Source organism: Argiope bruennichi, chromosome 6 (assembly GCF_947563725.1).
Source record: "Argiope bruennichi chromosome 6, qqArgBrue1.1, whole genome shotgun sequence".
Lineage (NCBI taxonomy): Eukaryota > Metazoa > Arthropoda > Arachnida > Araneae > Araneidae > Argiope > Argiope bruennichi.
This window is the reverse complement of record NC_079156.1, coordinates 85,215,482-85,439,102: the sequence shown is the minus strand read 5'-3', so window position 1 is coordinate 85,439,102 and position 223,621 is coordinate 85,215,482. Positions and strand designations below refer to the sequence as shown.

The window sequence follows — 223,621 nt, the reverse complement described above, 5'->3', positions numbered from 1 at the left end:
CTTTATATATATAGCATAAACAATTTTATGTTAATATTTATGTATCCAAATGATTTTTTAAAATTGATTCATGACTACAATTTATGTGGATTTATTATTTTCAATTACTGAATGTATTAGTGGAATATTTTCACATTCTGCAGATATGTTTATTTTATCTTTCACATAATAAAAAAAATTCAAAATTCAGATTTTTAATCATTTTCAAGAAAAATTCAAAATTCTTTAAAAATTTATTTTTACCTATGTGAAATGTAAACATGGTATTAATTCACTTTTAGACTTCTTGAGATACCAGAAAAATAGTAGTGTAAATCTAGGAAAATACATATCATAGGCATTAAATAATAGTATTTAAATTCATTACCAACTAACTTAATTTGGGGGAAACAATAAAAAAAGTGATTTAAATGATGGAAAAATGTTAGCGTTGAAAAATAAACATCTGAAGATTTTCTATTATTATATTTATATATTCATGTATATAATTATATTATTTCATTTTAACAAGATACATATTCATACATTCATCATAGCGCTAAATGTAAAATTCCAGAAAGCATGTTGCAAAGTGATAAAATGCATAATATTACAGTATAATGTAAGACAATCTGCTACATTATTTTAATCCTGCATTTGTTGAAACAGAAATATTTATGAATTTTATAAATCATATATTTTCACTTACTGAAAATATACAGCATTGATTTTTTTATTTAATATAAAATAAAATTTGGCAAAAAATTTTTTTATTTTAAATCTGGTATTTTGAATCCATTAAGGTATATCTTGATCATTTGAAAATATTTTATACTAATTTATTTTTTAATAGATGCTTGAAGAATCTGCTGAATATCCACCACTTTTTTCTAAATGCATGACTGGAATGTTTGTTGCTTATAAAGCTAAGGATTATCATCATTATCCCAGCGATTTAATTGGAGCTAATTTTAGAGGTGGATCACAAATTCCTAATCCTCGCACAATCTATAAACATAGATTACTTCCATCACGATCATCATCAACAGCAAGAAATATCCTTTGATTAATTTTAATGAATATTTTAAGTAACTAAGTTATCTTTGTCAGGGTAAATTTCTGAATTCTTTAGTAAATAATTAATCTTTAATCAATATTTTCAAAACCATGTATTATATAAAATTGTTATAAGAAATTATAAATGTCACAAAGAATTACATTTGTAAATTGTGAATGTTTTTTAATTTTATTTCAGCTATTGAACAAATATTTATATTATCAGTCACAGACTGATTATTATTGTCCTTGTTTTATATCTGCAGTTATATTTAAGAAAAAATTGTATGTGAATTTTTTTGTCTGTCTACATATTTCCTGTTAATATATATATATATATAATTTTTTTAAAAATATTAATGCTTAAATGACATCTAGCTATCAAAAATATTCTTGTAAGCACTCTTAATGTTTTACTGATGGAGGAAAACACCCTTGTAATATCACAATGTTTCTGAAGAATTGTTGTTAATGCCATTTCTATTTATCTAAGTATTTATAATGATAATGTGATTTGAATATTCATAAAAGAAATCAAACAAATACTCAGTTTCTAATGTTTAAAAGTAATTTCTTAACTGATTTATTACAAAAAAAGCCTGAAAAACAATTATCTGCAACAAATTCAAATTTAAAAATTGAACAACAAGAAAATTATGTGGATTGTAACAGGTATGCAAATATATTTTCAAATTTAGTTAAATGACATTTATTTCTGAAATTATTTCAATAATTATTTCTCAAGCCATATTTTGTAGCTTTCTAATATCATTTAGTTTTGATTTATTAGTTTGGTAATATTTTTGTTTCAGACCGATGACTCCATTGGAGCAGAAAAAGAACAAAAGACCAAAACTCAGTAAATCTCCCTCACAGACTGATACTGAAGTAAGAAAGTTCTTATTCTGTTAAAGTTAATATTATTATTTGAAAAAAAAATTCTGAATACATTTCAAATGAAACTTTTCTTTGGATAATCAATTTTTCAAATAACATAATATTTCCATTGATTTTTAAAAATTATTTTTATTTATTTTGCTCACTGAGAAATAAAATTTCAAAACCAGTAAATATAATGCTGTCGGTAAGAAATCGTTAGGTATAAAATTTTCTTTTTGTAATATTTTGTGAATTATCACATGTTTTCTTTTTAATAATTGAAAGTGTTAAAAGATATTGATATTTAAATATTTATTTAATTGTTCTGTATTGATTGTATTTATTTTCTTTAAGACAATATTCTGTAACATCTGCATCTAAAAATATGAATAACTTTAACCAACAAATTATATATCATTCAACAGAGTTGAGCTTCCGAAAATATGAATTGTGAATTCAAGTAGGGTGGAAGATGTATTTTGTAATTTTGCCTCTATCTTTCAGACTCTATGGTATTTATAAAGTAGCTAAAAAGAAGTCTTGTCTTAAAAGGTTTCGTTAAAATTTCAGTAGTAATTATTTTTTATTATATTTCTTTTCAATTCTCACTTCATTATATTTCTTATTTGTTTCCTAAATTTAGGGATGAAGTAAAATTTTTTCTAATGAAAACGAGTTTACAAAAGTTTTTATCCAATTTTAAAAAAAGAATTCTGAATGGTAACTATTTATAACACTCTGCAATAGATTTTGGAACTTGCATATTATGAGGGTCAGATTCTCGCCAGTGACATTTGTAAAACATTGCTTTACTTTAAATTTGATTTTTGAATTCTTTTAGTTATTATTATTTTTTTTTCTTTAATTAAATTCATTAAATGGAAAATTTATTCTTATTACCATCATCAAGTGAACTATGGATGATTATTTATTTTTTTTCCAAACTCATATATTTATGAAACTTGAAAATATTTTTTTTTTTTTTGGTACTTTTTGAAAAAATATTTTTTTAGACTTGCGTCATCTTATAAAGAAATTTTATACCAGAAATTATAGATTTTTTTTAAGCTGAATTTTTTTTCCTTTCTTGTTTTTTTTTTAATTTTATTTTTTATTTTTTTAAATTTATTTTTTAAATATATATTTCAAAAGTATTGTTTGTCTATGATGAATAGATTATTTTAAGAGCAATAACAATTTTAAATTAAAGTTTATATGAAAAGGTAATTTGTAATCATTGATAAAGAATAGGCATATTTTGGTAATTTCATTTCAAAATATTCTCTTTGTTTTCTAATGACATTTTATACTGATATTTACTTATTACTTTATTTCTTATAAGATGTCCATTTCAGCATTTTATTAAAATTTCTGTTTTAGCAAAACTGATGTATGTAAAAAAGATGCTGTAATATATTTTTTTAAAATTTTATTTTCATATTTTAAACTATTTTGACTTCTTTTGTTTATTTTATTCTGTATTTCATTCTTTGAAGAAATATTTAATGATATAAAAATTGTGTATTTGTGAAAATAATCCTATTCGAATGTTAAATTTCGAGACTAGTATAACATTTCATATATTCAGTTTCTTATTTAGTTTTTTTTCTCCTTTTTTTGCTTAAATGAACTTAGTTATTGAAATTTTTGTGCTAAAAAAATAAATAATTTTGAGTTTTATTACTATTTTTATATTTGCCTATTTTCAGAGGTACTGGCATTATGTGCACCATGAAATTGATGATAAATATATTCCAGAGCCAAAATTTTCATTAGAATCTCTTTGTAATCGAGGAAAAATAAAGAAAGTCTTAGTATTGTCATTTCCTGTTGTGGCAAATGAACTTTATCTTGAAGTTAAAAAGAATTATTATACTGCTGTCAAACAAGGAATAGGTAAAATATTCTTTTGATAAAAATTCAATCTAATCAGAAAATATTTATAAATATTTATATCTAATCATGAAAGTCTGATTAAAATAATAAAGTTGTTGCCTATAATTTTATTAAAATAGTATAAATTTTAATGAATTAAAAAATTATTTGATCAAGTTTTCTATATGCATAAACTGTATATAAAAATTCTTATTGTTATAATTTTTTTATTATTATTAATGCCTTAAAATTATTTCAACAGAAGAATGTGAGTAAAGATTGTAAATGCTTATAAATGTAAATAGCTAAATATTGTGCAGATAATATTTTTATATATCAATAATTAAATGTTTTATGCATAGTATTTTTTAATTAATATATATAAGGATGGTAACTACAAATAATTTATATTATTGCTACTTTAATCAATATATATTGCATGTTCTTTAGCTGTTAAGCTGTTAACATAGCTGATAAGTGTATTTCCTCTATAATTTTTTAATTGATCTAAATTTACAGGTTTTGTAAGAAGTTTACCCTTTTCCATATATATTATATATATATATATATATATATATATATCAATTAAAAGTATAATTCTTAAATTTATTTAAACATATCAGAGGCTTGCCATTCTAATATATATATATAACTATTTATAATTATTGAATGAACAAACTAAAACTTTTGAGTTCACTATATTTCTGTTAACACCATGTGACTTATTTCACTTGATTTTTTTTATCCATATGATATTTTAATTATTAATATTTTTATTCTATTAAACAGTTATATAATATCAATAATACATGAATGTAGATCTAGAATGCAATTTCTTTTTCGAATAAAGTATTAAGTTGTTATGAAAATAGTAAGAAAAAGCATCTTTGAAAAGTTTTATATGAAAAGACAATATATATATATATATATATATATATATATATATATATATATATATATATATATATATATATATATATATATATATATATATATATATATATGTATATATATATATATATATATATATATATACATACATAACTTCAATCCAGAATTTTCTGATTAAGAAAATAAGTCATTTGCTTGAAAATGTGCATTATTTGCTTAACAGATAATGCTTCCAACATTCAAGAATTTCTGTTTGACAATATCAGTTACATTAAATATGAAAGCACTTTTATCCAACAAATTTATTTTCATTTTATTGCCCTAAACATTATTAGTTTATTCTGCATTGTTTTCCTAACTTTTAAACAAAGAATATACAAAATATCGAATAAAGAATATACAAAACTTGATTAATAGTGACTAAATTTTTAAATCATGATTTCTTATCTTTCAACAAAGTTTCCTTAAATATGTTTATTTGAAATCATGAAAATAAAAACACAACCACTACCACATATTAGTATTTTAAAAAACTAATTTGTTAGTTATTAGACTATATTCCCCAAAAAATATATTCTCAATTTCAATAATCAAAAATTTCAGGCTCATTTATAAAGTTACTTTTTTTTCCTTCTTATAAGTGAGCTTGGTTTCCTTCCCCCCCCCTTCAATTTCTTGAATTATAAAAGGCCATGTCTTAGTAATAGTTATTTACAATGAGCTTTATGTAATGAAATTTGCTCTAAATGTGAACTTTGATACCCTTTTATGAAAAATTTGTTCATCTTGCTAAAAAATGATATTTGTCTATGCCAATTCAGTTAAGAGAAAATACTGTTGATAGTGGCCTGGATAATTGGGTATTTGCTGTACTATAAAAAGAAGGAAAATTCTAAATCAAGTGATTTTTTAAAATTTTGTTTACTATCATAATAATGTTTTTTTTCCTTCTTTCTGTATTTTGATCATTTTGACTTTACAACGTATTCTTTCTGACAACTACACTAATCTTAATAAGCTCCCTGTATTCATCTATTATTTCTAATATTGCAAATTTACTGTTCATGTTTCAATGTACAGTTTACTTTTATTTACTCTGGTTATTTTTTTAGTTGATTATATATTGATGGAAAAAGCTGAAAGACAACGTCTTAAAATTAAGAGACCTCCTCAAAAATGGCCTCATGTGTAAGTTGTTGTATTTATAGAATTAATAATAAATCCTTTTCCGTTTATTGATCATTCTTATTTTGTGTACATAATGTTATGAATAAATTTTTGGCATGATTATTTTTTATGTGATTTTAATAAATATATTAAAATTATAATATACTTATTAAAATAAAAAAATGTTTGAAATAATTTCCTATTATAGGTTTGCTCAGCCTCCTGTGCCATGGTCCAACATTGTATATCGAACTAAAAAAGTTCTATTATCAAAAGCATTTCTTCTGCGTCCATGCATTAAAAAGATTTCGTACTTGTGGGCTGAGAAGTGAGACATTTTTTTTTCTGTTTGGAAGAATTTTTTTTATTTATTATTATTATCAAGTTGTATGAATATATATTTGTTTTTTTTTATTACTGCCAACTGTTTTATCAAAATTCTATATTTGAAATTTGCTGAAACAATTTTTTGACATAAAACCTCTGTATAAGCTAATTACATATACTCTTACATTGCTACATTTTGTCACAATATGCCATTTCATTGTTATCATTTTATTACATGATTTAAAATGATAACAGCTGAAATCACTATTTACATAAGGCATCTTATGGCAACGTACAATTATCACATATCACGTATATAACGATGTAAGAACAGATGTAATTAACCTAGATGCATTTTGCATAATAAAATCTTTTGGAAAATTTAACTGCAGACATTTTCATTTAACGGTGATGATATTAGTTATTGCATCTGTTGCATAAAAATGTGTGTAATGTGATAGGAATATGGCATAGAATATTTTGATATAACAATTGTGTTATACTTTACAGAATTTAAAAAGAAATCAAGAAGCATCGTTTTCATTGATAGTATATATAATTTGATATCTATTTATATTCAGGAAAAGCTTTATTTTTTTATTAATGGTGTTTTTTTTTTTGTTTTATAGTTTCTTTTTAACTATTCAACTTTTCTCCAGATCTTTTGATTTATTCTAAAACTCTCAATTACAGGTATCAGAATAGAGATTTGATAAAAACATCTGAATTTTCTAGTAGTCCAATACCTCCTACTATTGAAGGATTCCATGATTCTATTTTAAAGCAATGTAAAGATGCACGAAACGTTTTACGTAATCAGTGAGTATTGATGTAATTTTATCATATTCTTTTTCTAGTTGATGAAATTGTGTGAATGCAGGGTCATGTATGACAAACACCTTTCATATGTGTGAATATGTATGAATGAATGATATGCACAAATTGCATATGTATGAATGACAGATTTAAACAGAAAAGCTATTGCAATTCATTAAAATGTTTCATGACATGATAAAATAGAATGCAGTGAAAGAAAAGAAAAAAAATTCTTTTTCTGCTTTTAAATTGAAGTTTGCAGCTTTTGTAAGTTTAAATTAAATATTTCTGCAAAAACATCTAATATTGGGAACTAAAAACATCATTTATAATGAAGTGGGTTTTTGTTTTAGCCACATCTAATTTAATATTATTTTTTTTTTATCTGACATGAAATTTAACAAGTTTTGATATCAAGGGTGACAGATGCTATGCACCAGGCCCCGCGATTAAGGGGGGAGGACCCCAACATGATTAAGAACAAAATTAATGTTTTGAACGATAATAGCGAGGTGGAAAGAAGAGAGGAAGAAATTTAACTGGAACAATTGCGGGGCCGATGGATTTTGAAATATACGAAGATATATTACTACTTAGTGCAAGTGTGCAACATATTATAAACAAAAAGGATGGTCATTTACCTGCTGTTAAATTGCATTTATTACTTTGATAATTCATACTAAAAAATGTTTGATATTAGTAGATTAATGCATTTACCATACTAAGCATCGAAGTGCAAGAAAATGTAATTTTCCTGAAGTAATTAATAGCAAAAAAATCATGCATTGAATAAACAATATGTGTATATAGTAATATGTGTTGGTGCTTGTATTTTTTGTTTTTATTTATTTTTACTTAGGAAAAAATTTAGGGCCCCAAATGGTTTCTTGCACCTGGGCCCCTTCATAGAAAAGGCCAACTCTGGCTATATGAACTAAATTCCTTATTGATTAATTTTGAATCCTACTCACTTTGTGTAGGCGAACTCAGCATGGTTTATAAATATACAAATTTTAAGCAAATACAGATTATATCATTTCTTAATTATTTCTGCCAATGTACTTTGAATGTGAAAATTGATTGTTATTCTACAATGCACAGTTGAAGCATAGGTTGAGTCACATTTAAGCTGTTTAATTTTAAGCTCAAGACTATGCAAATAACCACTAATGTGTTTTACAGAGTATAGTTTAATGAGAGGAAACTGACGTTTTAGTCTCATTATCTATTATGCAAAAAATTGAAGTATTCAGTACAAGAAATACAATTTGATTCTACTGATCTACTAATTAATCTATGGATTCTTTTTTACTTGATTTTATATTTTTATTAAATGATATTTTATTTTGTATTTATTTCTTTTCGTAAATATACTTATTAAAAATTTAAAAAAAAAATTCAATATGATTTAAGTTTAAAATCGATATTTTTAACTCTTGAATAATAAATATCAAAACTTTATTAGAGGGGATACTTTTTATTTTAAAAAGATAAAATAGAAATAATACATTTCTAATTCCATTTAGCTGAAATGTAGAAAATTGAACTACTGATACTAAAAGTATTGTAAATAATCAGAGAGGAAGTTTACTTTATTTTACATGTTTTTTAATATCTGAAATGTATCTTTGGATCTTTTTTGAATTGATGAAAACTGCTGACGAATTATTTCTTTTGCACTAGAAAGAAATCTTCAGAAAATACACATATTGAATTAAAAGAATATTTGTATTTTATATGTTATATAATGAAAATCTATTGAAATATTTCAAAGATTGAGAAGATATTTCAAAATATTCTAGAGCATTTTTTTTTCTTTTTTTTTCAGGTGGATTGAAGACTGTGTTCAAATACTTATTAAATATCGGAAAATTGATTGGGATCCTTTAGTATCAAGAAAACCAGGTGCATCCTGTGAAAAGATTGAGAGATACTTTTCATCTGTCGCTGCAATTATGTCATCCATGATGAGAGAAATAATAACCAGATCCATATGGGATTGGATGCAATTAATACATAAATATGCTGTAAGAATATTATAAATATTTTTGAATTGTGTTTATATGGAAAGTTTCTTACAAAAGTATGTAAATTATTAAAAAAATGAAAAATTATAATATAGAGATTAACAAGCAAGAACATAATAAGAAATAACAACATAGAATATTTGTGAAGGAAGTATTTATAAATTTTATATCTATTTTTAATTGTGCAACTTTAGTATTGTTTGCCTTATTTCACTTAGTGTATTATAAATATCATCTTTTCTAAAACTTATTGCACAAGTCTTTTATTTTCTATCTATATGTTCCTTTAATTTAGTAAAATCTGTATCTCAGAAATTTTGTGTGATTCTCTTTTTATTTAAATCTCCAGTTTTGAAGGAGTTTTTTAAGGATAAAAATATTTCTTTTAATAGAGTATTTTTTAGTATGTTTGCTAAATAGAGTGCAGTTACAAAATTACTATTCAAATGTTTTGTTATTGTAAAACTTTCATGATTATTCAGATAACCTTCAAGATCCTTAAATTTAAGTTACTTGTAAGTAATATGGTCAGTTTTAATTGAAACTAAAGCTGTATTGTAATATGAACAAAAATGCAAAAACAAAAACAAAAATAACATATAGTTATAAATACTATCTGATTTCTTTAAGTTTTAAAAGAAATCTTTGTTTTCACTGTTGATTTTTTCTTTTGAATTTAAAATTTTGGCAACAAAATTTTTTTAAAAGGTAATATGTCCAGTGAACATCATTTAGCCATTTCCCTTTTTTTTAGATAAATATTAATTTCTTCTACATTTTATTTCAACTTAACAAAGGAAATCCAATAATAAAAAGATACAATTTTATTATTTTTAGGAAGAGAATTTATTTATGTTTACTTAAAAAAATTCAGAGTAAAAAAACTTTCCAAAATGCAGTCAAAAATTCAAGTGATTAAAAAATTAAAAACTATCATCATCATCAATATATATATATATATATATATATATATATATATATATATATATATATACATACATACATACAGAGAGAGAGAAGAGAGAATAAGGAGATTTAAGTAAAAGATTTCTTGAACTTCGGAGGAATAATACATGCAGGCTGCATTATTTCACTACTCTTAAGTTTAAAAAATATCTTTTTTATAATTCATGTAATATCCTAAAAAGTTAGATAAAATTCATCTTATTTTATTAAGGAGTATTAATAATCTAGTCAGATTCAATAGTAAGACATTACATTTCTTCAGTTCAATAATTATACAAACAAAATAATAAACTTACAAATACATCACATTTTTGCAAACTGGGAAAGATACATATACATTCAAAGTCACGTCATGACACATCAAAATTAATTCACAATTTACCTTTGAGTCCCCCTTCCCGCAGTTTGAGAAATCTCTTGTAAAAATATTGTACAATATCTTGTTCTAATAGGAAAGCTTTTTGAGTATTACTTACATGAACTCTTAATTGCCTGGATTTTTTTCAGATTGGAAATGACATTTCTCAAATGGAAGAAATAAAATTTTCTAATTTTCCTATTCTGACAGTCCGAGTTATTGTGAAGGAAAATCATATAGATTTTGAAATGACTTATGAAGAATGGGAAGAAGAATTTTTATCTGTCATTTATAAACTTTTGCAGATTTCAGAATATATGCCAAGGGTAACAAAAAAAATATACATATTTTAAATTTTTATTTTTTAAGCCTATTTTTTTAACATAAAGTTCAATTTCTTACTTTTTTATTTTTAGGCTGATAAAATATTGCTCCGAATTTTAGAAGATGAAAAAATGAATCTATATCCTGTTCCTTCTAATGATCAATTGGTAGAAATGTGCATTAATTCAGTGAAAAAAGATTTGAAATTTAATAATATTGGATTGCAACAGTAAGATCTTTTTTTTTTTTTTTTTTTTAATCTGTGTATATCGAATAATATGCATAAATGTAAACAGACAAAGAAGAGAGAAACATACTTTTCTGTAGTACTATATTATTACTAATTTAATAAATCTTTTATATATATATATATATATATATATATATATATATATATATATATATATATCAGATTTTTAAAAATTCTGTTTGAAAAAGGAATTAATATCAATTTCAACATTAAATTATGCATTAAAAGTAAATTACTTCTGAATCTGGAAGCATGTCAATTGTTATTGGAGAATATCGGATAAAATTATTTCAGTATATAAAATATTTCTTAAATATTTTGATCAGTATGTATTAGTGTTCTAATTTATAGTATCAGATTTTTTTTCCTAAAAAGAGCTGAAAAATCTATTGTCATAGGTTTTAATGTATCTAACATTTCTTCTATAAGGAAATTAATTTCTATAGCAATACAGCTTAAAATGTTAAACCTTATTTCCTGAAGTTGTCTTTAAATAAACATATATTTCATTTCAATTCATTTCTATATCTTGTAAATTACGGTGCTTTGTTTAAATTGATTCAAGATTTTGTAGTTATATGGTACTTATATTTTTAAATAATGTAAATATATGATAAATAATTTTAAAGGTAGATATTTATTTATTTTTTTGTACTTAGTTAAAGAAAGTAGTGCTATTCAAATGTCTTAACTAAATTTTCCTCTCATTCTTCATTGTTTATTTCAATCTTTATACATATTTGTGAAACAATAATTAAATTTCTTCTTGATGAAACTGGAAAGATAAGATTTCCATGCTTCTGCTATAGTATTATATTGTATTGTAATTATTTTCTAACTCATAGTAAGTGTTGAAAGTAAAAGAATTGTTGGGTGCTATATACATTTTTCACTAACCAAAGTAATATATTATTATAAGGACTTGTTCAAATTATACTAGATTTTAATGCAAATAATGAAAAATCAGGAAATTTCATTAGGTCATGATAATTAAAATTAAAATTAATCTCGTAATTGAATAGGGATATATATTTCCTTCTTTTGAGGAAAAAAATAAAGGAAAATTTCTTTACATACTATAAAACTATTTCAATGCTCTGTAGCACATGTATTTATATTTTATAAAACATTCTCCTATTATATGACTATAAAAAATTTAATAATGAATATATTACAATTTTTATTCAATGCCTTATTTATTAGATAAAGAAGTAGAGGGGGGAAAAATGGTTGAGGTTTCCAAAAGGTTGTGGAAGCATTATTTATTATTACGTATGAAAATAAAGAACATAAGGAACCATTTACTAATTGAAATTATACACCATTGTGCTACTTTCTCAAACTTGACAATTTGGCTGATAAGAACTTGGAGTTCACATAAAAATTTAGAATTTTTCAGAAATATATTTGTTCATTAATGCTAGAAACATAAAATATAATTTTTTCTCCCATTTAAAGCATTTTTCCAACTAGAATTATATTCACAATCACAATCATAATTATAGCATGATTTGTCTGCAATTTAATATGTTTCTTTCTTGATTGCAAATAATTAAACTGTGTCATTTATACAGGTATCTGAAACAATTTGATAAATTTCTTTACATTATCAATGGGTCTTTAGATGAAGAGATTGACAAATTCTTGAACGTAGAAGAGGAGATTGATGTTGAAATGTTTCCTGAGGTAATTTCTTTAATTATATCATCTATTTATCCTGAATAATGTGTAATACATTTAAAGGCAGTTTTTTCAATCATTTCTGATCTTTTTCTAGAAAATTCATGAGATACAACTGCATAAAAATATAGTAAACAGTGAGAGAAGTAATGTTCATTTAAATATCATAAATTTGAACACTGATACTTTGAAAAGGCAGCTTTGTGAAAAAATAGAAGCTATCTGCCAGAGATTAATACATTTTCAAGTGGAAATTAATGCCAAACATACTCAGTGGTAAGTTGGTTGAATTTTTGATAACTTATAGTTATTTTATAGAATTATGTGCATAATATGAACTTTTTATTCAATCTAGGAAATGAAAATCTTAAATAAAAATACCAAAAATATTTCTTATAAAATTTTATCCTCATATAATTATAATTTTCAGAATTTATCATAATTACAGGATATGTGATGAATTTCAAATGATGCAATCTCAAATAATCAAGCCAATAACAAATACAGAAGAGCTTGTGGAGATGACTAATACTTTGAAAGTGGTAAGTAAATAATAATTTCCTTTGTTATCATCATAAATTTCTTTGACAAAAGTCTGAAAATTTATCTCTTAAATTTCTCTATTATCTTTTTCATGAATTTAGCTTGATCAAAGATATTGCAGAAACTGTATCACTCAAATTTCAAAACTATTTCTGATTACTATGATATTTATATTTTATTTATATCTTTTGATACTTTTCTGCAGTTATCTATTATGTAATAGTAATGTATATTTTCTATGTATATATATGTATGTAATGTATATCTTAATATATATAAATTATGTGTCACGTTGTTTGTCCGCGATGGACTCCTAAACTACTTAACCTATTTTAATCAAATTTGCATACCGTGTGCAGTGTGATCTAACTTAAAAGATAGGATAGCCCTTTTTTTGAATTTTTAATTAGAATTTTAATTATGAATTCAAAACTAACTTTCCTGCCAACAAAATCTTTTCATTTTCCCCACCGCCAAATGAGTACGGCTTCAGTTTTTTTTCCCCAACAGTCATGAGGCTAGGCTTAAGACTTTTCGGCTGATTATTTCAAACGATTCTATTTATTTTCTTTATGTTTGATGCATTTAAAATTAAACATTGTTAATGAATCGATCTTTCAGATTCATTCTGAAGTACTTTTGAATTAAAATAAAACAGAATAAAGGAAATTAAAAATTTCTAATCTGCATAGCGTTACCCCAACTGGCGTAAAAAAACTCACGCATTTGCGTTACCGTAACTGGCGTTGAAAATTCACGCATGCGCATTGTGTTCTGATTGTTGACATGACAACCATTATCAACGGATGATTTAAATTATTTTTTTGGTTAGTTGCATGTTTTTGTAATTAAGTTGTATTTATGTTAGTTATATATTTTTTATATACGCTTATAGTTTTAAGTACATCGTTTTTTAAGTAGTTTTTTTAAACCTGTTTTCCACCGATTATTTTAAACGATTCGTTTTATTTTCTTAGTGTTTGATGCATTTAAAATTAAACATTGTTATTTAATCGTTCTGGTCACGATGAATCTGAGAATATTTTGTTGACAAATTCTTGAGATATTGCATAAATTAGGAAAGATATTCTTTAGTGCCCATAAAGTTTAAACGCTCAGTGACTCTATTATCAGTAATCATAGTATTAAAAAAATGCTTTGTTTCAGTAAAAAATATTATTATATTAATTGCAGAGTAATCCTTTACACTTTAATTTAAAGCATAAATTCTACGAGGGGTAACAGAAAATGAGAGAGATACATATCACGTTATGACTGAAAGCGTTTATAATATTATGAGTGAATTATATGACCATCAAAATTTGAAGTTTTAAAATATTTTGCTGAAGAATCTATTAAAGTTGGAATTGCATAGAATATTTAATTATTAAAATTTTAACGAAGCATTAAGATTGGCGAACCGGCTGGTCGCCAAAGGCGGCTAGTCTTTTATAAGTATAAATTAATAATTTAATTTATTTAATAGTACATTAGTCAGTATTAACACCTATGAAGATGACATTTTCAGCAAAACTGTGATACAAATATGATAAAAACTACAAAATTATGTATATGAAGACAGACACATTTGTCATTTTTTTTAATTAAAAGGAAATAAAAGATGTGGGCTAAAATTTCTTGTACCTTTGCAGTCCCAAGCAAGAATGGAAGAACTGGTCAAAGAAATAAAAAAAGCTGTGAAAAGAATTTTATTTCTGATGAATCATGCTTTGCTTTCAGGTCAGTGTAATGCAAATCATAATGAAATTTACAAAAAAAATATTATTTTAAAAATTCTTCTTGATTTTAAATTACTTAATTCATAATCAAGCTAAGTATAGAGAAAGTATAGTAAGCGTCAAAAAAGTCGAACTCCAGATTTTGACGAATCGCCACGTTTTAGACCTCCTTAAGTACGTAAAACACATTTTTGGAACATGTCCGTCCGTCTGTGACAAAAATTACTCAAAAACACTTTGAGCTAGACGGTTGAAATTTGGTATTGGATCTTTTCACCAAATTTGCAGATTTCTATCAAATTTTGAGTAAAATCTGTTTAGAGAAAATCCGTCTGTCCGGAGTTCCGAATAAAATTAACACGATGACTATAAAATGAAGAACGCTACATAGATAAGATTCGGTTCAATTAAGAAACTATCAATCCATAAATAAACAATGTGCAAAAACACCTATATAATTTTTCTGAATCTATATAATAAAATATAAAATATACATTGTATTTAGAGAGCGCTAATGCTGCTACAACTAAAACACAAATGGACTTAACCAAAATTAGAAATAAATATTAAGTTAACAGCCAAAGAATCAAAAAGAAAGATTAAATGAATCCGGCCCGAAGACTTTCTCAAGGGTCACCCTCAGGCAAGGATTCAAACCAGGGATTTTTTCTGTGAGGGGTCTGACTTTTTCCCAACAAACTGACCCCTCGTGACCCGAAAATCAAAGAAAATTGAGGTTTTGGAGATAAATTAGTATCATAAGATTAAAACAAGTAAAAACACCAGCAAACTTGTTGGACAAAAGTCAGACCCCTCAGAAAAAATCCCTGGTTTGAATCCTTGCCTGAGGGTGACCTTTGAGAAAGTCTTCGGGCCGGATTCATTTAATCTTTCTTTTTGATTCTTTGGCTGTTAACTTAATATTTATTTCTAATTCGGTTCAATTAAATATTTTATGTAACCTGGTCTTAATGGGGTTTTTTTCAGCAAAATATTTTTAAACTTCAAATTTTGATAGATTTATAATTCATACAATTTTAGAAGCCTTACGCCATTCTGTTAATTTCGTTATGCCTTTCCCTAATTTTCTATATCTCTCTCTCCTAAGATTTACAATTTAATGTGAAACGAAAGTGATTAAATTACTAATACATTTTTTTACTGAAATTTAAAAAAAAATTAAAATATGTGTACAGAAAGTAAAATAATTTAGCATTGAAGTCTTATGTGTACACATAATTTTTTTTTTTATAATTTGTGTAATATCTCAGAAGGTTATTCGGTAAAAATACCTTTGATTCAATATAAAATTTGCTACAATTAGAAAGAAATTTCTAAATCCTAAGAATGATAATATATTTTACACAACCAGGTACATTGCAAAAAAGAGCATTACACTTTAAAAATGAATATACTTTAAATTTTTTTCGCCAAAATGCAAAGTCGCCAAATCGGCGACTGCTCCCATAAATATGACATTAACAGCGAGCAATTAAAAGAAGAAAAAAAACGTTAAAAGGGTTCTTTACTCAAAATGGCAACAGAGTGGGACCGTGAGATAGAGAACAAACTCCACGCTATCAAACCACTTTTACAGTCTTGGTCTTCACTAAAAAATAGAAACGCAGATACCCTTTTCACTCGCTTACGCATTGATCACACTAGATTAACTCATCTTCATCTTTTACTTGGAGAACAACCACCATTGTATTCGCGATGCAACTGTCAAATGTCTATTCGCCCTATTTTGTCTGAATGCCCGTGCCTCAATGTTCAGCGTTTGCGGGTTTTTTCAAACATCTTCAATTTCTTTATCAACTTTACTTGGCAAAATTCGGCATGTTAATTTTTTTTTATTTTTTAAATCCATAAAACTTTATTTCCTCATTTAAAATATGTTTATTTTCTTTTAAAAATATCATTTATAACCTCTCTTAGTAAAATTGTATACTCTCATATTCCTATGACTTTAATTCACCGGTAAACATCTTGGTTTTTGTACCCCCCCCCAAAAAAAAATTCTTTGCTTATTTGAGAAATATGTATTAAAAGTGCATTTTAAATAGAAATCTATGCATTAAAGAAAAATAAGGTACGTCTTCAAATCTTTTTCTTCAGCAACGAAAGAATAATCCAGAATGAAAATATTTGTACGAACAAAGAAAACTAATCGAGTTTCTTTAAAACGGAGAAATTTATTTTTGTGAAATATGCTCAAAAATTTTTTTTATTAATTTAAAATAAATAAAGAAATATTTGAACTTCAATTAAGAAATTATTGGATTACTGAAAAGACAATTCTTTGAATGCTGAAATGGGGGAAAACTGTTTTTGTATTTTATTAATTTCAGAAATTATAGGGCAAGCACATCAAGTATAGAGAAAGTATAGTGATTGTCAAAAAAATTCGAATTGACAAATTTTCACATTTTAGACCTTCCTGAGTTCGAAAAACGGATTTTTGAAAAATGTCCGTCCGTCTGTCTGTGACAAAGGTAACTCAAAAACGCTTTGAGTTAGACGGTTGAAATTTGGTATATTGTCTTTACACGAAATTGAAATATTTCTATCAAATTTTGAGAAAAACCTATTTAGAAGAAGTGCGTCTGTCCGGTCTGTTCGAATATGATTTAACACGGTAAATACAAAACAAAAAGAGCTAGACAGATAAAATTCGGAATACCTATTTAAAATCTATAGTGTAGACAGCTATTAAATTGTGTGTCAAATCTAACGAAGAATTTATTGTCTGTCCATCTGTACTTTCAGAAACATGTAAACGCGATCATTCAAAAACGCAATGAATTAAATATATCAAATTTGGTACTGGATTTTGTGACTACAAGTGTCAATTTGTATCAAATTTTTGTTCCAATCAGTTGAGGAAAACGTGTTGAAGCATAATTTCAATTTTCGGATACTATTAACGACATGCCAAGAATTAATCGCCAAAAAAACTTGCCAAAGATGACACGATAGATGCAGTGAAAATGCTGAATTCTCGCCCAAAATTAATATTGCTTAACTATTGTACGCCAATGTAATGCAAGGCGTTCTCTGACATGATAGGTTTATTGGAGAGAGTATGCGAGAAAGTTTTTGGGGAATCACTCCCGCTGTATTTTTTTAATAGACTATAACTGCAAAAATATTTGAAACAATTATATATCAAGAACGTGGATTATTTTCAATTGTTAATGTTAAAGTAAGCTTGATTACCTATTATTTTTATAAAAATAATTTTACATTTTATTGATACTATTTCTTATTAAATTTTTAATACTTTTTTTTTTTTCAGAAAAAGAACTTATGTGTCATAGTACCATGCTAAGATGGCCAAGAAGTATGATAAAATTGTTTAAAGTAACTTCTGTTGAGTTGCACAAGAAGAGAGAAGAAGCCGAATCAAAGCTGGTAGACAGGATAAAAATATTGGATAATAACATTGACTTCTGTGAGAGGAAAATAAAAAATCTTCCTTTAATTCAGGTGCGAATTGAAATAATTTTAATCAATATTTTTTGTTTGTTCTTTTAGTAACTAACACGGTTATAAAATAATTATTATATAGATTATTCTTATCTTTCTTCTTTTTAAAATTTTAGTAACTAAATGGAGTATATATATATATATATATATATATATATATATATATATATATATATATATATATATATATACACACCATTTATTGTATAAGTTTCCAAAATTTAATAAGAGTTGATAAAATTACATTATATGCTTATTACTAACTATTCTATAATAAACTTAACTTTGATGTTTTTATACTCTTATCTGTTCGTTATAAAGTATAATTCAATTTTAAAGTATAATGCTATTATTTTAAAAGTTCAACAAAAAAACATTGAGATTTTGTTGTTTCTTATGGCACTTGTCATAAGAAAATCAGCGATTTTATGGCGAGAAATTTAGCATCTCTTGTTTCAGTAGCGCCATCTAGGGCCAGGAGTACGACTTAGCTACTCATGCGTCACAACCCTTTTTACGGGGTGGATTTTATTCATGCATTTCATTCATTCATCTACAGATCGTAATTTAGACTTGAATCAGAGAATGATCACCTCTGAACTAGTACCCCCAGTAGTTTTGTCTCGACTTGGAGGACTTTGGGACCACGACAGATTTATACGTACACCAGCCACCTTATACACGGAGAGTTTTTGGCTAGGAAGGTTCGAACTCACTAACCAAGGAATGCGAGTTCAGCACCTTACCAACCAGGCTATCTCGGCCCATATTAGTTTTAGGAAAGTTTTTCTTGCTACAAATAATTAATAAATCCCCCCCCCCGAAAAAAAAAATTGAACACTGTTTTTATATTTTATAAATCACTATGAAAATTATGAGTTATGTTTTTAAAAAAAAAAAAAAAGAATAAAGCAAACATAAAGACTTTGCCTTTGTGTTTTGTCTCTTATATAGATTTATAAAAAGAAAACTTTGTGCTTCTAAGAGGTAATGGATACATATTGTCATTTCTTTCTAATAATTTATCTGATTTAATAAAAATTAAATAATTTCTTTCCTAATTATACAAAAAATTATAATTATACAAAATTTATTTCTAATTATACAAAAAATATTTTAAAGTAGCTATTTTGAAAATTTCAGAAGCCTGGAACTCCTTTTCATAGGTATTTTCAACTTATTCCAATAAGGAACATGAAGTGCCATGTTGTAATGCATTGGATGATTAACATGAACGCAAAGGTCAATCATTGTGATAAACTAATTGTTACCTTTTAAAAGCTTAAAAGCTTGGAGTCATGATCTCTCCCAAACTCTCTTGCATATTCTGTAATAAAGTTGTAACCTCCCCCCCCCCGAAAAAATTGTAGACTTTCGCATAGTATAGTGAACAATAATTAAGAAATATTGATCTTTGGTATGAAGTGAGCATTTTTACTGAATCTTTCCTGAAATGCTTGGCGGTTAATCTTTCGAGCAATAGGTACCTGAATATCAAAGTTGTGTTTAAGACGCGTTGTTTTCAACCGTCTGAAACCAAAATTTGATACGTAACTACAATTGTAGTCATAAAATCACTAGCCAAATTTCATATATTCAAGTTCATCGTATTTTTGAGTTATCGCGTTTACCTGCTCGTGGAGCGTGTTTACATGCTTGAGGTGACAGAAAGTGAACCTCATTATGGATTTTGTTTTAAATTCGATAAACATCTTCACTTTGAATAATAAATTCATTTACTAAATTGTATTCGTCTAGCTCTCTTTGTTTTGTTATCATGTTAACTTCTATTCAGACAGTCAGCCAGGCTGTCTGTTCCTTAATAGATTTCACTCAAATATCGCAAATTTCGTGTAAAGATCATATACCAAATTTCACCAGTCTGTTTCAAAGGATTTTTGTGTTATCTTTGACACAGACAGGCATAATTCCAAATGTATGATATATTTTCAGATTCAGAAAAGCCTGAAATGGGAAAATTCGCCAAAATTTCGATTACAATACTTTCTCTATACTTCGGGGCCGCGATGGCCTGGTGGTGAGGTCTTGGCTTCGGAACCGGAAAGTTTCAGATTCGAGCCCCGATTCCACCGAAGAACCGCCGTATAAGCGGGTCTGGTGCTTGTTAAATCCGCCCGGGGCAAACGCCGTCCCGCTGTTGCGTTGTTCAGATATCGTCCTCGTCATCTGACCGCGGTTCAAAATTACGAGGTCTGTCTCAAAATAGCCCTAGCGTTGCTTTAAAAAACAAATAACTAAATAAATGTAACTAAACTAATATAACTAAACTAAACTAAGCTTCTCTGTACTTCGTATATGGAAAAGTAATTATTAAAAGTCACTTTCAAAGGGATATTTATATTAAACAAAATATACATACCATATATCTGATTATCCTATTAGAGCGATTTTATAAATCATGGAATAAATGTAATTAATTTAATGAATATATATATATATTATTTTAATTTTAGGAAGCAACTCTAGATGAATCCAGAGCAGCTGTTGAGGGCTTGCAGTATCTTCATGAATGTTTAGTTGAAGCCAGAGATGAATTAGCTGTAGGTTTACACAATCACTATTTAGTTAATATAGGATTTAAATTCTGCTCTCTTTTATTTAATTTTTGTTTTAAAATTTCTATTCCTTAAAGGCAATAAATGAAGAAGAGCGCTTATTATCACGTGATTTGACCTACCATCCAAATATTCCAACAATGTTTGCTCAAAAGGAACCTTATGAAAAGCTATGGACTACTGCTTATGATTTTTTCAAAAATTACGAGATTTGGTATTATGGTAAGATTTCTTATTTTTCTTTCATTATAATTAAGATATCAAAAACTAAGCAAATAATTCTTAATAAAATTAGTAATTCTAGAATTAAAATTTTGAAATTTTGTCACAGTATGAAGTAATGCAAGAGTTAAATGATTACAGAAATTATATTTATAATATTAATATAATTATAAAAATTATTTAAACAACTGCACGATTGTTAAAAAAAATTAAGAAAAGAAAGAAAGGGAATAATAAAACTATTAAAAAACTGTGACACTAATAATTTCTTCTGCAGGATTACATATTCTTAGTTGTAATGATATAATGTTTTTGACTTCTTTGGATTGTGTTTTCGTATAGTTAGCGGTATGCTACTTATTGTATGGCATTTTACCTTGAAGGTATAACTGCTTTTCAGTTGGCCCATCCATAAAATTTGACTCCTTATTATGCTACATTTTCTGTAATGTCTGAAATAATTAAAAGATTTTCTTTATTCTCTTTATTTGACTGAAGAGGTAATGTTTTCTGAGTAAACGTCTTAAAAAAATTGTAATAAAATTTTATTTAGATAAAAATCAAAACCAACTGCCTGACTACCAAAGTCAAAATAGGTACCTGAATATGTCCTCTCCATTTGTAGAAACTTAACATGTTCTTAAAAACTCTAATTTACTATGCACTACATTATTATGTGATATTATATTTGCACAGTTATTTTTTCAATAGCATATTTAGGAAGCGGAGATTATAGGCTGATCGCCCAGGCTCTCCATCAAAAACTACTATTCTGGTCCATTTGTAGAACATAATGTTAATACAATTAACACTGCTTGAAATCTTAAAATTTTAAGCAGTTTAAGTCACAATTAGTACATATTTTATAAATTTTATTGAGTACAATTATTTTTATTGTTATTTGGTATAAATGTTTGAAAAATTATATTTAATTTTTATTTTGTTACCAGGACCTTTTGCTGGACTTAATGCCGAAGAAATTCGCGATAAAGTGGAAGAAATGTGGCGTGTGATGTTTAGACTCGTAAAGACATTTGCTGGCGAACTTGATACAAGAGCAGTTGCTGAAACAATGAGAGACAAAATAGAGGCATTTAGAAATTATGTCCCCCTCTTATTGGCTATTTGCAATCCTGGAATTAAAAAAAGACATTGGAAATATGTAAGTTCAATATTATTATTGAGTATTTGTCAAAATAGGATGATTTAAAAGGGTTGAGACAAATTAGAAGGTTAGATCAAGTACAGCCATACACATAAGTTTATATATATATATATATATATATATATATATTTCCATCCCGGGAGGCAGAATTATGGGCAAGTAGCACGGAAAAGGCACGTTCGTTTTCACAGCGAAATATAAGAGCAGATTAGCGCAAAAGTAAGATAAATAATTTATCCCTGGTCTTATATACCATGAGATTCCGATGGGGATTTCTTACACATGTAGACTGCAGGCAAGGGAATCATAGGGATCTTTTAGAAAAATTTGCTTGGATGTCAATTTTTTATCGCTTCACTCGGAGTGTTGTCTGATTCAGCAATTTTAGAACTCGTGTTGAATTAATTAAACAGAAAAAGCGGAATGTTATCAGGAAATAAGAGAATATTTTAGAATGAAGTTAATATAGGCTGCATTACGATAAAACTTTGGAAATTGATTAAATTTAAATTAGAATTTAAAATATCATTATATATATATATATATATAAAGCCTTACTAAACAATGTAGGCCTGTTATTAAGGTTGTGCTCAAAGGTGTTGCCATCCATGTGGAAATTTCATAATTTCAATTCAGATGACGAACTTCTAATTTCTATTTGATTTTTCATCAATTTGGTGGTTTCTTAGCATACTAATTTTTATCAGTTCGGCTACTGCTGTACTATTTTATCTTACTTTTGTTAAAACTATGATGACTTAGGTTATCCTCTTCACTTTTGGGTAAACAATACCTTCTAACTTGCTTACTTGATGTGTATAAATCACTTATGACCAATGACTTAACCAATGACTTCGGTTATCCACTTCACTTTTGGGTAAACAATACCTTCTAACTTGCTTACTTGATGTGTATAAATCAGTTTCTTTTATATTTTTGGTAAACCCTCAAAATTTGTTAGATCAAATTATTAAAGTATCAAACAACAAATAAATCATACTATCTTATTTGATCCTTTATATCCTAGTTATCATTCAACACTAGCTATGTAATCAGACTACATTAAAAAAAACCCACTTGTATTTTATATTTTTTAGGCAAGCAAATTTTTAGGTTTTAAAATATTACCTGGTCCTAATGCAACGCTTGAAGATATGATTAGAGTAGGATTGCATCGTCATATTGAAAAGTGAGTTTAATATTATTAATTTATTCTTATCTCTTTTTGTCATTTATTTTATTAAATTTCTTAAATCATTTTTAATACTTTAAATTTTATGTTTAGAGTTGAGGAATTATCAGTAACAGTTTCCAAAGAATTTGCTCTTGAGAAAGCTATGGCAAAAATGAAAGATGAATGGAAAGATATCGAGTTTGAATTTAAACCTTATAGAGAAACAGTAAGTTTTCTATATTATTTATTATGTAATTTATTCATATAATTAAGCACAGTGTTCAACTGTAAATTTTAAATATTCTTTAAGTGCTTATCTTTGTTTATTTAAAAAATTTAATGATTAAATTGTATAAATAATAAAAGTATTAAAATAAAAGGCACCTGAAGCAGTTCCTTTAAGTAAAGTTTTCCTTTTTGGTATTAAAATATTTAGAAAATGTATGCTTAGACATATTGAAAAGTAAATTAAATTATTTTAAATAAATTTTTAATTTATGTATACTTATCTTTTATTATTTTAATTCTTTATCATGCCACAATTGATATGATTGTTTTTAGTCATTAAATTATTAAACCAGATCAAGGACTTGGAGTAAGGAAGAAAAAAATAATACTTTCTTTGTTTATCTGTATTAATTTTAGATTAATATAAATATAATTTTTATGTTTTTCAAAATTAATTGTTCTTAAAGTCATTACAGAAATTAGTCCTATTCAAAACAAATTTTTGCAATTTATATTCTATCAACTAACCACTATTGGCAACTTGTTGGTTCATCCAACATATTTGTTATAATGATTCAATTTTATAAATAAACTCAAAGTTTTGTGATCTGTGTAAATTTATTTTTATTTTGTGTTTTATGTTAATAATTAGAAATTAAAGTTATCTGATGAAATACTATCCATTTAAAGTTTCTGAACATAACATTTCAAAAGTTGATAATAAAATTCCAACGTATCACAATTATAAACCATGTAAAATATTTGAAGCCATGAATTTTTAAATGAAGCAGTTAGTTATCAAAGCAAAAATGAAATTCAGATTCATCCAGAATTCATATAGAAGATATATCATAGGGAAGATATATCAATTATAATTATAATAATTCAAACTTCAAAGTTTATCAATATATAATTTAATTCTAATATTAATAGAATTGTGAAAAAAAAAAACTGCTTTTTTCCATTGTCATTTCTCAACTAGTAATTTTAAACATTTTGTCATATTTATTGAATGAGTTTGTAATAAGTTTTAATTTTATGCAAATATAACATAAAAACTATTATTTTAAATTTTAAAAAATTTAATAATCGTTGTAAAATGGGATCCATACTAGATATTACTATTATTATTTGGGAAAACCTTTTTAATTTTTTTTATCTTAATATTCTATTATTTGATCCATTCTATTTGTAATGTTCTAATTAAATTTGCTGAAAGATTGGTTTGATATATAATTTAAACCAAGATAAAAAAAAAAAATTTGTAAGATCTTGCAAAAAGCCATGGCACATAAATTTAATATCAATAAAAAATTATTTTCTACATTTTAAAATTGCTTTAAAAAGTGACTTTATCATAAAAACTGCTTAAAAAGCATTTGAAGGTGTTTTTTTTTTTTAAGTTACAGTTTTTATTACAAAATTCATTAAAACTTGAAAAGTTTTTGTGATTTTGTTTCTTAATTAAATCAGACAATTTCTCCTCCTTAAATTTCCCAACCATCTCTCTGTAACTTTTAGATTATTCTTCATCCTTCAGGAGGAACATAAAATAATCCTTTTGGGTGACCTTGTATGCTAATCATAATAATTAAAAAATTATAAATATTTTAACTTATTGTATATGTGATATGTAAGCTATTATCATTGAAGAGATAACAGCATTTTAAAATGCTAATTTTTGAGCAATAATTCTTTGGCAGTTATTGGTTAAAAAGTATTTGAAAACACCAAGATTGGCTTAATTTTTAAATAGTTAAAATTTTAAAAAAGATGCATGTCTTTAGAAATCGAAGTATGCTTGTTCCAAATATGATACCTCTGATTTAATACTTTGTTCTGGAGATTGCCGAGCGAAGACATCTTAATTAGTGTAGTTTAGTTTTTCATCTTTATTAGTGTAGGGGTATTCAAAGGAGATTATATTTGAATTATGAAATTAGTAAGACTCATATTGTTTTTACATACTTTTATTAATTTATAAGTCTAAATGAAATTTTCATTTAGGAGGAAGAATGTATGGTTATATCTTTGGTTATTTTTTCCTGTAAGATTTATCGGTTGTTTTCCTGTTTGAAGAAGATTATTAGAAAGTAATTCTCTCTAAAGAAAATCATTAGAAAGCAACTCTTTCTGAAAAAAATCATTAGAAAGTAGCTTTTATTTGTTTCTTTAGGTTATTTCTTAGTTCCATACTTGTTAAGTATTTTTTCTTTTTTTTATAACACAGAAAGTTTATATCAAGTATCATATAAATACAACTGTATTTATATGTATAAAATATAAAATGTTAGTAAATGCAGAATTTATGTCATTTAAAAAAATTTTGTTTTGAAAATTTGCCTTACTTTATTGTACAGGGTGTTCCAATTCTATCTGCAGTGGATGATATTCAAGTTTTACTTGATGATCATATTTTAAAAGTTCAGACAATGAGAGGCTCGCCGTATATAAAACCTTTTGAAACAGAGGTGAAACTATGGGAAGAGAAATTGCTTTTAGTTCAGGATGTATTAGATTCATGGCTAAAGGTATGGATATAAAATCTGGATATTGTACTTTTATTACTCTGATTTTGTCATAATTTATTGAAATAAACTTAGAAATTGAATTCATTGTTTTATAATGTACACAAATGATTTTATTACATCATATAGTTGTTATATATATATATATATTTACAGTGTCAAGCTACTTGGCTATATTTAGAGCCAATTTTTAGTTCTGAAGATATTATGCTGCAGATGCCTGTTGAAGGAAAAAAATTCAGTACTGTTGATAAAAGCTGGAGAGAAACTGCTTCTAAAGCGGTACAATATACTTTTTCTTAAATTTGAAAGAAATATTAGTAATTATATTTGGCTAGTGTATTTTATTAAAAAAAATATGTCAGATTTACTTTTTCAAATTCCTTATTTTTTCATTTTTTTTCTATATTTATAATATCTTATAACTTTGCTATAATTTTCGAAATTAAAAGAATTTAATCATGTGATATTTGATGTGTGGTAGGAGAGATAAAAAACTATTAATTTGACTATACATATCAACTAATGTATAGTCATATATTTTGTGAAAATATAGTAATAAAAATATTTTAGATGTAATTGACAAATTATATTTCTCATATTTTAATAAATTGTTTATGAAAATGTCCTGTTTACGCAAAAGGATTAACAATGCACTGAAGTTTTGATAGATCATAAAAACTTTCTTTAATTGACAATTTTAATTGATAAGACTTTTTGATAATTTTATATGTATTAGATATAATTAAAGAAATTTCATCAGGATTTCCTTTAGAAAATATTTAAAAAAATGGACACATTAATACAAAATTATGTTGAATTTGATGTGAATTTGTTTATTTTCCTTTAATTTATTGAAGCTTTTTTTTTAACTTATAAAGGGAAAGGATTTAGAATTTTAATGAGTTTAAACTATCAATATCTATGTGATTTTATATTATATATTTTTAAACTTCACTATTTCTTTTCTTTGGAATTTCATTGTAGGCTTCAGATCCTCATGTTCTTGTTGCTACATCTCATCCAAATATGCTCCAAAATCTGCAAGAATGTAATGTTCTACTAGATGAAATTCAAAAAGGTTTGAATGACTATCTTGAAAAAAAGAGATTGTATTTTCCGAGGTAACATCACATAATTATTTATTTAAATTTATTTGCCAGATATATAAAAATACATATCTTATAGCTTATATTTTGAATTAAAGTAAGTTTCTTATTCTTTAACATCTTCAATTTCCTGTTCTCTAATTATTCTTAGATATAAAAAAAAGAATTTTTCACACTTTTTTTTATAAAACAGTGATATTATTTGAAAGGAACTATTATAAATTGGAATACAAATAATCTCATATTTATTTTGCAGGTTTTTCTTTTTGTCTAATGATGAACTTCTCGAAATTTTATCTGAAACAAAAGATCCTCATCGAGTTCAACCCCACTTGAAGAAATGCTTTGAAGGAATAGCGAAATTGGAATTTACAAAAGATAATGAAATCATCGGAATGATATCAGCTGAAAAAGAGAGTGTTCCATTATCGAAAAAAATAGTTCCAGCTGCTGCAAAAGTATAAACTATTCCAATTTTTATAACTTTATAAAAGATTTGTAAAGTATTTTTATTATAATAATATTTATGTTAAATCAAAAATTACTCAGAGAAGCTAAATAACATTTTTATTTCTGTTCAATTTTTCATCTATCTCTTTTCAGTGTCTTTTACATTTTTGGATCACTATGTTTTCACCATATCTACAAGTTTTTCTAAAAGTATTCTAACAATATTTTTGCATACAAAAATGTTTTCATTTATATCTATGTACAATACATTCGAGTTCATCTCTCGATGCTTTGGTGAAAAGCTTCTTTGATGAATACTAGATTTAAAATGGTTCTGCAACCAAAGCATTTTTGTACATGGTGTAATACACAACCAAAAATTTTAGGCTTCATATAATTCTGAAAAGAAAAGCAATGCACCAAAGTAATTTTAATTTCAAAATACAGGAACTTATTAGAAAAATAGAACCAGACATTATTGCAGTAGAATTACCTTATTTCTTGTAAACATCATCTTAATATTATTTCTTGTCGGCATTGATGTTACAATGATGGAAAAAAATATAACCAGTTAAAAAAATTAAATATAATTATAGAAACTATAAAAAAATATCCTATACTGAAAAAATATAGGAAAGATCATAACAATTTTTTATAAAACTTTGGTGTAAAAACGTTTTTTTTCTCACTAGTCATTAACTCAATTGGCAAAATATTTTAGAATTCACTTGCGTTATTTCTATCTGAGTCTTCATGGTTTATTGAATGTGTAGGAAATGCATACAAATGAGGTTACAGCCTCATTCTATTCCATTTATCCCTTGGAATATGATGCATGTAAGAAGAATTAGTTGATTTTATGGGCACCCCTTTCTCATGTATTATTTGTAATTTTGTACATTCTGGATGTTTTCAGATTCCATTATTATAATTGGGACAAATCTATGGCTTTTATTGTATTATTATTTTTAGTAATAGCCCGTTTTTTTACTCTTAAAAATGTATACTCTTAGCATACCTGTCCTTGATGAGCGTTAAATGTAAATATAAATAAATAATTGAATTAAAATAAGATAGGGGGAAATGACACAAGGAAATAACATTAATTTCATTTATTAAAACCAACAAGTAATGGGGACAAATCAAAAACTTCACTTTCATGTTTGGAATTTCATTGTTTTAGGAATTTAACTAAGAATTTTGTTTTACTTGTCAGATGAAAGATAAATTATAACTCTAATTTATTTAATATGGTTATTGAAAAAAAAGTTGTTTTCATCATATGAATTAAAAAAAAATATTTGAAATGAATAATATTTGCAAAATATTGTTGATTGAAAAAACTATGAAATCATTTTAAACATTAAAAATTAATTTGTTTTAAATATTTGGTGAGAAATAAATATCCTAAATTCAAAAATCTAAATTTTGATTTGGAATTAATGTTACCATTTAAAAAATTTATTTATCACTATCTAAATTATTTTCAAAAAATCATTCTAGGGAATGGTTGAAAAATGGTTGGCAGAAGTTGAAGTTAGTATGTTGTTCAGTTTAAAAGATGTTATAGGAAAATCTCTTGAAGCTTATCCAAATGTCCCCAGAACTGAATATGTTTTGAGCTGGCCTGGGCAAGTAGTGATTTGTGTAAGTTCAGTTTTCTGGACTGCAGAGGTCTCAGAAGCTATAGAAAAGAATACAGTTGAGGTAATTTTTTTCATCTTCATGCTCTTTATATTTTACTTACATTATGTTCTTTATATTTCATCCATTTTGCATGCATGCATGTGTAATGTAAACGCATATTTTTTTTAAAATCAGAGTCGTAGTCGAAGAGAGAGAAGACATTTTTTAACGGTACGAGTGTGTACTGAATACAATAGCAGACAAGAGAGCAAGAAATATTTTCCCAATGATTATATACCATGAGATTCTAATAAGGATTTCTTTACATGTTCCGACTTAGGCTAGGGAAATTCAGATATCTTTTAAAAGAATTTGTTTAGACTGACAGATTTTTATCCCTTCACTCGTTCACTCATCAGCGGACAGATTTTTATCCGCTGATTTAAGCATTTTTACAGAGCTTCTGTAGCATTAATTAAAAAGATGGAATTGGATCAGGAAATAAGAGAACATTTTAGAATGAAGTTAATATCAGTTAAATTAAGATAAAAATTAGGAAATTAATTAAGTTTAAATTAGATTTTAAAATATCATTACACACACACACACACACACACACACACACACATATATATATATAGAGAGAAGTATTTCTAAAATGTATAATATTCATACTTGTATATACATATGTATTAGTATTAATATATTATATATTGATACTAAATATCGGATATACAGTATATTCATTCTAATCATGGCCTAATGGGCATTTTCCCCCCATGAAAATTGCATTGGGTATTCTCCCAACTGCTTTAAATGATCTAAAAAATTATATTTTATGTCACTTGAGTTGCTTGTGGAAAAAAATTGTATGATTTAAATTTTTCTGCACTTTTATATCCTATTAGTCATTTTTAGTGAAATATTTTTTAATCTCTAACATTTTAATTAAAAAAATCATTTTTTTGTTACCAAAATTGATAAAGCTTTAATTGTTATTATTTTAGACTGTTTTAGAGCATTTCAGTGATCACAATGTGCTTTTGGGATGAACATTCATTGATCTACAATAATGAAATTCAAAGCTTTATAATTCGTTTAATTTTAGACAGTAGAGCTTTTTTGTTTGAATTATTAATGAGTCAAGAATATTTTATTATATGTGATGAATAAAACTGAGATATTGCATAAAAATATTTGCATAATTTTTTCAGAAGTGCATTTATTGATACAACAACAAAAAATATAATTTTTTCATGTTATTAAAACATACTTTTTTCAATTGGAAGTATATGTTTATCTCTAATGCTTTAGAAATTGGGTATTGGGCAAAGACTAGTATACACTCCAAATGAATATATGTGTAAACATCTTATATTAATATATATAAATGTATAATTATGAAAATCTTATCATAAATGTACTTATATTAAATGCCTTACATATACTGAAATGTATAAATATCATGCAATGAATATATTCCAGTTCACCTCTCCTGCTACTCAAATTGTAACAAATATTTCACATTGATTGTCACATTAATAGATATTCTTTGCTTTGTGTATGTGGCCAAATATAAGAAAATGTTTGAAAATAATTTTATTTATATGTCCATTGGGGTAAAAATTAATCAAGCTGTATCAAATACTCTTAATTTATTGCTGCATTGATAGAATTCTCCATTTAATCCCTTAACTGGGGAGGTGAAAATATAGAACTTTACTGGGGAGGTGTGGTCTAGGAAACCGTATTTTCTTTACACTCAAATTAAATTTTCTAATAAAAGTATTAATATGAAAATCTGCCAATATATTCTACAGATATTTTTCTTGATATATAAATATATTTTAGAAATGTTTCTAAGTATATTACCATTATGAAAAGTAATTGTGTTGGAACATACATTTTCTTCCCAAATTACATGTTACAACAAAAAATATTCTTGAAAAAACATATTTTTTTTAAAATCATATTTATTTTTCCAGTGTACAAAGGTGTATAGAAAACAGTATAAGGTAAAATTCAACAATTATATGAAAATTTAAAAAAAAATTGACAATGGGTAAAATTGATTCTTTTTTTTTTTTATTGGCATCATCGGTTTTCAAGAGCATTTTAAACATATGGGTTAAGTACAAGTATAAAAATCAGCCTATAAATTCTGTAGATATTTCACTTGGTATATTAATATATTTTAGAAATTTTTCAAAATGCATTATCACTAGAAAAATTAATTATATTTGAACATAAACATCAGAATCAACCGAATGAGAACTTTCATCGAAAATTTTCTGTACAGTTATCCTCATCACTAAAATCACTTTCTTCTTCTTTTGAAAGTCTCTAGAACTCTGCTTTATAACAAGGATCAGTAAGTTGGATGATGTTTTAAGCACCAATTTTTAGAGCCATCTGCTAATTTTTGTATAAAACCAGAACACTAAAAGGGGGGTGCAGTCTCACAGATGTCTCTTTAAGAAATAATTGAAATATTTAAAAAAGCATCCCCTGAAACCGGCTGAAAAAGTGCACGTATATTGAAGGTCATAAAACAGGAAGTTATAGGGTCAATCCATTCGATTGAGCTAAAAATAGAATAGAGGTGACCGAAAGTCCATCTTTAGCGGTCTGACAGATCGCAGCACCCCAGTTAAGGGTTGACTGTTCAACATTGCAGCGTGGATGTACTTTTTTACATATTTTAAGTTTAGTATTAGAATTCCATTTTGGTGATTACTAAATGTTTGTTGTTATTATGAATTAATATTTCTTAATGTAAAAGTTATTAAACATTACGGCTTTGATAGCTTAGCGACCCAAATTATGCTTTTTTGTAATCATGTTATAAAATGGTCTTTTAATTTGTTTTCATATTATAATAAAGAAGAAGAGCGTTGGTAATGAATAATAATCTATGACCTGAAATGAGTAATAATGTCTATTAATAAATATTAACCTGAAACCTAAAAAGCTTTCTTTTTGAGTTTAGTGATCAAACACTTTACAATTCATCATGTATTTTTTTTTTCAATTGTAGAAATACAGACAGAAATGTAATCAGCAGATTGATGATATTGTGGCTTTAGTTAGAGGAAAACTTGAAGCAAATAAACGTTTAACTTTAGGAGCATTGATTGTCATTGATGTGCATGGTAAGTTTATATGCCGTAGGACTTTTAAAAATGCAATTTATCGATTTTAGTATTGATATTTATTGCAATCAGTTTAGCCTTGCAATCTATTTTTCCACTATATAATGTTTTTTTTATTTAATTGAATGAATAATATTTGTATAAATGTGTTACTTTATAAGATGTTTAATTTAGAATCCTTTCTTTTTTGTTTCATTATTAGAAAATTAAATTATTTTTAAGAAGTAGACCATGAAATAGATATTCACATATAAAATAATCTGATATTTCCTTCAGCTCGTGACGAAGTTAGCAAATTAGTGGAGCAAAAGATTACTGACATAAATGACTTTAGCTGGATGAGTCAGCTGCGATATTATTGGGAAAATGATACCATCATTGTAAGAATGATCACTACTGACTTGGAGTATGGATATGAATACCTTGGCAATACTCCTAGACTAGTCATAACGCCACTTACAGATCGCTGCTATCGGTAATTTTATTTTTATTTTTATTTATTTATTTATTTTGTATTAAAGGATTATTACTATTATTTTTTTAAATATTGTTCTAAGGGAAAAACCGGTCATTTCTATTTAATCATTCATTTTAGAAAGTTCATTAAATTGAGATTTATAAATTGAATTATAAAAAGTTGGGGCATCTTTTTTTTATTAAAAAAAATCTTTAATTCTGTTTAATACTTTAGAAGTGATACATCTTTCAAGAAACCTTTCACACTTTAGGTTAGGAAAACTGATTTGACAGACAGATTTGATTATTTTTTTGCCCTAGGTTGTGCACAATATAAGGGTTCTTCTTTAATTAGCTGATCAATTTAATTTTACATTTCAACACATTTTTAATATATTACACAGCTCAATATTTTATTATAAAACAGTTTTTAAGGTCTGATGTAAGCACAAGTAAATTTCTGAATTTATATTAGTAACTAATAATAAAGAATTAAAGAATCTTTATCCCTTCTATAATAATAGTGAGCATATAAAATGGCTCGTTTTTTTCTTTCAGTTAAAAAAAAAAAAAGACTTTTTTTTTGTTATAAAAATTAAAGATACGTTTATTCAAAATATTTCCCACCAGAAAATACGTTTGTCCATCTTTCGGAAGCTAACGAATTCCTTGAAGAAAAATGTCTGTTTGTTTAAATGCCATGCAGTCTTTGATTCTCTGTGGGAATTGCACCTTTCTCCAGAATGGGAATCTGCATGGTATGAAACTAATAGTAACCTGAAAGAGCAATATCTGTTGGAATGAGACACAGCAGAGAAGTGATTCTAAAATTCTTTCACTGCTCTGGAACATTGTCGTATTGGAAAACAGTCTTGTCATATTTTTTTGCCATATTCTGAAACAACACACAAAGAAAACTGAAAGAAACACAAAGAAAAAAACAGGAATCAATTCGAAACAGCTAGGAGAGGTTCCAAATATGCAACTTGGACCTATTTTTTGTTTTTTAAATATTTTATCATGCGAGAACATGATGTTGTTTTGGTTTGATGTCTTTGAAGCCTCAAAATGCATGGGCAGAAATTTGGTGACTTATCCCTTTTGAGGCATCAATTTTTCGCTTTTACGGTTAGTAAAAAGTGATAAAGAAGGTTGTCACATTCAGCGACTTATCGCCAACACAAAGCTACAAGTTGGCGCAGATATTCGCCATTTACCCGATTCTCCTGTCTGATGACCAATAAAGGCCACGGATTGGAAGAAGTTATCGTCCGAAGAAACACAAAGAAAAAAACGGGAATTAACTCGAAACAGCTAGGAGAGGTATCGAAATCTGTATATATATATATATATATATTACGTATGACTATTGTAATGCGTGTTGATATATATATATATATATATATATATATATATATATATATATATATATCAACACTTATTACAATAGTCATATGATCACTCCAAACCAGTTTAAATCAGATTTTCGAAAGAAAAAAAATCTGGCCGCTTTTGGAGTTTTGAAAAAAACTTTTAGAGTTTGACTGATTTTAAAGTGGGGGGAAAAATGTGTTTCTAAATATCAACGCATGTGTAATCTGATAACCACGTGATTGTTTCAAACCAGTTTAAACTGGATAATGGTTTGAATTAATTAAGACAAACAATGACTTAAAAATTATAATGTTCTCACATGATCACTTGAAAGTTGCGATAGCAGATTTCAATTTCATTTTTATTTATTATTATTATTTTTGGCGCTTTACCATGCTCTTGGTCATGTATATTGAAATCATCATTTTTAAATCGACGAAACCACTCTTTGCAAGTTGTATTTGATGAGGCATATTCATCATAAATATCCAACAGCAAGCAATATGCTGCAGTTTTCTCCGCAATGAAATAATATAACAAAACTTCCAGCAAATGCTGTATGCTTATTTCAAATTTTGAACGTTTTATAAGCAAAATATATGTATTTATATATTGTAAAAATATTAACCAGTTTCATTAAAGATTGTTGTCAAATCTGTCAAACATAGCTTTCTCGTTCTATTTGCAGGTAAGCAATACTATTAACCCCATCTATTAAAAACGGACGGACTCTTATTTATATCGCCATTAAATTGATTTCAGTTTTTGAAATTAATCTTATATTTGAATGCAGAAAATGCCGTTTCACTTCCAATTTCATTAAATCATGTTTCTAGAACCCTGATGGGAGCTCTGAAATTAAATCTTGGAGGTGCTCCTGAAGGACCTGCCGGAACTGGAAAAACTGAAACTAGTAAAGATTTAGCGAAGGCTGTGGCGAAGCAGGTACAATTATTACTCATAAGAATAATATTAAATTATGCTTCAAAGGTTATTTAAAATAAATTTTTGTTTAAAAATACAATCCCTTAAACAAAAATACACAAAAAACAAACGAAAAAACAATAGGTGAAATAACATTATAAATATGTTTTTGTGATGTGGGTGGGAGATTTGGTGCCGAATTTTTACCTTTGTTCACAAAGATTTATATTTAGCACATGCTTTATGATTGTCAGTAGGGACTTTTTTAATCATATGATCTCTTGTGGATATTCCGTTTGAAATATATGGCGTATAATTTTGAGATATATATAAAATTTAAAAATTATTCATTAAGTAAAACATTTTTTGTATGGACTAATACTGCTTGCAAATTTCCATGCTGTTGGGAATTACCCAATTTAAAATGTATTCATTCAACAGGTTTCGTTTTGGTTAAAAATGGATAAATAGACTCTAAAATGGCCTATTCTAATAAAAAATGTCACATCTGGCAAAATTTGCTGATGCTTTTTATTGTTTTTAAAAAGAGAATATTGATTTTAAAAGCAAGCTTAAAAAAAGGAATTTATATTATATTAATTTATATTAGGAATTTATTTTATATTATTATTATATTTAAAGTTTAATTAAAAGGAATTATTATTATGGAATTACTCCAGTTTTTAAGGACTTTAAAAACTGGAGGCCCGAAATTATACGGATAACTTCAATAATGTTCTAATGTTCTAATACAAATGTCCGATAATGTTCTAATACAAACGAGAAATTAGAAGGTATTGAGACTTATTCTAACACATATTCCTTCCACCATGTAGGCATGTGTTCCAGGACTATTTCCTGCACTTTTTACTACCGAAGACATCTGTGTGTGGAATTACTCCGTTCTCCGCTATTTAACAAAAATAAAAGTGTTAATATACACGGGTTATTTCAATTCAAAAATAATCTCACAAATAGAAAATAATCCTTTCATATAAATAAAAATATGAATCTTTAAAAATAACCTGTTACTAGCAGCTGAAATTTTCCGTCATAGAAGAAAGATTTAAATTCTCGTTTGCTTATTCGCAGCTGGTTTGTGTTTGAAACACAACTGTGGTTTGCATTTGGAAATATAAATAGTTTCTTCTCTTTTTTTAACTCTTTAATGAGTATTTAATTCTCTTGATTTCTTTACTGACTACGAAGGTTTTAGAATCTCATGCCTATTTAAGCATACATAGTTCTATGAAATCCAAGTTCTAAAAATTAGATATTGTTCTTTAAATAAAATAAAAAAGCAAAACAAAGGAACTAAGAAAATAAAACAGAAGAATAGATTGATTAAAAAATAAAAAATATTTACAAAGCAGCAGTAATGCCTCCTTATGTAAAGTATTCGAACAAATCCAAGCTTAATAGCACCACAATGCATAATTTCAATTTACAAACCATGCCTTACAATTTCTATTAAGGCCGCGAATTTAGTAGCAAATTCGTCTAAAATAGTGATTTTCAGTATTTCATAACTCAATTAATTTCCATCGTAAAAGAATTTTTTTAAAAATATTTACATTTTTACAAATTAAAATATTACAGTATTTATAAGAATATTTTACTCATGTCCATATAAACAACTTGGTTCTCAGGGGAAAACATCGACAAAGAATTTTGAAATATATTTCTGGTAGAGACTGGGGGACAGATGCTCGAACCCTTCGAAATATTTATATTGCCCTTATTCGTCCCATCCGTGAATACGGTATACAGGTTTATCAGGTTGCTTCTTCTGGCAACCTCGATAAACTAGAAAGAGTTCAACTCTCTGCTGCCAGAGTCATCACTGGCCTCCGCAATAGTTGCCCCAGGGATATTGTATGGTATGAAGCTGACTTGCAACCTCACAGACTACGTAGCAAATACCTCTTAGCTAAATACTTTGCCAAACTCATCAGTTACGGTGACCAGCACACAACGTCTAGTTATGTGCGCAGTTGGAGTAATAACCACCGCCGCAAGAGAGGAGGGCTGAAAGTGAGGGTTAGCTGCATAAAGAAGTAGAATACGTCTTACTAGCTTGTGGTACGGATGTTGCTGATTCATTCTATGTTCGGGTCTTTTTCAAGACCGAATTGAACTCATACATTAACAAAAGCACACATCACTCGGAATATCTTAGACAGCTTGCTTTGGAGACTATCGATAAAATTCCTTGTTATGCGTTACAGATCTATACTGACGGCAGCATGGATGAAGGCGCTATTTCGGGTAGTGGATTTTTTGTTAAAAAGGAGAATGGCATTGGGATCTGTATAAGAAACCCCGACAACTGCTCTGTGTTCCCAGCAGAACTAATAGCTATTGAGGAGGCTTTGAAATTTTGCATAGCTGAGAGTGCACTGATATTTGGATTCTGAGTGACAGCCGAAGCTCCATTCAGCATTTATCTGAATGGTGGAGGCATGGGGACCGCACGACTAGGAGCATCGTCCGGTTTTTGAATCGGTTGATTACCAATGATAAGATCACATTCAGTGGGTTCTGTCGCATGTGAATGCGCACGGAAATGAAATTGCTGATAGTCTGCCCTGAGTGGGTGGCCATAAGGATACTGCTCGTGGTGGCTGCCTTACTTTTTCAAAAATCGCCACCCGGGTCAGGCAAGATATTGGTTCTTCTTGGAGGAGGGCCTCCGTGCATGAATGTTATGCGGAAAGTTGCCCTGGTGCTGTTTTAATTGGGGTCGGCGACAGGTGCGATCAGACAACTCTCGCTAGATTTCGAAGTGGACACACTAGTGTACAATGTCATGTGAAGGGCAACAAAGTTTATCCCCCATGTCCAAAATGCAACGCGACTCAAGCTGCTCGTGCCCACATTTTGGCCTGCATCGGTTTCAATGAAAACCAGCTGTTTCGAGTCCTGTGGCTGTGCTATATTGTTTGAAGGCGTTCGGGCCGATGGACCTGGTTTGATGTTACTGTCAACCAGGTGGGATAAACCACAACAGAATATTTTACTATCGTATGTTTTACGTTTTACGATTTTTTTACCGTATGTTTAAGAATGTCAACAGTCTCATTTCTCAATACATTGCAGATTCATCACAGTGGTTATTATATTTTAAATTTTTAAATTCAAATTTTAAAAAGCCATGTGTTTTTATGTAAACTATGTTGTATCAGATGAGAGTAAAAACAAATTTTCTCCATCAAAATCTTATTCATTGTTGTAGACTTAAGAAGTATTGGAAATAAAGAGATGCGGGCAATTGAAGTAATGTATAAATTGCTTTGCAACAGACTAAATATTCCCTTTTTTTTAAATCTGGAAAATAATTCATTTGAATAGTTAAAATAAATTATTTTTTATCCAGAGCTGGATTGCATTCATTTTTCGTTGTATTTCTGAATATATATATATATATATATATATATATATATATTGCTGAGACAATCTGCATATTTATATATTAAGTTTCACAATAGGCCTTCTGATTTAAACCGCAAATCTGAAAACATATGAAACATATAACTTTTAATTATTGAAATCAAAGCATATCCTCAACATTTGAATTAATCTTTAACTTTAAATTTTTGATTACCATTTTATTGAATTTGAAACTCATCTAATTTTTACAACAACAAAAAAAACTATTGAATATGGTAAATACTTACCATATGCAATATACATTTATTCTGAGTTTATGATGTCATTATTTAATTCCTTTTCTGATAACATTCTTGAATTTTCCAAGCAAATTGATAGAGAATAGTCTATCATTTCATTCAAATAAAGTTATATCAGTAGACTTTCACTATTTATTGCATGTTTCTTTTCTCTTTCTAGTGTGTAGTCTTCAATTGCTCCGATGGACTCGATTTTAAAGCAATGGGCAAGTTTTTCAAAGGACTTGCTCAGTCAGGTGCATGGGCTTGCTTTGATGAATTTAATCGCATTGAGCTAGAAGTACTCTCTGTTGTAGCTCAACAAATTCATAGCATACAGCATGCCAAAGCACAAAAATTGACGCAATTTATTTTTGAAGGAACAGAATTGTCCCTAAATCCATCATGCAATATGTTCATAACTATGAATCCAGGATATGCTGGACGACAAGAGCTGCCAGACAATTTAAAAGTAACATTTATTTTCGTTTCTTTTACAAATTTTGAAGATACTTGCTTAAATAATTGCTATAGTTATTTCCGTTTGTATGATATGCCTTTTTCAAGCTATATTTTGGGTTTTCAGGTATTATTCAGAACAGTTGCCATGATGGTCCCTGATTATGCTCTCATAGGGGAAATTTCATTGTATTCTATGGGTTTTGTGGATGCTCGTAGGTAAGTAATTAATGTATTTTTAATCACTCAAATATTTAAAAATAAAAATCTAAATACATTAGAAGTGTAATTAAATAGTGTAGTTTTTAATGCATCGAATTCTTATAATTTGGTATTGATAATTTTCTTTACTAATATTATTACATTAATTTAACAAACAGCATTGTAATTAAATAAACGTTTTTAATTTTCACTAGTTTCTTAATTAAAATAATTTTTAATAATTTTTTTAACAATTTTTCATTTTTATTTTTATTTTTTATTATTGTAAATCGTTTTTTAATAATGAAAAGTTATTTCAATGATTTTCTTAAAATTATCTAAAATTTAAGTTAAATTTGAAGAAAATAGCATATTTTTTGACAGTTCTCTTTCTTTTGTACATTTCCGTTAATGCAGCGTGATTACAATTTATAAATATTTACAAATTTATAATTATGTTTCTTATCTTACTGTAATAAATCCTTTTTTCTCAATTGTTATTTTTTTCTGGCCATCCGGTGCTTTTTTTTTTGGAAGACCTCAAATTTACAAATTTATACATTTTTTACATACTTATTAATTATTCTTTTAAAATGATTTTTGTATGTAATAATTTCCTATTTATAAATAATATCCATATAATAGGAATTCATAAAACATTTCATTTATTACATTCAAATGAATACTTTTAAATATTACTTTTTGCTCTTTTTTATATATATATATTTTCTTCCACAATTATTGATCTGCATTTTTTTTCTAGATCATTTTTTTTTTAATTTAGAGTACTTTTTATTTTAAATAAGCTGCTAAATAATTGAAACAGATAAAACTTTGTTTTATTGATATTTTATAAAAATTATCTTTTAACTCTATTTGTGTGAACTTTTTAAATGATACAGCTTAGCTGGAAAGATTGTTGCCACTTACAAGCTTTGTTCTGAGCAGTTGTCCTCTCAGCATCATTATGACTATGGTATGCGAGCAGTCAAATCTGTCTTAACTGCTGCTGGAAACTTGAAATTAAAATATCCTACAGAAATTGAAGCAATTTTGGTACTAAGAGCTATCAATGATGTAAATCTCGCAAAATTTTTAGCTCAGGTACGTGCAAATTCTTTCTTTTTAACATCATAATATTTATAAGCTGGAGGTTTTCTGTAAATTATGATGTTCATGATATAAAAATCATTCAAAATGCTGTATAGAGTTAAATCTAGAGTTTCCAAATTTGGCATATTGTATTTCTTATGTAGATGATAATGTTTAATGTTAAATGAAATGTTGTTGTTCTTTGTCCTTCAAAATTTGTAACTCAGTTTTTGTTTATTTTGAAAATTTACTAAATTAATTTAATTTTTAATTAAGTTAATTTAGGTAGTTTAATTAAAATTTACCCGCATATTTAATTTATACTACTTTAAAATACAAAAAAAAAGTTTCTCATTAATTCCAATTTTATTTCTATGTTGTTGTTTTTTAATTTATTCTGAACCCAATTTTGCAACTGTGCCTTTCTTTTATATAGATACTTGCCGAAATTAACAAAGTTGCGACGAATCTTTTTTGCGACGAGCAACAAGACTAAACTAAAGAATTTTATTTAGTTTATTAGAAAACCATACAAAGGATAGCTTTTTAATTTGATAGTGTGCTTAGGCTTGCATTCTTGTAAAGTGTAAATTGTGTGATGTAAAAGATGTTACACATTTAATACAATGGTTGATACAAGCTAGACGACAACAAACAAGATTGCTATGGCACTGGAAAAATTGGAAAAACTTAGGGAATTTAAAAATTTTCTGTAAAACATGAAAAATGTAGGTAATTTTGAAATTTTCCATAAAAAGCAGCAAAGTACATTGAATTTTAAATTTTTTAGGTTTTTTTTATATCCAAAAAATGCTTATACTTTTTAAGCACTGCAAGACTAAAAGATCGTCGTCATAATTCTAAAAACAAATTTGCGCACCTGTTAATCTGAGGAAGATCATCATTTTTCTACTTACTTCCTTTTTCTTTAGAATATATCAGTCTAATTTCCATGACTGAGAAAAAATACTGATATTGAAATAGTGAATACAGATACTTGGATACTGATGGTCCTACTTGAATGGATTGACTTGGATTATAAAACATTTTTTAGCATTGTCTTTTATAATTGTGAAAAATACTACAAAAAAATATTTGAATGCATCTCCAAAGATTTTGCTATTTTAAAAGCTGTATCTTATGTACATACACATTTATTGATAAACAATGCAGTATTATGCAAAAAGTGAATAGCTGATTTGCTTCAATTTCTTTATACCAAAACACAAATTTCCACTGCATGTTCAGAACTTGCTAGGATCCAATTTGAAATTTTTTTGAAAAAAACGAAAAAGTAAATACAAAGAACAATTTTGTTCATTTAATGCAGAAATTCTTTTAAATGATTTCTATTCTAATGTTTTTAAGTTCCAAGAATTTTCTAATTTTGAGAAATCGTAAAAATATTTCTTGTTTTGTCATATGGTACAATAATTCTTGTATTATCACAGTGGATTTAGTATATTAAGGATCTACTTGTTTAAACTCTAAAAAAAATTCTATTATTGTTACTATGCATGATATTATAAACTTTTCATCAGATATCTTATATGCTCCAATCTCAAGAGATTTGCTACAATATGGAAAATTAACACATTGAGATATTATGAAACTTTAGAAAAGCAGAAAAAGCTCAGGGAAAATAATGAGCCCAACAAACTTAAAAAAGTTTACAAATTAAATTGTTACAATAAAAAAAATTAATTAAAATGATGATTGAAAAATATGCAGAAATTGATGCTCAAATAAAATGCATGTACTGACAAAAAAAATTTGCTTTTTAATATTTTTTATTAAGTAATCATTAAATAATTTATATCATGATAGAAAGAATGCTATTTTGAGTTTTATTTCACACGGTTTTTATTTTATGTGGTTTTAAATTGGAGAGCATAAGGGAATGATTGTCAATCAATTCTTTTTTCCCCCTAAATGTATGGATTTGTCTTGCTAAATTCTTGGCAATAATAAAGAAAACCTTTTTTTCCCTGTATGTAAATGTAAGCATTTATTTAAAATATTATTATGTCAAGTAATGTTAAATTGTTGCTTGTTCCCTTTTCTTTTAAAATTGATAAAAATTAGGAATCATTCGTATTATGATTAGCACATGAGTGTTATTTGCATGTTTGCTCTTATAAAGTGTACATAGAAAAAAACAGGATATTTTTTTTTTCCAGATTTGCATAGCAACCCTATCAGACAAATCAAGTGTAAAATATTATGATGTTGCAATGTTTCAGACTATAGATTCAAATCTTTCTTTTTTTATAATAATATTTAAAATGTTTATATTACTCAGCATGTGAAACATAAATCACTATTACATATCGTCTTTTAATCTTTATTTGATTTTGCTTTAGGATGTACCATTATTTGAAGGCATAATTTCTGACCTGTTTCCTGGTGTAACTTTACCTAAGCCAGATTATACTGTCCTTTACAAAGCTTTGTGCGATAATATTGAAAAAAGAAATCTACAACCTGTTCCTTGGTTTATAAATAAAATTATTCAGGTAAAAACCTAATTATTTGTAGCTATTTTCTAATTTTATGTAATTATACATTACCTTATACTTTTTGTCTAATTTTTCACATTTTAGATTTATGAAATGATCTTAGTTCGTCATGGTTTGATGATAGTTGGTGATCCAATGGGAGGGAAAACATGTGCTTATCAAATATTAGCTGCTGGCCTCACTGATATACATAAATTAGGTCCAGAATGTGGAATAGAGGAAAATAAAGTTCAGTTTAGAATCATCAATCCAAAATCAATTACTATGGGCCAGCTTTATGGATGCTTCGATCCTGCATCACATGAATGGACAGATGGTAATATATTTTTGAAATGAATAAATACTAAAATTTATAAGTTGCATTAGAATTGCACAGGAAATTTAATGTGTTATTTGATTAAAAATGATTATGTTAATTAGAATCTTATATAAATTACTTATTTTTATTATATTTATGATTTATATTCATTTTTATTATGTCTCATGCAATATTTTTGTGAAGCGATACTTTTTATTAGCTGGTTTTAAATAATTTTTTTTTGTAAAAGGGGTTTTAATGAAAAATGTGTTAGATGATTTCTTTTGTATAAAATAAGTTAAACCCAAGAAGTAAAATAAAAACGATTTGAAAACAAATATTTTAAAATACATTTATTTTCTTATAATAAGCTCAATAATTGCACTGCTGATATTTTCCAAACTTAATTATTTCATATTGAATAATCTGTTATGCAATCATTTGTATTTACTTCATATTTTTGTATCAAATTTGCACATTTATGTAATTTATTTCCTTCTTTTTTTAAATGCAAGAATATATTTTATAAAATAAACTGGAAATTCTTAAAATGGCTATTGGTTCATGATAGTTGTGGAATAACGTTTTATTATATTCTTCTTCATTGTTACTAGATGTTTCATGCAGGTATTTGCTTTCAATAGGAATTGAAAAGTTTAAAAAAAATGCCAAAAATAAAATAATTATTATTATTATTATTATTTTTTTGTAAATATAAACTTTATATTTGAATTTTCAATTGATGTCTTAAAACTTATTAATTATGATTTCAAAAGTAATAAATTATAATATATTAAATTAAAAAGTAATATATATTTATCTAAAGCAACACTCTCAGTGTTCTATTGATTAAAATTAAAAAGAAATAAAAATTGAAATTTAAAATTTTTAGGAGGTATTACAGTGTGCTAAATTATTATTTTTGAAATTTGAAGCCAGTGTTATTTCATTTCTTTTTATATAAAAGTTTCATTACAAATTCCTCAATACAGGTGTTTTAGCAAATACTTTTCGAGACTATGCCAGTGATCCTTCAGAGGATAGAAAATGGATAATGTTTGATGGACCTGTGGATGCTGTATGGATTGAAAATATGAACACTGTATTAGATGATAATAAGAAGGTATGTAGGCAAAAACTTTTCTGACAATTGTCAATTAAATAATATTTTGTGTTACATATTTTTATTGAAGTCAGGATCCTTTCATTATTTTTAGCTATGCTTAATGAGCGGAGAAATTATTCAAATGAGCTCATCAATGAATCTAATCTTTGAGCCTGCTGATCTAGAACAAGCATCACCTGCTACAGTGTCTCGTTGTGGCATGATCTACATGGAGCCACACCAAGTATAATGACTCTGATTTAAGAACAGGAAATAATTTATTCATAGTTACGAATTTTCAAATTCAGTTTTTAATAACACAATATTTTAATCGATTTAAGTATTCAAATTCAAACCATCACAATTCAAGTGCTACAAAAGACATTTTCCAATAAATGAATTTTTTGCAAAAATGTTAATGATGTAGTCAAAATTGTTTTGTATATGTTTGATGTTATATGAGGCTACCTGCATATCACTTTTAGAAAAAAAGATATATATATATATATATATATATATATATATATATATATATATATATATATATATATATATATATATATATATACTAGCCGCCTTTGGCGACCAGCCGGTTCGCCAATCTTAATGTTCGTTTAAATTTTAATAATTAAATAGGTTGAACCGGAGTTTAACCCCCTTCTTCGCCAAGTTGCGATAACGCTCCAAAGCTGACAATCTTTATTATGCACTATAATTGAACATCTGCTCCTTTGCTTTTGAACATTTCGCAAGGTCGTTGTTGGCGATTTTTAAAAATTGCTCCAAGCAGGATGTTAAACTCCGGTCGTACCATTAAATATTTTACGCAATTCCAACTTTAATAGATTCTTCAGCAAAATATTTTAAAACTTCACATTTTGATAGTCATATAATTCACTCATAATATTATAAGTGCCTTCAGTCATAGCCTGATATGTATCTCTCTCATTTTCTGTTACCCCTCGTAGAAATTATGCTTTAAATTAAAGTGTAAATGATTAATCTGAAATTAATATAATAATATTTTTTACTGAAACAAAGCATTTTTTTAATACTATGATTACTGATAATAGAGTCACTGAGCGTTTAGACTTTATGGGCACTAAAGAATATCTTTCTTAATTTATGTAATATCTCAAGAATTTGTCAACAAAAATTTCTCAGATTCATCATGAACAGATCGATTCATTAACAATGTTTAATTTTAAATGCATCAAACACTAAAAAAATAAAATGAATCGTTTAAAATAATCGGTCGAAAACAGGTTTAAAAAAATACTTAAAAAACGATGTACTTAAAACTATAAGCATATACAAAAAAGTATATAACTAACATAAATACAATTTAATTACAAAAGCATCCAATTAACCTAAAAATAATTTAAATCATCCGTTGGTTGCCATGTCAACAGTCAGAAAACAATGCGCATATGTGAATTTTCTTCGCCAGTTACGTTAACGCAAGTGCGTGAATTTTTCTACGTCAGTTGGGGTAACGCTATGCAGATTATACATTTTTAATTTCCTTTATTCTGTGTTATTTTAATTCAAAAGTACTTCAGAATGAATGTGAAACATGGATTAATTAACAATGTTTAATTTTAAATGCATAAAACATTAAGAAAATAAACAGAATCGTTTGAAATAATCCGCCGAAAAATGTTAACCCTAGCCTCAATTCTGTTGGGAGAAAAAAATAACTGAAAGTTGGCGGTGGGGAAAATGGAAGATTTTTTTGGCGGGAAAGTTAGTTTTTAACTAATAATTAAAATTTCAAAAAAAGGGACCCCAGGTGCACATTCCCGACCTCTAAGGTATACATGTACCAAATTTGATAGCTGTATGTCAAATGACCTGACCTGTAGAGCGCCAACACACACACACACACATTGAGCTTTATTATAAGTATAGATATATAGATATATATTAAAAATTTGTCATTATTTTTTATAATCAATGATGTTTACTTCTAAGAATTTATTCAGAGGGAAATTATCAAAAATGAGGTGTAAAAATATCATGTTCAATTTATATGTCAAAGTATAAATGGCCTAAATAAATGTCTAATTTAAGAAATTTTACATATATGTAATTGAAATTTTATAAAATTCCAAATATTAATTTTATTGGAATTTTTTTTAATACTGTGATTATTATTTTAATAAATTTTATTAACAAATTTATTTAATACATTTTTAACAAATTTATTTCCTGCAAATCTGAAATTCATTTCTTTTCTTTAAAAAAAATTATTTGAAGAGAAATTAATTTTCTTAAATAATATCTATGAAAAAATTAAAAATTTTAAACATGTTTGTTTAATATATAATTTACTGCATATTTTATTTCGCTTTAGATTTTCTCTCTCTTATAAATGTAGTATAGAAAAAGTATAGTAATAATAAAAAAATTCAAACTCTAGTGCTTGATGAATCTCCACGCTTATACCTTATTGAGTTCGAAAAACACATTTTTGGATTATGTCTGTTGTGACAAAAATAACTCAAAAATGCCGAGAGCTAAACGGTTGAAATTTGGTGTACGGTCTTTACGACAAAGCCACAGATACCTATAAAATTTTGAGTAAAATCTGTTCAAAGGAAGTTCGTCTATCCGACTGCTCAATAAGTTAACACGATAACTGTAAAACGAAGAGAACTAGATAGATAAGATTTGGTACACGAATTTAACATCTATAGTGTAGACATCTGTAAAATTTTGAACCAAATCCAACAACTTTGATTATTTGTTGAGCTGTACTTTCAGAAATATGTAAACCCCTTTATTCAAAAATGCAGTGACTTAAAAATATTTAATAGTTGATTTCGAGAATACAAGCACAGTTTTGTGTTAAATCTTATTTTGTTTCAACGGTTTGGGGAAAACGTGTCTAACGCACAAACTCTATTTTCGGATAGTATTAATGGCATGTCAGGGATTAATCGCGAAAAAAACTCGCCAAGGAGAAGACGACAAATTTAGTAAAAATGTTACATTCACATCAAAAGTTAAAATTTCTTAACTACTGTACGACATTGCCATGTAAAACCTTCTCTGGTATGGCAAGTTTATTAGAGAGTATGCAAGAAACTTTCGCTAGTTATTTTATGCCATTTTATCGAGCATTTTATTATAAAAAGGCTATATTTCTATGAATATAATGAAATCTGTTTAATAAAAATGCCATTAGGATTAATAAGTAATATCAGGGATTGTGTAATTTCTTTTTGCTTTATTAATATGACTATTTGTTATTGTCTCATTTATACTTATTTGTTTTGAATTAGCTTGGTTGGCGGCCGATGAAGGATTCCTACTTGAAGTCACTTTCAGAATTTGAACTGTCTGAAGAAAACATAGAATTGATCGATGATATGTTTGAATGGTTGGTTGATCCATGTTTGCATTTTTTGAAATACAAATGCGTGACTTTCCTTAATACATCGGAAATTCATTTGACTCATTCACTGACCAGACTTTTCAACTGTTTGGTGAAAGAAATGCTAGCCTCACAGCCAAGTGATTTGGACGAAGCTGTTCGTATTTCTGATGTAAGAAATTTATTTTAAAACTTAATTAAATTTAAGAATTTATTTTAGGCTATAATGTGTGATATTCAAGTGATCCTTCATGTGTTAATTATAGTGAGGAAGGAACCAAATTCTCTATTTGTTTAAAAGCAATAAATGCATAGAATTACTTGTAATAAGCGCTTGTGTGAATAGAAACATGACCATAGAGTCTGAAGATATTTTATGATTAAAATTCGCACTGAAAAATGAGCTCGTAAAACACTGTGGATTGTCAGATAAAATGACATCAGCAATTAAATACAAATAGAATACTTGGCCAAGAAAGTTATTAATTTTGTAGTTGATCGTATAGCCAGTTGGCTACACATTTTTATTTCCATTTATTAGCGTCTCATGACTGTTTCTAGGAACAGCAAGCAATGAGTACTTGGAAATCTTTTTTAAAATAATTTTTAACAAAAATTTGTAGAAAAGACCGATATATGGCAATAGCAAATTGAAATTGAATTTGGAATTTAAGTAATTGAAATTGGAAACTTGGAAAAATGCCAAGATGGTTGCTCTATAAATATTTCTACCATTAAAAATACTAAAAGAAAATTTTGTTTTTGCTTTGTAAAAATATATTGGTAAAAAGGGACTTTTATTTTTATTGCAATATTTTTTTTATAATGCTATTTGTGTCAATGGGATCGTGTTTATTTCATAATGTAACCATTTCATACAATTAATTTTTTTTAAATTCACGACAAAATAATTTAAAAATTTTAATAACTTTCCTAAATTATATGTAGCTATTCAAAACACATATTTGTTTGATAAAAAATAAAAAGTCATGCATTCTAGGATTAAATTAATTGTCAAAAAATGCATTGGAGATTTATTGACATATAAGAAGAAAGCAAGCCAGATAATTCGTCCTTGTGTTTTCCCTAGAAATAATTTATGTCTTCTAAATACTGATATTAGAATTATGTTCCAGTAAAAACACAATAAGTTACTGCTGCTCATGAGTTTTCTTTTACAACATTCTTCTCGGGAAAAAAAAAAAAAAAAGATTGTATCTTTAACTTAAAAATTATTATTGAAACAAAGTGTCCTTATATTTATGTATAATTTATTAATATTATTTGTTGGATTTTATAATGCATAATTTTGAATATTCATTTTGAAAAACAATTGTTTATCTTTTGGTTTTTCAGACACTTCGAGGATTGCAAACACTTTTTGTGTTTTCATTAGTGTGGACTATTGGTGGCACAATGAATAACAATAGCAGAATTTTATTTGATGATTTTTTTCGTTCACTTCTGAATGGAGATAATGAACAGCATCCTAAAGTCAAAACATTCAAATTAACCAAAGCTCAACTTTTTCCTGAAGATGGACTTGTTTATGATTTTGTTTTCAATGTCAAAAGTAATTCATGGATTGGATGGCTGAATACTTTGCAAAAAGAGGACTTGGATCTTCCACTTTATGCCAGGGTCTTTCTTTTTTTTTTATCTATTTTTTTATTTATTTAATTGAAAAATTATTTTTTGGCACATTTTTTAAATGATTTGAATTCTTTTTCATGCATGTTCAATCGTAATACTTAAAATGACGGACTGTCTTGGATATTTAAAAATTTTTAGTTATTTTTAAATCTTGATAATTTCAATTCTTTAAAATTTTCCATATTTATTGTAAATATAAGGATATTTAAATTAATCATACGAATTAATGATCAAATATGAATGTTATATAATTTGCTCATATGTATAATGAATGTTTCACTGTAAATGAAATCTAATGTTGAAATATGTTTTATGTTGTTTATAAACAAATAAATATTTTTTTTCTTTTTTACATTGCTTTCACAGGAGGAAGAGACCCAAAAAGTAGGATCAAATAATACTTAAAAATTAAATTTTATTATTTTGCATTTATACTTTATTGTTGTATTTTACACAATTTATGAAGTTATTTAAATCCATAAATTCAGATTTATCAGAAATTCTGATTCTAAAGGGAATCATTAAATGGATCTGATAATCCCAGCATGAAATAAAAGTTATCAAAGATTATCTAAAGTGCTTTCCTGTTATTATTTATAACATGCTATATTTTGGCACTTAAGAACTTATTAATTTTTTTAACTTTAAAAACACTTAATTTATAACTATAAACAGCTACTCCGAAGGCATAAGGAAATATTGAATGATCGGAACACATGATAATGTAGATAGGAGCTCTGAATCTGTCCTAAAGTCCATCATCAGCTATGGTACAACCCCTTCAGTAGGAAGCATGTCCCATCATTGGTAGGATGTTACTGATTCCACACCATTTCTATATTCACCACAGTAGTGGGAATCAACCATCATATCAGGAGGTTCTCCTTTCTGTATCTTAGGTGTCCACCTAGGAGGGAATTACCTAATTTAGAAATTAAACTTATTAATACCATCCAGATTTCATTCTGAAAATGAAATACTTTTCACATTACATATAAGGTAATTCACTGGGTAAAAATGTTATTTAGATATTTTTATTTTATAAAGAGTTCCATTATTCTAAATTTCCTTTTGATGATTAAGATAAAAAATGAATTTTTTTATTTTATAAAGTTCCATTATTCTAAATTTCCTTTTGATGATTAAGATAAAAAAATTAATTTTTTTATTTTATAGCACAGTCATAATAGGTTCTTTTAGTTGAATGATGTAATAAATGATTAGTAAAAATATACATAACTTTAAAATAAAATCATAAATAAATAATTATTACAATAATATTGAAAGCTTAAGTTCACACTTCTAAAGACGATATTCTTCTTCTGTTCTTAATTTCCATTTTGTTTTTATTTGTATTTAAATAATGTTGTGCTTCTTTAAATACATTTAAAAAATTGAATGCAGCCCTGAATAATAAATTATGAATTTTCAGTTGTTTTATTGAAATTGTCATAGTTTATTTTTGTTTGCTTAAATAACTTTAAAATTTTATAAATGCTGTTCAAGCAATTAGTTAACATTTAATGATATTTTTCAAATGAATATGTTTGCTTTGAACAGATCAATGAATTGATAATCCCGACCAATGAAACTGTGAGGCAACGGTTCATGTTAAATACATACATTTCTCATGATGTACCTGTTCTTTTTGTTGGACCTACTGGAACAGGAAAGTCTGCAATAACAAACAATTTTCTGATTCATTTACCTAAGGAAAGGTAAATCAAGTCTTCAATCAAAAGTTTTTAATTTCGATTTTCTACTTAGTTTTAAAATTTTTCATTCTGCCCTATTTTTTATTTTCATTTTTACAGATATCTTCCCAATAGTATAAATTTTTCAGCTAGAACAACTGCTGGTCAGACTCAAGATATTATTATGAGCAAACTGGACAGGTAAATAGAAATTTTCAATGAACATTCAGAATTTTTGTTATTTTTATGTATATATATTTCCTACTAAAAATATTTCATGGCATATCGCATACAATATTTGTTCAGAAACCTTTTGAATCAGAATTTATAATTTGATCCAAATGAAAATTTTATCAAATATTTTCCATTTATTTTGTTATTAATAATAAAAACTTTTTAATCTGAAGCATTAACCTATGAAATATTTTTGCTTCAGTTTAAATTTATTATAAAGATGTACACTTACTTGTTTGCACAAGTTTTTGTCTGAATAACTTCATTTGATGTGTCCACCTGTTATTTAAAGCTTTTGTAGACATGTTGAAATAAATTTGTCCTTTTTTCTGTTCATACCATACTATTCTGACTTTCAAAATTATCTCTCTATTACCGAGCGATAACACATTATTCTTTTTATTTGTATAAAATATCACTAGAATCTAACCCTGATATGAAACAAATAGACATAACTTTGGTCACACTCATGTATCATATATGCTTGCTGTGGAGTTCTATTTAACTGCTATTGCAAATAGAAAACTTATAGCTACACAAATTTGTTTTTAATAATGTAACTGTAAACAGGATATCTATTTAAACCTTATTAAAAAACAAATATAGTAGAACTTTAAGTTTGATGCTGCATTCAAAACATATGTGTAACTTTGGAGGTTATTTGCTTCATTTATTTAAAGTTGCTTAGCTTCTTTACTTCCAGTTAATTCAGAAAATGTCAATATTTACATATTTGGTATTATCTATATTTTCTTAATTTAACTTTTATTTAAACAACATTCCCTTTGATAAGGTTGTCAAAAAGAAAATTTTTAATTATTGTCTATCTTTTCATCAGTATTATTACTTCATATGCACTACAATGAGAATTTTTTGATTTTATGCCCATATATTGGATATTTGTAATTTAATCATCAACTTGTTTATCAATTTCAATCCTTTACCTGATGCTGCAAAAAAATAATTTAGTTAGTGCATCTCAAGGTATATCTAGAAAGGCTGATTTTAAATTTGGAAATAAATTATTTTTTGTGGAGGAAATAATTTAAATTTAAGGTGTATTTAAACAATTAAAATGTATTCTCTCATTTTATAATAACAGGAGAAGAAAAGGCGTATTTGGACCTAGCATGGGCAAAAAATGCATTGTATTTGTTGATGATTTGAATATGCCTGCTAAAGAAGTTTATGGAGCGCAGCCTCCTATCGAATTACTTCGTCAATGGATAGATCATGGATATTGGTTTGACAAAAAAGATACTTCTGTTCTAGAAATTGTTGATGTGGTATGAATGTTTAAATAATTTTAAGAAATGAGTTTTATTAATTAGCTTTATTATGTGGATATTATTGTAATAATAATTTCTTGCTTTGTGTTTGCAAAAGATATTGCTGCAATGTTATGTCAATAGATCACATTCAAATAATTTAGTTAAAAATTAAGAAAAAATGCCAAAATCCACATTGTTAATTTTAATTTGTAACTAAAAAAATACCCTTAACTTTCTTCTGAAATTTGTTGAGATTTTCCTTATATTCTATCCCCCCCCCTCTCTCTTTCACAAATCGTATTTTTTATCCTATTTCGGTCAGGCTGTTGATCAGTATTTATGATATCAGTTTTCTCTCAACTTTCAATCTGTTGTGTTGTGTGTGCATGCGTGTGTGTGTGAAACTTTTTTTCTATGGTGAAAATAATAATGAATAATAATCACTTCCAAAATTTGAGAGTTATCATATTGATGCATTGCAAGTAGACATATGTTTGTTTAAGAAACCTACTTATACCATTATTTTTCTCTCAAATCATTAAAAACCAATTAATGAATAAGATCTATATTGTGATAAAAGAAAAATATTTTTATTTATCATAGAAGCACTTCAAAATATTATATATTTAAGAAAAAGTATGCAATTTAATGCCATTTTTTTCAGTACAAATTACTTTGTCTTCTTAAGAAAATATTCGATTCATATGATGATGATGTCGTGTCCGCGTTACCACGGAAAGGGGGTGCAGTAGCTTTTGAGGGTAAAGACCCTTGAGCACCCGAGGGCAGAAGTTTGACTTCTAGCTCATGAAACACACACACACATTCGCTTGCACAACCCCTTTTTACAGGGGAGCACATTCACACACCTCACAGATAGAATACAGAGGAAGAACAGCCATGCCGAACCGAGATTCGAACCTGGGACGCCCAGAACACGGAGAAGATGCGCTACGCCTATGCCAGGACGCATGCATTTGATTCATATGTAGTTAAATATAAAATATATAAACTATTAAATTATTTTTATGGAGTCATATTGTATACTGGTGGTTATCAAAATAATGGGAAGACTTCTGAATAAAAGTAGCATTTAAGAATGTACTCTGCAAGCATTAAAATATAATTCAAGCAACCAATTTTTTTAATATAGAAAATATATATCGTGGTAATATGCGGTAGTTTTATTGAAATTGCATTCGTCTTTGATTTTTGCCAAAAGCGTAATATCAAACTTTCAAAGAGGGAAAATTGTAAGAAACCTTACTAGCTGGAGCAATTAAGAATGTAACCCCATCTTTTAGGCGATTCTAAAGGTACAGTGTCTGAAGTCATGATAGCAAGGTAAGCAAAACAAAATAGTGGATGGATGGAAAAGTTTGAGTAACAGACAGATAGGTATCGAAGCAGATTGTAATGTCTAAAAAGAAAACAGCATCTAAAGAAATCGTTGAAATCAATCAGCATCTCGATTCTCCCATATCAATGAATACAATTAGGAGGACCTTTTATAAACAAAACATTTATGGCAGAGAAGCAGTTCCCAAACCACTGCTATAGTTATTAATGAAAGTCGTCTACAGTAGTACCATAATCACAAAAACTAGTCAAATGATAAGTGGGTGACAGTTATATGATTAGACAATTCATCTCTCGCACTTTTCCCCATCTTAGAATAGAATCATAGAATCATCATAGAATACGTTTGGAGGACACTTGCGCAAGCATGCAATTGTGACTGTCTCCTTCCAACTATCAGACATAGTGGTGGATCTGCCATGATAAGGCAGTTCTACCACGACCAGCAATGTCATGGTTTTCTACTGGCTGAATCGTAACCTTGAAAGGAAGGATTATGGGGAGAAGTATAGAGAAACTTTAGCTGACCAAGTCCATCCTTTAATGCAAACTTTTTTTTCAGTAAGAGATGGAATTTTCCATTGTGATAATGTTCCTATTCATGCAGCAAGGCTTGTCCAGTTGTGGTTTGATGAACATGAAGCTGAAGTGAAACATCTACTTTGTCCCATACAATCCCCTCTCTTCAGTATAATGGAACCATTATGATCTTTATAGAGCCTTTAGTCCACTCCACCGTTATCTCTCCTAGAACTTTTAGACTATCTCCCTGAAAAATGGTACAATATTCCTTTAAATACTATTCAGCTCTTGTATGATTTGATTCTCAGGCGAATCCAATGTATTACATGCCAATGATGGCCCTACGTTTTATTAATAAATATTCTTTTATCCATTTGTGGTACTTCTATTATTTTGATAACTATCTGTAACTGTTTAGGATTATTTAAGTAATAATTAAAGAAAACTACTTTAGCCAGTCGTGTATATTGCATTTATGTATTTTTATTTTCATACGATAGTATTCATTTGTGATGGTTCTTAATTTTCTAAGGCTCCTTTGACTTAACCTTCAATTTAATCTTGAAAAAACTAAATTTGAAAAAAAAAACTTTGTCATTTATATAGGTTTGAGTTCAAATGATAAATTTGTGCATTGAATAATCAGATTTTTAAAATAATAAGCTAAAATTAAATCATTCTTTAGAACTCGATAGTAGAGAATTGGGCTTTCTATAGAAAAAAACACATGCTGCCTGTATATCCTAGATAACTGCTAATATCTGCTGATGGCTATATGGCACAATTTCTGTTTAATTATTGGAGACTGGTAAATATTTGATATAGGTTACTTTTTAAGACAGAGGAAAATTCATCTTTTCATGATCACATGACATATTATATGGCAAATTTCTATTATTACTTATTTATTATTACTACCACCACAATAAATCACTAAAAAATGCAGACAATCGCCGATCATCTTAGCATCTCATGTATAATGGAGTGTGGCGTTTTTAGCATGTTCTGAAAATTGCCAAGTAAACCCAGTAATATAACTGTCGTGATAAAATCCTGGCATCTTATAATGAAGTTTAGCAATCTTTGCAGAATTTGAAAATCATTAAGTAAACAAGGCAGTAAAAATGAGCAAGTGCCTTTTTATTACTAATAACATATTTCTAGTCCATTTAAAATCCAAGTAGTTCAGTAAAAATATTTTCCTTTTTTTTAATTCCTGCAAAAAATGATGATAAAAAAACTGAGCTATAAGATAATAATGAATCAATAAATCATTGTTTTGATTACTTTAAAATAAAATGTATTGAAAACAGCAATTCATACTTCAATATTTAATTATCTTTCCCCTTTCCCACAAATTAAAATAAATGTAAATCATCCTTTTTTATTCTTGTAGGAGAAAATAACCATTTTGTCATCATGTCAATCATTAGAAAATCCTTTTTATCAAGCTGTTCTTCTAAATATTAATATAATATTATTTTCTTAAATATTCATATACCAAGAAATATACTATTTTTATATATTTCTTAAAATTATTTTAGAGGCCTCAAAATATATTTCAGATTCTTGTGACTGGTATGGGACCTCCTGGTGGTGGAAGAAACGACATCACTTCACGTTTTGTTCGACATTTAAATATTATGGGCATAGATTCATTTGACGATGCAACACTTTGTCATGTTTTCACATCAATTGTTAATTGGCAATTCCACAAGGGCTATGATCCAACTATACAAAGACTTGGCAAAGTAAAGTATTTTTTCTGTGTCCCTCACTTTTAAATAAGTAACAAGATTCATTCTTTAATATAAATTACTGTACAATAATTATAACATTCTGCAGTATTTACATAATATTATAGAATATTAAATATTGTGAAACATTAAATACCATACTAAATATGCAACTATATTACAATTAAGTTATTGATTTTTAGTAGAAAATTCAATATAAATCTAATAGAATATTTTACCTATATTCATAACGAGAATCAGTCTAGTAGAGTCTATTTCGTATTTAATGGAAAGTGGAATAACTTCTTCATATTCTTCTTAATCATCATTTAAATTGGAAGCAAGTAGAATAATTTCTAAATCATAATATCATTCACTAACTCCACGAAAGTTATCTCTATTTACAGCAGATGACCATCCTCTTCAACACCGAAAACCCATGGGAGATTTAGGCATTTTGTGTCCCTCATCATGGGGCTCTTCCTTTAATAAAGTTTCATATTTTAGCACATTTTATATGAATAAACATTTAATGATTTCTTTCAGTGATTTTTTTTTAATTTTAATAACTTTATGATTTATATATGTTTTTTTTTATTTATTTTAAAATTATTTATTTAAAAATAAAAGCAATAAAATTCTTGAAAAATTCATCACAATTTATTATTTAGGGATTTTTTTTTCAATAACATTTGAAAATTAGGAAAGATTATAAGCAAATAATAAATTTCAAACAATATGATGTTAAAAATTATTATTTTAAAATACATGTCAACTAAAATTAGCATAATCAATTTAGGAATAATTAATATTTAATCATTTTTTTAAAAATTACTTTACATTATTTAATAAGAATTTAAATAATTCAGTATAATCATGCATTGTAACTCTAATATCTTATAGTTTATAAAATATGTATTTTTACAAATTTAAATGTATATTAATTACAAAATTACAAATGAAACAATATATAAAGGATAAACTTTTAATAGATTATATAATAAATAATCATATATATCAAATCTGCTATGAATAAAGCGTTTGGGATTAAACTGCGCCATTATAAGCCGTATGTCTTTATTTTAAATACAGATTACAATTCATATTTTCAAGGTATAGTAAATTCGTTTTGTAGGAAATGAAAGGAAATATTATTGCAAGTCTTTGTTGAAAGCTTCCATAATTGCCAACCATCAACATTAAATTTTCCCCAACCTTCGAATACTCTTTTTTTTTTAAATTATATAATCTTTAAAGTTTGTGTGCATATTATATAGAGTATATTACAACTTTTTAGATAATATACAGCATATAGTAGTTTTTTTTATAGACACACCATCTGGAATCGACTATATCAAATGTATCATGTCTAGTCATCTTAACAGTGATTTTACATGACCTCTGTGTTTAATTGATTGTCCGTCGATAGAATTTTATTTATTTATTTTTATTTGATATGTAAAACTGAAAAAAGGTTAAATTATTTAAAAAAACACAATTTATTTCATTTTTTAACCTGATTCTTTTTTTTAATCAAACAGATAAAGAAAAAAATTATTGAAAAAAAAATTTATTTCATTTTTTAACCTGGCCTTTTTTTTTTTTTTTTCTTTAGTTAAACAGTCATATATAAAAATCGATCAATGCTCAAATACGATCAACCTTTCTTTTCTTGTCTAAGGTGTGTGTGTGTGTGTGTGTTTTTTTGGGGGGGGGATATTTATTTTTAATTTGCAGAAATCATTGAATTAAATATTAGTATATAATTGACGATCTTACGCAAGATCGTAATAATCATAAGATCATAACATTGATTGTACATGATCTTGTATAAAATCCTATACAATGAATATAATAAGATCATATACAATTAATATAATAAGATCATATACAATTAATATAACAAGATCATGTACAATCAATGTAATAAGATCATATAATATCATACAATAAGATCTTATGGTATTATTTTTATAATTAACAGATCGTTGTCAATGCAACAAAAGACATCTACACTGCTGCTATTGCTAATTTTTTGCCCACACCAGCTAAAAGCCATTATGTGTTCAACCTCAGAGACTTCGCACGAGTTATTTGTGGCGTACTTCTGATGCCAAGGACTCATTTGAAGGATGGAAATAAATTAGCTCGACTGTGGATTCATGAAGTGTATCGTGTTTTCTACGATCGTTTAATCGATGATGATGATAGGTATGTCGTTCTAGTTCTGGAAGAAGTAAAATTATCGAATTAAAATAAATATGTAACCAATTCTATTACGCTTTTTTTACTTACTCTCCAGAGAAGCATTTTTTGAAATGGTGTCTAATACAACAGTCGAGCAGTTCAAACAACCAATGGATAAACTTTTGGCTCACCTTACTCAAGGCTCTTTGAAAGATTCCGACATTAGGTAAGTATTATATCTTTAGTAAATGAAAGTTTCTTGCTATAATTTCTACTTAAAAATTGTGCTTGATCTATTTTTACACTTTTTAAATCTGTGTATTCATCAACAAATCGATATTTGTTGTAAATGATGGTTCCTGGATTTACCTGGCGATTTTCCAAGTATGCTGAGAATGCCCAGATAAACAGTTTACTCCGTGATTTTCAGATTGCACCAAAGTCGTCAAACTCCATTGTACTTAAGATGGCAAGATGATTGTATTTTTATGTTTACTTGGCGATTTTTAGATTAAGCCAAAATCGTCAAACTCCGTTAAACATAAGTTGTCATTATTCTGCCATGATGGTTGGCGGCAATTTGCATTTTTAACAATTTATCGCGGCGGCCATAAAAATAAACATGCACCATAAAAACGTGTTCACATTAAAAAAACTCAAAAGCTTTTGAAAATTTAATGAACTATTATAAGCATATGACTGATTTTTCCCCCTTTTGATACATAATAATTTCAAATTAAATGTTATTATTTTATTATTATTATTATTTTATCCCGTTTTGTAATTATTACATCTCTGCTTGTACGCTTTATACAATACAAATTTAAACTCTCTGTAAATACCTTAAATATGAACTTACTTCGCAATTTTATTATTGTAAAACATGTATTAAAAGAACTATAACTTGTATGAAAAACCTAAAAGGCCTTTTCTTTTCTCATCATATCCACCTACAATGGATATTCTATCATGTTGGCACCAATGGTAATGAGATTGCAAACACGCTGGCTAAAGTCGGAGCTAGTGATGCCTCTGTGCCTACTAAAACTCTTACCTACATGTAAATTTTCTCGAGAGCTAAAAGCCAAAATAAAACCACTTGGATTGTCTCACTAGTTCATCATTGGTATAAGAGTAATCGTCCAGGGAGCTCATTGACTCTTTATTGTAGTAGGCAGGATTAGACTGCTCTTACTCGCTTTCTCAATGGGCACTTTAGAATTGTAAAATATTCAAAGGGTTCTAAGCGATTTGAAGATTCCCTAAGTGTTTTACTGAAAAGGCTTCACCTAATCACATTCTTATTTGTCTGGGCTTCTCCGGTCAGAGTCTAATTGAAAATTTATTGTTAATATTTGACTTCTTCAGTTTGCACAATTTTATAGACTTGATATAACTCTGCTGTTATTGGGGATGTGCAGCGAGAAAATGTCAATGGAGGTAGTCTTGGCAGGTTAGAAAATATTAAAATCTTCTCAACTGAGTGCAAAAATAATAAAAATGCGTATAAACTGATTAGAAACAAGTGTTTCCTAAGATCACGCACATGCCAATTCTTATCTCAAAGAATTTAATAAATAAATAACATGTTTACATAATTCTTTTAAAACTTTTTGCTATAGTGCACTTTTTTCCAAATGAAAATCTTAAATAATTATAATAATGTTTTCAACAGAAATTTGTTCTTTGGTGATTACATGGTTCCAGATGACGAAGAAAAAGCATATGATGAAGTGGAAGATTTAGATAAACTCTCTGAAGTGATGAATGGGTATTTATATTTTCATTATAATAAAATCTTAAATGGAATATGTACAATTTCTTATATTTCTTTTATTATATTCAGGTATTTGGATGATTACAATCAACTGACAAAGACACCAATGCACTTAGTTTTGTTCAAGTTTGCTATAGAACACATTTCCCGTATTTCTCGTGTTCTTAAGCAAGACAATGGACATGTTCTACTTGTTGGTAAAAACATTTTCTTATAATTAAAATATATTCGTAATATACATTTCTCATTATTTTTAAAAAAATAAAAACCAAATATCTATACTGGTTATTAATCTTAATAGTGAAATCTATTGGCTTTTAATTTAAAATATTTCTGCTATTACTATTACTGTCTACTGCTTTTAAACTATTTCTGCTACAAAAACTAATTAATCTGAGAAATACCCATACATTTTCTTTTTCTTTTATATTTTTCAAAAAAAAAAAATATATATATATATATTTGACTAAATTCCTTGGCATTTTTTTTTTTTTTTTTTTTTTTTTACCCCTTGCAGGTATTGGTGGAAGTGGACGGCAAAGTGCTGCTAAACTTGCTACTTTTATGGCTGGTTTTGAAACTTTTCAAATCGAAATAACTAAAAATTATACTATTGTTGAGTGGCGAGATGATATTAAAAAGGTTTGTAAAAAGCAATATATAATTTTTTTTCTTAAATAATTACTTTTAATTTTGATAATTATTTAGCAGCCTCTGTTATTTAAATGTATTAGATGGATATTTTGGGAAATCTATTTTGGAACAAGTGATTCTCCAACTATTGCGATTCTCTATCACTTCCCGCATATGAACAGTGATTTAGAAATACTGTGCAATTTTAAAAACAAATGGCTAAAAATAAAAGCTGCCATTTGCACTGAAAGCTTGATTGAAAAAATATAGTTTACATCATATACAAAATATAGTCTGCATCATATACAAAACGCCTTATCCTCCTTATTCTTCTCCAGGAAAGTAAAAGTAATTTTAAGTAGAAAGTCCTGTAGTTTGTAATCGCTAAACTACTCACACACTATAAGAATGCTAGGAATTCAGGAAACGATGTTTTTATTCTTCTATTACTAGGTTGGTGTTATGATTACATACAGCATCAATCGTCAGTATATCTTAACGTTCCTTTATATATATAGTGTGAGCAAATAATTTTATTTTCTTGCTCGGCATTCCAGTGTTTTTCTGAGATATCTTGAATGTTCACTTTCTGTGATAAGTCGATGTTGTAACTGGCCATCAATCAAAATGAACAATATTATGAATGACTGATAAATTTCTTTTAAGTCATGGTATTCAGATGATGTGCTACTAAGCAAATATTTACACATGACAATTCTTCTGTGTTTGATAGATTTGCATTTCTGATATAGATATTTTCATCTAATTATCTAAATTTAAAAATAATTTATATATTATGTATTTATTTTCTATTTAAAAAATATTTTTAAATTTATTTAAAAATATTTTATATTTTTATTTCTAAATTTAAGTATAATCAGTATTTCTAAATTATAAAATAATCATATCTAGATAAGTATTTCTAAATTTAAAAATAATCATAACTATATAAATTTCATAGATAGAAATACAAAAGTGTGTATGAGCCTAAATGAACGTAAGAGAAGCATTTTACCAATTGATACATTTACACTATTGTAAACACATAAAAATATAAAACTTTTTTAACTTTTCCATTATCAGTTACCGCAGAATTTTTAAACAATTGTGCATTTCATTTAATGAAACTTTGTAAACTGAAGTATATGTCTAGATATATATTTAGAATAATATTTAACCCATCAACTGCTGGTGTTGCGTTGACGCAACGGTCAATATAAATAAATATAAAAAAATAACGATGAAACAAATTTTTGAATAAATTACAGTTTTATGTTAAAGAATAGCACTACTAACAAATCAGTGAAGAAATTGACTTAAATAAATTATTTTACACCTAATAATGGATGTTTTACTTTAAGCATTTTTTTTTTGTTCAAATTTTCAAACTCATTTTTTTTTTAGAAAAAATAAAAATTAAAAACAAATTGGGGTTTGGCTGTGAAATACATTAGCCAAGGTCACTCTTTGTTAGTACATTACACAAAACAGGTGTTTCTGTGGGGAAAGTAAAAACAGGTGTTGCGTTCGCGCAACGTCAGCGGAAAGGGGGTAGACTGTTATCCTTCTTGAAAGATTTCATTTCAGTACTGTGCGTCTTATTAGTAGCTACTTTTTTATCCTCTGTGGTTTAAAATGCGTAGAACAAGATATCTTACGTTAAAAGAAGCTTTGGAAAAAATTTTCGAACAAAATTCCGATGACGAAGATGCAGATGAGACGATATTGTTGTCTTATCTCCAGAAACAAAGGATGCTAGTGATGAAGAAGAAGGTAATGAAAATATTTTAAATAACGATAATGAAGTTTTATCTAGAGATACTGCAGGGGAAGTCGAAGTTCATGTAAAGAAGAAGTTAGATCCTCCCAAAAGTTTTGCTAAAAAAACAAAACAAAACAAAAAACCGGAAAAAGGAAGAATTACGATGGACAAGAAAGGAACCAATTGATAGTCCTCAACCAAAAAATGAAGAAAAAGCTTCAATTGATCGTATCAAACAAATTATAGAAGATAAAACTAGTGCAAATATTTTCAATCTTTTTTTTTTTTTTTTTTTTTTAGTATGAAGAAAACAAAAAGATATTTGTTGTTCGGTGGAACGACAACTCAGTTGTGACAATAGGGTCAACGTTTGGAAAAACTGAACCACTAAAAAATGTTTCTCGATACTCTAAAAATTAGAAGAAGAAAATATTAGTAGCCCAACCTCACTGCATTGAGCAGCAATATAATCAGAAAATAGATGTTGTAGATTTGTGTGACAATTTTGTTTCCAATTACAGAATTAGGGTCCGTGGCAAAAGATGGTGGTTGCCGATATTTTCAGATTTTATCGATGCTGAACTAACAAATGCTTGGGGAATATTAAGACTTTCTGAAGAAGGAAGTAAAAAGTCACTGTTGTAGACGAGAGGTCGTGCTTCATCTGTTACAGGCGCCCTTGGATAGTGAGATAAATAAGAAAAGATTAGCTACAGGACGTCCGAGCAAATTCAGCCTTACAAAACCAATATCCGAAAGACATTTTGTTGTTAAGTCTACAGACAGTAGAAGACTACGTTGCAAGTATTGCCACAGCCAAACTATTTATCGCTGCAATGTTTGTGAAGTTGCTTTACACCACAATTGCATGAAGCATATCATACTTGAAATTTATATCACCTTATTCTTACATAATAAGCTTGTCAACTACATTTATTTGTTAGTTTTTAATAAATTAAAATCTTCAACGAAGTGTTTTGACTATTTTACACCATTTAATAAGCTTACAAAAATTTCTAATTTTTAAAACGTGAAGAAAATGCGGCGTAGTGCTCGGTGATAACGATCAACATTCGTACTTCTTTTCCGCTGACGTTGCGCCAACGCAACACCCTATATTTTAAAACTTAAATGCAATTTCCTTATTTTTACATTAAATTACTATTATAAGTGGTCAAAATAATGTATTGTTTGCATCGAAAACAAATAATGATTTTGAGTTTTGGCGTTTAATGGGTTAAGGAAATAAAAGTGTGTTCTTCTTTTTTATGACACATTGTATATTTTCCTGCATATGAAAACTATTGAAGATCCCCTGCTTTTATTTTTAAATTTAGCAAATTTAAATTTTAACTTTTATTTTTAAATTTTTTAACAGGTATTAAGAAAAGCTGGAGCCGATGGAAAAGCTACAGTGTTTTTGTTCAATGACAACCAAATTAAGGATGAATCCTTCGTAGAAGACATAAATATGATTTTAAACACTGGTGATGTACCTAACCTGTATGCTGCAGATGAAAGAGCTGAAATCCTAGAGAAAATGCAGGGAGCTGCTAGAGATAGCGTAAGATAATATTATTATTGAAACTATTTAAATGTATTTTCTGTCTGAGATTTTATCATTTTTACCCTAATTTCATTTAAATTGTAATATTAAATTTCTTAATGTGTCATAAGGTGTGATTTATCCTGTCAGGTAATAATTTTTTTCTTTCTTTTCAGGGTAAAAAAATTGATACAACTCCTCTTTCTCTTTACAACTTTTTTATTGAAAGAGTTCGTCAAAATTTGCATCTTATTCTTGCGATGAGTCCTATCGGAGGAGCTCTTCGAAATAGATTGAGAATGTTTCCATCTTTAATAAATTGTTGCACAATTGATTGGTTCCAGGTAACAGCAACTTACTATGTAACATATTTTGTCAGGTTTTTTTTTTTTAATCATTACATGGGCTTTTGTAATAATTTTAACTTTCTGTTGTGCAAAGTATAGATAGATAGTTGTGCAAAGTAAAGTATAGAAATCGTCAAAAAATTCAAACTCGAGATTTGACGAATCTCCACGTTTTAAACCTTCATGAGTTCGAAAAACACAATTTTAAAATAAACCCGTCTGTATGTAATAAAAAAAAATACTTTGAACTAGATTAATGTAATTTGGTTAAAACAGGCTTAAAACCAAATTTTAAGCAAATTCCGTACCGAAGAAGTCTGTCTGTCCGACTGTTCTATTATAAGTTAACACGATTGCTACAAAATGAATAGAGCTAATTAGATAAAATTCGATAAACAGAATTAATATGTATAAGTCTGGACACCTTTCAAATTTTGAGCCAAATCTAACAAGGGGTTGACCATCTGTCGGTCTGTACTTTCAGAAACATGTAAAAGCGATAATTCCAAAAATGTAATGACTTAAATGAATAAAATTTGGAATTGGATTTAAATTTAATTTTATGTCAAAATTTTATTTCAATTGGTTGGAAAGAATGCGTCTGAAGCCCAAATTCGATTTTTTGGATACTTTTGGTCATTCTTTCGCATGGCGATTAATCCAGGGCATTTTGGCGATTAATCCAGGGATTAATCGCCAAAATGCTCGCCAAGGATCACAATTATCGCCAATTGCTAACTTCATACTAAAGGTTGTTAAAAGGCGTAACAATTGCGCACCAATGCCATGCAAGGCGTTCATTGGGATAAAAAGCTTATTAGAGAGTATGCGAGACAGTTTTGGAGAGACCACTTCCACTTGTTTAGATTAGCGATCTTAAATTCTTGTTGTAATTTTAATACTATTGCATTGCCATTTGTAGGCTCTTTTATCAAATTTATTCATTTCATCGAGATAAACTCAATCATCTAGCTGTCATATCTGCACTATCTGTACTATGATGTTGCATTTACCTAAATTCGATATAATTTGAATTTTAATATAAATTTTAAGAAATCGTTCATTAACATTTTTATTATATTCATACAATGAACTGTAATATGCATTGTGTTAAAGTTATATAAAAAATAAAATATCAAATATTAATTGCATAATAATTATAGTTGACATTTTATTACTTCATGATTTCAATATCAAATAAAATCAATATGTATTTTAATTGAAAAAATTGCTATAAAATAACCCATTGTTTATCTGCCTCTTTCTGTTCTCCTCCACTACAGTATTACTAGACTCGGAGCATTCTGGTAATCCTAAATTACCACTACATCATTATTTGTAATGCGCCATTCAATAAATAGCAGAAGATGTTTTATTGAATAAGAATATATTTTGTAATTAATTGTTTGTTTTAATTCATTTTTTTGTATTTGTATTCATTTTATGTATTATGTATTCATTTTATGTATTATGTATTCATTTTATGTAATTCATTCATAATCGATAAAGTTTTTTTTTTAAATTTTATTTTCTTTTAATAGACTTGGCCAGATGACGCTTTAGAAATGGTTGCTAACAAATTCTTGCAAAGCTCTGATATCGAACCTAATGTTCGTCTATCTTGCGTTAAGATGTGTAAACATTTCCATCAGAGTGTGTATAACATGTCAGAGAGGTAAATTACTCAATTTTTTAGCCGGTTTGCAGTTTATTTGTTGTCATTTAAAATATTTAACCTTACTCTCTTATTTCTGTACTAGTCGCCTTTTGTGACCAACTGGTTCGCCAGAATTAATAATTGCTAAGATTTAAGTTAAATATTTTCTGTAGCTTGCTCTTGATGGCTTCCTTAATAAAGTATTTTTAAATTAAAAATTTTTTAGACTTGTAGCATATACTATTTAAAATGCCTTATATTTACTATACATTGAACAATGCGTCCCTCTAAAATGGAAACATTAATTGGAAAAATTGAAAAGTTAGGCTTCAAATAATATTTAAACTGTCATAATGAAACTAAGGACATTTTATTAGAATAATAATAATTCTTTCCTTTATTTAAAATATAAGAACAAATATTAGAATCATTCAGCTTTGAGATTTTATGCATAATATAATATAGAATATTTTCAACAACTTAAGTAATAACTCAGAGGATTATTCTTTAAAAATTTTCTGGTTCAACATAACATTTAGTTAGCTAGAACAGAAAAGCAATTTTCAACTTATGAGAAGGATAGTATATTTTTATATATCCAGTCAAATATAATTCATTAGAGTGAAGCAGTGTTTAAAAATGAACTCACATTTAAAAAAAATCTATAATTTATAATATTAAACCTTAATAGAAAATAGAACAAATTTCAAAAAGTATTAAAACATACTTTAAATAGAAACTACTCATAAGGTGAAAATATATAAAATTATAATAGATAAGAATGAAAAAGTGTTTAAAAATGTAAAAAAAAAAAAAAAAAAAAAAAAACTTTCATTGTTTACTTATGAGGTTAAACCCTAATTGTAAATACAAAATTTTTTTTAAAGTTTATAAAAGCTTACTTTAAATAGTACAATATAGTACATACTTTAAAATAATATGTACATTAAATAGTACACACTTTAATAGTAATAAAAATTTATAATAGAAACTACTGATTATGGGAAAATAAACCATAACTGCCTACCAACATCATCGCCAATGGGAAAAAAGCCAGGGGATAAAACATTAGTAGCAATAATGTAAACAGTTTAAGCTCTACTTTAACAATGAAACATATTGTTATAAGGTGCGCTTAAAATATTTTTTAAAACTCATTAAAAATAGGAAAAGAAATTAAATGATAAAAAATTGGTATCATTGAAAAGATTTTTTTAAAAAATCTTAAGACGATGTAAAATCGTTTTTCAGAAGTTATAGTGGGAAAAATCAAAATTTCATTTTTAATTAAATAAAATATGAAAGGAAGCATTCTAAGATGCACATTCTCATCCTCCTAATTAAAAATGTGCCACATTTGGTGACTCTAAGTCAAACACTTTGGCCTGTAAAATGTCAACATATGCAAAACATGCACATAATCAGCTTTATCTCTACTAATAATGAAGGGGAATATGCATGAGTTTGAATTGGTGCTCTACAAGCCTGAAAATTTGATCTTGTAGCTACTGAATTTGGAGCATATATATTATGTGGAAGATGGAAATGTGTATCTCGGAGTGCTTTAAAAAAGTTTTAATTAAAAATTAGACTGAATTTGGCTTTTTTCCAGGAAAACTTTCTAAAATATTATTCTACAAAACTGAATTTTACACCGCTTCAAAATTTAAGATTGTCTTTTTAATGATGACAATTTAATAAGTCATGCAAAGTTTTCCTAAATTTCTTTTCTTCCCCCCCCCACCTAATTTTCCACATTGATACCCTGAAACTCAAACCTTTTTCATTGTTTCATCAAATATTTAATCACATGATTTTCTTACTGTTTTTGAAAGCTAAAGAAGAAAATTACTTTTCAATGCATGTCTAATAATTTATAAGATGAATAAAACTTTGCAATATCGCAAAATTTAGTAGATAAAGCTTACCTTTGCGGTTTAATAGTTCTTTGATGTCATGAGACTGGTCGCCATTAGAAATTACTTTAAGCTTATATCGAACATATGTAAGAGAATCAAAATAATACGAGTATAATGTCTGACATTTTGACCGAGTCATGGGCATGCCAGTATTTCTAAACGATTTAGTTGAAATTAAATATTATCAATATCCCCAGTGAACCAACTGCTGATTAATGACAATTAGTTATTTAGAGACAAAATGTCTCAAATGTTTTTAAATAATGTTTGAAATACAATTTTAATAGTGAAAGTTATAGATAAAGAAAAGAAAATAATAAAAGAAAGAAAAACTTAGATTAAAATGAAAATGAAATACTTATGTGAAGGAACAAGTAAGTAAATATGAATCGTACATAAAAATGAATTCATTTTGAATAATTACGTTATATATCAATAATTCATAAAGATCACTAAGTGCACATGCATCGCTGTTCTACTGCAATAATAGCCCTTTATGTGTGCTTAAGTATTTTTTTTTTTTTTTTTGAAAATGTCTTTCAAATGATTTGATATCTATAAGAAAAACTAAATAAATTAATAAAAATTAAATGACAAAGTGTTTTATAAATGGTAGCATCTATTACAGAAATTTCATTTTATTCTTGCGTTTATATGGCTAAACTGTTTTTCTTTAATTTATTATTTGTCAAATATTTTGAAAATATTTTTTTTATTATTTATTTTGAATGTATGCATTTCTGAATTTTTTTTCAATGGTTATAAATCTAAAGAAAGCCTTTTTTTTAAATTATTTGATTTTTATCGAGTTATGTGATGATATATAATTTTTATAAACTATTTTCAATTTTGTGCCATTTTTTTTCCTGCAAACTTTGGCATTTTTTTCCTACTTAAACAATTTTCATAAATACCAGTGTCGCAGGGAACAAAAGAAATTAATCTCACTTGCATACATCATTTTATCCTTTCTTTTATTTATTTTAGATACTATTTTGAATTGCAAAGAAAGAATTATGTTACTCCAACATCTTATCTCGGACTTATTCTTACTTTTAAAGATTTGTTGTCTAAAAAACAAGGTGATTTGCTGAACCAAAAAAATCGATATGTTGTGAGTATAAATGTTTTATAAATACGTTTTTATCAACTCACTTTTTGTTCTGTCTGTTCAGTACGAATGTTGCAATCGATTTTAAACTAACTTCTCGATAAGTTAGAGACTTGAAACATGGCACAGAACTAGATGACAGTGCTATATTCACTTGCTCCCTTATTTGTCTGTTTGTTGGATCAGTACAAATTTTGCAATTCAGTAAAAACTTTCATATAACCCATGACAAAGCAAGTGGTTAAATTAATTTATGGGTAGCTAGTTTAAAACTGATTGCAAAGTTTCGCAAAAACCTTTTCAAACTAAAATGTAGAAAGGATTTTTTTTTTTTTTTAAATAATATATCACATTTTTTTTTAAATGACCTAAAAATATAAAATAATTTTTCTACTCTATAAAGATTCCTAGTACCATTTGTGATTGTGAATTTTTAAAATTGTGATTGTGAATTTTTAAAATTCACAATCGCAAATTTTCAGGTTAATGGAATTAGGAATCTTTATGGAGCTAGAAGAAAATATTCTATACATTTTTGTCCAATTTAAAACGTGGTATATTAAAAAGATTTTTTTTTTATTTAAATAACTCATAGCACGAATAACACTAATAAACTCTTACTTAAAACATAAAAAAGAAAAAAATATTAAGAATGCTAAATTTTTATGCTATGAATTTCAAAAAAATGTTAAAAAAAATGATGGAGTGGGGGGGGGGTTTAAGAATGAAATGATTTTGTCAGCATTCACTAATATAAATATTACTCTTGGGCCGGTAGAGAGTTGGATTCGCTTCCCTTTGGTTGCGAGTTCGAACCCCGCCGGCCGAAGATTCCCCGCGTGCTTGGTGGCTGACGCGCGTTAAATCTGTCGTGATCACAAAGTCCTCCATGTCGAGAGTAATACCACTGGGGGTACTGGATCATGGGTGATCGTTCTCTGATTGAGATCTAAATTACGATCTGTGGATGAATGAATGAAATGTGTGAATGAAGTCCGCCCCGTAAAAAGGGCTGTGATGTGTGTATAGCTAAGTCGTTCTCTTGGCCCTAGATGGCGCTACTATAAAAACAAGAGACGCTCTCCCACCGGCTTAAAATCGCTGTCTTCGTAGCAGCGGGCTTGTCCATGGCAAGTGTCATAAGTAACAACAACAACAAATATTACTCAAGGAAATTGTCTCGCGGTCTTGATGCATATTTGTTGGCGAAATAAAGTGATATGAACCAGCATCAACAGTCATAAAATTAGCATAACTATTTTATAATTGTTTTTGTATCGTATCTATAAAAATTGAATGTTCCACTATGTACAAGTTATTTAAACTCAATGTGGGAGAACAAACGCAATCTTCTCGTAAAACACACATTCAAAACATTGTGCGAAATATTCAACGCTGACTATTTTACTCTGCATAAAATATTAAAAAAACTGCATTAAAATATAAAAATTGTTTTATAAGATTGAATAAAATATTGTTGGTCCTCCTTTGCAGTATAGATATATTAGGATTAAGTTTTGTAAATCCTCTAATAATATGTAATGCTCAAAGAACGGTAGTGTTGTTGTTGTTGTTTTTCAATTTTTATTAATATTGGTTCCTTTTTAACTGTCTATGCTCAAGGATTTCTTTCATTCTTCTGGACTTTGATAAATGGAAAAAAATATATATATTTTTAAAATATTTATTACTATTATTATTGTAATTATACCAGTGTCAATTGAATTTTTCATCTAAAAAGTGTTCTTAATAAATAAGAATCTGCGTTTTTTCTAGGTTGGCTTAGAAAAATTGGACTTTGCATCTTCTCAGATTGCCATAATGCAAGATCAGATTACTGCTCTTCAGCCGGAATTAACGAAAAAAGCTCAAGAAATAGAACAGTTGATGGTCGTTATTGAATCAGAAACAGTTGACGTGGAATCACAAAAAGAAGTATATACTAAATGATTTATTTAAAAATAATTCTTACATTATTTTTATGATTTAATTTTAATTAAATTTTAATAATGTAATTAAAATTGGCTCATTTTATTTCCTTTACGTTAAACCAGTATTTTCTGCTTCACAATGCTTAAATTTTGAAACAGTTCTTTAGACAATTGTAAGATTAACGTGTAATTCAAAGCTTTTAAAAATTTATGTATTTTTACTCAAAAGTTATCATCAGCATTTATGTTGAAAATTGAAAAAAATTTATTTTTATATGTTTGATTAAGACAATAACCGGTCATAAATCTAAATGTTTATTTGTTGATCTGAAACTTTCTTCTTTAAAAGAAGCTTAAGAGAAGTTTTCTTTTTTTCCTTTTCTTTTTTGTCTAGATAAAATATCTGTTTGTTAAAAATGTTAAATCAAATAGAAATTGAAAGTATTTTATTGCTTTATGAAACTCAATTTATTAGTAATAGAAAAGAATTTTTAAATTAAATACTATTATCACTATACATTAAATGCTATTATTTTTTTACTAAGAAGAAAAGTCTTCTGATCTTACAGAAACATCAAAATAAATCATTCATAATGGCCAGATTTATGAATTTTATTAATGAAAATATTCCATTTTGTTCCATATGTTCATTCATTTCATTTAGTAAATTGAAATATAGAAATGCGTGCTTTTTCTCTTGGAAGTAAATCTGTAAATATATGCTTTATCTTCTGACTTCGTTTTAGAATTTTTGTGGATCTAAACGCTAACGCTTGCAGGCTCGATTTTATAATAATATTTTCCTTGATATCAATTGAAAATTTTTAAATTTTAATAATTATTCTTGAATTCATAGAGGGTTCCTAGATACGCTAATTAGACAGTTCAAAATGCGAAGAAACAATACGAAAAAAAATTTATGTAATTACGAAATTTTTCACTTAAAACTAATTTTTTTTACTACAGATTTTTTTTATTAATTATTTCTTTTTACTCTGAATGAAAAAGAAAAGAAAAATCTTAACGCATTCTTTCTATTCTAGTTGGTTGCAGCCGAGGAAGCTGTTGCCAACAGAAAAGCTGCCGATGCTCAGGCCATCAAAGATGATTGTGAAAGAGATTTAGCTGAGGCCATCCCTGCAATGGAAGCTGCTGTTGCTGCCTTAGACACATTGAAACCTGCTGATATAACTGTTGTCAAGGCTATGAAAGTATGCTCGATTAAAATCATGTATATGCTTTCTACTTTCTCTTATACGAAATACAGAGGAATCGTCAATATATTCGAACGTGAGATTTTGACGAATCTCCACGTTTCAGACCTCCTTGGATCGAAAGACACATTATTTGCATTCAGTCTGTTTATGAACAAGATAATTAAAAAAACGCTTTAACTTAACTTATAACATTAACGGTTGAAATTTGATATATAGTCTGCTTTTGAAATGTGTAGATTTTTATTCACATTTTTGGATTAAATCCATTCACAGGAAGTCTGTCTAGCTGTCCGATTACAAGTGAACTCGGTAACTCCAAACAGCAAAGAGCTATATTAATAAAATTTGGTACATAAGTTTAGTATATAAGGTATTTCTTGTCAACTTTTAAATCATATCCGTCTAGTGATTGACTGTCTGTGTTTTCGCTTACATGTAAAATGCAATATCTCGTAGACGAGATAACTTAAATCAATGAAATTCGTTATATTATTCTATCGAGAAAAATGCATTCAAGTTATATATTTGCACTATAAATTTTGTAAAAATGCTGGGTTCACGCCAAAGATTTGTATTTTGTGATTATTATTTGCCAGTGGTATGTAAGGTATTTGTGGCCTTACCCATGGTCCATAATTTTATGCGAATTAGGAGATAAGACCTTAATTTAAAAATATGAAAAAAATTCTTTTTGGTTTAATAGCATATTTTATTCATTTTATATGTAATATTTATTGGATATGTGATTAAATGTAAGATATTGTGTGTGTGTGTGTGTGTGTGTGTGTGTGTGTGTGTGTGTGTGTGTGTGTGTGTGTGTGTGTGTGTGTGTGTGTGTGTGTGTGTGTGTGTGTGTGTGTGTGTGTGTGTTTTAATTACCGTTTTGTTTCTGCAAAAGAGATCAAAAACATAAAAGGTTTATAAATAAAATTTATCATTTTATGCACATCCAAATCATGAATTTGTATTAGCAGAAAAATATTGATATATGTACTGATTTTTTTACAAATAAATAAGCAAGCATTTCTGGGGTTTTATTCATTCTTGTTATTAATATACTAAAATTCCTACATTTATTTTTACATTATTTTTTTATAAATTTTTTTTTATTTGCACTTTTTTCAATACAGCAATGAATTTCATTACAAGATCAAAAACTGTTGATCACACATTTGAAAACTGATATATTTTTGCAATTTTTTCCAATTAATGCGTTTTACATACTTTTTATGCAAATTAATGTATCAATGAAATATTTGTAAAATAAAGGTGTGTGATTCAAATCTCTTATCTAGGAAATAATGTATAACTTTTTTTGTTTGTCATTTTTTTTTTTTTTTTTTTTTGCAGAATCCTCCTCCTGGAGTAAAACTTGTGATGGAAGCTATATGTATAATGAGAGGCATAAAACCAGAACGAAAACCTGATCCTAGTGGGTCTGGTAAAATGATCGAAGATTATTGGGGACCATCTCAGAAGATGTTGGGTGATTTGAAATTTTTAGATGCTTTAAAATCTTATGATAAAGATAACATTCCTGAACCTATTATTCAGAAAATTCGACAAAAGTAAGTCCTTTGTTTCATTTTTATTTTATGTTTTTGTTTTATATAGTTAAGAATTTTACTTGAGTTTGAATTTTTAAAAAAGTATTGCTATTTGTCTAACTTTATGACCTCAAATTATTCAATGTGTAACTTTGATCACTTATTTTCATTCTTGTCAAAATTTGTTGGAACATAGTTTGGAAATAGTATTTGTTTGTTTTTAGTGTAGACACATTAAAAACATTAATGCATATCTAGCTTTTTATACTTTTCAATGAAGCAAATCCACTTAATTAATATATAACATATTTTTCTTTATGGCAATTGCTAGAATTTCATTGAAATTCATTCATACGTAGAAATTAAGCAGATTTCCATTCTTAAAAATCATTAGTTTATAGATTCCTATGCTTTTATATAATTTTCTTTTCTTCATAGAATATCCGCGAGCTGGGAATCTTTAGGATTCCCTGTCTGTTGAATAGATAGATATACGCGAAAAAATTTATTAAGAAAAAAAAAATGTTAAAATTTACATATAGTATACAAAATACTAACTATACACGATACAGTAACGAAAAAGGGAGTGTTCGAGGGGGAATATGAGTTCAGGAATTTTTATTAACCCTTTCTAGGGCCGTGGGAAATATGCTTCCCACCAAATTTATCAATCTTTGTACGAAATTATGTAGGTTGGCATCAGTTCTGACAAATTTTTTTAGAAAGACAGAAACTTAGATGCTTTAGTTCTTTATCTCACACAAAATGATGTGTCTTGATTTGTTACTTAATTATTAATTAACCAAATTAATTTATCAAATTAAATTTATCTAATAAGCTAAATGAATCCCTTTTCTTATTCTAATTTCATGCCTAAAAATATTTTAACATAATATGACTAGAAAAAAATGGCCCTTTAAAGGGTTAAGTGAATATTTCTTGGAGAAGGGCTTAAGTGAGAAACAAGACAAAAATTTATTCAGGGCTTGCGTCTGGGGAAATCAATTCTTTTTTGTCTTGTAGAAACTGCACATGATTTTAATTTTGATTTTGTTTCCTATAACGTTGATCATCTACCATATTCGTTTCAGGTCGTGGGTGGGTGTGTTAAGATGAAAAGATGTGGTCAGAGTCATGATATGAATTTAAATGTTAGTGTTTATGATTATGAGTTTTGAATTTGTTAAAGGCTTATGATTATTTAAGTCCAGATTATAGTATTTTTAATTTTGAAATAATTCATCATCATTTAATATTTTCTGATTTTTTTTAGATATTCTAATAATCCTGATTTTGATCCTGCCGTCATCAAGAAAGTGTCAGTAGCCTGCGAAGGCTTGTGCCGTTGGGTGCTTGCCATGGATGTTTATAATCGAGTAAATAAAGTTGTTGCACCCAAAAAGATCAAGTTAAAAGAAGCCACGGCTGAAGTTGCGATACAGATGAAAACCTTGAATGAAAAGAAAAAGGCCCTGAAAGCTGTAAGTTTTCAAACCAATAGATTGATACTTTACTAACAAATTAAAATACTAATCAAAATTCTTAAATTAATTTGGTAAAATGGCATAAAAATAATAGTGAACAGATAGGCAATTTATTTAATGATTGTTCAAAAAAAAGGTAGTCGTTGCATTTAAGGTTGACACTGAATTTATGCAGAAATTTTAAATCATAAAAATGAAGTGTTCGAAATATAATAAAAACAATGTAAGCAAGAAAAGAAATTGTATATTACACACATTCAATATTCATAAAATATTATTAATTAAAACTAAACAAAGCATCTTCAGGTTTAGTGTTCTTCAACATTTACCAGTTTTCATTTTCTCGAGATTAGAAACTATAGCTACCTTCAGGAGGTGGTCACATTTCCATTAGCCCTGGGATGACCCTTATTCATAGGTTTCACTATATTGTTATTCAGCATAAAGTTATATATGCATAGATTAAAGTCAAACCAAATTCATAACAATTTGCTAATTCAGGGCTTTCTTAGTGTATTCAGCAAGAAATATTTATGGAAATTCCAATAAAATTATATAAGAAAAATAATTATGTCATAAAAGCTCACAAAAAATCATTAGCTTTTACATTCTCGTAAAAGTAGTGAGAAAGTAGTGTAATCGTTAAAAAAAAATCGAATCCGTGATTTTGACGGATCTTCCGTGTTTTAGACCTTCCTGTGTCCGAAAAGCATATTTTCGGCATTATGGTCTACTTATCTGTCATTTGTAACAAAGATATCTCAAAAATGTTTTAAAGTAGATGGTCTTTACACCTAATTTGTAAATTTCATCCAAATTTCGGTAAAATTCACTCAGTCATTATTAAAGAAGTCTGAATGCTGTATGAAGAAAAGTTAACACAATAACTACAAAACGAAAAGAGCAAAATGGGTTAAATTCGGTGTATAGATTTAATATCTGGTTGGTAAGGCATTGGATTTGCGTCCCTCGTTTTGCGAGTTCGTACCCCGCTGGCCGAAGATTCCTCGTGTGTCCGACGTCTTTCACACGTATAAATCTGTCGTGGTCACAAAGTCCTCCATGTCGAGTGTAATACCACTGGGGGAACTGGATCAGGGTTGATCGTTCTCTGATTCAGGTCTAAATTACGATCTGTGGATGAATAAATGAAATGCATGAATGAAGTCCGCCTCGTAAAAAGGGTTGTGACGTGTATGTAGCAAAGTCGTACTCTTGGTCCTATATGGCGCTACTGAAAAACAAGAGATGCACCCTTGGCTTAAAATCACTTACTTCTAAAGTCAGTGGGCTTGTCTATGACAAGTGCCATTAGAAACAACAACAACAACAGATTTAAAAACTATAGTGCAAACAGCTATCAATTTTACGTTAAACCCAACTTTAGTTAATCTAGCCTAGAGTTCGATTTGGTTTAAAATTTGTAAGGGTTGTAGGTTTGACTGTCTGTCGGTCTGTTCTTTCAGAAGTATGTGAACATGATAACTTAAGAACACAATGACTTAAATGTATCAAATTTGGTATGTGATTTTCTAACAAAAATTGCAGTTCTGTGTTAAATTATGGTTTCAATTGGTTTGAAAAAAATGTCTAAAAAAACACAAGTTTGATTTTCGGATACTATTCATCACATGCCAGGGATTAATTGCGAAAATCTCACCAATGATGACACGGTAAATTCAGTAAAAATGCTAAACTCGTGCCAAATGTTAATATTTCCTTTTCATGTCAAAGGTTAATATTTGCATGGCATTGTATACTAACTCCATGCAAGCCGTTCTCTTCTTTATCCAGAATCCAAAATTTTTTGCGAATAATGGGAGATAACACTTTTATTAGAGAGTGTAGAAAACGTTTTTTTAACCACTCCCATTGGTTATCCTTTCTTTTTTCAAGAAATCTCACTCTTTCAAAACATGGAAATACAAAAAAATGCTTCAAAAGATAAGTCCTGGGAATCTTTACTAGCTTGCATCCTTATAATGGCATTTTAGTGTCCACTGATAAAAATGTTTTACTGCATATTATCTTGTCATTCAATTGTAATACTATGCAGCCCAAGGAATATATAAATATCCTAAAGAATGCTATGTTTTATAAATAGTTGTTTTAAAATGTTTTTATGTTCTATGTTTTATAAATATATATTGTGATTTTAAAATACATGGTACTTCATTTAAAGGCAAGTAGAATAGATAAAATAAGAATAATGTAAAAATAATGTCTCAGATAAAAGTAATGTTTCATTTCCAATACAGCAATATGCTTTGCGTACCATTAGAAGGTTCAATGATGTGTCTTCTATGTGTGGGTAAACTATAATATCTTGTTGAAATAATAGAGAATCATCCCTGGTAAGCTTGTGATCATTTGTCATTACCTTGTGTCTGAAAATGAAATTATGGTTTGCTTAAGTTATTGGAAAGTAGAAATATAATATCCTCAAAGACCACTTGTCTCCATTACAAAAACCCTATTCAAATCTTACAGACAGTTGTTCTATTATTGAATAAACCATTCATTTTAAATATAAATTATAAGTTATTCTAATTATTAATTTCTGGACAAATTAATGTCTATTAATTCTTTACTACGTCTTATAATCACTAATGCTTATGTTTTATGTATTTCTTGGAGTATTATATTTTGCTTTATTTTTATAATTGCATATTTACAGGTGACTGATAAACTGCAAGAACTTAATGACACGTTTACCAGTAAAACTAAAGAAAAGAAAGATTTGGAAGAAAATTTAGAACTGTGCGAACAAAAGAAGGAAAGAGCTACCAAAATGATTGAAGGTCTTGGAGGTGAAAAGGACAGATGGAGTGGAGCAGCTGAAAGTTTGACTGTTGCTTTTAACAATATCGTCGGCGATGTCTTGTTGTCATCTGGTGTGATTGCTTACCTCGGAGCATTTACTGTTGATTTTCGTCAAGTGAGCATATAATTTGCATTTAAGCACTAAAATATCAACTCTTATAAAGTTATTTTATGCATTATTTATTTGTTGTATATTATAAAATAATTTATAGTTAAAACATAGAGTCATAATTTATTTTCTGTTTTGTAGAATTGATATTTATAATTTTTCGATGTGAAAATTGCATGATTGGATAAATGCTGGCTTGTATTTTTTTTTTTATTTAATTTTGAGGTGTTTTTTAATTATTATTATGACATCCAATTAACTAAAAATGTGTGTAATTTATTAATATCTGGGGCTGTATTAAAAACCAGAAACCATGGTTATACAGGCTCGATTTTTTTTTGTTTAATTATAAAACACGCTTAACCTTTTTGTATCCAGGATTCTTATTTGGGTCGGAAAAAAAAAGACCGTTCTGGCCACATTTTTCTAAAAAATATATAATTGAACAAACAAGAAGAAAACCTTCGAGTTTCATCAGCATTTATTTATATTAATTATATTTTTATATGTTTATATAACTAACATACAAAGCTTATTGCATTTTAGAGCTTAATTTTGTGTGAACTCTTCTCCATTAATCAATTAAAATGCTCTATATCCTGTGAGTGAGTGATTCAGCATGATACATGCGTCGTAATGTGTTGTAATTTCGAATAACTTAAAGGAAATTCAATTATATTTTTTGTACAAAGTATTCTAAACAAATTTTTTAAAGAAGGATAATTTTCTTACTTATAAATTTTGAATAATCCTAAAACAGTGGCCTTATAAGAATTTTTGAGATTTCAATTTTGCCTGTGGGACTCATAGTTTAAGAAGTTCCATTTCATCATATAAAAATTGCATTTTGAATGGATTATTTTGTATTTTATGGTGAATTTATAAGAACAAAACTTTTATGAAAAACTAGTACATTTGTTTAGTATTTTATTCTTATTATTTTTTTAGGAATGCATATCCTCTTGGCTTGATTTGTGCAAAGAATCTGGCATCCCTTGCTCAGAAACCTTTTCAGTCATTGAAACTTTAGGTGAACCGGTTTTGATAAGAAGCTGGCAGATATCTGGATTACCTGTGGACAACTTTTCAGTCGAAAACAGCATAATCGTTAAGTTTGGAAGAAGATGGCCATTGTTAATAGATCCTCAAGGTATTTCTCTTTATCATATATCTGTACATGGTTTTATAAAGTGATAGAAGTATATTATTTTATATTTAACTATTATTGTACGCATAAAAAATGATATATTGTGTATGCAAAATTTCTCTCGCCTGTTTCTTTGTTTTTATCAGAAATCATTGTTAAAATTTTATATAATTTTATTTTAATAATGATATACATTTATCATCGTTTATCGATTCTTTCTATATTGAGTTCAGAACTACAAAAGCTTTCATAAGTAAACAATAGGTTTAAGTTAATTTATTGATTCAATTAAGCATACAATAGATCATAATTGTGCTTATATAGCATTTAGAGCTGAATATTTGTTTTGATTAAAAGAGGAAAATTAGTTTTGTAATATTTGAACATTATTTCTAATTTGAAAGTTTATTTGTCTATGTTTTATATTTAGAGTTCTTTATATTTTATTGGTTTACTTTTATATTTATTTTCTCCAAAATGGAATCAAATTAAATCTAAAATTTATCTTTAACAAGTAATATATTTAAAGTATGTGTTATAAGATTTTTTTTTTAAAAAAAAGACCCCAAAAGTGCCAGCAGCTGCAGATTTTAACAATTCAGTTCATCGAGATTATTTTAATGTTAATGTCTTGATAATGCAGTTGAAATATCAAACAAATCTCTAACAGATCTTTACAGTCGTGTCAACAATTTGCAGGACATAGAATTTATAAATATATTGCTGTTACAAAAAACATTTATATGTGATTGATTTCGTTTTGGTGTATATGCATATATTATAGGTTGACAAAATAATGGACAGACTTCGCAGAAGGATGATGTAATAATGACATGCAAGTTTTAGCACTAAGTTTGTGTGTGTGTGTGCGCGCGCACTAGTTGTAACATACAGTCTACTGTCAGAACCTGTTATGAAGCTGTTATCACTGTTTTCTTTTATAATTATTTTTCAGGGAGAATATCAGATGTGGTAAAACATTGTTAACCACGCTGCTGAGAGTGTTTGCATCTAAAACTATAAAATATCCAAGTCGACGATTGCATAAAACTAGGCAAAACGGCTTGGACCAAGATTTATTGATACTTAAGCCAAAAATAATTGGATGAAAACCAAAGTTTAGTGAAAGAGGTCGTTGCATGTTGGCGCGGATTTTAAGTTCCAATAAGAAGATAGCCACAACTGAAATAAACTCAAAACTCAACCAACATTTGCTTAATCTCGCTTCAATGAAAAATAATTTGAACAGAATTGAACGAATAAAAAATCTACGGCAAAGCAGCAATGCCAGAAACCTCTTTTTACTGAAGTGAATGCAAAACGTCGTTTCTTCGTGCATGCTCTCAAAATGTGATTGATTGATGCATGCAAGTTATTGTGGTCATGGCACCAGACGGAGAGAATCATTATACACAATTTATTTTTACACAAGCGTATGAGCTGGATTGCTATTCTCTATAAGTAACCTGAGGATAGTTATGTGCGCATCTTAGCCAAACAGCTGCAGCCAAATGGTTTCGTATGGAAACACAGCGTTTTAAGATGATAACTGTTCAACCATGTATCTAAGTTTGTCAAGACATAGATTTAAAGACTTGGAATCAAATTTCTCCCATGTCACATTCCAACTTTTTGCCATTATTGAGCTACCGTAAGAATATAGTCATTCTCTTTTGAAGAAGAGAATTCGTAACTACTATCTTTTCAATCATTTCTATGGATCCCTTTACAATTTCTTCATAAAAAATTGGTTAATGTTTCTTTATACTTCATCCTGCCCTACCCCCAAGGGGGCACCTCGAAATGAGGATTTAAAGCTTCCAGCATGGTGGTGGTTCTCACCACCCTGGAGGGTACGCGAAAAGATAGGGTGTGGCTCCTCGCATCGATGACGGGACGTTCTTCCTTAGCAAAGGGTTGGACCGTGACCGGTGATGGCCCTTAGGACTCAACTACAGTTCCCGCCAGTGTTGCCCTAGCGGCGGTTCGGTCATTCAGTTTTATGGTTTAAATCCGTGTGCCTTTGTGGCGGGTCGGAGAGTCAGATGGATGACTTACCTCAACGATCAAGACTTGCTTAGATCGATAGGCCTAAGTAAAAAAAAAAAAAAAAATTGTATATATTTATCTCTTTCTATTCATCGTTTTAACTGCCTGTGAATAACTCAAAAAGAGGTCAGAATAAGATCTTAATACCAAATGTGTAAATGTGTTCTATCAAATTTGGGCGAAATCCATACACATAACTTTTAGAAATCTAAAATTAAATTAAATTTAAAATCTGAACATTTGCGGCTTTCCCAATTTTTATGCGGGGAGAGGAGGTGTAATAATACCTTCATTATAGAATAGCAAGAAAGTTTAGGGAAGACTTCTTCCGGTAGTATCTTTTTTAATCATTTATTAATCATTATTTAATCATTTATACCTTCAAAACATCATCATAACAAAACAATTTATAACCTTCGGGCGTCAACTTCATAACATAACCTTCGGGCGTCAGTGATATGACTTACACTTCATTCTGGATTTGGATAATCCAATTCTTCAATTTATTCAGTCTATTATCTATGCTAAAGATAGCTTGCATTTGATTTTAAAAGTTTAACTTTTATTTTTTTAAATTTGTTTGTGATTTTTCATTATTTTGCACACCACCTATATATCTTCCCCAGCATCATCACGATATTATAATTTTAGAGAAAAATTATATATATTACCATCTTATTTTTTCCCTTTACTCATATATTGTATAGTATTTCATGTGTTCATTATTAATTTTATTAATATTTTTGCTTTTAATGTTAAATATTTTTGATATTTGAATTTTAGGTCAGGCAAGTAAATGGATTAAGAATATGGAAAAGAAAGATTTGCATGTTATTAAATTAACAGATAGCAATTACATTCGAGTCTTAGAATCAGCTTTGCAATTTGGGCATCCTGTATTGTTAGAAAATGTCGGCGAAGATTTGGACCCTGTATTAGAACCAATATTAACAAAAGCTGTTTTTAAAGAAGGAGGCATGGAGGTACGATTCTTATTCATTTCAATGAATTAACAGATGTGAAAGCCTCTATTTTCATAACTTCCATAAAATTTTGCAGATGATTAAAGTTGGAGATAATGTGGTTCCTTATTCTCAAGATTTCAGATTCTATATAACAACTAGACTTCAAAATCCTCATTATTTGCCTGAAATATCTGTAAAGGTACATATTTTTTAATAGTCATTATTAGAAATTATTATGTAATAATTAACATATTTCATTTAATTTATTCTTTAAAAGGAGCCATAAATAGAAATGAATGCATTATAGAAATTTTAATTATTTTGGAAAATATTGCTGCTGGTACAATTCCAGTCATTACTTTACTACGTTTTAGTATTTCTGGAAAAGTTTAAAACCATTCTAAGATATTTTAAACACATAACTTTATTAACTATAATTTTATAAATTTTCACTTCAGATTTGTTTTTTAAGCTCACATAAGCAGAAATAATAAATTATTTCAAAAGAAAGTAAAACATTTTAAAATGCTTGGTTACTTTTTTATGACACTTATTATATTACACTTACACAATTATTACTCACACTTATTATATTACACTTATTTTCAGATATATTTTTAGCGGGTATTCATATAATCATTTCAAAATAAAAGTTTAAAATTTCTCTTTATTTAAGTTACTATTTACATTTGCTGAGAACTATGGATTTAAAATTATATTTCCTTCATATCATTTCAATTTTTTAATCATCGAATTTAGCAAAGGAAAAAGTTTGTCAAAAGTCTTCGTACACGAGACATTTATTTTTTACTATCGAATTAAAATAAAATTGCTGATACTTGATTTTTGATCTTTTAGATCAGTAAGTCAGTCAGTTAAAATACACTTTACATATCATTTCTGTATTATTTCTAGTTTTAATTGAAGCCAAAAAGGCAAATGAATTGGCTGATTTAAATTCTGTAACTGACAAATAATGTTTATTAATTTAATGATGTAAAAATTTATGCTTATTCCTTACTTTCTCCATGGGATTTCCAGAAAGTTGGACTTCGCTGCAGTTTGTTCAAAATAACACGTTGGATTTAAACCTCTGTGACATAGATTTAAAAACATGGATTAAAGTACTGTCATCCTGAAAATACCGATATTTTTGTAACAAATTAATAAATGATCTACAAATGTCTCTGCCAATCTCTGAGGGAAACTAGGGATTAAAAACAAAACACTTCTCATTAGTTACTTTTCATTTTAAGTATAATATTTCTAATTATATTATGCGACCTAATTTTTGGTTAATTCTGATATATTTTAAAGGAAGCCTATTGATATAAGCTTTTTTACAAGTGTGAAAATGACTAATGAGCCCCCTAAAGGCCTCAGGGCTAATTTATTAAGGTCATATATGAGCGATCCAATCCGAAATCCAATACCGATATTTTTGTAACAAATTAATAAATGATCTACAAATGTCTCTGCCAATCTCTGAGGGAAACTAGGGTTTAAAAACAAAACACTTCTCATTCTATTAACAATCTGTCACTATCTCCCTTGGTTCTTTTCAAAATTTAGGTCAGAAAATGAAACTCAAGGTTGCAAATACGATTCTATCAATAGTTTTTGTTGATATTTGTTCTCCAACTGCGTTTTTAATTCCAGAAAACATAATTCCAAGTTGAAGTCAAGTTTTTAATGCTTCAGTTATCGCTAGAACTGGCGTTGTTAAACAAAATCTATAAAGTCTTTATAGAGAGACAAGATTGAATAAATTCCATGTATCAATCTTTTTAATGTAGTTATGTTTTCAAAAATAGATTTCTCTTATGCGTAATTATACACTATACAATGTAATAGATTTATACATTAGATTATTAATACTTCCTCATATAAAAATATTTTAGACTTGGCCATTTTGAATCGGCGTCAAAACAATATCCAAATTCTTCTGACTTAACATAGTTTCATGTGAATATGCAACTGATTGTATATTTCATTAATCTGCGTAACTTTTGCTCTGTCTTGCAGTCAGTGGTGAGGAATAGAGTTTAAAAGTTAATTATGTTTAAGGTGATTTAAAAAATGGCAGTTTTATCAAACATTTAAATAAGTTGTAGGAATAAAGTGAATTTTTAAAATTCCATTTTAAATGTATTCTTGTACTTAAGCTTCTGGCATGCATTATATCACAACATAATCTTCAAACTATTCATTCAATGAATTTTTAACCACTTTAATTTAAGTTATAAATATGCATAATCTGCATAGTATGCATATGCATTTAAGTTATAAATATGAATAATTCTTTTTTATAGGTAACGTTAATTAACTTTATGATCACACCTTTGGGTCTCCAAGATCAGCTCTTGGGCATAGTTGCAGCAAAGGAAGATCCTAATTTAGAGGAAAATAAAAACAAATTGATTTTGGAAAGTGCAGAAAATAAACGCCTCCTGAAAGAAATCGAAGATCGTATCCTAGAAGTATTATCATCTTCAGAGGTATGGAATTATTTTATAGTTGAAAATAAATAAAATTCATCATTGTCTGTTATTAAATATTATAAAGATTTGAGATTTGTTGCAAATTATTTGTTATAATTAATTTATGTAAAAAAAATGGTTATCATGAGAAGTGAAATTCTGAATATTTGTGATGAATACATTATTTATATTATACTATAAAAATATTGAATTTTTTTATATGTAGGATTGCTCTAAAAAATTTATACTTTCTTCAAATAACAGATTTTTTGATAATATTTTTGTGTTTTAAATTCTGATAAATACAATTCCTTCAAATGCTTATAATTTTTTTAGCTCTACAATAAGAGCTGTATTATGTTGTACCAAGCTGTGTTAAATCTTAAGATCATTTTCTTTTAACACTTAAGCTTTTAATTTAAACTGACAATACTCACACAGTGCTGCTTACATCTTGATGAATGTCCGAAAAGAAACTATAATTATAATAATTAAAATAAAATTAGAAATTAAATTTTATTTCAGTTTAATGCAAGCTTATTTTTCTTCATTGCAATGATATCATGTCCAAAATTGCAGACGATAAAATTACGGAACAAAAATTTAAAACGAAGGCAAGTTAAGAGAAAGAAAGGGGGAGGGGAAGGAGATAAAGAAATCAAAATTTAAATGCGAACAATGCTTTTAAAATTTTAAATTGTGTGAAACTAATTTTTATAATTCTTGGATTATTATTTCTCATTTGGTTCCCTAGCCAAATCAACAAAGAAGTAAAATTTTCTCCAATGGTGCCGCGAAAAAAAAAAAAAAAAAAAAAAAAAAGTTGAACTAATTTATAAACGGTAAACAGACTATTTCTTGCATTTTTCAGTAAATTGCTTTTATACAGTGAAAAGAAATGTCAGTAGAACAACAATTGTTTGTTTTATTCCATGATTCGTGATTTTTTCTTCTTGTTATTACTTATGACACTTGCCATAGACAAGACCGCTGACGAAGTCAGCGATTTAAGCCAAGTTTGAGCAGTAGCTTCTGAGGGTAAAGGCGCCTGAAGACCCGAGTAGAGAAGTCTGGCTTCTATCTCATTGTAAGATTACACAATCACACACTTGCTTGCACAACCCCTTTTTACAGGGGAGGGGGGGGGGCTCTTTCACACACCTCGCAGGAACCAGGAACGCCCAGAAGACGGGGAAGACGCGCTACTGCTAGGCCAGGACGCCGGCTTTCCACTTGTTATCAATAGAAACGCATAAAGATTTCCCAAAATAGAACAAAATATTCTAAACATTTTATCTATTAAATTTTAAGAGAACATTATTAGAGCATGAAAATTTCTAAAAATAGAACAAAGTATTAGATGAACATTTTTCTATACTAAATTTTAAAAGAATATTATTAGAACATTAAAATTTCCCAAAAATAAAACAAAATATTAGCTAAAAAAATTTTTTTCTATTTTAAATTTTAAAGTTAAGGTGATTTGAGGGGTGGATTATGTTAATATTAGAACTATCTGTGCATCAAATTTAATGACTATAAATGCAATAGTTCCATTTAGATACTGTAAACTCATACTCAGGTATTTTCTTTTATAAGTATAGATTTATAAAAATTTACACAAATGTAATTTTTTTCAAATTTTAAATTACTCTGTCATTTTAATTATTTCCACTTAAAACACATTGTATTTATTATGACCATTAATAGGGAAATATTCTAGAAGATGAAACAGGCTGTCAAGTCCTAACATCATCAAAAATTCTTTCAGAAGAAATATCAGCTAAAGAGGTAAAAAAAAAATGCTTCATAACTTTTTCCTAAACTGCATCTAGATTTATTATGAATTGATTTAATTAAAAAGATAAACATATGAAGAAAAATAATTTTCCGTATATTTGTGCTTTATAATTTTAATAAACTTCCACGGAAACTATTTTAGGTAATAATTACAATTTATAATAATTTAAATTGTATTGCAAATGTAATGATAAGTTATCGATACTGAAGGGTCTGAAGTTTGATACTAAAAATTTGCTGTGTATAATCTGTCAAATAAAAACGGTATATGAAAGTCTGGTGTGCACTTGGCTCTCTTGTAGATAAATGTCCTACATGTAGAAATTTGGAAAGAATGTTATCCATGTTTTCTGACCAGTGTTCAGAATTGCAAAGTACCAGAATAGCCCTCCTGTAGCTTCAAAATATGTAGGATGTTTATTTCACTAAGCTATTAAATTAAGCTAAAGCTTGTTAAGTTAAAATTCATTTATAATGAATCAGCTAACATCAAATTTTTGTGCTTTATGAGATATTAAAAACTGTTTCGATCTCTTTACAATTACATTAATAATGCATTTAAAAAAATGTTAGGACATTTTTTATTGTGAATTGTGTTAACATAAAAGTATATTTAACAAGACTTTGTTGCATAAACTTCTATAAATTTAATTAGTAAAAATGCTTTAAAATGTTTATTGCTGTTTTATTTTCATAGATAGTTGCTGAAAAAACTAAGTTAGAAATCGACGGTGTGCGCAATGGTTATCAGCCAGTTGCAGTACATTCTTCGATTCTTTTTTTCTGTATTTCCAGTCTGTGTAACATAGATCCTATGTACCAATATTCGCTGGCATGGTTTATTTCATTATACCACCAGGTAAGAAAGTTTTATATCTTAATTGGAATGAAATGCGCATGATTTATATATATATATGCCAAAATACCTGGATGGTATTTACAATTACAATATTGTTTGCAGGGTATTCAAAGTTGTTTTTTTAAAAAAAAGGCATAAAAACGTTCATTGTTTATCTCTTCCATTTTGCAAAAAAGAGAAAGCAATGAGTTAAAATAGTTTCAAATGGGACTGATAAGACAGATGAGAGAGACATGAGTCTTCTAATACTAACGTAATTTATTCGTTATCATACGTAATTCCATCGTCTCATGTGCAGAATTTCGGACATAAAAATATGAACAAATGTTTCTTTCCGCCTTTCTAATATTATTCTTTTCCTCGTGTAGTAAAGTACATGCTAACAATACCTGTTCTTAAATGAGCTGATTCTTTCTCTCTCTCTACAATACCTTAGAAAGCAGGTGCTTTTTATTTCTAACCACCTTGTATATAGGAATTAAAAAATAAGCATTTCTTTTATTTAACTGTTCTTTTAACAATTAATATGTACTTCTCCCTGTCTATCTCTTTTTTTAATCATATTTTTCTTAATCTTTTCCTTTGCCTGACTCTTTTACCCTTCTCTTCTCAGTCAATTGAAAACAGTGATGCATCTTCTGTTCTCGCAACCCGTATCAGTAATTTAAACGATCACTTCACTGCCAGTATTTATCGAAATGTCTGTCGATCACTATTTGAGAAGGATAAGTTGCTCTTTTCTTTCCTTCTGTGCATTGGCATTTTACGTGGAAGGTAATTCATTGCTTTTTTGTGCTAAATTACTCTTTTTGTATGTAGATTTAGTTGTTTTAATTGTATAAATAAATAGTCAAATATAATTAACTTTTGTATTTCTTTATTTATTAATGATCTTCAATCACTTTAAAGCAAATAGTGTTAATGTCTCTGTAGAAGTCAAAAATTATTTCCATATTGTAATTATTAAATTATAATATGGAAATAATTTATTTTATTCAGGCGTTTTATTTGGTGGGGAATTAAATTATTTTTTTTTATTTAATTAGTTATGTGTGAAAATTTGAATTGCGCGAAGGGCAGCAATAGCGTAATGGTAGCAAAAGCGCCACTGAAAAATTGCCAACCTCGCAAGGCGCCAAAGACTATACAGTGGTGGCCAAAAGTGTGGACATTTTTTGAAAGTTTCATGTTTTTCAACTTTGCTTGCTTGTAGAATATATTAATTTTCACTTAAATACAAATGTTTATATATCAAATTGAAGGTAATTTAATGTAGAATTTAATAACAAAAACAGTATTACAATATCTGTATTACAAAAAAAGTTACGCTTATTTTAGTAGAACAAACAAACACAAGTCGTTTTGAACAATGACATGTTTTGTAATAAAAGCGTACTAGCCAATCACAAAACTGTTCTGAGGACCAATCAAATGTCTGTAACTATAGTTTAGATTATTTGGATGGTAAAAGAGTTATTGTTGTGGAAATATTTTGCGGAATGATGCATACTAGTACAATTAAATAGAGTACTGCTGTTTTTTAATATTTTAAGTCCTTTTTTTTAATTAAACTAATTTTAAACTATGTCACCAACAAGAAGATCTGATTGGACATCTACAAAAAGAAGCCGAATTGTCATATTGAGAGAAAATGGCCTCTCTTATGCTGAAATTGCAAGACAAGTTGGTGGTTCAGTGACTTGTTCTGGTGTACGAAAGTTCTGTTTACGTTACGAAAAAACGAAATCAGTGGGAAATAAGGCCAAATCAGGCCGAAAAAAATGCACAAGTTCTACTGCCGGTAGAAAAATTAAACGGCTATGCCTTCAAGATAGAAAAATTTCATCAGATGCCATTAGATGTGAAATGAGTGCAGCGGGTATTGCAGTAAGTTCAAGAACAATAAGAAGAAGGTTATCAGGATTTGGACTACAAGCTAGAATTCTAAGGGAAAAAAAACCATATTTAAATCAAAAGCAACGCGAAAAACGAGTTAAATGGGCAAAAGAACACATTAAATGGTCAGAAAATCAATGGAAGCAAGTAATCTGGAGCGATGAGACTAAAATATCGCTCTTTGGTAGCGATGGTAAAAAATACGTGAGACGTAGAGTAGGTGAAGCGCTTCATCCTCATTGCATTGAAGCAACTATGAAAACAACAACAAATGCCATGATTTGGGCATGTATGTCTGCAAATGGTGTGGGCCGAATTCAAGTGATTGATGGCATTCTGAATGCCAAAAAATACATCGAAACTGTCCTGGAAGCAAAATTGATACCTTCCATCAGGGATTTCTTCACCAACAAAGCACCATTTATTTTTCAGCGGGATTCAGCTCCATGCCACACAGCAAAAGTATGCAAAGCATGGTTTCAAAATAAAGGCATATATGTATTACCAAGGCCAGGAAACAATCCTGATCTCAATCCAATTGAAAATTTGTGGCGACGTTTGAAAATTCTTGTACGACAAAAACGTCCATCCAATAAAAGACAACTTATTGAATCTGTAATTGATTCTTGGCACCATGTTATTCCGAAAGATGAACTCTAAACACTCGTTCACTCGATGAAAATACGCTGTGAAGCTGTCTTAAAAAATAAGGGTTATCCTACTAAGTATCGATTGTGTAAGTATCACTTTAAAAAAATGCAAATCTAAGATACATCTTACTAAAATTAGCGCAACTTTGTTTGTAATACAGATATTGTAATACTGTTTTTGTTATTAAATCCTACATTAAATTACCTTCAATTTGATATATAAACATTTGTATTTAAGTGAAAATTAATATATTCTACAAGCAAGCAAAGTTGAAAAACATGAAACTTTCAAAAAATGTCCACACTTTTGGCCACCACTGTATATATCAAAGCTTAGCCCTAAATATTTCTGAATGTGTGTTATAAAAAATTGTTTTATAGTTATTTTATAGTTTTATTATGTCTGTTTGATGTTGCATAACATGCTCACTTCATATCAGGTGGAGGCTAGACTTAAGTTGAAACTAATTTTTCCTCTTGGATATCCACGGATATTTCCTTGGATATTTTTCCACCGCGGGCAACGCTGTGCGGGTACTGCTAGTACAAGAATGAATGAAATAAAAACGAAATATGAATGAAATGGCATTGTTTATTTAAAAAAAAAATATCATCAAAATTATATAAATACTTGTCTCACTGATTCATTAAGAGGTAAATATCTTAAATAATTTTATAAATTGTTTGGAACAGACTGGAAAAGATTCGAATAGTGTCCATGATTTTGCTGTTTGAATAAAGAAGGGGGACATTATAAAACTTTTTCAATGGAACAAACTCGTCAAAATTGCATGATGGAAGATCGGAATTAAATGGTGTATGTTCCAACATTGTCCAAGATAAACTTCTTATTTATTCGACTTTATTTAGTGTGCGAGTGACCATGCAGGAGCAAAACCGCTTCTGAGGATACGAAAACGTTTGTACTAATCTTGCTTAAAAATCTATAATAGAATGTATAGTTGACCATCTTCTCACCATTATGATGCATAGTATAGATAGGTTAGTTTGGTCGATTATTGTATATACTTCCATCCACGCCAAATCTTCAAGTTGACAATCTTTTGAAGAAGCCTGATTCCTCTCCCGAACCATGTTCAAAATAGCCTAGTGCTTGTCGTCATCACGTTCTAATATTTTCACCGTACACTTCTTCATTCGCCAATGCCATTCTTGAAATTCAACACTTCTCACAATTAAAATCGAGTAACATCCCATTGCTCTTTTTTAACCGAAAACAGACTGAAGACATAGATGAAGCAGTAACTGAGTGCATGCTTGTCAATATTGTTGGTTGATAAACAGTACATACCATGTGGTTGCATGCGATTATTTTGATGAAATGTAGTTCCGTTACGCAATAGGAGTTGTCTTTGTAATTTCCTTCCCTACCTCTACATACCGTTTTCAACTTGAACTTGAAAGAAGTAAGATATTGGGATTTATAGCATCAATGGCTGTTATCCCATGTTTCCAGATGGAGAGAGCAAAAAAAAGTTTCATCAATAAACACCAGAGAGCGCGCACACACACACAAAAACAGACTGAAGTTTCAGTCAGTTAACAGTTACAATAAAGCCGTTCCGCTGATGCCATTTAGTATATATTCGGGAATTCCAGTGGAAAGAAGAGGTAAATAAGATGGAGCGTTCCCGCAACACGGAATGGTGATAAAGAAAAGAGACTTAAAAAAAAAAGTTTGAACAGAATGTGGTTAATAAAGTTAGTAGATATTGAAATGCTTCATCGCTTGAAGAGAAACTTGCAGATTAGCCTTGTTTGCAATTGTTTTATCCAAAACATTTTTGAAGGAGATATCTTGTTTATCTAACTGTAGAAAAATCCACAATTTGTCTCTATAATATGTATACTTTTTGTACGAGAGAATTATGTGTTCAATATCATTATATGAACACACACACACACACAGATATATATATATATATATGCGTTATATGAACCAATATCATTTCAATATGTTATTACATTCGTGACAAAGGAGGGGATCATTATGGAGATTAAAACGATTCAACAGTCCTGGTGTTATAATTGTTTTGCTGATTAGTCTGGCCAAGACAACATCTTCCCAGCTCTTCAAGCGAAGTTTTTGTGGGTTTATCAAACATTAAGAATCTATCTGTCACAATTTTCCCAAATAACACCGGTCGAGATGGGGTTGTCAAGAATTTTTTTCTAAGCTTAAAATTTGGACTGCGCACACGGGATCCGATGTCGTGAAAATGATCTTTCCCTGCCTTGTAAATTTTAAATTCAAAATATTGCTGTGCCGATTTATGTTCTGTTTAATGTAGGATCGGATAAGGAGTGGGTTCAATCGAGGGATTTTAGATGCAGCATCTTTGTTGGACACAATTATGTTTATTTCCTCATATTGTCTTTGGCCAATACGGATAATGAGTTCGTTAGTGGATTTTCCACTCTTAAAGAAATTTTCATTTGAAGTATGATGCATTTTAATGTTTGCCGAAGCCTGCATTTTTGGATCAGTATCATTTTCAGGAGACGAGTTCGAAGCGATAAAAGCTGGGTGACTCAGTCTTAAATAGTGAAGACGTTGCAGCTCTTCAGTAAATAAATATAAATACAAGAAATTAGAGCCAAAAAAGCTTACCAAATGTCCAGAAGTTAAACACGAAAAGGTGAGCGAAACAAAATTAATTAGAAAAAACCAAACTTTGGTAGCACATCGACCTTCCAGAGTCGACCTAGGTAAACATTGAACTTTAAGTTACAAAAAAATACTACGTACCGTTTTCTCACATTTACACAGAAATATACCAAATTATAACTACTGTTTCGTTTTCACTTGATCCGTCCTTCTAATAATATTTTAGAAACTGACTAGCTGACCCGGCAAACGTTGTTCTGCCATATAAATTATTTCAAGTGAATATTTTGGTTGTTAGAAAATAACGAAAGTATTGTAAGTGTTTGGGGATGGCATCCATGACAGAAAGAGGAAGGGAGCGCTGTAGACGATGATCTCCGATAAAAACAAAAAAAACACCAACCATTCATTTTCTCAATACGATGTATTTCATTAACGTAACGAACATATACATTGTTTGATCTCTTAAAAGTTAAACGTAAAGTGAAAAAAAAATAATATATTTTTTTATCCTAAAGTATAAAAATGAAATAAAGAAAATCAATATTCATTTCGAAGTGCAATTCAGTGTACGATATTTTTTCTCAGTCCGTCTTTAGCCAACACAAATAAGCTCGATGGTTTGCCCATGCGAGAACATGCCACATATAATTGTCCGTGTGAAATGGTGGTCCCAAATCTAAGCCGCAAACAGACATCGTTTGACCTTGCGACTTATTGATTGTCATTCCGAATGCCAGTCTAATAGGAAATTGAACGCGTTTGAATTCAATTGGCACGTCTGTGAGAATCATTGGAATTTGTGGCAGCAAAACATTTTCCGCTCAGAATTTGCCATTCAAAATGGTGGCTTTGATAAAATTTTTCATCAATTTTTTAATGACCAATCGCGTGCCATTGCACAGCCATGGTGGGTTCAAATTCCGAAATAAAATAACCGGAGATCCAACTTTCAGTCGTAGAAGGTGTGGTGACATGCCTGACAAATCCAGTGAGTTCAAAAACTCTGCTGGACAATTTACAGCTTCGTTAGCATCTCAAACTGTATCGATCGAACTGTATCGACTGTATATGATATCAAGTCGCTTGTATCTTGAAGTTTAAATCATCGACGTCCACATTTTTGGAGCCAAATGGGTCTTTCTTTCAGCCACGCATGGTTTATATATTTTGTGCGTACATCGGGAAATATGCGGTCAATGAGAGCGTTTTGCGAATCAACGATAGTGCAGAAATGAGTGGGCAATTTTATGCATCCAGTATTTTCATAGTACATTCAACTTTTCCATCGCCGATATCTAACAATTTGTCAAAGAATGTGTCAGCAGATAGATCTTGTAGAATTTGGACGCGCATGTTTATTTTTAACTGGACTTTTTCAACAAGCATTACGCCACAGTGGTGATGATTTCAAGCAAGCGTTGATCTCATCAGTGAACGTGGATAGGAACCCCTAATTACCTAGCGTTGCGAAATATACTTCACGACCTATTCTCATACCTACCAAATACACATAAAAAGTTTCGTGAAAATCGGTCGAGCCGTTTTGGAGGAGTACGAACACAAACACCGTGACACGAGATTTTTATATATTAGATAATTAATTTATTAAAGAAAATTGGGGGATTATTTGTAACGCAATTTACATTGATTTGTTTACTGTGTATTTTATGAATAGAAAACCTTTTTCCTGCTTTTATTGACAAGCGAAATTATTTTGTTCTTTTTTCTGTAAATATTTAATTCAGGTTTGTGTATTCAGTAATTCGTAAAATAGGATAAAATGTAGTTTTCTTTTAAAATAGATTTTATTGCAATGTATTAATTTTTACATTTTGCTATAAATATAATATAGATACATTGATTCAATTAAGGTATATTAAGAATTAAGATTATTTCTTTTAAAATATAATTCTTTAACTGGTTTTTGCTTTCATTTTGCGCTTGCATATATGCTTTCTTTTTGTACAATTTTTAAAAATATTTAATTGCATTTATTTCTGCATGTTTAACTCTACCGATTTGAGATCAATATGTTTTTTTAAAGATGTGATATTATTTATATATCTTTTTTTAAGTGATTTCAGATCTCGATTTACTACTTCGAATGCTTTCGTATGCATGAACTTTTTGGTCTACTATACATTGTATATTTCAGGGGTGAAGTGGATGAGGAAGTATGGAGATTTCTATTAACCGGTGGAGTTGCATTGGAGAATCCTTATCCTAACCCTTGCCCAGAGTGGCTTACAGATCGAGCTTGGTCTGAAATAGTTAGAGCATCCAGCTTACCAGAATTGGGAACTTTAAGAGAGAGTAAGTATATTTTAGAAATTTTATACACATTAAATTTCCACTGCACTGAATGCGAATCATAGAGTAAATTTTCGGATACTGAAGGCATAATCTTCAATTAACAGAAAAAGATGGCATTAATGAATAATTTTCGTGCAGATATAATGAACTCTCGAATATCGTATTGCTGCTTTCAAAAAATTATAACTAGTTGACTACTCCAACCTGCTCTGAGGCACACAAAAAAATATTTAGACCGGGCCAACACACCAGCATTGGCGAGACCTGTGGTTGAGCTCTAAGGACTATGATTGGCTATGGTATAACTCCTCCTGTGGGAGATACCTCCCATCATCGGTAGGGGTAGTTGACACCACACCATTTCTGTAAGCACCCAGGTAGCGAGGACCAACCATCTTACAGGAAGCTTTTCATGAAAAGCTTATAAGCCAGTGAACAACTACGCTGCATGAGCAATTGCTTTTGTATCGTGGTCATGTTACTGGGCTGCAAACCACAAGGTCCCACGTTCTATCCTCGCGCATCTCAATCCTCCACATTGGTGACCACGGACGATGAACCTTCAACCTTCGTACAGCTGTTGTGGCGCCAACTGCTCGCAACCAAAGTCGTCAAACTCGCTTAACGCAGCAACCAAAGTCGCCAGACTCACTTGGCGCAACGGCATCAGCAACCACTCACCCACACATGCTTGCCATAACGCTTGGCGCTACTCAAATAAGTACAGGCGCATTAGAATCAACAGCTAATACATCACCACTCAACAGCCATATCGTTCGTCTCACTTCCGACTCACTGGAGGGAGAGTCTGTGGTGAATAGCTTATAAGCCAGTTAACAACTACGCTGCACGAGCCATTGCTTTTGTATCGTGATCATGTTACTGGGCTGCGAACCACAACGTCCCACGCTCTATCCTCGCGCATGTCAATCTCCACACATCCTTAAATCCGAAGTGCTTGTGTTAAAAATAAAATTAAAAACTTCAATTACATTTACATTATTTCCATTACAAAAACTTCAAATAGTGCTTTAATACTTGTGTTTTCCTGTTGAAATAGGCTATCAATTTATAAACATCATTTGTTAAGTAATGGGTTATAAATAACGTATAAGACCCCTATCAAGGCCGTATTATCACCTTGGACCCCACGACTTTAGTGTAATGGATGGCCCCACGACTAATTTTGTGATTTCATTTGATTTATAATGTTCATACGTTCAATTAGAATTAAAAAGTATTTAAATTGTAGAATTTGCAAATTCACTTTGCAAACAAGCGTGATCCTTCTTTTTAGTAGTTGACTGACTGATTTCCGTGTCAATAGCTCTGGCAAACGTCTTTTTTTTTTACTATTTGAAAGATGTATTGTCATTTCTGTTAATCAAAATAGTTATTATTTGATAACTGCTAATATAGATATTCACTAAAATTAATTTTTTAAAAAAAGAAAGAATCGAGTTTTGGAAGTTGTGGAAGGGAAGGGGGCATTGCTTAAGGGCCCTTTCAGAGTTTAATCCAGTCTGTCCTCTACTATAAATAAAAATTTTCCAGTTCCCTTTCTCGTGCATTTTAAAGATTATCCCTAGTTAACATGCCACCCAGTTCTTTGGATAATCGAGTGTTGAGCTGTATTAGAGTTCTTTTTAATGACGTATATGTTGCATAAAGTGTATTGATTTAAAGATCTAATATACTTTATGGCCCTCCATTTTTTTTTCGAAATATATTAATAAGCAGTTATAAAATTTTCTACAGATTTTTTAAAGCTGTCATGTTCTTATGAATTCATTTTTTCTGAAAATATTAAGAAAAAAAGAAAGTTTATTATTGGCAGAAAGTTGGCTCGAAAAGTAACTATTATATAATTTAAAATGCATACTCGTGAACAGTTTGTTTTCATAATTTTTACAGGCGTTGAAAACGATGTATCTGGGTGGAAAAGCGTGTATGATTCTCTCAATCCTCATGAAATGGCATACCCTGCTCCACTTTCAACGCTGGGCGGTCTTTATAAAATGGTAGTATTGAGGTGTCTCAGACCAGATAAACTCATTCCTGCTGTTCAGGTAAACCTTTTTTAATAGTCATAATTTATTTCAAACTCTATAAATTGGGGGAAAAATTATAAAATTTCCTTAATAACTGGAGCTTTTTTTTTTATGTTTAGCATTAACAAATCATTTTTTTATTAGAAACATTTTTAACTGGAAATTTAATGAATGATGATTTATATTACTATGTTCTATTCAAGATTTTTAAAAAAAATCTGATTTAATTTTACTATTTCCCGCCGAACAATGTATTCGCTAAACAGGATAGATCATATAACTCACTAAGCAGAACGTCTTTTATCCATTTAACTGCATACAACGCATGGTCTTAACTCCTGATTAAAGATATTAAAAATCTCTCATAGTAGTAAAGTTTTGAATATATGTTCAGTCACTTAACAGGCCTCCTCAAGTTTTGAACTGTTATCATCAGGTACTTCAACATTACTTTATTCCCTAATCTCATTTCAACTGACTTTTTTCGTGGTTAAAGAATTCGCTTAATAGGCAACGATTCTCAAGTTCCAAAAAAGTGCAGCAACAAATGGTGCTACAAGATAAAGTATCAAAAAAGTCTTTTAATCTGAGCATGCGTATTTATATGAATGATATTAAAGAATATATAGTTACAATGCAACAATACGAAAGGAACATGAAATAAGCAGGTTCTCTCAGTATTCTATCTTCTGTAATAACTCTGAACCGCAGATTTTTTTATCGTAATAATATATCTTATTAATGTATTAATTCAAAGCTTTCTTATAAACTTCTGTATTTTACTTAAATTAAAATAGTGTGATTTTCTTATACACTTTTTTTCAGAATTTTGTATTAGAAAACATGGGACAGTTTTACATCGAACCACCAACTTTCGATTTAGTGGGATCTTATGATGACTCAAATTGTTGCACTCCTCTTATTTTTGTGCTGTCACCAGGAGCAGATCCAATGGCTGCGCTTCTTAAGTTTGCTACAGATATTGGTATGACAGGAAATAAGATCCAGAGTATTTCGTTGGGTCAAGGGCAGGTAATATTTCTCTTGAATCAATATTAATCGTATGGGCAGCAATTAAGTTTGCCAAAGCAATTAAATTTCTTATTGTTGATACATTTAAATTATCTCTGCTTTAAATTCATGTTGTTTCTTCAAAACTTATGGTATAGGCAGTAACTCAGGATTATATCATATTATTACTTGTTTGTGTGCAAATATAAAGAACTGTATTTGAATAGATCTTTAAAGATTGTGTTAAAAAAAAAACATTTTAATTTTATGTGATTAAAAGGTTACATTTTACTCAATAACTTATATTTTCACTATTATAATTTTTATTATATTTACAGAAATAAAATAATATGATTACAAATAGTTGATTATTATTGTTTGAAAATATTTCTAATATTAGGCTTTTTCCTTCCTTCATATATTATGTTTAATTTTTTCTAATTTGATGTCTTTTCTTACTAATTTTTATTTTCATGTATTGATTAGTTTTTACCCCTTATTAAATTTATTACTTTTGAATCTGATTTATTTTTAAAATCTGAATAGGAGAAAAAATATTCCTATAGATATTTTAAAAACTTATTTTATATTTTCTCAATTTTAAATCTATATTTTTAATCTTTGTTTTTAAAAAAAATTGTGAAGAAAATATGAAAACACTGTTTATTGTTCATCTATTCTGAAATTACATAATCTTACTTAATAAAGAATATGAAAAATGTGCATATTTTTAATTACATAAAGATAAATAAGAATTTAACATATTTTCTGTATGTTTATTACTTTTATACCTTTCCTGTTTAGTCAATTGTTTCATTTTGATTGTTTTTATTTATGTCTTCATTTTATAGTTTTTCTGATTCACATTTGATATAATTTTTAGGGTCCTATTGCCAAGGCGATGATCGATAGAGCTTTGCAAGATGGTTCTTGGGTTGTACTGCAGAACTGTCACTTAGCGACCAGTTGGATGAATACACTAGAAAACATATGTGAAGAGGTGATGTTATTTCGATAGAATGACTTATTAGTAGTATATATACCCACGCATGATTTACTTCTTCTGTTATTTGCCAGAAAAATAATGCATACAGCAATCAGAATTTAATTGATTCTATATATCAAAGAGATATACTTCATTTTTTAATGCAGTCAAAATAAGAATAAGAATAATTTTGATTTTTTTTATAAAGATAAGCATAAAGTGATATAATGATCTCTTTACGCTTATCCAGTCAATATTCACATTCAAAGAGCAAAACTATTTTTTTACTCTAAATATTCCATTCCCCATCTTCAAACTATTCCTCCTCTTATAATCATAGTTGAATTCTCTTAAAGCTACATTTCGATTATTTTTGTATGTTAGTGGCTAGTTTGTAATTTTGTCTTATTTTTCCATAATATATAATTATCAGTGGGAGAGATCTAAACAAAAATTTCTGGCATACTCTCTAATAAACTTTTCATGCCAGAGAACACCTTAAATGATTTTGGCGGACAATAGTTATGAAATATTAACCTTTGGCGTGAATTTAGCAGTTTTACTGAATCTTAACTTGGCGATTAGTCCTTGGAATTTGTTAATAGTATCCAAAAATCGAATTTGCGCTTTAGACACGTTTTTCTCAACCCAATGAAACAAAAAATTTAGCCAAAATTGCACTTGTAGTCATAAAATCCCATACCAAATTTGATATATTTAACTCCTTGCGTTTTTGAATGATCGCGTTTGCATTTTTCTGAAAGTACAGACCGTCAACCCGTAGTTGAATTTGGCTCAAAATTTGACAGTTGTCTACACAGTAGATGTTAAATCTGTGTACCGAATTTTACTCTCTTCATTTTGTAATTATTGTGTTAACTTATTTTCGAACAGGCGGACAGACTGACTTCCTCTGAACTGATTTTACACAACTTTGATAGAAATCTGCAGTTTTTAAGACTGTATACCAAATTTCAACTGCGTTTTTTGAGTTATCTTTGTCAAAGACAGACAGGCGGATATCTTTTAATATGTTTTTGAACTCCGGGGCGTCTAAAAATGAAGCTTCATAAAAATCTCGAGTTCTAATTTTTTGACGATTACTGTACTTTGTCTATGCTACGTATGCCAGAAAATAAAAGGGAAGACAAAAAAAATTGGTTGGATTGTAGCCGAATGGCTTAAGAGTCATATTTTGTTAAACACTTTTGAATAAATGGTAAGAAAATGAAAAAATATATTTTATAAAAGCAAAAAAAGATGGATTTTGCGTTTATTTGTTTCATATAAACAAATTTGAATACACATTCTGTTTCACCAATATACTACTAGAAGGTTTTGATTTGATATTTTTTTGGATAAATTATAACTCGTGAAAATTATGAATTTTTGCATTTTTATTACCAAATATTTTTCTCATTAAAAATTATTAAAATGTTTTTATATTATTGCAAGTTGTTTTGAATTTCATATTTACGATGTGTCTAATGTATTTTAAAGAAATATTTCCTCTGATTTAAAATATCAGCTGATATTTGGAGTGTTGGAGAACAGTTGATATTCAAGGTTCTATATAATTACTAACATAGAAATATTTTGTTAAACTACTAAATGTGTTGTTTTATAACAGTGAAATGTGTTGTATTGCTGCTAGTTCCATTGAATATTAATTATTACCCATTTTTTTTATTCCAGTCGATTTATGTTTATTATTATTATTTTTACATGAGTTTGAATCATTTCTTAAATATAGATAAAGCTAATATATACTAAATAATATTCTTTTTTTTTTTTTAGGAGATTACGCCTGACAGGACTGATATAAATTTCCGTTTATGGTTAACAAGTTACCCATCTGATACATTTCCTGTATCTATTCTTCAAAATGGTAGGGTGTATACATTAGATCTTATATAGTAAAATTGAAATATTTTTTTTATTAATTTTGTTAATGGAATCTCAAATTTTAATAGTTACTTTTCATTTTAAGTATAATATTTCTAATTATATTATGTGACCTAATTTTTGGTTAATTCTGATATATTTTAAAGGAAGCCTATTGATATAAGCTTTTTTACAGGTGTGAAAATGACTAATGAGCCCCCTAAAGGCCTCAGGGCTAATTTATTAAGATCATATATGAGCGATCCAATCTCAAATCCATCTTTTTATGAGGGTTGTGATAAAGTAGGTGTGCTCATTTTTTGCTTCATTTCATTAATATATAGATTTCATTTGTGGTGGTAGTTGCATGTGGTTTATATTTGCTATCAAACAGTAGAATTATACACACAAAAAAATTCTTGTAACTAGTGTCTTAATTTTGATTGTTATTTCTACCTTATCCAGCCAGCAAAATGGCATAAGATGTTATTTGGATTGTGCTTTTTCCATGCACTTGTGCAAGAGAGAAGAAAATTTGGTCCTTTGGGCTGGAACATTCCATACGAATTCAATGAGTCAGATCTAAGGATCAGCATGACTCAGCTTCAAGTGAGTCATTTATGTTAGTTTAATTTTAGTTAGTCATTTTAAGATGTATTATTTAAGATTATTGGCAAAATTTATGTGTTCTGTATGCTATGACTTTTGTTTTAAAATAACTTTTAATATAACTTTTAAGTATATATATATATATACATATTCATGTTATCATTAATTCAATAATAACAATAATTCAGTTTATGGCTAATAACAGTAATTCAATTAAGGCTGCTCTGATAATGAAGATATTTTATGCATTTTTTATAGAATTTTTTTCAGATTTATTTATTATGAAATAGAATCATGTAGTATAAAGAAGGTATAATGTTGATGCTTCTGAAATAAAAAAGTGTAACTTTGCAAAAAAAAAATAATAAAAAAAAAAAATCATAAACTCAAATATAATTGCTAATTTTTTTTGTCTCTATTTATTATTATGCAGATGTTTAGCAAGTGTAAAGACTAACACAAAACATTGTCTCAACATTTGGATGAAAAAAAAAGTTCATGTCAATTAATTATAAGTAAATTTGGTTATTCGTTGAAGTATAAACCTAATATTTTACAAATTGGAAAATTTTTTTTAAATTCTTACTTAATAAATAAATTTTATGTTTTAATATTTCAGGAATATTATTTAATTTCCTTAAATGAAAAGCGTTTTTAATCGACTTTAATTTTAAAATATTAATATTAGTAGTTATATATTCTACTTATCTTTATTTTTGCTTCAATAACAATTTATCATGTATTCGAAAGGTGAACAAATTTGTCATTCTTAATACTTTAGAATGTAACAATCTAAATGCCTAAGGAAAAATTTCACTACAGTTATTTGAGATTAGTAGAGCAGCAATTAAATTTTTAAAATATCATCTATTGTTAATAAAATAAGATATTTTTACATTCTGATTCTGTCTTTAAATTTCTACAGTAAATTTTAAAGATGTCCATGCAAAATTATAAAATTCTTCTAAAAATTAAAATTTTTTAACGATTAAAAACATCTTGTTTTCAGATGTTCTTAAACGACTATGAAGAATTACCTCTGGATGCGTTAACTTATTTGACTGGAGAATGCAATTACGGCGGAAGAGTAACAGACGATAAAGATCGACGACTTTTACTATCCTTGTTGTCTATTGTGTACACTCCAGAAATTATCACAGTGAAAAACTACCAGTATGTATCTCGTTTTGGGACATAATAATCATGCAACTTTTGGCCAAATGATTAAAAATTTCATGTCATTTAAAAAATATATAATTTTATTTTTGGCAGATGACAGATATATATACTATTAGCTTTTACCCGCGACTTCGTACGCGTGGAAATAGATTGGAATTTATAGCATCAATGGCTTTATCTTTTGTTACTCCGCATGCGTGAATTTTCAACGCCAATTGGGGCAACACAAATGTATGAATTTTCTACGCCAGTTGGGGTAACGCAATATAGATTATAAATTTTTAATTTCCTTTATTCTGTTTTATTTCAATTCAAAAGTACTTCAGAATGAATCCGAAAGATCGATTAATTCACGATGTTTAATTTCAAATGTATCGAACACTAAGAAAATAAACAGAATCATTTGAAATAATAGTCAAAATCATGTTAAGCCTAATCTCATTGGCGTGCGAAAAAAGAAGGGAAAAAAAAAAAAACTGAAGCTTTGCTCATTTGGCGATTTTTGGCGGGAAAGTTAGTTTTTAATTAATAAACAATTAACCACTCAATTAAACGGAATAAATAGTAGCCTATGTCCTATTCCAGACTATAATCTATCTCTCAGGTAAATTTCATCCAATTCTGTTTTGCCGTTCTGGCGTGATTGATTAACAAACCTCCATCTATCCATCCAAACTTTCACATTTATAAGTAGTATAGATTCACTTTTTATATATATTATTTTCCCCACCGAATGAACCGAGTAATAAGGTCTCGGTTTGGGGCCTGGTAAGTTACAGGTTCAAAACGCGATTCCACCAAAGAACCTACTATGCCCAGCTCTTAGAAAAGGCCTTGAGCAGCAACCGACAACATCTACATTACCTTCCAGTCTGCAAAAAGACCTTGAATTTCTAACATCGTTACCAATCGTTCGGTCGTTAAAGTTTTTCAAAATTATTTCTGTTTCGACCTAAAATAACTACAATGAGCTACACGCATGAAATTTTTCTGGGTTTTTTTTTTTTCGAAAATAATTAACTAAAATAGTTAATTAAGTCAGTACCCATTGTAAGGCAGGTGCAACATAAATCCATTAAGTTCTCTATTTCCCCATAAATAATCAAAATATTATTTCTTTATTAATAATTCGATCATAACAATTAAATAAATAATTATACCAAATTTCATGATGTTAGAGCTTTATGAGCTCGTCTAAAATAGCTCACTTAATTTTAATCTTTCCCTTAAACTTACAAATTATAATTGCTATTCCAAATTATGATATGGAGGTGCTCGTAATCACTTTGTCACACCGTGGAATTCTGAAACATCACGACGTTGCTGTTGCCGAAGAATCACCGTGTAGGCGGATCTGGTGCACGCTACATCTGTCGGGGCCAAATGTCCTCCTGCTAGAAAAGGTGGATGCTAACTCAGGTGCCTTCCTCGTCATCTGGATTCATTTCAGAATTACAAGGTCCGTCCTAAAATAGCTCTATTGTTACTTTAAAATGGAATGATAATATAATTAAACTAAACCAACCAATGAACTGTTTTTCACCAGCGCACTGCATTCTCAACAAAATGTGACAATTTGCTTTAATCTTTTCCATTGAAGTTTGATCATATTTTACAGATTTTCAGAAAGTGGTATATATTACATACCCGATGATCTCGAGCGAAAAGATGTCGTCGAGTATATTCGTAGTTTACCCATTAACCCTAATCCTGAGGTGTTCGGTCTTCATGAGAATGCAGATATCACTAAAGACAACCAAGAAACACAACAGGTATATTACTTTTCCTAAATATTTTTCACAGAAAATATTATTTATTGAAGTTTTATCAAATATAACTTTTAATAAATAAGGTAATATCCAATGGAACATGGGTCGATGGAAGCAGGGATTATAAACAATGTGAGTATGTAAGGCCCCACACCACTGACCGATTTTGCAAAACAAGCAAGCACTCTGTTTTGTTTTTCGTTGTTTTTGTTGTCTCTTTTAATCAGAATTTACATACATTTGAGAACTATTACATGATTTATTTATTTATTTGGTATTTTACATCCATCAATCTTAATCAAAATAAGATGCTTCGAATCTCACTACCCTTGCAGATATCTAACGTTGCCTACGTAGTTTTCAACGTAATCGAAAGTAGCATTATTTCTCCTAAGAATCATTCAAATTTTGTCATGAACATGGATCATCGTATATTATTATGATTATTATTCGGATAATATTCACAAATTAGCTGAAAACAATAATTCTCAAATATTTTTCAAAAAAATATTACATGAACTTATTTATTTAATGACATCAACAGTCGAATTTCTCATACGAACGACGTGTTTTCCACATTTCGTCTTCCTTTTGAAAATTATATATACTTTTATATGTATACTTATATGTATTTATGTATACTTATATATATACTATAGATTTATTAAATCACAAATTTTAAAAGTTTACAGTGACTTTTTTTTTGCACTTATTTTTCTATATCGTGATTTATGTTTGTTTCATATTATTATGCTTATTTGTATAGAGACATACTTGAAAATGACACTTTTCAAAATTTAACTTGCAGTATAAGTTAACTTTATCTTTTAATTTGAGCTTTCATCAACATGATGGCAACACATAGATAAAAACTAACTTTTCCTGTGCAGATTGAATTCTATTTATATTTTGTGCGAAATAAATTGTTGGAAAATAAAATTCCTTGTAAGCTTTTTTTAATTGATTAAAGCAGAAACTTAATTTATATACTAAAAATTATTATAATCAAAAAGCTGATTTCTTAAATTTTAAAATGAGGTAAAAATCATTTTTGTACTATAATATTTTCGGATGTATCATAGAAAAATGCAAAATTTTCGCTTAATTTTTAATTAATTAAAATTTTAAAGGAAATTTTCTCTGGGGTGCATATTCTTACCTTCCAAAGTATATATATATACCAAGTTTGATAACTTTAGATCAAACATTTAGGTTATAGAACTCCAACACACACACAAATACATATTCATCTTTATTATAAGTAAAGATATACATTAGGAAAATATATGCCATTTTCAATATCGTCAGAAATCTTCTCCTAGAAAGTGACATTAGATGTTTCGAAGAAGCCGAAAGTTTTTCTTCAAGTTATTGCATCATCTTAAAACTTTCTAATCTTGTCTGCTTATTACCATATTTTAACTCCATTTTAATCAATTCTGTTTGAATTTCTTTTACAAAAAAAATATTGGTTCCAATTTCTTTTAGGAAAAAAATATATAAAAATGTTCTTTTAAAATTACGGCCCACAAAATAAAATTGCAATTTATGATTACTAATTTCCTTATTTATTTTTGTAGCTTTTAGATGGAATTCTTCTTACTCAAGGAAGGTCGGCCGGTGCCGGAACGCAGACATCAGGAGAAATGATTTATGATTTAGCGGAAGACATTCTTAGAAAGTTGCCTCCTAATTTTGATATTGAAAAGGTATTGTGCCTATTGATCAGTGAAACAAAAATGAAATATTATTTTTAAATGTATATAACTTTAATTGATAGGTACATATATTGCATAACTGAATCAAACCTGGCATGCTGGGCTCTGTCAAGATGGGATTTAAACTGGATTTAAAGGGAAACGCATTATAATTGGTATGGTTGCTTGGTTGCCATTATTTAATAAATATGCAAATCAAATGAATTTATGAATGCAAATTTTCCATAAAACTGATCTATTTTATGGTTACATGAAGCATTCCTTGAAATGCGTAAGGTCATTTTAAACTAAGGAAAAAAATCACATAATTATTAATAACATTTGCACATATCAGGTGACACATCTGCGCAAGCATTAGTGAAATGTCGTTTAAGGTCCTGCAATGCTAGCGGAGGAGTCGCATATATCTGCTTTTTAAGATATCCTCACAAAAAAGTCAGATCAGGCTATCATGGAGACCATTCTAGGTATCCATCCTATCCGATTACAGGATACTAGAATATCTCCATTGGATACTGTACTTTCATGTCGTGTGAGGAAAGGCGTCGTCCACACGTTTAGGAGTTGAAGGAATACCAGATTCTCCACAAAATTGGAAGTTATGTTCCGCAGTTTAGTTCTTCAATTAACATACTTTTGTAAAATAAGGATAAATGTGCTTGATTTTGTAACTTCCTGACCAAACATTAATCGATTAACGCATTTGATGCTGAACAGCAATGTCCAATATTCAGTACACTGTCTATTGTACATTTCATTAAGTGGAAAGAATGCCACCACGCTAAGCTCTTTAATGAAAACTTTTCATGCGGCTGTGTGTAAGTTTGTAGATTTCTGTGTAATTGTAAAATAACAATTCTGGAATAGAACTGATACTTCGTAATAAATTCACAGCTAGAAAAACTGCAATAGAGAATCGTTTAGAAGTGGCTGAGAATCAGATGCATGGTTGAATTTTGATTCGATTTCAAAATTACAAAGCCAAAATGCAATCTTTCATTTTTGACAATAATTGCAGTTAATAAGACAAAGAACTACAATTTAAAGGTAATTTAGGTCTTACCAAGTAAACTAAATCTCATTTAGGTCTTAGGTTGCCAGAAGAAGGCATTGAGAACAGAACTGGGTTCAAAGTATTCAGCACCATGTATTTAATTATATTGGCGTCTTTCCTCTCTTTATCATGTTATATATTAATAATATACTTTATCTTTAATAGTGTAAACATACACAAGTATTTTTTTTCTGTGTAATATATGTTTAAAATATATTCGAAAATAAAAGAATCATATGGGGTTGAAAATGATAGACTTTGTGGGATGAAATGTGCAAATTCAATAAGGAAAATCGATAAAATTAATGTTATTTTTCAAGGTTTATAATATTTTTTCGGAATATCCAAATTAAATGACATATTTAAACATCTTCAGGCAAAAATCCTTTTAAAATATATCGAAGCATTTTTACATTTATGATTAGGAATGCAGCCTTGGAGACGACTGTGTTTCCGAATGCTTTGTATAAACATTCTATATCGAAAGTGATAATCCATCTGTGTCATTCTCATTGTTTAGCAAAAGGTAGTTCAAGTGAACACATCGGTAAGCTTGAGATAGCAAATCAGCTGAGGTATGAATGTAGGTTTGTCTCGCAAAGTGATAGCTCACATTTGTTAACTTGTAGAGAAATTATTAGCCATTGAAGATTCTGAAAAGGCATTCAAATCGAAAATATATGGGGCAGTATCGCTGTAGGTTGTCTCAAAGATCTCCACATCTCTCTTTGTGAAACTATGACCGAGGATGTTTTTGATACTTATGTGTGCTTTCATTGATTATTTTTCATCTTATAAATCTAACAATACCAGACAGCTCAGGTTTTATATAGTTGAAAATTGTCTTCAGACGCAGAATCTTCACGTGGAATTTTAGGAGTAGCACATCTAGCAAAACCAATTGCAAATACATGCAGAAGTAGAATGCCTCATTTTTATTAGTTATATTCAAAAATTTTAATGACTTATATTTTTATTAGCAATGAGTTCTCTTTACCATTTTCATTTTTTGAGTATTGAAATCATTAATGTGTATCTATTGGCGATAGGCGAGGACCGAACTCGCAATGTTTGGGTTAGTAGCTGAGTAACATGACCACAAGACAAAAGTAATTGCTCATGTCTCGTAGCTGTTATCTGGCTTATAAAGCTTCACCACAAATGGCAGTATCGTTTTATTAAATCAAAGGAAATTATAGTTGTAATCTAAATAAAAGTAAATTCTTTAATTCTTCAAAAAATGAATTTTGTTTTATCCTTTCCCTTAGGTAATAGAACTATATCCGGTTACATATACAGAATCCATGAATACTGTTCTCCGACAAGAGCTCATTCGCTTTAATCGTCTCACTTCTGTTGTAAGAGAATCTTTGAAAAACTTGCAAAAAGCTGTGAAGGGCTTAGTAGTTATGTCTTCTGAACTTGAGGAAGTGTTCGATTGCATGTTGATTGGAAAAGTTCCGGCAATGTGGGCCGCTAAATCTTATCCTTCATTAAAGCCACTTGGAAGTTATATAGCAGATTTATTATCGAGGTGAGTTGGCCAATTTTACTCAAAACTAATCAGAAATATAGCAGATTCCGTCAAAAAAGTATCCAGACATTAGTTATCTCAGAACAAAATTGTAAATATTTATCGCTGAAAAAAAATTTGTTTTCTATGCGTGTATAAATTATTTCTTCATGTAAAGGGTCGTCTACATATTTAAATTTACACAAATTCGATTTTTTAAAATAGCAACATCCAATTTCAAGTGATTATTTGAATTCTTTAGATTAAAATAACTCAAATAATACAATTAACAATTTGTAGTTTTTAAAACGTAGTTGATGGGTTATAAGCAATTGAAAATTTGAATTTCGAAATGTGGAATAAGTTTTTATATTCATTTTTCAATATATTTCAAGATATAAAAAAAAAATCTTTCAAAATAATTCTTAATTTATGGTAAAATATCCAACGAAACTAAAGTTATGCATTTTTAAAAAATGTCTGTATATTAAAAAAAATTTGAGTAGAAACTCAAAAATTTTGATGTCAGTCGAAGAATATAGAACTAAAACATCACTATTTCAGTAGTTTATTAGATGTGTTGCAAAAATCAAACGCTTTTAGAACAGAATAATTCACGCTTGTGGATTCTTTGGCAGGAATAAAAAATCATTAAAATGGAACGCAAAATAAAACATGTCTTTCAATGCTTCTTTAGATTAAGTTTTTTTTTTTTTTTTTTTTTTTAATAAATTCTAAGATGAGCAGGGAAAGTCAAAACAAATTCTACTACGAATACATTTCAAGTGAATAGATAAATTTTCTTTTAATAAAAATGGATGCCGATTATATTAAAGAAATGATTTATGAGATCTTTAATTTAAAAAAAAAAAAGATGCAAATTCTATCTTAAGCACAAAATTTATATAACAGGAAATATATGAATAAATAAAAATATTATTGAATAAAATAAAAAAGTAATAAATAAGGTAATGTCACTAGACTTTCGTAAAATGCCGTGTAAAAAATTAAACAAATGCATACAAACGTTTCGGTAGTTATTTTCTTTATATTATACGCTTTCTGGCAAATAGATATTAAGTATAAGAACAGTCTTAAAAATGATTCCAGATATTGTTTGGTGAAAACTTAAACATACAAATCAAAAGCATAATGTTTTTGCGTTTCAGTTATAAAGAAAAGTTTCAGGAAATCGGCATCTTACTTTCATTTTTGTAGCTGCTGCAAAAACATTTATTCTAAGTTAGTTTTATTAATATTAATTACTGAACATTCAAATGTTTTATCTTACGTCTCAATAACACTATTTATCTATTATTTATTTTCAATTTATACAAGTAAAAGCATGGATTCGGAATTCTTATTTAGTCTTGTTTAATTACTAATAACATTATGTGTAAAAAAAAATTTAAAAAAAAAACATTTTTCTTAGAATAAAGATATCATATTAACGACATAAATGAGAATTTGAATAAAATAAAGTATTTTTAAAGTGACCCATTCGCTGCATCTACATATATTAAAGCAGCACCTAAATATAATTTTTTTTCTTGAATATCCCCCGTTATTTTGAACCGATTTGTCTAAAATGTATACCTAGACATTTCTCAGTGAAAAGACGCAAAATTAGAGGTTGCAATTGGAAAAATTTGAAGATTATACAAAGATAAATGTGTATATGGCCTTCTTAGGCGAATACATTTTTAAAAAGTACATTCTTTAAAATTGAGTGACATCTTTTTCTTGAATTTAATTTTTATAGATTAGGAGCAATAACAGATGTATGTTTACTTTTTTGACGAATTTATATACATATATGTCGACAAGAACTTGATGTCAAAGAATCATAATTTAAATCCAATTTGTAAGTTATTACATAATAAATCGTCTAGATAAGATAATTTTTCTCTAATCGCAATTTTTTTAACAACGGTTAAGCCGAGAAAATGTCGAATAGCTGATTCAGTTGTCATTCATTCAGTTTATCATTTGTATTGCATTTGACAGAATATCTAATATGCTAAATGAATCAGATCTTCCATTTTTCGGCTGTTTTTGTCGGTTTACCACCTTTGATTACGATGTGTTAAAGATACTATATAACATTAAGAATATCGACCAATGTAATTGATATATGCAATGTCTTGCCGTAATAGACAAAAAGTATATGATATCTTACATCTTCTTTCTATTAAACTAATTGATTAAAGACTCAACATATTGATTACGTCTGTGTTAACGTATTGTGTCTTAAAGTTAAACATGCGATTTCATTCTGGTGAAGAATTCATAACAAGGATACTTAAAAAATGGTTACTCCTTTGCTTCTGACAAGAGTACTATTTTGGTAATGGCAAAAGAAGTTCAGAATATTTTCAATTTTCACATCCTTATCATTTTTATTCTTCGGATTCTAGTTTGCCTTGTTATGATTTATTTAGCCTAGTTCAAATAATTCTGTCTAACAGGAGACTTCTAGGTTTTGAAGCATCCAAATTTTAGGTTGTCGACAACAGCGTTAAACAAATATTTCTGCTTTGACTGTTATAACAGAGGACATTCAAACATTCAGTTACTCTTGATAAGAAACCCCTGAGTTTATATAAGAATTGTATCAACTTTTTCAGATAAACTGAGTCCAAATACTTTAAGAAAGCTGTGGCACAATTCAGAACTTCTGATTTTTCTGCCTTTTTCTCTGTAAATGATGGTTTTTCTACATTTGTCCAATAAGATTAATTTTTCGAACACATCAGTTTTGTTAATAGCAGATCAATGGTGACCAATGTTTTCATTTAAACTTCTATCTTTTCATATAAATTGCTATTTGAATTTCAATTGTAACCCATATGTAAGTATATTTTTTTAATCAAAGTAATGGAAATTTTTAATTATTTTATAAAAATGCAATTTATAGCACTTTAATATACAGGATATCCACTTTCATATTGGCCTAATTGCTAATTTTTAAACAGCTAGAGATAGACATATAGTTTCAGTTGAAAAAACAATATTTTATGTTATGTGAATCAATAAATGCATTTGTGAAAAAAATTATGAATTCCAACTTTTCATATTGCCCTTCCGTGTCCTACCAGTCGTATTTAGCAGGAAAAAAAAAAAATGCAGTTCTCTAAAATATACGATTAAAAAATATCACTATTTTATTACTAAAATTGACTGAGTTATAACTGTTTAACTTAAATAAGATTCGTGAAGAATTTTTTTTAAGGAACTAATTGAAAAAGTAACAAGCAAGTTGCATAATTTCAATTTGCAAGCGATCCCTTAAGATCCCTTTTTAGGTCCCGAATTAATTTGTGAAGTTAGTCTAAAATAGTGATTTTCAACATTTCAGAAAACGATCAGCTTTGGTTGCAGAAAAATGCTTTTTATTTATTTAATTTATTTAATTTTTTATTTAATTTATTTAATTCTTTAATTTATTTATTTAATTCTTTATTTAATTTATTTAATATTTTTGTTTCAAATGTTACAGTCTCGCTAATGTTTTACTAAATACGATTGATAGGATTGGGAAATTAAATAAAATGTTAGATTTCGTAATTTTTTTGGAAAATATATTTATTAACTCAAACAGTACATAATTTTTCTCCTGATTTAAAGCATTTTTTATTGGACCTATATGTATATCTCTAACGTTTTAAAAATTAGGTATTAGCTATGGGCACCATGTATATATTACATGGTTTATTGATTTGTCACAAAAGTACTGGTCGTCCAAAACAAAGCCATATGTAATTAATTTTTCAGCATAAATTTATAAATTTTATGTTTAAATTTATCTACTATTCTAACTAAATTAACAACAAAAACTAACTAGCAGATGTAATATTTGTGCTTATTTTAATTTTTCTGTAAAAGTTAAGTTCAAATTTGAGTCTGTTTTACAAAATAATACGCTGTAATAATCATGTATTTAACTCATAAAATGTCTTCATAATAAACCACAGATTTAAATGTCGCGATATTTCTAAAATGGTAATCTTTTAAGAATCAGCTTACATCGAGATTATATTAACGAAATAATACTATACTTTACCAATGAAATAATTCATCAAGAATAACGCTGAATATTATTCCTTATTTTATAAGATATACTTAATATATAATATTATTCATGATGAAGAATATTATATCTTAATGGATATTGTTCCCTTGGAAAAAGATTTAAAATTAAAAATAAATTAATTAATTAAACTAAAAAAAAAAACTATAAGAGAAACGTATTGCGTTTATTCTGTGTCCCGTAACAATGCAGCTCTAATATCGCCGCAATTGCTTTTTTCAACAGTAAATATTGAAAATAAAATTATAACATTATGTCTGGGAGAAATATATAAGCGATATATAGAGAATTCTAAGATCCTCCCCCCCCCCCAACTCCCAGAAAGAAAAAAGAAAAGAAATACAATGTAAATATACAATTCTGTAAAATAGGACTCGCTACGTTTAGTTTTAGCAAATTCTTCAGCCATTCCTTCTATCTAAATCGTTTGCGTAATCGAGCATCGGTGGTTCAGTGGTAGAATGCTCGCCTGCCACGCGGGCGGCCCGGGTTCGATTCCCGGCCGATGCAAATGTGTTTTTTTTCTTTGCCTTGATATAAAGATTTTATTTTATGTGTAAAATCCATTTAAATTTTTTCCACGTACTTTTGTAATCGTATGTTTCTACATATGCATGTGTTTTTTTAATTTGTGTGAATTATTTTTTTAATACCTGTAATCTGACTTCTTAATATTTGTAAATTAATTGTTTACGACATTAATATTGTATGTTCATTAAAAATTGCAACATTTGTTGTCTTTTTCTGATAATTAATTTAATCCCTTCTTTTTTAATAAAAAAAAGGACTAATAATTTTATTTTTAAATTTGCATTTGCCATTTAATTTTGTTGTTTCAAAGGCATTTTTTCCTCTCAACTTGTAGGCCCATTAGCTCAGTTGGTTAGAGCGTCGTGCTAATAACGCGAAGGTCGTGGGTTCGATCCCCCCATGGGCCAGCTTTTGCATTGATTTTGTAAATTAAGTGCACATTCTTTTTTTAAATAGTAATAATAATATTGTCATGGATTGGGTTTTTCTTATTTTTTTATACTTATTTTAAACATACGAATTAGATATCAGCAAAGCCAGTTTGATAATTCAAGAAAATATTTCATGTCTTTAGATTATAGCTTTTTATAATGAATTTGAGGATTCTTAAATTTATTTTTGTCTAAATATTTCTTTAAAAAACTTTAAAATGTAGTTTAAACTAATCGCAATAAATACATATGAAAGCAATTATAATATTATCTATTTTAATTTAAGCAAGTTTGTTTTACAATGCATCAACTCAAACATGCGGGGGAGGGGGGAGGGAAGTCTTGAGCGGTAAATAATAAAAATAATTTTAGATTGATTTAATTTAAAATATCAAACTTTACATTTCTATATATAAATTTGTTAAAAGCATAGAGGCGATATTTATATTTTGGCTCAGAAAATGCAAGAATCATTAATTTAAAAACTCGAAAACTCGATTATCCTAAGCTTAAACCTTTTAAAAATTCAAAAACCTTTTAAAGCTTTTAAAAATTAAAAAGCATAAATTAGAACTTACTAAAAAAAAGTTTATTTATTTATAAAAAAGTAATTAAAGTTAAAATTATTTTTTTCAATTACACCATACACTTATACTAAAATAAATTAAAATGCCAAGATATCCTGTACTCCGAATAAAATGGTATCAAAAATTAGAAAAAATATATGCATATGACTCAGAAACTCATTTGTTTATGTTGGGAAATTATTTAAAATTTGCACATGAAAAAAATAAACTGTATTATAAATATACAAAGTTATTTTTGACAGTTATTTGTAAAAATAATTATATTATTACTATCATGAAACCGTTAGGTGGGTACAATTTGTTTCTAACAGAATTATTATATTTAGTGACTCTATGCATTTCAAAAATACCATATTGCTTATTTTAGACTTCTACTTCTCAATGTCAAACCTGGATATAACATGGGACTGTTTACTAGTAGCAAAATGAAACAGTGCTATCTGGACTTTTAACTTGAAAAACAAACATTTTCTATTTGAAATATTTTCTGTATTAAAAATACAATTATGAAAATCAATGTGCCTGACAAAAAGTATGCTAATTCTTATAAATTATTGGGTACATAAAAAAAGTAATAAATTATATCGTTTTGCATCTGTAAAACTATAAGTAAACCTGTAATAATTACAAATATAATCATAAAGTAGTGTTACCATTTTATCTTATTTTCCTGGTTTTACACGATTTTGTTAGTGTATCTCTTTTAAATAAAATGTTTGTTTTTTGATTTTAAAAGATTTGTTTAATTTATTTATTAATTTTTACCTTTCTGTATAACATAACAGATAAAAGAATTTTTTTTTTTTCCGTATGTTACATTTTTTAATAATAGTTTTGCTAAGCATGCAAACTAATATCTTCGATTCATCATTGAATGCGTTCCACTGAAGTAATTCAATTTACTTACAATTTTCATTCATTTATTTAAAAATGATGATTATTTTTTGCAGGCTTAAGTTTTTCAATACGTGGATAGAAGAAGGAACACCTTCCATCTTTTGGCTCTCCGGATTTTTCTTTACCCAATCATTTCTCACAGGTGGTATTTTGTGGGGTTTTTTAATAGTTAATTAATTATTAATAAATTGGTAGTAATTTATCAACAGAAATTTTGTCATTGAAAGATATACGATAATAAGGATATGAATAATTTTTAAAGTATTTATCTGGCGTATTTGCTTACCCCCAAAAGTCAAATAATTCATCATCAACAAATATATTTCAGTCCTCCTGGATGTTTACTTAACTTTAAACCTGTACAAAAAACAAAAAGCAATTTATTTTATTTTCATCTATGTGTTCATATATTTTCATATAAATGTTTCATATATTTTTCAGTAGAATAGAAAATCAGTAGAATAATTTAGTAAGAACTTATTATTTTTTACAGATAAATTAGAATTGAAATAAATAATGTATCGGAAAATAATTGTATTTAAATTGCTCATCATATCGAGATGCATTTCTAGCTTTAGCGGGAATTTTAGAATAGAAGCGGAAAATTGCAAAATATTCTATTTAGAATTTAATAAAAGCATGTTTTATCAAAATTATTAAATAGTTATATTGGTTTTAACGCTTACAAAATTATATTAGATTCTTTTGCAAGCATTGCTTGTATGTGAAAACGCTTGTCGTACAAAAGGCAATTAACTTGAGTTCGCATCACTAGATGGCACTCTAAAATAGCGTTTCTTGAATTAATATTACAAATTTTTTAAAATTAGGATTTAATTGGTGTAATTGTTAGAAACGCAATTGTTTCTTTCGTGCGTTTATGAAATTATTCACGTTAGAGGAATATTATCTTATACTATACTTTGCTTTTATTTACGAATCAGTAAAAGGTCAATTGCATCCAAAAGACAAAACAATTGTAAGAAATTTTGAAGAGACATTATTACATTTAGCTCTTTGATATTTCTAATAATTTTTTTTTTGAACGATTTCTCTAGTTTCCATCAAAATGTTGAAATTGCGTAAAATTGTTGAATAAAACTTTACTTCAGTAGTATATGCATTTTACTCTGATCGTGCTGCCATCTAGTATTAATTGGTTGAACTTGTAACTTTGCTTACTGATTTGATTTTAAACTTTAGCTTAAACTCCAGCTTTATTTGTCCTCAATTCTAATTTAAAATACTTCTCATTTTGTTCTGTTAATTAAATGAACTAAGTAGCCATCACATTACAATTTCTATTGAATATCACAAATGTATATAAAAAGAAAAGTTCTATTCTTACCGTTAAGAAACGAACAATCTAAATTACATTCATGTAAAAAAGAATACAATGCAATCGAATGCATTAAAATCGATTTATCCATTCACATTTCCATTCAGACTTGGTTTACAAGTTCTTTTTTTAAAGCAACGGAAAAACATCGGATGAACGTGTTTGTGTATGATGAGATTACGCTCATACAAAACAAAAGTTTTATAGTGGTAACCACGGAATACTCCGTAATGCCCTAACCGTTTCGGATAAATCTGAATGGTCATAACACCGCAACAGCATCGGCAAAAACTGTGATTGAATCCCAAGGGCCATCACCGGCGGCCACAGTGCAATTCTTCTTGTAACGGGTACAACCCGTCATCGGTATAGAGTTAGCCAGACCCACATTACTTCTGTACCCGCCTGTGCGGCAAAAACTAACCACCATGCCACCACCTCATCCCCATTTTTAAACTGCCGGTTGGGGGAGGGGATATGCTATATTATATATATAGCATATCCCCTATACTTTCTTTTAGAAAATCTATTCTCATTACCTTTGTACAATTAGGATTTGTTTACTTTTTTTTAGGTGTATCGCAAAATTACGCTCGAAAATACCAAATCCCTATTGATTATTTAGGATATCAATTTGAAATTCTGAAGTATGAAACCGAAGTCAGCGAGAAACCGGAAGATGGAGCTTATGTTACCGTGAGTTGAAATAACTTTATAAGGCAGTAAATTTCCATTTAAGTTTTTTATTTTTTATTTTTTATTGTTTTTAATATAACGCAGTCCATAGAAAATCTGTTGTATTTTCAAGGGTTTGTTCATAGAAGGAGCTCGATGGGATCGCGTCCTAATGGTACTGAATGAATCGTATCCCAAGGTTCTCTACGATACTCTTCCTATTGTATCCTTTTGAATGGAATCAAATATTTTTATCTATACTTTCATGTTATTCTCTTCTGTTTTAAATATCTAATTATCAGATGAGAAGTTTAGACCATACAAATCTAGATGAGTAGTTAGCATTATCTGAATACTGATACTCAAATTTTCTTTTGTACAGATTCATGTCGAATTTCAAGGATTTAGAATTTCAGTCAAGTTCTTTATTGCATAATCTTTCAGTAGAAAGGAGTTAGATATTATGGGAATCCCACTTTTAATAAATTATAGGATTTTTTATATGATAACGCATTTTGAACATGTTTTAAGTTAATATTTTTTATTTCATTACCTTTTGATGTTTATTTTAATTTTTTTGTTATGTTTCCAGTATGCCCAACATTCATGTTTGTACATAATATTATTGAAGCAAACGCTCTTTTTTATAAATATTCTAATCTCTACTAATAATAAAGTTAAACGTGTGTATGTATGGGCGCTCTACAGACCGGACTCTTTGACCTACAGCCATCAAATTTAGCACATATATATCTTGGAGAGTGGAAATGTGCACCTCTGAGCTATTTTTTTTTATTTTTATTAGAACTTTAATTATTAAAAATCAAGCAAAATTTCGGCGTTTCTTCTCAAAAACTTCTAAAAATAAATTTTACATTGTTCCAAAGTTTGAAATTTTTTTATTTTAATGATACAATTTAATAACCATACAAAGCTTTGCTGAATGTTGGCAATTTTTTAAATATATATATTGTTTAATTTCTCACAATATATTATATTGTCGCAATAAAATGTAAACCCTTTTGATTGTTTCATCAACTATCTGATCGCGTGACTTTCTACCATTGCTAAAAGTTAAAGAATTCGTTTAGTATCTGTGTAGTTTACGAAACGGATAAACAAGTAAAATTTCAAAACGCGAAATTTGTAAGATAGATTAATTACATTTACATTTTTATTAGCGCATTAATGTCATGGTACGTATATCCATTAAAAAGTGCCTTGTATACAATGAGCAGAGCCCGTGTAAGACAAAAAAAAAAAAAAAATAACACATCTAGAATATTTGATAACTTCACGGTATCATAGGTATAAAATTATGTCCAATAAATTAAAGATAATTAATGTCGTCGTCGAACCAGCGGACGCCAAAGGAGAGTCGTAATTAATGAGTGTAATGAAAATGATAGGAACCTGACCACTTATGTGTGTGTTATGAAGAGTTGATATTATCTTAATATTTTATTATTAATACCGTTTGTATTTTTTACAGATTTATTTATTTGCTAAATAGAAAAAGAAATCGACCTGCTCCCACCGTCCCTCCTTCATTGCTGCGACCCTAGACAGCTGCCTAGATGGCAATTCGCAGCTGTTTATCATTTATGCATTTTACGCATTACTCACAGCTGAAATGTTTCTTAACATCGGTTCTAATTTTTCGCACACTCACGAAATAATAATTTAGGTCAATTATAATAATTAGTAAGACTCAGCAGATTCTTAATGTAATTACATCTTACGGCAGCGATCTCTGAAATGAAAGAGATGCAGAATTTTCATGTTTGCAAGACAAGAAAATGGAATGCGTGATCTACTATTGAGATCTCTTCGAAAAACAGGGAAGTGCACGGTTTGTTGATCGAGATCTCACGGAGAAATGAGATTATATTCAAGATATGATCCCACTTTATTCCACCTTTCAATCCAATTCTCTCAATAAATAAAATAGATGAGATTAGAAAGAAAAGCCTCGTGACTAAATTCAGAGCAATAATTTATCATATTTATATATTTTTTTGGAAATGGGATTTTTAGTCTAACAAAGCAGACATATAAATTTTTTTATTTATCTATTTTTAATCTTATATAACCTCAGTAGAATAAAATGGTAATCAGAAAATTATTACCGAACCGATAGAAGTCTTTTTAATTATTTTCATAAGAACGCTTTCTACAATTTATTAAGGCCATCTAGATGGAACAACCTTTCATGTTTTTTACTAGCCTTTATCACACACACACATATACAAAGCCCCTTTGCTGCTGTCCCCATGCAACAACAAATCTCCTCTCACCAAAAACAACCATTTCCTGAGAAGGTACCAAAGCCCTTTGTATATGTCCCCAGTTGACCTTTGGCATACACATTGAATCTTTACTGCCGTTTTTTGAAGGTGACCTTCTTCACCAGTGAGGATGTGACCAAATGTAGACGTACACTGCACTTCAGTTTCAGTATAAATTGAGAAAAAAAACGTTAGGCATAGTTTGAACATAGAGCAAATGGTGTTGCTAAAGTAAAATATGGCAAATTTATAAACAAACAGATTTCTTCTTTTGCTTGGAACTGACATATAATGAAAACATTTCGACATGACTTCACACCTTTCTTATGCCGGATTAATCATCTATATAACTCATATATTAATTAGTGCAAAAAAAAAAAAAATGTAGATATTTTTCTGATAAATGAACTTTCTGCAAGACATTTTTCTTTATATAATGTATATATCGATGTGAACATTCGTTTCGGTCTTAAAAGTCGATTGTTTAACGTTTGTAATCGTCTTTATGGATTATATGAAATGTTATGTTCAATTTGCACAATGGTTCATTGTTTTGCATTTCACTCTGTATGTTCTATTTTTCGTTTTGAGATGCAGTTTCTCTTTTTAAAACAATATTAAATATTTCGATAAGTATTTTTGGATAATAATTATGAAATTCTTGGTTTAAAAATCTAGGCTTTTAGTGGCACTAAATATCTATCTCATGAGTATACACTTAAATCTTTACTTTGTAATGAATTAGATCTTTCAAATATAAAAGATCCTAATGGTTTTTGTTTATTTAATGCGTATGAAATCATACATTTTGAAATGAATTAAAATACGAAGTAACGAACAGGAATGTTCACTCCTCGATTTACAATACGGCACAATTTCTATTTAGTTTCATCGTATTGCGATTGGTTTGGTTTGGTTTAGTTATATTAACGTCCCGTTTGAAGCAACGCTAGGGCTATTTTGGAACGGACCTCGTCATTTTGAACCGCGGTCAGATGACGAGGACGACACCTGAGCTGGCACCCCCCTCTCCGCACCACACCAGCGGGAGGACGTTTGGTCATGACAGATTTAACGTGCAACAGACCCCTTACACAACGGTTCCTCGGTGGAATCGGGTCATGAACCTGAAATCCTCCGGTTCTGAAGCCGATACCTTACCACCAGGCCACCGCGGCCCCTCAACGTATAGCGAAGAAAATTTAATTTGCATTTTTATCCTTGTCCTTTGACGAATTTGATCAAAATATTAACACCTATCTGTAGTTTTGAGGTAAGGATTTCATCATCTAATTTGTTCCGTCTATATACATATGAATAGACAGACCGATATAAAGGGAAACAGTAAATTAATTTAGTCCAATTCATTTGACCGAAATCTACAGTTCTGACGATAAAATCCCATGTCATATTTTACGCAACTAATTCATTGAGTTAATGAGTTTCCATGTTTCTTGTACAATAATGGACAGATTTCATTTTGATTTGATTCATCCACCATTTGGTACAAATTTAAATTGATAAATAAATTAAAGAACACGTCTTAAATTTTATTAATGTGGCTAGCTCCGGTTTTGTATTATTATAATCACAAATGAACATTTTTTTTTTTAACTTTTTCGTGTACGTAATGTAGAGAAAGTACAGTAGTCGTCAAAAAATTCAAATTCGAAATTTTAATAAAACTCCAATCTGTTTTAGACCTCATCCCTTACACGAGAATTCGAAAAACACATTTTTGGAAAATATCTGTTTGTGGCAAAGATAACTCAAAAACGCTTTGAGCTAGACGGATGAAATTTGGTATAGGGTCTTTACACCAAATGTGTAGATTTCTAACAAATTTTGAACAAAATTTTATTCAGAGAAATTTTTTTCTGTCTGCTGGTCCGAATATAATTTAGCACCATAACTACAAAATTGAGAGAGCTAAGTATATAAAATTAGCTAACATCTATAGTGTAGAATACTTATAAAAGTTTGAGCCAAATCTGGGTTGACTGTCTGTTGGTCTACTTGCAGAAACTTGTCAACGCAATAACTCAAAATGTGATTTTCCGTGTGCAAATGTTGCTTTATGCCAAATTTTTGTTTCAAACGATTGGGAAAATCGCGTTCTAAAACACAAATTTGATTTTTGGATACTATTAACTGCATGCCAAGGTGTAATTGCGAAAAAACTCGCCAAAGTGGACGCGATAAATTCATTAAAAATACAAATTCACGCCAAAGGTTAATATTTTGTAGCTGTTGTACGCCAATGCCATACAAGGTGTTCTCTAGGATAACATTTTTATTAGAGCGTATGCGAGAAAGTTTTGAAAAGACTATCCAAACTTTTTTTTTTGTTCCGAGGATTTGGAGATGACCAAAAAAGATTCATCAAAACTATAAATTCAGATGTATGAACAAGACTTCTTTTTTTATATTCCGTAATCGGAAATGCAAGATACATTTCTAACTATTAGGAAAGTAATTAAATTTAGCGCGGAGATATTTTCTGAGTAGGATAGAAGTACTTTGTTTAAATAAAACTGCAAAATGTCTAATATTCCTTGCAAATTAAAGGTTAAAGATTTTTTTTATGATTGAATCTATGCTTGGGAAAAGTGAATCATTGAACCCATGTACGTCTGAAAAATCTGTAGTACAATGAAACAATTTATTAATTCCCTTACAGTGAGTTAAGTAGCTACGTGATTTGGATAATATCTTAGGAGATTGTCATTAGAGCACGTAAACGATCTCCGTATTAATAATCTTATTGGTTTGTCCGACTGATAACACTTAACCCTTTCACTCTTATGCTGTGTATTGGTTTGCTTTTAATTTCCTCGTGTATGAATCAGAAATAGAAAAAGTAACAGAAATTGTCGTAAAAAAAGTGTTTTTAAAAGTTGCCTTAATGGCTTTCGAAGTCGAAATTAAACCATTCTAAATTTGTAAAAATCTTTTTTTTTTTTTTTTTTTTTTACACCATGTCTGCATTATGACCGCTTGTCCGTATCTATGTAAACTTATACGGATGAATAAAACTGAGCATACTAGACGGATTAAATTTAGCTCACAGCCATGATTCTTATTCTGAAATTGTTTATTTTCATATAATTTTCGGGATAAAATTTAGCTCATAACCATGATTCTTATTCTGAAATTGTTTATCTTCATATAATTTTCGGGATAAAATTTAGCTCATAGCCATGATTCTTATTCTGAAATTGCTTATCTTCATATAATTTTCGGGATAAAATTTAGCTCATAACCATGATTCTTATTCTGAAATTGCTTATCTTCATATAATTTTCGGGATAAAATTTAGCTCACAGCCATGATTCTTATTCTGAAATTGTTTATTTTCATATAATTTTCGGGATAAAATTTAGCTCATAACCATGATTCTTATTCTGAAATTGCTTATCTTCATATAATTTTCGGGATAAAATTTAGCTCACAGCCATGATTCTTATTCTGAAATTGTTTATCTTCATATAATTTTCGGGATAAAATTTAGCTCATAACCATGATTCTTATTCTGAAATTGCTTATCTTCATATAATTTTCGGGATAAAATTTAGCTCACAGCCATGATTCTTATTCTGAAATTGTTTATTTTCATATAAATTTCGGGATAAAATTTAGCTCATAACCATGATTCTTATTCTGAAATTGCTTATCTTCATATAATTTTCGGGATAAAATTTAGCTCACAGCCATGATTCTTATTCTGAAATTGTTTATTTTCATATAATTTTCGGGATAAAATTTAGCTCATAACCATGATTCTTATTCTGAAATTGCTTATCTTCATATAATTTTCGGGATAAAATTTAGCTCACAGCCATGATTCTTATTCTGAAATTGTTTATTTTCATATAATTTTCGGGATAAAATTTAGCTCATAACCATGATTCTTATTCTGAAATTGCTTATCTTCATATAATTTTCGGGATAAAATTTAGCTCACAGCCATGATTCTTATTCTGAAATTGTTTATCTTCATATAATTTTCGGGATAAAATTTAGCTCACAGCCATGATTCTTATTCTGAAATTGTTTATCTTCATATAATTTTCGGGATAAAATTTAGCTCACAGCCATGATTCTTATTCTGAAATTGCTTATCTTCATATAATTTTCGGGATAAAATTTAGCTTACAGCCATGATTCTTATTCTGAAATTGTTTATCTTCATATAATTTTCGGGATAAAATTTAGCTCACAGCCATGATTCTTATTCTGAAATTGTTTATCTTCATATAATTTTCGGGATAAAATTTAGCTCATAACCATGATTCTTATTCTGAAATTGCTTATCTTCATATAATTTTCGGGATAAAATTTAGCTCACAACCATGATTCTTATTCTGAAATTGTTTATCTTCATATAATTTTCGGGATAAAATTTAGCTCATAACCATGATTCTTATTCTGAAATTGCTTATCTTCATATAATTTTCGGGATAAAATTTAGCTCATAACCATGATTCTTATTCTGAAATCGCTTATCTTCATATAATTTTCGGGATAAAATTTAGCTCATAACCATGATTCTTATTCTGAAATTGTTTATCTTCATATAATTTTCGGGATAAAATTTAGCTCATAGCCATGATTCTTATTCTGAAATTGTTTATCTTCATATAATTTTCGGGATAAAATTTAGCTCATAACCGTGATTCTTATTCTGAAATTGCTTATCTTCATATAATTTTCGGGATAAAATTTAGCTCACAGCCATGATTCTTATTCTGAAATTGTTTATTTTCATATAAATTTCGGGATAAAATTTAGCTCATAACCATGATTCTTATTCTGAAATTGCTTATCTTCATATAATTTTCGGGATAAAATTTAGCTCACAGCCATGATTCTTATTCTGAAATTGTTTATCTTCATATAATTTTCGGGATAAAATTTAGCTCATAACCATGATTCTTATTCTGAAATTGCTTATCTTCATATAATTTTCGGGATAAAATTTAGCTCACAGCCATGATTCTTATTTTGAAATTGTTTATCTTCATATAATTTTCGGGATAAAATTTAGCTCATAACCATGATTCTTATTCTGAAATTGCTTATCTTCATATAATTTTCGGGATAAAATTTAGCTCACAGCCATGATTCTTATTCTGAAATTGTTTATTTTCATATAATTTTCGGGATAAAATTTAGCTCACAGCCATGATTCTTATTCTGAAATTGCTTATCTTCATATAATTTTCGGGATAAAATTTAGCTCACAGCCATGATTCTTATTCTGAAATTGTTTATCTTCATATAATTTTCGGGATAAAATTTAGCTCATAACCATGATTCTTATTCTGAAATAGCTTATCTTCATATAATTTTCGGGATGAAATTTAGCTCACAGCCATGATTCTTATTCTGAAATTGTTTATTTTCATATAATTTTCGGGATAAAATTTAGCTCACAGCCATGATTCTTATTCTGAAATTGTTTATTTTCATATAATTTTCGGGATAAAATTTAGCTCATAACCATGATTCTTATTCTGAAATTGCTTATCTTCATATAATTTTCGGGATAAAATTTAGCTCACAGCCATGATTCTTATTCTGAAATTGTTTATCTTCATAGAATTTTCGGGATAAAATTTAGCTCATAACCATGATTCTTATTCTGAAATTGCTTATCTTCATATAATTTTCGGGATAAAATTTAGCTCACAGCCATGATTCTTATTCTGAAATTGTTTATCTTCATATAATTTTCGGGATAAAATTTAGCTCATAACCATGATTCTTATTCTGAAATTGCTTATCTTCATATAATTTTCGGGATGAAATTTAGCTCACAGCCATGATTCTTATTCTGAAATTGTTTATTTTCATATAATTTTCGGGATAAAATTTAGCTCATAACCATGATTCTTATTCTGAAATTGCTTATCTTCATATAATTTTCGGGATAAAATTTAGCTCACAGCCATGATTCTTATTCTGAAATTGTTTATCTTCATAGAATTTTCGGGATAAAATTTAGCTCATAACCATGATTCTTATTCTGAAATTGCTTATCTTCATATAATTTTCGGGATAAAATTTAGCTCACAACCATGATTCTTATTCTGAAATTGTTTATTTTCATATAATTTTCGGGATAAAATTTAGCTCATAGCCATGATTCTTATTCTAAAATTGTTTATCTTCTTATAATTTTCGGGATAAAATTTAGCTCATAGCCAAGATTCTTATTCTGAAATTGTTTATCTTCATAAAATTTTCGTCAAATCGATCAACAGAAAAGGACATTTTTCCTAAACACGTATTGCATTTTGTTCATTACAAATATCTTACAAAATAAATAGAAAATATTTACAAAATTTGTTTTCAATAGGGTCGCTTCAATTCTTTTTTGATAAAGATATTAAGTACCTTTTCAACTGTGCTTCGTTTTTCTCTTTTCATAGTTTTTGCTGAACCTATCTAGAATGTTTCATTTTAAAAGAGCAATGGTTGTATAGCGAAAGAACTCAATTTTCTTCCATTATCAAAATGATGTGATGAGTCATAGTTAAAAGATGACATAAACATTTATTCACCGAAGCTATTAGAACTCAAAAGAATGCTTCTACGAAAAGCACTAGTTGTATAATACTAGTAAATAACTTTGTTTTTGTTCATTTCCTGTTATCAGTATTCACGTGGTTACAGCAAGTAATTCTCCGCTTTTCTCTTGCGCGTTTCTTTGGAATGAGTTAACCAATACCAAAAATATTTAAGCTTAAGCGCCAGAACTCGTTACTTGAATATTCGTCTTGTTTTTTGTAGAATTCTCCAGGATCGTTATTCCAATTTGATCCGTTGTTTTTGGATATTCTTTCCGTTCATTGAATCCCTTTTGTAACATCTCTTCGAAAATTCATTTACGACTCTTCAGACTAATGTTTTGCAACCGATGTAAAATATTATAAACGAGTGAAAATCGTCACCAGCTAAATTAATACCGCAAACTATCGTTTTTTAAATAAAGATAGCAACTAGTTTTTATGAAACACTAGCCGCCTTTGGCGACCAGCCGGTTCGCCAATCTTAATGCACGTTAAAATTTTAATAATTAAATATTTTATAGAACCCTCATTTTAATCGCTTCTTCATTAAAATATTTTAAAACTTCAAATTTTAATAGTCATATAATTTACTCATAATATTATAAACGCCTTCAGTCATATCGTAATATGTATCTCTCTAATTTTGTATTAGCCCCCGTAGAATTCATGCTTTAAATTAAAGTGGAACTGATTAAACTGCAATATATATATATATATATATATATATATATATATATATATATATATTTACTGAAACGAAGCATTTTTTTTTAAATATGAGTTCTGAAAACAGAGTCGCTGACTATTTAAACCTTATGGGCACTAAAGAATATTTTTCTTAATTTATTTAATATCTCAAGAAGTTTTCAACAAAATTTTCTCAGATTCATCATGAACAGATCGATTCATTAACAATGTTTAGTTTTAAATGCATCAAACACTAAAAAAAAAAAAAAAAAAAAAATACAGAATCATTTGAATAATTTGTCGAAAACATATTAAGCCTTCAAAACCAAGTCCGTATCCGTTGTCAACTATCAGAACACAATGCGCATGCGTGAATTTTCAACGCCAATTATGGTAACGCAAATGCGCGAATTTTCTACGCCAGTTGGGGCAACGCTATGCAGATTAGAAATTTTTAATTTCCTTTATTCTGTTTTATTTTAATTCACAAGTACTTCAGAATGAATCTGAAAGATCGATTAATTAACAATGGTTAACTTTAAATGCATCAAACCTTAAGAAAATAAACAGAATCCTTTGAAATAATCTGCCGAAAATTTCTTAAGCCTATCCTCTTTAGCGTAAGGGGGGGGAATGAAGCCTTACTCATTTGGCGGTGGGGAAAATGAAAAGATTTTTTGGCGGGAAAGTTAGTTTTTAACTAATAATTAAAATTCTAATTAAACATTCGTAAAAAAGGACCCCAGGTGCACATTCCCAACCTCCAAGATATGCATGTGAAAAATTTGGTAGCTGTAGGTCGAACGGTCTGGCCTGTAGAGCATCAACACACACGCGCGCGCGCGCGCACACACACACACACACACATTGAGCTTTATATAAACATAGATGTAATTTGTTGATAAAAAGAGAGAGAGAATGTATTTCATATCGCAGATTACAATCTTGCAAGTCTTATCGAAATCCAAACATTAACATATATTTCATACCGAAACCTTGGAGGCAAGATTGCATGATCTTTACAAATCTTTATTTTGAAATATATTTTCGAATTATAAATATTTCAAAATAAAGTTGTGGCAAACTGTAAACATTGTAACATGTAAACATTCTGCAAAAAATATAATTGAAGTGACGAAATTTATAAACTAATATATGAAATGTCTTTTATTGTAACTTATAAATAATAATCAAATTCGAAATGAAAACGACTTTATGGTTTCTAGGTTCAAATCTTTTCAATATGTTTCTCGTACTACATTTCTCTTTATAATTTTTTTCAACAAGTTTAACTAATGTCGCATATGTTTAAAAAAAATGAAAATACTGCCACAAATACTTGCTGATTTTTGGCTGTCCTCGATGTGAAATATTTTATTCGTACAAAGACATACTGTAAAAAGGTTCTTTTGTTCTAATCTTAAAACGAATCGAATTTTTGGCTTTTAAAATGGCTAATTAAACTTTTTTTGATTATTTATTTATTTATGTAATTAAATGTATAAAGATAATAATATAATGAATATATATTGATGTAATATGTACTTTTCGAAAAACTCGAAATCCTGATTTTCACTTACCTTAACTATCAAACCTCCGGGGGGCACCTTGCAATGAGGATGAGAGGCTTCCGGCGTGGTGGTTGGATCTCACTACCCTGGAGGATACACAAATAGGTGGGGGATCTGACTTCTCCCATCGATGACGGGACGTGTTTCCTTCGGGGAGGGTTGTACCGTGGCCGGTGATGGCTCTTAGGACTCAACCACAGTTCCCGCCAGTGTTGCGGTCCGGTCATTTATGGTTTAAATCCGGGTGCCTTTGTGGCGGGTCGGAGAGTCAGATGGATGACTTACCTCAACGATCAAGACCTTTTTGAGACCGAAAGGCCACTTTTTTAAAATTCTATATATCTCTCTTTCTATTCATCGTTTCAACTGCCTGTGAATAACTCAAAAAGAGGTCAGAATAGGATCTTAAATTCTGATGGATGGATGGATGGATGTGATAATTCTCTGGCGCAAGATCCTTTTCTAGGATATGCTGCACCGAAAACACAGTTCATTTGTCGAGTTTCTATTTAGCTCCTTAAGATCCAACGTAAAAAACTGGTAAAACAGTAAGTAAAAGTACTATAATAGTAAATTTAAATTTCATTAAAAATTCCAATTTTCTTTAAGAACGGAAATAAATTTTTATGGGGTCTTTCTCCTATAAGGAAAGACAGGTTAAAATCAGAGGAGTTAAAAAAGTTAATGCGCTCTCTATAAAAATCCGAACATTCAATTAAAATATGTCGTGTAGTCAGTGGAACATTGCACGAACCGCACACAGGCAGAGATTCACCGAATAGTAAATGCCTGTGTGTGATACGTGAATGGCCAATACGCAATCTAGTTAAAATTACATCAAATTTTCTGTTGAAAGTTGAAGTCCATGTCGTAATATACGGTTTCACTTCGTGGAGTTTGTTATTTACTTCTTGATTCCAGTCATTTTGCCAAGTCTTCAGCATATACTTTCGTATTGTGCTCTTTATATCAGTGTAATGAAGAGGTTGAGGGCGATATGTAGTAGCAAATTTAGCTGCAGTATCTGCCTGTTCATTACCCGTTATGCCGACATGCGCTGGTATCCATGAAAATAAAATTGTAAAACCTCTCCTATGCAGATGGGATTGCAAACGCTTGATTTCCCATGTAAGACTATGAGAATTCTTACCACCATTCAAGGATTCCAAAGCACTCAAAGAGTCAGAATAAATAATGGCTTTTACTGGACTTTTTCCAGAAAGATATTTTAGTGATATATACAATGCTGTCAATTCAGAGGTAAAAACAGAGGTGAAATCGTGAAGTTTATAGCTTATAATGTCATTCTCACAAACAAAAGCGCAACCAGTATTTGTATCAGATTTAGAGCCATCTGTATAAATGGGTAGATAATCATGAAATAATTGTCTGTGGGAAAAGAAAATAGATTTGAAAATAGAGCTACATATCTCTGCTTTGTATAGATTCTTAAAAGGATTCAGGTAGGTGATGTTATTGCAGATCCAAGGGGGGTTTACAGATGAATCACTATTGCTGACATCAAGAGTCTGAAATTCATCTGGAAGTAATTGGCGAATTCGTAGTCCCAAAGGAGGTATACATGAAGACCGGTTATTGAATAGCCTGTCTGTGCTGTGATCCAAAAATATTTTCCTCAAAGGGTTATTTTCGGTTGATAAAACTCGAAAGTAATAACAAAAGGATAGCATGTGTGTTCTGCGAGTCAAAGATGGCTCAAAATTTTCCACATACAAACTCATTACTGGAGAGGTGCGGAAAGAGCCTGAGCATAGTCTTAAAGCCTGATGGTGAATATAATTAAGCCGTGAAAGGTATGAAAGTCGCGTGAATCCGTAAACGATGCACCCATAATCCAGTTTTGAACGTATGACGCTTCTATATACACGTAGTAAGCAAGTGCGATCAGCGCCCCAAGCAGTGTTTGAGAGAACTCTTAAAATATTTAGAGACTTGAGACATGTCTTCCTCAAATATGTGATATGGGGAAGGAAAGTCAATTTTTTGTCAAAAATTACCCCAAGAAATTTGCATTCATTCTGCATAATTAAAGGTGTGTCTTGAATAAATAATTCCGGATCTGGATGTAACAATCTTCTACAGAAATGAACACCAAAGGTTTTTTGAGCAGAAAACGTGAAACCGTTTTTATTTGTCCAAGCTATCATATTATTGATTGCTGTTTGCAGCTGTCTTTCAATAAATCTCATATCTCTACCAGAACAAGATATCTGAAGATCGTCCACATAAAGTGATCTTTGTATGCAGGAAGGTAAAACCGATAAAATATTATTAATTTTTAAAATAAATAGGGTTACACTTAAAACTGAGCCCTGAGGAACGCCCTCTTCTTGGCAATAAACATCAGAATAAGTATTTCCCAGTCTAACTCTAAAATAACGGTGTTGTAAAAAGTTTTGTATAAACATAGGCAAATGTCCACGAAAATCCAGCTCAAATAGGTCTTTCAAAATCCCATATCGCCATGCTCTATCATAAGCCTTCTCTATGTCGAAAAAAAATTGAGATCAGATGGTGGCGTCTGAGAAAGGCTGTACGAATGGCACTTTCTAATAAAATCAGATTATCTGTTGTACAGCGGCCTTTACGGAAACCGCTCTGAAATGGCGAAATACATCCTTTTTTTTCCAAAATATAGGTTAAACGCGCATTTACAATCTTTTCAAGAAGTTTGCACATGCAGCTGGTCAATGCAATTGGACGATAATTGAGAGGATCTAAAGGATCTTTATTAGGCTTCAATATGGGAATGACGGTGGCATATTTCCATTTTGATGGAAAATAATGCTCTTTCCATATTCTATTAAACATGTATAGAATATTATCAAGAGAGTCATCTGACAGATGCGAGATCATAGAATAAGTGATGCCATCAGGACCTGGTGAAGTTTGCTTAGTTGTGGACAATGATTCACGTAATTCTTCTATGGTCAGATCGACGTTATATGTGAGAATCTTTTTTGTGCGAAATCGAAGGGGAATTTTTTCTGTTGTGTTCTTATCTTAAATTCTGAATAGGATCTTAACACCAAATGTGTCAATTTCTATAAAATTTGGGCGAAATCTATACACATAACTTTTAGAAGCAAAAAAATCGATGAATAATATTTATGCATCTAAACTGTATATTTGAATAAAATTTTTCACAAAAATCGTTCGTTTGACCGTCTGTAGGTCTATGCTTTCACATGCATGTAAATATAATAAATTAGAAATGCAATGGCTTAGATAAATAAAGTTTGGTGCGTGATTTATCACTAAAATCATAGTTTAGTGTCAAATTTTCGTTTCAATCAATAGGCAAAAAAAGCGTCTGAAATGCTCACTCGATTTTTTTTTTTTTTTTTTTTTATAACTATACTATTGAAGTATAAAAAATACTCACGTACAGAATACGGAAAACAAAAATCTGAGCATTTGCGGCTTTTAAAACTTGCAGCGGGATCTGATAAAAATAAATTGCGTTTTTTTTTTTTTTTTTTTTTTTTTAAGAGAAGAAGAGAAAGGTTTCGGAGTGCGGAAAAGTGGTTCCTGTTTTCTGAGAAGCTCTGTGTGATTCGAACTTCTGTGTTAGGGTTCACCCGATAAAGATCGGCAGATTTCAGAAGCTGCCCTGGAGTAGCCGTTTAGAGCTAACAACCTTTTAGCGGTTTTTTGGTGATTTATTCTCCGATTTGATCGAGAAACTTTTCGTGATTGAACTGTCATTTGAGTTTTGTAAATAATATTAACCTAGATGAGAATAAGTTGTTCGTTATAAACATATAGAGCTGTAAGTAAAAGAATTATTTTGTTACGCTCCTCTCTTATTTGGTCGGTCTTGGCCAAGATAAATTATTTTGAATTAATTATTTAGTTATAAAAAATTGAAGCGACTTCTATCCCTTACCCAATAAACTTATTATAATGAAATAATTAGTTTTGAAACATTGCAAGGTTAGAATTTTTCTATTAAAATATTCATATTAGAAAGTGTCTATTTTCAGACTCCTTGTTAACTGTTACATAACTACTCTTGTTAACAAATCAATCATCATTATTTGTCATTCAAATACTGTTGAATTCCAAACTCTTTTCTTAATAATATAGAATGAAAATAAGTTTCATCTTCCAATCATGCGCTATTTCCTTGACATGCTTGCTTTCAGATATGGATAAAGCCTTGCAAACGCAGCGAGTTCGTCCAGACTACATCTTACAGCTGTCCAGTCTATAAGACGAGTGCTCGGAGGGGCACTCTGAGCACCACTGGGCACTCTACCAATTTCGTTATGATGATCGATCTGCCGTCCGACAAACCGGAAAAACATTGGATCAACCGTGGCGTAGCTGCCCTCTGTCAGCTTAGCGACTGATTCGCATTTTGTTTTCTAGTCATTTCTAAATAGTTTATTAAATTTTTATAATAAATTTCATTATCTATCTTTGTGCACTTTTGGTTATTGTTAATCTAGATTTGTTACATAAAGAGCACCTTTTATAATAATAACTATCAGGAACAATATTCTTTTCATGGAACGTTCGCGTATTTTGGTTCATCTGAATGGTCCATTTTTTTTTTTTTTTTTTTACGTAATTTTAGAATTTATTTTACTTCCATTTTTGTTTATTTAAATTTCTTTATAAAATGTTGCCGATAAATATTTTTCGGTTTTAGGTTTTCTCATTACTGATTTTCTAAATTGATTTGTTCAGAATAAAACATACTTCGGTACGATATAGGTTTGTATTTCGCATAGAGTCCTTTTTGAAAAAAAAAATATGGAATGCATGTTGTAATTATAATTTCCAAATACGAATAATAAAACATGATTTTCAAAAATGTTGGTAAATAAGGCGAACAATGCAAAAATATTGTAATTAAATTATCAGGAATATTATCAGTATTTCTGTTGTGTATAGTTTTCTGCTCTTCTGTGTGCAAATATTCCTAAGTCGTTATCTGCTGATGATGTCGTATGCGCGTTACAGCGGAAAGGGGGGGGGGTGCAGTAGCTTCTGAGGGTAAGGACCCCTGAGCACCCGAAGAGCAGAAGTCTGACTTCTAGCTCATATGAAGATGACATTTACATACTCGCTTGCACAACCCCTTATGGGGGGGGGCTCTTTCACAACTCCTCACAGATAGAGCGCAGGAGAAAGAAGAACCATGTCCGAACCAGGACTCGAATCCGGGATGCCAAGATCATGGGGAAGATGCGCTATCCCTAGGCCAGGACACCGGCGTCATTATCCGATGGTATTAATGGCTTTGTATATAAAATAAAAGTACTTCAGGTAAAATGCAGTCTAATTTTGTTTGCTATTCTCTCTACGTGGAAAAAACTATCTACAAATAAACTTTTTCAAATACAGCCATCTGTCAAAGGATTCAAAAGTAAAACCCTGCCGAGAAAGAAAGATGTCATCATCACGAGACTTCGGATTGGCCACACCTATTTGACCCAAAAGTATCTTTTGCATTCTGATAATGCACCACTTTGCAATAAATGCAATTGTGTTTTAACGATTAAACATATTCTATGTGAATGCCAAGATTTTAGTACACAGCGACAAGTTCATTTTGGAACGACTGTTTTTAACTTAAATGACATTTTAGGTGATAACCCTCATTCAAATATTTTTACCCTTTTAAAAGATATTCAAATTTTACAACAGATTTAATTGTATTTTTTTTTCTTACAATACCTTAAATTTCAACACGAAAACCATGTTTAACAAATGTTTGGCACAGAATGATCATGTCTGGTCCTTGCGCCATAAAATCAAACTAACTAATTTGTCTGCTTTTCTGTAAATAGTATGCTCATTTAAGTCATAAATGGCATGAAAACGTCTCACTCATATCTTCAGAATCAAATTACCTGCAAATTCAATGAACCAGGATTGCTGATACTATAAAACACGAAATTCTGTCGATATTGCTTCGTTCAGTGGTGGCGGGGTGGTCGGCTGTACACAAGAAGATATATAAAGCAGGAAAAAGTCATTATTTCATTCCGATCTTGATTTTCAGGGACGTTCAATTAGAGATATGCCTCTAAAAATTTGGTTTAACGTGAAATCTTTCCATGGCGGATATTTTGAATTAGAATCAATCGGTACGTATTCGTCAAAACAAACTTACCAAAAGGACACAGCCTTATAGTCCTTTGTTTGCATGTTTGCCTTCCCTCTGTCCTCTTCTCAAATTCCAAAAACAGATGTTTTTTATTGATTTTAATTTAATATGTATAAGCAATTTTTAATTAACAACTGTTAGAGTAAACAAAACAAATGATTGTGATTTACGGTCAAATGATTTGGTTTCTGTATCCTGCATAGAAAAAGAATTTTTAAAAGTAATTTAAAATAAAGTAAGAAAAAATTTAAAACGCTTTAGCACAACACAAATATTTTAATTCAAAGTTACATCTGTTAATTGGTGTAATCGGCAGTCCTATTAAGTGGAATAAATAAATAAACAAAGGTACTGCACTGACTTACAAGCGTGTTTCAAATCAAGGAAGAGGTCCTAAGAATAATATTCTGAAATTTAAATGACACGATTTTAATTTGATTAAGTTCCACTATATAGGACCTTTTGAAATTAAATGATTTCCTAAAACTAAACCACCTTGAAAATACTGCAAAAAAGAAAAATTGGGAATTCGGAGCTCTTAAGTTGTTACTAGTTTTTTTTATTTGATATCTGACCACGACGAAGTAAATTTACAACATGCGGTGGTTTTTTCCGGAGCATTGTCATTTCTAAGGATTTATAACTTCCTATCATTAATGATTTCAACAATAACAAAAAAAAGTCCCTCCCTCATGACTCATAGAAAAAAAATTGCAAGAATGAGTAACGCAGCAATAAAAGAAACAGAAAAATTGCAAGGTACCCAAAGAGTGGTAGAAGACCTAGGCGTTTGATTGCAGGCGGCCCATCGACGATTTGCCTCCTCTTCTCACAAACATGACTAAGTGAATCAATATTACCAATTATCTTATAATGCTAACAATCAATCTTACTTATCTTTTATTTCATATTTTTTACCTAACCTGATTGTTTGTATCATGTACCCATTTATATATTAAGACTCTTCCATTTTTTGCTATGTATTTTAATTGTTATTCTACTTTCCCCAATCAGTAGTAAAATTCGGTGGTTAAGAAACTTTGAGTTCAAGAACTCCATGAATATTTCTGCACGTGAGTCATCTGGTTCTGATACTTACTAATTGCAACATACCAGATAGATTTCCAAACTGATCTCCACCCTTAAAATCTTATATTCCAAATGAAATTCCCAATAGGATTACAGTCGATAAATTAGAAATTCAGATATATATATATATATATATATATATATATATATATATATATATATATATATATATATATATATATATATTCTTTTTTTACTTTCCATATACGAAGTACAGAAAAAATATCGTAATCGTCTAAAAATTGGAACTAGAGATTTTGAGTCATTTCTAGGTTTCAGATTCCATCCATTCGAAAATACATTTTCGGCATTCTGTCTGTCGGTGAACACGATAATTCTAAAACGACTTTGAGCTAAAGGAATAAAATTTTGTATGCAGACTTAAAACCAAATTTGTATGTTTCTATCAAATTCCGAATGAAATCCATTCCGAGGAAGTCAAACTGTTCGAGTACAAATTAACATGATAACTACCAAACGTAAAGAGCTAAACAGATGAAATTTAGTACACACGTTTAGCATCTAAAATGTAGATTCTAATAGAATTTTAAATCAAAGGGCTGAGTCTGAGTATCAGTCTGTACCTTCAAATGCATGTAAACGCAATAACTAACCGCAGTGACTATTATCAATGAAATTCAGTGTAGTGTATGACCTTTTTATACTGTTGTACTTTCTGTACTTTCAAATGCATGTAAACGCAATAACTAACCGCAGTGACTATTATCAATGAAATTCAGTGTATGATCTTTTTGTACTGTTGTACTTTCTGTTCTTTCAAATGCATGTAAACGCAATAACTAACCGCAGTGACTATTATCAATGAAAGTCAGTGTATGATCTTTTTGTACTGTTGTACTTTCTGTACTTTCAAATGCATGTAAACGCAATAACTAACCGCAGTGACTATTATCAATGAAATTCAGTGTCTGATCTTTTTGTACTGTTGTACTTTCTGTTCTTTCAAATGCATGTAAACGCAATAACTAACCGCAGTGACGTTTATCAATGAAAGTAAGTGTAGTGTATGACCTTTTTATACTGTTGTACTTTCTGTACTTTCAAATGCATGTAAACGCAATAACTAACCGCAGTGACTATTATCAATGAAATTCAGTGTAGTGTATGACCTTTTTATACTGTTGTACTTTCTGCACTTTCAAATGCATGTAAACGCAATAACTAACCGCAGTGACTATTATCAATGAAATTCAGTGTCTGATCTTTTTGTACTGTTGTACTTTCTGTTCTTTCAAATGCATGTAAACGCAATAACTAACCGCAGTGACTATTATCAATGAAATTCAGTGTCTGATCTTTTTATACTGTTGTACTTTCAAATGCATGTAAACGCAATACCTAACCGCAGTGACTATTATCAATGAAATTCAGTGTAGTGTATGACCTTTTTATACTGTTGTACTTTCTGCACTTTCAAATGCATGTAAACGCAATAACTAACCGCAGTGACTATTATCAATGAAATTCAGTGTCTGATCTTTTTGTACTGTTGTACTTTCTGTTCTTTCAAATGCATGTAAACGCAATAACTAACCGTAGTGACTATTATCAATGAAATTCAGTGTCTGATCTTTTTATACTGTTGTACTTTCTGTACTTTCAAATGCATGTAAACGCAATAACTTACCGCAGTGACTATTATCAATGAAATTCAGTGTAGTGTATGACCTTTTTATACTGTTGTACTTTCTGTACTTTCAAATGCATGTAAACGCAATAACTAACCGCAGTGACTATTATCAATGAAATTCAGTGTCTGATCTTTTTGTACTGTTGTACTTTCTGTTCTTTCAAATGCATGTAAACGCAATAACTAACCGCAGTGACTATTATCAATGAAATTCAGTGTCTGATCTTTTTATACTGTTTTACTTTCTGTACTTTCAAATGCATGTAAACGCAATAACTAACCGCAGTGACTATTATCAATGAAATTCAGTGTAGTGTATGACCTTTTTATACTGTTGTACTTTCTGCACTTTCAAATGCATGTAAACGCAATAACTAACGGCAGTGACTATTATCAATGAAATTCAGTGTCTGATCTTTTTGTACTGTTGTACTTTCTGTACTTTCAAATGCATGTAAACGCAATAACTAACCGCAGTGACTATTATCAATGAAATTCAGTGTAGTGTATGACCTTTTTATACTGTTGTACTTTCTGTACTTTCAAATGCATGTAAACGCAATAACTAACCGCAGTGACTATTATCAATGAAATTCAGTGTCTGATCTTTTTGTACTGTTGTACTTTCTGTTCTTTCAAATGCATGTAAACGCAATAACTAACCGCAGTGACTATTATCAATGAAATTCAGTGTCTGATCTTTTTATACTGTTGTACTTTCTGTACTTTCAAATGCATGTAAACGCAATAACTAACCGCAGTGACTATTATCAATGAAATTCAGTGTAGTGTATGACCTTTTTATACTGTTGTACTTTCTGCACTTTCAAATGCATGTAAACGCAATAACTAACCGCAGTGACTATTATCAATGAAATTCAGTGTCTGATCTTTTTATACTGTTGTACTTTCTGTACTTTCAAATGCATGTAAACGCAATAACTAACCGCAGTGACTATTATCAATGAAATTCAGTGTAGTGTATGACCTTTTTATACTGTTGTACTTTCTGTACTTTCAAATGCATGTAAACGCAATAACTAACCGCAGTGACTATTATCAATGAAATTCAGTGTCTGATCTTTTTGTACTGTTGTACTTTCTGTTCTTTCAAATGCATGTAAACGCAATAACTAACCGCAGTGACTATTATCAATGAAATTCAATGTAGTGTATGACCTTTTTATACTGTTGTACTTTCTGTACTTTCAAATGCTTGTAAACGCAATAACTAACCGCAGTGACTATTATCAATGAAATTCAGTGTAGTGTATGACCTTTTTATACTGTTGTACTTTCTGCACTTTCAAATGCATGTAAACGCAATAACTAACCGCAGTGACTATTATCAATGAAATTCAGTGTCTGATCTTTTTATACTGTTGTACTTTCTGTACTTTCAAATGCATGTAAACGCAATAACTAACCGCAGTGACTATTATCAATGAAATTCAGTGTAGTGTATGACCTTTTTATACTGTTGTACTTTCTGTACTTTCAAATGCATGTAAACGCAATAACTAACCGCAGTGACTATTATCAATGAAATTCAGTGTCTGATCTTTTTGTACTGTTGTACTTTCTGTTCTTTCAAATGCATGTAAACGCAATAACTAACCGCAGTGACTATTATCAATGAAATTCAATGTAGTGTATGACCTTTTTATACTGTTGTACTTTCTGTACTTTCAAATGCTTGTAAACGCAATAACTAACCGCAGTGACTATTATCAATGAAATTCAATGTAGTGTATGACCTTTTTATACTGTTGTACTTTCTGTACTTTCAAATGCATGTAAACGCAATAACTAATCGCAGTGACTATTATCAATGAAAGTCAGTGTATGATCTTTTTGTACTGTTGTACTTTCTGTTCTTTCAAATGCATGTAAACGCAATAACTAACCGCAGTGACTATTATCAATGAAAGTCAGTGTATGATCTTTTTGTACTGTTGTACTTTCTGTTCTTTCAAATGCATGTAAACGCAATAACTAACCGCAGTGACTATTATCAATGAAAGTCAGTGTATGATCTTTTTGTACTGTTGTACTTTCTGTACTTTCAAATGCATGTAAACGCAATAACTAACCGCAGTGACTATTATCAATGAAATTCAGTGTATGATCTTTTTGTACTGTTGTACTTTCTGTTCTTTCAAATGCATGTAAACGCAATAACTAACCGCAGTGACTATTATCAATGAAAGTAAGTGTAGTGTATGACCTTTTTATACTGTTGTACTTTCTGTACTTTCAAATGCATGTAAACGCAATAACTAACCGCAGTGACTATTATCAATGAAATTCAGTGTCTGATCTTTTTGTACTGTTGTACTTTCTGTTCTTTCAAATGCATGTAAACGCAATAACTAATCGCAGTGACTATTATCAATGAAAGTCAGTGTATGATCTTTTTGTACTGTTGTACTTTCTGTTCTTTCAAATGCATGTAAACGCAATAACTAACCGCAGTGACTATTATCAATGAAAGTCAGTGTATGATCTTTTTGTACTGTTGTACTTTCTGTACTTTCAAATGCATGTAAACGCAATAACTAACCGCAGTGACTATTATCAATGAAATTCAGTGCTTGATCTTTTTGACTGCAATTGTAATTATATATCTATTTTTGGCTCCAATCGATCGGAAACAAGTCGTCTAAAATCCATATTCACAAGATAGATTCAGTAAAAACATGCGTTAACGTCGAAGATATTTCAAAACTTTTATCCGTCAACAACATGCAAAACATTCGTGGCTTTCCCGGTCAAAAATTTTATACGGAGGATATTTATTGGGAAGTATGCGAGAAAGTTTTAGGAAGACCACAAACACTTTATAAAAAAAATGATGCATAGACAGATTTTCCAAAAAATAAACTGGCTTTCATCCATGAATGAATTAATTCAATTCAATAGATATTACTCCATTTATAACAGTAATATATTATGAAAAGTCTTAATTGCAATTCGGAGCAGCCTATCGAGATTTTAGATATTTCATAATTTTTTATAAATTAGCCATGGCGTTGGCACCAAACCCTCTCATATGATATTAAATGGAGTTATCATTGACTCTCATAATAATGCTTTCAATAATGGTGTTAATTAACCACTTATGTGTATTTGACGTGTATACACGTCAATCGAAATCTTCATTTTGGCCCGGTCGATGTATAATTTTTTATGTTATAAAAATAAATTCTTATTCGTTTTAATTATAATTTTTTGAAAAACTTACTATGCAACCGTGTTGCATTGCCTTATGCCTCATAACATGGGGGTATTCGAGGGACCTAAAAAAAATTCGCTGTTAGCTGGTTAAAACGTTTATGTTCTTTTATTTCTTCTCAAAAATATTTATTCAAAAATTTTATTTCTTCTCAAATATTTTTAAGGATAATCTAAAACCTCGTCTGATATTTCCATTTAAATTTAACAAATCTTATTTCTGACGCTAATGAACATACGAGCAAATAGTTTTGATGATCAGTGTTTTAAAAATAAATGTAAACGAAATAAATTCAGATACTTTTAGCAGTAATGATTTTCTTTTTTCACATTTTTGTAAAATTATTTATACATTCTTTTTCATAAATCAAATCGAATTCTTTTTTAACATAATTTGTTACACAAAAAAAATCAAGGAAGATATAGATAATTGATATAATTTTAAAAGACACAAAGTAAATAATAATTGGCATTATATTTGAAATGAATCTTTTGATGTTTCAAAATGTGAATATTAAGAAAATGTTATTTTGCTACGTGATATCTGAGAGAATACCCAGGAGAGCCGTGTCATATAAGACTTGCCCGATCGGTTTGAACAGCTTTCCTTGAGCGATCTAGTAGATATATTTAGCATGCAGGCAGGCATCACGTGAAGAGTTTTGAAACGATCCCGATTTAAAAAAAGTCAGTTATTTTATTCAGTATAAGCCATTAAGAAATTTAGGCATAAAGGCGTAAAATAAATTTTAAAAATAATCACAGTGTTCTTCTAATTTATTTCTTGCAAATTGTTTAAATTCTTCAACCATAGAGCAAAAATAGCTTTACATTTTCCTTTGTATTTGTAAATGGTTGTGTTTAATCTATTAGAGTTGTAGAACTGTTTGTAATTATTTTCTCTTCTGTCTATCTATTTATTTATTTTTCTATAAAGTTACCCACTTTTTCATACTTAGAGCTCAGTTATCTAGTAATATTCATAATCAAATAGTTTATTAATGGCATCTAAATTTTGAAAAATGTATTGTTCCGCGGAAATTGACGCAAGTAAAATAATGAAAAACAAACAAGAAAAAGCCTTTAAAAAAAAGAAAAAGGGATTGTGTTAAAGGCTTTTACTTAATTTCGTATGTTTCAGATTTGTAAGGAGGGAAATTAGTTTTTAATTTTTCACTCACTTCTTCATATTACTAGAATTCTGAAATTTTGCATCATTGTGGTTCCCGATGACAATAGAATATTTTTAAAATTTTAGAAATCTTACTTACCAATTTATTTATAAATTTAAGTTAAAAAAATCATTTTATAAAGAATTTTATATGACTCTTTAGATTATAAGTGTAAGCTTAGCGAAAATCGATAGGGTCTGGTAGTTTACATACGGTATTTGATTCTCGACTGAAGCTCCAGTGCTTTACTTTCTTTTATGAATACATTAAGCAATAGAGAACAAAAGTTAAATAATAAAAAAAAATTAAGAAATGTTTTTTTTTTCAAAGTATTAAAAATGAAAGATATTTTTTTATTAAATATGTAGAGGTCCAAGTAAAATTCGTAAGATTTTGGAGTGTAAAAACAATAGCCAAAAAGAAACAAAACAAGAAATCTGAAACTTTCAAGATATAAGAATTAAAATTGATTATGAATGTGATTACGATTTCAGTTTACTTAAATCTTTTATACCTGTGCCTCAAGCTTTTACAAATTTTGTTTTGTATACTAATCGTTCGTTAAAAATTTAATACATTATATATATGTTACGGCCAATGTGAATACTCGGTTATTATTAATACTAACCGGTTTGGTTATTATTTATAATGACCGGTTAGTATTAATAATAACCGATTACTCACATTGTCAGTAACGTATATAATATTTAATACAAATGGGGGTATGCTTATTATTAAGACAGTTATTTCATCTTTTACAAATTATGTAGCTGAAATGCTTTTTCCTGAACCGACGAATTGCCAACTGTTATTTTTTTTTTCGTTATTATTGTTATCCTTTTTTCCATTAGATAGAAATAACAGTCGTTTTTCAAATTTTTTTGTGATAAATTAATCCCGTTTCTCTTTGTTCGTTTCCTTTCACTTGAATATCACGTGATGATATGGGAAAAATCACGATTCATCTTATTTAGAGTACGAGCGTATATTTAAACACCTGTTTTTTCTTGTTGACAGAAGCGATAGTCCAATCATTCATTTCTCTTGAAACAATTGTTCACTATAAAAAAAGGAAAGATTTTTTTATTTACTGGGCAAAGGTTCAGTGCTTTCATAAAAATATTGCTAGAAAATGATTGGCAGGTTCGTTTTTTATTATTAACTGAAAACAAAATACCTGCGTGCAAAAATGAGCCGCAAAATCAACTCTTTCTCTTTCACGAACTTTGTTGACATTTTATCAAAATTTAATTAACTCAATCAATTATACTAAATTCCTTATATTGTTATATAATCGAAAACACATAGATTACAAAATTTCAAATCCATATTTCGTTAGAAGTAAATGATTGGCAAGTTCATTTTTAATTTCTCGTATACGAAATTTAGAGAAAGTATGGTAATCGTCGAAAAATTTGAATTCAAGATTTTGACGAATCTGTGCGTTTTAGACCTCCATGAGTTCGAAAAACACATTTTTGGAAAATGACCATATCTCTGTCTGTCTGTGACAAAGATAACTCAAAAAACGCTTTGATCTACACGGATGAAATTTGGTTTATGGTCTTTGTACCGAAGGTGTAGATTGTAATCAAATTTTGAGTAAATCCACCCAGAGGAAGTCTGTATGTCCGGCTGTTCGAATATAAATTAACACTATAACTACAAAACGAAGAAAGCTAAATAGATAAAACGCGGTATATAGATTTAACATCTATAGACACCTTTCAAATTTTAAGCCAAATCCAAGGAGCTGTATTACCTTCTCCGATCTCTCAGGAAGCCTCCTTATGCCTTCTTTCCAACATTGTTGTGTTTTGGACAAGAAATAATCCTCGAGATGCGCTTTTATTTCGCTGACGGATTAAAAGCGCATATCGCGAAGAGAATTTTTTGAGGACAGAAAGAAGTAATAATCAGATGGAGCGAGATCTGGAGAGTATGCATGATGCGGTAAAACATCCCAATCAAGCTGTAAGAGCTTCTGTCTTACGATTAATTCAGTATGTGGTCTCGCATTGTCATAACGGAAAACAACGCTTAGTCGGTTCATTAATTCTAATCGTTTTTTGTTTTTGTTTTTGTTATGGCAGCTTTTAATTTATCGATTTGATGATAGTGTTTCGTAGAATTTATTGTTTCACATTGAGGAAGAAGCTCGTAAAAAATTACGCCTTTCTAATCCCACCAAATGGACAAAAGAACTTTTGGGGGGTTGAAGTCCCAGCTTTGTGACAGTTGAAGGCTTGTTGTCCTTACACCAAGTGCGTTTTTACGCACATTTTCATATAAAAAACATATATATAAAATCGTATAAAAAAGTTTCGTCTCCAGCGACAAGCCTATTTAAAAACCGTGAGAAAGAAACTTTTGGGGCACCCGAATGAAAATGTTTGAATCATTAAATCGATTTTTGCTTAAACATAATGTAATTATGTTATTATTTTACTTTTTTTACTGTCTATTTAACGTGAAAATTTTATTTTGCTTTGTCGTATTGTACCAAGCGAATTTATTAGATATAAAAGGGAATAAATACACAGAACAAACCCACCGGTTGAGGAAAACGTCGTATTAAAAACACATTAATTCTTTCATTCTCTATTCCTTTAGAAAATATTCTTAGTTTCCCCTGACAAACTTCAGAACAATCAACTTCATAATGAAATCAGTAAAGGTAAACACGCAAAATCCCGGAAAAAAATTGACAGAATTGTTTTGAATTTATAATAAAAAAAAAGAACTTTGGAATCGGGTCAAACTTATTGTAAAACTACAATAATTAAGGAAGTGTATGATTAATAAAACTTCTGATTCATGTCCAAATTCTTCCATTAGAATGAACCCTATTCTAAAAACGGTCAGTATTCTTTCGAAACCGGGTCAATCCGGCTGAAAGAAAGTAAGCTTCGTTCCATACGAGCGTAGCGTCACGTTAGCATTTAACCTTCGAAAACTATTCTGAATACACCCTCTCTCATCTTAATAGCTGTGTTTACTATCAGCAAACTGTAAGGAAATTACTAGTTAGGATAGTAATCTGTGTTTATTCAGTTTCTCGAGAAACCTTGGTTTACTTCAAAACAAAAGTATAAAGAGCTTTTAAAGTTTTTGAGTTCAAAATAGACAGTTTTCTACAGAAGGAATCAAAGCTCTACTCCTCAGGGTTATGTTAAGAAAATATTACAGCGTGGTTTTGTTTATTTATTTAACATATTTTTAAGGACAAATTCTTGATAAAATTATGTTTGGGATTTCTATAGAATTTTCAAAGTTCATTTCTATTTATTGAAAACATGTTTTTACCTTCTTGTATATGTATGTAGTATAGAGAGAATAAAGTAATCGTAAAAAAATTCGAACTCGAGCGTTTGACGAATCTCCACGTTTTAGACCTTGATTTCGGGGGAAAAAAAATTGGAAAATGTCCATCTATCTGCTTGTGACAAAGATAATTCAAAAACGCTTTCAGTTAGGCGATTGAAATTTGGTATACGATTTTTACACCAAATTTGCAGATTTCTATCAAATTCTGAGAAAAATCTTTTCAGAGGAAGTCCATCTATCCGAGTGTTCGAAAATAAGTTAAAACAATAACTACAAAATGAAGAGAGCTATATAGATGAGATTCAGTACACACATTTACCATCTACAGTATTGAGACCTACGAATTTTGAGACAAATCCAATGAGGAATTGACCATCCGTTGGTCTGTACTTTCAGAAACATGTAAACACGATAACTTGAAAACGAAAGGACTTAAATATATCAAATTTCGCTCGCGATTTTGTGACTACAAGTGTAGATTTGTGTCGGATTTTCGGTAGTGTAAAACGCATCCCACACACAAATACAATATTTTTGCATACTATTAATAGCATACTAGGAATGAATCGCAAATAATTCGCCCAGGATGACAGGATAAGTACAGAAAAATGCTAATTTCACGCCAAAAGTTGATATTTCTTAAGTTCTTACCTGTTCACTTTTTTATAGTCAGTCTTTGCCCCGATTTTCTTTTGTCTTCATATTTTTTGTTGTTGTTTCTTATGGCACTTGCCATGGACAAGCCCGCTGTTCGAAGACAGCCGATTTTAGCCTGAGGGGGAGCGCCTCTTGTTTCTATAGTAGCGCCATCTAGGGCCAAGAGAACGACTTAGCTACACACACGACACAACCCTTTGTACGGGGCAGACTTTATTCACCCATATCATTTACACACAGATCGTAATTTAGACCTGAACCAGAAAACGATCACCCCTGATCCAGTACCCCCAGTGGTATTGCTCTCGACATGGAGGACTTTGTGACCACGACAGATTTAACGCGCGTCAGCCACAAAGCACGCGGGGAATCTTCGGCTGTTGGGGCTCGAACTCGCAACCTAAGGGACGCGAATCCGACGCTCTACCAACCAGGCTATCCCGGTCTCTTCATATTTTTAATTCCAATAAATCAAAAGTAACTACTTTCCACAAAAAGTATTCGAGAGATCTTGAAAGGATGAGTAAATGGAAAAGTCAACATGACCATGAGTCCCTATTTCAATTCCCAATGACAATTAGGATGCACTAAAAAACTTGAGTACTCCCAAAGAAACACGAAGGCTGGTTTTATTGTCTGTAAACTTGCAGCAATATTCTGAATGAGATGTATGTTCAAAAGAAATTTCATGCAAAGAACGTTTTTGTAGGAAGAAAACTTTCTACAGAGTGCTAATTTCACGCCAAAAGTTAATATTTCGTAAGTTCTTACCTGTTCACTTTTCTTATAGTCAATCTTTGCCCCTATTTTCTTTTGTCTTCATTTTTTTAATTCCAATAAATCAAAAGCAACTTATTTCCACAAACAGAATTCGAGAGATCTTGAAAGGATGAGTAAATGGAAAAGTCAGCATGACTATGAGTCCCTATTTCAATTCCCAATGACAATTAGGAGGCACTAAAAAAACTTGAGTGCTCCGAAAGAAATACGAAGGCTGGTTTTATTGTCTGTAAACGTGCAGCAATACTTTGAATGAGATGTATGTTCAAAAGAAATTTCATGCAAAGAACGTTTTTGTAGGAAGAAAACTTGCTACAGAACAATAAAATATGATCAACATAAATGACGCCGTTACACTTATGCCAAAGGGGATCTTTATGTACGTTGAAATGGTTCAAAAGTTATGATGTTATTATCATTTTGGGGATAAATCTAGATGCAGTGACATCATCTCTTCTATTTCTTGTCCAGGGAGTTTGAGAGATTTGCCTCTGTTTCTATATCTCACCACAAGTCACCAAGTTAAAGAATGCTTTTACTGTCTTATGTTGCATTAAATTCCATGCTTTGCCTATGATCCTTTAATTTAAATGGTTTGTTAAAATCAATTGATGCTATGCTAGAAGCTGAAGAGAGGTGAGCAGTTTTCTTGTTGAATGAAGAATTAGTACAGATCCAGTTGTATTGGACCTATACTAATTCTTCTTTTTTAGAACAAACAGAACTTCTGGTTCCAGTTTGTTTCTGTACTCATCAAATACACTGCAAATTAACAGAAGATGGTCGTTAGAATCCACTGCCAGATATTGGTGGAAGATGGGAAATGAATCCAGAACGATTTTGAAAAATATATCCTTTTGTGGATATGAATCGGATTCGTAAATGTATAAGATGAAAGTCACCATGTTCTTCTGAACAAGAAGATCGTTTCTCAGTGACTCACTGAATCTTTTTTAATCAGTTAGATTCGAGTGAAAGTGACCAAGTTCTTCTGAACAAGAAGAATGTTTCTAAATGACTCGCCGAATCTTCTTTAGTCAGAATCGAGCCGAAATTCAAAGCATTCTGAACGATTGAGCCAAAATGAAAGATGAATTTTTCGGTCTTATTTAATTCAGTGAAAAGAAATTGACTCATAGTAATGTGTAATTTTGTTCCAAGTTAATTTTGAAGGGAAATATTACTAAGTCCTGATTGCAAACTGGCAGTTTTGCATAATCGAATTTCAAATCCAGATTCTTTATTTTTATGATTCAATGTATTATTATTAATATTTAATGAATAAAAATTCAAAAGCACTGTTGTATATATATCACCTGTATTAGACAATTGGAGCTGACACTGAAAAAAATATTCGAAGACATTACTTCGTAGATATTCATGTCTTGGCAAGGATTTGAATCCCCAATTCTATACTCGTAAGTAGAAATAGCAAAAGAGTAATCAAAATAAAACAACTCAACTAGTAACTTAACAGTTCATCGTGTTGGTAAAAAAAATTTTCACGGGACTATCTGAATGTAAGAATTTTTAACTAATTAAGTTTTTATCTTCTAAAATGAAAATTATTTTGTTTCTGCTGCTGTTTTTAATCATTATACAAAGGTCGACACCAAAGAGACTGAAAAGAAAGGTAGGTTAAACTTTAAATTGATTTAAATCTTGGTATGTTAAATTCTTCTTATCAATTGTTTAAGTAAATAAAATTAATAAGTATAATAATTTTCTTTAAATGGCTAATAAACGTTTAAAGGTTTTTAATATAAACAAATTACATGTTGTTGTCATATTTGTTGTTTTCTATACATTGATCTAACAATTCTCATCTTTTCAGAAATGTTAAAATATTTTTTTGAATAATAGTTGCTTTTTTTAATTATTGCATTCAAGTTTTCTAAATAAGTAGTCAATGAATTTTAAATTAATCTGTTTGTACTAACTCTTCTTACCACAAACTGATATACTAATTTCGACGAAACTGCATTCTATAATCTTCAATTTGATTTGATTTTGTTGTGGTTTTGCCAGGATTTGAATTTTGAAATAATTTGTCTACTAAATTATTATTTTGTTTTATTACCTGATTTTAAAGTCATTGCTTTGTTTATATTAAATTTTATCTTCAAAAAAACTTCAATTTCTTGGGATTTTCTGGTCACAAAGGGTCAGTACTTGGACGAAAGTCAGACCTCAGAAATAAACCCTGGTTTGAATCCTTGCCTTAGGATGACCCTTGATCAAGTCTTCAGGCCGGATTCATCATTTCCCTAATTTGTTTATTTTATTCATTTTTTGAAATTTAAACTTAATATTTATTTCTTATTTGATTAATAGTTATTTAAATAATACTCGCTTTTTTTTTTAAATTCAGCATTCAGTTTTTCTAAAGGAAAGAAAAATGAATTTCAAATCAATCTGTTTATACTAACTTTTCCTTCCACAAACTGATATATTGATTACTACGAAATTACATTCCATGGCCTTCGATAGGCTAAATAGTACGTCCCTTTACAATAAAGTAATCAACAATGAACAAAAAAAAGTGCACTTACCTGTCTGCTATACTGAACAGCATTCGAGCATGTTAGACGATATTGCATCAATAAAAAGATAAACTGCCTTAATGAGATATTACACTAAGCAATAACTATATTTAGCGATTACTATATTTATTTCAGTTAAACTTATATATTTGGTCTATGAATTAATTCGTGCGGTTTTACAAGAGATGGCGTAACTAGCTTATTGTCCCATAGTTTCGTTTGTTCAAATATGCATTTAAAACTACTGTTATTGCGCATCTAGTTTAGTATATGCCATTTAGTTTAAGCGTAAACAACAACAATTTTTATTCAACTGAAAATGTCAAATTTTGTGCCTGATAAAGTGTTTTTGCGGGTGGTTCTTCTTCATCACTTGAAGAAAAGTGCTACCGAAAGTCATCGTATTTTGGTGGAAGTTTATGGTGACCATGCTCTAGCTGAGCGAACGTGTCAGAAGTGGTTTGCACCGTTTAAAAGTGGTGATTACGGCTTGGAAGACCAAAAACGACCTGGACAGCCAAAAAAATTCGAAGCTTCTGAAACGTGGTGAAACTATTAATGGAGAACATTATCGACTTCAGTTGATGCGTTTGAAACAAGCTCTGGCCAGAAAACGACCAGAATGGGATAACAGACATAATAAACTTATTTTACAACATGATAACGCTCGACCACATGTCTCAAAACCGGTCAAAACATATTTGGAAAATGTCGGATGGGAAGTGTTACCCCACCCGTCGTATTCACCAGACATTGCTCCTTCAGACTACTACTTGTTTCATTGCATGAATAACGATTTGCTTCGAAAGCGGTTCAGTTCTTCAGAAAATATTGAAAAATGGATCTCTGATTGGATCGCTTCGAAAAGTGAGGAATTCTTTCGACACGGAATGAAGGATGGGAAAAAGTAGTGGCTAGCGATGGACAATATTTTTGATAACGTATTTATGTATTTTGCTTTTGAAATAAAGCTTTAATTTTTTATTAAAAACCGCACGAATTAATTCCTAGATCAAATACGTTTTTTAATTGTTGTGATATTGATTTGTTTGAATCCTTATTAATTGGAAAGCTATAAGTATAAATTTTGCATTTTAGAATTAAATTTTTGGGTTCATTTTACAAATTTTGATTCAGTATATTTTCAATTTCCTCAAGACATTTTCTACCATTAGCGGTTAAATGAAGTACGTAAATTTTATTTATCAATGATGTTTAAAGTGTATAATCAGAATAAAGTTTTGACTGCAGTGAAAATTTTATATCACAAAAACCTTTTCCCCTTAACAAAATGAGGGAAAATGAATTATAATTTAATAAAAATACGTTAAAGAAATAGATATTTTATAGTCTTTAGTTTGTCAAAAACCTTATTTTTATTTTATTTTTTGTCTATAGGTAGCAGTCTTGACAAATTCTTCAAATGTCCAAAATGTAAATATAAATTGCCACAGTAAGTGATATTTTAATATGTCTTCTATTTGATGTTAAAATTTACTAAACCGCCTTTATTGCTGTTATGAAATTCAACTTTAACTTTTTATTCCCCCTAGCATTCATTAATATTCTATGAAATGACTGATTTCCTATGTTTTTCGCCTTCATATAAAATGATAAACTTAGTAAAAATTTATATCGTAATAAATACGAAAAATAATGATTCATTATAGAAACAATTTGAATTTCTAAAACTATGCATTCTTCTTGGTTTTATTTAATTCGAGCATTTTGCTCTTTGTATTCAATGCAATGTGACGGAATCACCAGTTATTTAAGGAAATCCTTCAAACATATTTACATAACTAGCTGGAGTGGTCTCTCCGAAACTTTCTCGCATACTTTCTAATAAGAAGTATTATCCGTCTTCCCTAACATAAATTTCTGTATCTTGGGTAAGTCAACCATCTAACTCTCCGACCCGCCACGAAGGCACACGGATTTAAACCATAAAACTGAATGACCGGACCGCAGCAACAGCAACATTGGCGGTAACTGTGGTTGAGTCCTAAGGGCCATCACCGGCCACGATACAATCCTACCCGAAGGAAGTACGTCCCGTCATCGATGGGAGGAGTCAGATCCCCCACCTATTAGTGTACCCTCCAGGGTGGAGAGATCCAACCACCATGCCGGAAGCATCTCATCCTCATTTCGAGGTGCCCCCGGGGGGACTGGATCATGGGTAAGGTTGCGAATGCCTTGCATAGAATTGAATAAAACTGTGAATATTGTACAAGACTAAGAATGCCATGAGTGCTCAGATTTTTATTTTCAAAGTCTCACACATGAGTGAAACTCTTACGCGTTAGATAGTGTGGGGAAAAAGTGCAAGTCCTTGTGAATGAATCGCATGGAATTGGCGAAACTGTAGTTAGAAATTATAGATCCTTGATATAAGTCAAACATTTTTACTCCATCTAGCATGACAGCATTGGCGATTAATCTGTGACATGCGGTTAGTACACAAGTATGAGAAAACAGAATTTGTATTTTGGAAGTTTTGTTACTACTGATTGAAACATAAATTTCACTTAAACTACAATTGTAGTCACAAGATCACATAACAAATTTCATTTATTTCTTTGCATTTTACAGCTTGCGAAGGCATCGACTGATAGACGGTCAAATCTTTATCAGATTTGTCACAGAATTCGATAAGAATAATATATAAAAGATTCGTTTTCAATTCTAAACCTATGTACCAAATTTTATCCATCTAGCTTTATAAATTTTGTAAGTAATAGTATTCAATTGTGCTTGGACAGCAAGAGAGATAGTCTTTCGCTGAGTGGATTTCATTCAAAACTTGACAGATATCTGTAAATGTGATGTTTAGTTTATATACCAAATTGCATCCGCCTTGCTTAAAACGTTTTTGAGTTCACAGACAGACATAATTCCAGTGTTTTTCGGAGGCCGCGGTGGCCTGGTGGTAAGGTCTCGGCTTCGTGAGCCGTAAGGTTTCAGGTTCGAGACCCGATTCCACCGAAAAACCGTCGTGTATGGGGGTCTGTTGCATGTTAAATCCATCAGCCCAAACGTCCTCCCGCTGGTGTGGCGTGGAGAGGAAGGTGCCAGCTCAGGTGTCATCCTCGTCATCTGACCGCGGTTCAAAAAGACGAGGTCCGTCCCAAAATAGCCCTAGTATTGCTTTAAAACGGGACGTTAATTTAACAAACCAAACCAATCGAGTGTTTTTCGAACTCAGAAAAGTCTGAAATCTGGTGATTCATCTTTGGCGATTCGATTGCATACTTTTTACCCGAGAAAATAAAAACTGAAATGAGTTCAGTACGACGTTTTCAAGATTAGGATAGGAGAAAAAAAAAACGCAATTATTCTTGCTTTAAAATGGTTTGTAACCAGTAGAAAAAGAAAAAAAATTCAAGCTTTTTCATAATAAATGCATATGATTGTTATTTATAAAACCCTGGGAATTAATTTACATAGTCTTTTACCTTTCGTTTACGCATGCATGTTTTAAAAATATCATTATCAAATAATTTTGTTACTTTTTACAGATGTGATATGCAAGTGTGATGAGAAAGAGGAATGTCTATTTTGATGTTATTTTCGTAATCTGAGCATTGATCATTATTAAAATACCCTTTTAAACATAAAAAGGAAAAATGGTTACAAATCTAACCAAGCCATAGTGAAGGTTTCATTATTTTTAGCTTAGCATAATCAAGCATATTTTATATTTTAATTACTGTATATTTTAATTACTGTATTTGAATTGTTATTTTAATGAAATTAGCGTTGTAATTCTATTTTTTTTTATCAATCTTTGTCAACTAATATAAAGCTTATTATAATGAATGTGTCAGTGTTTAGGATTTACTCCCAACTTCTGACATAACATATAATTTTACATTAAAATCCAGTATTTATTTAAAATTTAATTTCAATAATAATTAAAATCAGTTGGAATAGTCTCTCCCAAATTTTCTCGCACACTCTATGATAAAGTTATTCCAGAGAACACCTTGCATGACATTGGCGTATAATAGCTACTAAATAGTTATCCTTGGCGAGTTTTTTGGCGATTAATCTTTGCCATGAAAATATAATATTCAAAAATAGAATTGTGCTTGACCCGTCTTTTTCCTATTTTTTCCCAATTTTGATAGATATCTACGGTATAGATGTTAAATCTGTGTTAAACCGAATATTATCTATCTAGAACTCTTCGTTTTGTAATTATCGTGTGAAATTATATTCGAATAGTCGGACAGACGGACTTTCTCTGTACTCTGATTTTGCTCAAAATTTGATAGAAATCTACAAATTTGGTGTAAAGACCAGATACCGAATTTCGTCCGCTTAGCTCAAAGCATTTTTGAGTTATCTTTCTCACAGCAACAGACGGACATTTTTCCAAAAACCTGTTTTTCAAACTCAAGGATTCTAATACATGGAGATTCGTCAAATTTTCGAGTCCGAATTTTTGACGATTGTTATGCTTTCTCTATGCTAAACACACGAGAAAGTAAAAATCTTAAACATTGAATAATATAATAGATCAGAAACTGTAAAGAGTTGAGTTATAAAATAGATGGAAGCTTCAAGTGTTCTCGAAGTAATGTATTCGCCCATATATGACTCAACGTATCTTTTCATGAATCGGTAAATCTCGGTCTTTTTGAATCAGTTACCGGAAATGAAAGACAGAAAATTCAAAGTGATTACATCCAGAGATCAAATATTTTATTTTAAACGGGTTTTATTAATATGTTCGCATACATTCATTCACTCTGATGTGTGAAAATGTTAAATGGCTTATTAGTTATTTTTAAAGTTGTTTTGTCACGCTTAGAATTTACAAAATTAAGAAATACAATTCGTTTTCAAAAGATAGTCGGTAAATCTGTTAAGAACATTTATTTCATTTCGTTGATTGTAAGAATCAGTAAACCAGCAATAGCATGTGTCTGACATATAAATATACATTTAGATTAGTCAACTCTTATAGAACGTTTATATTTGACTAGTCACTGTACTCAGGCTCCTCCCGCATTTATTCGTTCTGTATTTAAGTAAAAAAAAAATGCATATAATTTTACATCGGGCAGCTATCGATTCCATTTTTTCAACTCCTTAAAATCATTTATAACTCGCAACTCTAATTTGAATAGTAATTAATTAATAACGATTTCGGATAAACATTATTAAAACAAAGTTCAACAGTGACAAAAGTGCGCGAATGTTGAATGTAATTAATTTTGAAAAACTGATTAAAATTAAAAAATAGTCATACAGAAATGAAATTTGTCACTAAAATGCTAATGTTTTAAATTTTAAGTAGGCGCAAAAATCTTTATGCAATATGTTCCGAAGTTATAGCGGAGAAAAGCAAATCCATTTTATCCCTATTTACTTTCCTTGAAAGATGGCTTAACAATTTTTTAATAGCACAGTTAATATTTCTACGCGCCAAGGAATTTGTGTGTCAAATATTATCGCTTGAATCCGTCTAGATATGAGAAATAATATAAGGTTTAAACAAACGGACATTCGGTTTTATGTATACTGATTATCATAGGAAACGCAAGTTTTCAGGTATTAAAAATGTTGAGATTAAGTGAGTTGTAGAATTGAGCAACTAATATTCCATTTACTGATCAAATATCTTTCGAGGTTGAAATGATGGAATTTATTAGGCTAATCGCCAGCAGTGAGTTTGACTTAATGCCCCAGAAACAGCTTAAATATTCGCCCTGGAATTTATACAGCTGTGTTTATTTTTATAAGAAATTTACTTTTTTTAGATTTCAAAATCACTTGCTCAATTCTAAAAGTCGTTTATTTAATTCAAATTTTAAGAGCATTCAGAATTTTTCTTGATAAATCCATTAATTTATTCAGTCGTTCGTGTAAATTGGAATCATTCGATTCTAACTTTGTTGGAAGAGGTATTTTGGAACAAATTTAACACTTTAGCAACATTTTATTAAAGTAGGAACCTTTTTTTAACTGAATATTTTTTTTTGCAAGTTAAATTTCCCATAATATGATTTACAAAATTAAAAAAAAAATGACGTTCATTTTTAGTTTTCATTAACTTGCTCATTGACCAAATTCATTAACATTAAAATTTTGTACTCTCACGTAACAAAAAGAAAGCATTGTAATAAAAAATGAATTTTGTCTTAATAATACAATGAACGTGTTGTGTTATTGAGTTAAAAAAAAATCGATTATGAGACTTCATTCGAATTTCTAAGTTTCACACGCACGCACGCACGCACACACACATTTTGGAATTATATCAGTCTGTTATCTGTGAGCACAACTCAAAAATATATTTAGCTAGAGAGATGAAAATTGGTATAGAACCCTATTATCGTATTTATAGGTTTCTATAAACATTTGGAGGAAATCTATGGAAGGAAAGTCCATGTGTTTATTTGCATGTGAAAACACGATAATTCAAAAATGCAAGATGTACAGACGAAAGTAAGCATACAGATTTATAAACAGAGTTATAGATGTGTTTTAAATGTTCCCAAATCTGTCAAAAGGATGACCATTTGTTGATCTGTATATTCGTGTGGATATTAACACAAAAAAAGCAAAGACTTATATAAATAAATTTTGATATGTAGTCTTATGGCCAAAATTGTATATCGGATTTTTATAGGTATGACTGATATATGATTGCGTATTGGTCGAATTTTAGAACTATTCGGTAGAACGGAAGGCATCTGAAATGAAAATTCTGTTTTCTTCATTATACTTCGAAGCATAAAACGTACCATATTGCGACAGTAGCTGAAGAAGTCGAGAGGAGGAGTGAAGGCATGCTGCAGACTACCTTAACCTTCGAGACTACCTAACACTTCGTTCTCTGCACTTCATTAACCCCGTCATACGTTCAGGGATTGCGGAAGAGTATAGAAAAGATAATAGGAAAAAAGTGCTGAAATTGTCTTAGAGAATCAAAAATGTCACTACAGGTTTCTTTCTGGATCGGCGGAGATCAAGGTATTTGGAGTATCTTGGATTATTGTTACTAATCTGCTCATTGCATAGAAATTGATTAAGTATATACAAAAATTCCACTTGGCAAGCTGGAAGGCAAAGGTAAATTCCTTTAGATCTAAGTTTCAATCTGGAAACATAAATTATTGATGTTAGAAACGTTCAAAATTAGGGCGTGAAAATCATTTTTCAGTCCCTAACTTCTAAGATATTGCACTGTATCTAAAAATCTTTAAATACGAAAGTTGTTCGTCTTCATGAGGCGCTCATTTGGCTCATTCGATTTATTTTTCTATCTTCAGTATTAAGAAAGTTACAGCGAAATGAAAATTTTATTCCCCCCACATTTTTTGCACCCCCTTTGGGCTAGATCAAGGTATTTAGTCAAGGTATTTGATCAAGGTATTTTTCGCAACACGCGCCATTTACGAACTCTTCCGGGATTTTTACATTTTCTAACAACATATTCCAAGCTAGTTAAAACCCAAACAAAATTATTCTAGTTATACTATTCACAAGATAACATGGGCAAAACGTTATACGCATATATATATACATACATAATGTAAGCATTTAATTTTTTTGTGAGCAGACGGTAGTTTCGAAGACAGTGAAGACACTTTGTATTTTTAAATTCGCATTAATCCACCCCGGGAAGGTATAATTTACTTACAAGAGGCGCGGACAAAGCAAGTATGCTCACAGCAACAGATTATGCAAGACAAAAATAAATTATCCCTGGTCTTATATAACATGAGATATCGATAGGGAAAATATTTCTTCACAGTGCTTAAATACAATGAGACTCCGATAGGGATTTTCACAACACGCTCCGACCCGAGCAAGGGAAACACAGGGATCTTTTTTAAAAGAATGTGCTTGCGAGAAATTGTTTTATCCTTTCACGTGGAGGGTGGGAACCGTTTACCAAAGCATTTTTCACAGAACTTTTGTTGCATTAATTAAATAGAAAAAGTGGAATGGGATCAGGAAATTAGAGAATATTCTAGAATGAAGTTACAATGGGCTAAATTAAGATAAAAATTTGAGAATTAATTTGGATTTAAATTAAAGTTTTTGGGGGAGGGTTGTGTTCTAGGGACCATTATAGGTAAATAACTGAAGTAATTTTCACGAAGTTGTAATAGGTAGTCTTCCTGTAGGAATCTACCTAAAACTAAATGAAATTAAAAAACAGGGATATAAAAATTGATTTTGAATTAGGTAAATTCATTTTCCCATGATGAACATCGAATGTGCCGTGCCAATTTGAAATAAGGTTATGGGATTGCAATATGAAACAACGTATAATTGATTATTAAATGGCTTTTACAATAATGTTTATCTTTCAACTGTAACTTCATTAAAATGAACTCCGTTCTACAAATTCTATTCCGTTTGTGTTAGAGTAAAATTCGGTTTCATTTAAATGGGAACTTCTTGTACATTTAATCAACTGTGTGAAACCAGAAGTCAAACCATTCAAATGATACATAAGATAGAGAATATTCATCTAAACAGCGGAAAAATTTACTGTTTCCGTATATGAAAGGACAAATCTTCATACTTCCTTGCCTTTCAGGTAATGTTTTTAGATTGGCATCTTATTGAAATTCTGTGCAAATATCGTGCAAAACGTTCTTGTACATCAAACCGTTGAATCTAGATTCGGAGGTTTCTTTTTCAGTAAAGAAAAGATTTCTCTTCAAACTATGCTTTCAATATAGTTTTTGAATTTGTACTGTACTTACAATTAAAATGAACTTCACAAGTAAGTAATAATGAATATCTTTAAATGTTACTACTTTTAAAGACTGTTGCTTTTTCTAAAATACAATTGAATCTATGCAATACAATATCGCTTTTATCGCTTGAAAGTAGATCTCTTACCCTAGTATGCTAAATATTTCAACCAGCAGTCAGAGGTGTTTTTATTAAATAATTTTTGGGGGGATATTACATAACTGAAAATTTTAGAAACCATTAATCTTGGCAAAACAAATGTTCGTCAAAGGCGGCTAGTCTATTCATAAAATTAACATGTAGATGGACTTAAATGAAATAATTATAGGTTTATTTTATATTTATTTATACAGACTGCAGGAGAGCTATCCAAGATTCCGAAGGATTCATCACGTCCGTGAGCAACGCATCCACTTATTTCCAAGAACTAATTTATGGATGGACCATTGAGGTTCCAATGCATCACGATATTTTCTTGAGCTTTTGGTGGCCAACCGAAGCGATGGCTCTCAACGAATCATCCACATGTGGAAACTGCAAACCCTATTTTGAGATTATCTATGGTTATTCCTCCAGTGAGGTGAGTCCTGATTTCCTTAAGATTTGTAAAACGAGCAATCATCCCAGTGGTCTAGCAAGGGGAAGTGGGCTGTGATATAAAATGACTTTTCGTGTCATCTGGCTTTTGGAGATAACCCCCCCCCCCGAAAAGGTATTTTTTTCGACCCCTCCTTAAAATGCTCTCTTCAAAATGTGGCATAAACACAACAATATTGTAGTCCCATACCTCATATATATTCCTCTGCCTCGCTTACACTTTTAGATCTCGCTTCTTGGCCGTTATATGGCATTTAATTTTCGCCAGTATAAGTATATCTATTTGACCAATACTTTAATAAGTCATGCCAATTAATTCTAACAAAGCTTTATATATATGTTTATTTTTCCACAGTAAAAGAATCCTAAGTGCTGGATTACACAAAGTGATCCATTAAGTTTGATTACACAAAGTGATTCATTAAGTGACCCTTTCATCCAAGTGACACATTAAGTTTCAGTGTTGGATTACACAAAGTGATCCATCGTATATGCTAATCTGGTACTTATTGAATCTATCGTCAAAGTTCAAATGCTCCTCTCCCATTGGTTTGATACAGAAGTTGAGAGAACGAGTGCCAGCTCAAATATCGTCCTCATCATCGGATCGTTGTTCAGCTTCTCGAAATTTCTCTTGTGTTGTTTCATAATGAGATGTTAACATAATTAAACTAAGAAGGCTGAGCTTGCTGTTGGTGATACTACTTGAAAATGAACTTTAAACATTATTTTATATTTTGATATATATTGCACAGAATAGTTCTGAGAAGAGTAGTTGAAAGAAAATGACGTTATCTAAAATCGATTCAAGAACAATTTCATTGAAATAAGGAAATAGTTCTCTGTACTATCTTTCAAAATTTTTTTAACAAAAAACGGATCTCTCTTGCATGTTGTTGTTACTTATGGCCCTTGACAAGCCCAGTGACGAAGACAGCGATTTAAGCCGAGATTGTGCAGTAGCTTCTGAGGGTAGAAGCCTAAGTTCTAGCTCATATGAAGATGACACTCACACATTTGCTTGCACAACCTCTTTTACAGGGTGGCTCTTTCACACACTTCACAGATAGAACACATGGTAAAGAACAACCATGCCCGAACCTAGCATGCCCGGATCACGGGGAAGATGCACTACCCCTGGGCCAGGACGCCGGCTCTCTTGCATGTAGCTGGATTAATGTTAGACAAATAGGGAGAGCATTGGATTGCCATTCTCTATAGTTAAATGTTATTTTTCCCAAGGGAATCAAATTAAGTGCTCCTATTAATCAATACAGCAAGAAGAAGTGGTACAAGGAGTATAATATGTAAATTTCTCTCATATCAGCCTTTCACTGAGTAAAAAGTGGCTTATGTAGGGTAAATATGTGGCTTATGGAGGCTTATGTATCCAGGGCATTTTTCTTCGCTTCTTCGTATTTTGGATTTAAAATTCACATAAACATATTCATATTTTATCTCTAATGATTGGAATTTGGAGAATTTATTCCCCGTCTTCCCCCTTCCCCCATTATTATGCTAACTGAAAATCTTAGTTTCAGTATACGATTATCTTTTCCAAAAGCCTTTATTCTGATTTTTGTTTATTTTTCTAGAAGCTCAAAGCAACATAATTTATGATATTTCTTGCTTTAAAACATCTTAATCATTTTTTCGAAAACTAATCCTGTCCAGGAAAGACTGAAACATTAAAATCTATTTATTTTCCAGTCAACTTTCAAGATCGAGAAGTTTTATAATATCAGACAACTCGCAAATCTGAGTGTTCCGAGTCATAAAACAGAAATTCGTTTTTACTCTGGTGTCCAGTGCAATGAATCTCGAAAGTTGGGGAACGCTGATTTTTCAATACATTTCAAAGGTAAGTGCAAATTTTCACGCAGTAATCAAAGCAATTCATTAATTGAATATTAATGATGACGTCGGTCCTCGTTACCACGGAAAGGGGATGCAGTAGCTTCTGTGGGTAAAGATACCTGAGCACCCGAGGACAAAAGTCTGACTTCTAGCTCATATGAAGATGGCACACACACACGCGCTTGCACAAAAACTTTTTACAGGGGGGGGGGGACTCTTTCACACACCTCACAGATAGAACGCAGGGTGAAGAACAATCATGTCCGAACCAGGACTCGAACTCGCGACACCCAGATCAAGGGGAAGACGCGCTACCCCTGGGAAAGTATACCAGATATTAATCGCGATTCATTAAAGTAGCTATTGTGAGAACGCCCTTAACGATAAAAATTAATAGAAATTATAAAATTATTTAAAAAAATTAAAACAATGAACATTATTTATTGTTTAATAAAAATAAGAACTATTTTATAATCAATTTATCTCATTGAGGCAATCTGCTATTTTTATCATTTCTCTTTATTGTTATTTACTTTCATCTAGCCTACTTTGGAGAGTAGTTTGTTTGTAAGGAATTCCTGTTTTCTTTCCTGGATGTTAAATTATTAATATGCAAAGTATTTAAAATTTCACTTTTAATAAGACTGCTAAATATAGATTTAATGGAATGAATTTATGCTACAATTGCTCGTGCAAGCTGGAAAATGTATAAACTGCGAATGAAAGTAGTGAAGAAAATCCTACTTCGCAATCAATGTCCAAGGAAATCAATTTCTTATTATAAAATTGGAAAAAGTTCGCCATTGAATGATTTGATAAAAATTATGAAATTAGTTTTAATTCCTCTATAACAATAAAACCTTTTGTAGCAGATTGCTTTAAAATTAATATGTAATTTCAAGTTTAATTATTCATTAAAATGAAAGAAATAATTGTACTGAAATGAAATTGGTACCATTTAAAGAGCAATCGATTGTTACGAGAGCGTATAAAGTCATTTTTTAAAACAATATTTTATATTAAAATTTAATCTTGATGATCTAGAAATCTTGATTCGAAAATATAAATCTTCCAAAACTTGTGTAACTTTCAATTAGATTTTATGCAATGTTTGGACTTTACAAAATTTGACAGTGATCTTCTTGCATAGAAGAGCACTTGCGCTAAATTTGCTCAAGATTGCATAGTTATATTTGTATAAAAAATGTACAAACATGTAATCTTATATATATCATTACAGATTGCATTCAACCCAACCATCATTATTGTGCAATTAAAGTTGGTTTTGTTGCACCTCATGATCATCCTTGAGTAATTAATGTTGGTTCTATTGCATTCAACTCAACCATCACCATCATCATCGTGTAATTAACGTTGTATCTGTTGAATTCAATTCAACCATCATCATTTTGCAATTAACGTTGGTTCTGTTGCATTCAACTCAACCATCATCGTTGTGCAATTAACGTTCGTTCTGTTTTATTCAACTCAACAGCATCATTTTGCAATTAACGTTGGTTCTGTTGCATTCAACTCAACTATCATCATTATGCAATTGACGTTGGCTCTGTAGCTTTAAACTCAACCACATCATTGTGCAATTAACGTTGGTTCTGTTGTATTCAACTCAACCATCATCATTGCGTAATTAACGTTGGATCTGTTGAATTCAACTTAACCATCATCATCGTGCAATTAACGTTGGTTCTGTTGCATTCAACTCACCATCATCCTTGTGCAATTAACGTTGGTTCTGTATTATTTAACTCAACCATCATCATTGTGCAATTAACGTTGGTTCTGTATTATTTAACTCAACCATCATCATTGTGCAATTAACGTTGGTTCTGTTGCATTCAACTCAACTATCATCATTATGCAATTGACGTTGGCTCTGTAGCTTTAAACTCAACCACATCATTGTGCAATTAACGTTGGTTCTGTTGTATTCAACTCAACCATCATCATTGCGTAATTAACGTTGGATCTGTTGAATTCAACTTAACCATCATCATCGTGCAATTAACGTTGGTTCTGTTGCATTCAACTCACCATCATCCTTGTGCAATTAACGTTGGTTCTGTATTATTTAACTCAACCATCATCATTGTGCAATTAACGTTGGTTCTGTATTATTTAACTCAACCATCATCATTGTGCAATTAACGTTGGTTCTGTTGCATTCAACTCAACTATCATCATTATGCAATTGACGTTGGCTCTGTAGCTTTAAACTCAACCACATCATTGTGCAATTAACGTTGGTTCTGTTGTATTCAACTCAACCATCATCATTGCGTAATTAACGTTGGATCTGTTGAATTCAACTTAACCATCATCATCGTGCAATTAACGTTGGTTCTGTTGCATTCAACTCACCATCATCCTTGTGCAATTAACGTTGGTTCTGTATTATTTAACTCAACCATCATCATTGTGCAATTAACGTTGGTTCTGTATTATTTAACTCAACCATCATCATTGTGCAATTAACGTTGGTTCTGTATTATTTAACTCAACCATCATCATTGTGCAATTAACGTTGGTTCTGTATTATTTAACTCAACCATCATCATTGTGCAATTAACGTTGGTTCTGTATTATTTAACTCAACCATCATCATTGTGCAATTAACGTTGGTTCTGTTGCATTCAACTCAACTATCATCATTATGCAATTGACGTTGGCTCTGTAGCTTTAAACTCAACCACATCATTGTGCAATTAACGTTGGTTCTGTTGTATTCAACTCAACCATCATCATTGCGTAATTAACGTTGGATCTGTTGAATTCAACTTAACCATCATCATCGTGCAATTAACGTTGGTTCTGTTGCATTCAACTCACCATCATCCTTGTGCAATTAACGTTGGTTCTGTATTATTTAACTCAACCATCATCATTGTGCAATTAACGTTGGTTCTGTATTATTTAACTCAACCATCATCATTGTGCAATTAACGTTGGTTCTGTTGCATTCAACTCAACTATCATCATTATGCAATTGACGTTGGCTCTGTAGCTTTAAACTCAACCACATCATTGTGCAATTAACGTTGGTTCTGTTGTATTCAACTCAACCATCATCATTGCGTAATTAACGTTGGATCTGTTGAATTCAACTTAACCATCATCATCGTGCAATTAACGTTGGTTCTGTTGCATTCAACTCACCATCATCCTTGTGCAATTAACGTTGGTTCTGTATTATTTAACTCAACCATCATCATTGTGCAATTAACGTTGGTTCTGTTGCATTCAACTCAACTATCATCATTATGCAATTGACGTTGGCTCTGTAGCTTTAAACTCAACCACATCATTGTGCAATTAACGTTGGTTCTGTTGTATTCAACTCAACCATCATCATTGCGTAATTAACGTTGGATCTGTTGAATTCAACTTAACCATCATCATTGTGCAATTAACGTTGGTTCTGTTGCATTCAACTCACCATCATCCTTGTGCAATTAACGTTGGTTCTGTATTATTTAACTCAACCATCATCATTGTGCAATTAACGTTGGTTCTGTTGCATTCAACTCAACTATCATCATTATGCAATTGACGTTGGCTCTGTAGCTTTAAACTCAACCACATCATTGTGCAATTAACGTTGGTTCTGTTGTATTCAACTCAACCATCATCATTGCGTAATTAACGTTGGATCTGTTGAATTCAACTTAACCATCATCATCGTGCAATTAACGTTGGTTCTGTTGCATTCAACTCAACTATCATCATTATGCAATTGACGTTGGCTCTGTAGCTTTAAACTCAACCACATCATTGTGCAATTAACGTTGGTTCTGTATTATTTAACTCAACCATCATCATTGCGTAATTAACGTTGGTTCTGTTGTATTCAACTTAACCATCATCATTGTGCAATTAACGTTGGTTCTGTTGCATTCAACTCACCATCATCCTTGTGCAATTAACGTTGGTTCTGTATTATTTAACTCAACCATCATCATTGTGCAATTAACGTTGGTTCTGTTGCATTCAACTCAACTATCATCATTATGCAATTGACGTTGGCTCTGTAGCTTTAAACTCAACCACATCATTGTGCAATTAACGTTGGTTCTGTTGTATTCAACTCAACCATCATCATTGCGTAATTAACGTTGGATCTGTTGAATTCAACTTAACCATCATCATTGTGCAATTAACGTTGGTTCTGTTGCATTCAACTCACCATCATCCTTGTGCAATTAACGTTGGTTCTGTATTATTTAACTCAACCATCATCATTGTGCAATTAACGTTGGTTCTGTTGCATTCAACTCAACTATCATCATTATGCAATTGACGTTGGCTCTGTAGCTTTAAACTCAACCACATCATTGTGCAATTAACGTTGGTTCTGTTGTATTCAACTCAACCATCATCATTGCGTAATTAACGTTGGATCTGTTGAATTCAACTTAACCATCATCATCGTGCAATTAACGTTGGTTCTGTTGCATTCAACTCAACTATCATCATTATGCAATTGACGTTGGCTCTGTAGCTTTAAACTCAACCACATCATTGTGCAATTAACGTTGGTTCTGTTGTATTCAACTCAACCATCATCATTGCGTAATTAACGTTGGATCTGTTGAATTCAATTCAACCATCATCATTTTGCAATTAACGTTGGTTCTGTTGCATTCAACTCAACCATCATCGTTGTGCAATTAACGTTCGTTCTGTTTTATTCAACTCAACAGCATCATTTTGCAATTAACGTTGGTTCTGTTGCATTCAACTCAACTATCATCATTATGCAATTGACGTTGGCTCTGTAGCTTTAAACTCAACCACATCATTGTGCAATTAACGTTGGTTCTGTTGTATTCAACTCAACCATCATCATTGCGTAATTAACGTTGGATCTGTTGAATTCAACTTAACCATCATCATCGTGCAATTAACGTTGGTTCTGTTGCATTCAACTCACCATCATCCTTGTGCAATTAACGTTGGTTCTGTATTATTTAACTCAACCATCATCATTGTGCAATTAACGTTGGTTCTGTATTATTTAACTCAACCATCATCATTGTGCAATTAACGTTGGTTCTGTTGCATTCAACTCAACTATCATCATTATGCAATTGACGTTGGCTCTGTAGCTTTAAACTCAACCACATCATTGTGCAATTAACGTTGGTTCTGTTGTATTCAACTCAACCATCATCATTGCGTAATTAACGTTGGATCTGTTGAATTCAACTTAACCATCATCATCGTGCAATTAACGTTGGTTCTGTTGCATTCAACTCACCATCATCCTTGTGCAATTAACGTTGGTTCTGTATTATTTAACTCAACCATCATCATTGTGCAATTAACGTTGGTTCTGTATTATTTAACTCAACCATCATCATTGTGCAATTAACGTTGGTTCTGTTGCATTCAACTCAACTATCATCATTATGCAATTGACGTTGGCTCTGTAGCTTTAAACTCAACCACATCATTGTGCAATTAACGTTGGTTCTGTTGTATTCAACTCAACCATCATCATTGCGTAATTAACGTTGGATCTGTTGAATTCAACTTAACCATCATCATCGTGCAATTAACGTTGGTTCTGTTGCATTCAACTCAACTATCATCATTATGCAATTGACGTTGGCTCTGTAGCTTTAAACTCAACCACATCATTGTGCAATTAACGTTGGTTCTGTTGTATTCAACTCAACCATCATCATTGCGTAATTAACGTTGGATCTGTTGAATTCAACTTAACCATCATCATCGTGCAATTAACGTTGGTTCTGTTGCATTCAACTCACCATCATCCTTGTGCAATTAACGTTGGATCTGTATTATTTAACTCAACCATCATCATTGTGCAATTAACGTTGGTTCTGTTGCATTCAACTCACCATCATCCTTGTGCAATTAACGTTGGTTCTGTATTATTTAACTCAACCATCATCATTGTGCAATTAACGTTGGTTCTGTTGCATTCAACTCACCATCATCCTTGTGCAATTAACGTTGGTTCTGTATTATTTAACTCAACCATCATCATTGTGCAATTAACGTTGGTTCTGTATTATTTAACTCAACCATCATCATTGTGCAATTAACGTTGGTTCTGTTGCATTCAACTCACCATCATCCTTGTGCAATTAACGTTGGTTCTGTATTATTTAACTCAACCATCATCATTGTGCAATTAACGTTGGTTCTGTTGCATTCAACTCACCATCATCCTTGTGCAATTAACGTTGGTTCTGTATTATTTAACTCAACCATCATCATTGTGCAATTAACGTTGGTTCTGTATTATTTAACTCAACCATCATCATTGTGCAATTAACGTTGGTTCTGTTGCATTCAACTCACCATCATCCTTGTGCAATTAACGTTGGTTCTGTATTATTTAACTCAACCATCATCATTGTGCAATTAACGTTGGTTCTGTTGCATTCAACTCACCATCATCATTATGCAATTAGTGTTGGTTCTGTATTATTTAACTCAACCATCATCATTGTGCAATTAACGTTGGTTCTGTTGCATTCAACTCAACTATCATCATTATGCAATTGACGTTGGCTCTGTAGCTTTAAACTCAACCACATCATTGTGCAATTAACGTTGGTTCTGTTGCATTCAACTCACCATCATCATTGTGCAATTAACGTTGGTTCTGTATTATTTAACTCAACCATCATCATTGTGCAATTAACGTTGGTTCTGTTGCATTCAACTCAACTATCATCATTATGCAATTGACGTTGGCTCTGTAGCTTTAAACTCAACCACATCATTGTGCAATTAACGTTGGTTCTGTTGTATTCAACTCAACCATCATCATTGCGTAATTAACGTTGGATCTGTTGAATTCAACTTAACCATCATCATCGTGCAATTAACGTTGGTTCTGTTGCATTCAACTCACCATCATCCTTGTGCAATTAACGTTGGTTCTGTATTATTTAACTCAACCATCATCATTGTGCAATTAACGTTGGTTCTGTTGCATTCAACTCACCATCATCCTTGTGCAATTAACGTTGGTTCTGTATTATTTAACTCAACCATCATCCTTGTGCAATTAACGTTGGTTCTGTATTATTTAACTCAACCATCATCCTTGTGCAATTAACGTTGGTTCTGTTGCATTCAACTCACCATCATCCTTGTGCAATTAACGTTGGTTCTGTATTATTTAACTCAACCATCATCCTTGTGCAATTAACGTTGGTTCTGTATTATTTAACTCAACCATCATCATTGTGCAATTAACGTTGGTTCTGTATTATTTAACTCAACCATCATCCTTGTGCAATTAACGTTGGTTCTGTTGCATTCAACTCACCATCATCCTTGTGCAATTAACGTTGGTTCTGTATTATTTAACTCAACCATCATCCTTGTGCAATTAACGTTGGTTCTGTATTATTTAACTCAACCATCATCCTTGTGCAATTAACGTTGGTTCTGTTGCATTCAACTCACCATCATCCTTGTGCAATTAACGTTGGTTCTGTTGCATTCAACTCACCATCATCCTTGTGCAATTAACGTTGGTTCTGTATTATTTAACTCAACCATCATCCTTGTGCAATTAACGTTGGTTCTGTATTATTTAACTCAACCATCATCATTGTGCAATTAACGTTGGTTCTGTATTATTTAACTCAACCATCATCATCGTGTAATTAACGTTGTATCTGTTGAATTCAATTCAACCATCATCATTTTGCAATTAACGTTGGTTCTGTTGCATTCAACTCAACCATCATCGTTGTGCAATTAACGTTCGTTCTGTTTTATTCAACTCAACAGCATCATTTTGCAATTAACGTTGGTTCTGTTGCATTCAACTCAACTATCATCATTATGCAATTGACGTTGGCTCTGTAGCTTTAAACTCAACCACATCATTGTGCAATTAACGTTGGTTCTGTTGTATTCAACTCAACCATCATCATTGCGTAATTAACGTTGGATCTGTTGAATTCAACTTAACCATCATCATCGTGCAATTAACGTTGGTTCTGTTGCATTCAACTCACCATCATCCTTGTGCAATTAACGTTGGTTCTGTATTATTTAACTCAACCATCATCATTGTGCAATTAACGTTGGTTCTGTTGCATTCAACTCACCATCATCCTTGTGCAATTAACGTTGGTTCTGTATTATTTAACTCAACCATCATCATTGTGCAATTAACGTTGGTTCTGTATTATTTAACTCAACCATCATCATTGTGCAATTAACGTTGGTTCTGTTGCATTCAACTCACCATCATCCTTGTGCAATTAACGTTGGTTCTGTATTATTTAACTCAACCATCATCATTGTGCAATTAACGTTGGTTCTGTTGCATTCAACTCACCATCATCCTTGTGCAATTAACGTTGGTTCTGTATTATTTAACTCAACCATCATCATTGTGCAATTAACGTTGGTTCTGTATTATTTAACTCAACCATCATCATTGTGCAATTAACGTTGGTTCTGTTGCATTCAACTCACCATCATCCTTGTGCAATTAACGTTGGTTCTGTATTATTTAACTCAACCATCATCATTGTGCAATTAACGTTGGTTCTGTTGCATTCAACTCACCATCATCATTATGCAATTAGTGTTGGTTCTGTTGAATTCAACTCAACCATCATCATTTCATCATTATGCAATTAACGTTGGTTCTGTTGCATTCAACTCAACGTATTCTTTGTATTGCAAATCTTTTAAAATAGACCATACAGAATTTTCAAAGTGTTTTTTTTCCAAAGTAAGCTTTTTTCATAATTTTAAGCTCAGTTTTTATTCCAACAGCTATACCCTTCGAAACAGAATGGAGTATGTACACCCTCTTTTCGGTCTTGATTCCAGCAGCTTTTGTTTTTCTTGGAATAGCATACTTTTGGTAAGTATGTCATTGATTATTATCTTGGAACTTTTTCAAATAGAAATTAATAATAGCATTTAAATAAACACAATTTTTTTAGTTCTTCGAGCACGGAACTGAATTTTTAAAAGTCATAGATAGATATTAAGTAATTTACTAAAGTAATGTCTAAATTGTATAGTAATTTAATTTGTAGAAGAGTAATTCAGAACTTAGCATTTTGATCTAAACATTTTTTTTTTATTCATTTCTGGTATATGACAAATTTTATAGATAAAATAATCTTAAAAACAGATCATTAATATATCCTGAAATATTAGCAAAAGCAATATAATTATTATTAACAGTTTATCATTGCTGTTTTGAAAGTATGTTATTTTTAAGCACATAAAAGCTTTCACAAAATAATTTTTCAATTGTTCGTATGTTTATCCTATTACGAAATCTGAAAGTAGTTATATGAAATACAAGGTTGTTGTAGTTAGGCCTCATGGTTTTGAGCAATTCAACCTACTGGTTCTTCTATAAGCAAATTTTTATTGTGATTACAAAGCTTATAGCCTCACGTCGAATTCTTATTTTGTTTTCAAAAAAATAAAAGCAGAAACAATTCCAAAAGTATTATAGTTTAATTTTTTTTAATTTTCTGTTTAATATTTCATTAATTGAAATAGTGGGCCTAGCAAGTGACTATTGAATTTATTTTTATTTAGCTAAAATTTTTAAGATAGGCTAAATTTTTGAAAAATTTTAAGAGCCGCTGTTTCCTGGTGGCAAGGTCTTGGCTTCGGAACTGGAGGTTTCAGGTTCGTAACCCTATTCCACTGAAGAATCATCGTGTAAACGGGTCTGGTGCACGTTAAATCCGTCGGGGGCAAGCGTCCTCCCACTGGTGTGGTGTGGAATTTTGGAGAGGGAGATGGTAGCCTAGGAGTCGTTCTCGTCATTTGACCGCAGTTCAGAATTACGAGGTCTGTCCCAAAAATAGCTCTAGCGTTGCTTTAAAACGGAACGTTAATATAACTAAACTAAACTTGAAAATTTAAAATATATATGGTACTGAAAATTTCCAATTTGATGTAAGCTACAACAAGTAAAAAAAACAATTCTTGATATTTATTTAAAGAGTACGAATGATTTTTAATAAAATATTAAAGGACAAAAGCTTTCTTCTTTTGCACTTTCATAAAAGGCAAAACACATTACCTTAACCCAATTGGTTGAATACATTGAAACAGAGGCATGTTTTTAGATAATATCGAAAAGCCACAATCAATTTTTTATTGTAAAATATGGACTGGAAGTAAATTCATTATTTATAGTAGAATGCGTTCATAAATTTTGTAACATAATTCTGATCCATTTGTTTTAAATATTACAGTGTCATTATGAAGAAGAAAGAAGAGCAAAATCAGGATGCTTTGACTTTACCCATACCAATCTATGTTGACTTGGAAAACTCGGGAAGTGAATTTAAAAAATGCAAGATCAACGAAAAGCAAAATCGAGGACGCGGTCTGGTGGGTAACTTGCATGATTTTTATACAAGTTCACAAATATGTTATGTAATTTGTTGAAAAGTAATTTCCAAGACAATTTAATTAAAGCATTCAATTCCATAAAAATGTTTACTTCTCGAATTTTTCCGCATATTTTCTTACTGTGGCGGGATTTATATTTAGATTTGTTATATACCTGCCGCCTTTGGCTACTAACTGACTCGTTTTGATTGATGCTAGATAAAATTGTCAACTAAATATTATATGAAGTTTGGTCTCTTAATATGTTCTTCAATAAAAAAAATGTAGTCTCAAAATTTATATAGTTATATTACTATAGAAGCCTTATGCCATTTTGTTCATTGTGCTATATATATATATATTTGTGTGTGTGTGTGTGTGTGTGTGTGTGTGTGTGTGTGTGTGTGTGTGTGTGTGTGTGTGTGTGTGTGTGTGTGTGTGTGTGTGTGTGTGTGTGTGTGTGTGTGTGTGTGTGTGTGTGTGTGTGTGTGTGTGTGTGTGTGTGTGTGTGTGTGTGTGTGACAATTTTCGGAATCCTGTCGGCTTTTTAATATATAATATTATTGGTTGTGAAGCAGGATGCAGTTTTGAAGACAGTGAAAAGATTCTTTTTACATTTTAAAATTCTTTTTAATCCATCGGGAAAACATAATTATTTATAAGCACAGACGCGGACATTGAGCGTCTGCCTCAGCGCAGAACAAAAGCGGAAGTGGGGAAGAAGGGACGAAATAAATTATCCCTCGCCTTATATAACCTTAGATTTTGATAGGGAAAATATTTCTTCATAGTTCTAATATATTAATAAGATTCTGATAGGGATTTCTGAAGCATGTCAATCACATGAAAGGGAAACACAGGGATCTTTTAAAAAAGAATGTGCTTACTGGAAATTTTTTACCTCTTCACGCCGAGCGTGTGAAAGTATCAGCGTTTAGCCGATTCAGCAATTTTATAAAGCTTCTCTTGAATTAATTAAGTAGAGGAAGTGGAATTGGATCACGAAATAAGAGAATATTTTAGAATGAAGTTACTATGGGCTATAAGATAAAATCATGGAAATTAATTAAGTTGAAATTACAGTTTAAAATATCATTACATATATATATATTTGTAATTTTCTATCAGCTCTCGTAAATTTTGAACTTTGAAATTGAAGGGAGAGTGATTAAATTTCCATTAATGCAAAAACGTTTTTGCGAAAACTAAGCTTATTTTTTAAAAATGAGTACATGAAACATAATCGTTCAACAGTGGAATCTTAGGTACATCATAGAATATTTTTTTTATAATTTATGCAAGATCTCAAAGAATTATTCAGCAAGAATTTCTCTGATTCTTAGTAAAATTTAATTTTTAGCTTTACATGTAAAAAGATTTAAATGACGCAAATAATATTTTATTTTTGTTTTAGTCAATAAATGTATTTCAGAAAAATGATGAAATCAAAATTTCATACAGTCCAATCATTTATTTTTAATAAATCATAATTTGTGAAATATTTTTGACACTCCAATTTTTAAATTAAAAACACGTTTATATGTTTTGGGACTAAATCTGGCCGTGTTATAAAGCTTTGAGTATCACTTTTGTATCACTTCACATGTTGATTTATGGACAAATCAACGATTTTATAATTTTAGACCAATGAGCTTTGCAGAAACTCCAGGCGAGGATGGTGTATTTTCTTTGAGAAGGTCAATAGAATGGTCTAACATCGCACATTTTTTTAACATCCTAATATTGAAATTTTCATAACTCACGCAATTTTAGTCGTAATAGAGTACATTTTTTTTTAATTTAAAATGTTAGTGCCTCAAAAACATTTTTACTAAATATGAATCAAAGACCACAGGTTATATAAAAATATAAAAATCATTATTCAACAGAACATCTATTGTTTCAAATTGCATAAAATAGTATTCGTTACTTCATTTAGACCATATTTCCAACTATATGTATATGTCTAATACTGCTTAGAAATTAGGTGTTATGACACAATGACAGTGGGTATCCTGCATGTGTACAAATCATGTTTGCCTTAAATGCTATAGAATTGTTGAATTAATAATACAGATATTTTAAAGTTTATATCTTCTAGAAAATATCAAGTTTCACTGTTATTTCAATTCATACAGACACGTGTTGAAAATTACGCTTTTCTGGCTTCAGTTTTCAGTAAGAGTTAATTTAGTCTTTTAATTTGAGCTTTTCTTAAAGCGATAGCAGCTTATGGTTAAAGCTAATTTTACCCAAATACGCATAACGTACTCATGCTGTTCAAATTTTATTTTTTTTGTTCTCGTGTAAAATAAATTGTTAGAAAATTCGTTAAAATTTTTTAAAAAAATTGTTTAAAACGAGAGCTTATTAATGCTGAAAAATTTAAAAAGATAATTTCTTTGAATTTTAAGATGATGTAAATTTATTTTTGTAGTGTATTATTTTTGGATGTTATCTCAGAAAAACAAAACTTTTGCTTAATTTTTAATTAAAATTTTCAAAAAAAAATTTTTTTTCTCCAAAGTGCACATTTTTTTTTTCTTCCAAATTATATACTTGCCAAGTTTGATAACTCTAGATCAAGTGTACTATAGTTCAGCAACGGATTGTAAAACCCTCCGCGCTTTTGCGCATGCGTTAGGATGGGTTTAATTAATCAAAATAGGGGTGAAAGGAAAGATGAAAGGAGATGTTTACATTTAACAATGAAGACTCATGGTTTTCTGAGACGTGAACATTGTAAATAATTATACTGGAAGCGCGCTTATTGTTCCGCGTCTCACTCCTTAATGAGATGGGGTCGTCGAAAAAGGGTCGTCTCAGAATCCGTTGACGAACTATAGCCTGTAGTGCGCCAACGCACACACAAAGATGCACGATATACATACATCTACATAACATACATAATTATCAGTAAAAATGAAAATTGAAGAAAATCAAATATATTGCCGCATTGAAAAGAAGCAGTCGAATCTCCATAGCCGAATGGTCATCACACTGGTCTCGTAATCAAGAGATCGTGAGTTCGAATCCCGCTAGCGACAATACGACTCAACATTTATGTAAATATTTATTTAATTCCTTGATTTATGTTCTCCTTTATTTCATGTTCCAGAAGATTCTGGACCTTTCTTTAGTTTACCAGATAAGTGTTCCAGATTTTTCTTAGTGTTTCCAGAAAAGTATTCTGGAACTTTCCCTGCTAGTATAAAAGCCGAAGATCTCTCAGTCACGGTGTTCTGATTGTGCAGAGCTTGTATTTGTACTTCGCTCATTGAGTTGAGAGTTAATAAATTGGTTTAGCTTTACTTCCTGTGTGTCATTGCGCTCCACGCTATAGTACCTTCGTGTCAATATATTTTAATACAGCTGCTTATCTCGGATCAATTAAGCCTATAAAATGCAACGCAGATCTGCGAGTTTGGTATTAAAACAGCATAACAAATTTCATCCCCTAGACACGATTTCAGAAAGATGTGTGGATGTTTGAGCTTTGGATTTTACATGGATGTAGGCAGGTCAGTGGACAGTGCACATCTAGTCCGAAAAAACATGACGCGTTTTAAATTAAATTTGCTGATACAAAAATTATTTTTTCCCTTTGACTTATTTCGACAACAATCTATAATGTTAATAGCAAGATTTAATATGAAATTTTAATTATTCAAAATCATAAATTACATCCAAAAAAAAAAGAAATTCTCATTTACTTCGTTTTTCAATTATATTCACCTACACGTGTGCAAATAAACTGAGAGAATCAATTCGTAGATTAATTTTGGCCAACATTTAAAACAGATCCATGATCATGATGATAAAACGAAATATACAATTTTACCCACTTAATTCACTGCGAGTTTTTTTTTTTTTTTTTTTTTTTTTTTAGTTATACTACATATGTTGATAGATGAACCGACGTTCTTTTAATTTCTTCGCAGATTGGATGCATATCCAAAATTTTGGAGGTAAATTTCAGCCATTTAGAGTGCTTTTATTATCCTCTTGACATACAAAATTTTGAGTAGTTCAGTTTACAAATCGAAATACATCGAATCGAATTTTTCCAAAATCTTTTTTTTAAAGGGGGAGGGGTGTCGAAGACATTAAAAAGTAGACATTGTCAAAATTCAGAATAAATTTTTTATAGTTGCCGTTTTTTTTTTTTTTTTTTTGTTATGCAAAAAATTAAAATGCCGGCGTCCTGGCCTAGGGGTAGCGCGTCTTCCCCGTGATCTAGGCGTCCCAGTTTCGAGTCCTGGTTCGGGCATGGTTGTTCTCTTCCTTGTCTGTGAGGTGCGTGAATGACCCCCCCCCCCTGTAAAAAGGGGTTGTGCAAGCGAGTGTGTGTGTGCTATCTTCATTTGAGCTAGAAGTCAGACTTCTGCCCTCGAGTGCTCAGGGGTCTTCACCCTCAGAAGCTACTGCGCAAAATTTGATTTAAAATAGTCACACGACAAAAAAAAAAAGTAAAATAATTTGGTAGGAAAATCATCTTTTCAATGGTTAGGTAAAAGTTATTATTTCTTATTGCAAACTGAAGTAAAATTAAATCAATGTAGACATTACTGGTGAAACCAACTTTTCAATAATTTGACACAGCATTTACCAATCCTCTAAAAAAATTAAATCACTAGTGTCAAAAATAAAAAAAATTCAAATATTTTAAACACGCACAGTATGCCTGATAGTATTAATTCCTTTTGGAGTGATAAAAGTTAAATGCGCGAAGACATATAATTTTGGAATCTGATGTACACTATACGTCTTAAACCAACTGTAATTGTATAAAATAAACGTTTGTCTTATGAGTATGACTACATACACATTTTTTATATTAAAAATATCTGCCTATATATATATATAATATATATATATATATATATATATATATAATATTATTAAAATTTAAACTAAATTTTTTTTGCTAAATAAAAAGCAAAAATAATCAAAACATAGGATTTTTACGTTTGATTGATTGATTCTGGCTGAATGGCTCTTAGATATTATACAGAATATGCAAATGTTCATATGATTATTACATGCAATAAAAATACTTAAAATCATGTTGAATAAAAAACATGAAGCCTAAGGTATGGCTGGATTGATTATGATTCCATAATATCCATTTCAATATCGTGGTTCAATAGTTAATTTCAAAACTCTTAAAAATTTGCATATAACTCCAATTGGGAAAATGTTTCATATGACTGAACTAATTATATCGTGTTGTCTTAATCAATAAAAGTAATCGAAAAAATTTGAATAAAAATAATCTTTCTGGTTAAAAAAAAATTCCCGAAATCTAAATTTTTATGCGGTTTTCCGTTTAGTGAAATATTCTTGGTGCATTAACATTTTATCCAAAAAAAAGTTTTACTTCTTTTTAGATATTAAAAGCTAGATAAGACTACGTCACCATTTGTTTCAAGGCAGATTAACCAATCAAATTATCCTTAAAATAGCAATTAATTGGTTTAAAATAATGATATTGAAAGCTTTATAATTCGGTCAGTTTTGATCGCCAAAATGTCGAACATTTTCTTTTAAATGTTAGTGTAAAAAGAGTATTTTATTAAATGCGACTAATACAACTAAAAGCAAGAAAATAAAGATTTAAAGGCAATATAGCCTTTTTTAATGGTATATTTATCGATTCGAACAACAAAATATAATTTTAAATGTCATTCGGAACATTTTGCAAATGTATATGAACATTTCTAAGAATTTAGAAATTATTAGTTAGCGTTTAGAGTGTACATTTTGTATAAATGCTTATTCGTTTGGTATATTTGAAATGCATGAGATATCTAACACAAAAGTTATCTAAAGAATCTTCGGACATTTCGAATTGTTAGTGTACAATGCAATAGTGTACTAAACTGCATTTCTCTTTTTATAGCGCCTGAGAACTCATCATAGCTCACAATTAGAAGAACCAAAAGAAATAACTGTGATTTCATCCCTCGTCGAGGGAGAAGCATCGGGTAAGTATTTATTTGTATATGAAAGATGAAGATATGAGATTTAATTCAAAGGAAATAAATAATGCCAGCTGAAATAATGCTGTAGAAAATTTAAACCGAATTGCATCTGTTGGGAAATGAAGGTTATGTTTGTCCATTTGAAGAGAATTTCGAAACTTGTATTGCTCTGTTTCACGTTCCAAACAAGACATCTGCAGCTGAATAATTTACTTTTTGTAGCTTCTTGACTGTTTTTTTTTTTGTCTTATATCTTTTGAGGCAGGTACGTAATTATTTACTGTGTATTCAGTTTTATTATACTATAAGAGTTCATATACTATTACAATTCTTGAACTATTTAATTACATTATATCTGTTTAATGAAACATTTGCTCGATATGTTAAAGATCCCTACACTAACTATTTGTGATATTGTGCTCTTAACGGTTAAGAGCACAAGTGGACAACTCTAAAAGAAATTCAGCGAGTTGAGGCCCTCATATTCGACGCATGAAATAGTCTTCCAGAATGCTACAGTGAGGTGAAGAAGTTGGCATATGGATTTCTGATGATTTTCGGGTCAACATATTCGTGTGAGCAAGCGTTCTCTTGCATGAATATAATAAAAAATAAATTTAGAGGTCAATTAACAAATAAAAATCTAGAACAATCAACTGTAAGCCAGATTCAATCAAACTTTCAAAAGGCATGCCACCCGTTGATGTAACTATATATATTTGTATTTTTATATGAATAAAGATTATTCCGCATTTAAAGCCTTTTATTTTAAATTAAAAATCAAATATATATAAGCAAGTACTATAAAATTAAATAAAAAATTTTTAGTGGTTCTTTAAAATCTGTAAAACTTTGTAAATTGTTGCTTTCGGCTCTTCCGTTTCAACAGGTTGCCGACCCCTATCTTAACCCATTAGCTGCCGCTTTACGAACACCACTCGGTGCAAAAAAAAAAATATGGGCTTCACTATTTAGTTTCATGCTATTTAAATATTAGTCAATATTGTGTGTTAACTGCATTGCATCAGAAAGTGTGTATTTTGTGCCTCATTTCTTTACAACAACCGAACAAATTTGAAATTCATTTCCAAATTGAACGAGGTAAATTGCAGTTCTTAAAGCGTTATATTTTTGGTTTGGTTTTTATATTATAACAGCATACCGTACATAAATATGTAATTTACAATTTAAAGTAACGATCTGCTATTTACTCAGTCTTTCATTCATTTTTTGTAAATGTTTTATTGATCATTTTATAACAATATCCATTTTCAAAAATATCAAAGGTTTTCAAAACAAAACATAATTTGAATATTACCTTTACGCAACTTTTTGTGAATATAGATATAACTTATCCAGCCAAAAAATTTCAACAAGAATTGGCAGTTAATGAATTAATAAAAACTAGATTCATAGAGCAATTTCAACATATGATTTCTGTTTCAAAGTTGATGCGACTAAAATTCTCGGAGGTTAGGTTGTACATCCGAATCATGTAAAAATAATTCCCAATAAACACAACAAAAAAAATTAATGATCATGAGGGGGAGGAGTAATCGTCTTAAGAAGGATTTCTTTGAACTATATCCATTGATTTTTTTTAAAAAAAAGCCTTTAGCATACCACATTTTTATCTTGCGTTGATAGTAATATATTTTAGAATTGTATTTATCTTCATTTTTATTTTGATGTTTAATTTTCAGAATCTAGTCTTCGCCCTGAAGAGCTCATTACTCCTGATTCATCAAATCCAGTTCCAGTTAAACTGACTGAAACAAAAAAGCACTTTGTTAAAAAGAGGCTTCCTCCTAAAGTCAATTTGTTAAATAGATTTACAAGAAGTGCGGCCTCTACTCCAAGGTATGCAAGCTTTTATGATGAGGCTTACAACGAAGACAGGCTTTCAAAAAGCGATATCGTCATTTTCGAGAAAAGGAAAGTTAGTAGAGAAAAGGGATCAAAAATTTTCAATTTCGATGTTCTGCCAGGGCAAGACACAATGACTCAACCAGAATTAGAGACCTCCGTTTTCTTGCATTCGTCGAGTGCGTCAAGTAATGATGGTTTGCCAAATGAATCAAATCGTGAATTTGTGAGTCCTAAATAGAACCAAGATTTGTTCCAGTGCTGATGAAAGTATACAAGATTCACATCTTTAGTGAAAAGTTTTATGCCTTAGCCAGGCCTTTTTTAAAGAGTTCAGAAAACTGAAAGTCGTCACGGTTCGTGTTTGGCATTTAGTTCATTTTAGATCTATGGTTTATGTGCTATTTATATTATATGATATTATAATACAAAAAATTTAAATTTATTGGATTAAAGTTTATTTATATTTTTGCCGAAATTAGCAATTTATTTATTTTGCTTTTAATATGTAATATTTGATAATTTTGCTGAACAAAATAAAAGCAAATGAACAATGGAATTTAAATTCTCCATTTTTTTTCAACAGAAAAAGGGTTAAAAACTTTAATTAAATCTAATAGTTTATTAATTTTTTTCGCAAATTTCAGTTAATGACTTTTAAATTATGGAATATTCCTTATTTCATAAAAATTGTGAGTTATCTAATCTAATATATAAAAATGAATGTTTGTTCGTATTTTATGCGCTGCCGTACCATTCATCCGATTGCAACAAAGATTTGTCAACTAATTGCTTGCACTTGCGCAAAGGTTATAGGTATAGTACAATTGTTATATCTAATATAAAAAATGAATGTTTTTTTTTGGTCGTATTTTATGCGTTGCCGTACCGTTCATCCGATTGTGGTAAAAATTTGTCTACTTATTACTTGCGCTTGTGCTAAGGTAATAGGCATAATGCAATTATTATATCTAAAGTAAAAGAAAGGAAAAAAACAGAATAAATATTTTTTATACTTCTCTTTTATGTATCATTCAATTTCAATGAATGTATTCGTTGTCGACAAAAAAAATATTATTCTTTCTATCATTCCTTATTAAACAAAACATATATTTCAAATTTTAAGCGATATTTCCAAAATTATTTCTTCTGCGGCAGCAACGCGCCGGGTGGCAGCTAGTATAATATAAGATTTATTTGTTTAAATGACAACAGAGTAATTCAAAGATATTTGATATATTGTATGTAACAGAATCAATTCATATTCATACTACACTTTAAACGGACCGATTTGATTTAATCTTGAAATTTATCGCACATCTTGCATGACGAAACAGAACCTGATTATTCTGTTGTCATTGAAACAGATTTATCTTTAAAGAAACTCTTTGGAAGCATGAATTTAGATGAGACAAATAGTTATGATTTCTATTAGTTGTGTTTCTATAGGGGTTCTCTAATACAGAAATTAATAATTCTGCAAAAAATATTTTAGAAAAAATAATAGAAAAAAATATTAAGCAATTTTAAGTATAACAATCTTCTTTTTATTATAATTATCTGAAGTTATTTCAGAGAGTTTTTGGCATATGTTTTGTCGAGGTGTGATTTTAACTCTGGAATAACAGGTGTTAAATTAGATGTGCTTTCCATCAACATGAAAGCAAAACCTAAACCAAGTACGAGAAAGAAACGGAGGATAACAAACCAGGAGAACGAAAGCAAGAGTGGGAGAAAGAAAAAAAAAGCATTAATAGACCAGATATCAAATTGGGGGATGCGAAATTCTCATCTCAGTTGCGCTGAATTCAAGGTCAGGAAACGTAGCTTTGTTTTCTGATTGTGTTACTTAACAAAGCGTAGTGAGAAAAATTAGATAGTTTATAGTGTTGTAACTACTGCGGTCCCGACTTGTACCGCTCCCATATATTGATTGGCATTTTCTTTTGTCATTTTTATTATTTTCATAAATTCTGAAACATTCAGAGAAAGGAAAAATAACATTTTTGAAATAACTTAAATAAGCATAAAGAAAAATGCTTTTTTATAGTATTGTTTATAGATTTATTGATTATAATATTTGGTTGCATATGATTATTTTATATTTAATACATCTGACAACCACCCCATTTGCCGCCAACTAGTATTTAATACTATCTGTTAGTAGATATTTAATACATCTTACAACCACCCCTTTTGCCGTCAACAAGTATTTAATACTATCTGTTAGTATATATTCAATATATCTGACAACCACTCCCTTTGCCGTCAACAAGTATTTAATACTATCTATTAGTAGATATTAATACATCTGACAACCACCCCTTTTGCCGTCAACAAGTATTTAATACTATCTGTTAGTAGATATTATGCTTTAATGACTTTTTATCTCTATCCAAATGGCATTTTCAATTCCTACTATTAGTTCACACTCTCCCTATATAATATTTATATATCTTGTTCAAATTTTCAATCGTTAATAAAATACTTATTATTCATCCATTCAAGTTCAAATACATTTTTTAAAACTTGTAGTGGATGACACTTGATGTTAATACATTTTTTCAAATATTAATTAATTAATTAAATTTGTCCAGTAATTTCTATTTGGTTGCCAAATCCGTCGCCATGTCACCAAGCTCTGAGATTACTGACATTATCATTGTCTTTATCAACATCTATTTTCAACATATTTATCTTAATTATAATTATTTAATAAAAAGTAACTAAAATAAAAAAAAATTGTTGACATAAGTAGGAATTGACTTAAAATTTTTCTTATATTTATTACTTGTTATTTATAATTTTATTTGCTAATTTCAATCTTGTAATTTTTTAAGCATATTTAAAGCGTAAAGACGTTTATAAAATTTAAATATTGATTATAAGCGTTTAATTTTCTTTTTATTTTGAAGTACCCCATTATACATTTATTAAGCAAATATGTATGCATTTTTAAAAAATATATAAATATTTTCTTTTAAAGTACATTTTTTTTAAATTGCTATATTCAGAAAAAAATTTCATGTTAAACTCTTAATCTTTATTCGCTTTCAATTAGTTTACTAATAATAATTATGTTATTTGGGTAACAAATTTAATTAATGGCTTTTAATTTCATTTCTAAATATCGTAGACATAAAATAAAACTCTATTGAGAATGTAAAAAAAAATGAGTTTCTAGATGTAACGTTTAAAAAAAATGCAACTTTCGGTGAAAAATTGGTTTATAACATAGTCTATACCTAAATGACTAAAAAAAGATATAACAACAATAACACTCTAATAAAGTTCACATTTATTGTGGTTAATTATTGTGTGCATATCTATCTATTCTGCGTTATTATGTTCATATCTATTGGAATCTTGCTCCTCCGCTTAATATCCAAACTAAAAATTAACTAAATTGAAAAGAAAAAAAAATCGGGTATTTATTTTATTTCTATCCTTAAATGGTATTTGACGGCTTTTTTTACAGTAAAATCCTTTCTTGACGTCCTGTGTCCATTTTAGATAAGCTAAGGTCAAACTTGAGTGAACTTGATACGCGCCGCATAACTATCGTAAACTTCTCAAAACATAAGCATCTAAAAATTGTATTCGTTGCGTTTGCACTTTATACTTTGCAAACTATGAGTATCGTGGCGCAATAGATTACTATAAATAGATATTTCTCACTGAATCTAAAGTTCAAAGACCCATTCTTCTGAATTTACCCTGACCTCATCGCAAGATGAGTTCTAGTTCCCTACGCACCGTAAACAAACTCAATCTGGAGAGATAACACATGATCTTCGACTCGGACTTCGAGTAGAGAGTGATGGAAACGATTCAGTATCTGCGCATTTAGTGATTAAAAATCTTTATTTAGAATACACAGGAGATTTAAAATAAAAGAACCTTCTTTTAAAAGCAAGCATTTATCTTTCCGTCCTTTATCTGGAGTGTGATTTGTTTATCATGTTAGATATTCTTTCCGGTAATTTTTCCTTCATAATTTTTTTTTGTACGGAATGTTTAGAATTCTAGAACAGAATAATTGAGTTCAAAAGATGGTAAAAAAAATGGGATCCTTGAATACTAAGCATTTCAATCAACAGAGATTCCTGAAGTAGCATAGCAGAAATTATTTCTGTATTAGTGTTTATGTATGATGCAAATAAACAATTTGTTGCAAATAAATTCTTCACTTCTCTGAGCATTTTTTTAAAAAAATTAGATATATTTTTTTTTAAGTTTTAAGTTTTGATGAAGATTTGTATGATTCGATGCTTCATGTTCAGATAGAAAAACAAATAGTAAAAAATCTAAGCTGCTCAGACAAAGAGCGGTTAACAAATTCGTTAATAATGTTAAACTCCTTTTTTCATAATGATTGGAACCAAAATTTGGTACAGAGCTACAGTTTTAGCAACAAGATCTGTGGGTATCAGTGTATCATTACCCATTATGCAATCTGGCCGGCAAGAACTTAATATTTCTTTCTCAACTCGAGAGAGAGCTACTTCAACTTCTTCTGTTAATCTTTTTATTTTTTGTTCTTGTTGTATAAAATAAATAAAATCTTGTTCCTTGTTAAAAATGCCGTAACGTCGTTTCTTGTAGCTCTGAACATTTTAAGTGGAGGAATCATCCCATATCCCCAAAGATCAATCATATAAAGGATTTTATTTATATAAATTTTGGAGTCCAGTTATCGTGTTTCCATGTATGCTAATATTCAGGTCAACAAACGATCAACTTTGATGGATTTTGACCAAAATTTGATATTGGTCTATATTTTAGATGATGAAATTTCGCATCTATTTTATTCTTCTCCTTTTATTCTTCTTTAAGTTTTGCAGTTTCTGTGCTCACTTTTACTCAGACAGACAAACTTTTGTGAATGGATTTAGCTCGAAATTTGATGGAAACCAACAAAATTCGTGTAAAAACCCACACAAATTAGTGTAAACACACACCAGATTTCATCCGTTTAACTTAGTTTTTAATTCTCTGGTGTACAGATTGACATAATTTTTTTAAACTGTTTTTTGTGTCTTGGTGAGTGAGGTCTGAAATGCGAAAAATAGTTAAAATTTCGGTATCGATTTTTTTTTTTTTTTTGATAATTACAATACTTTTTTTATATATATTTCATGTAAGAGAAAATTTTAAAAAATTAATAATTACTACATAAAACATTAAATTTATTTTATAAAATTACTTAAGTAGGAAGTCCACTTACGAAGTAGACTTTCAAGAGAATATTTTTGTAAACTCTTCGTATCTTTGTCTCTACGCAATCGACGTACCTTTTATGAACGATACTAAATTTCCACGCGGAAAAATATTAACTAAAAATAACAGTTGTTCACATGCGCATATGTACTAAACGATATAAAAATGTTATTTATACATTTTTATGTCGTCTTTAGCTGTAACATTTGGTTTCAGTTTCGGAATAGTATAAAAATACATATTATAATATAATGTAAAATTTGAAATTGTATTTTTTTTTTTGTTTTGTTTCAAGGTTTTTCTAAAGCATGCATTTGGAATATTCCAAGCAGATAAAACACGTGACTTAAAACAATAACTATTTTATAGCTCTTCAAGGTCACAAAGAGCTAGATAAATCTAAATAATGGTATCGCATTTTAATATCAACATAAATGAAATACTACATTTTACTTGAAAGGAAAAACGAAATGAATGACTTTCATCTTTGCTGAATTAAAAGTGAGTATCACAAACAAAATGCATTTTCTTTGTTCTATGCATGTTCGTGAGTTGTTGTTCAGTAGCCAAAATGCATTAAATAAATCACTGTCTATGAATCTTTTTGCCTCTTTTTTTATCTCTCTCTTTGAGATATCTAAGCATTATATTTCACATTTATAGACTAACTATTTTAAAAGCTGTACGATTGCTGTTTGTTATTGCTTCAAAATAAAATAGAGATCTGGCATTCTATGCATTTTGTTGTAATTTCTTGCAAAGCTTGAATTTTGCTTTGTATGGAAATTAGTGGATCAAATATTTAAAATTCTGTAGTCTTCTTATATTAACCATTCACAAATAACAATTTTCAGCATCAAATAAATAAATAATTTACACTGAAACTATTTTGGTCACTATAAACTTCTTCTTTCTTTGTCACTATAAACTATTCTTTTGATGAAGTAGAATCGTTTATTAGGAATACATAATTATCTACATACATCTGATGTTATAGAATTAATCTGTGTTGCTGTAATAATTTTATTTAATTTAAAAAAAGCTGTATAATTAATTTATTTAAGATTTTTTAATCTACTTACGTGCAAATAATAAATTTCATAAATAGCAAAAGATATATTATAAAACTGATTATGCAGACGATTTATTTAGCAAGTTTAAATTAATAACAATAAATATTATCAAAGTTAGAAATATAAATTTATTTTGTTACTATGTAGATAAACAGAAACTTCCACGATGTAACTAACTTTTTATGCTCAGCTTTCTCCAGATTTATTAACTCAGATGTTCCTTTTCGAATGTTTCGAAAAAGTCATCAAGCTGACGAAATTGTTTCGAAACATTTTTATTCCAGAAAAGCTGCTTCTTAAACATAAAATGACTCCATTATCATCATTTTAATCATTAATCTTCATTTTAATCGTTTCAACATTTATTCAGATGCATGTTGCTAAGAAAATCTTTTTAAAAATGATGGCGTATCAAAAATGTAGAAGACATGATGATAGTATATGCTAAAAACTTCTCAAAATTCTGACCAGTTATTTTGATTACTTTTCATCAGGTAACTAAGATGATGCATGACTAAGGTTTTTTGGGAAGAAATGTTTGAATAACTACTTAAAGATGTTTTAAAGATAACTGAATAAGAATGTCGGGTAAAGAAATTTTCGTTTAAATTTTTAAAATTTTAGGAAACATTACTAAATTTCTAAATAAGTTCATTAGAACGGCAATTATTTGCTTTTTGAAGGTGCAAAGATTTTTTCTTCAATTATCAGAAGCCATACTAAGGGCAAATACGTGTGAAAAATCACCTACAACAATACAGAACAGTTCAACGGCCTCAGGTCAGTTGATACAAAAATGTTATTAGCCTAGTTGCCAAACGAATCATCTTTTAAAAAATATAAATTTTATTAATTACAAAATATTAGGATAATATTAACATTTTATCAAATATAATTGGTAAGATTTCTAACCCTTTCATTATATTTGCTTGGTTATTACAGCAAATATAATCAACAAACATCAGTTTCGATATAAGCGTATACAAACATAAACAATTATGAGTCGTAAAAAATAAATAAATAAAAATATTTTCAGGAAGTTATTATTAATATAAAAAAATTCATCATTAATTGACAAGTTTATTATAAAAGAAGCTTCATAATGTACATTGTCTGGAGCTAACAAAATTCTTTAACTGACCATTATCTGCTTCCATCTTTTTAAATAAATATCAGAAAAAAATCTTTCAAAGTTAAAAAAAAGTGTGTTTTCATATAAATAGAATACAAATCTTGGCAGCCATTGGGAAATTGCTGAGGTAACAAGTCACTAAATATTTTATAATTACAAACTAAATTTTGTGAAGCATCTTTATTTTTCCTCACTATCTTTAATACATGAATGTAAAAATTGAACAATATTTCTACTAAAAAATATCCTGTATTCGAAAAGTAAATACAATTTTCAAGCATGTGTTTGTTACACCTGCCTCCGATGCGACTACCAATTCTCAAACATTCTGTTTACTTTCCACCATTTTATTTTTTTTCCTGTATCTCAGTTTATTTGTTCCGTAAATCAGTCTTTCCTTTCCCGTTCTTTTGAAGAACAAAATAACTTTAACTCAAGGTCTTTGAAATGTTTGGAAACACTAACCTTCGTAGACTTGTGGACGACGCGTGATCTGTAAATTTATTAAAAGGGGAACTGCTTGACATAGATTAAAATGTTTTATGACTTTCTCTGTTTGTATACGAATGATCTTTAATTAAGTTGCACAACGGTTTGGATTTCATGTTCCACTGGTTAAATCTGACAGTGAGTAAGATATAGGAACGCTCTCTTATTTCAAATGCTCGAAAAATTTACTGTGATGAAGATAAAAGATAATGATGCTTTGAATTTCAATTATATCAGAAATTTATCATTAATTTGCTTTTGACTAAATGATCATCTGATAAACTTTCCGTTACATAGCATTTTGTATAATATATCTGAGTATTAAAGAATGTCGCCTACTTTTGGATTTGAACTTTTTTATTTCAAGGTTTTCTAAGGGATTAGGAATCATAAATTAAGATTAAAGAGATTCATTAGGATTTGTAAAAGGATTGTCGGATATTGTTGGCCAACGGAATCTAAAATCGTTCACCCTTTTGCGCATGCGTTAGAATGGGTTTAATTCGGCAAAATAGGGGTGAGAGGAAAAAGGAAAGGATGAGATGTTTACATTTAACAATAAAGTAAATTCCGAAAATGGCACATATCCTTCCGTGCGTCATCTCTTATTAAGATAGAACCGAAGAAAAGTGATCGTCTCAGAATATTGACACGAACAATAGCTCTGTAGTAATGGTGGTAAGAGGAAGAGACGGATAAATCAGGTATAGATGCTCGAGTACCAAATTTAAAAAGCGCTATAGAGTTAAAGATGCATTTTTTGTGTTTCTAGGGACTTACTAAATCCAATCACAATAAAGGAGGGAAAAATAAAACTACGTGTTGGAAGACGTTGCTAAGTCATTGATTATATCATGATTGAGCAGGGGCGATAAAAATCAAGTTATCTCCCTTCTCGGATGAATTTATTTTGCTTTGCAACTGCCAAATAGTATCACAATAAAAAGTATACTATCATAAAAAAAAATTAATACACAAAAAAAGACATAGATAGAAAATACAGGCTTAATTCGTGCCGGTGTGTCACGTCATTGTTATGCTAAATTATTTGACTAGTATTGAGTCGCTTTAGGAATAGATAAGATTGGAATAGATAATATATGAATTTATTAAAATAATGGTTGTCATTGAAAGAAATTTTAGTCCGTGTCATTATTCTCTATGACTTATGAATAAAGCACTACAAACACTGTTGTCTGAAAATATTCATAATGATCTGCACAATTATAGTAAATTAAATTTAAAACATTGGAAAATATTTATTTTGAAATATTGCAAAAAATAATGACAAGAATCTTCGATAATAATAAAAGCGCATACGCATGCATATGCTGGCACTCTGTAGGGCAAATAGTTAAAAGTTTAGAGCTATCGAATTTAGCTCATACATATTTTTCTGAATATGAAAATGTATCTCCGAAAGATATTTTAAATATTTTAATTAATTAAAAGTTAAACCAAATCTTCGTGAAAATCTTCGAAAATATTATTGTATAAAAATGTTTCTCTAACATCATAAAACTAAAAAATATATATCTTTACAAAAAGTCAAATGTCGAACAACTATTAGATAATTTAAATTAAAAAAATGTTTTTAAATATGACTTGTAATTATATATTTCAGCTTTGCAATGAAAGACAAACCAATTTCTTTATTTAATCATATTTTTAAATCTGAAGAATTTTCTTCAGAACTATTGTAAGCCAAAGTTTTTTTTTTACAGATCCCGTGATTATGCCATTTTAAAATATATTTCAGCAATCTCTAACATTCTGCTGTACGCTTCCATATTATTTAGGAGGGGGGGGATAAGAAAATTGCAAATTGTTTCTTAGAAAATAGGGCATAGACTAGTGACATAATATTTTAAATTGGTAAAACAGTATGGACAAAGTGTTACAGCTTCAATCACTTCGATAAGCGTCCAGTATGATGATCCAAAGTTTTCCCTCTAATAAGAAGTGAACTTTATCTTCTAGGCAAAAATGTGGAGTGAAATAATGGGGTTTTCAGGGGTTTTTTTCAAAACTACCTAAAATATGACACATCCCATTCTAAAGCTGGTTCACAAATAAGTTGCAGAAAGCATAACATTCTTCTTAAATACTAATATTATATATTTTGTTACAATTATTACCTTTTAATAAAATTCCGATTGATTTTCTAGTTTTCAAAAAAAAAATCATCCTCTTCTCAAAATCGAAGTATACATTTTATATCGAAGTATATTATTTACTTTTATATGCATATATATGTTGGTGCACTAAGTGTGTATGGAAATTTGGAGGAGGAGTTCCAGCTAGTTTGCTCGCTATGTAATTCACCACGGCTCAAACTTTTTATTTCCATATTAAAATAGTTTTTTATAACTTCCAAATGGGATTAAATATAAGGAAAAAGATAAAAACTAACAGTGAGTATAAGGAAGTATATGGAGTCGTCCTTTCGGTTTCCAGAAATTAGACACTAACACTGATATCACTTGACCATCTTATGATCCGCATGGAAAATTCACTGTACGCGGAAAAAGTAGGAAAGAAAATTTTTCACCAAGTTTATTATTGCATTATTAAGTACAATAAGTTTTCTGAAGGACTAGAAAAATTTTGAGAAATTTCTTGTGTAAGTAAGAAACAACATGTGGTTGTAGGAGAATCTCAAATAGAAAAAGACAAAGAATATGGCAAAGAAATATCAAAGTGGTTTTACTACCACAACCCTTTTCCAACTAAACAAGTGATCACATGAATATAAAAAAATCTAAAATGTTGTGATGCACTAAATGCTGGAGTAACTATGATGCATAAAATGTGAGGCGAAAATTTAAATTAATGACAATAAATATTCTTGTGTAGATGGAGTTAATTTTTTTCAAACAATGAACGCTCATGATGGTGCATGACAGTGTTGTATCCTGCGATCCAACGCTATTGTTTCAACGATATCAAAAGTGAAATCAGGAGATCAGATGATGACCTTCATGCATGTTTAAATATTGAACTGGCTTCCTATCCGGTGGCTCTTTTTAATGAGATTGAAATGAGGAAAACAAAGAGGTATTTTTTAATTGAAAGTTTCAAAACCATCAACATTCATCTTGATTTCGGAACCGCTATGTCATGGATATATATCTAAAATAATCTATGGCCATGTCATCTTATTAGATGGATATAGTAATTTTATAAAAAAATATTAAAACGATAAAGCAACGTCAATAAGGATTTTATTTGATAAAAATATGAATGCCAATCCAAATAAAAAAAAATCCTAGTCTGTGGAAATAACAAAAGAAAGTTTATTGATTTGCTCACCGATAAATTCAAAGCTGCAGGTGTATCTACAAGGAAACTGTTTTAACTTGATAGAAAAGAATTTAGAAAAATCATCATTTGTTTAATAGGATTACTAGTTACTTTTCTATAGACTATTTTTTTTATATAGTATTGATGTGTAAAAGATACAATACATCGATTCTTTTAATGTGATTTAATAAAAATAATAGATTAGATTTGAAGAATAGAATGTGATTTATTAAAAATAAATCACATTCTAGAAGTTTAGTTTAAAATTTAGATAGAATACTTTTGTCCAAAGCTTTTAGTATATCAATGGAATCAATGTATGCTATTGTGATACATTCCCAATATGCCCCATAATTTTTATTTTAGAATCTGCCAGACATTTTGTAAATGGATACTAGGTGTGATATCGCACGTTCGCAGCTTTAATTCTAGGTATTATTTTAAAAATATAAGCGTTTTATATTTTTACACTTTTTGCACTAAATATAATGTTCAGCAACTCGCATTTTCAATACCAATTCCTGTTATATTAGAGTAGTGGCTTTACTAGAATTTACTATTAAGCTTAGCCTATTACAATTAATGAATAACATTGCTTAAGATAATTCAAATTATTACAATTAATAAATAACATTCATTTAAATAATTCAAATTTCAGCACTTTTACGTAAATAATAAAGGATGTCATAAGCTTGCTCACAATTTCAGAAAAACCTGAGTATTAATTTTAACTCAAATATTGGAAAAAACGACTTAAAAGAAATGTACAAATAATGATAGCCATTGCCCAAAAGGAATTATTAAAATAAATATTAAAAGAAACATAGATCATTGTAGATTTTTTTTCTTATCTTAGCAAACGATTTATATTTAATGTTTATACTTAAAGTTTTATTGCTTCTAAAAAAGCTTGATTAACAAATTCTGAAATATTTTAACTGCGGTAATAGTGTGTTGTTATTTTTAAAACAAATTTAAAAATCTTGGAACAATTCGAGAAACGACGCGTGATCCCACATGATCTTCCAAAATTGCTTGACAGGAATTAAATGATGCAAGAACTCATCAACGAACAATTCTTTGCCTTAAAGAATCAAAGTATAGTTACCGATACTTAGATTCTTTATCGAAGTGGATGGTCTATTAGATCGTAGAACATCTATGACGAATTCTCTACTATCTTTAAACCTTTTATAGCAGTCAAATACTGTCGTTTTTGATAAACAATGGTGTTTTAAAGCTTTTTCTAATGATTTTTAAATGATTTTGTAGTAGAAATTTTATTATGGAAACAAAATTTAGTACTTGTCCTTTGGTCAATAACATTCGTCGTCTTGGAAAATAAAGAGCTTGAAAATTCTTATTTTATTAAAAACAATTTTATTTTCAAACGATAAATTGAAATGAATTTCTGCCTCTTGCCAGATGTTTTAAAAAGTCGTAAAAATGTTTGACAAAAGTTGAAAACGATATCTACAAAAAAATGCATTTTAAAGTAAACATTTCGGATATTTTTTATTACAGTATTATGTTATTGTTAATTTATAATTTGGCTTATAAATAACAACATTTCTTTTTCCGATGTTAATGTCTCTGATGCAATCGTGTATTCATCATATACATACAATATTTGAATGAAAAATAATTAAATTTAAGTTAAATTAAATTAAGATTTTCCTTTTGTTTTAAAAATTATTTTTTACATTGAAAGCTGAAACTTAAAGTAATTTAATGCAATTTTCAAAAATCTTTTTTGATTATTCTATTTGATTACGCTACAATAAATGTCAATGATAACCTATTTTACTGCGATAGAAAAAAGATAAACTCGATTGTTGGATCAGTGCGTCTGAATCTATATATATATTAACGTAAATCAGAAAACAGTACTCAAATTTTATTTATTGCTTTAAATTTAGTCGAAACATTTGAATGCATTTAGAACCCTTAGGAGTGGTCTCTCCTAAACATTCTCGCATTGCTTACTGAAGCATTTTTACTGAATCAATTGTGTCATCCTTGGCCCGTTTTTTAGCGAATCCTTGGCATGCGTTAATAGTTTCCAAATATCGAATGTGTGTTTTAAACACATTTTTCTTAATCGATTGAAACAAAACTTCGATACAGAGCTACACTTTGTAGCCGCAAAATCATATACCAAATTCCATATATTTAAGTCATTCTGCTTTTGAGTATCGCATTTACATGTTTCTGAAAATATTGACCGACAGATGATCAACCCTTTATTGGTTTTGACTCAAAATTTGACAGAATTCTACACTATCGATGATAAATTTGTGTATCGAATTGTATCTATATATCTCTTCGTTTTTTAATTGCCGTATTAACTTTTATTCGAACAGCTGGACAGACAGACTTCCTCTGGATGGATGGATGGATGGTGGGATTTAGTGGCGCAAGAGCCAAATTTGACTATACTGCGCCAGTCGTATGGTTAAAATATATAAGGCGTTTTTATGCAAGATTCTGTAGAATTAAAAACTGATTAAAAAATTGCAAGGTCATATCTCCAAACATTGTAAAAATTGGTAACAAATTGAAATGTCAAATAAAATTGTAAAAGCGAATTTCTTTTAAAAATTTAAAAAGGTTTTTGTGGGGACGTTCCCCCACGAGCATTTGCATGTCCACTGTTGAAGCACAGAAAAAACGTAAACGATGATGATTAAAATTAGGACACTTCCTCTGAATTCTTCGTTTTGTAATCCACAAATTAGATGTAAAGTTCGTATGCCAAATTTCATCCGTCTAGATTATAGCGTTTTTTACGGACGGTCCCCACAAATGTGTTTTCGAACACAGGGAAGTGTAAAAAGCGGAGATTCGTCAAAGTCTCGGGTTCAAATTCTTTGATGATTACTATATTTCCTCTATACTACGTACACAAGAAAGTAGTAATGGTCAAATTCCATACTTTAAGCTGCGATTGAACAAAAAGAATTAATGCTGCTGTAGAACTGCCATCTTATTCAAACTTCTCAGTGAAACAATTATAAGGATGTCGTATTTCTCTTTCTGATTCACATAAGATAATTTAATCTTAAATAGTAGAATCTTAATTATTCTTTTATGCTTACTTCAGTTTTCATTATTATTTGCTCTCAAGATTTGAAAAGTTTGTCTCTTCCAAAAGTTCAAATAATTTGTAACACTACTTTTATAGTATAAAAGTGCATTAAACTATTTTATTTCATATTGAGTAAAATGCAATGGAAATTCTTTTAAAGCACACGCATCCACTTCCTCGTACATATCCAAAACACTTGTTTTTATTGATTTAATGTTAAATTTAGAATCTTTCCTTCAAATTTGATATCAAAATATCTACAGCTGTTGTAAACAGTGGTATTTGAAAGAGCAAAATGTACATTGGAAAAAAAAGCGGTTCCTCGAAACATTAACTCATAAGCCCAAGTCGTGATATCTCTTGCTTAATAGGCAGAGATCAGATGCAAATCATCCGCAGGGTATCTGGCATCAGTTGTGTCACCAGTTGAGTAATCAGAACTACCGCTGTGCGGAAATGAAGGTCATTTATTCGGCTCGAAACGGCCATTGCGTAATCCATTCATTACTCTGGTGCTGAAAAAGGGCACGATGGCCAGACTTCCGATATTTTGTACCCAATGGACTTTGGTAACTAAAATAATTGCAAAAATTGACTATGCATCCCAGATTTCTTTGTTTTTTTTTAATGGTCGATGAATATTATATTTTTTTAAAAAATGTGCTGCATCTTTAAAAAGTTAGATTCTGAAGAATCTTTCTTTCCAAGTTTAGCAAACAAATATTGCTGTGACAAATATTGATGTATCAGAAGAAAAAAATAGTGACAGTGACAGTTGAGAAATACATTATTTATACTTCTTCTTGCTGATTTTCTATTTTTTTTAATAAGTTGCTATTTTATTTTTTCTATATTTTTAGTTTCACGTATGCGAAATATAGAGGAAATATAGTAATCGTCAAAAAATTCGAACTCGAGATTTCAACGAATCTCCACAACCTGAGTTCCTTGAGTTCGAAAATCGTCTTTTTTGAAAGATGTCCATCCATTTTTCTGTCTGCGATAAATATAATTAACAAAGCTTTCAGCTAGACAGATGAAATTTGGTATATTGTCTTCAGATTAAATTTATAGATTTCTGTCAAATTTTGGACAAAATGCGTTCTGAGGGAGTTAGGTTGTCCAAATAAAAGTTAACATCATAAGAAAACGAAGAGAGTTAGATGAATAAAATTTGGTGAATCGATTTAGTATCTATAATGTTAACATCTGTCAAATGTTTTAGCCAAATCCAAAAAAGGATTGGCTATCTGTCTATCTATGCTTTCAGAAACATGCAAACGCAGCAGCTCAAGAAAGCAGTGATTTAAATATATAAAAATTAGTGTGTGATTTGTGAGTACAATTGTAGCTCTATTTAAAGTTTTTGTTTCAATCGGGGGAAACTTTTCCCTAATTTGTTGTTATTGAAAAGTTTGCCTAAAACACAAATCCGATTTTCAGATACTATTGATAGCATAATTATCTCACCACAATTATGGTGTTTTTTGACTAATTATTTCACGCAAACGCCATAAAACATTAAAATGATATTCTTTATTAATAATCTAACATTTGGTAGAAAATCTTAATGCACATCACCATAGCAGTCAAAGAAAATAGTCAAAATCACTTTGAGTTTTGAGTGCCTTTCATATGGCTTTTTCTGTTTGGCTCGAGCATCGATCCAAATTTCAACAACCGAAGCAATGCGTTTTAAAAAAGAATTGCCTTGAGATAACATCTCTTGGCATTCTTGACACTTTGGAACAAATTCAAATTCTTGGCAATCGTAAATTTCAGCGAAGCAATTGTTCGCCAAAGGCGACTGGTGTTAAAAAAATATTGTAGATAGTTCTTGGTGATTGTAATGTAAAAAATAAAATAGAGACGAAAAATAGCTAATTTTGAATTACTCTTGGAATAAAGGAGCAGTGCCATCCTACAGAAACCAGCGGGAGTTGTCTCACAAAAACTTTCTCTATATTTTCTAATAAACGTATCATATCAAATGCCTTACAAGACACTGGCGTACAATAGCTGCGTAATATTAACTTTTTTCGTGAATTTAGCATTTTTACTAAATCTATTGTGCCATCCTTGGCTAGTTATTTAGCAATGGAGTTCTTTAATAATATCATAAAATTGAATTTGTGTTTTAGATATGTTTTCCTCAACCGATTAAAATAAAAGTTTGACAAAAAAACTACACTTATAGTCACAAAATTCAATATCAAATTTGATGCATTTAAGTCAATGTGTTTTTAAATAGTTGCTATTACTTTTTCCTGAAAGTACAGACAGACAGACAGTCAATCCGTAATTGGATTTGGCTCAAAATTTGACAAATATCTTCACTATATACATTAAATCTGTGTACCGAATTTTATATATTTAGCTCTCTTCATTTTGTAGTTATCGTGTTGTGTTATTATATTCGAATAGCAGGACAGAACCGACTTCCTCTGCAAAGCTTTTTCTAACAATTTGATAAAAATCTGCAAACTTGGTGTAAAGATCGTATACCAAATTTCAACCGTCTACCTCAAAATGTTTTTGAGTTATCTTCGTCGCAGACAGACGGACATTTTCCAAAAAATGTGTCTTTCGAACTCATGGAGATCTAAAGCGCGGAGATTCGTCAAAATCTCAAGTTCAAATTTTTTGACGATTTCTGTACTTTATCTATACTACATATACAAGAAAGTAAAAAAGCAAGAAAAGATAAAAAAATAAAATATATACAATATGATTTTCTATTTTTTTTTTTTTTTTTTTATTATTATTATTATTTCCTTCAAGCTGAATTATCGATGTTAGTTATATGCAAAAGAGACCATGATGAGTTGTTGTTGTTGCTTCTTATGACACTTGCCACGGACAAGCCCGCTGTTCAAAGACAGCCGATTTAAGCCTAAGGGGGAGCGCCTCTTGTTTTTATCGTAGTGCCAACTTGGGCCAAGAGTACGACTTCACTACTCACGCATCATTCATTCGCTTGCACAACTCATTTTTACAGGAGGGCACATTCACACACCTCACAGATAGAACACAGAAGTAGGAGAACAACCATGCCCAAATCGGGACTCAAACCTGGGACGCCCCGATCACGGGGAAGATGGACCATGATCTACGTGCAATAAAAGTCTAGAATAGTGATTTTCACCCGCTGTACCGCGGCACTTTTGTGTGCCACCAAATTTTAGAAATGTATATAGTAAAAATTATAATGCTTTTTTTTTATTACGAATAAAGTTCGTTTAAATTAAAGAAAAGTACAATGGAAAAGAAAACTGTTGTCTTTACAACAGTTAAAAACTATTTTCTAGAAAAACAGTTTTTAACTGTTTTTATCTTCGATGACTGTGACCTTTTATAAAGTGAAATATTTGCTCCACGTGAAAAAATTTCAAGTGTTCCCAGTATCCCCACCTCCACCCCTTAATTAATAATAATGTATAATATGAGAATAGTTTTTTTTTGTAGTACATATTATATTATTTTATTTTACATTCAACATTATTATTGCCGAATTGAAAAAAAGGCAGTCGACTCACCATGACCGAATGGTCATAGCGCTGGTCTCTTAATCAAGAGATCGTAAGTTCGAATCTCGCTAGAGACAATGCGATTCACGGTTTGTGTAAATATTTAATTCCTTGATTTTATGTTCCAGAAGATTCTGGGCATTTCTTTAGTTTACCAGACAAGTGTTCTGGACTTTTCTTACTGTCTCCAGAAAAGTATTCTGGAACTTTTCCTGCTAGTATAAAAGAAGAAGATCTGTCAGTCACTGTGTTCTCAGTCCAGAGTTGAGTTAATAAATTGGTTTAGCTCTACTTCTTGTGTGTGTCATTGCGTTCCACACTAAAGTACCTACGTGACATTATCATAAGCTATTTTATACAGTCTATGATAGGTAAGTAAACAACTTTTTAACTTATTTTTTTCTTTGTGTACCGCCAAATTTTGAAATCGTTAAAACTGTACCGCGACAAGAAAAATGGTTCAAAATCACTGGCCTAGAAGAATAATTATAATTTTTTTTATCTAATGAATAATTTCATAAGTCTCAATGATTTAATCACAATGGTGGCAGTGATAAGCGAAAAAATGAAACAATGCTGAACTTTCTGCTGAAATTTGGTCTAAAACCAAGACAGAGTGTCAAAAATTCGGGATTCTCTGCTCTAATCTTAAATTTTAAAAAAAAATTATTTTACTTTGCATTTTTTTTCTGGTTAGCTTCATTCTTAACAAGAATATAAAATATTAATCTCACAATTAATCCTATCTCAATTTCACAAATTTTACAAAATAAGGAAAAAAGTTAATTTTTTTCACAATCAATAATGAATATGGCGAATTTTTTTCCACATTGTTATAAAGAAAGGACCATACAACATGTATCAATGCAGGAAAAAAATTTCGGCAGGTTCGTATTGGTTACAAAAAAAAAAAAAAAAAAAATATTTTTTCCTTTCTTTTGAAAAATTGGAAAATGAGGTAAGTAGGATACTTGTTAAACAATTAAATAAGTGTAAACAATTTTTTTAACATTTTTGTTCAAGAAACTTTTGAAATTGATGAGTTTTTACTTTCGCGTGCAAGTAGTATGGAGAAAGTATAATAATCGTCAAAGAATTAGAACTTGATATTTTGAGGAATCTCCACGCTTTAGACCTCGCTGAGTTCGCAAAACACATTTTTGGAAAATGTCCGTCTGTTTGTGACAAAGATAACTCAAAAACGCTTTGCGCTAGATGGTTGAAATTCGGTATACGATCTTTTTCGGTCCGGCTGTTCGAATTGAAGTTAACACGATAATTACGAAATAGAGAGAGCTAAATAAAGTTCAGAAATCTGTGTATACCGAACAGATCTAGTGTAGACACCTGTCGAATTTTGAGCTAAATACAACTACGGGCTTACTCTCTGTCGGTCTTTACTTTCAGAAACATATTGTTACGAATCTGTGATGCGGCTTCCCAGCATAGTTGGTTCCATAGGAGGTCCCAGAGCTTGGCGACCATTTGGCGACTTTAGCGCCAAAAATGGATTATACCCGAAACATCAAGAATTTTCCCGAACCGTCCAGTAGGAACGGAGATAAACCTAGAACGTTCCTGATTGGTTGAGAGGCTTCTAGCCCCGCCTCCTAAGACCTATAAAAGGAGCAGCAGCTGCCGGGGAGTGGTGGTGAATTGAGTAGTCGGAAGCGACAGAGAAGTGAGTCGTGGATCAGTGGAGTCGAAGAGTAGTCGGGATCGACGGTAAAGAACTGGCCTTCCAGAAATAAGCAGAGCAGCGATGGAGTGAAGCTAGTGCTGAACTAAGCTGTGAGCTACTGTCTGCAGTAGAGACTTGTTGTATGCTGCTGTGTATGCTATTATATGCTGCACGTCTCGGCTGAAGATAATCGTCTTCTGTGCTGTATATAGCTGTCGTCTTTGTGCTGTCCTGTGTGTCCTCGTGTAAATAAACGTCGTTGTTTTTTTTTTCTACTGCCGCCTGCTGATTGAGCGTTCTCCACACCATATAACTCCCACTATCCAAACGAACCCGGGAAATTTCGTAACAATATAAACACGATAATTCAAAAATACAATGACTTAAATATATCAACTTTAATAAGGAGTTTTGTGACTACAAGTGCAATTTTATGTCACATTTTTGTTTCAATCAAATGTGTTGGGAAACACGAGTCTAAAGCACAAATTCGATTTTTGGATACTATTAACGCATGCCAGCGATTAATTCCCAAACAAGTCGCGAAGGATCACTTGATAGAATCAGTAAAAATGCTAAAGTCAGCCCAAAAGTTAATATTTCGTAATTATTGTATACAAGTGTCATGTAAAGCATTCTGTGGTAATACATTTGTGGTGTATTTGTTTCGAATAATATTTTCCCGGAAGGTGAAAAATTTTAAGACTCGCACATATTTTTTTTTTTTTATTATTATTATTAATAGTAAAAGCGTGTTGCAAACTGTGAGCCAACAACCTTCTGCCAGTATCGGGAAAGAACGGTGACTCACTCGTGGTATCTCCGAGTGAGCTTATTTTTAGCTTACCACCTGCATCCATACATACAGAAGCAAAATATTTCTTGGCTATTAAGTTTGTTTTGATTCTAGAACAAAAAGAACAATTGTCGCACAGCTGCACGTATTACATCATCTAGTGTGTTCATTTAGAGTAGAATGTTCATAAAAATTACTTGCGCGATAATATTCATAGGATTGCTTTTAAATTACAAATGGAATGGAAATTTAAATTAATGGTAACAGGCAAATTATTAAATTTATTATATTCTCTGGCATTTATTTTCGAATTTGGTTATTTTTTTAGGACCAATTATCATATTTTCAATATACTGTTTTTTATATGCTAAAAACAAAAGAAATTTATATTCCGACATAATTTGGAATCTGAATTTGATTTCAAAAATATTTTGCAATCTAAAAGTAATACAATTAATTGATACTCCAAAAATTTACAAATACTAGTAATCTGCGACTAGTTCGGAATTATTGAAATGAGTTAAAAGTGAATAAATAATGAAACATATTAATTTTAATTTTAAAATTTTGATATACTAGCCACATTTGACGACCAACTTGCTCGTCAAGATTATTGATTTTTTAGATTATTAAACGATTAATATGGAATGCATTTTTTTTAAATTTCAGTTTATTTCATACGATATAAAAATAGGATATAAACTGAATGATTCTGCAACAAATTATTGTGGACAAAAATTAAAAGTGTATATACTATGAAATGAAAGCGGAAGTGAAAATCCTATTTCGGAATGAATGATAAAACAAGTTAATTTTTTTATCTTAATTTTAACATAAGCAAAAGCACGCGATTGAATATTTTGATGGAGGAGTTTAGATTAAAGAAAGCAACTGAAGTGAGCATTACTCTTAAAAGACTTTCTTCCAACCAAACTAAACCAGACCAGACGTAACATAAAAAGCATCGTAACACTGTAAATTAAACTTGTATAATTTATTAAAAGTAAAGAAAAAAACTGTACATAAAAGAAATCGATACCATTAAATATATATATATATATATATATATATATATATATATATATATATATATATATATATATATATATATATATATATATATATATATATATATATATATATATATATATATATATATTGCTAATGCTAAAACCTTTTTGGGAAATTAATAGTTTTGGAAGTCATCTATTTCCAGTAGGCAAATCATTGCGAACATCCATAGTGATGGTGAAGTCCATTTTCACTCTTGATTATTAAACTTTCCGATTAAAGTGTATTTCTTAATTTTTTTATATTTTCTGATTGAATGAAGTGTTTAACAATGAGGACAGCATTTATAATATGATAATTTTATTTAATTAGCGAAGTGTTGAATTAAGTACAGCTACAAAAATGCTGAATACAGCACTCTGCTGAAACTTTCGTACATCGATATGTTTACATTTCATTGCTGCCATTTCGTAATAAGTAATAAGAGCGATTTTTTGTCACAATGTTAAAATTATTTGCAAATTCACATTGCCAACATTCAATCAATATTTCAGTATTTGTATTATCCTATGAGGCTCAGATATAGTTCTGAATTTGGGGTTTGGGGGGGAGGCGTTCTTAACGTTCATTATCAACTCAGTTCTTCATTATAATTTTTCACAACGCCAATGGAATGGAGGCATTCCACGTCATTATGTATTTTGTAACACATCCGTTAAGTCGGTCATCCACAAACAATGCATGCAAACTTCACACATACTGCTTTGACAAGCATCTTGTAAAATACAGTAGAAGTGCCCACCCGCATTCGAATCCAAATGGCACAATGAAAATGAACTAAGAGGGTATCACAGACAAAATTGCCTAAATGTACAATCTAACAAACCACGGTATGCCAAGTTTGACCGAATTTTCACAATGGCGGTATTTGGGTGTCATCTCTTCGCTGGCGTGATTGTATTGATTGTTAATGACCAGATTTATACTTAAATTTGCAATTCACATTTAAGTCATGACTTGATATTGCTGAGTAAAAGTTATTTATAGTTTTGGTTAGTTGATTGGGGGGTTAATTAATTGTTTCCTGAAAAATTACAATGCTTTTAAATTCCTGTCTGTGTAAAGTCAAAATACTTTCGCATGACCTTTCTCTCTCTCATTTTCTACCTTCCTATTAAGTGCACTGAGCCGTGCTCGTCATGGTTTATTAAATTTTAATTTAATATGCAATCTGTAATAGGCTACAATTTGTAGCAGGCTGTTTCTTCAACCACTTAACTGTTTTGCCCGAGTGCCATACGTGCATCGATTTATCGAATTTTGATAGTTGTAAGCAAAAAATAAACCATTCATACGAATTATAATTTAATATTAAAATTTCTTCGAATACATAGATAAGTCAAGCATTCAATGGATTTCCATTTGAATCAAAATAAGAAAATATTCCCAAAATAGAAGGTGTCATCTTATTAGATAATAAAGAAAATAAAACAGTTAAGGGGTTAAATGTATATTTTTCATTCTTTTGAATTAAAAAATTGAAATTTTAAATAAAGGAATTTCATATTAATCTTTTAACAGTCAGAAAAATCGATGTTCTGGGCAAACAAGTTAGTCGCCATAGGCGGCTAGAATTATTATGAAAGTTAAAAATAGTTTTGTTTAGTTAGAATTACATTCTGTTTCTAAATTCCCCTCAAACCCTTTTGGGACTTACCTCGGAAGTTTGAGTTGAGGTGAAACAACAGGACAACATCAGTTTTCCTTGTAGAAGCTTCCATTTCACATCAGTATGAAAAAATTATAGACAAATTACAGAAGACTTATTTCAGACTCGGTATAAAGTGAAATGTTTGATAGAATCTCATTTCGAACTTGTATTCCTCTAACCTCTAAATCAATCCTTTCACCTGGCCCTATCAAACAAAAGAATTTATGAGCCTAAATTCTCGGTTAGATATATTGAATTCTTTTGTTTATGACTTTTCAAATATCATATCTTACTTATCGTTTAAAGCCTTTACTTTGGAGCAAGATCGCCAACCGACTGTCTTTTTTCCACAAATTTCAAGTAATCCAAAATCATCTCTATAATAATAAAGGAGAAATTTTACCGGCAAGATCACTCGACTTAAACTACTGAATTTAGCACAAATACACAAGTTTCGCAGTTCAGAGAATTCTAGAATGCGTTCTATTGGTCCAAATGAGATCAATTAGGAATTACAGATAATTCAAATTATGTTCTTGGCATTTATTAGATGAAACCTTTTAGTATCAAAATTCACCAATAGATGGTGTTATGACACAAATGGTATTTATTTGCGTATATTGAAGCGTGAAATATTATTTGCATTACAGCCTTACCGCCATTAGAATTATTTTTATAGATAAAAATTAGTCACATTCTGCAAGACCATTAGTTACTTTCTGTATATAGTATCTACATTGCTGAAAAGGCGCTTTTCTTAAAATTATTGTCCTAAAATCAACAAAATTATGTTGTTGCTGTAAAAGAATTCCGTCGTTTGAAGCGGATACGAAAAGGTCCAATGTTTTTATGTGCCCTATGCAAGATGATTGGTATTGGGACAACTGAGCAACATGGCATTCTTCCAAGTAGAAGATGAAAGCAAATTCTGTCTTCTAATGTCGAAAATGTGGCTACCGCAGTCGTTCAAAATCAGCAGTCAGTCACTGCATGATAGTGTGAATGTGCCAGTTGTTTCCCGTGTGTACATATATCATATTCGCTGAAAAACTCATACAGCGGATATTGCATTTTCTTCCCTATAAAGCAAACCCTGTGCACCTATTGTAGGACAGTCACATAGAACTTCATAAAACTTTTACACTTCAGTTCCTTGTTAGAATGGTAGTTATCGTCATTTGGCCATGAAAAACTCTGTGCAATGAAAAATTCTGCCTTTGCCTCAATGGGCAAGTTAACACCCTCAATTGTCGATATTAAAAGTGAGAAACCCTCTCGTTATCCAGGAATAACCTTTCACCCTGAAAATTTACAACATGGTATGCTTTTACAGTTATCTTTATCATTAGACGGTATTTCTTTTTTTGAGGCGATAATTGCAAATGGAATATAAACCTGTTCATAAACCACGGTACAATTTCGTAATCTACAATTTCAACAGCATGCATGCCTACAAGACATCATTTTCTATGCAGGATGGCGGACTTCCTCACAAAGATCTTTATACAAAGCAACTGTATAAAGATCAATGTATCCCGTCTAATGTGGCAGAAGGACAGGCCGGATAACAAAAACTTCGGATAATCCGGAATTCTATTGTTACAAAATTTCCGGGTTCGTTTGGATAGTGGAAGTGATATGGTGTGGAGAACGCTCAATCAGCAGGCGGCAGTAGAAAAAAACAACCACATTTATTTACACGAAGACACACAGGACAGCACAAGACGACAACTATATACAGCATAGAGAAGACAATTATCTTCAGCCGTGAGACGTGCACACAGCAGCACACACCAAGACTCTACTGCAGATAGTAACGCACAGCTTAGTTCAGCACTAGCTTGACTCCGTCGCTGCTCTGCTAATCTCTGGAAGGCTCCTTCTTCACCGTCAATTCCGACCACTCTCGCAGCTGCAGACTGCCTCCTTTTATAGGTCTCAGGAGGCGGGGCTAGAAGCTTCTCAACCAATCAGGAACGTTCGAGGCGTATCTCGGTTCCTAATGGACGGATCGGGAAAATTCTCGATGTTTCGGGTATAATCTATTTATGCGCCAAAGTCGCCAAATTCGTCGCCAAGTCGTCAAATGGTCGCCAAGTTTGTCACCAAGCTCTGGGACCTCCGACGCGACACCCGGACTCCGTCCAGTACAGATGACTGTAAAACAGTCTTTCTAATGATGGCACCAACTATGCTGGGAAGCAGCATCACAGATTTATAACACTATGAATTCATTCCTTTGTCCACCAATACTAGACGATAAAAGTTATTATACCAAAACTCACTGCTATAATGCGTATTTTCTCACTTCTTACTGAGTACTAAGTCCTCTAATCTCGAGCTACGTAAAATGTGAACACGGCCCTGGCCCGGTGAAACATAGAAGCAGTTCCCGGTAATGTGTCCTGTTAAAATAGAAGACCCTGTACTGGTAGTTTATATATGTTTATATACTACACTGCAAAAATTTATTAGAGAAAAAGTAAGTTAAAGATTATAAACTGTTCACATTTTAACATGAATTCTGTATACTTCACTTAAGAAACAAATAGACCCAAGAACAATTTACGAATCCTGTTCGTACTGTGCCGTTATAATCAGGAACAGCGGCAACAATTGAGGTCCGTTACACACTGACGAAACAATGAACAACGAGCAGAACGCTGCTCTTTTCCTGTCACAACTTGTATTTTGCTCATGAAATTTAGGAGGATCACAGCGACCGTCCGCTTCCAATGCTTTGGCAATGTTGCCAATGCAGTACGTTGCCTTCCTCAATTAATTACGATAAAGAAAACTAGGCCGGATAGTCGCGAACCGAATACTCGCGAGTTTAATGTACTAAAACCGCCTTACATAGATGAACGCTCGATCAGCCGTCATTTTCTAATAGTATGGTCTTCTTTTTCATCTGATATCACCTATGTGACTTTTGATTGTGGTTTTTTCTGAATGGCAATATCTATCATCAAAGGACAGCATCTGTACCAGATATGTAGGACAGCATTCGGCGCAAAATTTCTTGATAACCCGGCAACTTATTCCGGTCAGTTGTGAAAAATATGGTTCTGCTATTAGAGTATACAGTTGAGCATGAAGGGGAGCATATTGTGTAGTTTTAATGCTACTTTTTATATTATTTAACATCTATAAAGCATATTAAATGTTTTTATTACAAAGACACCTGCCGAAGTATTTTGTAATATTTCTTTATTTAACAAATGTCAAACGTATCATTTGAATTACTTATAAAATTTTATCTCATTAGAACCAATAGAATGCATTCTAGAGCCCTCTGAAGTGGGAAGCTTATTTCTTGTTGATCCTATATTATGAAGGTTACCTAATATAGGATTATTATATAACGAAGCACTATTTTTTTTAAAAATGAATTAATTAAAACTTGTGCAAGATTATCCACGATAATATCCAAAAATATTATTGCATAAAAGAAATTTCGCTTCATCTTAACATTAAAAAAAAAACTTGTATTTTCAATGATATAAATTTACTTACCGCGCAATTTTTTTTCTAAAATTCTACTATTTTCTAAAAAATATTTTTTATAATTATCGACAACGGATTTCACTGTTACAATTAAATTTAAATAGATTTTATAATTTCACCGAATATTTAATTGCATGGATTAATTTTCCACTGTCGGAAGTTAAAGCAGAAAGATTCTGGCTACTATCCACAAATTTCACATGAGGAATCAGAAATTGAAAGTACATTACCACGAAAAAGCAAGAGTAATTAGAATATTGAATACTTGGACAGCTAAACTTGTAATTGCATTCTGATCTCATGAAACTTCACTCCATTGTGATTGTTCATGTACCTGAAAAATAGAATAATAAAAGTAAAGGGTATTAAATAATATAAATTTTATATCTCTTTCTAACCTAAAATACATCGTCGAGGAAATCAAAGAAATAAAATTACGCATAACCAGCTGGTATACGAACAAGGTACCAGGTAGTCGCGAAAATTGGCTAGTTTATAATATAGCTAATGTCAAAAAAAATCGATTTATTACAGAAAAATTGTTGCAGAAAGTAGCATATAATTTATTAATGATAAACATCAGATAAATGAAAATGTTAGAAGTAGAAAGTTGAGTTCGTCTTTTTCATCTCATCTGTGTTATCTGTCACCATTTTCTGTTGTTGCACGTAAGCCACGACGATCAGCGCCAATCTTTACTGCGCCAACGTGCTGTCATCGAATTTATTTTGGCAGCTCTTGAATGAAAGCATTCAAGATCTGCCATCACATTGCCAGGTTACGGAACGAATTAATGGCGATGCTGTGTGGGATCATGGGCTAAGCGAATGGGTCTTTGATTTTCTTGATCGTGAACGGTGATTACCAAAGAATAATATTCACCTGGTTAGGCATGCTTCTAGGTGTCTTTTCCGTGTTAGAGTTACACATAAAAGTCATCATCCTATCTGGCCATTAGGAAAATGCCCAGTCAGGATAAAACATTGAGGCCACATTCCCTTATATTATCTCGGACTAGCGTCATAGGGTTTTTAAGGCTATGAAGGCTTGTCTAAGTATGATATGACAAAGAACCATAGCGATATGACAAAGAACTCATAGCATGTATGAAAAAATAGCGCAATAATTGTGTGATTAATACCTGGGCTTAGTTTAGTTATATTAACATCCCGTTTTAAAGCAACACTAAGGCTATTTTGGGACGGACCTCGTAATTTTGAACCGCGGTCAAATGACGAGGACGATACCTGAGTTGGCACCACCCTCTCCACACCACGCCACATCAGTGGGAGGACGCTTGGCCCGAAAGGTTTTAACATGCACCGGACCCGATTACACGACGGTTTTTCGGTGGAATTGCGGCGCGAATCTGAAACCCTCCGGTTTCGAGGCCGAGACCTTACCACCAGACCACCGTGGCCCGATTAACACCTGGGACAGGAAGATATATTAAGGACTTTTCCAGATAGCCAATTTTTCTGCATGTAATAATTCCTGAGACAGAATGGGTTGTTTGCAAATCTTTTGACAGACTTTTCATACTATGTTTTGTATTTAAGTCCCAAATGGGCCATTGAAGATGGATTTTGAATACCTTATTTTGAGTTGTGATTCATATGAAGGGATGAGTCATCTTTCCAATATCTACTTTTCTCCACATTATCATCCATATTCAATAAAAAATGCTTTAAAGTTATATATTCGAAATAATTTTCGTTCATAGTGCATGAAAAAAAATTTCATCCATGGATGGAATCCATTACATAACATTCAGGTATAACATAATCCCTTTCCGCGTTTCAACAACTACAACTTTAAGGTTATTTAAGAAGTGTCATGAACATGATATGGAAGATAAATCTCACCTCTTGAGGATAATGACCAATCGTGGTTCTCAATGCAGCCTACTAATGTCAAAATTCAATTGTAAGATACAGGGTAATTATAATTAAAATGACCCTATTCAAATGACTCTATTCAGACCCCTCTAGAACCCGTTCAGCCTTTCGGATTTTGATGAAACGTGGTATATGTCTTATATAGATCTTGGGAAAAAGATTTCTGCAATAAAAAAAAAAGATTTCAAATGTTGACCACCAGAAGGAATTGTGGTGCCTAAAGAAAGTAAAAGGCATATGTCAGAATCATTAAAATTCATTCAGTTACAGAATGTGCTCCATTGACATCAATTGCACATTATAACGTGTTCAATGGTAGCGCGAAGAAACTCACATGGGATTTCAGCAACATATCGTGTTATGCTGGCTTTCATCTCAGGTAAAATTCCAATTTCTCCTCCATAAACACGGTCTTTTAGGAATCCCAACAACCAGAAATCATAGGAATTTAAATTGGTTGAGCGAGGAAACTAGGCATCTCTGGAAAAGCTCTGGATATCTAGGAAAAGCTCTGTATATTACACGATTCAAGCCAAAGTTAGCACGAATCAGTTCTTTAACTTGGTGTCCAATGTGGAATGCTTCCCATCTTGCATGAAGACAATAGTCTGCAAACACTGCCGTTCCTGTAAAACAGTAATAACTTGCTGTCGAAGAAGTTCACTGTGCCATGCACTTGTGACAGAGCACATTTTAAGACTTTGAGGAATTTCAAAGAAAAACGGTTCAAGGATAAAATCAGCAGTAAATCCACACCATGCAGTCACGTTATCAGAATGTGATGATTGTTGCTGCAGGACATTATGAGGTGAAACACCCCATATGCCTTGATTACTCACAACTTCATTTATGGGAAGTGCGCCTCATCTGACCATTGATTTTGGCAAGGCCACGCGTCATCAACTTCCCTTCTCGCCAAAAATCAGCAAAAAAATTCATGGCGTGTTCGGAGGTCTCGAGGTTGCAGCATTTGCACCACATGGATCTTATACGGATACCATTTTAAAATGGATCGTGGATTTTTCGTACTGTCGACCATGGAATCACCAAATCACGTGACATCGATCGAGCACTTGCTGAAGAATAGCTGGAACTAGAGGCTTTTTCAACCACAGCAGTAGTGGCTTCTTCGACAGTTTCAGGTGTTACCGATTACCGTTCTCTTCCTGGCAGCACACCCAAGTCTCCAGTCTCTTCAAATTTCATAACCATTTTTTTCAAACCATTCTTCGATATATGCCCTTTTCGCAATTCCTTTAAATGATGATATTCAGGCTATTGCTGCCATTTTGATAAAACAGTTTTACCAGTAAAGGTAGATCTTTCTTCTGTAAAGGCGTGATAACCAATGACAAAGGCACTCTTCTTTATAGACTAATTATTATTGACTAATATGCCTAAGGAATTTTTAAAAATGCCATCTGGTGGTCAAAATTTGAACTATTTTTTCATTGCTTTTTCTTATGGTCCATATACCAAGTTTTATCAAAATCTAATTGGCAGAACGAGTTCTAGAGCAATCTGAATAGGGCCACTTTAATCATAACCACCCTGTATTTGAAGGAAGTTGGTGAGTAACTTTCCCATTATTACCATTCAAATACGTAGCAGACACGGGCATTGGATCCTCACTTTTCTTATTGTTCTTAAACGCTATTTTACAATCCTTATATAATTTGTTTGTTTAGTAATAAAATAAACTGGGTTTAATTGACAAGAGTACGGAATCAAAATTTCAAACACTTTTTTGAAGACTGAAATAGAGTCTTAGCATAATAGCATAAAGAAAGTTTATCAGTAGGGAGTCTATTATTATCTTCTAGACATATAGCAGACGCAGACATTAGGGTTTCATCTTTTTTACTGTCTCTAAAGATCATTTTACCACTTCTAATTTAATTTGCTTGGCTGACAAGGTAGTTAAGTATTTGTTTGTGGTAAGCAATTAAGTAAACTAGGCTAGACTGGCAGGAACATGACATCGGAATTTCAAGTACTTTTCATCATTTTCTCGCTGGAAATAGCATCCAGAATTGTTGCTTGTACGGGGAACTGGTATTTTCATTCGTTTTATAGAAATTTATTTTCATGCGTTTGAATGAACAGCTGTTAGTTTATATTATGTTTAATTTGAGCAACTGCTAGCGAGCTATACAAATAAAAAATAGTCAGCGGATCTTTCAACATCAATACAATAGTAAAAATAGTTAAAAGCGGAAGAGTTGGCACAGTTTCAAAAAAAGGAAACCCAGGCGTATTGCAGAGTGATTCTTTAAACTACAGGAGTTTGACCTTAACATTTTCTTTCTAAAACGGCATTGAAACGAATCCTGACAAATTTAAATTGATTGTGACAAGGATTAATGTATTTTGCCAGTTTTATTGCGTGTATTTATAGTTATCCGATTTCTCTTTTGTGCTTACTTCTAGAAACTACTTAAAATGATTCTGGGTTACGATTTATTTTTGCTGCAAGATTTATGTTTTAAAATTTTAGTAATCATCTTTAGCATTAGAAGGTCTTTCTAACTGATTAGATTTCAAGAAAGCAATTTTATCTTGTATATGGAATGAATGAATCATGAAACCATGCGTGTATTAGTCCACACATTTTTAAGCCTTTGTATAATTTGACGGTATTTGAATCAGGCTAACAAACAATTAGTTTTAAAAAAACTTTTCAAAACTAAAACTAATACTCTTTGTTTGTTTGTTTTTCATATGAAAAAACTCATTTTAACAATAGCATTTATTCCCAAAATGCATTAGAAGATCCTATCTAAAGATTTATAGGAATAAGAACCAAAGCACAATTTTAAATATTCAAAATTAAATCCAGTAAAGCAATACATTATTTCTAGAAACATTAACCATAATAACCAGCTGGAGTGGTCTCCCTAAAACTTTCTCGTATACATGAAGGTGTTATTCCAGAGAGTGCCTTGTATATCATTGGCGCACAATAGTTACAAAATATTAACCTTTGGCGTGAATTTAGCATTTTTACTGAATATATCGTATCATCCTTGGCGAGTTATTTGGTGATTAATCCGTCACATACTGTTAATAGTATCCTAAAATCAAATTTCTGTTTTAGACAAGTTTTTCCCCACTGAGTGAAACAAAACTTTGCCCAAAACTACACTTGTAGTCACAAAATCCCATACCAAATTTGATATATTAAAGTCATGGCGTCTATGAGTTATCACGCTTTAATGTTTTTAAAAGTACATATTAATAGACATATAATCTTTCGTTGGGATTGTTTCAAAATTTTCTAGCTGTCTAAACTACAGATGTTAATTCTGTGTATCAAATTTTATCCATCTAGCTCCCTCCGTTTTTTAGTTATTATGTTAAATTATATTCGAACAGTCGGACAGACAAACTTCCTCCGAGCGAATTTTGCTCAAAATTTGATAAAAATCTGCAATGTGGTATAAAAATCTACAAATATGGTATACCAAATTTGATAGAAATCTGCAATGTGGTATAAAAATCTACAAATATGGTATACCAAATTTGATAGAAATCTGCAATGTGGTATAAAAATCTACAAATATGGTAGACCAAATTTGATAGAAATCTGCAATGTGGTATAAAAATCTACAAATATGGTAGACCAAATTTGATAGAAATCTGCAATGTGGTATAAAAATCTACAAATATGGTAGACCAAATTTGATAGAAATCTGCAATGTGGTATAAAAATCTACAAATAGGGTATACCAAATTTCACCCGTCTGATCAAAGAGTGTTTGAGATGTCTTTGCTACAGTCAGACGGGGGAACATTTTCCAAAAATGTGTTTTTCGAATATAGGGAGGTTTAAAAGGTGGAAATTTGTCAAAATCTCAAAGAATTTTAGACGAGAAGAATTTTTAGAATTTTTTGACGATTATTTTATTTTCTGTATACTGCGTATCTAAGAAAGTAATAAATTAAAATGAAAGCCGGCAAAGGAACAAATTGTATCCAGAAACGATAACCGAAACAAAAATGAATTTTAAAATGACCTTTATATTATGACCTTGCGAATAAAAATCTCAAAATTTCTAAAAAGGCTAACACGAAAGCATGCGATAGCTTTTCTGCATTACAATTGAAAAGATTTATATTACTGTCCATACTGTTACGAAATTCCCGGGTTCGTTTGGATAGTGGGAGTTATATGGTGTGGAGAACACTCAATCAGCAGGCGGCAGTAGAAAATAAAACAACGACGTTTATTTACACGAAGGCACACAGGACAACACAAAGACGACAACTATATACAGCACAAAAGACGACTGTCTTCAGCCAAGATGTGCAGCATACACAACAGCATAAACAGCAGCATACAACAAATCTCTACTGTAGACAGTAGAGCACAGCTTAGTTCAGCACTAGCTTCACTCCGTCGCTGCTCCGCTTATCTCTGGAAGGCCAGTTCTTTACCGTCGATCCCGACTACGACTGCCCGGCAGCTGCGGATGCTTCCTTTTATAGGTCTCAGGAGGCGGGGCTAGAAGCCTCTCAACCAATCAGGAACGTTCGAGGCATAACTCGGTTCCTACTGGACGGATCGGGAAACTTCTCGATGTTTCAGGTATAATCTATTTTGGCGCCAAAGTCGCCAAATTCGTCGCCAAACACACGGACTCCGTCCAATATGGATGACTGTAAAACATTCTTTCCGATGGTGGAACCAACTATGCTGGGAAGCAGAATTGCAGGTTTGTAACAATACGTTATTACTACATCTGTTTTATCTGTCAACTCTAAAAGAGGAACGGATATAGACATTTCTCGGCTTTAAGCAGTGCGTACAATGAGATTTGTCTTTCAACAAACAGTTAAATTTTGTCAAATCATTTCAATATATTTTAATCTAATAAAAATATTTATGATTTAGTTTTTTTTTAATTTTACCTCCTCGTATATACTCATTTATACGAGAAAGTAATATACTCGTCAAAAAATTTGAATTGGAGATTTTGAGTAATTTCTATATTTCAGACCTCTCTGAGCTCGAAAAGTACATATTTGAAATCTTATCTATCTGTCTCTGAGTACGATGACACTTTAAATAAAATATGTAAACTCTTTAAATCAAATAAATAATATCTGATATCTGGACTTTATTGCAAATTTGTGGATTTATATAAAATTTTGAACAAAATCCATTCTGTAGAAGCTTGTCTGTCCGGTTGTCCGAGTACCACAACACGATAACTGTAAAATGGTAACTGTAAAAGCTAGATAGATAAAATTTGCTACATATGTTTAGCCTTTGAAATGTAGACCCGCATCAACTGCGGAATCAATCTGTAGAAGGGTGACCATTTGTTGGTTTGTACTTTCCCTTGCATTTAATTGAAAGACGCAAGAGCTTAAATAAGTGAAGTTTTATGGCGATCTCGTTACAACAATTTTAGTTCTGCATTAAATTTTGGTTTCAATCGAACCCGAAAAAAAAGGCGCACTAAATGCACATTCAATTTTCTGGTTCTCGCATGGCACACCGCATATCAGCGATGAATCGTCATAGACCGTACACTAGATTCACGGGCCGGGATAGCCTGGTTGGTAGGGCGTTGGACTCGCATCCCTTAGGTTTTGAATTCGAACACCGCCAGCTGAAGACTCTCCGTGTGTGTGGTGGCTAGCGCACTTATAAATCTGTCGTGGTCACAAAGTCCTCCGTGTCAGGAAAATACTACTGGAAGTACTGGTTCAGAGGTGATCGTTCTCTAATTTAGGTCTAAATTACGATCTGTGGATGAGTGAATCAAATGCATGAATGAAATCTGCCCCGTAAAAAGGGTTGTGACACGTGAGTAGCTAAGTTGTACTCTTGGTCCTAGGTGGTGCTACTGTGAAAACAAGAGACGCTCACTCTGCTTATGGGCTTGTAAAGTGCCATAAGTCACAACAGCAACACATAACAAATTTACAACAAAGATCGATATTCCGTAACTATTGTTCGCCAATCTCATGAAATTAATACACAAATAACAGTTTTCTTTACTATACTAAGAAGCATACAACTCTCATGTGTGAGACAATTTTATAGGGGCGGAAGAAGAACATCTACAGCTATTTTATTAGAGAATATAGAAGAAAATTTTTAGATTACCACTGCTGATTTCATTTTACTAAATTTGTGAAAATGTATATGTTATAATTTATTTATTACCAGCTGGTACCCTGTTCGTTGCTGCAACAGAAGAAATAATTTTGGAAATATCGTTTGAAATTTGAAATATCTCTAGTTTAATCATGAACGATAGAAAGAATGATATTTATTTTCTTCTCGACAATGAATACATTCATTGAACTTGAATAATGTGTAAAGAAAAAGTATAAATAATATTTATTGTATTATTATTATTTTTTTTTTTTTACTTTTTTATTCAAGTATACTTTAAGGTAGACAATATTTTTTTTGGTTTTCGGTCTTCAGCAAAAAGAAATAAATCTCTTGACTCTGCGAATCGTGATCATCCAGCATACTACTGGCCATGTGAAAAACATCACTCCGAGGAGCACATTCTCTCCCCCCCCCCCTGCAAGATATATACATCCAAATTTGATAGCTGTAGTTCAGACGATCTGGCATCTAGATTGCTAACACATACACAAACACTTCACCCACTTAATCACTTTTATTGTTAGTACAGATATACATGATTCATGATTGTTACGTATCTATTCATAATGTTATTTAAACAAATGCTTGGTGTTTATTAATACTGTAATAAAAATATGAATGCTATAAAACAAATAAAAAGCTTATAAATTATGAAAAAGTTTTAATACTATCCTATGTTTTATATCAAAATTCATTTTTTTATTTCTTACAAATATATCTTCTATGTTAATAACTTTTTAAATCGCCTTTCAATAACCGCTCTCAATTCACTTGTCCTAGGCAACGGCCTATTTTGCCTATCCATCACGTGATGGAGAATGAGCTAATGAGATTACCCAAAAGATAACTGGAATTTTTTACCGATAATCCCCTGGGTAAGAAATAAGAAATAGCAATTTAAAATGCAAGAAAATGTTACCGATGGTAATTTTTTTTTTTTCGCTTCTCTTACAAATATACTTTTCTTAAATCCCTGGGCTGGGTTATAGCATTTCGCCAATGAATGCTCATTTGCCTTTAAGGAAACTCAAGAACAGGGCGATTTGGAAATCAGGAACAATGTTAAGCATCAATAATTCGTAGCACAATAATGATAAGAACCGTTTTTAAGAAAAGGATAAACATGAAACTAAATGTCTCTGCCACGAAGCCAAAATTTCTTGGTGGCATAATTCACCTTTTAAACCCCCAATGAATGTTGCAGTTATATAGTTTAAGACAATGGTCGGTGAAATGGCTCAATGTTTTATTTGCCTTTACGGTACTCAGCTTCCAGATAAGCTATTTCTGATGATATATCAAAAGATGAGCTGCAGAAATGTTGTTTAATGCTGTAAAAAGTATGATTCATACATTCTCTGAATACGGAATTGGTGTATGTTGTATTTATGGACACTCAAGCCATTTCATGATTGCGTGGCATGAAGAATTTAAAATTTACCGACTCTTGCTGTTATTAAAGACTAACAGTCTTTGGTAATCAACTGTTTACTAAGACTAAAGGTGGGTTTACACTCGGCCAGTTATAAAAAGACCTGTAAGCATGCATAGAAAGGCTGAAAAGTGCTGTTCGGTTCACGGCAAGTACTTGCCACGCCGGGGCAATAACATGCCGCTGTATTGTATTTTTTTTCTTCCTGCGCAAGCATTTGTAGAATTTGGCAGGTTTTTTTTCTTTCTCTCTTTTTTTATCATGTGAGAACATGATGTTGTTTTGGCTTGAGGTTTTTGAAACGATTTGAAGGCAAAAAATTGTTGAAGTCCCAAAATGCGTAGGCAACAAATTGGCGATTTATCCTTTTTATTTTGAAGTCGGCTTTCACAGTATAGCTTTTGAAATATTTATCGTCTGCTAATGTAGTTTTATTTTAGAGTCGGCTTTCATAGTATAGTTTTTCCATTATCTATCGTCTGCTAATGTAGTTTTATTTTGGAGTCGGGTTTCATAGTATAGCTTTTGAATTATCAATCGTCTGCTGTTGTAGTATTTCCCTTGGAAATCACAGTGTTATTGCCTAACTCGCGCAACGTTTTTTTAAAAATAAATCAAACAAGTTAAAATATTTTTGTTTAATCGATAAAGATTGTTGGTTCAGGGATAATTTCAACTAATTAAAATTAGGTTATTAGAAAATAATGCAGAAGGTTGTCACATTTGGCGGTTTATAGCCAACTAAAGTTACAACTTGATTTCCAAATTATACATTCTCTGAATTCTTACGAATTGTCTTAATTAATTCAAGTCATTAACCAGTTTAAACCGGTTTGAAACAATCACGAGACTATCAGACTACGCATGTATCGATATTTAGAAAAACGATGGTTTTTTTTTTTTTTTTTTAATCTCAAAATCGGTCGAGCTCCAAAACTTTGTTTGCCAGCTAGAAAAACTGAAAATTAAAGTTTAAAAAAATTATTATTATTATTATAATATATATATATATATATATATATATATATATATATATATATATATATATATATATATATATATATATATATATATATATATATATATATATATATATATAGTGTGGTACAAAAGTAGAAGTCAAAAAGGGACGAACAAATGATCACTAGTCTTATATAACATAGGATTTCTGGCCAGGCGCCAATTCAGTACACGTGGTAACCTTTGACACCTTTTCAAGGGCAACCGAAGGTATCACTTTCTCTTGATACGTAGTACTGATGGCGCATTATTTTTACAGAGGAACTACTTAAACCGAAAGTAGAATTGGATCACGAAATAAGAGAATACTTTATAATGAAGTTACGATGGGCTAAATTAAGATAAAATCTTGGAAATTAATTTGTATTAAATTAAGAGTTTAAAATATCATTACATACATACATACATACATACACACACACACACACATATATATATATATATAGAGAGAGAGAGAGAGAGAAAGAGAAAAGTCTCGTGATTGTTTCAAACCGGTTTAAACTGGTTAATGACTTACATTAATTAAGACAAATAATAACTTAAAAAATAATGATGTTCTCACATGATGACTTGAAATTTGCGATAATCGATTTAATTTTTTTAAAATTTATTTATTTGTTTATCATGCGAGAACATGATGTTGTTTTCGTTATGGGATTTTGAATAATTAAAGGCAACGAATAATTGAAGCTCGAAATCGCGTAGGCAATAATGAATAAAGCATAAATGGCAATATTCATTTTCATCTGCTTCACCTGCTTTTACCAGTATTGCATTATTATTATGTATGCTTCTTTGAAAGCAGATGCGTATTTAAAAGGTTCACCTGCTGTTACAGACATGGGGTTTTCACCATAGTAATCCTACGGGGCTATAGAAGACCCCCGCCGTGGAGTCATCTACTGCCTGCGCATTCGTAGATGATTTTCGTTATATCTAGTAAACTACATATGTTAGAGACATGCGGTTTTCACGTAGAAATACCTAAGGGGGTCCTCTAACCCCACCCCCAATTTTTGATCCATTGCGCATGCGCAGTACGGATCTTGCTTAATAGCGGTATAATCAATGTCGGATCGATACCATAGAGTTCCTATGGGTCTCAAGATGTCAATGACGTCAACATCCGGTCAGACCGGAAGTTGTAGTATCTCGGATTCTATGCAAAGTATAGACATGTGCGAAGCGTCTAAAACACTCGCCTCGATGAATAGAGTCGAATGACATTTTTACCGAAACTCTGGTCTCGATAGGGTCCGAGATCGGGTCTCGAAATTTACAAATTCGAGTTACATTGCATTTGCTCATATCATTGGATAGTACTCGCCGAAATGCACGTAACGATGCGAGTTTCACGTAGCTAATCCAAGTAATTCGCGGGTTACGGGCTCTCAAATTTGTAAAAATTTGAATTTTCAAGCGAGGTTTTTAACCTCGTTTTTGCAAAAACTCTATTTACGACTGGCATCGATACACTCTATTCGATGTCCTCTATCGAACGATACCACGTTTAGATCGCTTATGTAATTAGAAATCGAGAAACGAAAAAATAACATGGTGTTGTTTTGGTTAAAGGGGGGGGGTTGAATCTTGAAATCACGTAGGCAATGAATAAATCATAAATGGGGCGTCCTAAATTTTCTCCCAATGACGCCTTGCAAAAAAAAAAAAAAGAAGAAGAAGAAGAAAGGGAAATAAAGAGCAAACAGAGGCTGGAACAAAACCTTCAATCAAACCTTCAGAGCCAAAACCTTCAATTAACAAAAACGAATGATGAAAATTTAAAATTAGAAGCTGATCGAATTAAACATGAACGTAAAATAGCTTTACAAAGGGAACGAAGAAAGTGCAAACGTATGCAGTGTGTTGCAGATTCTCAATCGCAACACTCAACTTCAAACACAGAACGTGTCCATTTGAATTCTGAATCACAACCGTCAACGTTCAACGCAAAATGTCTCCGTTTCGATTCTGAGTTTCAAATATCGCTTTCTGGCTCTAAGCAATTCATCGAAAAAAATGTTCTCAGATGATAACTTGAAATTTGCGATAGCAAATTTCAATTTTTTTTAAAATTTTTAAATTTTATTTTTTGCATGAAAAAAATTGATCACTAATCGTTGATTAGTTTCGACAGTTTTTGCTCTTTATGTATGTACTGATGCAAGGTTGTGTGTGTGTATGTGCGTGTTTCATTTTATATTTGCCCTTTTTTTTTCTATAGTTTTCCAAATTTAGGTATGTTGACTTTTTTTTTATTTTACCATGCTCCTTTGTGCAAATATGCATCATTTTAATACTATACGCAGTGAAAAAGGAAAATCCAGGGACGCCAAAATGACAATTTATAGCCAAACATGGAATGCCTGAGTCTATCTTATGAAATTGCGGTAAACATAAATCATTCCCTTTCTGCGCATGCTTTGTCTTACTAGCCATCTTATAACTGGCTAAGTGTAAACCCACCTGAAAGATAGCTAAAAATTTCAATTAAATCCTTCATTCGTAAGTCAGTCTTAGTTTAAAAAAAAAAAAACTTTGCTTCATCAGCAAAATATTTTAATAAATTTTGATAGACGTGTAACTCTTTCTAGTTTAAAAGCTTTGCACCATTCTGTTGATTGTGATATGCATCTCCCTGTTATTCTGTTATGTTACATATAGTTTGAGCAAAAATTTGAAGCGAGAAAAACTAAAATTTTAACTTAACCAATATACTTTTTTCCTGAACAGAAGCATGTTTATAAAAAAATATAAAGATAGAAAATAGAATAATTTAGATTGAAGTTTTGTTGCATTAAGAAAAAATAATTCATCATTTAAAAAATATCTTAGAAGCTATTTAATAAAAATGTATGTAATTTAACAAAAAAAAAATAATAACAAACTTTAATAAGACAGAATTTTCAAACAAACAAAAAAAATATATTAATTTTTCATTTCTGATTATGTTCCAGCAAGTAGCAGCAATATTTAAAAATGAACAAAATTAATAATTTTTTTGTTAATATTGCTTATTCCTGAAGGTAAACGCTTCTAAATACAACAACATTTTATCAAAATTATGCTTTAAGCAGAAATAAACTCAGTATGGGAAAGTAAGTCACATCTTCAAATCTTCTCATCAGCTTTGAAACAAAATTTCAAATTGAAATACAATAAACTCAAATAAAAAAAAATGATTTGAGTTTCATTACAACAATAAAATATTTTTTTTGTTGTTAAATGTACTTAAAAACGTTTTTAAAAATAATTAAAATTAAACAAAACATTGTGCAAAATTGTTATCATTGAAAAGGATAATTCTTTGGAATCTTAAGAAGGTGTAAAAATTAATTTTGTGCTGTAATATTTTCGGAATGGAGAAATTATGATGGAGAAATACCAAAATTTCATTTTATTTTTAATTAAATAAAATTTCAAAAAAAAGTTCACTCAGCACCTAAATTATTCCTGTTTTAAATTTCATAGCTCTAGATCTAATAAAATTTCTTGTAATATTCCAACACAGTCACACACACACACACACACACACATTCGTCTTTATTATTAGTAAATATAGTAGGCACTTATTATTCACACTATGATGAATATCAAAATTGATCTTTCTTTTATCCTTCCCCGTTGAGTTGGCTTTAATGTCTCTAATATTTTAACTAAAATGCGCACACATTGGTGAAAGAGAGAGTATGCATAATATATGCAATTCTTTTTCGAACAATATAGTATTTTACACGAAAAATGAAATCTGCACTGCTATTGTATAAAGAATATAGAAAATTATGAGCCTCGTAGTAAAATACTCTCATATACACTTTTCTCCTATACTACATAAACATAATATACCTACATGTATCTAACTCTTCTCCCCTCTTTTGTCATCGTTCTTTTAACTACATCCGACTAAAATTATCATTTTCCTTCTCTTTTGTCAGACGATATTTGGGTTCAAACCCTGTAATTGTCAAGATCAATCCTCTGTAAGGCCCGCAGAGTAAAATGTTCTAATAATAGCAGTGAAAAACGCATGTGACTGGTGCTTATAAAATGTTGCAGGTCGAGAAGACTTCTTAAAAACACAGACTTTTATTTCTTGCGACAAACAAATATTTAATACATTATAAAATATCACATATTACACCGACACAGACTACGAACACAAGTGAAAAAAAAAAGAATCTGAATCTACGTCTAAGTAAGCGCGCACGAGTGCTTCCGCTCTTATATATAGTGAAAAAACATTTGCATAAAACCGTCAAATAACATCTTGCATAAATAATTAGGAGCATCATTTTATTTCATGTGATAAATCGTTGCGAAAGGGGTTCGAATCATCAACAGTTTGTGTACACTATTTGGATGGAAAGAAAACCCAATATGAAACGAGCATCCTATTTTTGCTAACATATTTTATATTTTTTTCATATTTTTTTAATATATCTTCTATATTCTCTCCATGTGAGTTTTTTTTTTTTTTTGAAAAGATAAATTTTAAAATATAGTTCAACTCATGCCAGACCTATTTCCCATGGATTACCCACAGATTTTGTCCTTCGAAACAACCCAAAGTTTTTATGTCGAAAACTCATATATCACATAAAATAAATCGTTTTGTTTAGTGTTAATAAGTCAAACAGAGTTTTCGTTTACTTATTTTAAGCGCAGTGTTTGGCGACTAACAGTCTGTTCAGTCGTCGTTGTATTTATTCGACAACAGTTGAAAATTTCGGGACTCATATCAGTGGCTATCTCATAGTTTCAAAACTAGCAGTTAATTTAATATATTGATACCAAATCGAAGCTTGTCAAATCAGCATGCTTTAAATGTGACATTTTCTTTGATTTTGTATCAGAAAAATGGTAAAGAAAATTCATTCGGTATGATGCTGGTTGTTCAATCATACAAATGTAGGTCGTACATGAAACTTGACACATATCTATTATGTTAATTCTTTGTGGATTGCTTAAGAACTGAATCTTCGGATGCTACCACTAACGATGTGAAATTTTTCCTTGACCTGAAACAAAATTTTGACCATGAATTATGGCCAGACGCTTTAACCTCGTTTCGTCAGGGTTAGGACTTCCTTTTTTTAATTCACAGGAACTGTCTACTCCACCTATTCTCGCAAAAAATGAATGAAAACTATTTTGTAAGAATGTAACAATCTGGAAAAAATATCACAACCATAGACTCAGCATAAAATTTTTCTCATATAGAAATAAAAGTGAATTAATTTCCATAATTTTAGTATAATACAAATAAGAATGGTGTTATAGCTCGTTTATTTGATTTTTTTTTCTTTTTTCTTTTTTTTTTTACATAAAGACAACGTATTTGTATTCAGAAGGAATGAATATGTGAAATTCTTTCTGACTGATTTTCATATTATAATTCACAGTACGTGGGAAGGGTAGAAAACATTAAAAACTTTGAAACGGGATTCGAACTTCTAGTCAGAAATATCACAGCAAGGTAATGTTTTAGATTTGACATGTCTGTTTTCGTATAATTTTTACTTTTTATTCTACAGCAAAGTAAAGTGCATACGAAGAGACATATTTAATATATCTTATTGTTAATATGGATAAAAACGCAGCTCAAAAACTATGAAAATTACTTTTATGAAATACACTTTAAGATATTTTAAGCACTTTATAGTAAATTATTTAAAACTAAACTATGCTAATATATCTAAATCTTTAAATATACTTAATATTTAAGTCTGTTAAATTACTCGGATTAAATAATATATTGAAAATTGAGCAAAAACAATATAATTTTTTTAATAAATAAAATTCTTATTTATTAAAAAATTCATATTGCGAATTTTATTGCGGTACAAAAATAATTTTTGAGCGATATTATGTTCCTATAATGTTATTGAAGAAAACCTTAAAAACTTTGATTAATTATTAAGTAAAAAAATCTTATAATTTTTTTAAAAAAAGTATTTTTTTAGTCAGCACCTATTAATTAATTAGTCATTATCTGTCAAATTAAATATTCTAAGCTCAAGGATCTACTTTATAGAATGTTTTCAATGATTTTTAGTATTCTACATTTCGCGTTATTAAAAAATGCGTATACATGTATAAATGTCTTGCAGTGTGAAATTCTCAAAAAATAATCTTTTATTAACTGATGTCTGAGTTCCTGGTGCATTATGGGACATTTTCATATCGCTTTATTAAGACCAAGACATTAAGAACAAGTTACGCAAAATATTTAATTAAAATTTAATTATTAACCAAAATATTTATTTAATAATTTAATTAAAATATTTAATTAAAATTTAATTATTAACCAAAATATTTATTTAATAATTTAATTAAAATGTTTAATTAAAATTTAATTATTAATTTAATAAAAATGTTTAATTAAAATGTTTAATTAAAATTTAATTATTAATTTAATTATTTAATTATTAACCAAAATATTTATTTAATTATTTAATTAAAATATTTAATTAAAATTTAATTATTAACCAAAATATTTATTTAATAATTTAATTAAAATTTAATTATTAACCAAAATATTTATTTAATAATTTAATTAAAATTTAATTATTAACCAAAATATTTATTTAATAATTTAATTAAAATTTAATTATTAACCAAAATATTTATTTAATAATTTAATTAAAATGTTTAATTAAAATTTAATTATTAACCAAAATATTTATTTAATTATTTAATTAAAATATTTAATCAAAAATTTAACCATTAATTTAATTAATGGTTAAATTAATTCAAATCATTAATTTTGGAGAATCATCTGATCCTCAAAGACGGCTATAAAACACAATACTCAGAATTAATTTTTTGACGTTCATGAGATTTTTTTTTGTATGTTATAGTTTTTATGCCATAATGTAAAAATCATAATTATGTATTAAGTGATTGGTTATGATATAAAGGATTGAGAAAAATACAAAGGATTGATTTGCCTCTGTTTATATATAATCTTAATAGCATCTACTATATTTTTGTTGAAACATCATAAATGTGCGTACCAGCAAAATACAATGTATCGATGATATGAAATATAAAAGAATTTTTCATTTGCATATATTTTTTAAAAATTTAATTCCTTTTAATCTTATGAATTACTTTAGTTATTCACTTGAATTCCCGTGTTTTGTTTGTGAACTTTTTATCTTAGGTTTTTAATCACTTTTTTTAAAAAAAAATGAGAATGGAATGTATAAAAATCTTAGCATTCTAAAAAAAAAACTCTTGTATATGTTGAATCAACCCCAGATTTCTAGGAAAACAAATTCGAAAAAATTCTAGAAGTTATCGAGGTTTCAGAAATGCTCCGCATTTGAACATTCAATGGAAATAAGAAAACAGGAACTAGAAGAGAAGGGATAAAAATACGAAGTAATGAAGTTTTCAGACGATGTCTGATGTATAAAACAGACGTAGTCTTTTTCGAGTTTACCTTCCCATAAACAAAAGAAAAAAAAAAAAAAAAGCAAATTTTTATTTGCTTTTTTTTCTATTATTTAAATTACTATTTAAAGAACACAATGTAATCGTTAAAACAATCATACCTTGAGATTTTGAGCATTTCCATGTTATAGAATTAACTTACTTAAAAAAAAAAAAAAAAAAAAAAAAAAAAAACTAGCTAGAATCGTCTTTCCAAAACTTTCTTGCCTTCTCTCTAATAAACTTGTCATGCTAGAGAATGCCTTACATGGCATTGGAGTAAAATAGTTCTGAAATATTAAATTTTGACATGAATTTGG

At 29.9% G+C, this 223,621-nt stretch overlaps 2 protein-coding genes and 2 non-coding genes across 4 annotated transcripts; all 4 read left to right on the top strand.

Moving 5' to 3' along the window:
- Positions 1-1,850: 1,850 nt before the first annotated feature.
- Positions 1,851-133,212, top strand: LOC129971809 (dynein axonemal heavy chain 3-like). Its single transcript, XM_056085785.1, has 74 exons — positions 1,851-1,923; positions 3,624-3,810; positions 5,793-5,868; positions 6,056-6,175; positions 6,868-6,993; positions 8,819-9,017; positions 10,491-10,667; positions 10,758-10,894; positions 12,490-12,601; positions 12,693-12,871; positions 13,044-13,141; positions 18,176-18,366; positions 20,841-20,927; positions 21,020-21,164; positions 22,115-22,326; positions 23,427-23,518; positions 23,615-23,729; positions 26,092-26,262; positions 26,416-26,541; positions 27,247-27,383; positions 27,625-27,826; positions 29,322-29,525; positions 32,482-32,596; positions 32,873-33,071; positions 35,263-35,371; positions 39,200-39,490; positions 39,605-39,696; positions 40,581-40,782; positions 43,134-43,286; positions 43,374-43,605; positions 44,580-44,710; positions 44,805-44,936; positions 47,980-48,243; positions 49,428-49,712; positions 51,285-51,442; positions 51,539-51,619; positions 52,755-52,938; positions 56,370-56,555; positions 58,525-58,751; positions 58,843-58,953; positions 60,403-60,498; positions 60,574-60,701; positions 61,022-61,146; positions 64,278-64,463; positions 64,622-64,789; positions 66,334-66,467; positions 69,356-69,482; positions 71,256-71,414; positions 72,454-72,621; positions 73,978-74,195; positions 75,448-75,655; positions 78,336-78,596; positions 79,539-79,740; positions 82,570-82,769; positions 82,846-82,950; positions 85,064-85,249; positions 86,942-87,022; positions 87,729-87,890; positions 88,504-88,664; positions 95,224-95,381; positions 97,296-97,450; positions 98,258-98,464; positions 99,327-99,443; positions 101,226-101,316; positions 101,509-101,615; positions 101,778-101,921; positions 102,931-103,094; positions 104,719-104,872; positions 106,450-106,578; positions 108,910-109,175; positions 115,744-115,832; positions 117,604-117,725; positions 117,838-117,927; positions 132,995-133,212. The coding sequence occupies exons 1-74, from the start codon at positions 1,852-1,854 to the stop codon at positions 133,199-133,201; spliced, it is 11,592 nt and encodes a 3,863-aa protein (XP_055941760.1). The 5' UTR covers position 1,851; the 3' UTR covers positions 133,202-133,212.
- On the top strand, positions 113,684-113,754 carry Trnag-gcc (transfer RNA glycine (anticodon GCC)). The gene has a single exon. It is a non-coding gene; the product is annotated as a tRNA-Gly (tRNA).
- Trnai-aau (transfer RNA isoleucine (anticodon AAU)) lies at positions 114,109-114,182 on the top strand. Its single transcript has one exon. It is a non-coding gene; the product is annotated as a tRNA-Ile (tRNA).
- Positions 133,213-148,365: 15,153 nt separating the features above from the next.
- Positions 148,366-179,375, top strand: LOC129971585 (uncharacterized). Its single transcript, XM_056085486.1, has 8 exons — positions 148,366-148,514; positions 150,823-150,873; positions 158,501-158,727; positions 160,455-160,605; positions 169,401-169,491; positions 170,855-170,993; positions 176,896-176,980; positions 178,681-179,375. Exons 1-8 carry the CDS (start codon positions 148,436-148,438, stop codon positions 179,082-179,084), a joined length of 1,227 nt encoding a protein of 408 aa, XP_055941461.1. The 5' UTR covers positions 148,366-148,435; the 3' UTR covers positions 179,085-179,375.
- The last annotated feature ends 44,246 nt before the right edge of the window (positions 179,376-223,621 follow it).

Excerpts from the sequence above, each read along its gene's own strand:
- LOC129971809 (XM_056085785.1), top strand. The coding sequence starts at position 1,852 with ATGACTCCATTGGAGCAGAAAAAGAACAAAAGACCAAAACTCAGTAAA. Across the intron at positions 21,165-22,114 it reads TTACGAGATTTGGTATTATG|GACCTTTTGCTGGACTTAAT; the intron begins GTAAGATTTCTT and ends TTTTGTTACCAG. Across the intron at positions 106,579-108,909 it reads CTAATTTTGATATTGAAAAG|GTAATAGAACTATATCCGGT; the intron begins GTATTGTGCCTA and ends CCTTTCCCTTAG.
- LOC129971585 (XM_056085486.1), top strand. The coding sequence starts at position 148,436 with ATGAAAATTATTTTGTTTCTGCTGCTGTTTTTAATCATTATACAAAGG. Across the intron at positions 148,515-150,822 it reads GAGACTGAAAAGAAAGGTAG|CAGTCTTGACAAATTCTTCA; the intron begins GTTAAACTTTAA and ends GTCTATAGGTAG. Across the intron at positions 160,606-169,400 it reads TTTTTCAATACATTTCAAAG|CTATACCCTTCGAAACAGAA; the intron begins GTAAGTGCAAAT and ends TTATTCCAACAG.